The 288,358-nt window shown below is 43.2% G+C and overlaps 3 protein-coding genes and 3 long non-coding RNA genes across 14 annotated transcripts in view; 2 read left to right on the forward strand and 4 right to left on the reverse strand.

Moving 5' to 3' along the window:
* ERBB4 (erb-b2 receptor tyrosine kinase 4) overlaps positions 1–55,039 on the forward strand; it is an 832,220-nt gene extending 777,181 nt beyond the window's left edge. For 5 of the 6 annotated variants that reach the window (XM_079976052.1, XM_079976051.1, XM_079976055.1 and 2 more), the window contains 8 exons: positions 16,626–16,781; positions 18,635–18,710; positions 22,442–22,588; positions 27,714–27,811; positions 31,178–31,348; positions 48,188–48,235; positions 50,731–51,028; positions 53,993–55,039. In XM_079976052.1, coding sequence (XP_079832178.1) covers positions 16,626–16,781; positions 18,635–18,710; positions 22,442–22,588; positions 27,714–27,811; positions 31,178–31,348; positions 48,188–48,235; positions 50,731–51,028; positions 53,993–54,438 — 1,440 coding nt within the window. In that variant the 3' untranslated portion in view covers positions 54,439–55,039. The remainder of the gene's footprint in view (positions 1–16,625; positions 16,782–18,634; positions 18,711–22,441; positions 22,589–27,713; positions 27,812–31,177; positions 31,349–48,187; positions 48,236–50,730; positions 51,029–53,992) is intronic. The other variant, XM_079976053.1, reaches the window with a different exon arrangement.
* On the reverse strand, positions 54,456–75,113 carry LOC307219986 (uncharacterized protein; the record flags this gene model as incomplete). 4 transcript variants are annotated; one of them, XM_079983609.1, is made up of 4 exons in its annotated part: positions 74,894–75,113; positions 72,747–72,839; positions 72,048–72,113; positions 54,456–54,576 (listed from the first exon to the last, which is right to left on the reverse strand). In XM_079983609.1, the coding sequence occupies exons 1-4, from the start codon at positions 74,953–74,955 to the stop codon at positions 54,456–54,458; spliced, it is 342 nt and encodes a 113-aa protein (XP_079839735.1). In that variant the 5' UTR covers positions 74,956–75,113. The 4 variants fall into 4 exon arrangements, 2 of the variants coding, with proteins under 2 accessions (XP_079839735.1, XP_079839736.1); XM_079983610.1 differs by having other exon boundaries at positions 74,489–75,113; XR_013840658.1 differs by having other exon boundaries at positions 54,467–54,576; positions 72,747–72,814; positions 73,862–75,113.
* A 35,883-nt stretch (positions 75,114–110,996) lies between these two features.
* On the reverse strand, positions 110,997–112,645 carry LOC307224373. Its single transcript, XR_013842480.1, has 2 exons — positions 111,454–112,645; positions 110,997–111,379 (listed from the first exon to the last, which is right to left on the reverse strand). It is a non-coding gene; the product is annotated as an uncharacterized lncRNA (long non-coding RNA).
* Positions 112,646–121,484: 8,839 nt separating this feature from the next.
* LOC307220361 lies at positions 121,485–230,036 on the reverse strand. The gene is made up of 7 exons (XR_013840851.1): positions 229,968–230,036; positions 221,479–221,674; positions 210,146–210,207; positions 208,877–208,995; positions 190,466–190,538; positions 131,540–131,641; positions 121,485–122,987 (listed from the first exon to the last, which is right to left on the reverse strand). It is a non-coding gene; the product is annotated as an uncharacterized lncRNA (long non-coding RNA).
* Positions 167,461–168,062, reverse strand: LOC307221471. The gene is made up of 2 exons (XR_013841421.1): positions 167,763–168,062; positions 167,461–167,533 (listed from the first exon to the last, which is right to left on the reverse strand). It is a non-coding gene; the product is annotated as an uncharacterized lncRNA (long non-coding RNA).
* Positions 195,849–203,777, forward strand: LOC307224123 (uncharacterized protein; the record flags this gene model as incomplete). The annotated part of the gene is made up of 3 exons (XM_079990633.1): positions 195,849–195,860; positions 197,283–197,970; positions 202,862–203,777. The coding sequence occupies 3 exons, from the start codon at positions 195,849–195,851 to the stop codon at positions 203,434–203,436; spliced, it is 1,275 nt and encodes a 424-aa protein (XP_079846759.1). The 3' UTR covers positions 203,437–203,777.
* Positions 230,037–288,358: the final 58,322 nt, after the last annotated feature.

Below are 288,358 nucleotides of genomic sequence, written 5' to 3' on the forward strand. Positions count from 1 at the left end.
AGCAAATTATTACCTTATTTCATACCTTATTTTGTACTTTCCAAACATTATACTTCTAAATTTAAAATAATTTTTACCAATTGCTCATACCTTAAAATTAAACAAAATATTGCCTTAAATTTTGACCTTTTCTTACTTATAACTTAGTTTTCTATTTTACAAAGCCTATTCGCTGGAGCTGATATTTTCTAAATCGTGCAAATACTTAACATTCATACAACTTATAATATTCTTGTAGATAGTCCTTAAACTTCTTCCAGTCCTCTTCCATTGTTTCTTCTCCCAAGTCTCGGATTCTGCCCATCATTTCAGCCAGTTCCATATAGTCTATCAATTGTGTCTGCCACTCTTCCAGTGTGGGCAAGTCTTGTGTCTTCCAATACTTTGCAATGAGTATTCTTGCTGCTGTTGTCGCGTACATAAAAAAGCTTCTGTCCTTCTTTAACACTTTCTGGCCGACAATGCCCAAAAGGAAGGCCTCCGGTTTCTTAACAAAGGTATATTTAAATACCTTTTTTAGTTCATTATAGATCATTTCCCAGAAGGCCTTCACTTTAGGGCATGTCCACCAGAGGTGAAAGAATGTCCCCTCAGCCTCTCTACATTCCCAACATTTATTATCAGATAGGTGATATATTTTTGCAAGCTTGACTGGGGTCATGTACCACCTATATATCATTTTCATAATATTCTCCTTCAAGGCATTACATGCCGTGAATTTTATTCTGGTGGTCCATAACCTTTCCCAGTCCTCAAACATAATGTTATACCCTATATCCTGAGCCCATTTTATCATGGCTGATTTAACAGTCTCATCCTGTGTATTCCATTTAAGCAGCAAGTTATACATTCTCGACAATACCTTAGTCTTTGGTTCCAACAGTTCTGTCTCTAATTTCGACTTCTCCACCTGGAATCCTATCTTTTTGTCCAATTTAAAAACCTCTTGAATTTGGGCATAATGTAACCAATCTTGCACCTTATTCTTTAATTTCTCCAAGCTCTGCAACCTCCATTTGTCTCCAATTTTTTCTATTAATTCCCAATATTTCGGCCAGCCGGCCTCCATATTGAGTCTCTTCCGGGCCTTAGCATCCATTGGTGATAACCATCTCGGGGTCTTACTTTCTAGTAAGTCTTTATATTTTGTCCAGACAATAAATATTGCTTTTCTGACAATATGGTTTTTGAACATTTTATGAATCTTTACCTTGTCGTACCACAAGTATGCATGCCAACCAAAAGCATTGTTAAACCCTTCCAGATCTAGGACATCAGTGTTCTCAAGAAGTAGCCAATCTTTCATCCAGCAGAAAGCTGCAGCTTCATAATATAACTTTAAATCTGGCAGGGCAAACCCCCCTCTTTCTTTTGCATCAGTTAATATTTTAAATGTTATTTGGGGCTTTTTGCCCTGCCAGATAAACTTAGAGATATCTTTCTGCCATTTTCCAAAACATTCCACTCTGTCCACAATCTGTAGAGTCTGAAACAAAAACAGCATCTTTGGCAATACATTCATCTTTATAGCTGCAATTCAGCCCAGCAAGGAAAGATTCAATCTTGACCAAATTTCTAAATCCTTTTTAATTTCTGACCAACATTTTTCATAATTATCTTTAAATAAATTCAAATTTTTAGCAGTCAAGTTTACCCCTAGGTACTTCACTTTTTTAACCACATTTAACTCTGTCTCATTCTGAAACCTTTCTGCTTCCGAAGATGTCAGATTTTTTACCAAAACCTTAGTTTTTTGCTTATTCAATTTGAATCCCGCCACCCGACCAAACTCATATATCAGTTCCAAAACTCTTTTCGTACTAGATTCTGGCCCCTGTAATGTTATTACCAAGTCATCTGCAAAAGCTTTCAATTTATACTGTTTCACTCCGACCTGTATTCCTTGCACCAACCGGTCCTCCCTAATCATGTTCAAAAGCACCTCTAGGACTGAAATAAATAACAGAGGGGATAAGGGGCAACCTTGTCGTGTTCCTTTTTCAATTTTAAACTCTTCTGTCACCACATTGTTAACTATCAGTTTAGCTTTTTGCTCTGAGTAAATTGCCTCTATTCCATTTTCAAACCCCCGTCCCACTCCCATCCCTTCCAAGTTTTTCTTCATAAACCTCCAAGAGATGTTGTCAAATGCCTTCTCCGCATCAATAAAAATTAACACTGCTTTTGTGTTAATATTAGTTTGCAAAAGTTCCAAAATGTCTATAATGTTCCTGGTATTATCAAATAAATGTCTACCTGGAAGAAAGCCTGCCTGATCTTTATGAATTACTTCATTTAGCACTTTTTTAAATCTACTTGCCAAAATATCCGCAAAGATTTTATAATCCACATTTAGGAGTGAGATGGGACGGTAGTTCTTAAGTTGAGTCTTTTCAGATTCCACTTTAGGTATCAATGTGATGAAAGCTTCTTTCCACGATTCAGGTGCCTTCTTCCCCTCCATAATCTGGTTACAGACCTCCATTAGTGGTTGTGTCAAAAAATCTTTCAATGTCTTGTAATACTTGGAGGTAATACCATCAGGTCCTGGAGATTTGCCTAGTTGCATATTCTGAATGGCACCCTCAATTTCTTGTTGCTTTATTTTATCATTAAGGATTGTTCTCTTTTCCTGGGATAATTTTGGTAGTCCATAAATTTTTAGGAAGTGGTCTATCTCAGTCTCTTCCTGCGGCCCTTGCATATAAAGTTGTTTGAAGTATCTCTGGAAACACTTTCTAATTTCCTCTGGTTTCTGGATATTCCTCCCTTCAATCTCTAAATTGGTAACCGTGTTCAATTTTTGTCTCTTTTTCAACTGCCATGCCAGCAGTTTCCCACACTTATTCGCTGATTCAAATGATCTTTGTTTCATCTGTTTAATTTTCCATTCAACTTCTTGATTTATCAATTTAGCGTATTGTGCTTGATGAAATTTAATTTCTCTCAGAACCTCCTGTGATTTAGGTTTTGATCTCAATTTTTTCTCACCATCTCTTATCTTGTCTATAATCTTATTCTTTTTTTCATTCCAAAGTCTTTTCTTTATTGTGTTCTGTTGTATCAAAAACCCTCTCATAACTGCTTTACTTGCGTCCCAGATTATTCTTTTTTCCACCGCAGTATTCAGATTTATTTCAAAATAGTCTTTTAAAGTTTTTTGGGCCTTCTTAACAATCTCCTGATCTCTTAATAGGGTGTCATTCATTTTCCATCTGAAGGAACCGGTTGGAATAAGTCTCATTTCCACTTTCATAGCATTATGGTCGGAGCAGGTTTTTGGGCAGATTTCCACTTTTCTAGTCTTAGGTGCCAGTCCTCTAGTTATCCATATTTGGTCGATTCTTGTCCATGACAGGTGAGCTTCAGAAAAGAAAGTTCCTTCTCTGCCTAAGGGGTTCTTTGTCCTCCATATATCAATCAAATCCATATTGTCAGTTAGTTCAAAGAAACTTTTAGGTAGTCTGCCGTCATTTGTTAAATTTTGATTTTGTGACTTGTCCATATTTGTAGAGACCACTCCATTCATATCTCCCATCATAATGATGTTGGTATAGTCCATATAGTCCAGAATTGTCTCATGCAGTTTCCTGTAAAATTCTGATTTCCCCTCATTCGGCGCATAAATTCCTAATATCAAAAACTTTTCTCCTTGGATCTGTATTTCAATTGCCAAAATTCTTCCTTGCTCGTCTTTAAATAAGAGTTTTGGTGACAGGCTCTCCTTTGCATAGATCACCACTCCTCTTTTCTTAACTTTGTCCGATGAAGTAAATTCTTGACCTAGTCTTTTATTAATTAATACTTTTCTATGGAGCCTAGTCACATGTGTTTCCTGCAAGCAAATAATGTCCAATTGTTCTTTTTTCAATATATGAAAAATTCTTCTTCTTTTTTCTGGGGAATTTCCGCCATTTATATTCCAACTAAGAAGCTGCAGAGACATCCTGGATCAGTCTGTTAGTCCTATGGTGGCATCTCTTTCTTTTGGTCCTCTGGTCCCGAGGGTGTAGGTGCAGATGTAGGTATAGGTGGAGGTGGTGGCCAAGATCCTGTTGTTCCTTTCTGTAGGTCCTCTTCGTGGTCGTTCAAAAACTTTTGTTGATCCTCTGCTGTTTTGATTTTAACTTTCTTTCCTTTGAAGTTGAAGGATAGTCCTTGAGGGAACTCCCACCTAAAGGGAATTGAGTTGCTTCTCAGTAGTCTTGTTAATTCTATATAAGTATCTCTAAGGTCCAAAAGTTGTTTCGGGATATCTTTGTAGATTTCTGCCTTGATGCCTTGAATAACAAGTGATTTTCCAAAATGAAGGCCTAGTATTTTATCTCTCTCTTGCTTAGATCTCAAGATGATCAGACAGTCTCTGGATCTGTCCTTCCTCACCACTCTTCCCAATCTAAAAGCAGTTACAATTTTAAAGTCCTTATCTTCTTCTATACCCCAGAACTTTGTAATTTCTGATGTCAGATAGCCAATCAGGTCTTCCTGTTCAAGTTCTGGGATAGCTCTCAACCTAAGATTATTTTCCCTATTCTTCAGTTCCGTCATAGCCAGGTAGACCTGCTGTTCCTTGATCTGTTTGTGCAAGGGGTTTACCTCCACTTTTAATACATCAACTTTCTGATTGGCTGCCTCTGCTTTCTGATTGGCTTCCTCAGCCAATTTACGGTTTTCCACAGTTGCTTCCTGAATATTCCCAATTGCTTGTGTATGTTGAGCAACTTGTTCAGTCAGTTTGCTAATAGTGGCTGTTGCTTGGTCAATTTTGGACGAATGCTCATCTGCCTTTTTATTCAAAATTGCCAGTTGTTCCAAAATTTGATTTAAAACTGTCTCAGATTGTCCAGATGCCATATCCTTTGGTGCAGTTTGCGCAACTACCTCTTCTTGTACTAGAACAGCTGGGACAGAGGATCTGCGTGGCTGAGAAGTCAAAGTTGTTTGTACTAGTTGTTTAGCTTTCGTTTTAGCCGCTCTTGCTTTCCCTGTGCCACTCATTCCAATCCTGACTACGTGCCAAGGTTAAGTTATATACAGTCCCGTGGGAAAGACATTTCCAAAAAGTAAACAACAAGGCAGCAGAAAGTCAAAACAAAATACAGTTCCCAAAGAATTGTAAATCCAAAGTCCTCTAGGGGGAGTACAATTGTACTTCAGTAGAAAGAAAGAGCTATTCCGCCATTAACATCCCAGCAGTTAAAAACAGATTTAAAGAGAGCCTTCAGATTCCCTTTGAATTGCAGAGCTTCCTCAATGTTGAAACAAAGTCTTAAAAGATGTGCAAGATACAGTTTCCCAATTTGTAGCTAAACTGTAACGCTCAAATGTAGCACTTTCAGAATTCGATACGTTTTCCGCGATTTGACAGCTCTTTATTGCCCCGGCAGTCCGAGACTTTGGGCTTCTCAGTTATTTGTAAGTCCACAAAGGAAAGGAGAGGTCCAATCAAAAGCCAACAAAATTAAAGCAAGATTGTCTCTTTTCAAATTGTTATTGTTAAAGACAAAGTTCAATTGTTGCACGAAATTCCACACTTTTTACAGCCTTTTTTGAATGCTTCCAGCTTGTCAAAGTCTTTACTTTAATCCTTTAAGCACGGTAGGGAGACGGACTTCCTGGTTACGTCTCCTGCTTTTAGCCAAATTTCAATGACTTTAGTCCCAATTTTTTTAAAAAATCCCCTACTCACGGGTTTGTAGTTTAGAGTCTGATGTTCCAGGAAAAAAGGTCGGCGCTCATCGGCAGCAGCCGCGCGGCTTCACTTCCGCAGAAAGAGCGATGAACTCACAGCACCGCTCCCCCCTTCCACGCTCCGGAGCCCCTTACGGGGTTCCTTCTTCGTTTTCGGGGGGGCTTCTGGTGCCCGCCGAGTCCCACGGCCACAGGCTCACTCTGCCTGTGGTTTTTCTTGATGGGTCTCCGCTTTGCCGTAGCGGACGACCCTTTCCTGCGGAGCCCCTCTTCACAGCGCGAAGAGGACCGCCATTGCCATTTCGCGCCGCCTCCGGAAGCCCGGGAAAATATTTTTTAAATTGGGCCAGTGATAATAATTTTAAAATTTGGGGTAAGAATTTGTTGAATCTATTTGAAAGAATTGGAATACAAGAGGGGGAGGGGAGGGGAAGTCCTGGAAAGATGCCAATGAAAATAAGGTCTTAAATTTGGATGTTTTTCTTTTTCTGTTATATTTGAAAATCTTTAATAAATATTATTTTTAAAAAAAGAGAAACAATTTTGGGGGAAAATATACAATGAAATGAAAAAAATGTTCAGATATTCATTTAGAAAAACATCAGAAGGTTTTCTATTGGGAAAATAGGGTGCGGCCCTGGTGTTGCTGTAGGCCAGAAAGCGGAGCAGACGAGCTCCCTCTGCCTGCCCACGAGAAGCAGCAGCAAGCAGCGGTGGTGGTGGCAGCAGCCCCTGGGAAGGTAAGCGCAGCGGCTGGGGGTGGGGGTGGGAAGGAGGACTACTTGCCCCTCTTGCCTCTTCTTCCAGCTCCCCCCCCCCGGCAATGCCACAAGGTCTGAGGGACAGTGGACGGGCCCACAGCTTAAAAATGTTGCCGACCCCTGGTGTAGGCACACAACAAAATGGTTCACATAGACTAGTGCAGGCCCTGGAAGAGATAAATGATTCTCAAATGTTGTCTAGATTTAATGACTTGAAATTCAGATAGAGTGGTATGCATTTAAATGAATGAAATGTTGGAAGCAGGGGAAGAGTCAGTTTAGCAGACAGAGGTGTAATCAAAATGCTCATCAAATATTCTAAAAACACAGGGTCACCATTGCATAGTAGCCACCTCAAATTTCAGTGGTAGGAACAGGGAAGCTTTGAGTGGAAATGGGCCCTAGGAATGTGCCCTGAGTTAGAATCCTACAACCTGATTGCACATGCAAGCAACCACTGTTTACATACACAGCTGTGTATGCAAATATAACTCCCCCCTCAATAAAAAGCACATTGGGGAGGCAAAACCTCAAGATCTAAGTGATGCTCAAAGCTGGGAAATGTGTTACAGTACATGATGTGCCCAGTGCATTTCCCCAGAAGCAAGGCCTTTTTATTCTGTCTCCTTCAGTTACTTGTGGTTGACTTAAATAATGCTGTTTCAGAATTGGGATCATAGACTGGTCAAGTTGGAAGGGACCCTGAGGTTCACCTAGTCCAGCCCCCTGCAAGGCAGGAATAGGCAGCTGTCCTATACAGGGTTTGAACCTGCAACCTTGGTCTTATTAGCACCATGCTCTAACCAGCTGAGCTATCCATGATATGAGTTTTAATTTATGGGATTCCTGATGTCTATTCAAAGAACATAGGTGTGTGTGGGGGGGGCACTGGCCAGGTCTCTGGTGGCAAAGCGGGTGGCAGGGAGCAGGAGGTGCTGCCCCCAAGCCAGCTATGTTGGAAGTGAGTGGGAGGGCAGCAAGGGGCTTGACAGCGGGGCTGAGAGCTTGGAGGGGAGGACTGGAGGTCTTCAGATGGGCTGGGAGTGCCACAGGTGCAGGGAGGTGTTCCACTGAGGCCGTCCGGAATGCAGCAGCATCTGAACTGAGCAGCTAATAAATTGAGCTACTTTTGCATTGGAAGGAAAGGGGAGGGAGAGACGGCTTGGTTTGCCAAGCACAGTTTTAAACTCAGCCAGGAGGAAATTGCAGAAGCAGCAGTGGAGAAATTCTTACTTCACCGAAAATCCAAACCGGAGAATATCCAGTGCTGCTTTAAACAGCATCCTGCTTGTTTATTACCAACAAAGAGAGTATGAGGATAAAGGGAGCTAAAAGCAGGCCTGCACAAATGCACACCCCGCTGGCAGCAGCTCCATTGTGTGGGGAATAAGTGGCCAGAATCCCTCCCATTGTCTCAAGTGCCAGTGAGGCTTGATTGCCCTTGCTTGCTTTCTCTGCAAACCAGGGAAGGCTGCACTTGTATCTGTTAATGTGGAAGTTGCCTTATTAATGGGCTGCACACTCCATTGATTTTTAATTAATTTCTAAAGAGACACAAAGGATAACTACTGCAGCCCACAGACATCTCAACACTTAACTGCAATCCACATCTCTATTGATCTGCTGCCCGAGAAGCAGAAGTAATCCATTTTAAATACACTTCTCGGAGAAAGTGCATGCGGTACACAATGCACTCCCCCTGTTGTAATTGTATTGGCAAGAGGTCAATGGGGGAGGGGGAGGGGACAGCAGAGCAGGGCGGCTAGTATTCCGCTGGGCTAGTCAGAAGAGCCTTTGCATGTGGTTAATGTTTCAGGAAATCCACATTATCTCTCTTCTGGGTAGATCATAACTAAATCATTAGAAAGATGGTACTCGTAGCTCCCTTACAGGACAGAATTATAAGATCCTGGTGCTAGAGACATATTTTTGCTCTCCTAATAATCCATGATTATCCCTCTGGTTTTTAAGAAGAAAATATTATTATGCTATGTTACCTAGCTCACAATGCCAGAGTTACAATTTATACTGCATATATATATGTTTGCATAGTTTCATTGCATGTTTTCACTATAATTGCTGTTCTAGTATTGACGCATCCATTTCTTACACAGATGCAGTCCTTTTTGACATTTCCATAGTTTTCATGTCTGCCTCTGATTTTAAATCATAGAGTAGCCTACTTTTGGTTTTGAGATAATAAAACTATAACTAATTGTTAAAATCACGGAATTTCTAAATGCTTCTGTATCGTTTGTTGAAATAAGGCTGACAAAAAGCCCCTTCCAGAGGGGCAGCCTTGGTCTCTGCAACGTTTCCTGCCTTCCAGTTCCTCCTCTACATTCCCTGTACATTCCCATCACAGTTCATTTCCTTAAGGCCTTGGTTGTTGTTTTTTCCTGCACTGCCTCCATTTGTACAATTTACTGACAGTCACACTTCCAGAACCATGTATCATAATAGTATGGAAATCTGAAATTGTGTGGCAAATAGTCTTAAGCTGATGAACTGTGTTTCTTACTGCATGGCTGTGCAAATAGCTTCAAAGCTGCAGCAGCATAATCCTGGACATGTCACTCAGGAGTAGGTCCTCAGTAGGTCCCAGGTTAGCAGTCGTCTTCACACCAAAAACAGGCGTCCGCATCCTCCTCCAGTCGTGTGTGGTGACCACTCTGTCCCCAGGTTTTCGGCCCAGCACATGTGGCCCTGGGCAGCAAATGGCAGCCTCTGCAAAGGATGCGGTAAACCTTCATTCTCCTTTTTGGGTCATTCTAAGCCAGTATCAGAATACAGAACATTTTGTAACTTCTCCAAGTTTGCCACAACATCTCCTTTGGTAGCGTGGAATAAATTAATTGATTTCTGCACCAGAGGGAAAAAAATTATTATTTTGTTATATCTGTTATTTTCTCTGACACTGCTCTTTAAAACACCCTAGTGGTGTTCAGCTATCATTCAGTGCAGAATCTGTTCAGATATGTTTTGTAAGGGATAATAGGCACTTCAGCAGTAGATGTAGATATTAATAACCAAATACAGTGGTACCTCGGCTTACATACGCTTCAGATTACATACGCTTCAGGTTACAGACTCCACTAACCCAGAACTAGTGCTTCAGGTTAAGAACTTTGCTTCAGGTTGAGAACAGAAATCGTGCTCCGGCGGCGTGGCAGTAGCGGGAGGCCCCATTAGCTAAAGTGGTGCTTCAGGTTAAGAACAGTTTCAGGTTAAGAACGGACCTCCAGAAAGAATTAAGTTCTTAACCCGAGGTACCACTGTATATTAAGGAATAAAAGGGACCCACATTCTGACTAAAATCATGCCGATTATTTTCTATTGCCCAGTAGAATGGACTAGAGAGAGAGAGTTTTATCCCACTCTGGGACAAACTAGTTAATAATCACTGAGATAAAGGTATAGAGGAGGGATTAGTGGAGAATACCCACCTGTTCCCTTCACAGCACACTTCCACATAGACTGATGTCCTGGCCTAAAATGCCTTTCAGAAGCAGGCACTCCAGTATCATCAGGAAAGAGTGGCCTTGCATTCACTACATTTTGTCCAATCCTAGAGGCACACTCTAATATGTAATATGAATACATAGGGACAAAATTCAACACAACTGGGGTGTGTGTGTGAAATGCCCAGAATTTTTGATTTCTTATTAAATGAACTAACCTTCATCTTAAAGTATCAGCAAGCAGTGGAGATTTCAAATGGGATATTCCAGAGACAACAATATCTTTAGGGAGGTTAAAAGTGGAGGAGCGTTATTGCCATTTCTCACTACAGTGGTACCTCAGGTTAAGTACTTAATTGGTTCCGGAGGTCCGTACTTAACCTGAAACTGTTCTTAACCTAATGGGGCCTCCTGTGCCTCCGCTGCGCAATTTCTGTTCTCATTCTGTTCTCATCCTGAAGCAAAGTTCTTAACCTGAGGTAATATTTCTGGGTTAGCGGAGTCTATAACCTGAAGTGCCTGTAACCTGAGGTACCACTGTATATGTCACAGAAATCTACGGTTATTTTTTTGGCCCTGATAACATCTGCTCCTGCTATCTCGATTGACCAGGGTTAATCCCTAATATCTGGCTCATGCTCTTGATTTATTTTTATAGAATAAACACTCTCTTGTCCTCTAAGTCAGCAGAGGGCAGGCTGTGGAAACTAAACCTTGGCATGAGAATAGGGCTATTTGCAAGCATATTTCTATTTTCATCTAGCAAGTGCTATCAGGAACGTGGCGGTAACCACTTCTGTGCTTTAAAAATAATTTCAACATTTGATTCAAGATCCTTACATTTATAGTTACACGTCTAGAATGGTGATATCCCTCTTGATTGTATGCCAACAGATGGTATTTGCAAGGGAAAGCGCACAGACATGGGAAGAGCATCTGCTTCCCTCTCACACGGGCCTTTTGCTAAGCAGCATTTAAGAGATTCATGAGGCACCTCTCAGTTCTAAAGCACCTCTCATGGCACAGGGGAAGGTCTAGCCCAAGAGCCGGTTAGTGAACAAGTCCTGATGAGGATTGGATGGAAGCTGCATGACTTCAGCAACCGCACTACTGGCTGAGGAAGTCAGCGTTTGTCCGCAGACAGTTTTTCCAGGTCATGTAGCCAGCATGACTAAGGTGCTTCTGGCGAACCAGAGCACTGCACGGAAACACCGTTTACCTTCCCACCAGAGCAGTACCTATTTATCTACTTGCACTTTTGGGTTTGCTTTCGAACTGCTAGGTTGGGCTGAACAATGGGAGCTCACCCCATCGCAGGACCTCAAAATGCTGACCTTCCGATTGGCAAGCCCTAGGCTCAGTGGTTTAGACTACAGTGCCACCTGTATCCCCTATGAGGTGATAGTTGCCATATTTCAAAAAGTAAAGACCAGAACACCACCCAAAAGTTGTTGAGTTTTTGTTTGTTTGTTTTTTACAAAAATGCAATTTTTCGATTGACTTGCCTAAGATCTGGGACAAAGCGCCACCTTTCAGAAGTTCCTCCCAGATGTCAATTCCACCTTTGAAAGCCCAGTAGTGTCCAGGAAAATCCAGGTGTATGGCAACCCAATGAGGTGCCCATTGGTGGCCAGCTGGCCTGCCAGCCTGCCTTTTCCCCATCCAGTAAACATTTCTGCAACCTCCCTGGCTACCCATTCTTCCTGAAGTGAAAAGGCTCATGGGAGGAGTCACTTTCTGACGTATTCCTCTGGGCTTTCACTGAAGCAATGCCACCCAGGAAGGCTGCACAGAACAGAGAACCACTGAGATAATTTGTGGCATGAAAGAAAGGGCACTTGCAAACATCCCCTGCCACCACAAAAGTAAGGCAAGTGTGACAGAAACCTGATTCCCCCCTCTCCCACCTGTGATACTTTCCCCTCCCCTTTAATAATATTTGAATGCAATTTATTTTCCCATTATTTGATGGAGAACAGAAAAATTTTCACTGCAGCACGAATTTTTCTAATTTTAAGAGGGGAAAATTAGGAAACCATTTGTTCCTTGCCAGGTGCTAGGTGGTGTTTTAGTTCTATTTCCTGTGTAGGTGTATTGAAAGCACGAAACAATGCAAGAACACCAACTGTAAAGTGTTTCATTATGTAGATATAAAGACAGCTATTGTAATTAATTGATTACTCCTGTTCCTGCTCCTGTTCCTGCTAAGGTTCCAGGGAGACTTCCTCAATGTGCCTTTTGTTAAAACTGGTTCTAATGTCTGCTCGACTTCTTAATGTCTTTAGGCTCTGTTTCAAAGAGTGATTTGATGTTAGAGGAGTTTGGCAGTAATTGCCCTTGTAATGATATCCTCAGCAAGTAAAAGCTTGTAGTCATTGTGATAAGGGGGGTCATCAATTGTAAGGTCAGGCCGATTCCAATATGTGAGAGTGGGGAGGGGGGTAGAGGTATAGTTTTAACACTTGGGGCACTTCCTTGTTGCTCATATTGTCTCATATTAAATGGCGACTTTTCTTAGGTTGGTGCCTGTGCCCAGTGCATGCCAGCTTCTCACTGAAGGTGCACCTCATTCTTACCCTTGAGAATGCAGAGCATGTAAGAGAAGGAGGATCTTCCTCTCTGTTTCTTCTCCAAGAGTCACAGTCCTCTGCACATCACCTCTGGGAGCAGGCAGTTGTTCAACATTTCTTTCTTGTTTATTTATTTATATATTTATTAAAAAACGGTTTTATTGAGCTTCTTATGCTATGATGCAGCAATACTTTCAATTATTTTGTGCTACCTCTTTGTAATTACTGGGCTGATTGCTGTGATTACAGTGGTACCTCAAGTTACAACTGCCTCAGGTTACAAACGCTTCAGGTTACAAACCCCGCTAACCCGGAAGAGTTACCTCGAGCTGAGAACTTTGCCCAGGATGAGAATGGAAATTGTGTGCCGGCGGCGTAGTGGCAGCAAGAGGCCCCTTAGCAAAAGCACGCCTCTAGTTAAGAACAGTTTCAGGTTAAGAACAGACCTCCAGAACAAATTAAGTTCTACTGATATTGCTGGTATTTTGGTATTTTGTTCTGGTTGTGCTTTATGGTTAAGACTAGTTATTGATTATATTCTGAATATAATATTGGGAGTTGCCTATACACATTTTAAATAAATGAATTCTGCTGCATCTCTGTTTTGTGACTGGCAGTAAAGTACACAAGCACTATAGTCACCAGATGTACTATATATTTTAGATTAGTTACAAAATGTGCATGCATGTTTATATGAACTGGCTTCTAGTGGTGTTTCAAACTCGCTGTCCACTATGGTAAATTTCTTTTGCTTTGAGAATATGTCTTCTAGTTCTTAAGTATTTGTTTTCACTCTGTGAAATTCAATTTGCTTACTGTGTTTATGATCCTTATATACAGTAAAATATAAGTACATAATACCATGCCTATCAGGCTTGAAAAGGTCAAATGAAGCATCTGGGAAATATATATCTGAATTCTACATATCCAGAGAGCATCATTAGGTATCCTTCTCTAGCTTCATTTCGTTTTGCCTGATATCGTTTGAGTTTTAATACAAAAAATTATTTTCGGGTATATATTGTGTGTGCTCAGCCACTCACAAAACACCTTAATAGGATGGTGAGAGGAAAAATCAATATGTAGTTTACTGTGACTATCCTTAAGAGGATATAGTGCTAAAGTGCTTACTATCTCCCACGATCCTGCAAAACCAAAACCAAAAACCCAGGAAGCATTTGCTGTGAAGTGTCACCGTGGAACTTAGCAAAGCAAGCACAGTCTGCTGCTCACTGCAGCTGAGCCATTGGGCTTGTTGGTGTGGGTGGCTTCTCAACTCAGTCTTGGCCTTTCTGAGTGCCCTTAGGCATGCACATCTCATATCCTTGGTCGCCTTGCACATTAAGATGGTGGTCAGATTTCTTCCTGCATCACCATTTCACTTCATTTCCTCATTGTGCAATGGGAAAGAGGATCCCCTTTCTTCACACACAGCAAGGAAGGCAAGCTGAGAAAGAAGAGTCTCTCTCTCCCAGTGGTGGTGGTGGTGGGGGTTATATGTGTTCTGGCCCTGCCCTCTTTGGACCTTCACCCTGTTCACTGCCAATTTGTGGTCTCCAACTACTTTCCCCTGAGAGAATTTTACCCTAGGGAAAAACATTCCACCACCCCTCATGTAAGCCTTTGCGAAGTTAATAAGTATGACTTAAGGTTAATGAATATTGCCTTCACTGGAAAAGCACATGTATGTGGTGAGGAGTTCAATTTAATTTTGGAAATTCCAGTTCTGCATGCTTGTACATGAGTTGCTAACTACTACAGTATGTTTTTGGCTGCTTACCCAGCCCCTGTTCCTTTCCGTCTCATGGGGCTTGCTCTGGATAACGTTTGGGTGAACTGTGGCCTCATTAGGCAGATGATTCTTCACTCTTTGGGATTTCTATCATGTTAATGATAGAGGGAGAAAGGTTGTTTTCTGCTGCTCCAGAGAAGCGGACACGGAGCAATGGCTCCAAACTACAAGAAAGAAGATTCCACCTAAACATTAGGAAGAACTTCCTGACAGTAAGAGCTGTTTGACAGTGGAATTTGCTGCCAAGGAGCGTGGTGGAGTCTCCTTCTTTGGAGGTCTTTAAGCAGAGGCTTGACAACCATATGTCAGGAGTGCTCTGATGGTGTTTCCTGCTTGGCAGGGGGTTGGACTCGATGGCCCTTGTGGTCTCTTCCAACTCTATGATTCTATGATTCTAATGCCTGTGCTCGACCCAGGTGCCATCTAAAGCAATCTAGTGTTTTATAGCACTCCCCAGTATATACTGCTCATAATCATTTGACCCTCTGTGATTTATTTGCCTGCCTTTTTATTTTTATGGCTTTGGGTTTAATGTCAGAAACTGTTAATCCTTCAGTGTTCCAGAGCTCTGATGTTTCACAGCCAGCAGCATTGATTTGCAATTGGCAAGAGAGAATGTGCTTGCCTCGGCCAGTTAAAGCCTATTTGAAAACAATGCTGTGTAGTCTGTGTCCAAAGAGGTTTTTTTGTGTGTGGGTCTGCTTCCAAACCTCTTCACTGTCAGCTGCTACAAAATCTATTGTAAATAGTAAAAGCCCCAAAAGGAGCAGTTTGCACAGGACATCCTATATAAATTTCAAAAACGTTCCATTCTGACTTCACCTCCTACATTTCCTAGGTTAAAATCAAATTGTTTTATGGCCCTTGGTATTTTGAGCCATGACACAGCTAAAATTTCCCCATTCTAATGCTCATATAGGCATCTTTGTTTTTTATTAGAATCAATCTTTGGTGATTTTATTACTTTGTTACTTTTAATTTATAACAGCCTTATGAAACAGGGATAGTTTGGCTTCCATATTACAAAATAAGCATTGAGAAATGGAATAATAAAATAATATGCTCATAGCTATCTTCTCATTTAGGCCACAGCCTGAGTCAGAAAAATCTGACTGATGTCTCTCATGGTAAATACTACATTGCGCGCAGAGAGAGAGAGAGGGAGAGAGACAGAGAGAGAGAGAGAGAGAGAGAGAGAGAGAGAGAGAGAGAGAGAGAACCTTCTGAGGTCCACCATTGTGAAATAGCTACCAATTTCTAGGAGCAACTTTATTAGGAGACCAGTAAAACAGCACATTAAAATATTGTCCCTGATGGCGGTTTCACTACAGGACCAATTTGCTAATGAGCAGAAGGGACCAATTTAAATTTCTTACTGCCCATATGGTATCTGTGCACTCTGGGAAACCACCAGTACCATTCCGGATACAGCCTTGTTACTAATAGGTTTTGCTCTAAGCATAAAACAAACACCAAGTCTGGCAGCCCAAAGCCATGGCCAAACCAATCTATTTTTATTCAGCATGGTGCCATTTCCTTTCCGGTGTCACTGGAAAAATTAATGGACCTAACTTAGTCGTGGCCATTCATCCAGAAACAGAGTGCTCTCAAAATAACCATGTGAGCATGCCGTATTTTATCAGAAATAGTCAATGGAATCCTTCATACAAAACTGGAAGAAGGGAAGTTGGGGGTCCTGCATGGTGTCCTCAGAGAGATGGTTAACTTAATGCATAAGGGCTCTAGCAGCTCACCTTGATGAAAAAGTGGGGAATATGAAAAGGATGATGGCCATCTTGGCAGGACCTTTGCTTCAATGCTGACACATTTCACTGAAGGCATGCCTGTTTTCGAGATCAGCTGCCTAAGCTCGAGAGTATAGTCAAAGAACTACTGAAATAATTTAGAAACCCAATAGAAATGATGATATGGCGGAGAGAAATATAAAATATCTACAAAATCTAAGTCCTAATTGCAAAACGTAGCAGTTTGTGAAGGGAAACACAGATTACTGATGGGCAAATCCATCTATTTTTGGTCTGTGCCACTTTATCCATAATTATGTTCCCTTCTAAAAAAAATCTCAAAATAGCATTTAATGGATATTTCATGTGTATTTTGTCTCAATTTACATATTTACATGTTTGTTTGGGTATGTTTAAACTGCTGAGAACTGTGCCACAATATTCAGAGACGGGTAGAATCAGGGGAGGCAGCTACTGTAAGTTCTGGTCCACACATTAGTCCAAGAGCTGGGAATGTTTCTAAGGTGCATGTTGTGCAAATGTTTTACAAAAGCAGGACCTTAAAAACTGTTTTCAATTTAAAAAAAAAACTTTTTGCTTCTTAGGGAATGATGTACCTGGAAGAGAGGCGATTGGTTCACAGAGACTTGGCAGCCAGGAATGTCTTAGTGAAATCACCAAACCATGTGAAGATCACAGACTTTGGCTTGGCCAGGCTACTGGAAGGGGATGAGAAAGAGTACAGTGCTGATGGAGGAAAGGTGGGTGTTGGATTAAATCCAGGATTTGAAAGGGCCTTGATCCTAAGCCTGTTTCTTGATAAACCTTTGGGGAAGGTGAGTTTCATGGCCCCCATCTTGATACCAGGGCTGCCCATCCATGAGACAAGGTGAGACAACTGCCTCAGGTGGCAAGATCCACAGAGGCAGCAGATCCAGTATCTGAGCAATGCATTGCCAGCTTCCACAGTGGCAGCGACAATTGCATCGCGCTCCTTGGAGGTTGGATCTGCCCCCTCCTTGGCAGTGCCCCCCATGCCACCTGTTGGCGAATAGGTGCTACTGGTCTCCTCCCACCCCCAGGAAGGAAATGATGGGAGCTGCTCTGTGGGGTTTCCTGGGCTCTGTACCCACCTCATGTGATTCAGAGCAGGGGCCACCCCAGTGATGGGCTTTAATTCCCACATCAACCGTTGGGTAAGGTTGATTTGACTCCCCCACCTGTTTCCGATATAGATCTTCACTCACCACTTCTACACTAGTGAGGGGGTACCATTTTGTGACTTGCCTCGGGTGCTAAAATGTCTTGGTCTGGTCCTGATTGCTACCATTATAAACCTGAGGAACCACAACTGTTTCATATTATTCTGTTGCAGGGATGCCATAGTAATCCAATATTACAAAGACAGTTATCCCATACATCCCATACATTTCAATTTACTTTTCATTGGGAAAACCAATTATTGGTGGTAGGGCATGCAAATGAGGGTGACTAGACATGCAAATTCTTCTGCAAGCTGAGTTGGCTAAGAAAAGAGTGGCTAAGAAGCTACAGAAACTCTTAAACAAGCTTGTCGCTGGTTGTGGAAACACTTTGCGCAAACTGATTGGATGTTTGAGTTACTATGGAACCAGCAGTTCAGTACATATCCCATTGAAAGTATGGAATAGCTAAATGGTACCCATTTTGCAATGCTTGTTCCTGCCAATGCACATCTGATTTATGGCCATGGTTCCTGAAAGCAAAGAGTTCCTTCATGGAGGCAGGAACAGAAAGGTAGAACACTTCCTAGAAGTGAAGGGATGGGCTTTGCACAACTCCTGTTCCAGTGAATTCCCATCATCTACTGTGGGATTTAAAAATGTTTCTCCTCCATTATTAATTTTCTGGAAGAAAAATGCAGATAGTTTTAGACAGTCCACTCGGGGATTTTTATATATGTTTCCCCTACAAATCTGCACTTCAGCTCACAATAAACAGCCAAATTTCCTTATGGCAGCACTTGAGACCCAAGGCACTGTTAAAGAGAGAAAGAACATTCAGACAATGAATAGAGCTATAATTAGATTGTAACTGACAATGTAAACCATTAGCATATGTTTATTTTCTGAGCCTCACCACTGAGCATGGCCAAATGATGCTCCTGAAATCACTTGCGGCGGAGGAAGAGGAGTGTTTGGGGAGTGCACCGCCCCTGGCAGCGCGATCCCGGTGGGGTGCCATCACAGCTGCCCCCCACCCACGCGGGGTGCCACACCTCCGCAGGTGGCGCACCACACCCCCAGGACTCCCGCCCCCAGGACGTGCGCCAGCCCTGCCCCCTGGCAGAGCAGAGCAACACTGAGCGCCACCGCCAATTGCTGAGCGAGGAGGGACAAGGCAGGGGGAGGTCAGTACGGTGCAGGCACAGTAGCAGGAAAGTGCCTGGACCAGGATGAGCTCCCTCCTCTTCTCCCCTCCCTGTCTCGGTAAGCACCAGTGATGCTCAGCACTGGGAAGCCAGATGAGAACCCACCGACCACGGCTGCCTGTAATGTGAACTGAAAACCCAGGTTTGGGCCAAATGTCCTTCTCTACACTAATTGGTTTTGCTTGCTTTCTTTTGTCACCCTAGATGCCAATTAAGTGGATGGCTCTTGAGTGTATACATTACAGGAAGTTCACACATCAGACTGACGTTTGGAGCTATGGTAAAACAAAAGCCTATTTGTTTAATTCATTACTTTGTATCTATGCATGGAGCTCTTCTAACCTGTTTCTGACATTTATCTTACTTACTTTAGTAAAAAGGAGGAGGAAATTCAGTGGCTGGACTCATGAGCTCCATGTAGATGCCTCAGGGCCTGGCTACATGTTCCCTTAAGGAAGCAAGTAGCAATTAGGTTGTGGCTTTTTGAAAATTAAATACCAGGCATGAAGGGACATTGCTATCAGCACCACTTGGTAACATATCCCACCTCTACCATGCACAGCAGTGAGCTTTTTGGGGGGTGAGTATCAAATTGCCACCAATAGGAACTTTCCATGGCAAAAAGCTAATTGCCATATGGAAGGAGAAATGTTTATTTAGGCTGCAGCTGAGGAGGGAAGGCTTTAACCTCCCCTCCCCACAGGTGTGGTGCTGGTAGCAAGCTCCCTCTCTGCACACCTGGCATTAATTTTTAAAAACTTCATTAACCTAATATTCAGCTAGGGCATCCAGCAGGTGAGAATGACTTCTGTTTGAGACGCCAAAGAGCCACTGCTGCAAGTTAGGACTCTTGCTCCTACCTAGCTAGATATGCTATAAAGCGAGTCCTTGCCCTAAGCTTTGTTCCACACTTCCTCATCTGTTGGTTCTCTTCAAAAAGAAAAATCTGAATAGAGTTGTTAAGCTGTTTCTGTGAAATATTCCAGACTGTAATGCTACCTTCACTGGTGTAAGCAGCAGGTTAGTAGCAGTGTGGCGCATCATAAAAACAGTTCTTTTCTGCTTAGCTTAAGATATATAGAAAAAATGCTGGGGGCCATAGTTTTCAACACTCCTTAGAAAAGGTAAGTTGAAAAGCTGTGAATGTTTCTGGGTGTTGTTGTTTTTTTAAAAAAAAATGGCTGATGGGAATTTTTGTACCATAAAAGGAAATTTATTATAACACAGAACAAATAAAGTGAGAGGGAGGATTAAACTGATAGGTAAGCAGACTGATCATTTTGGGATCCAATTGTACTTCCCAAATAACCTTACCATTTGTAAGAAAGGTCGAGCGCATGAGGAATCTCTGAAATCCATAAACAGGGAATTAGTTTAATTTAGTTAATTGGAATATCAAGCTCAGTTCATTGGCACCTGTCTGGCTGTTTGCCTCCTGAGCTCTTCCAGCTGCTGCTGGAATGATTCCCTGCCCCTTGGATAGCGGAACCAGAGAGAATGAAGCCTGCAGGAAGCAATTAAAACAAACTTGGTCATCACTTGCTCTTGCAAAAGGTATTTGCAACAACAGTAGTACAATCACTCGTGTGGTACTAGCTGAAATATTATTAGGATGTGATAGCAAAATATAGTATTTGGCTCTTCAAACTGGCTACCTTTATTTTCTCTTAAGCTAAGAAAAAAAATGGACATTGGGATTTTATATACAAAGACATCCAATGGCCTCTTTTGTGATATATGCCTCTAGTTAGCAAAATAGCTGTGTTCTCTGGGAAGGATTAACAACACTACAGAGAAAGACCTCAGCCCTGGAACCTTTGATGTAACGCAGGAGGTCTCAGGGGGGCAGCCATACCCAATGCATCTTTACTCAGAAGTTAAGTCCCAGTAAATTCACAGAAACTTACAGCCAGCTAAATGTGCGCATGACAGCATCTGTAACCCTATGGTTTCTTATATGTGACACACTTTTTTGTTGTAATGACTTGAATGTGCTTAATAGTGTGTAATTGCTAGTTTCCTATTTCTAAATGCATTGAGTTTTAGATTTAGAGTTGTGGTGTTTTAGTAAGATTTGCATGCATGCATGTATCTTTAATTTTGATGACGATATCAGTCAGTCAAAGAACAGCAGCCCAGAGGAAGCGTGAGGCTGAACTCAGTGGTTGCCCCACTGCTGCAATGAAGCCCTGCTGCTCTTCTGCTGGCCAGCTGGGGTGGGATGTTTGTGCGTGATTTCCACTCTGCCAGCTCCATATGGAGCCCCAGAGATGCCTGGATCCGATGCTGAAATGTGTGGCTAGAGGGGGGGAAACGCCACATGTTTGTACTCTATGCGCTATCAATAGTTGCGTTACCTGCCCCTCTCCAGGCTGGAAGTAACAACCTGCAAGATACGATTACTGCACTGGAGGCATATTTTAAATGACCTTTAAAATAAAAGAATTAAAAAAGACCAAATAAGGAAGCTGCTGGGACAAGAGTAGTTTTGATATTAAACTAGGTCTTTGGGGATTAAAAAAAAAAAGTTACTTGTGGCTTTGTGTGTGTTATTTATCTTCTTTCCCAGCTGAAAGAGAATGATAATAATAATAATTTTGAAGACATTTGAAAATAGTGTCCCAGTTACAAAAACATTGCACTGCCATAAATCATAAGGCATTTCTAAATATATATGATATAGACATGCATTACACACTGTCACTGATTTTGAGTGACATGAAACATAAAAATAGTATAACTTTTTTGCTTTCGGGGTAAGTTAGAGAAAATGTGCTATTTTAGAAAATAGGTTTTTCTCTCTCTTCACAATAGAAGTTTCTTTGGTGTAGGTGGCTTTTTTTTTTTTTTTACTTTTCCACATTTTAAAATATTGACGTAATTTTTAAACTCCACCCCTGCAAATCATTCTAAATATTTTCCCCTTGCTGATATGCAGTATTCTTCCCTTAAGTCCCAGGTTCTTAAATGATGAAAGAATCAAGTAATATTCCTTTGGATCTGCTGAGGATTATAACAGCAAACTGTAGGATCTCTTCTTTGGTCTTGTTTTCCCCCTGGGGTTTCCCCCCAACTTTTATATACATTATCTTTTATGCATTCAGGGAACGTGTTTCAGGTTTGAACCAGGGCTGAGGGACCTGTGGGCTCTCCAGAAGTTGTCAGCCCAAACGCCCATCATCCCCTGCTATTGGCTGTGCTGCCTGGAGGCAGCTGATGCCTGTTGGAGTCCAACAACTTTTTGTATACCAAAGGACCATGCAGCCATTAGTAGTCCATGCAGCTCACTATTGACACACCGCCTGCAGCAGTTCTCCAGGGTGTCACACAAGGGACAATCCTAGCCCTACCTGGAGGCTCCTGGGCTTGAACCTGGGACCTTTTGAATGCAAAACATATGCTCTATCTCCATCAAGTCACGTTTCAGTCAGGGTACCACAGGTTTCCCATTTCTGCCTTAAACTGGAATAAAAACAGCTAAAAAAATACACTTTGGCCACAGTTCCCCGAGGAGCAACTCAAGATCCTAACTATTCATTCAAGGAGGCTTCGTCAAGACAACTTTCTAGCAGATTGACCCCAGCAGCAATAGGAGAACAGAGTGCTGATATTTCTTCACAAATCCTTTTTGCATCAGTGCAAACTGCTTTTCTCAGTTTGCCATATGAAATGCTGGAAGTCCACCTGATCCAGTGTGTGATTGTGGGCAGGAAGAGCACCAGTGCTCACAGAGAGCTCCATTTCCTTGCACAGGAGCATCCTCTACCATGGTGCAGGGCAGGAGGTGGCAGTGGTGCTTAAACACGTGTGGAGGGACACTGGTATTGCATTTTCTCTAACAGGCCTCATGAAGGAGCTCTGCGTTGCATGTTCCTAAAACAAGACCGCACATGAACTGGTGCAAATCCCACTATAACCTTATATTGGCTCAGATAAATGATTCCTAATGTGTGTATATTCATGTTTCAAGTATGCATTCATTAAAATGTGACCATTGCTTTTCTGTTTTAGGTGTCACCATTTGGGAGCTTATGACCTTCGGTGGAAAGCCCTATGATGGCATCCCAACAAGAGAAATCCCTGACTTGCTAGAGAAAGGGGAGCGCTTGCCACAACCTCCGATCTGCACCATTGATGTTTACATGGTGATGGTGAAATGTGAGTATTTCTCGTTTGGCTGTAGCTCTGTGCGGATGAGCTGTATTGAAGCGTTGGTCTGCCGCAGCTTGCATTCATTAATGTCGTGAGTCCTCTGTAATACTGCTTGCCGTTTTGAAGCATTATATTCAGGAGGCTACATCAATTATGTCTAAATATTGCACACAAGCCTCACACTTGTGAAGGATGTGAGTCTGATGGAATACACTAGCATTAGCTTGGATTCTTCTTGCCAGCAGATAGTATCAGACATTATTCCTGTGAAGTCAAAATTGTAGCAGACAAATTGCTGTCATTTCCATAACAATTGATTTGTTAGATGATAGCATTTCACGTAATTACGGTACCCAGGTAGTCACCTATTAAAGGTTCTAAAGGGGTGAAAGTTGACTCTAAATGACATAGTGAATAAGAAATAAAATCCAGTGTGTTTTATTAAAAAAAACTTGGATTAATATGAAAAGACTGAGCTTTTGGGAGGAAGTGTTCCAGTGTGGAGAGGCACTGATATTTTAGTTGCTAAATATGCATCTTTAAGGGCAGGGGGAGAGAAGAGTTGGGCAAGAATCCCGAGCAAATCATTATTATTTGTGCTATTTGCAACTGGATGCTCACCAACACATCTCCCCCCTCTCCCAATGTGCACGTGCTAGAAAATGTGACCCTGAAGCTCAAGCTTCTAATTTAAAAAGAATTAAGAAAGTCTCTGTGGTGTTTCTGACTTAATTTAAATGAGATTAACACACAGCCATTTCCTCCACGTGGGGTTTGGTGCTCGTGTGTACAGATGAAAACATTAAACTAAGCGTACGAAGAAGCTAATCCTGCTAACCGCTTGAGCTGACAGGCTGCTGCAGCAGCACACAAGAGCTTTGTTGGGGAAGGCCAGGAATCATACCAAGTTCAGCATCACCAAAGAATCACAGGGAGGGAACTGTGCCATTGCTGGTGGATGCTCAGTCCCCAACTTGTTGAGTCATGACTTCCTTCCTTCTGCAACGGCATGCAAGGTAACCAAAATTAGCATTCCGAGTACTTAATTGCAGAGGATGATGACCTCATAACAAGACTTTAGGACATGAGGCAAAACCATTGTTGAGGGCACGTAAACCAGAAGCCAACCTGAAGTCCTTCCTATATATGCGTAGCTACATCACAATCATGCTTAACCATCGGAAGTCTAGCTGTAGCAGTTAAGGTTGGAGAAATATTTACGCATAATCACTTACTGTGTTGTTGTTTTCTATAGAAGCCTGGTTGGTTTTAAGGACTCCAAGGTCCTCCTCACAGAATTCATGCTTGAAAAGTGCATTATCTGGTTTGGTTGGGAAGTTTTGCTCCTTTGTATTTTAATTGGCTGGTTTAGGATGTACGTATATGTGGTCCCCTGGGAAGAGATTACACATGTTCTGAATTGCATCACACTTTTGAAGTCTCAGTCACAGGTGTCAGAACGGTGGTTTCCTCCCCTTTGAGGCTTGACATACAGGCCTGGTTGTCATGGAAGCAATTAACTTTTTTTCCTCTGCGCTGCACCAGTTCAGACGGCAGGTGGAGATCCACATGCATGCTCCTCCCTGCAATATACTTCCCTTCTCATAGAATACTTTCCCTTGCTTTTCTGGTGTTCTTTGGTCAGGGAATTACCATATTTCGTATGGAGGAGCGTTCATGCAAGAGTCCTCACTTGCAATTTGAAGTGGAACAAGGCAGGCTCAAGTTAACCACCTCAGGGGGATACAGACCAGAACCTCAGACCTGTAGTTGTGCAGGCTGGTTCACATGTGTGTCTGCACATTTCCTCTATGTGTAGTGAGATGCTTGTTACATGTGGTGTATAGTTTACGATCCCAGAGCCATGTGTATATATCCTGCTCATGTGATCCACTCACCCCTCTATTGAGGGAGATGAAATGCAGGGCAGGATCAGTGCATCTACAGGCAAGCACTGCAGTTTGCCTTATGCCTTAACCAGCTCTGCAGTTTGCCTTATGCCTTAACGTGGGGGAAGGGTGCAAGCACACTAGAATCTCACACTAGAGCCATATGTGAGCCAGCTCATGATCTCTGGATGTGATTCTACACTGGAAACCATTTGGCAAGATTCTCAAAGCTAATGTGGTGTTGTACTAGTCTCATCCTGAGTTGTACGTACAACTTCATCACTAGCAGTCAGGTGTCACTCACAGGTTCTAGGTATTTAAATGGGGAAGAGTGGAGGTTTCAACAGATAAGACCCACTTTATTTAGACTTCCTGCCAAATGATGACAGATTCCTCAAAAATTGCTGATGCTATCTTGGGTGGAAAAGGGTTGCTCTGAGATAAACTAGTGGCTGTTGTGGAGCAGAATATACTTATTAGTGATACTTTGTGCCCTCGGTCATGCAGCAGAGGAGAGCCAGCTATTTCCAGACAGCCTTCCTCTGAGCCAGCAAGAAGAAAGATAAGAGGAAACGAAATGCCATACTATGAAAAATCAAACATGTCTAGGTAGCAGCAGCCATAGTAATCAAGCAGGCTTTAGATGCGCAGATGTACTTCTGCAATGTAATCAACACTAACAAATGATGCCGGGGGGGGGGGGGGGCAATAAAAAAACTTGACAGGGATATCCAAGAGCTGTCATATTTAATAGCCATCCCATTTTATGCTTCTGGAAAGCTTGGTTTCCTCTCTACTGTATTTTTTTGAGATAAAGAATTCTCCATAGCATAATGGGGATCATAATAAATGGAACATGAGATGTAGATAGGATTAGAAACAATTGGGACGAACCCAGCCATTAGCAAACCAGTGTAGCTGCAAGTGGGGTTCAGAAGCTGTGTGATGTGTTGGTTTTTCATAGTACTAGGACACCTGTAATGAGTGACAGTAGCCCCTACAGCTTACCCCACACAATCTGCATTATACTGTGCCATAAAGATGAGGCAGAGATGAATAAAATGCTGCATATAACAGAATCGCCAGATAACTCAAGCAACTGAGTGAAACCTCAGACTCCAGGGGAAGATTTGATTGTGTGTCAAGTATAGAGAAAATCAAAAATGAAAATAACAACACAAGGAAGTGTCTCAGAAAAGAAAAGGGATAGTTAAGATATGCACCATGTCATCTTGGAAGTGAGTATAATAGGACTCATTTCCTAGACTCCATTTCAAGCCTAGGTTTGGCACTGGAACTGCCTTTGTCACCCAGATCGATGGCCTTTCTCAAGAAAGAGAGAGGGAAAGTGTTAATTCCCCCTAACCTCCCAGTGACTTTTGATGCTATTGACCATGGTACCTCATAGTCTCCAACTTTTCCCAATCCAAATCCAGGACACCATGCCACCGCAACTCCACCATGTCACCTTGGCCTGCTGCTGCCACCGTCCCCCCCCCCACCTGCAAGCACACCTATGCTGCCTTGGCCTACCTGCCGCCTTACCTTCGTCAGCTCACTGCCACTTGTGATGAGGCCAAGCCCTCCTGTGCCACAAGGCCTGCTGCGGCTGCTGATATACTTCCGGAAGTTGGTGCCGCACTTTGCAGAGGCACGTCTGCAGCCATGACAGGCCTCAATGGAGGCCTTGAGGTGGCAGCAGATGGGGAGTTGGGACATTCGGGATTTAAAACGGAAGCTGAGGTGACTTCTGTTAATCTGGGGTGTCCCGCTCAAAGCAGGACAGTTGGGAGGTACAATATGTACCTTCTTCGAACACCCAGGGAGGGCGTTGAGAGTTGGAGGGCCCTGCTTTGCAATGGTTCTGCTCCTCCCTCTCAAGATGGTTTCAAAGAATGGGGATGGAAGTCTTCTACATGACCCTGCGGAGGCTGACCTGCAGAGTCCTGCAGGGTTTGATCTTGTCTTCCATGGTATTTAATATTGATATAAAGTTGGTGGTAATAGTCATCGGGGAATTTCAAGCGAGGTGTGATCATTATGCAAGTGTCAACCATTTCTCTCTCTCTGTTCCATCTGAATTATGAGAAGCAATGCAGATGCTAAACCACCATGTGGAAGTTGTAATAGACTAGAAGTGGGGCAATAATTGGAAACTGAATCCAGGCAAAGCCGTGGTGTTGTGTTTGTGGTTGGTTCTTGGGTCCAGGCTTTGGAGGGACACCCTGCTCTAATGGGGCTTTACTCCCCTTGAAGGAGCAGTTGTGTACTCTTGAATAACAGGTGAAAGTGTCTAGAAGTGCCTGTTCCAAGCTCCAACTGGCTTACCTGCTCCGGCCTTTCTTGGGCAGAGATATAACCTGGCCACAGTTATCCATGCTCTGGTAACTTCCAGACTGAACTTTGTAAGCATTCTGTGTGTGGCTACCATTGAAAACAATTGAGCGATTGCAACTGGTGCAAAATACAGTGGCCAAGATCCTTTGGGGCACTGCCACAGTCACATATAATACCTATTTCGAAAGGACTGTGCTAGTTGGCAATCACCTTCGGGATATTTATGGTGACATATAAAGCCCTAAATGACTTGAAGTCCAAATATCTGAAGGAATGTCTCCTGCCATTGCATTAAGATGTGCAGAGGAGGCCCTACTTCGTATCCTTTTGCCAAGTAATGTCTGTATTGTGTGGGTGCATGGGATGTCCTTCTCTGTTCTATCACCAAGCTTATGGAATGACACACACCCCATCCATGATGTGTGTCATACTCCAATGTTATTGACAGGTAAAGACAGATCTTTGTCCAGTGAAGCCAAGTGCATTGTGGATTGAGTGTGTGTTTTACTAAATTATTACCATGTGAATCTTATCTGTGATTAACATGTTTAGCTGGTCAATATTATTTTTCTATTTTTGAACACGGTTCATTTTTATTATTTTACTGTAAATGTAATGGGCAGGTTATAAGTACCATAAGTAAGGAGTAAATATGCTTAAGATTTCTGCTCCTAATAAGTAAGCTTAAACCATGATATGGAACAAATATTTAGGAAATGAAAATGTAAGGTGTACTGAGTACAGTAAAGAATAAAAAGCCATAATATAGCCCATAATATAGCCAACTTCAGCTGGGTGGTGCCTTGAGTTTATACCTCCTCTTAAGGACTGAACTGTTTACGAAAAGCCATACATTGCTTGTTATTAACAAGAAGCATTTTTCCTCTCATTGTATCTGGCCTTAGGTTGGATGATTGATGCTGACAGTCGGCCTAAGTTCAAGGAATTGGCTGCTGAATTTTCTAGAATGGCTCGAGATCCTCAGAGATACCTGGTCATCCAGGTGAGCAGCTCTGCAGTAGACCTTCTCTCTGAATGGGCTTTCCTAAGATCATTTTAAAGGTTACACAGGGACGAGCTATTTTTTTGCTATCAAGTAAACATTCACAAGTGTACCACTACTATTCCTGGTTTCTGACTAACATTCCTATATAATGCATGAGTTTTCCAACAGAGTTATGTCACAAATACATTTTGGAGAGTTGTGTAATTGCATAATCTTGGTATTTTAAATTTTTAAATCTGGTAAGGATGTGCAAGGTTGTCCTTAGTAATTTTGGTAGTCAAATTAGGGATGGGCGAATCAGTCTATTTCCTGCCCATGTCATTTTCTGCTACAATATGCATTAATTCATTTTTTTAAATGCACCAATATCAAATTGCATATTTTCTCATATATATATATATGTAGAGAGAGAGAGTTTTCAAAAATCAAAATGCACATTAGGTAGTATGAAAACTTGTTAGATCACTAAATCCCAATCTGATAATTAATCTGGGAGGTGAAGACTAGGTCGATTCATATCAGAATTCACAAATACTGAAGTTCTCAGAGATCCCTAAATCTAATGAAAAACTCCTGTTGAGTTTCACTGAAATTCCTCAGGCAAAATCCAGTGGGTAACCTATGGGTGTACAAAAGTAGAGATGGACAAATTGGTTTAAATTTTGCATGTGACTGATACAAAGACCATTTTGTCCTTGCATGTATGGATTCTTTTTGAATCGACACCACCATTATCTGAACCACCATTTACAACGTGGTCCAATGGATGCCTTTCAAAATATTATTTATTCTTTACAGGGTCCAGCCACTTGTGACTAGCTAACTAAAAAGCAGAGCAGCTGCTGTGCAGATTGAAATAGAACTAGAAATGGCCCTTTCTATCACCCTCACATGGTGATGGGGACATTGAGTGAGTGGGGTGGGGGCACACATGGCTGTCCCCATTGCTAGATCACACAGAGGTGCTGCATCTTCCATCTGGATTTCCATCCGAGAAGAAATCACGATAATTTCAAAGGGCAATGTTCTATGATGTCTTTCTGCAGAAGGAAGAAACTCTTCAGAGGAACAAGAAGGAAGGCAGTTTTCAGCATTGTGTCTCTCCCCTCCAGTCCCTCAGTGCCCCCCTTGCAAATCTGCTTCAGAGGGTCCCCAAGATATTTTGCCTCTAAAGAAATCCCAGAGTCCCTCTGAAATTCATTGTAAGGGAGAGTCTGAATGCAACTAGTTTCACACGCCTGCACTTAAGATACTCACTGGAGTAGTGTGTGGTCCTTTGCTTGCACATGGAGAGATCACCATAAGGCTCAACAGAGTCCTGTTTCACTGCAACAGCCCATTCCAGAGAATGACAACTCTTGTCAAGTTATGAGTTTCCTGGAGTTCAAGTAACTTGACAGACCAGTGGCAGAGGAGCAAGATGGATGTGGAAATGGCCTCCAGTGCCCTGGACTCCCATGGAATGTGACAGGGGCGGAGGAAGAAAGAGGACTCTAATTCTAGATGGACTGGGAAATCTGTGGTCTGTTTTGTCATGCATGATCTTGTTGAGATTCCTGTATTGCGGGGGGTTGGACTAGATGACCCCCAGGGTCCCTTCCAGCTCTACAATTCTCTGATTCTGTGTTGCTGGACCACAACTCCCATCATCCTTGACCATTGGCCATGTTGCCTGGGGCTGATGGGAGTTGGCGTCCAGCAACCTCTGGCCTGCCACAGGTTTTCCATTCCTGGCTTATAGGGATCTCTGCCTGTACTGGCTCTCCTCCCTTCCCCTCATTCAGCTAAAGAGCTGTATATAGTGAGAAAATATTTTCCCCATCACCATTTGTGTGATTATGTTATTACAAGGCAGAACAACAAGTATAAAATGACATTTCAGTTAAATTATTTATTTTACTTCAAACCCAAACCCTTTTTACATTTTCATTTAGCATCTGCTCTGTAAGTGATTTCTTAAAAAAAAAAAGAATATATACCAAATTCTCTTATTAAGATGAATGGAAAAAAGGAGTGCTTTTCCCCTTTCTTAAAAACTGAATGCAGCTATTTAAAAAAACCAGCACCTTAATATTCAGTTTCCATGCTCAAGAGAGCCTTTTTAAGTACTGTAGTAATTACTCAGATAGAGGTAAAATGGATTGATTCTTTTTTGCTCATTTGGGGGCTTCTTTGGCTAGTGCTTGCACAAAGTGGCTTGAACTGAGGTACTGAGAAAAAGAGTTAAAATGTGTCAAGAAATATTCCAACTTGAACAACGTCAGCTGTTGCCTCGAGTGACATTGCCTGTCGTGTTTCCCAGAGTGTCAGGCTTCTGTTCCTGCAAGGGCCAGTGTTGAGAAGGAAGTCTGGGACCTAGCTGGTGGAGCACCGCAACCAGGAACAGACGAGTGTGACAACCTCAACAGCCGCCCCCCCCCCCCCCCAGCCCCTGATCCCCTGATCCTTTCACCTGGAGATGGCAGCAATAGAGCATCAGGCCTGCTTGCAGTGAGCTATGGATTTGTGCAAGCGGCTAAGCACCGTCTGCATCTAAAGGAATACCTCTTCCCATATCAACCCTGGGTTAAGAGCCTGGGTTAAGATCTCCTTTATCAGCCAATATGTTACATAACAGCAAAGGTGAGGGCTATCCGATCATCAGCACCTCAACCCCAGGAAAAGAGGTTTCACCCAGGCATTTTAAATTCTTTTGAATTTCAGTTTTGTTTTTAAGGATTTTAGTTGTTACTAGTAGTAATATGTGTGTACACAAAACTGAAAAGGGGTGATACATAAAGGTTTTAATTAAATAAAATATAGGGATAATAATACTAACTTACCTTAGAGGGCTGTTGATGATTTTTAGTGCTAAACAAAATTGCTAAAGAAATGATGGTGATGGTGGTGATTATAACAGAATAAGGATATTATGAAAATTATTTCTGTCTATCTCTGTCTACAATCATTTTAACTTCAGTAACACAAACATTTCACAAAAATAGTCAAACTTGTCAAAAGCAGATGGCCTGGGTCATCCTTCACCCCCAAATAGCACCATTATAGGAATGTAGAAATAATAATAATGGGGCTTTTGTTTGACTGATAACAGTTATTACACTTCTGTCATCATATTCCCAAGTTTTGACCAAGAATAATTTCCTTCTTTATTTAGTTTTAAAGAGCCGTTCAGAAAATGTGTAAAGGACAATAGAATTTGATTGGAGAAAATATGAGAGCATAATGCACTTGTATAATAATGGAGGGCAACAAGAATAACTAGACAGATAAGAGTCTATAGCTATAACAGAAAGATTATTGGTAAGGCGAAATAACCAAAGGATGATTCCCCCCCCCCCTTCTCCATCAATGTACCATATCTAGGGTGACGATCGCATGAAACTCCCAAGCCCAAATGACAGCAAGTTTTTCCAGAATCTGCTGGATGAGGGAGACCTGGAAGACATGATGGATGCTGAAGAATACCTAGTTCCTCAGGCATTTAACATTCCTCCACCCATCTATACATCCAGGGCAAGAATTGACTCCAACAGGGTAAGAGCAAACAATGATGTTAAACCAGAATCAAATGCACACAAAGCCAACTGGCAAAGTCATCCGCAGACTCAGTTTAAATATCACATTCAATGAAGCCCACATTTCCCTAGGAAATCGAAGCACAAAGGGAACTCATTATTAATACTAGTATTATTTATTTGTCTTGTTAGAAGCTTACTTCAAAAAGTCTCTAAGCAACTTGTTCAGAGCAAGAAAGGCGCAACATACAAAGCAACACATTTCAATAAAGTGGTTCCAACAACCCATAATCAGCTTACTCCTGAGTAGGTGGGTGTACGGCTGCAGCCTCAGGAAGACACTTCATAGCTGTTTCACAGAAGCAGGGAGAGATGGCTGATGAACATGGCTCACATTGACACATACATTCAGCTAAGATCGACACACTGACCTTAAGACCTGGATGTGCCAGTAACATGTCATCCTGCCTGTCTGCAAGGGCACTAAATGCATTAATGAGTTCAGCTAGCTCTCTCCGTATAAGCATTTGTATATATTTTAACCAGGTGTATATTTTCCTTGATACAAAGGGTCAAATTCAACATGGCACTAAATTTTTATTATTTTTATTTATTTAAATGAAAACCAATATAAAATGAAAACAAAACCACAAAATACTGGTCTAAATACAAAGCCGTTTGACACACCTCACCCACTAAAAGAGGCCAAGGGTCTAAGTGGCTCAGCATGCCTCCCTGGGAGAGCATTCCATCAGCAGAGAGCCACCTCTGAAAAGGCCCAGCCTCCAGACCTCCCTTGGAGAGGGCAGATGATGATTACAAGGTCCAGGCTGGTTCAAATGGGGACAGGAGGTATTGAGGTCCAGAGCCACCTAGAACTTTATAGGTCAAAGCCAGCACTTCGAATTGGTCTTGGAAACTAATTGGTAGCCAGGGCACTCATGCCGGAATTGCTTTTATATATCCAGGACACTGTCTTGTATTGGTTGGGAATCTGTGCATCAAATTCTTTCCCAGCTGTAGTTAGTTTCTGAACTATATTCAAAGGCAGCCCTACGTATAACATGTTGCCTAGATGTTACCAGGGCTAGTGAACAAAATTATTTAGCTGAAAACAATCCAAAGTAGTAATTTGCACAAATGTATTGTGAGCAAACCACTGAAAGGTAAGTATGCTTTAATCATGATGGTTTAAGTGGCATTAACTTCATGTTTAACTGGGAGTACAACAGAGCAGCTTCTCCACTGATGCAAGAGGTCCCCCGGCCAGCACTTTCCCAATACACTCAAGGAAGGCAGCAGTGGTGGGCATTCTGCACTCCTTCTTAGGTGGGCTCAGAGGAGTTTATTGGGCAGTGGGTTGCAAACTGGCCTTGATATGTTCCTGGAAGCGTGTCTGTAGAGTGTGCATGGTTGCCTCATGGGGGAGGGGGGGCTCCATTGCTGGTTTCCCTAACTGAAATACAGTTGGCTGTGGATTGAGAAAGAAGCTCTTTCAGCAATGCAGTTTAGGACCATTTGGAAGATAAAGAGGAGTAAAGAGGCAGTTTTGAGCAGTTGGATGGAGGAGAGCTGAATAGGATCCTTCTATGGAGCCCTGTTTGCATGTGGGGGCTGGAAGGCAGGTGCTGTCTCCCCTGAAGCTCCTTCAAAACCAGAGGGGAGGATTAGCAGAAAGAAAAATGGGCTGGCCCTACACCCCTTGGGGTCAGACCTGGTGTACTTTTGGCTCCATGTCTCTTCACCACTAATACTATATTATTTTGTTGTTGTTTAGTCGTTTAGTCGTGTCCGACTCTTCGTGACCCCCTGGACCAGAGCACGCCAGGCACTCCTGTCTCCAACTGCCTCCCTCACTTTTGTCAGACTCATGATTGTAGCTTCGAGAACACTGTCCAACCATCTCGTCCTCTGTTGTCCCCTTCTCCTTGTACCCTCCATCTTTTCCAACATCAGGGTCTTTTCCAGGGAGTCTTCTCTTCTCATGAGGTGGCCAAAGTATTGGAGCCTCAGCTTCACGATCTGTCCTTCCAGTGAGCACTCAGGGCTGATTTCCTTAAGAATGGATAGGTTTGATCTTCTTGTAGTCCATGGGACTCTCAAGAGTCTCCTCCAGCACCATAATTCAAAAGCATCAATTCTTCGGCGATCAGCCTTCTTTATGGTCCAGCTCTCACTTCCATACATCACTACTGGGAAAACCATGGTTTTAACTATACGGACCTTTGTTGGCAAGGTGATGTCTCTGCTTTTTAAGATGCTGTCTAGGTTGCCATCGCCTTTCTCCCAAAGAGCAGTCATCTTTTAATTTTGTGACTGCTGTCACCATCTGCAGTGATCATGGAGCTCAAGAAAGTAAAATCTCTCACTGCCTCCATTTCTTCCCCTTCTATTTGCCAGGAGGTGATGGGCCCAGTGGCCATGATCTTCGTTTTTTTGATGTTGAGCTTCAGACCATATATTGTGCTCTCCTCTTTCACCCTCATTAAAAGGTTCTTTAATTCCTCCTCACTTTCTGCCATCAAGGTCGATAGTAATTATTATTATTATTATTATTATTATTTATTTATTTATTTATTTATACCCCGCCTTTTTTCCTTGATGGGACTCAAGTCAGCTTAAAGATAAAAATAAGAACTGCTAAAAGCATAGGAAAAAAAATAGCAAACAATTAAGTATTGATAGAATTAAAACTATATACATATACAAAATCTGTTTAAAACATACAAATAATTACAATAAAAACAGCACAACCTCTTCATTAAAAGCAGTCCGTTCTCAAAAGCCTGTTGAAACAAGGAAATCAGAAGGACAACAAGGAGGAGGGAGCCAGTCTAGCTTCTCTAGGGAGGGAGTGCCAAAGTTTGGGCGTAGCCACCGAGAAGGCCCTCTCCCTCCCCAACCTGTCCTGAGGTCCTCAGAAGGAAAAAGTTGTCCCCCTCTCAGCTAAGGCCCCAAGTAGCATGGCTCAGAAAGGGTCAGCCATAGAAAGCAGTAAGTACTGAGCTAGAAGGAGCCAATGGTCTGGCTTCCTGTGTTCATAGAAGTCCCTTTTAGAATAACATACACTTTCAGAATTAAATAACTGGTGGTTGTAGGACGTATACACAAAACAAGTGAAATGCATTTAAAACTCAGTCCACATGTTTGCCCTGAAATTCTGTTTCCTTTTGGTAACTTGGATATACCCTTGTTTGCTCTAATGAACATTAACATTAAATGGGCCCATTATAATTGGCGCTATTATCATGAATGGTGAATAAATTGATGCAGCTTAAGCAGTTTATGTTCATTGTTACTGGAAAATTAAATTTTATGGCAAAGTTTCTGTGCTCTTTAGTAAAGCAGGCATGGAAAGTTGACATCTAAAGAGATTAATTTTTTTATCTAAAATAGGAATAAAAATGAATGTCTCATTAAACTATCCCATTAGTTGAATGGATTTTTTAAAAAAAAGAAAGAAAAAGAAGGAATTTCTTTGCCAATGCTGGCCCCAGGATTTGGGGGGCTCTTAGGTCCCCTTATCTCCCTGAGTCCCATTGGCTTGAATGAAGGACACATAGAGCACGACCTTGTTCTGTCCTCCGTGCAAAGGCCTTTTTGGCTGCTCTCTGAGCCACAACAAATTCCTGCCCCTTCCACTCTCTGGTGCCAGCCTTCTTCCTGCTCTTTGTACATGGAACAAATCCCACTTTTTGGGTGTGAAGCAGAGAATAAAACTCTAAGTTAGAGAGAAAGTGCTATGATGAGGTATTGTGGTCGTGGTGTCTTTCCTGTTGATTGTAATTTTGATTATTGTTTTGCATGCTTTGCATGCAGAAGGTCCCAGGTTCAAATCATGGGGTTACCAGTTATAAGAATCTCAGGTAGCAGGTGATGTGGGAAGCCTTTGCCGGGGACCCTGGAGCACTGCTGCCAGTCACTCTAGGCAGTCCCGGATAGATGGACAAATAGCCTGGTTTAAGGCAGCTTCCAATCTTCCTATTTAGAGTCAGTTCTATCAGGTTGCGTCTTGATAGCTGCTTTTCAGTTTAACTAGAGTTAGCAAACTGTAAGTCTAAAATTATAATTTATTTTTTTTAATGCTCTCACTCTTGAACTGGATAGAGTTCAAGAGCCCACAAGCCCACATAATCAACAAACCAGCAACTTCAAGGACAAACCAGCACTGACAATAACAGGCTGACTAGAGCCTTTCTACCTGAAGGGCTTGGTTTTTTTACTTGCAGGGTAATTTGCTTTTTTTTTAAAAAAAAAAAGTTAAAGCCTTCAAAAATGTGATCCTCATCTTACCACCTTAGGATTCTAGCTGAAGGGCCATCGTTTAGCAGTAGAACATATGCTTTGTGTGTAAAGGATTCCACACACTGTGATGTTGTTTCTAAAGTGTAAGGCACTGTAGATATACATTGGTGCCCCGCAAGACGAATGCCTCGCAAGACGAGAAACCCGCTAGACGAAAGGGTTTTCCGTTTTGGAGGTGCTTTGCAAGACGAATTTCCCTATGGGCTTGCTTCACAAGACGAAAATGTCTTGCGAGTTTTTCCGACTTCCCCCCCCTTTCCCCCCTTTTTCTAAGCCGCTTATCCGCTAAGCTGCTAAGCCGCTAAAAGCCGCGCTAAGCCGCTAATAGCGCTAAGCCGGTAAGCCGCTAATGGGCTTGCTTCGCAAGACGAAAAAACCGCTAGACGAAGAGACTCGCGGAATGGATTCTTTTCGTCTTGCGAGGCACCACTGTACATTTAAAATCCCAAGTTCAGTCCATGGCATCTCCAGGTAGTGCGAGGAAGGATCCCTGTCTCACAGCCTGGGAGCCACAGCCAGACCGTGTGTCAACTATGCAGTGCTGAGCTAGACAGACCGATGGTCTGAGTTGTAGAAGGCAGCATCCTGGCTCCCTTCAAACTCTGACACCTACGAGGCCCAGGCAATCTGCATGAGAGCAGGAGGTTTATTACAGGCCCACTGCGATGACTACTTTGATAGCACATGCAGCGGAAATGCATGTGTGAGCAGTATATAGTACAAGCCACAAACCAGCACAATGTTGTGGGTTTCCTTCCTGAAGAGAAAAATGCCACTGTCTGAATTGGTCTGAACAATCTGGTGTGAGAAGAACTGGGGGGTGGGGGGGGGGGTGTAAGTATAATACATAATCATATATAATCTATGTAAAGGAGCCATATATATATTTACTGCAATGCTATGGAGGAAAATATATTTTTGCTAAGACCCAGGAGACTGCCTTCCTCATTATTCCCTGTTTTTCTTAAGGAATAATCAGTGATAGTATAGGAAACAAAGGCAGGGGCCCAGGGGTGAAAATAACATTTAGATTTAAAATGTTAATGATTATTTTCTCTCCAAATCTTTCTTTCATTCTTTTTTGTAAAGTAATATTACCAGTAGATTCCCCAAACTCTTCTAACATCTGAAAAATAGAAAATCTCATCATGGCAACCATTCTTTCCTTTAAGAGGCCAGGAGTGCCCATTTATGGGTTTCTTTAACCACCACCCCCAACAACTGTAATAAAATTGGGGAGATTATAATCAACTTTCTATTCACATGTCTAGGCTGGCTTCTCGCAGCCCTCCCCACCCTCTGCAGATCCATCTCTAAGAGCTCCCCTGTTCAGGCCAGTCAACATGCTGTAATGATTGCTGCGCTAAAGGCTTTGGAGAAGATGTGCTCTATTTCATTCTCAATGAGGGCTGATGGCTTTTGAGAGGCTCAGAATATCCTTTGATTACTGTGTAAAGTAGACTGGGGGAAAAACAGGGAAAGGAGGGAAGGGGCAGGTGAAATACGTTCATCAAGCCTTTTTTGTGCTTCCAACCCATCTCCTCCTTGCAGCACATCACAAACATGTTACCTTTTTGATTCCCTCTTGAGGAATTTCCCCCCACTCTAAAGTTCAGAACTCCAATCCTACTGCAGTATCACACAGAGCTTGGTTTCACTGCCAACTCCAGGGCCTAAAAATATAGGAGCCTGGCAATGTATGGCCCTTGAGACATCACAAGGCTTTTCGTTTTGTTTTAAATTTAGACAGGATGGGAGGATCAGAGAGGCAGTGTGAAGCAGTTGTTCTCAAACTTTTTTCCTCTGGGCTACACTTTCAGAATAAAAATTTACTCATGCCACATTAAAAAAATAATAATAATGCAAGGGATTTTGCAAACTGGAATAGGATGTGACGGATTGCAAAAGAGTGGGAGTGTCACTGTAGCAGAATCTCCAACCATAATATCCAATCCAATAGACTCCCAGCAGTAAAGGAATATCACTGTCAAGAGCGATCGTAGCCGCAGGCCTGCCAGTGGCATTCATGGAGACCCCAAGAGCCAAGAATATGACATCCAAGTCACATACTTCCATGCTGAGGATGTCCACACAGTAGCCAGGCCCAGAATTAATTAATTCTTCCATTTATATTCCATCTGCCCTCCAAGGACCTCAAGGCAGCAGACGCTATTCTTTGCCCTATTTGAACCTAGTTCTACCCAGTTCTCGCTTCCCTGAAACTCTTTGGTAACTCTCATTCCCACGCGTAGGAGTGGCAAATCTCCCCTGTGACATCTTTCTGCTCCCCTTGCGTGCAGGATTACAACCCTGCAGCAGCAAAGGAAACCACACACCCCTCACCAGCATGCACAGGCCCGGACAAATGGCGTCAGTCACCCTAGGACCTGAATCTTTTGGCCCCACAAACAACCTGCAGACGGCCACTCCTTTGACAGGTGCACGCACACACCAGCCATGCGCCAGAGGAAATGCCCTCCCAACTCCATGGCTTGGGAGCCCTGCTGGGAACGGGGAAGAGAAACACTAGGGCAGACATGGGGAGCCTTTGGACCTCTGTTGCTGAACTGCAGCTCCCATCTACCGCAGCAAGCACAGTCAGTGGCCAGGGATATGGGAGTCATACTTGAGGAAGGCCACCTAGAGGGCCAGGAGATCATGCTCACAGGGTGCGGTCATGGGAGTTCCCTGGTATGACAGTATCTTCAAATGCAGTTGCGCCACAGATTTGTATTGTGCTACTGGCAAAGTTATTTTCCTTTCCTTTCCCAGTGATCCCTAGAATTGAAGCTGCCCTTTTCCCAGCTGCTGCCCACTGGTTCAACATCTTCACTGAGCCATCCACAATGACCCCGAGGTCTCATTCCTGGTCATTCCCTGCCATTTCAGGCCCAGGAGCCATATATGTGAAATTAAAATTATTGCCCCAACTTGCATCATTTTACACTTGTTTTACATTGAATTGCATTTACCGTTTTGTCACCCATTCACCCAGTTTGGAGAGATCCTTTTTGAGCTCTTCATAATCACTCTTGGTTTTAACGCCCCTGAACAAGTATCTTCAGCAAACTTGGCCACCTGCCTGCTACCCAATAACTCTCAATGGTTTATGTACAAGTTATGTACAAGTTAAAAAGTGCAGGCCCCAATGCCGATTCTTGGGGACTCTGCTTTCTACATCTCTCTATTGGGAGAACTTACCATTTCTTCCATTGCTTGCTGCCACTTACCCAATTCCTGATCCAGAAGAAGACCTTTCCTCTTATCTCTGGGCTTTACCACTCCACATCTTCATTGGGTGGGCATAAACCAAGGATGGGATTGCATTTTTAATCTCATCATAGATCTGGCTACAATTTCCTTAGACTAGCTTCTGCAACTCAGCACATTCAGTAACATTGAGGAAGTGGAAGCTAATGCACTTGGCTGCATGCATGTACACCCTAATAGCGCCTCCAGTTTTACCTCGAAATCTTTGTGGCTTCAAATGCATGCTTTATTTGACTTTCTTCAGTACTGTTTTATTCTGGATTGTTTTATTTGAGGTATTAATGTGTTGTAAACGGCTTTGAGATCTTTTCTTAAAATATATAAAGCAGTATAGAAACAAAATGAATAATAATAAAAATAATAATTTAAGGAAAAAAATTAGGACAAAATAGGAACAACGATAGCTAACAGAAACAAGCACTTCTCCTTGAAAACAGAGTCAGGATGTATGAAATAGTGGAAGCATTCCCAGTGCGATTGCCACTGTGGTCAGCGTATGACAGTTTCTTTGATTGGAAATATATTTAATGTAATGCATCACCCCCTTCGCTGGCCCTCTCTGACAGCCTGCAAGAGTGGAATAAGGGAGCCAGAGGCCAATTGGGCAGCAGGTCTCTTTGAGTCTCTGTTCTTGCTCCCCTGGAGTCCTCCTCCTCAGTCCTGGCCCAGCGCCAACCAGGAGAGTAAGGCTGCTCAGGAGCTGTGAGGTGGAGAGTGGGGAGGGTCCCGCTGCTCCTGCCCCCCCCCTACTCAGATTGGCAAGAGCAGGCATGGAGCTCAGGAGCTGCATGGCTGTGGCCTGTTTCTTGCAATTAGTGCTCAGGGAATGGCGAGCCATGGACATGCTTTCCACTCCGCCCCTCCCCCTTGTTTCTCCCCCCACAGCCTGCTGTCTCAGTATCTAGCTCATTATTTCTTTCATGAAAAGAATGCAAAAACATGCAGGGAAGGTCCTTTCCCCTTTGCTTTATTCATATATTCCATTTTGCTATGCCTCTTTTTTGGGGGGTGGGGGGAAATGTCCCCGTCTCCTTTGGATGTGGATTGAAATATCCTTCTTTTAGGTACTCCTAAGCAAGGCAGCGTCTGTCTGCTTTTTGTTCCATATTCAGAAGAAAACAATGTGGCTCTTGGGAAGAGGTGTGGGTCCCCTCCAGGGAGCTTTCTCCAATTTGAATTTCAGTTCAGTTCAGATCTGCTGTAAATACCAGCCTGTTCCTTTGAAATATTTGCTCTGAGCTGATGGGACGGCTCTGCATTGTATTTTCTATCTGCTTTTCCACTTGGGTATCTGTAGGATATTACACAGATCCACTTGCATAAACCAGCTGTCCTTATTCCACACAGAGCTCTTTCTGAAATCTTTCAACTTAGTGGAGCAGCTATATCGTCTTGCCAGGGTAGGAGGACTTGGTTCATTGACTTTTCCTGAATACTGACATGCATCCTATTAATTGTTTCTGTGGATTACAGCTTAGGAGCTACGACCTAACATTTCTTAAATGGTCAAGCAGAGCATCTGAGAGCTGCTTGGGCTATGTGCCACACACTTCCCCAAAGGTTGCGGTGCTCTGGAGCAGGGCTCCACATCATGCAGAATGCTGAATCAAACAAAATCAAGCCGAGATTTACAATAATGCAAATTCTGGTGCAGAAGCCATTGATCCAAATAATTCAGGAATTTAGATTCCTCAAAATTTTCACTTTAACCCCCTCCCTGTCACTTTTGTGGAAATACTGTAGCCTTCCTCCACTTGTTTCCTTTCAGAGGTTTCCAACTATTACTTCCTTCTGCTCCAGCCAGCAAGACCAACGGTTAGGGATGATGAGAATTGTAGTGCAAGACACCCGGAGGGCACCATGCTGAGGGAACCTGAAACCCAACATTAAACCCCACAAGCAAGTGTGGGGGATTCTGGAAAACAGATACGTAGTCTAGGACAAATGCCCCCTAGGCAAGGAGCATCTCACTCTTTTGTCTTATTTCATATATAGCACATTTTAAGAGTTGATGCAGGATTATTTCCTGATGCAGAAGATAACAAATTTACATGCAAGGATCAGAAACTGTACATTTATTTATGCCATGTGAACTGGACCCCCCCCATGTCTGCTGCCCCTAATTTAGGGCAATCTGCCCCTAAATCCAGCCTTGGAATAGGTCTATGAGTGGCTGTTGGCCATGACAGCCAAATAGAACCTCCACATCCAGCACATTCTTACGTCTGCAAAAGAGTGGCTATTCAGGGTGGGGCTTATACCCCCATTTACACTTCCAACAACACCATGGGGTAGGTTAGGCTGAGAGAATGGTTGACCCAATGAGTTTCACAGTGAAGCAAAGTACAGTATAGAACCTTATGGTGTCTCCACATTACTCTGCACCTAGTGTGCTCCCACTGCTAGTTTTCAAGGCTGAATTAATATACGCCATATCAGTCCTGTCATTTCCTGACAAATACAGCTGTAAAATGTGTTTTTCTCAAACCAACTTCAGTCTGAATAGAAAACTGGATATGGAATGATCAGTGATATGAACATTTGAGGCGGTCATTGCGCATCCGCAGATGCATACATGGATGAGAGTTTCATGAATAGGAGTTCCAGGAGGGATTGCATGGGCACAGAAGGGGGGGGATGATGTTCATTGGGTGAAGCCATCCCCACCCCACCTATGATGTCAACAACACAGTGCAAAGGAGAGGGAGAGAGATGCCTCGCTGAATTTTAAGCTGCTAATCTGAATCTGAACCCTGAGATTTCACAGGGACACATCTAATTATTTCCTTGTCAATTAAAGCCTTAGGTGCCTGGTTCCATTACCTCATTTATCTTCTTCTGTATATGCAAATTTTGTATATCAGTTTTGCAAATTAGGGCAAATATACTGCTGGACAAGCAGGACTTAATTGTTCAGGGGATACTGAAGCAGGCATAGGAGGGTGAGAAATCCTGGCAGTTGGGAGCTCAGATCTTTGTCTTTGCTCGTTTCAGTAGTGCATATCTTCATACAGCTCCACTGAAATAGTCATTCTTTAATCTTTGCTGAGAAGCCCTCTCATCTAGTGTGAAATTAAAAGGTAAAGGTAAAGGTACCCCTGCCCGTACGGGCCAGTCTTGACAGACTCTGGGGTTGTGCGCCCATCTCACTTAAGAGGCCAGGGGCCAGCGCTGTCCGGAGACACTTCCGGGTCACGTGGCCAGCGTGACATCGCTGCTCTGGCCAGAGCCAGAGCCAGAGCCAGAGCCGCACACGGAAACGCCGTTTACCTTCCCGCTGGTAAGCGGTCCCTATTTATCTACTTGCACCCGGAGGTGCTTTCGAACTGCTAGGTTGGCAGGCGCTGGGACCGAGCAGCGGGAGCGCACCCCGCCGCAGGGATTCGAACCGCCGACCTTTCGATCGGCAAGCCCTAGGCGCTGAGGCTTTAACCCACAGCGCCACCTGCAATCAAATACAATCCCTAACAGAAAGTGACACCAATTATGCAGTCACTTTTCAGATGTGTCTGTATCCCCCAACAGCTTCAGAGCAGCTGAACAGCAAATGTTTGTGCAAAGTACAAAGCTAGGGAGTACACGGTTTGCAGCAGTGATGAATGAGAGCTGTGGATGCTTGTGTCCTGAAGACGCCCCCCCCCCCAATGCTACATGGTAAGCGTCAGAGGCACTGATCTCCTGTGTTTCCAGCTGCTCAAAAGCAGCAAATGCAGCTTTGAAGGAGGATCCTTTTTCCTATCGCCACAGGGAGGATGTGTAGCCATGGAGGAAGGGAAGCAGCGAGAGAATCCAACCCTGAATGATAATGGGGACAAAGCTCTGATCCAAGGCAACAGAGTATAGTGGGAGGGGCCATGCAGAAGAACGATTTGGGTGGCTGTTCCAGTGCAGACTGAAGTCCTGATGCAAATGCACGGACATGTGGTTTAGCCCCATCGTTGCACTTCTTAGGCTTCCAGCTCAGCAGCAAGTGTATTTCCTAACCAAAGTGACATTTCCCTACAAGACGTAAAACATGTGTCTGTTTCCTGGATGAACCTGGGCAAATATATCCTCCAGCACTGCTTCTCAAAAAGCTGTCCAACAGCACTTCTTGGGTGTAACTGAGATCCAAATTCTAGGATCCTAGCCATGTGCTGGGAAGGGCTGGGGCTCAATGGGAGAGCATATGCTTTGCATGAAGGGCCAACATTGACTCCCAGACATCTCCAGGTAGGAGTGGGAGAGACCCCCCCCCCCCGAGGGTTGTTCCAGTCTGTGTAGAGACAATACTGAGCCTCAACAGTTTAACTCCGTTTGAGAAGGCAGCTTCCTGAGGGGATCTTATTGACGTTTATGGACCTAACAGCAGCATGGTAAACAACCAAAGTAGCAAAGTTCCTCAGGGTAATCCCTCAAAACATATTGCAGTACCTTTAGCACATTTATTGCACCATGAGCTTTTGTGGACTAGAATCATGAATGGCGCTGATAGTGATATTTAAGGAACATATAACTTGATGATACGAGCGCAGTAGTAGGACACTATTGACCCCAGAAAAACAAAGTAGGTAAGATGCCTCTGTAATAAAACATTGCAGTGGGACATGTTTCTGTCTCGCTGCTCCATTGCATTCGCCCTCCCCCAGGTTTTCCTCCTACCCATCCAAAAGTAAGCATTCTGTGCATACTGAGCATGCTCAGTTCTTATTGGCCTGTTTTGCTCTCACCCAACCCCCCACCAATTTTGGGTGGTTTTTTTTTGGGGGGGGGGCTAATGCGAATGTGCCCAGTCCTCCACTGAGTTCTATGGGCTGCCCTTGTTTCTTCCCCTTGCTCCTCAGTGTGAACCAGGAAATAACCTGGTCCAGACCATAACATATTTCTCTCTACACACACACACCCCAGCCACTCAATTCCCACTCCCATCTTGTTTACACTCACTTCCCTTCTTGCACTGAAGTCCCCATCCCATTCAATAGAATGGAAACGTAGCCAATTATAAGTTTAAGCTTATATTAACTAAAATTTGTAGTCAGGTCGGGTAGATAATAGCCTGCCAGCAAAGGTGCTGCTTTGATTTTAAGATGGCTACATTTGCCTTTAATATTTTAGGCACTTTATAAATGATACAAGAGCTGGGAAAAGGATCAGTGAAGTTACTATGGGTGTGGGGAGAGCAAGCAAACTCTGGCTCCTGAACTGGACAGGTGGAACAGAATTGGAGGAGAACAGTTCATTTTTAGCAACGGCTTCACAGTTATTCCTTTTTCCTCCCTTAAGAAACCCGATCTCCCTTAACAACCTGCTGTCACAGTGGCCATAGCAAGATGTCTTCAGTGCCCAGCCACCATTCTCTTGTCCCACACTGCCCCAGGGAAAGCTCTCTTTTTACTAGTTAGTATCACCATCGTTTGTTGGTTTACAGTGCTAAAGGTTAATCATCCCCCCCCCTGGATTTCAGTGTCTTGATTTTCCTACATGGGAGCAGTGCCTTGACAACTGGGTTCCACTTCCTACCAGCCCTCGTGGGAGCACACATCCCAGGCAAGCAGCACCTCTGTTTCCTAGCCTGTCAAAAGCATTGCATAGTAGTAATTCAGGAATATTGGTTCAACCTGTTGCTTCACTCAACACCAACCCTTCCCCTGCCAATACATAATTTTCTAGCTGGTGAGAAATTATTCACCTTTCCCTCCAGAACCCATGTTCACAATCAAGAGAAGGCGGATAGAGTGGGGGCGGGAATCTGATCTCCTTTTTGTTTTTTTATCTTAAGTACAAACAGGTATTTTTGAGGCTTCCAAAATTATGGCATTGCATTGTAATTAGGAAGCAATTTAACGACATTTAAGAAACAATTATGTTGCATTTAATCTGTGCTTCAGCTGTTTCCTGGCATTCTTTTTTTGGAATTGTGACTATGGCACTTGTATCACTTAATGACCAAACACACACAAAAGCTGAAGCAGCTCAAACACCCTTTATCCCCCCCCCCATTGCTTAGTATTTTGTTTTTAAGAGGGGGGGGAAAGGAAACCATTTATCAAAATGGTTCCATGGTATTCCTTGTTGTAATTTTGGAGCTTGTCACTGACTAAACGTTGTGATGGTGAATCTGCCCCCTGCAGTTGTGTGAACCTTCTTTAAATAGCAAGTATGTAGTGATGTGGGGAGCATAGTCAGGATGAAGACTGGTTAACACTGCAGCCCCAATGAAGAACCTCCCTCCCCACAGCTCTTATTTGGCATGGGAACCATCACTGTATTTCCTCAACAAATCATCATGTTTTCAAAAGGTTTATGCAACTAGTAGTGGTACCTTTCTGAAAGGCGATTCAAACAGTGAAGAAGGAAGTCCACAGAGAACTTTGAGCCACCTGAGGATGCTTCTGGTGGATTAAGAGCAAATGGCAAGCTCTGCTGGACCAAAGGCCTTCTACTCTAGCATTGGTTTCCAAAATGAGCTCAGCAACTCTCTGTCACTGGAGGTAATAGAGCCATCAGAGGTAGTAGTAACCATGAAAGGCTTTGTCCTCCATGGATTTCACGAGTCCCCCTTGAAAGATATCCTAGTTGGTGTCTGGCACTACACCGTATGGTATTGAATTCCATAGTGTACGTTCTGTAGTTGTCAGAGCATGAATCTATGTGTCAAAGCCTCCTTTCATGTGGAAAGTTAGCATACCAGGGAGAAGGTTGCAAGGGTAGACTTCTCCCTTATATGTTCAAGCAGCTTTTGGCATTCTGGACTCTTATTTTCCCATGAAAACTACACCATGTTCTCTTCTTGCAAGTCTGAGTAAGTTCTCAGTTTTTGACCACACCAAATGTATTAATCTGTGCATATTTTCTTGTACTCCTGAAGGTTTCTCAATGAAGACTACTGCTTTGCTTGTACCCTATATCCCATCCCCCTTTCTTAAAAAGCAGTCACTCGAGTTTGAAAGTCAGCCTTCAATTTATTTTATGAATGGAGACTACAAATTTGAATGAAATGAATTTTGTGAAAAAAGCAATGCTATTGTTTAAAAGTTATTAAATGAGTTATTACATGGTAGTTCTGTGCACAATGAAGCCACAGAAGCAAACACCTTATAAATAATCATCCTGAAGTTTATTTGCCTACTGCTCTTCAAAATTATGCCCAAAGCAGCTCACAAGAGAACAGTAAACAAACCATCAATATATAGGTACAACAAAACCATAAGTATTCCAAGTGCATTTCACAAATGTAGTATTTCCCCCCCCCCATATGTCATTTGTTTAAATGAATAATGCAAGGAAATGTTTCCCTAGCTGGCAGGAGGGTTAAGTGTTCTCAAGGCCAAAGTAAGGTTTTGGCTTATCCAGGACCTGAAACCGATGAAAGACCCTAGGCACCATCTGCAGCCATCTTTGTAGTTGGAGTCTGTTCCAAACCAGGTAGAACTGAGCCAGGCAGAGAGCAGGGACTATGTCTGGCAAGACTCACACAGACTTTATATTATATCAAGGCTTTATACCAGGGTTAAAGAGAGGCTCCACAGGACTTTTTTTTCGGGGGGGGGGTCACGTCATTAGAATATGACACTAATTATTCTGCTACTAGCTTGCTTATGCAGCCCTATTGCCTGGGACTGTTAAGAAACAGTGGTCTGCTAGCAGGCTAATAAAATGAAATTTCCTCCTTGAGACAACTCTGCACTTCACAGATCTGTCAGGAAGCTCACTAGGTGTATAAGTATTTAGGCTTGTTGAGCAATGCATAGCAGGAGTTGCTGCTTGTCTGGAAAAGCTGCTCCCACTGCAATAATTCTGATCTTTTTCTGCCTTCTTTCTAAAATAATACCAGTAGTATTATTCATTAAAATGTGTATTGCAGCGCCTAGAATCATTTATCCTCACAGCAATGCTGTTTGTGAGGTAGGTTGGTGTTATTGCTACTCACAGTAAATCTCACTCTGAGAAACTCTTGGGGAATGTCTCCTCTCCCCAGAGAAACTGAGTGAAATGATCCTCCTCAGTTTGTTTGCCCACAAGTAGGATGGCGGATTTTGAGAGACCTTCTGCATGCACAAGTCAACTTTTGGTGTATGACCTTGGTTGAGAAGAATATTTGGGTGAGAAAATGAAGAGATAAGCCACCGGGGGCAGGGGGTTCCCCGCTTCTCATCCATGCATCATTTTTGCTTTTTAATCCAGACTCTACTACTGACCTTACCTTCTTGATTGAGGCCACCATCACACCTAGTTTGGCCCTGTAGTCTGTTTACTGTAGTACAGAACAAAGATGCAAGTAGTATCAAATCATTACAAAGGAAGAGACTATTAGAAGGATGGTGAACATCAATAAGTGATGAATGAAAACAAAGTGGGCCATTCTTTTGCATCTGAATGGATGTCGACAGAATTTCATTAATTGCCCTCTTGACCCTCGAAACATAGAATAATAGAGTTGGAAGTGACCATGAGGGTCATCTAGTCCAACCCCCTGCCATGCAGGAATCTTTTGGCCAATGTGGGACTCGAACTCACAGCCTTGAGATTAAGTGTCCCATGCTCTACCGACTTGCATTTCAACCCCAACCTGAAAAAGGGTTGAAGTAGAAGAATGGGGAGACCGCCAAGATGGACTCATGCTACATACTCCATTACATGAATCATTTTACGTTCTAAATGCTGCTTAGGAAACGTCGTCTGGTTCTGTGGTATTGTTCTCTCTGTCTCTCTGTCTCTCTGTCACACACACCTGGAAATATTTACTGAAAGAAAAATCTGAAAACGGTATCAAGCAGTCGGGTTGCATATTCCCTGGCTATTACCACATTAGGTTTTTTATGCCACTTTAAATTTTTACCATTGGAAAACCTATCTTAGGACAGTTCTGCTTGTGTGTCTGATAAATATTTGCCACATAAGGGATTCTGACAATTCGGTCCTTGCTTTCTTTTCATTCTTGGGCAACAAGCTCTTTCTTTTTAGATCAGGTGGGTCAATAGTTGGTGACGTTCCATGTGACTCTTGGTTTGAGGACAAAAGCTGCATGCCTGCTACTCTTTGTGCAACTCCTTCCCATCTTTTCAGCCTTTTCTCAACCATTTCCCAGTCAAACCCTCCAGACCTTGAGTTCACGCAAAACTGCTTTTGGATCCCTTTCCCTAGGGAGTTTTCCCTGAGCATCAAGGGCTGAATTTGACTGAGATTTGAGTAAATCTCACCAATGTGCATGTTTTTTCTTCACTGATTCATGGAGCTCATGTGACTTCTTTTCATTCATCCGACCTCTTACTATATCCATCATTCCATTTTTCTTTCCTATTAGAGTGAAATTGGACACAGCCCTCCTCCTGCCTACGCCCCTATGTCAGGAGTAAGTATTTCCCAATCAACCTTCATCAATTAGGGGTATGTCTGTCTTTTAAAAACATTTCATTCCTTCTCTTTTCTTTCTAAATTCCATCACGTGCCTCTCACCCATTTCCTCAATTCTAGTTCCAGAACTTACCATGTTCTTGAGGGACTGAGCGGTCTCTCTGATCTCAGTGGAAATTCTACTGAGAGCTTGGAACTCTACAAAATAAAACATCACCAGGGTTTAATATCTGCTTCAGAATAAGTTCCTATTTTACATTACTGTCAGGTGTTGCTAATTCATTATTCAGTTACGTTCTCAGCTTTCCTGATAACCAGAAATTCTTATGATTTAAAACAAGGGAGTACAGACGGATTAGGAAGCCACTCTCAAGCCTAAAGGCATCTTTCCGGGGGGAAGGAACCCCTGTAAGTTTGGATGTGCTACTTGCATTTCTCATTGAATTAGGGGTGTGTGCAGGAGTGGCACCGCTTGTGGCAAAATGGGAGGTGCCACCCTGCCCTGCTGCCACTTTCTGCACCACCCACCCCTGCCGGCAGAGAAGCAGTGCTGGCACTGGTGTCCATTTCAGATGAGGTCTCGCATGATCTGCAAGATTCCACATGATTTTGGCGAGATCTCACCTAAAATGGGCACCAGTGCTGGCAGCAGAAGCAGCAGGGCAGGTGGGGTGCCCACAGGGATGCTGCCTCAGGGACTAGGGCCACCTGAGATAGAGGCCTTACCCTGCCTAATGGATGTGCCAGCCCTGTGTGTGTGTGTGTGTGTGTGTCCATTCTGATCAGTTATCAGATACTGGAATGCCCCAAGGAGAGGTGCCCATGTCTTAATTTATAATTAATAGCTCTGAAGTTTGAAAAATCTTCCTTCATAAGTAAAAGAAGGTGACACATAACAGATGCCAATTGATTTTAAATTTGCTGTATTAAGATGTTTGTTTTCTGCTGGAAATGAAAGATAGGCAGTTTTCAATAGCTAGTTTAGATTATTCCCTTTTTTAGTCTTTCTCCAACACATGCAGAGGCAAGAGTCTGCGTTACTGATCCAAAAAGGTATGAATTTCAATACCAGTGCATTTTTAGTACCAAGTTCTTTATTAGGGCATTGTAGCAGTTACAGAAAAAATATATAACAAATACTGGGGGAAATGGACATATAATACTAATAAACAGTACCTCATTAAACAAAATAATGGTCAAAATAATGGACAAGCACCAATAACTCCCCTCTGCAAAAAACCCAAACATCCCTTATTTGTAACAAATATAAGCTAAAGGGGATAGCAACTCTCAGAATACCCCCACGACCTGTTAAGTAAGAAAGAACACCTCTCAAACTTACAAGAACTAAGGCCCTATATAGGTCACAGTTGTATATAAAATCACTCTCTTTATATAGACTTAAAGTATGTGTTGAAGCTACACACAAAATGACAGGAAGTACAATATAAGATCATCAGAAAATCTTATTTTATGATAATTTCTTGAGATGATGAGTTCCAAAAATAGCAGGTAATTCCTGCAAGAGTAACTGATTAATAATCTCTAGAAGTCCACAAGAAAGAAGAAGAAAGTTATCCCCTACCCTTTTATGAAAGATTTCAACCATATCCATATAAAGTTTATTTCTGAAAGAACAAAGATAATTCAACTATGCATGCTACTTTACTAGATACTGTGCTGCAGTGCTTTTTGTTGAAAAAATGAGGCTTGATACTCATAAAAGTGCTTTGGGTACCAGCACAAAATGGCTGCCATGGGCAGCAAAAATAAGAGGCGCCAGTACTCTGCAGGTTTAGTCCCGGGAACAAAAGTGTTTCCAAAGTGTTTTGCCTAAAGCAAAATTCTGTGGCAAAAGTGGAATTTCCTGCCAATATGAACTGTCTAAGCAAAATTTCTGAGTGCTGCTGATATGTACCTGTCTAAATTGTCACTGAGTTTTACCTAAAGGGAATTTTTTGGGTGATTTGGGAGGTTTCTGCTAGGGAGAAATATCTAAGGAACTGTAGGGAAAACAAAATGAATTTGGTAAAAGTGGCAGAATTTCTTGCAGTATATGCACACACTCAAAAAACCACTTCTGAAGCCAGGCACCGGTGGGAATATGATGAGGCAAACAAGGAGAGATGATACTTGAAATGGTTAAAAAAATATATTATTCAAAGGAGAGTACTGACATGTATGGATCAGAAAGTTCTAAATGATTGCATTAAAAAGGAATTTAATAGAATGTCAACCTGGAATTTTCTATTTTGCCCTCAGTTTTTGAATTTTTGGCAAAATTTTACTAGGTCTTCTGTAAGGTTTTTTCTTTTGAAGATGTGTGCTGTGATACTTGAGGTCTATTCTAATTGGAATACCAGGGAAGCATATCTGGAAAGGAAAAATCAAGTTGAACAAATAAATGAAAATAAAATGTAATATTATATGCACAAAAGCCCACAAGTACAATCGTTTATGAGTCTCTCGTGTCGTGGTCTGTGTTTCTTACAGAACCAGTTTATCTACAGAGACGGCAGCTTGGCTACCGAACAAGTAATTCCTTTGCCATACCGAGCTGCCATGCCAAGCATAGCACCAGAACTTCCCATCATGCAAAGTGCTGCAGAGATCTGCGATGATACTTGCTGCAATGGCACCTTGCGGAAGCAAGTGGCCAGCCTTTCACAGGAAGACAGCATCACTCAGAGGTACAGCGCTGACCCAACCGTTTTTATACCTGAACGGGGGCCAAGAAACGAGCTGGATGAAGATGGATACATGACTCCAATGCCAGAAAAACCCAAAACAGGTATGTAGATACATACATGTGATAGCAATCATAAGGTTTTGGGTTTGGAATAGGACCTAAGCTGCATCTGAAGGTTTTGAAGGCTAATTTCTAGTAGCAGTTTGGCTTCCAGAGGTGATTGATTATCAATGTTTAAACTCCACTCTTTCTCTAAAGAGCTCCACCTCGATATAAGTTATAGGACAAAGACAATACTAATAAAGGGATTTGTGCTGCACAAAGCGAAGGGGATATTTACCCAATAACATTGTGAGCTTAGCAAAAGATAAGGAGAGGTTAAATTTAGATAAATTTAGAGTTTGAGAAATAAAGGGAGGTTACCGTGTGCGGATTTACAAGGCTATAAAATAAAGAGAGAAAAGTGACATACTCCTGATAATTCATTGCTTTTCTCTAAAGAATAGAGTCCACTTCTGGTAAAATCACTGTGGGGCTTAACTTCAGACTTCAGTGACTTAGATCATATTTCAATGAGAAATTAGATTATCTTTATCTGAAGGATCCAGTCTCACCCACGACTGGCCCAAAATCATGCAGTGAGCTTAATGTCTATGTAGGGATTTGAATGCAAGTCTCTCTGGTCAAACCTCAATATCTGGAATTGTAAATAATCAAAACGGCAACGATTAACTTGCTTAATCCATTAAGTGTGAGCTTCACCTGTGCCTACTTGACACCTGCGATAGTCTATTTGCTCTGTCTAGAACTACTCTGCCATCATACCTCTTACACTCTGAAAACACTGAAAAAACTACTAAAGAGCAATCTTAAAGATTATTGACACATAGTCAGGGACAGATGTGAAAGAAGGGAGAAAACCTGGTGCAGAAAAGAGATTTTGTTTTTGAACATAACTGGATGAGCATGTTGAGACTTTCTCACTGCAGATGTCCTTCCTTCCTCTTGTCCTCACCCCTGTCGTTAACCTTCTAGCCATGCTACTTACAGCCCACTGAGTTTCCACAGTTCTCTTGCACTCCTCGTCACACTTTTGTTTCTGCAGACCACAGGCTTTTGGCTTATCTAAGATGTACTGTGTGAAAAAGACCTGAAGGTCAGTGTGCACGTATGTCCTGAGCCAAAATGCTACAGTAACATCTCTAACCCAGGAGAGATAGCTTGATTCAGATAGTTTTCGGTCACCTCTCTCTCTCTAAAATGAAGTATTTCATTTTAGAGTTGTGGAAGAGTTCCTCCCTCGCTAAGCATCTGCATTCCTCCTGCATTTTAATCTGGGATTTCCTTTACTGTTTAAATCAACATATTCATATTTGAGAGTGGAGTTAGCTAGGTTTGTTCCTTGAGGCTATTGTATTTTTCTATGGCCCGTGTAATATGTAACGGTGTTGTTTATTTTTTAATTGTGCTAGTGGCACTTTCATAATCTGCCAGATAGCATTATATGGCAGTGGTGGTTATTGTTTCCCTGAGGATAAGCAATGTAAACAGGAGACATTTTCAGCACTGCTGGAAAAGTTCAGATCAGCTGTGCGTACTTTGGGCTCAGCTCTGTGAGAAATGGAGGCGCCTCCTTGCAGGTTAATATCCCAGGACTGCCCACTTTACAGCTGTAGGGTTCTCTCCTTATGGAAAGGGACTGGCTGAGTGCATACAAACAGAATCATAGAATCATAGAGTTGGAAGAGACCACAAGGGCCATCGAGTCCAACCCCCTGCCAAGCAGGAAACACCATCAGAGCACTCCTGACATATGGTTGTCAAGCCTCTGCTTAAAGACCTCCAAAGAAGGAGACTCCACCACACTCCTTGGCAGCAAATTCCACTGTCAAACAGCTCTTACTGTCAGGAAGTTCTTCCTAATGTTTAGGTGGAATCTTTTTTCTTGTAGTTTGGAACCATTGCTCCGTGTCCGCTTCTCTGGAGCAGCAGAAAACAACCTTTCTCCCTCCTCTATGTGACATCCTTTTATATATTTGAACATGGCTATCATATCACCCCTTAACCTCCTCTTCTCCAGGCTAAACATGCCCAGCTCCCTTAGCCGTTCTTCATAAGGCATCGTTTCCAGGCCTTTGACCATTTTGGTTGCCCTCCTCTGGACACGTTCCAGTTTGTCAGTGTCCTTCTTGAACTGTGGTGCCCAGAACTGGACACAGTACTCCAGGTGAGGTCTGACCAGAGCAGAATACAGTGGCACTATTACTTCCCTTGATCTAGATGCAATACTCCTATGGATGCAGCCCAGAATTGCATTGGCTTTTTTAGCTGCCGCGTCACACTGTTGGCTCATGTCAAGTTTGTGGAAGCTTCTGATGTTAGAGGTAAAGGTGCATAGACTTTACTCCAAAGACATCCTCTTAGAGAATAAAGATCCGAGGATAGTGATTAAGTAAACAATAGCCTTTTCTTTCAGGTAGATAGATATCATAAAATCACAGAAAACTTTACTCCTGTCAGTTTGTTTTCACTGACCTGAAATAAGCTACAGTTTGTGTCAACCTAAGGTTATTTGAACCTAAGAGTAGTGACAGGGCAGTTTTATGTTGTATGACTAGCTGGTGTTAGATCCATACCCAAGAAGCTCTAATCCAGGAATGGGAAGTTGTAGCCCCCCCCCCGATGTTACTGGACTATCTGCCATCATCCCTGGCCTTTGAGCATCCTGGATGGGGCTGATGGGAGTGGCAGCACAACCAAGATATGGATGCCCACAGATTCCCCCACCCAGACTCAACTCTCTCTCTCTAGCTAGGAATTAGAGACATTTCCATATCAATCCATTGCTTCATGAAGTCTGTTAAAGGCCAGCCCACTAAACCACTTGGAACAACTCACCAGCACAATGCTCATCTGTTTCTTCCTAATATCAGCTGGTATTCTTTTTTTGTAATCCATCATGGTACATCTTGACAACATAGAAATATTAAAAGAAATTTGTTTCAAATTAGGTTCCATTCAGATTTGGTTTGTTTCTTTGGCTCATATGGGTTTTATAATTTCTAGATCACCTGAATCCTGTGGAGGAGAACCCATTTGTCTCTCGGCGGAAAAATGGTGATCTTCAAGCGCTGGACAACCCAGAATATCACAACGGCCAAAATGGCCCACCCAAAGCAGAGGATGAGTATGTGAACGAGCCACTGTACCTCAACACCTTCACAGGCACCTTCGAGAATGCAGAGTACCTGAAGAAAAACGGGCTTCCATTGCCAGAGAAACCCAAGAAGGCATTTGACAACCCAGGCTACTGGAATCACAGCCTGCCCCCACGGAGTACCCTACAGCACCCAGACTACCTGCAGGAATACAGCACAAAATATTTTTACAAACAAAATGGAAGGATCCGGCCCATTGTGGCAGAGAACCCCGAATACCTCTCAGAGTTCTCCCTGAAGCCTGGCACAATGCTGCCCCCTCCACCCTACAGACACCGAAACACAGTGGTGTAATCCCCAAAGCGTGGAAGTCATGGGGGACCCATATACCAGCACTCTCCTTTCTCCTCCGTCTCTGTCTCCCTTGTCTTCTGTCCCTTCTTCTTACCCTCTCTTCTCCTTTTCTTGCCAGGTCTTCCCGCAGGTGGTTGTCTGCAAATGGAAAGGCACAGTTAAGTCATTTGTTCCAGGAAGCCGGGAAGAAAGAAAAGTAAAGAGTGAATGAAGCAGCGGGGAGGGAGGGAGGGAGGGAGGGAGGGAGAAAGGCTGGCATTTCTCACTTTCTGTGCACCCGCAGGGCCAGGAGGTCAGACAAGCCAATGAATACTAGTAAAAGCCGGTGGCAGTGTTGCCTGCTGTCCAGCTAGTTCTCCACGTAGCAATTCAGCTTTGATGCTGCAGGGAAAGTCACAACAGTGCCAGCTTCTATCAGCAGGAAATGCTGAGAGCCACTGGAGCAATCCTGGAGGGGGCAGTGCGGTTTTGGGCAGGGGGAGGGAAAAGAGAGGGTAGGAAAGGACATTTTTAATATCATGAGTGATGACGTAATGAGATTGAGAATCCGACTTCTTTCTTTAACACTTTATATTCTACTACATAAACAAAATGGCTAACCCAGCTTGCCATTCCCATCTTGTTCACTGTGTCCGTCCATCCGTCCATCCATCAGAGGGATCATACTGAAGATCACAGGACTCTCCGGCCAGTCCCCCGTTCTCCACCACTTCTGCTTTCTGTTTTCTAACTGCACAGACCTAACTTCTTCATGCTTCTGTGCATGACGCTACAGGTTTTCTACGGGTCAATAGGAGAACAAATGTTTTGAAAGCAAAAATGATTTCAGGACACAAAGGCCAAAATTATAGGGAAAACAACAACATCTCATTTTTTGAGGGCAAGCCACCAACCAAGATTTATATGCACAGAGCCTCCTGTTGATGTTTTATACTTCTTGAATACAAAATGCAGCTATTTTCTCCTCAGTTTCCTCTGGTTTATCAGCTAAAGTTGGGAAGCAGTAGAGAATACTGAGGACTGGACAGAGAGAGAAAATCCATCGTTGTTAAATTCATGGTTTTGGGGTTGTTTTTGTTTTAAGGGTGACCTGCTTCTAAAGGAGGCAGGGTCAGGAGGCAGACTTCAGTTCATAAAGAAGAAAACGCACATGGCAGATCACTGGAAAATTCATTTGCACTTAAGCTATGGTTTTAATTTTTGTCCTCACCCTGAACTGTATTCTGGAATCTGAATGAAGCAATACGGAAGTGACCAGCAAAATAAAATAATTTAAAATGTAAAATGAATTATTATTATAATGATATATAAATATAGATATATATAAAAGATGACTGTGGAAAATGCCAAAACAAAGTGAAGTCTTCGGAACTCTGTTCATCAGTGCAACGACTGCTCACAGGAAAACTGTTGAAGGAGTAACTAGCCTTGGTGCTGCCTCAGAAAGGAAAGCAGATTACAGGGCAGGGGGAATTGTGGGAAGAAGACTTGGACTAGCAGACAAAGACTGTGGTGAGGCCTGCTTATTGCTTTCCTAGCACAAAGAAGAAACATGAAGCAAGGTTTTAGAAATTTGGGGTGTGCATGGCTATTACATTCTCAGTCAAAACTGTAAATAATTTCAAAGCATTCTCTCATCTACGAACCTTCATTCTCTGCTGGCTTTTACATGCTATTTTTAATTTTTTTAAAAAAGTTTTTTTTAATTTGTTCCCTTCATGTCTGGAATTTTTTTTAGCTCAAGTTTATTTATACAGCTCTGAAGACATAATATCTAGTAAGGGCAAGGGGGGGGGAATCACCCTCATTCTTACAGTGCAATCCTATCTACTCAGAAGTAAACCTCACTGATTTCAATGGCACTTAATCCCAGGAAAATGGATTGCAGGCTCACTATATGTTGAATGAAATTGCAGGAGGGGCAGTAGTATTTTGTTGTATGCACTTTAGTAATGATTAAAACCAAGCGCATCAAATAATGGCAGGGAGCTGTGTCAAAATACTTCACATATCCTGTTAGACTGAAAACAAGTCAAGGGGTGCCTTCAGCATTTTAGAGAAGCATGTTAGGGGATATTTCAAGAACTAGCTTTCAGGTTTATTCTGCTAAACGAACAAAGCTCATAGTTTCAGGTGTTGACATGATATAGGTAGCCATTTGCTAATAAAGTATGTTTCTATGATGCTCCAGCCTCTCTCTGTCACCAAGCAACAGAGTAGTACTTATTTATGGCTGGAATTTAAGGGGCAAAACACCTGTGTGGGGAAAAGGGAATGCTAAAAGTCTCAGCCTTTTAAAAATGGTTTAGCACTGCCCTACTAACCTTATATCTTAAACACCAACAGAATGACCCCAAAGGCTCTCAGTGACCAAGGCAGGACTCCTTGCATAGCAGTCACATCCAGAGTCCAGAACAGGTGATAGCTCTGCAGCTATCGGCACAAAGCCCCAGGCAAGTTGAGCAGAGAAGAGCCACGGCATGGGGAGCTCTTGCCCCACTCAATCCTCTGGCCAAGGTAGATTTTGAAAGCACATCATCCTACAAGCCATTGTAGATCCCATGGTCACCCAAGAGTGGCCTCTTGGTAAGGTCTGAGTAGCAAACTCAGATTGTGAGGTCATTTTGGGAAGCACTGGTGATCCACAAAGAAATGTTATAGACATTTGACATGTCTTGAGAAAACCCATGGAAACTTGTGCTTTTGCTTCTTGATGTTTGTTTGCTTGGGTTTATTGTGTTTTCTGGCTCCTTGGTATATGATGATAGCCAGACATGGCATGAATGTATATTTAAAGATGAGTGATAACTGCCTTCTAGCCACTGTTCCCTGTCGCTGGGATCCAGCATGTTATTCTGGTCACCCTGGAAGCAGGAGTACCAACTCATCAACTCTCATATATTCTGTCAGCAACACTGGCTCCCACTGCCCTGGGGATCCCAGTAAACATGATGGCGCTTAGCCCTCCTTCTGGTGGCTGCACCCGGTCGACTCTTTTCTGTCTGTGCACAGGAGATGCTGCTAGGCAGGAACTCGGGGATTTCTGGTTCTCAAAAGTGCATTCCATATCAGGAGGCATATATTTCTCTGTCTTTCAGACTACAGGTTCTTGAACTTCCTGAACCAGTTCAATCTCTCTCTGCCCAGAATTGAACAAATTATGTACTAAGTTACTACGTGGTGTAATATGACCTGAGCCTCATTGAGCTAATAATGCATATTTCTAGGTTTGTTTTGCCTTAAAGATGGAGCCGAGTGAGACCTGACTTCACATTGGATTGGCCTTATTTCTGCATGTAAAGTATTAGTCTGCCCAGTTATTGGAAATTACATTTTTTGTCTGTGAGAGTAGAATTTTTTCATTCCTTCCACTAAAGCAGTACAAAACTTGGGTTCTTCCAGAAAATGCTTAATTTTAAGTATCTGCATTTAATTGCCAGGTAGAAGAGTGCTTACTGCAGGCATGGAACTTATTTCCAATTACACAGTTTCTCTAAAAAATATTGTTTAGTTACTCAAAATATGTGTCAAACTGCAGTGAGAAGGAAGGAGACATTCATAATACAATGTTTAGTGTCAGAATCAATTGCACAAAAATGTGTGCAGGCCTGGTGAAGTTTATTCTCTTGATGTGCTGGCCAAATTCCCATTTGTCACAGCAGAAAAGCAGTGTGTGCAGAACGCAAAGAATTGGTGTTCAAGTGCTGGCTGCTCACTGATTTCAGAAGTTTTAGTTTACCCACTGAGGGAGGTGGTAGAGAGTGGCTTTTAAGGGGGTTCTGAAAACCACTTGTATTGCCCCAGGGGTGACTACAGGGAGAAAGTGTTATTTTCTTATCCAACTTAGAGGCTTCTACCACCATTGGAAATAAGATGGCCTACTAAGTAGGGTGGTTCCTACATTCTTAGGGAGCCTGCTAGATGAAAGCAGAACATTCTTTGACACTACGGATGCTGCAAGTATTAGGGAAACATTTTCTACCATCAGTGGAGATTTCACTGCTATAGCCATATATACCATAGGATTACTGAGGCAAAGTTATGGTGGTTTTCCTGGGTCTTCAAATATAGAAGTCTCCAGACAGATAGATGTCTGACCATTTCACAATGAAGAGCAAACAGGGGAGCTCTTCTCCTGGTAACTGCTGGTTTTGGCTCCTTTGCAAATGTTAGATCCTATGGAGAGTTGTGTGCTGTTAGTTAGCAATACTTCAGTTCCCCAGATTACCCGTTTCAAAATTGGTGGTTCAGGAATCCTCAGCAGGTTAGTGTGTTTGTTTATATTTGACAGAGCATAAGTTATTGAGAGCCTAAGGTCCAATAGGACTGAGCTGCCTCAATGAACATAAATGGAAAGCTCTCCGCAAAGTCAAGGGATAGCATGCAATCCTGCTCTCCCCACATGTAAAAAGCCTTTACAAGCCAAATGGTAATATATACAGTGGTGCCTCGCAAGACGAAATTAATTCGTTCCGCGAGTTTTTTCGTCTTGCGAAGCACGGACTTTGGAAAAGCTTCAAAAATCACCAAAGTCTTCAAAAACCTCAAAAAAAGCTACCACACCGCGTGCTATGAGTTGCTCCTCGAAGTGAATGCATGGTTTTAAGAAAAAGGAAACAAACTTGCAAGACAAAGGAAACAAACTTGCAAGTCAAAGGAAACAAACTTGCAAGACGTTTTTGTCTTGCGAAGCAAGCCCATAGGGAAATCAGTCTTGCGAAGCAACTCAAAAAACGAAAAACTCTTTCGTTTTGCGAGTTTTTCGTCTTGCGAGGTAACACTATATTTGCTTCCTATAAGAAGTAAAAGCCTGTGCAGTTGAGGACCTCCCTGTGCACTTGAACAGAATGGGGGAGGCAGGGGAGAGAAATTCATCAAAGCATTTTGGCATCCTATGGCTAACCAAAGATGGAAACCTGTTTATGTGCAGGGCTTTTGGCAATTCAAGATAAGTACTGCATAAAGAAAACAATCCCGCAGAGTAAAAGAAAATGTAAATCGTTCCTCCCCCCATAGCAGTACCTTCTCTCAAAATATGAATTGATGGAGCATATTAACTTTTAATTCTGGGAAATGCATGTATAAGGAAGTCAGTTTGATTGATTGTGTGAGATGAAATCCAGGCTGTGACCTCATTTGAATCTTCCAGTGGTGCCGGGATGCATGTCCATTTCTATCTATTTAAAGCAGAAGTGGATTTCCAGGTGTTGCTGGACTGCAACTCCCATCATCTCTGACCCCTGGCCACACAGGATGAGGCGGATGGGAGCTGAAGTCCCACAACATCTGGGTGGCTCCCCTCCTACCCCACTTTAAAGTTTTGGGAACTAGCAGGGCCTATCCAGTGGTGACATGAAAAAATGGATTGCAGTTATTCACCTAATGCTAGTTTGTTCAACAGTAAAACTCTACAGGCTTTTGGGAATGACAGAAAGGAAAACTCATTCCTCCATGCCATGTTCTCAGTCCAGACTATGAATGGAAGGATTTGTGATTTTCATATATATTTCAGGTAACCCAAATAATCTTCTCAGTTGTCCATGTTTCCAGCCTTAAATTGTTCTCCACATTTTGCAGCAGTCTGTGATTTTAAATTTTTAAAAAATCCTTATGAAGATTCATTATTATTTCAGAGCATTTCCCTTTTTTATCCATGGTTTATTGGGCTTTTCACATTATTACAATAAAATGGCCCCAGTTTTGCTCCCTCTCTTTGAGCTCATGGCCTCTTCATCTTCTTTGTGTGTCTAGGTTTCCGCACTCCGATGAATGTGTGTCAATGTTCTGCTGTAGTCCTAGATTAACATTCATTAACTTGGGGAAATTCCCATTGCTGCAGTGTGCCTCCCATTACATCTAAATGCAGATATTATTCAGCAAACAGTTCCAAAAATGTGCTCAAAATCTCTTGGAAGCTTGAACTTTGTAGAGCAGAATTTTCTCATGGAATGCTGGTTGCAGGAGGTCCTGTATCCAGGTTGCTGTGCTTGGTGTACTCCAGATAGTTCCAATATTTGTTTTGATGACAACATGGCTCAGTGGAGCCATCCTTCTTGCGCTTCTGATAATCCCCACCTGGCACGTACGCAACCAACTGCAGTGGTAGAGTTGCCTGTTAAGAGGGATTTGTACAGAACCAGATTAATTCTAGCCCTGCACTTCCTTCCAGAAAATTGGATTACTGTGCAGTTCCATAGTAGGTGAGCTATGTCTTTTATATGCAGTTTTGACTAATGTACATATTTTTGAAAGCATTTTTTTCCATAATACAATCATTTCTGCAAGTCATTTTCCCTAAATATTTTCATTTTTATTTACACCTCCCCCTAAAATATGCATTTTTGTAAACAATGGTTGGTTGGAAACTGCATCACAAAACTTGAATTTGGTGCAGTTTTGAAGGATAGCTGGGTTTGCTTTGCATATTGTTTCTAAAATACAAATTTGATCGATTCAGCTTTCAGTGCTTCCTGAATCAAGTCTTTCCCTCATCCCTAGTCCAGACTTTTCTTCTCACATGTACACCAAGGCTATATTTAAAAACTTTGAATGTATCCAATGGCTACCTGCTTATACGCCATTACCTAAGCAACCAGTCTGATTCCCCTCCCTGCAAAAGGAGAAGCAACCTTTAAACTAGCTGGAAGCATTTCTTTTTTCTGTTTTGGGTGGGGGGCATTTTTTGCTTGGTAGAGATAGCTTCCTTCCTCTAGCTTAGTAAATGCATGCTTGTCCTTACGCCATCGCCAGAGGGTCAGGCAACTTCACTTCCGCCTAGCTTGCTTCTGCCGTGTCCGGCCTTTGGCAAAGCATTCTTAGGCAGCATTCTTTGGGAAACTGCATGAAATGATGGACTCTGATCTGTTCCAGAAGACCATAATGAATTCTTAGTGCAGTTTAATCCTCATCTCACCACCTTTTTTAAAAAATTCTTCTTTAATAACCAGCATGTCTCCCTTTAAATGCAAAAAAGCCTGTGAGTAGCGTGATTTCATTGGGATCATGCTGCTAAGAAAGACAACAGGGTAAATAAAGCTTCCAGCCTCATCTTCTCAGCGGTAGCAGCTCGGCTGTGAGAACTGTATCCTCAGGCCAGACGTCCTTCTGTTTGTGTTGAAGAGCCCTGTAGTTAGCACTGCTAACTGCTTTGCATCCTGTAGATTAAAGAAAATATACCCTGCCACAGTGGAAATCACACAGGTACCGATATTGCACAATTTGTGGAAAAGTTATAGAAGTTAGGCAATACCCTGCCATAGCCTTCCTGTAGTTAATATCACTGAGGAAACTTCCAGAAGTGACAAAGGAGGGAAATAATTGACATTTGCTTCAAGCAGGGACACAGCAAACCAGCCAAAACACACAGCAGTCACGACTTGAAGATAAAGGGGCCTGAACTCTGGGTACTATGGGAAATGTTGCCTCTCTTAAAAGGCACATGTGCCAAGGGAGCGAGCTTTTTTCGCTCTGAATTATTATACATTGCCTTATATTGCCCTTTACAGAGGTGTGATGTGAATTTCTTGTCAGCTGTTATTTGGGCTCAGAGCCCAAAGGAAACACTGCGAGTTACATTTTCAAAGTCTTCACTAAAACCAGAAGCCAAAACTGAAGCTGAAAGTGCTGCATGCTTCCAGCAGCTGATTTGTTTTAAAAAATCACCTTTATTGCTCCAACATTCTCAGTTAAAAACAACAGAAGTGAGGAACATTCTGCCCAGTCAAGGAATGGGAAAAGGCAAAGTCATCTTGGCTGAACGTTTTTAGTTGTAGTTTTCCTTGTGCCTTAGCTACACAAGTATCTCTTCATTTGGTGTTGTTTAATTATATTTGCTCTGGTCCATGGGGTCATGAAGAGTCGGACACGACTAAACGACTAAACAACAACAATTATATTTACATTTAAGACTTTTCTGTAGCCCTCAGCTTTGTTGTCGTTGTTGTTTAGTCATTTAGTCTTGTCCGACTCTTTGTGACCCCATGGACCAGAGCACGCCAGGTACTCCCGCAGTTTGGTCAGACTCATGTTTGTAGCTTCGAGAACACTGTCCAACCATCTCGCCCTCTGTCGTCCCCTTCTCCTTGTGCCCTCCATCTTTCCCAACATCAGGGTCTTTTCCAGGGAGTCTTCTCTTCTCATGAGGTGGCCAAAGTATTGGAGCCTCAGCTTCACGATCTGTCCTTCCAGTGAGCACTCAGGGCTGATTTCCTTCAGAATGGATACGTTTGATCTTCTTGCAGTCCATGGGACTCTCAAGAGTCTCCTCCAGCACCATAATTCAAAAGCATCAATTCTTCGGCAATCAGCCTTCTTTATGGTCCAGCTCTTACTTCCATACATCACTACTGGGAAAACCATGGCTTTAACTATACGGACCTTTGTTGGTAAGGTGATGTCTCTGCTTTTTAAGATACTGTCTAAGTTTGCCATCGCCTTTCTCCCAAGGAGCAGGCGTCTTTTAATTTCATGACTGTTGTCACCATCTGCCTTCTGCAGCCATACCTTTAAATGTTCAGAAGACATGGAGGAGGGCAGAGAGGAAGAAATTTCTTTCTACTAGCGCTGTAGAGTTACTGTGCAAGCAGAGTAGATTTGGAAGGTAGATTTGGATTCCCAAGGTTTACCTGATGTGTGTGATGCTTTCAATCCCATCTTTATAATTTTCTCCACATTGGAATGGGAAATTTAGTTCTATGGTTTCCATGTTCCTCTTTGCTTTCAAAACAATGCCCCTTATAATTCACTCGTTTTCACTTAAACTCAGACTCCCCAGTGCTGCTAATGTTGAGTATTCAGCAAAGCAAAACTAATACATGCAAGAAATCACTGTGTTTCTATAATAGGCATTAATTTAACAAGGCATCAAAACTGAAAATGGTTGGTATCTGGCATGGATGTGTTTAGGATGTTGTAACTGTGCTGGCCCCATAGTATGTGAGGTATTTTTGATGGTATCATAGAACAGGTAAATGGGATACAGTGGTACCTCGGGTTAAGTAGTTAATTCATTCCGGAGGTCCGTTCTTAACCTGAAACTGTTCTTAACCTGAAGCACCACTTTAGCTAATGGGGCCTCCTGCTGCTGCCACGCCACCAGAGCACGATTTCTATTCTCATCCTGAAGCAAAGTTCTTAACCTGAGGTAATATTTCTGGGTTAGTGGACTTTGTAACCTGAAGCGTATGTAACCCGAGGTACCACTGTATATAATACTGCCCCAACTTTATCGGCTGTTGAACCATACAAAGTTCTCTAGTAAGCACAAGTACTCAGACCAAGAATAAAATGAACTAGATTTAGTGTTCTCATAGATCTAGGCTAAATGGCCTATATTAAAAAGTATCATTCATATATATATATATATATATATATATATATATATATATATAAAACCTGGCATGGTTTTCCCTCAGTGAATCATCCTGGGCATTACAGTTGGGTGAGAATGTTTTTAGCTGCTTCTAGGATCTTCACAGATCCTTCACGCATTGCCTAGCATTCCCAAGGAAGTCAGAGTGACCGATTGTAAGGGTGGCTGTGTTAGTTAAATTAAGTTACCATATTTTTCCGTGTATAAGACGCCCCCATGTATAAGATGCCCCCTATTTTGGGGGACTCCAAATTAAGAAAACACCCCTCAGCACTACCCATATATAAGACAAGCCCCAATTTTAAACCTATTTTTTGGTTTTTTAAAAAAACACCTAGTCTTATACACGGGAAAATACAGTAATTTGACCTTGCCTAGAGTTCAGGTTTAAGCCCTTTAGGAACATGGTTGTAGAAAAATAAAATGATGTTGGAGTAAGCATTTGGAGTTGTTTCTTTGGATGCTATTTCTTTACATGACTCAGTTTAAAGCTTTACAAGGAAAATGTTATGTCTACTGTTAAAAATTAGGGACAAATGTAAACCAAGGATGTTCCATGGCCAGAAACACCAGCACTTCAGAATGTAAAAGGCCAATTTGTATCTTTTCCTTCCTTCAGTGTTTGCACTTAAAAACAAGCAAGGGATAGATTTCAATTTTCTTGTTCCCTTGTGAAGTAATTCCCTACAGCACAAACAGTGCCATTTCACTCCCACATTCACAGAGTGATTATACGGTTAGCTGTAATTATTATTGATCTTGTTGCGGTAGCATGTTGCAACTGGGTGTGATCGTTGTAATCATTGTGTGCGCACATAGCCTACCACTTCAGAAAATGTGCTTATGCACATCTTTGACTTTAATCACCTGGGGGCTTGATGCAAACCAGCTGAAATTTAGCAGGGAACAACCAATTGAATTCGATGGTACCTGTGTTAGACACTTGTGTCAGATCAATTTACACTGAGCACAGAGGTAAGTTCTTTCCTGAACCATAGCTTCATTAAGTTGTGAGTTTCCTTAGCCTCTGAAAGCATATAGCAAGGGATGTTCATACTTTGCATCAGAGTCTCCACCAAGAAAGATGGACTTCAGCACTCAATATGTATTTAGAAGATCAATAATATTTATGCAAGTTTTCTTTTTTGCATACAAATCATCAGTTGCATGCATTATGCTGAAGCAGCTACAAAGGGTGTTCTTGTTCTTCTTGTTGTTGTTTTTGCTTTTGCACTAGTTGTGTTGGTAGAAGCTGTAGGATAGGCATTAGTAACTGAGGGTTGTTAAGGAGGTTTTTAGTAGAACATGAATAGGGACCATGAAGTGTGAACAAGTAGCCATACAGCATTCAGGACTCATGCTTACTGGAAAAAACTTCCTTGTTGTGCAGACACAACTTGCTAATTTTCAAATTAATTTCCAGCATGATAAGCAGAAGCATGCTTTGCTTTTTTAAAAAAACTGTAAGAGTTTTGCAAATCTGAGTCCTTTGTCAAACACCAGCTTTCATGGGCATGGATTTACAGCAAATGAATAACATTAGCCCTAGCAACTGACTGGAACATAAAGTCAATGAAAAGAGAGAAGGAAAATCAGGGTGATACAACAAGCTTTTTGCTAACTTACAGGGGAGGCTAACCTTACAACAAAATTTGAATAGGTACTATCCAGGGTGACAGGATGCGCTGAAAGGTGGGCAGTTGAAATGCACCTTTCAGCTACTCACAAGGAAAAAGCACCTTCATTTGGATTATTTAAATAACCATTGTTTGAAAACAATTCCTTTCCACTGGCATGAAAGTCAGCTTGCATTATTATCCATAAGCGCTCAGCGGACTAAACCATTTTGGGGGCGATAACCACAGTAACAAACTGTGAATGGTATTTTATAAGTGTAGATATGTAATCCGTTATTTTGAAGTGAGGTACTATGAAATATGTAGCATAAAACGGTACTGCTGTTAAATGGGTCGATAATTAAACTGAGCAGCTGTCCAAAGGTAAGCTAACTTTGAATGCAAGGAAACAAAATGATCCTCTGGAAGCAGGAAATGCATAATCCAGTTAAAAGAAGTGCTTGGGTGTGCACAGTTTTTATTCCAGTTGAAATCACTGGCCATTCCAGTTGAAATCACTGGCCATCACAGACAGGGTATCTGTTCTACACATGGGAAGGAACTGGTTCAATCTGTTCAAGCAGCAACAATCTACATGTTCACATGCCACATTCTGCACCCATCTGAGTGAGCCACAACTCTCAATGAGACTAAACTTGCATATACCCAAGTATATGCAATTATATACCCTAATGGAACTGTGGGTCAAGCTCAAAGTCAGTACAATGTACATTATGTCTGTTCTTTAACCTTTTCTCTGCTGAAATATTGATTTTCTGAGGGTTTTTGTTTTTTTAAAAGAAACTTTCCATAGGGTTGTGTGTTTTCCAAAATGAACCTGCAGGTTGGTTTTTTCCACGCTCTTTTCTAGTTCTGGCCACCAGATCCACACACTCGCTCAGTTGGTTAGAGCGTGGTGCTGATGACGCCAAGGTTGCAAGTTTGATCCCCATATGGGACAGTTGCTTATTCCTGCATTGCAAGGGGTTGGACTAGATGATCCTCAGGGTCCCTTCCAACTCTATGATTCTATGATTCTAAAGGAATGATTCAGTTGTTTAGCTCTATAGTGACTAAGCCATGCTACCTGGTAAACTCACCTAGTTTGCAAAGCAACTTTAAGTTCTTCATAGCAGATAAAGAGAAAGGTAAAAGCAAATGTATTGCATATAATTTTTATGCACATGCAATGCACTGTATTTTGTTAGGTTGGAACTCCCTGTTAAGATTGCAACCCATTTAAAAAAAATTCTAACATGTTTAACATGTTTTTCCCTATTAATAAAAAGCCTTTAATTTGTTATTGAATAAAACTCAATATGGAAATTGCTTTCCTTTCTAAAATAAATATGCATCGCAATCTGCTTCCTAACCCAGATCAGATTTGGGGCAATTAACGCTGCGATCCTATACGCACTTCCCTATTTGTAAACCCCACTGAACTCCGTGGGGCTTAGTTTTGCAATGATATGCATAGGATTGCCCTGGTAGTCCAACTGGTTTCAGTGGAGCTAAATTTAGTCAAATGCAAGAAACACAACATGTTTATGGTAGCATTGAAAGTTCTTTATTCCAAATATTATTTGGCCACATGGTTTTTAGGAAGCTTGAATTATGGACCAGTTTCTAACAACTGATACACTCTGACAAAGAGAAGTGGTGAGGTTGTCAACTTCCTTTAGTCCCAAATTTGCTCTGCTGTTTTTAGATGATGGACCCAGGGATGGTGTACACAAAGACAAAAATTTGAATCCTGGTCTCTTAAGAATCTCTCCCAGTGTAGCAACATTGTTCGTTGACAGAACTGTAGCCAAGCTGCATCCTAAACAAAATTATTTTGCTAGTGCAGTATGTCTTAGGATTGGGCTGTGAGAACATCCTGGGTTTAGCTATTTCACTCCATTCCTAGTACAACTGTTAAAAATGCAAAGAACAAAATACTTTCACCTTGTAAACTTCCAGGAAATCTTCCAGGAAAGTGACACAATACATCCATGTATTGTGGATTTTGCATCCTCATTTCATGTGACACAATGCATTCAGAGTTAGCTGCCTTTTTGAAACAAAAATTTAAAAACAAAACTACTGTATGTTAATTTGAAAATGTGAATAGTATTTTTATAGCTTGTTAAAGACATGGCTAGTTGCATATGTAAATAAGGATAATGTAGTTTTTATTTTCCTTTGTGGGCCTCATTCCTTGGAACATAATTGTCTTAAGGTTGATTTGTATATAAGTAATTGGCTTGTGATTCCATCCTCTCTCCTTCCCCCTCCCATTTGCCCCCTATTTGTTTCTCTCCTTGCAGGTTCGATTGGAGGTCTCATTCTGACATTCTGTGTGATTCTGTGTTAGCACTATTGTGGTGTGTTCAACCTCCTGCACCTGCTTACACAGTAGGAAATGACAAATTGTGTGTGGTGTAATGTTACTTTAACCTTTAGTTTTTTCATCTTTCGGCTATGAAGGATTATGCACTGTTAAAAATTACATAACTAACTTTTGTTAATATTTAGCTATCTATATATTTTAGTATCATTTCCCTTTCCTTTTGTTTTTGGAAGCTATGGGAGAAACCAGTGTCTCTTTTCCTTCCCTTTGTGTGATTAGGATTGTTCTTTTTCTGTATTACCTCCCAAGTTCCTTGGAAACTTTATCTGTTTGTTAGGACAAATGTAGATTGCAACCTGCTTTAGCTTCATCCCACACTGATCATCCCAGCTGAACAATTTGAAAACTGTTCTGCTTTTTTGTTACATGAATCTGTCAGAAATATATTTTTAATTTAATATAAATGAAATTCAATAAAATACAAAACAAATGGTCCTTCATGCATGTGGCCTTTTTCTTCTTCTTATTGCCTGGTTGAATTAAACATTAATTTTGAACACTGTAGCCAACTAAAAGTGCCTCTATAAAGGCAATAGCAAAAGCCTGCACATTTGAATGGGGACTGCGCCTATTATTTCCCTAGTCCTAGACTTCTTCCACTCAGCTTCCCACACCACAAGACACTCAAGTCTTCAGGTAGCACACACTCTTCTCGGCATCTCCCCTCTCCTGCAAGCTGCTAAGATGCCAGAATGTCTTCTTAGCACAAAGATGCTGTAGGTGTATGCTATAAGATACCAAATGCTTGTATCTTGGGAGGAGTGGCATTGCTGGGTGAAAGATTAAGCTATCCATATACAGTGGTACCTCGGGTTACAGACGCTTCAGGTTACAGACTCCGCTAACCCAGAAATATTACCTCGGGTTAAGAACTTTGCTTCAGGATGAGAACAGAAATTGTGCAGCGGCAGCGGGAGGCCCTATTAGCTAAAGTGCTGCTTCAGGTTAAGAACAGTTTCAGGTTAAGAACAGATCTCCAGAACAAATTAAGTTCTTAACCCGAGGTACCACTGTGATCTAAGCAGATAATTTAGCTGTAGCTTGGCCCTAGTTATGCTCTAAATTGGAGACCACGTTTTGTGTGTGTGTGTTTTTTTAAAAAAGGTAGTCTGGTCTGTTATGCACTTCCAATATGGTTGCCATATTGTGTTATCTAAATGATTTTTTTAAAAATGGTACAAAACGTATGCACCAGAAGGCATTTTCTTACTGTCAAAATGACAGAATGCACAATTTGCAAACTTTGCCCACAACAAAATACCAGTCAACAAGGAAACACACATACAATTTATGCATGTTTACTTGGAAGTAAGTCCCAGAGAGTTCAGTTTACTCCCAGCTTTGTCTACGTAAGATTTAGAGTGATCTATATCTCCTGCAATGGAGCTGGGGCATATTTCATGGACTACAAATGTTCAGCTTTCAAGAACAGGACTATATATTCATTATGGGAAGATTTCATTTATACTGTTATGGCACATTGGACAGATTAAGGAAAGCTTGTGAATTCTGCCCACGCTACATATAATCCACCAAGGAATCCAACATGCTGGTGGTGTTGAATGCAGATTCTAGCCAGTGCTCAGAATGCACCCACTCTGTCCAGCACAGTCAGCATGTGGTGGAAACGCATTCACTGCCTACATGTAAGGTTTAATCACAATACAAACACAACACGTTGGCTAATACAGAGACTATTACAAAACAGTAGTATCATTCCGGAGACACTGTCCTTTTGAGGCTTTTGAGACATCTTCCATTGAAACTTTTGAAGGACTATTGTGAGATGTCCTTAGACATCTATTTTGAACACACGGCTTGGCGGTTCTCGCTACCACTCTGTTATCATTCAAATTATAGAACTAAGCCCATCAAAGTTCATATGTACAATAGTACATATGAACTTTGATGGGCTTAGTTCTATAATTTGAATGATATCATTATTCCATTATATATTCTCTACTAACTATTAGCCTAAGTGCTGTGTTTGTATTGTTGTACATGTAAGGTTTATCACAAGTGAGGCAGCCTCCTGGAGCAGCTTCTACAGTTCTAGATGCCACCCAGGCTGGGTCCAATACATTGTGACACCTGAGGCGAAACACAAAATGCCATTGGGAACAAGGGTAGGAAGAGACTAGCAGCAGGAGGGGTGACAAATACGGTCTCCAAGGAGTTTGCTGCAGCTGTCACTGCCACTGCAGCAGCGGGAGATTCCTTGGAGGCTGGATCTGCTGCGCCTGTGGATCCTGCTGCCCAAGGCAGTTGCCACCTCATGTGCCTGAATTGGATCACAGTCAGGACACCGCAAGCCGGCATCGTAGAATGGTCTGGAGGTGGGCTGTGCTTATGCCCTACCATGTGTGCACACACATGTGTAAATACGTACACCGATCCTGTCTTGGGCCCAGTCCAATCCGGGATGACCAAGACCCATTCCAGACCCCAAACCAAACTGGAGGCATAGCACAGCTGTACATTTTACTAAGGCTTTAAACCCATGTTATGTCATTGAAATTCTAGAAGAAGAAGAGTTTGGATTTGATATCCCACTTTATCACTACCCTAAGGAGTCTCAAAGCGGCTAACATTCTCCTTTCCCTTCCTCCCCCACAACAAACTCTCTGCACGGTGAGTGGGGCTGAGAGACTTCAGAGAAGTGTGACTGGCCCAAGGTCACCCAGCAGCTGCAGGTGGAGGAGCAGAGACGCAAACCCGGTTCACCAGATTACAAGACTACTGCTCTTAACCACTACACCATACTGGCTCTCAGTATGAGAACTGAGAAATTCTACTCAGTATTGATCCAGAGTAGATTCCAATGCATAGTGAGCAGAGTAACAACTTAAACACATTGCAGGATTCCCAAAAAACAGGCCAGGGGTAATTGTATTTCATCCAGCAGAGCTTTACTGCTACTGAAGGCAAATGAACATAATGGTCACAAATCCAATACAGTGGTACCTCGGGTTAAGAACTTAATTCATTCTGGATGTCTGTTCTTAACTTGAAACTGTTCTTAACCTGAAGCACCACTTTAGCTAATGGGGCCTCCTGCTGCCACTGCGCCACTGCTGCACGATTTCTGTTCTCATCCTGAAGCAAAGTTCTTAACCCGAGGTAATATTTCTGGGTTAGCGGAGTCTGTAACCTGAAGCATATGTAACCTGAAGCGTATGTAACCTGAGGTACCACTGTACATTCAGGACTGGCACAGTCCATAAGACATCCAGTTGCAGCAGACTTAAATTTACAATAACTTATAATAAGTCTAAACCTTAACACTAAGCATACCATTCAGAACACCACACCAGAAGGAAAAGAGGTAGGAAGAGAAAGCGAAACCCAGGCTCCTTCTGGCCTTACTTTTATAGTCAGCATGGCCTTGACTGACAGAAATAAGAGAACCAGTTTAAGCCAGCTGCACTCAGTTTCTCTGAAGGAATAACCCAAACATCACGAACCTTCTGCTTGTTTCTTTCACACCAAGAAGCTTCCAGAACCCTCTTGAATCAATTAGAATAGAAAATATCTCTACACATCAGATCAATACTTTCTGGACTAAGAAATGCAAACTGAAATTAATCATGCAGTCAGCGGTGAGAAGGATGGGTGAGCATAGCTGCCTGCATCTCCTTCCCAACCTCCTCCTCCTCATCAACCAACCCTAACCACTCAACCAACTCCTCAATCTGGTCTAGAGCCCTGACACTCTAGGAAAATCCTCAATCAACCCAAATCAGCCCAAGTTTGTTTAGGATTGGTCTAAATTCTAGGATTTGTCGTGTAGATTCGAACTGTTGACCTTACAATTGGCAAGCCCAAGAGGCTCAGTGGTTCAGACCACAGCGATAATATGGGAGCTAGAGATCCCCAATGAGTATCACACCATTGACGCATCCCCAGCCCAAGCCTACATCTTTTGATTGGCCTTTGGAACTCATGAATGACGGGAAAGGGTGGGAAGCATTCATTAAACTTAGATCAAGTACAGTGCATTGTTCTGTTTTACCAACAATTGTTTTTGTTAGTTACCCTGAAGGTGTAGGACACAATGGGCTAGAAATAAAGAGAAACTGGATTACATAAAATATATGTATATAAGATTATCTGTAAAGGAACACTTTGATATGGATGAGCCTGTCTCTTCTGACTCTGAGGACTCTCATATGAAACTAAAGTCTGGAAGGCTTGCCTGGCAGGATTATCTAGACTCAAACAGTCGATTTACCTGTATCCTCTGTGGCTGGCACTGACAGAGGGCCACAGGAAGCAGCATGTAGAATGCTGAAGGTATCTGTATACAGAATTACAAGAAACAGTGTTTGTTTCATATGCAAATTAGGGAAAGAGCCAGCCTGGTTCGGTGCCAACCTATCACACCCCATGCCTACTGCATCCTCCTTCCTAATGTGCCCCACTATCTGCCCAGTTTCTTGTATTGTTGCCATCTCTACTCTCTATTCTCCATAGCACCCAAATTAACTGTGCATAAATGTCAATTGTGTGCAACGTATTTAAGGTGTATCACAGAATTAATGGTGCCACTGGCAACACAAGCACTCGGGTGAGAGGCATGGACAGATTGTGCTAGGCTCTACATCGGTCTCTGGGCAGTGCAAACATGGTTGCAGGAAATAGGCAAGGTGGTGGGGCACCTCAGTCCTAGGGAACTGAATTCAAATTCCCACCTTCTATGCAGAGTCGTAGAAAAATGATATAAAACTGGAGTGATTCATATGGATTGAACAAGCTTCAATGCATTTTATTTTATCCCAATTTGGGGCTGCACTGGACATTATCTGGCAGACCAAGGTTGGCGGCTATGAATTGCTCCTACTGTGTATTAGTTGCTTCCCAACAGATCCATAAAATGCAAACACTCCACCATCCAACGGGCAATTCATGATCGTGTCTGGGAGTTGATTACCTGTATTCCTCCTCCACAAAAGATGTTTTCCTGCATGTGCACCTTTTCTTTCCATGTTCACGTTTTATCTGAATAGTAAAAGGGATGGTGTCTCTGTAACAAGGTAGAGACACCATCCATAAAGTCTGACAGGTTCTTTGAAACACATTTTCCCCCAAAGGCTAATACTGTTCACAGCTTAGATGACTACAAAAACGGCCACCATATAGCAGTCTTCTGAGGAACATTGAGTGGAAATGACTTGTGAGAATAATCTCATTTCGTCCACTGAAATTCCTGAGGGAGTAAGCACAGAAGGAAAATATACTCCATGGCATTCTTCTTTCGAAATGGCTACAAATCAGCCTCATCTCTGTTCCCACTCTCCAAACACATCCCAGTTGCTTGCCTCTTTCTACCATTACACAATTTCGGAGACTCTGCAATTTGATTTTTTGAATGGCATGAGCACATTTTAATAAGATCCTTCCTCACTGTCCCAAATGTTTGCAGCCTGCAAACTGATTTTGAGCAATAACCTAGGGTTGCCATATTTCAGAAAGTGAAAGTCCGGACAGAAAAGTTGTTGAGCTTTTTTAGGCAAATCCCCCCCAAAAGAGGTTTTGGAGCTATTTTGCCACACTAGCTAATATATAGTGTCAATTGTTTATTAGCACCGGTGTGAAAGAGCAATTTTTGAAATGCCCCTTCCCTCAACTCTGCTTAGTTTTGCCAATTCTTCAGCACATTCACCTGGGAGAAAGTCCAACTGAATTTAGTGGGGCACACTGCTGATGAGACATACAAAGGATGACACGGTCAATCCCAGAGTTCACACACACACAACACCAATGAAAGTAATGGCATGGGACAACTTTTAAATCTTTTGGGACTGCTTTGGAATAATAGAAGCTTTGAGATTTTACAATTCATTCCTATGTAGCTCAGCAAAAAGTTGAAGAATTGAAATAACCCATTTGGAAGGGAATGGCTTTGAAATTATTATTCTGATCCAGTCCCATGCATATCCATTTTGAACCACAAGCCAAATCTGCAGAATAAAACCCAAATGCCTCAAAATATATTCAAACTTATCTGCTTGTAAACAAGTTATATGTCTTTGGCTCTCCTCTTACCACATGATCAGGCACATCCTACCCTGGAAATTCTCCTGAACAGCCAGTATCCACGTGTCTGCATTGTATTTCTAAACCCAAGGAGGATGGGAGAGGCCTTGCCAAGTTGAAATGTAGATACTCTGTTGAGGCACAGATCAGGCTTCGCATATTGATTTTCATCCCCTGAGCAAGACCATATAGTATCTGCATTTCAGTATTTATAAGCACCAAGCAGGAGCTAGGGGTGGAAGAATGTACTGATGCATCACTTAGCTCAGTTGGTGAACTGAGGATGCAGTTAGCAGCTGGTAGATCAGCAGGTTCAATTCGTGGTTTTTTTTCTCCAAAAGTCACCTCTATTTTAGAGGGCATAAATAAATTTCTATTATTGGGTCTTTGTATCTGACAGCCAAAGATTTCGTTGAGAGTGCAATATGTTCTGATCCTCTCATCTACCCCATTGTCTGCTTCTGCTCAAATTCCTCCCCTTCTGGCACTTTCCTTGGAGATGGGGTAGAGCAGAACAGAGTGGTTCCTCCAATCTGGATTTTAATCTGAGCCAGTGAAGAATCTCATAGATCATAATGCTTGCCTCAAATGGAAAACAAAACCCCAACATCACTGATAATGTTTTAAATTATTCACCTTTCATATACAGAAGAATTCCCTTGTAAGGCCATGGATATCATGGACATCAAAATAAACTTACATCTTCATGATTGTAGTGATGGCAATTCCTTTATGGTCCATTTTTTTAAAAAAATATCCCTGTATTTCTATTTGCTCAAAGTAAGAATAGTAAATGCATATCCAGAATGTAGAAACCAAATTATTGACTTCAGAGAACAATGAATCGGACTCCAATTGAATCTTCTCTTTCTTTCTTTCTTTCTTTCTTTCTTTCTTTCTCCCCCCCCCCTTCTTTTTCTCTTGCATGTGTATGTTTTCACACTTGGATTTATGTAGGACATTTCCATAAATGTTGCATCTGCTTGGGATTGGGTGTCTTTTCATTCAAACAACCAGCGCCACTTCAAGCATTCTGTTTACCTTTTCCTGCGTGCTGCTGGGCTATTTGTTCCAGATTGTTGCCTCCTTGCAAAGCATTCCATGGCTGTCCTCCAGATTATGTTGCTTCTGATACTTCATTCTGTCTGTAATTTCCAATTGCCATCTGGCTCTGCTGTACACCACAATTAACCATAGGAAATACGAGGACTGTTATAGAGAACAGGAATTTAGCAAACTTTTCTCTGAAATACCGCTTGGTGATTTTCTTTCTGTTCCTCATGTGGCTGGCCTCAGGATTCCTTTCACTTGTAAATAAATAAGTTTTGCAGAAGAAATATTTGCATAAGTACAGAATGGTAAAATTTCACTTTCAAAAATTCGGAGCACCAGCACACTTGCTAACTACTCCCAGGCATCTCTTAGGCTTTGGGGACTGATCAGAGTGCTTTGGCATGAATTAAGTATTCTTATTAAAATTACTTTGGATTAAAGGCTGACATACCCAAACCACATATCAATTAATCCAAATTTCTCAATTTTAATGTGTCTACATTTTGTCTTCTTGTTTGCAGTACCCTCCATAATGGCTCCACTGCAGTCAAACTGGCCTACCCAATAGGAAGCCTTCTCCTTGCCTTAGGGAATCCACCGTCTGCTCCTGCCAGGGCCCCAAATGCAGCTCTGCCCCTGCTACCAGCAGAATGTTTTTACTGGGAGCAGCCTCAAGCCAGGGGACTGGGATAAGAGCATGATGTTGCCCTCCAAGGAGGTGTGGAAAAGCCTCTCTTTAGCACAGGGCTAATCAGTGTGGTTTACGGGGGAGCAAGCTCCATAGTTTAACTAGGCATTCTTTCTGTTGTCTGTCCTGAGTCTTCCAACATTCAGCTGCACTGGATGCCCACGAGTTCTAGTGTTATGAGAGAGCGAGAACATTTTTCTATCCAGCTCCTTCACACCTTTTTCATGTCTCCCCATCTTCTCTTTTTCTCTAAATGAAAACATCCCCCAAGTTGTTGCTTTTTTTGAAGGTGTGCCTGCAAAATATCCCTAAATTTGTAAGTTTTTCTCACGCAGCAGTTGCTCTATCATCCCAATAATATTGGTTGCCCTTTTATGACCCTCTTCCAGCTCTACAACATCCTTTTTGAGATGAGGTGGAAACTGTACACTGTTTTTCAAGTGCAGCTGCACCACACATTTGTATAATGGCGTTGTGATATTGGCAGTTTTACTTTCAATTCTTTCCCTAGCTATTTCTAGCATAGAATTGGCCTCCCCCCCCCCAGCTGTCAAGCATTGGGGTGGGTCAACATCTTTCATACATGTGTGTGGCGATCACACACAGGGCCCCCGGACGTTACACGGTCTGTTGACCCTGTGCCACCACTGCGGTTGCTTTCTTTGCTGCCACCACCCCGCTTCTCATGGGGACACACGGAGTCCAGACAGTTGTTGACATAAACAAATAATCAAGTTTATTTTTAAGTGCAGGAATAAGCGTGTAGTTTCGGTTTATTTTTCTCTTGTCAGTTTCTTAAATCTTAGTTCCTACAACTTCAAACTGAATTATTCCCAACTATCTATCTAACTCCCTAACAATTCCTCTCACTCTCTCACAATATGACTCTACCAACCCACTGCCTATTCCACCCTCTTCCTTCTCCAACACCCAAGCCTCAATTCCCAACTGACAAACCTCAACTCCCAATTCCCAAACCTCAACCGTCAACCCCCAGACCTCAACCGTCTTTTCAAAATCTCCCACTCTATCTTTTACTCCCCCCTTGCATTCTCACTAGCCAATCACATCACACCAATTTTAACCCTGTCCTTGAGACATCCTAGGGGCAAACGCCACAATGTGTAATTCAGGTTCCACCCCCCCACCCCCCCCACCCCACCTGGATATACATCAGTTTGTACTTGTTTACATAGAACTGCATTTGCCATTTTACTGCCTATTCACTCAGCAAGGAGAGATCCTCCTCCTATTTGTTTTCAGCACCCTGAGCACTTTGGTTTCATCAGAAAGGTGGCCTCACTGCTCTTTGCTCAGAGGACCTTTCTCCCAGGGGAGAATGTACAGGATTGCCAAAGACAGAGAGAGAGACCATGAAGAAGCAGGCAGGTGACTGGGGCATCTGTATTAACTAGGCAGCCTCAAAAGGTTGAATTCTCCCAAGTGTCAAAACACTCATTACAAATGAAACAGAAACATGCACTCAAGCAGAAGCCATTTTTATGAGCCAATTCAAAATGTTGAGGATAAGGAATTGTACTATAAAAAATTATTGACATGCTAGTTTGAGGGCGGAGATGTAAAGATTGGGGGAAAGGCATACTAATGATTGGGTGCATACGATGGGCGTGTTGGCTGGCTTTGAGCAAGAAGGTTGCTTTTACTGCAATCTGTCACATACAAATGAGATTATAAGAAAGAGGATATCTGCCATTGAGGTTTTTTATTTATTCATTTGCAGTACTTCGTTTGCATGAATTTCAACTCTGTGGTTCAATTCGCTCTCTTTTATTTTTTTAATTAGTTCAGTGTTGCAGGTCAGTTCTCAACATAGCTGGATGTTCAGTTACTTTTATTCCATACAGTTAGAATTTGGAGCTTAATGTTTAACATGAATTCATCCATTCCCTGTGCCCTGTGCCAACAAAGAGCTAATCAGGTATGCTGTATGTTGTGACATGGGGTTTGTGATTTCAGCTCTCTTGACATAATATGCTGGAGACAGTTCTCTAGTAACACTTCTTTATTAAAGCAACAAGACTAAGACCTGAGGAGGGGAGAGCTACATTTATAGGGACAGGGAACTAGCTAGAAAGGATACATTTTGGAGGGAACAATATCAGGCAATCACAGTCCTGCCTTTTGGAGGAAACCAATAAGACAGAGGATCCAAATACAGCAGCTTAAATGAACCAATAGTAGCTGTACCCTCTGGAACCAAAAGGCAGTTACTTTACCCTAATGCAAATACAGACAATAATAATACAGATATAAAATCCTTTGACTCAATACACAACACCCCTCCCCCCCCCAGTGAGCACAGCAGACGTAATCTCTCAGGTACTGTGGGGTCCTACAACTTCTACTTGATCTCCTGACAACAGGTGTTGCCGGTTCTGGATTGGGTGTCACCTGTGGTAGGGGGGCTGCTATAGGGGTTTCGTCAGGAACAGATGGAGTCCCAGACATCTTAGGGTCCCCTACCTGTACCTCGTCATCCTGAGGACTAGCAGACCCTGGTTCATTTGCTGAAGCCCCTGGTGATTGCACCTCTGGGCAATTTTCACTCTAGTCTTGCAACTCTGCGTCGTTAGCCAGGGATGAATTATCAGACTCCTCCCTGCTGAGCGCCCGGCGCCTCAGCTGATCTATATGTCTCTTCCAAACTTGCCCATTTTCCAAGGTCACATAATAGGACACAGGTCCACTAGTCCGGGTGACCACACCAGCCACCCACCGTGAACCTCGTGAATAGTTTCTCACCCAGACCAGATCTTCAGGGGCGAAATACCTTGTTGTGTCAGTCTCAGCCTGGGGGTTTGCTCTTGAATTACGGTTTGGCATTTTATCCGGGTGGACATAATCCAGCACCGTTACCAATCTTCTACCCAAGAGCAGCTCAGCTGGCGACTTGCCCGTCGCAGTACACGGTGTCGCATGCTGCAAAAATAACATTCGCGCGATGCGAGCTGACCAGTTACCCTCCATTAAGCGCGCAATGGATTCTTTGGCTGTTCTTACCATGCGCTCCGCCTGCCCATTGGAAGATGGGTGAAAGGGCGCGGATGTGACCCCTCTTATGAAGTTATCAGCCAAGAATGCCCTGAATTCTTGGGATACAAAAGCTGCCCCATTATCTGATACAATGGTCTCAGGTAACCCGTGGGTTGCAAACAGCTGCCTCAACACCTTGATTACGGCAGCTGATGCCATGCTAGGGACCATCGCCACTTCTAACCATTTGGAATATGCATCAACGATAACCAAAAAGACCTTCCCCTGGAATGGCCCAGCAAAATCTACGTGCAGCCGGCTCCAGGGAGCTCTGGACTGCTCCCACCAGTGAACTGGTGCTCTGGCCACTTCTGGCCGCACCTCTTGGCATGCCTTGCATGTTCGTACCCATTGTTCTATGTTCTGGTCCATTCCAGGCCACCACACATAACATCGGGCTAGCGACATCATCCTGACCATTCCCGGGTGTCCCATGTGAAGCGTCTCAAGAACCCTGTTTCTCAGTGGTGCTGGGATGATCACCCTATCTCCCCACAGGAGACAACCCTTATGCATGGATAACTCGTGCTGCCTTGTCGCATAAGGCCTGAATTTGTCTTCATGCGGACCACCTGGCCACCCCCTCCCCACCCAAGTGAGCACACGGGAGAGAACAGCATCTTTCCTTGTTTTCTCAGCAATATCAGTAGCCGTTACAGGAGCCCCCGGAAGTGTTGCCAGCATCATTATGTGCTCCGCTGGAGCAGGATCCTCATTGCTCCCGCCAGGAAGGGGCAATCGACTCAGCGCATCAGCGTGGCACAACCGTTTCCCCAGCACATGGGTCAAGGTGTACTGGAACCTGTTCAGGAATATAGACCAACGCAACATTCTGGGGGAGAGAATTTGTGGCGTTTGTTTGTTCGGGTTGAACAACCCCAACAGTGGTTTGTGGTCCGTTTCAATGGAGAAATGACGGCCGTACACATAATCATGGAACTTTTTGATTCCTGCCACAATTGCAAGCGCCTCTTTGTCAATTTGAGCATAGTTGCGTGTCAGGGAACTGCCATCGGAGAGTCAGGGGGTGGAAGGGCTCAAGGAGGCTAGGAGACCCTCGGATGCTGAGGAAGGAACCAGCAGGGGGAGAGAGACAGTTCCCGCAGAAACTCAGTCGGAGGGATGGCTCCAAGATACTTCCAGTGAGAACAGCAGAGAGGTTTCAGGACCTCCACTGGGGACGCCTACTCCGCGCAGGAAACTGTCACGCAGAGAATCCAGAAGGAGAGTTTCCATTAAGGAACTCTTATGTTGGCGTAAATTCCGGAAGCGCCCACTGACGGATTCTGCCAGCGATTGAGGTAGCCATGCATCCATGGCTCCGTGGACTGGGAGAGTTTAGAAACTGATTGCATGAGTTGAGAACTCAACCATTTACGCACAAGCAGCCCCTTAACCCATTACAGCAATCCGTCAGTCTTCGACGCTGCGTGTGCGAAAGAGAGGCATCATGAGCAACCCAACTGGAGACGGAGCAGCGGGAGGAGCTGGAGCGGGCCCAACTCTGGAGGAGAGAAACAGAGCGTTGGAACACCAGCTGGCACTGCTAACGGCGCGTCTCGAGGAGAGGAGAGCTCAGGATGCACAGGGAAAGCCCACCCCCATCGCAAGGAAGGTTGGTGCAGAAATTTGGGGGTGACCCAAGAAGCTACCAAGCCTTTAAGACAGAAATGCAGTACGCACTGAACCTGCAGTTTGATGACTTTGCAGATGAGGAATCGAGAGTGGCTTTTGTGATTGGGCACCTCGAGGGGGGAGCTAGAGAATGGGTGAGACCCCTGATGGCATCGAATAATGATGCCCTAAAAGACTTGAGGAAATTCTTTATCGCGATGGACTTGATGTTTTCCAGCCAGATTGAACAGGGCGTGGTACGCAGACAGTTAATGGCATGCAAACAGGGGAATCAGTCCGTCCGAGAGTATTGGATACAGTTTACCATGCTCATACATAAATTGGGGTGGGACCTGTCTTCGGACCCGATTCAAATGCTGTTTGAAGAAGGGCTAGGCCCGGTGGTGAAAGATGAACTTTCCTGCGCGCCCCGTCCGGAGTCTATGGATCAGATGACCAAATCGGCTCTTGCGATTGGAGCACGCCAAGAGGCGAGGGCTCTGGAGAAGCGGGAAGGGAGAGGAGAGCGTTGGAGTGATTTCCGCATTCCTGAGATGCTGGAGCAACCTTCCCCGCCAGTGGAACCAATGGAGATTGGGACTGCGCACGCACGCGGAATTTCAAACGTCAACGAAGGGCGGAAGAAGGAGGGGAAGAGCGCAAAAAAATGCTTCCTCTGCCAACAGCCAGGACATTTTGCCAGAGTGTGCCCACAAAGGAAGGGATGGCAAGGAATGGTGGGGGCTGTTGGGAGTGAGGAGGAGGGGGTTAAGGAGCAGGTAAAAGCCAACGCCTGGCTGCCAGCGACAGGGCACAGCAGCCAGGCCAAGGATCAGTGAACGTGCCCAAGCCTGAACCCCCAAGAGCGGCTCTAGTCGTAGAGGTGCTGCTAGAGCTACCCAATGGACATCCACTCACGATAAAAGCGCTGTTAGACTCAGGCAGCTCCTGCAATTTCATGAGTAAGGAGTTTGCATCAGAGCACCAGATACAGACGCTGCCCTTAAGGAATTCCTTGCAGGTGACCACGATTGATGGGAGGGAACTTCTGGGAGGGGAAGTGAGCCAACAAACGGTCCCCATGACAATGAGGGTGGCAAGGCACACGGAAGTCATTGCATTTCACGTAGCCACCCTGGCGGGGCCGCCCATCATATTAGGAATGAGCTGGCTGGCGTTACATGACCCGCTAGTGGGATGGCACCAGCGGACAGTCTCTTTTGGGTCAGCTCATTGCCTAGAACACTGCAAGGGAAGAGAAACTCAGGGGTTGGCTAGGGCAAGTCTGGCAGGGATGGTGGTGGGAGAAAAGGGAGAAATACCACCACAATACGCAGACCTGAGTGATGTTTTCAGCGAGAAGGAAGCAGATAGACTGCCCCCGCATAGACCCTTTGACTGTCAAATTAACCTACTCCCGGGAGCCCAGCTACCAGTGGGCAAACTGTACGCTATGTCGGACAGGGAGATGCAGGAGTTAAGGGAGTTCATAGACAAGAACCTGAAACGAGGGTTCATCAGGGAGTCAAGAGCGGTGGGGGGCAGCCCAGTGTTTTTTGTGGACAAAAAGGACTCGAAAAAAACCCAGGTTGGTCGTGGACTTCCGGGCCGTCAATTCGGTGTCAGAACCAGTGGCCTTTCCCATGCCCAGGATTGACGACATTCTGACCAGGGTGAGGAAGGGAAAGATTTTTACCAAGCTGGACCTGAGGGGGGCGTATAACCTGATACGGATGAGGAAGGGGGATGAATGGAAGACCACCATGTTCACCCCCTTGGGGGCCTTTGAGTATCTCGTTATGCCCTTCGGATTACAGGCGGGCTCAGCCTGCTTCCAATCCTTCATGCATCACGTCCTGGGACCTCTGCTCTATAAGAACTGTGTGGCCTTCTTAGACGATGTGTTAGTCTACTCAGAGGACGAGGAGCAGCATGTCCGAGATGTCCGGGAGGTCCTAAGCAGGCTGCAAGCAAACCAGCTGTGGGTAAAACTGGAGAAGTGCCAGTTCCATACCAGAGAGGTGGAGTTCCTGGGGTACCGTTTGTCAGACAAGGGATTGGCCATGGATCCCAGTAAAGTCCAAGCGGTACTGGAATGGAAGACACCCAGAACCAGGAAGGACGGGCAGAGATTCCTGGGGTTTGGAAACTTCTATCGGAAGTTCATCAAAAACTTTGCCCACTTAACGGTGCCCATCACCGATTGTCTCAGTAGTAAGAAGAAATTCGCCTGGACGGAAGAGGCGCAGCGAGCGTTTGAACAGCTAAAGAAAGTGTTTGCGTCGGAGGAACAGCTCTTGCACGTAGATCTACAGAAGCCGATGAGGGTAGAGACGGACGCATCTGATCGAGCGGTAGGGGCGGTGCTTCTCCAGCCGGGAAAAGATGCGTCGGACTGGAGACCGTGTGCCTTCTTCTCGCGGAAGTTGAATAAATCCGAAAGGAACTACACAGTGTACGACCGGGAACTGCTCGCCATTCATGAAGCGTTTCGGCGGTGGTGACACCTGCTGATTGGAGCGCAGCACAAGGTCCAGGTGTGCACGGACCACAAAAATCTGGAATATTGGAGAACGGCCCGAGTACTGAACCAGAGACAAGTGAGATGGGCACAGGAGTTCTCCAAATTCCATTTTGAGATTCGCTACGTACCGGGACCAGAGAATGTCAGGGCGGACGCTCTCTCTCGAAAGCCAGAGTATATGGAGGGGGAGGGAGCACCCAAGGAAAGGCATATTATCCCAGAGGACCACTGGGTTTGTGGAGCAGCATTGGTGGGGCAAAGGGAACTGGTAGAAGGGACAGAGAACGATGAATACGCCCAAGATAAGCTCAGAGGGCTCAGGGGAGCCGGGGAGAACACAGGGGGGTTTGAAGAAAGGAACGGGGCGTTGTATTACAAAGGGGCATTGTACATACCGGAAGGGGAATTGAGGGGTAGAGTACTCAAACAACTACACGACAGCCCCACCGCAGGGCACTTTGGGCAACACAAAACCATGTGGTTAGTTACCAGGCAGTTCTGGTGGCCCAAGGTGACGGAAGAGGTACGAGAGTATGTAAGGGGGTGCGACCGCTGCCAGCAAGCAAAGGGGGAGAGGGCGGCACCGGCGGGGTTGCTGGAACCATTACCCACACCCGAACGGCCATGGGAGGCAGTTTCCATAGATTTTATGACAAATTTACCAAAATCCAAGGGGAAGACTGCGGTAATGGTAGTGGGAGACCTGTTAACCAAGATGTGCCACTTTATAGCTTGCTCACATGCGGTGACAGCGGAAGAAACCGCCAGGTTGTTTATAGAACACGTTTTTAGGTTGCATGGCGCCCCCTTGAGGGTGGTCTCAGACAGAGTGAAACAATTTACGTCCAGGTTCTGGAGGAAGCTCATGAGCTTACTGCATGTAGAGGTCAATTTCTCAACCGCCAGACACCCAGAAACAAATGGGCAGGCGGAAAGGGCAAACAGTATTCTACAACAATATCTGAGGTGTTATGTAAATGACAGAGAGAATGATTGGGTAGAGAAATTGGCCCTGGCTGAATTCGCCTACAATAACGCGGAAAATGTGTCCACGGGCATGAGTCCATTTATGGCCAATTACGGGTGTCACCCTAGGGCCTTTCCAGGGGAAGGAGGGGAAAGATGGAGCGTACCGGCAGCGGAACATTTCGTGGAGGAAATGGAAGCCATACATCAACAGCTCAAGATGAATTTGGATAGGGCCAAGGAAGAATACAAGAAGCAGGCAGATAGGAGCAGAAGGGAAGGAGAGACCATAAGGGTGGGGGACCGGGTGTGGTTTCAACACAAGGGTTGCCATTCAAGGGCGGGTGCAAGAAATTGAGGCCGAAACGACTGGGACCCTTTGAAGTTATACAACAGGTCAATCCGGTGGCCTTCAGACTCAGGTTGCCAGACAACATGAAACTGCATCCAGTATTCCATAGGTCATTACTGTCACCATACCGGGAGGGGCGGGAATTTTTGGGACGTGAAGGTGAGGTTCCCGCGGCACCGGAAGTAGAAGAGAGGGAGCGCAGCAGTCATGTAGCAGAAATACTCGACTCTCGGTGGAAGGGTAAGCAGGTGGAGTACTTAGTGGCATGGGAAGGGGAACCGGAGTCCGAAAATACCTGGGTACCGGCAGAAACGGTCAATGATGAGGTTTTAGCAGGAATGTTTCATCTCCGGTACCCAAGGAAGCCTCAGCCCTTGGCTAGGTTCTGGGAGGAACACTTCGGCACCACTGACGAAGAAGGGGAGTTCGAGGGGTTCCCAGAATCAGGACAAGAAGAGGAAGAAGAATCAGATGGGGAAGAGTATTCGGGAAGAAGGGACAGTAGTAGGTGGAGGGCGGTTTTCGAGTCATCCGAAGATGAGGAGGATTCTTTCAGGGGGTTCCCAGCCTCACCACCCAGAGAAGAGGGGGAAACGGGGGGTAAGGGGGGTCCTGGAGGGGAGGTGGATGTCAGGGAACTGCCATCGGAGAGTCAGGGGGTGGAAGGGCTCAAGGAGGCTAGGAGACCCTCGGATGCTGAGGAAGGAACCAGCAGGGGGAGAGAGAGAGTTCCCGCAGAAACTCAGTCGGAGGGATGGCTCCAAGATACTTCCAGTGAGAACAGCGGAGAGGTTTCAGGACCTCCACTGGGGACGCCTACTCCGCGCAGGAAACTGTCACGCAGAGAATCCAGAAGGAGAGTTTCCGTTAAGGAACTCTTATGTTGGCGTAAATTCCGGAAGCGCCCACTGACGGATTCTGCCAGCGATTGAGGTAGCCATGCATCCATGGCTCCGCGGACTGGGAGAGTTTAGAAACTGATTGCATGAGTTGAGAACTCAACCATTTACGCACAAGCAGCCCCTTAACCCATTACATTGCGCTCCGTGGGCGACAACGTACGGGAATAGAAAGAGATGGGCTTTTCCGACCCATCCGGTTCCCTATGACTCAGCACCGCCCCCAGGCCGTATTGAGAGGCATCACATGCCAGGACCAGCGGCTTCGATTCATCATAATGAGCAAGGACGCTCTTGCTACTCAGCATTCCTCGCAAGGAGTCAAAAGCCTTCTGCTGCTCCTGCCCCCATCGCCACACATTCTTTTTCTGCAACAGTCTATGTAATGGTTCAGCTACCGAAGCTTTCTGGGGTAAGAACGAATGATAAAAGTTAATAAGTCCCAGGAATGACTGCAACTCCGTCTTGTTCTGTGGTCGTGGTGCCTCGATGATGGCCTTAACCTTAGCATCTGTGGGGTGGATGCCTGATGCATCAATTTTAAACCCCAAGAATTCCACAGTTGGCACCCCAAAACTGCATTTTTCTTTTTTTAGTTGCAACCCCACCTCCTTGAACTTGAGCAACACGGCATGGACACGCGCAACCAGTTCCTGTGGGTCTTTTCCAGCAATCAAAACGTCATCAAAAAATGGCAAGACCCCCGGCAGTCCTCTTAACAGGCGTTCCATGAGCCCTTGAAAAATCCCTGGGGCCACACAAACTCCAAATTGTAATCTGTTAACTCTGAACGCCCCTTTATGTGTGACAATAGTCTGTGCTTCCGCTGATTGTGGGGTTACTGGCAGCTGTTGGTAAGCTTGCGCCAGGTCAATTTTGGCGAACACCTTGCCCCCAGCCAGTTTAGCCAACAGATGTGATACGACTGGAATGGGGTATGAGTTCCCCCTGAGTGCCTTATTGATAGTACATTTGTAATCAGCACAGATCCTGACTTCCCCATTTGCTTTAAGGGGCGTGACGATTGGAGTCTCCCACTTAGCGGAGTCCACGGGTGAGAGAACTCCCTGCTTGACCAATTTATCCAGCTCTGCTTCGATCTTGGGTTGCAGTGCAAATGGCACTCGCCTTGGTTTGAGTCGGATTGGGGCCACCCCAGGGTCCAATTTGAAGTCAACTGGGGGCCCTTTATAACAACCCAGTTTTCCATTAAAGAGATCAGCAAATTCTTTGCATAATGCCTCGCTCATCTCAGGGCAGGTTTGGATTGAATTAAGCCCTGATATACTCAGTCCCAGGGCGGGGAACCAGTCAGTGCCCAGGAGACTGGGGCGACTGCCCTTCGCAATCACCAGTTTGAGTACCGCCTGTTTGTCCCGGAACTGTACTCTCACGGCACACATTCCCATGACATGGATGCGGCCCGCTGAGTATGACCGCAAAGTTGCCGGGAAGGGCTCCAGAGGGGGCAACTTACCCCTGGGGAAGAATGTCCTCGCGGTCTGGTCCGACACGATAGTGAATCCAGATCCGGAGTCCACCTCCATGTCGCACAGCTGACTCTCAATCTTCACCTTGACGTGTGCCTTGCCTTGCGCTGGAAACTGCACGACCCTCCCGTTGATCTCCGTTACGTAGCGGCAGTCCTTTAGAACATGGTTTGCTGTGGGCGATCTGCCATGCTCCAGTCTAGGTGCTCCTGTCGCTCCCAACGCTGCCGATCTACAGACCCTGGCGATGTGACCGGTCTTTCCGCACGTCCGGCACATAGCATCCCGGAAACGACAACTCTTCCGCTCATGGTTTCCGCCACAACCAGGACACCTGCCTCGGTGATCTTTGTGCACTGTGCAGGCCTGACGCACTGACTCGACCCCACGGACTGGGCTCTGGCTCAGAGTAGCCTCTAGCTCGTCCATGGCATGCGCAACTTCTATCTGTGGCTTAGGGGCCCTGCGACTGGCATCAAGCTCCTCTCTTTCATAATTCTCCGTGGCGGTGGCCTCCTTCAAGGCTGAAGCAAGGGTAACCTCTTCTTTGGCCACGATGCGTCTTCTGGCTTTCTTGCTGCTCAGACCACCGATAAACCGATCCAGGAGAGTCTCTTCCAGATCTTGGAAGTCGCAGTACTGAGCGAGCTTCCGCAGTTCAGCTAGAAATGCAGATACAGACTCCCCAGCACGCTGCTGCCTCTTATGAAACTCCATCCGCAGGGCCATCTTGGTCTCAGTAGGCGCTAAATGGCTTGTTAGGCAGGCAAGAATATCTTTGAGAGATGTCTCACTTAGCTTCGCTGGGGCAAGCAATGCCTTGGCCAGCTTGAAGATCTCAGGCCCACAGTAGCTCAGGAATGTGGCCCTTCTTTTGCTGGCATCGGTGATCCCTTGAGCCACTGCGAAGAACTCGAAGCGTTCGACGTAGTCTTCCCACGTGTGGGGCTCTGATGGCTGGAAGGGCTCCAATAACCTTGGACTCTCCATTGTCCTGTGGGCAGGGTCGTCTTCTCAGCTGGCCAGTGAGTCTTGTTCTTAGCTACAATCCGGACTCTGAGGCAGGGCTGCGTTTAACCGCTCCTCAGCATTCCGGATCCCATCCTCGTCGCCAGTTGTTGTGACGTGGGGTTTGTGATTTCAGCTCTCTTGACATAATATGCTGGAGACAGTTCTCTAGTAACACTTCTTTATTAAAGCAACAAGACTAAGACCTGAGGAGGGGAGAGCTACATTTATAGGGACAGGGAACTAGCTAGAAAGGATACATTTTGGAGGGAACAATATCAGGCAATCACAGTCCTGCCTTTTGGAGGAAACCAATAAGACAGAGGATCCAAATACAGCAGCTTAAATGAACCAATAGTAGCTGTACCCTCTGGAACCAAAAGGCAGTTACTTTACCCTAATGCAAATACAGACAATAATAATACAGATATAAAATCCTTTGACTCAATACACAACACTGTAGTTATGGACTAAATACTGAATTACAAGTTTTACATTCAAAAGCTGTGGACAAATTAAACCATAATAGGTTCACATGGATCAGGTGTTCTCAAAATTTCTACCCCCAGGGACTCTTTGAGAGGGCAAAATGATACTGAGGCCCACCAGTCACAAAATGGTGTTGCAGGAGCCAAGCTAGTCACAAAATGGAGGCAAAGGGACATGGGGTTGTGGGATCATCACCTGGCAGTTACCGACATCATTTTCTACGGATATCAAATCAATCTTAGAAAATTGCTAAATCCCTTGCCATTGCATTTTCTTTATAGAAAGGAGTTCCACAGTTCAGTTTTCCTAAAGTTAAATTGCTGGCATTAACTCAGAAAGTATTTTTACTGAGCTCCCAATTTTAGGAAGAATTTTCCTATCTGGAGGCTCTAAAGTACAGAAGGCTTTTAATTTTATATTTCCCCCTCCTTGCCATGCATTTCATCTTTCATCTCCCTTTCCCCTTTCCCCTTTCATACTTAACTCATCTCTTAACCTGTCCCCAAACTGTCAACTTCTTCCATGGTTCCTTTTGCATCCATTATCTCCTGCAACAGCTTCTCTCTCCTATCCTGTTCTGCTCCCATTTTATTATTTTAGGAGCAACAACCTTTTATCTCTCTAATTTCTTTCTACAACCAAATTTTCCTAAATGAAAATCCCCTTGAGGAGCAACACCCACACCAGGCACCTGGGTCTCTGGGCATGAAAACTCTTTTTTTCCTGGCAGCAAATAACACAAAAATGAATGCCAAGCTTATGCTATATTTCCAGAAGTGGCTTTTATATGTTGTGTGAAAGCTCAAATATAATGGGAAATTAACAGTTAGGGGAATGTTGTAAAAGTGGAATAAACTGCCATGTGAATGCAACCAGTACTGAGAATTGGAAAGATTCTTGGGAAAGGGTAGGGCGCAAGCTGAATGCACACAAGGGCTTTGGGTTCAAATGTGACATAATGTTTGAATTGTAAATCATCCTGAATATATCAAGGGTAGAAATTACACCTCTCAGGCATGCTGGAGAGCTTCTGACAGTCAGTGCAGACAGTAAGGAGCTAAATGGACCAATGGATTGACTCATAATAGGGCAACTTCCTAAAAGTGGGAGGACCTAGAGACTGTATGAAGGCTACTATAATGACAGATCAAGAAAGAGTATATGCATCCAGATACACACACAGAGAGAGATATGTGTATTTATGAGATACATGCGATTCTTATGGGTCAAGGCGAGTGCTGTTGCCTCTTTCTCTGTTTTTAATAAGCACAACAACTGCAGAAATCTGTTTTAGCACACACACAGTTTTTCATCAAATCTGTTCAAACTAGTGGTGCTCTTCAATTTATACTGTTAAAATTAATTTATTTATTAACATTGTGGGTAAATCCCCACCTCTGTATGGTTGATAACAGAAGAAAATGTTGGAGAAAATATCCTGCAGTTAACCCCACTCCTAAGCTGCAAATGCCTTTATATCCTCAAGGACTCCGTGGCTATCAGAAGAGAACATTGTTAGGCCCAATCTTGGTCTGCCCCCTAAGAGAATTTACCTATTGGTTATTGGTTGTGAAGGCTGGCTCTGGCTCCAGTCTGGTGGTGGTGGAATCTTTAGTATGCCCAGATGCAAGATAAGTATTGGGATGGCTGTATATAGACTTTGCAAGGAAACTTGGAAAAAATAATTCCCCACAAACCATTCTTTGAATGATTTCAAAAGAATCTGCTCTAAATGCATTCTCAGAAGCCACTGACATTTATTATATACTTTTATTATGCTTTATGGTTGCAATGTTCTTGCAAACCTGGCCTCCAAAGTTCAGAGATTGAATTCTGATTTTAAATGCACAAATGCTAATCTAAAAACATGGCTGTTCAGATCTCTTAAAATACTAATTTCCAGCTCGAGTGGTTATGCCTGTGTCTAGGGAAACATAAATTGTTCTCTTTGTGCTAAGTAGGATACAGTAGGGCAGTTGTTCTATGCCATTCTAAATGGCACAATAAGATGATATGGGCATGTTTGGATGATATTAACATCTAAATCCCTTAATATTCTTCCAATTGTTTTCTGTACAAATACTGGGAATGTTAAAGGTTGAAGTTGAAAGGGCAAAAGAGAGTGCTTGTATATCCAGCAGTCTTCCAACAGCATTTGTTACCACTTGGTGTAATCAAATAAAGCTGTGGTCATTGAGAATTAGGGTGGCCTATTTTTACATTGCACCACCAAATAGAAGACAGCAATATGCATAAACTTTTCATACAATAATTTATATGTACAGACAGAAATTTAGAAATAATTACTATAATTTAAATAGAGATACAGTGGTACCTCGGGTTACATACGCTTCAGGTTACAGACTCCGCTAACCCAGAAATATTACCTCAGGTTAAGAACTTTGTTAATTTTCCAATTTTTTAACAAACACAACAAAAAGAACATAGAAACAAACACATAAATTCATAATTTCTTAACCTTATTTCCATAAGCCTCTTTTCTCAGACTTCCCCATACCTTCCCCTTTTTGCATCCTTTTATTTTTAACAATTATTCAACAACCCTTTTAGCCAATTAAATATAAATTCTTTCTCCCTTTCAATTTCACCCTAAATCAAACAAAATTTACCGCTGTAATTCTACGTCTTCCTCTCCCTTAGCATTTTAGCACTCCTCAATTTTATAGTAGCTCTTAAGATATATTTTAAACTTCTTCCAGTCTTCTTCCACAGTCTCTTTCTCTTGGTCGCGGATTCTGCCAGTCATTTCTGCCAGTCCCATAAAGTCGATCACTTTCGCCTGCCATTCCTCCAGCGTGGGTAGCTCTTGTGTCTTCCAATACTTTGCTAGAAGAATCCTTGCTGCCGTAGTAGCATACAAAAAGAAGTTTTTATCCTTCCTCGGCACCAGCTGGCCGACCATACCCAAGAGAAATGCCTCTGGTTTCTTATGAAACGTGCATTTAAGTACTTTCTTAATCTCATTGTAAATCATTTCCCAGAAGGCCTTAATCTTTGGGCAGGTCCACCAAAGGTGGAAGAAGGTACCTTCAGTTTCTTTACATTTCCAACATTTGTTATTGGGCAAATGATAAATCTTCGCAAGCTTGACTGGAGTCATGTACCACCTGTAAATCATTTTCATAATGTTTTCTCGTAAGGCATTACATGCCGTGAATTTAATACCTGTGGTCCATAACTGCTCCCAGTCAGCAAACATAATGTCATGACCTATGTCCTGTGCCCATCTAATCATAGCTGGCTTCACTGTCTCATCTATTGTATTCCACTTCAACAGCAAGTTATACATTCTTGATAAATTCTTAGTATTGGGTTCTAACAGTTCTGTTTCTAATTTCGATTTCTCCACCTGGAAACTGATTTTCCTGTCTTGTTTATAGGCCTCCATTATTTGAAAATAATGGAGCCAATCCCGTACCTTGGACTTTATTTTCTCAAAACTTTGTAGTTTAAATTCACCACCTTCTTGTTCTAAAATTTCAGAATATTTTGGCCAATTAGTTCTCATATTAAGTTTCTTTACCTCCTTAGCCTGGGTTAAGAACTTTGCTTCAGGATGAGAACAGAAATCGTGCTCCGGCGGCGCAGCTGAAGTGGTGCTTCAGCTTAAGAACAGTTTCAGGTTAAGAACGGACCTCTGGAACAAATTAAGTACTTAACCTGAGGTACCACTGTACAACAGATCTCATGTTTGATTCCACACGATGGGGTGAGCTCCCGTTGCTCTGTCCCAGTTCCTGCCAACCTAGCAGTTTGAAAGCATACCAGTGCAAGTAGATAAAGAGGTACCGCTGTGACGGGAAGGTAAGCACCATTTCCATGCGCTCTGTCACAGTGTCATTGCACCAGAAGCGGTTTAGTCAAGCTGGCCACATGACCCAGAAAAGCTGTCTGCGAAAAAACACCAGCTTGCTCAGCCTGAAGCGAGATGAGCGCTGCACCCCATAGTAGAATTCAACTGGACTTAACTGTCCAGGTGCTTTTTGCCTTTTACAACAGATCTCACCACAGTGTGGAAGATATCTTTCTGCTGACCAGGTGCTGCTAAGCCCCGATGGGCAACTTCCTCCTCTTCCTTTTTATGGTTCCTTATCTTCAAAACAAACTTGGACTCACAACTCTCCACTAGAAGGCACCTTCAAATAGAGGATTGTTTGGGGTCATTAAAGCAAAACAAAAAAAGGATTGTGAAGAGCTCCAAACTGAGTGAATGGGCAAAAATATACTTAATTTCACTTATATGCTTATGGGGTATGAACTGGCAGTGACTAACCAAGAGTGAGCCTTTATTTCAGTAGCTAATGTGAAAGCATGGAGCCATCAGTGCTACTTTTCCTAATATGCATCACATGAAAAACAGAAAGTTGAAGCAAAAGCAAACGCTGTTTGAGGAAGTAACTTTAGGAATTTGCACAATCAAACTGAATGACAGGCAAAGAATAATGTAGGTGTTATGTACGCAGGACTGTAGGCCGAAGCCACACTGTATGCACGCAATGCAATGCAGGAGCTTCATTTGCATAACAAAGGACAGAGGGGATTCTAAACCCCTCCAATGACATTGCTGAGATGGGGCCAGTGTTGTGATTCACTAAGTGCAGCATTCAGGCGACCTATCGCAGGCAGGGGGTGTGCTTTGCCTGGGCCTGCTGAAGGTATATATAGTGGGCCAAGTGCCCCGTTGCTCAGTCTTGTTCCTTTGACCTGAAATCTGGTCTTGGGTCATGCCTGAACCCTCCTGCACTTCAGTGGGTTACCCAACCCTTAATAAGTGTGAAGTAAAATGATGACCACTGTGTCAGGGTTGTCTCCAACTGACTTTTACTCGAGAGTAAATGGATGCCTGTGGCTAGTTTAGATTCTTTAATTTCAATTGGCCTAATATGACTAAAAGTTAACTGCATAAATCCCCATTTCTCAGGTTGAAAGAAATGCTGGTGACTAGGCCTCAGATCATTAAAGAACGTGAGAGTCAGGCTGGGCGAATGCCTGGGGCTGAATGAACGATCGCACACCTTTTAGACCAGCCCTGGCTTGGTTGTACATTGTGGGGAATGGACATCTTTTGTAGCTTCTCGGCCTCAGAATTCCAAATTTCAGAGCAACTTTCAGCATGGCAAGGTTTGCAAGCAGTCCTGCGCTTCCACATCTCCCTGACGAGGATGAAATCCTACGTGTGTGTTGATCAGAACAGAATTAGAATTTCTTGAATTCTCATCATAGGAATTATGAAGGTGAAATAATTATGAAGGGGAGGAAACGTGGGGAACATGTCTTCCTGCTGCCTGTCCCTGAAGGATCACTGCTTATTTTGTCTCCATTTCTGCCTTCTGCCTTCTGCCTTCTGCTTTTTTTAATTTATTTATTTATTTATTTATTTATTTATTTATTTATTTATTTATATATGCCACTTTTCACAGAAAAGTTCTCAAAGTGGTTTCCACAGCAAAACTTAGCAACAGTTTAAAACATATTAAAGATAGCTTACTCTCATATTTTTCTGTCCTTGAGTCTCATAGGCTTCACTGGGCAGAAGGTATTGGCTTCTGCTGGCTCTTGGAACTGTAAGGGGAGGCAGCTGTTGGAAGGATGTAAATACCCAGCTGTTTTGTGTCTGTTGTTGCCTGCACGCAAGCTAAAAAAAAAAAAAAGTGGAAATACATTGCTTTCTTGACTTGGAAGCAGGCATTTATTAACCTGAAACTTGGTGTTTTTAGCATTTCATATTTGCTATTTTTCTTAAGGATTCTCCAACTTTAGGGTGAGTTGCTAATTCTCCAGAGTTCAGCTTCCTTCTATTTCTGAAAGTCATGGGTCTGCATCTTGCATTAAGCATTGCCAAAGAAGAGGAAATGCTTCATATACACCCCCCCCCAAAAAAAAGAGAGATAAAAATTATACATATTCACACCAAAATAATAATTATACAGTGGTACCTCAGGTTAAGAATTTAATTTGTTCCGGAGGTCCGTTCTTAACCTGAAACTGTTCTTAACCTGAGGTACCACTTTAGCTAATGCAGCCTCCCACTGCTGCCACTGCACCGCCGGAGCACGAGTTCTGTTCTCATCCTGAAATAAAGTTCTTAACCTGAGGTACTATTTCTGGGTTAGCAGAGTCTGTAACCTGAAGCGTCTGTAACCCAGGGTACCACTGTAATTTAAATAGAAATACATCTCATCATAGTGGAGTTAAATAGAAATACATCTCATCATCTTTATAGTTAAACTGGGCTTGGACTGGAGAGCCTTCATATTAAGGACTCATTTGAACAGGGAGCTGTTCTTTGAGAGCCCTTCAATTGGCAGTGCCCATGCAGTGTCCAGGGAAATTAGTGTAAATTTCCTTAAAAATAACTCAAAAACTTCAATTTTTAAAAAAGATTTTGCAAAAAAAATCTCAACTTTTCTGCCCAGATTTTTACTTTTTGTAATATGGCAACCTTATAGCAATCTCCAAAACATGCACTGTTTTCAATACTGTTTTTTATATTGCTGGGTTGGTACTAAATCTAATAATAACAGCTCAAAAATAAACCCTGTTGAATTCAATGGTAAATGGAGATTTGTGAGTGATTATGTATTTTATTTGAGAGTAAGCCCTAACAAAAGCAATGGGACTTAATTTGGAGTAAATAGTCAAAACTGTGCTGCAAGGCAATATAAATTACACAGCCTGTTGTTTCACAGCTGCTAAGGTGTACAGTGGAACCTTGGTCGTTGAACATAAGCCGTTCAGGAATCATAGAATCATAGAGTTGGAAGAGACCACAAGGGCCATCGAGGAAGACTGACTTCTGAAATGTTCAACAACCGAGGCGCAATTGCCAGTCAGCAAAATCCATTGAAAAAATGGAGAAATGCCGTTCAACTTCTGAGGCGCGTTAGAAAATGGAAGCATTCATTTCTGGGTTGTCAGCATTCGGGTTCTGAATTGTTCGACAACCGAGGTTCCACTGTATTTTGAATGGTTGACAATATACTGCGGAACAATTAGTTTTTTTCTGTCACATCTTTAACCAGAAGAACTCCTCCCTTTGGTTTTTACATCAGTACAAGACAGACTACTGCAGAATAAAGGAAAGCTGCAGGCAGAGTAGAGCCTTCTCCAGCACAGTATGTCAAGGCACTGAGGCAGCAATCCTTGATATGATCAGAGGGGTGTGTTGAGGATCAGGTCCAAGTTGTTAACAATTTCCTCCGTCTAACTTTTCTAACCATTGTCTTAATAAATAAAACCAAAAAAGGCCCCTAAGAATTATGGTGTGCCCAAAACTCTTATTCCTTACCCCTACTCCAATTTAGGAATAGCTGAAAGTTCTCGGTCGCCAAGTAGGCACGGAAAAGCAAGTGTAAATGTATCCCAGACACAGAATTATAATAATCAAAACCGAAAATGGTATTTATTTAAGAAAATCAGAGCTTCAAAGTTTAAGACTGGAGGAAGCTTCCCTGAAGCTAGGCTTTTAACCCCAAATCATGACACAACAGTAATATTTAATCCAAATAAACAGGGCTACCCTGTTTCCTATTTTTTGCCCTACACTTCCTATGACTATTGAGAGATAAAGAAATAGTAAAAGTTGAAAGAGGAATGATGCAGAGTGGCAAGAGAGATGGATAAACTGAGAAATAAATATCAGTCACTTTCAAGGCCCAACCAAGATGTAATTAAAGGCATAAGTCATCTGTGTCATTGCAGAACTAATTAGTAATGATCAGTAGCCAATGAACGTTGATTCATTATGTTTAAACTATGCCACAGTAAAATGTGGCATAGTTTAAACATAATTGTTTCCTTAGCTGCCTTCAGAAATTTTAGAGGCCTCATATAACACAGTTCTGTTGGCCATCTTCACTACTGCCTGGTTTCCTCCTGCTCTGTTTGTGTTAAAGCCGAAGAAGTTTAGCAACGAATGAAATGGACATTATCACACACCCCTAGCCCCCTATGGAACACACTTGCTTCTGGCTGTCACTTCTGACTCCTGAGCCAATCAAGACAAGACTTGAACATTATGGTCACAATTGTTTGAGTTCCCGTGGTAAATGCCACCTCCTCCAGCCATTATGTTTGCAAGACACATCATCACATGGCAAAATATCAACTCCAACCCACCATCAGGGGTGCCCACCATTGGGGGAAGCTAGGCTGGGAAGCTTGCAACATGAAGACACAGTCATGTGGCAAGTACAAAATATTTTGATTGGGGGTGTGTTACCATGAGAATGATGACTTTCTAACTACCCCACTCCACCCAAATGCCTTGCCTTCCATTTAAACCCCATTTACTTGGTGAGGCAAATTTGAATTGGTTAAACGGGGAGGAAATGGCTCCTCTCCTTTTATGCAATCCAAAAATCCACTTTGAGGTCACACTGAGTAAAACAAAAAACTAATCAATCTTATGTTAGCCACATCTTATTTCACTAACCTCTAATTATTCATCAGTTGCTGTCAGAATGCTGCCACTGGGGTGGGGAAAATGCAGAAGAAGGGGTTGAGGGATCAGTGCTGGGGGACAGGCAGTTGGGTGACTGAGAATTGCCTTGGAGAATTTCCCTCTGCCTCAGATCAAAATCTCAGCCGGAGGAGAATTTGGGAGTCATACTAGTCTCATAGATGAGGCTAGTATCACGAGCTCCCTGGAGCACATGTTTTTAAGCCTGGGGGTGTGAGCTCAGCAACCTCTAATACATATGCATTGGGTTTACAGAAAAGTGTGTCATCACAGATACTTGTTGACATTTCCAGCTTCCCAAGAGGAGAACAATATGGAATTCACACCTTGGATGGCAGTTTTACAGGAGCTTAAAGCTTGAAACTAAATTTCTTTGCTTGCCCATAAGCCGGCTAGATGAAACCTTTCCTGTAGCAGTTACTGTATTATAATTATTAATACAGCTCCACTAATTGAAATACCAGGCTTTATAGGGCAGCAGACGAAAAGGCAGGTCCCTGAACCAAGGAACTGAAGAACTGAAACTCAGCATCAGGAAATGTGGGGAAGAGGAAGGAAGATGGGGCAAGATGAAGGGGAAAAGGAGAACAGCGTGTGCACTGAATCCTGTTACATCGTGAACAACGTCATGTTTTTGTGGGTGTCCCATATCTAAAAGCTCCAAACCTGCCTTTTAAACAGTACAAGCAGAATATATTAGGACTCACGAGAGCCATTTAAATTTAGTGTGAAACAGTAAAGGTCATTTCGTTCTTCAAGGCACATTTTAAAATGCTCCAATCTTTCCTGGATTGCCAGCGTTTCACAAATGACCTCAACATTTTATACTTCTGGAAAGGTCATTTCGCAGATACATACCAATTTTTCTCCCACTGTAAACGTACATGGATTTCAGTGTTTGTTTGGAATCTATTTGTTAAACTCAATATTGTGTGTCAGTTCAATGACAACAGATACCCCAGAATCCTTACAGCATAAGCGGGAATATGCCCTTTCCACTTACTCCTGTGAATGAGTTTTATCCTATTAAGGTCTTTTTATGATTTCCTAACCTCTACAGTTAATGTTTCTACATGGAACATGCTAGCTTCCAAAGGAAGTAAGTTACAAGTAGCCATATAGGTATTCCAAATAAAAAAGTTACAATATGATGTTTCTGCCAAACTTGCCATATTTTTCAGAGACCCGTGCCTCTAAGCATGAGAGGATAAAGAACAGGTGCTAGGGAAGGACAAATCTGATAAAATTCTGTCTGTTTTTCATTTTTCCAGTTCAGTTTGTGCATCAGTTTGCATTTTTTTATTTTAAAAAAAGTCCTTGTGAATCTTTGCCATCATTTCTTCTAATAATATACGTTTGTGTGTGCTATTTTGCCTGATCCAGACATTTTTGCAAGCAGATTTCCCTAATATGATGCATTTTGGTGTGTTAATTTCACTTAAGTTGTCACTATCAAAATTCGGTATCCTGATGGTCAGTTTACAGTAAGCACGCAACTTACGTTCATTTAACTTGTGCACATTCAGTTTTATGTGCTTGGCAAATAATTGAATGAATGGATGAATATGAAAAACAGGGTGGAAAGGATGCATCCAGATAAAAAGACTTTGGCAATCCCACCTGACATTGAACCCAGAGTGTTTTGACTATATGTGATATTTGCTTTAGGCACAAACCTTGGAATGTAACCCTTGCATAAGTTGAGGGCTTACTGTACAAATGAAACTGAATGTAGTGGCAAAACCTTTCATTTTCTCTCTTTCTTAAAAATCAAAAATATACCCTCCCTATGTAGAAAAAATCAAAATGTGAGAAAGAATGTGAGAAAGCACTCTAAACCAGGGGCATAGCATGCGCTGCTGGTGCCTGGGGCAGCCACACACATACCCTGGGGTGTGCGTGCCTGGGGGGGGGGGTGCATGGAGGGGGAATGGAGCCCGTGCCCAGCCCTCACCACTGACACCCCGCCCACCAGGGCCAAGCGGGGATGTGCAGCGGCGCAGGGTGGCAAGGAGCCAAATGCCCCCCCATGCACCTGGGGCCACTGTCCCCTGGCCCTCCCCATGAGACGCCAGTGTTCTAAACTGGCATACTGGTTTTCTATGTGCATGGAGGTCCATTTGGTTTTTAAGGTTAAGAAACATTCAAGACGTGTTCTTTCCTCTCCCTGCACCTAAAGTGCTACAGGCCAGAAGAGCTTTATTTGTTTTATTTATTACACTTTTATTCCACCTTTACCCTGGTGAGCTCAAAGCAGCTATAAGGCTCCAACTCTGTCCATTAGGCCAGGAGAGAGTGACTGGATCAGGATCACCCATAGACATTCTCAGCTGTCCTAGCCATTGGCTCCACCACTTCACTCAGCTGCATGTAATAATTTATATGTATTGGTACTAATTTAGGAATAGTTACTAGAAGTTAAATTTCACAGAAGGCGATCTGATTTTCCATCGGCATGGCCCCGTTAGGTGGCATAAACCCCAATGATTTCAGGAGAACCGCCAAGTGAAGATGGTTAGGATTGCCCTGTAAAGCTGTACTCATTCTCTACTCATTTATTTGGAAGCAAGCCCTATTGAACTCAATGGGACATACTATTGAGTATCAGAGGACTGCACTGTAATGTGAGAGAAACAGGGCGAGTCGATTCAGAAGAATAAAGGAACAAGAAATAATGGCAAAAGGAGAAGTGAGTTGGTAATCTCTCTGAAACACACACACACACACACACACACTTCCAATCAGGCTCCCGTAACGAAAGGAAAATTAAATGACCAAAAGCACATAATGCAGATTTTGCAGTTCTCTGACAACTACTTTGAGCCCTCACCTCCTTATCAGAATAATAAACAATAATATCCAGAGTAATATCATTTCAAGCTTTCACTTACAGAGAGACTTGCTGGCTGCTACCCCCTCAGGCTGACTGATGAAAGAGAGAAGAAAACTCGGGCTGCCCAAATGACCCCCACCTCCAGCCACAGAATAAAAATGCATATCTGACTGGCAGACACAAGTCACCTGAGTGGAGGCAGGTGGTGAGCAAGGAAGAGATGGAGGAAGGACAAAAACAGAGAGAACTCCTCCCGGACTACCTAACCCGTTCCCACCTGTGTGTGAGAGAGAGTTGAGGGAGCTGCTGCTTTATAGAAAACATCATGTAGAAGGTGCATTGGCCACCACAGAAGACAGATAGGAACAACTTTCAGGCTTCTCAGTGAGTGGAAATTTAAGGATATGGGTATTGGGGTGGGGGGTGTTGAGTGATCTTGATCATTTGGGGGACAGACACCTGGAATGGATCAGGGAAGATTGGGATTGCTGGAGCAGTGTTTCCTTTGCCTTGAGACCAGGGTGGAGTTTCAGAGTAATGCTCATATGGCCAAAAGGACAGTCCAGCTTTAAACTGCCCAATGGAAACCTTTTGCCAGTGATGGGCTTTCAAGTGAGTCCTCTTTCTCTGGAACAGAACCAGTAAATATTTCTGAGGCATTGTACCTTACAGCCATCTTTTCCTAGGGTGTAAACTGCTCCCAGTGCCATAACATTTCCAAATTTCATTTCAAATTTTCATCCCTTCTCTCTACACATCACCTGCTCAATTTCCACTAAGACTTTTATACATTTCTTAATAACCTCAAAGTAGTCTAGTATGGTAAATCTCTTGTATAACTAAAGTAATCATTTGTATAAAATTTGTATTAATTTGATCACAATTTGTTAAAAAGTATGCAAAATCAATAAAAATAATTGGAAAAAATAAAATTACATAGAAATAAAGAAAGCTTGAAGAAATATCACATAAAGTGAGGGGGGATGGAAAGCTATGAAGATTACCAGAGGTCACAAAGGAAATTTAGTTGCTATAAAAGAACTTATTTTGAACTATATGTAATTGGACAGGCTACAGGTGGGAACTGAATCCACTTAGAGAGTAGTAAGGTCAAGAAGAACACCAGAGGAGCTAGATATTTAAGAGTTAAACCATAAATTATAGACCAAACTGACTATTTTTGAATATTGCAAATAGTTTAATGAATGACTGATTTGAATGAATTATCTTTAACTGAATCACCACTGATTGATTTTACTGAAGAACAGCTGGCTGGCTTTTGTAGATTTGATTGCCTCTGAGCCATGTTCACCTGCGACACTATGACAGGTTTTCCGGCCCTGTGAGCACAAAGGGCACTTAAGCAATTGTGATGGGTTTTGAAATGAATCCTCCTTCCATGCTGCAGAAGTTGTCTCTGTTTGTGAGGCATGGTATCTTAGGGGCTCCTTTCTCTAGATCACAGGCACAGAGTTGCACCCAACATTGAGGGGGCTGACATGTGTGCAATGCATGCGCAGCAAGCAGCGCATTATGCTTCTACTTTCCCAAATAGTCGCCTTTGACTGGACTTAATCATCCAGGGGTTCTTTACCTTTCCCCCCTTTTAATCTTTATCTGACACATAAGCCAGGTGTCAAAGCAGAGGGCATGGCACGATGACCGTAGCAACCTAGCAGCTATGGGCACTGTTCCTTTTGAGTGACACTGGTCCCATCTGCACTATACCTTTAAAATAGTCTCATGCCTCTTCAAAACAGCCATGTCTTCCCCCAAAGAATCCTGGGAAGTGTAGTTTGTTAAACACTGAGGGACGCTAGGCAAATCCTATTCCCCTCACAGAGCTTCCATTTCAAAACAGTATAACAATCTATGCCTCTTCTGGGGAACTCTGGAATTTGTAACTGTGTGTGAAGAAGTACCTTCTTTTCTCGGCAGTTTAATTTTCAGTTCCTTTCCTAATGATCCCTAGCATGGATTTTCCTTTTTCATAGCTGCCGCCCACTGGTTCAACATGGTCACTGAGCTATCACCATGATCCCAAGGTCTTGTTCCTGGTCAGACCCTGCCTGTTCAGACCCCAGAAGCATATATGTAAAATTAAGTTTTTCGAGTTGACATGCATCACTTACTCTTGCTTACATTGAATTGCATTTGCCATTTTGCCACCCATTCACTTAGTTTGGAGAGGTCCTTTTAGTGAACCTCTTAGTATCGACCCCACTTACCTGTGAGTATGTCTTGCTGAAGTCTGCAATCTCATTGCATATAGGCTGCCTTTGGCAACAAACACCACTCCAGAAACAAGAAAAGCAAAGAGGTGCCTGTATACATCAATGAATATATAAATAGCACAAATTGCAAAGCAACTTGTATATCTTAACATATAATGTGTGTCTGTTTTTTTAAAGTTCATTGTTGAGAATTAAAGTGACTCGCTTCCACAGCAATAATCTGTGTTACTGCAATGGGGGTCAAATGGGCAGGTGGGAGGAAAGCCACTTGACAGTCCATTTTCAACAGATTCCTCTGACATCCCTGATCACAAGTAGCACAGGCCTGGCCTAGGCTGCACATTTTATCATAAGAAGAGGAGTTTGAAACCCTTCTGTGAAATTTGTTCACCATGCTCCCTTATTCTTCCCTTCAAATTCCTACAGATGTTGGCTCTGTACATAGCTCTTTATGTTTTCTGCAAATTTGGCTTAAATGCTTGGAGTGCTCTTATCTCATTTAAAGTTTACTCCACCTCAAGCAACTCAAAATGCTTGTCATAAGAAAAGAACCCGTTTGCCCTCTTTCTGTTTTTGCACTCCGCCATTTTGATGAGCACAAAGGTTTGTACGCTGCTGCACCAATAGAGCTTGGTCTATTGACATAGATCAACTTGCCCACTTCATGCCACTTGTAAGAGATAATGACACTCGGCAGTCGTGATAAATTGGTTGGAGACTTTCCCCTGGAATGTGTGTCGTATGGGCTGGCTTCCAAACCCATTAAAGTAAATGGAAAACTTCCCTTTGACATCACGGAGGCATAAGCCCCCATGCTAGCAAAGAGTGGCGATAAATTATGAATGGTAAGTTATTGTGCAGTTGTTCTTGTTGCTGTGTATGCTGTGACAGAGAGCAAGGCTTTAATAAGGCAGTCTGCTGGCAGATACGGCAGGGCCAAAGGCTGGAAATGGGAACAAGCTGTTCCCTATTCGTCAGGCCCAGCAGATGTGCCAGTGTGAAAAGCTGGGAAATGGTTTTTTTCTTGTCGATGCCGGCAAAGAGGCATGCAGATCCATCCATCTCATTTCCATAAAGCACCTTCTGTTTTAGCTCAGGCTTTCAACAACATCGCTGTTCTCTTGGTGCCCCTGAGGTGTACAGAATGGGGAAAGCATTCTTTTGACTTCCCAGTGGAGGTGCTGTGTGTGTGTTTCTGCCACCCTATGGGGGGAACATATGTCTTGGAGGAGAAAAGGGACTTCAGAAAGGAACATTTTTAATGCCGCACAAAAGACAAGCTGGCATTTCCCCTCTGCTGCCTTGGGTGACTCAGACCCTAGATGGGCTTTCACTGCCACTGGTGGGTTGGCACAGCACCAAACCTTTTCAGACTGGATTTGTGTTTCATTAGGCTGAACTCAAGTGAGGCAAAGGGTGCTTTTTCAGGGTAAATCAGCCAAACGGGTTTTACTTAAACCCAGATAATTCTTAACAGATCCCCACAGGTAGCAGAAACAGTGGTTCTTCCTGCTTCCACCTCTTTGCACGGAGTGGCTTGCCCCTGGGAAGCTGCTTACTCGTAATAAGAGCTGACATTTACACAGAGCTTTGCATTTTGAAAGGTCTCTACAAACATTAACTAATTAATCTCTGCCGTAGTTCAGGTAGGAGCTGTTCCGCTTGGAGGAGAGGATGGAAACCAGGCTGCCGAGCTTAAATCTCGTGCCTAAGCCCACAAAGCAAATTGGTTGTGGAGTCTGATTAAAATGCAGCCTGTGCGAAAGTCCCCAAGAGACGCATATCTGCACTGTGGGCCAACCTGTGAGTCCTGGCGTGTGTTGCACTTTTTCACAAGAGTGAGTTCTGCACAGAACCCATTAAGAGACAAAGTGTAAGAAAGGAGATGTGGGAAGAGGCAATGAGTCTGCTCCTATGAAAGCAAGTATCCTTCAAGAATATGTGGTCTTTCCCCCTTAATTCAGAATTTCATTTGGATATTGTTCAGAGTCCCTAGAAGGGGATAGGAATATGTCATGCTGCCTGCTTTGCATATATGCTAATCAGAGTATAATTATTTTTAGGAAGTTTCACTTCTACCCAGGGAACATCTGAAGCTGGGGGTGTCTTTTGGGCATGGGTGGGTTGTATGCGAATGGAAGCCAAGCAAATGTAAAAATATGATGTACCCCAACCTTGACCCACTTACACGTTCAAAGGAGGAGGCGGACAGGGAGACGGCGCCTCACAAAGAGCCATCTTCCTCCACTCCAGGGCCTTTCAGGCCTGAGGACACCAGGCAGTCACCTGCGAGCCGTAAGAGCCCATTGCACAAACTGAAGGTTCCTCTGTGAATACAGTGACTCTGTTGGATTTTGTATGGTATCACGTTAAGAAGTCACCAGATTGCTTCTTCACACTGTGCTGCTGAACTGTTTCTGGATTACTATTCCTTCTCCTCACACTATGAGAATTTCTTTCAGAAATACACAACAGTGTAAATCTTGATTGCAAGTACGCAGACCCTCTGGAGAATTAGTACTTGCACAAGGTTATTCTACCTTGAAATATCTGAGGTGGAGGGCAATCCCGAGTGGGCACACTTTTACAAAAACTCCAATACAAATCTTTTTTTGACTGTGTTTTGTCTGGTTAAAACCTGATTAGAATGGTTTTTGTCCCAAAGCAGTGTCAACATTATTAGAAAATTCAAATTTAAGGCTGAAAATAACTTTCCTTCAAAAAGTGTACATGCATATACTACATCCATTAAAGAATTTTCACATTCTGTTCCTTCTCCCCACTCCCAACCCCCAGTTCATCTTACTCTGTGTTCTACTACTCTTGAGTTCTGCTTTAACTAGAAGAGTTCCTCCAACACCATCAGGACCGCTGGTCCCCATCTTGATTCTGTGGCCCAGATGTTCAAAGTACAAGGTTGGTTACTTACACCTGTAGGAGGCCACTTGTCAAGGGAAGTGTATCTCCCCATAACACTACACTTGACTGGGGCCCCATCTGCACATAGGAAAAAAATAAAAAAATCCTGTAATTCTGGTGCTGGAGCCTGCACAGTATGCTACAGCTTTCAGTTCCTTCCTCTCCTCCAGTGTTACGGATATAAATGTGTGTGTGTGTGTGTGCGCGCGTGCGTGCGTGCGCACTGAGAATACATTACGAAGAAGCTTCCTTAATAGGATTAAGATTCATTTTGTGTGGTATTTTATTGATGAACAAATTGACTTCACACTGGTAAATAGTAATAATAATAATAATAATAATAATAATTAATAATAATAATAAATTTATTATTTATACCCCGCCCATTTGGCTGGGTTTCCCCAGCCACTCTGAGCGGCTTCCAACAAAATATTAAAATACCATAATACATCAAACATTAAAAGCTTCTCTAAACAGGGCTGCCTTCAGATGTCTTCTAAAAGTCTGGTAGTTGTTGTTCTCTTTGACATCTGGTGGGAGGGCGTTCCACAGGGCGGGTGCCACTGCCGAGAAGGCCCTCTGCCTGGTTCCCTGTAACTTGGCTTCTCGCAGTGAGGGAACCGCCAGAAGGCCCTTGGTGCTGGACCTCAGTGTCCGGGCAGAACGATGGGGGTGGAGACACTCCTTCAGATATACTGGACTGAGGCTGTTTAGGGCTTTAAAGGTCAGCACCAACACTTTGAATTGTGCTCAGAAATGTACTGGGAGCCAATATAGGTCTTTCAAGACCAGTGTTATGTGGTCTTGGCGGCCACTCCCAGTCACCAGTCTATCTGCCACATTCTGGATTAATTGCAGTTTCTGGGTCACCCTCAAATGTAGCCCCACACAGAGCGCATTGCAGTAGTCCAAGCGGGAGATAACTAGAGCATGCACCACTCTGGCAAGACAGTCCGTGGGCAGGTAGGGGACTCAGCCTGTGTACTAGGTGGATTTGACCTGCGCTTCCATGGACAGCTGTGAGTCCAGAATGACTCCCAGTCTGCGCACCTGGTCCTTCAGGGGCACAGTTACCCCATTCAGTACCAGGGAGTCCTCCACACCTGCCCGCCTCATGTCCCCCAAAAACAGTACTTCTGTCTTGTTAGGATTCAACCTCGATCTGTTAGCCGCCATCCATCCTCCAACCGCCTCCAGACACTCACACTGGATCTTCACCGCCTTCACTGGATTTGAAAGAGAGGTAGAGCTGGGTATCATCTGCATACTGATGAACATCCAACCCAAACCCCCTGATGATCTCTCCCAGCATCTGCATGTAGATGTTGAAAAGCATGGGGCAGAGGACAGAACCCTGAGGCACCCCACAAGTGAGAGCCCAGGGGTCTGAACACTCATCCCCCACCACCACTTTCTGAACACGGCCCAGGAGGAAGGAGCGGAACCACTGTATAACAGTGCCCCCAGCTCCCAGCCCCTCTAGACGGTCCAGAAGGATGTTTTGGTCGATGGTGTCAAAAGCCACTGAGAGATCCAGCAGAACTAGGAAACAGCTCTCACCTTTGTCCCTAGCTCGCCGGAGATCATCAACCAGTGCGAGCAAGGCAGCTTCAGTCCCATGATGAGGCCTGAATCCCGAACTGGAAGGGATCCAAATGGTACATAACAAAGGTACATATATTTGCATTAAGTCCGCACACCCCATGTACATTCTCATTGGTTGAAATTCTGTGTGAATCTAATATGGATGCAGTCATACACAGAATCACAGGTCTGCTTTTTTGTCATGTTTTCTCAAAGGACACGAAATGCACACCAGAAAAGGAGAGTAAAAGACCAGAAGAAAGAAAGAAAGAAAGAAAGAAAGAAAGAAAGAAAGAAAGAAAGAATTCAGTAAACGCTACATAGCCTGTATACCTTACAAAATTCAGAAATGAAAAATGGAGTAACAGAGAATTCCTTGTTCAGAACTCAAAAATCCAGAGAGAAATTAATATGAGGCAAATTTCAGAAAGATTCTCAATCCAAGTAAAGGTGGAATTTTGCATGGATCAACTTGGTTGTCTCAGAGTAGCCCCATTGAAAATAATGAATTTAAGTAATATGTATTAACTTCAGTAGATACAGTGTATGTAAACTAGTGTTTATTATTTATTCTTATTTATTAAATTTGTATACTGCCCTAAACCCTCAGGTCTCAGGGTGGTTCACAGGATAAAAACGCAATAAAAACACAAAATACATAATAAAAAAGCGCAACCCAATAACCCCTTCCCAACACATTTTAAAAGGGCATTGGATGTCAATCTGCCGAAGGCCAGATTAAAGAGGAGCATTTTTGCCTGGAGCCTAAAGGTGTATAATGAAGGTGCCAGGCAAACCTCCCTGGGGAGAGCATTCCACAGACTGGGAGTTGCAGCAAAAAAGGCTCATTTTCATGTTGCCACCCTCCAGACCTCTCAAGGAGGAGGCACACAAAGAAGGGCCTCAGGATGGTCTCATATGGAAAGAGGCAGTCCTTGGGGTATTGCAGTCCTGAGCCATTCAAGGCTTTACAGGTCAAAACCAGCACTTTGAAACCACTCATAGACTTCCTAATCAGCAATAGTTTCTCTGAAGTCCTTTTAGACTCTGTTAACATGTCCTGTTTTTATGTGCATCACTGTACAGCACTGTGCACCACATGCATTCTATGTGCATTAACAGCCACGATAGCTCATAGCAGTACGAGTGAAAAGAAGCATGTGAGCAATGCTTATTTGCAATGTTTAAAAGTGGGTGAAATTGTAATAGATTGGGGAAACAGTGGCTCTGAGCAGGTTTGGAAAAAATGTGAGGAAAACAGTTATTGTCACAAATATTTTCATACCCTTCAATATGGCAGTTTTCACATTGAAAACCAGTGGTATAGCACCATCTAAGGACATCCCTAGACTGTGTTAGGTATCTGTGAGCCTACTCATGTGAGCATAGCCCTCTGACGCTGCCAGAGGATAAGGAACTCACTTGTTGGACCAACCCAACAGGGTTATGCATGTTCAGTTGTGTGTTTGATTGTAGCCATGATGTTCTGCCTCCTTAAAAGGGTTGAAAAACACATTACCAGCAGTATTCCCCCAAAGCTGGAACTCATAATGAAATCTAAACTGTAACCTTCAGTACGTCTCTTACTATTCTGTAGGTATGCCATGTAGTATAGTGGAACAATATCTGTATTCTGATACCGTTGCCACATATAGGGTATTGGGAAGAATGTTATATTTCCATTTTACTTGTTCTGTATGTTTTATATTTAAAATAAAATTTAAAAACAAATCAATTACTTTTGTCCAATATTACCTCTGAAAACATCTTAGCTGTAAACCCATGAGATACTGAGCCATGAAGAAGCTGGCAACAACATCCTCTCCAAAATGTCAACTACTTCTTATCACTTAGGGCTGTCATACGTCTGGATTTTCCCAGACATTACCGGGATTTCAAAGGCGGAATTGATGTCCGGGTTGAATTTCCAAAAAGTGGCACCTTGTCCTGGATATTAGGCAAGTCTGTCGAGAAAGTTCAACAACTTTCGGGCTGTCCTGGTTTTTACTTTTTGAAATATGGCAACCCTATATTACTGCTCAGTGAAGAAATGGTCCATGTAGGCCAGCAGGATTGCCCTTAGGAGATGACACAGGTCTTCTTTGCTTTGGCAGCAGAAGTGAAGCTTTCTTCCAGTTACTTACATGATTGCCTCCTGCTGAGGCTCTATAAGAACCAGCACACAAGAACAACTGGTGCTTTTCTTTTGTACCAAAGCTACCAAACTTGTGAAGCTTATCAAAGATGTGCATATCAGTGTAAGTCTGTGTGGTCAGCAGGGATCCTTTATTTCTGTCATTCATGTTCATTCTATTCCCTTTCCTCATCTAGAGAGAGTCACATGCTGAAAGAACACATCTGTGTATAGAAACATGTGTAGAACTCCTGCCATTTGCTAAACACACAGAATTGTGGACAGGGCTGGCCCATGTAGTGGAAATGGCTGGTGCTAGACCACATGACCCACAGTAGCCTCCATGTGCTAAAATAAAATTCTTGCTTTTATAAAGCCCTGCTTTGTTCACTTCCTCTGCAAATCCAGCCCAAAAGCACCAGTAAATCCTAGCATCAGAGTTTGAATGTTCCATAAGAATATTTGTAACTAACAGCTGGCGATGCTTTCATGTGGCCTGGAATGGAATCAGAGCTGGGGAGGTTTTTTTAGGAGATCCTTTTCACTCCAACGGCACATTGATTTTCATGGCAACTGCTCAATACTGCACTTTGATTCCTATTTAAACAGGTTGCGCAGCATCCCTGGTAAACCAAAGTCATGTGTTTGTCAGATAATATAAAAATAGCCCAAGAAGCTGCCATAGGGAGAATCCATAATTGCATCTCCCTGCTACCTTAGGAGGACAGACTTCCCTGTCCTTTGTAAGGAGCAATTGTATCCAGGTGCTCTTCAGTGCAATCTAAAAGAAATAGGCAAATCCATAAGCATTTTTCACCGTCAGTCTTTGCCAGCTACCTGGGATGTGTTGATGGCTTCCAGCAAGTTCATAGTGATCCCCTCCATATTTATTTTCTGCTCGCCCGCAGCCAGGCTGTCACAGTCTTGCTATGTCATGTGTCAAAGCTTTACTGATGCTCAGAGTTTGAAATTCAAAATGAATGGCGTGCAGTTACTCCCAGTGAGCTTTCATGATTCACATGGATGTAGGGCTAAGATGAAGCATTGCTAACAGTCTGTAATCAGACTTAGGATAGTCACTGTCTTGAATACTTTGGAAGCATCTGCAAGAAAGGCACTGCTACACCAAAACTAATCTGTGCAATTTCCTCAGAACTGCAGAAAATGTTAACTGATTAAAGCCATTACTTCAGAAACCATAGGAAGCAACTATTTTCTTTTATAAGAATTCAGAACCACCAAGGAAATGTTCTATCATTAATGGAAGCCACTCAAGGACTCCCATTATCCATGAAAGAGAGAAATTTGGCCCATTTTCCTGCTGGGGCCAGATACCCAAAAGCATTCCAGGCCTCCCTCCCTCTTTCTTTTCTTTTAAAAAGAATCTGAAAAACTCTGAATGGAGGGAAATGGGGTATCAAAGGTAGATCAGCTCTACTTCAGGACCATTAATCTGCCAGATGAAGAATCCTTTAAACCAGGGTGGAGAACCTGTGCCCCACCAGATGTTTGTGGACTCCCAACTCCCCTATTGCAGGCTGGGTGGGATGAGAGCTGGAGTTCCACCTCTGTTTTAAATCATATGGAGAACCTGCTTCTTAATAGTTTGGGGGACTTTCCGGAGGAGAGGAATCCATTTCCTCTGAAATGAATTCCCCTAACTCCTTCACTGGTGATCTTTTTATGAAGCCTCATTTGCCTGTCTCTAATTAAGACCTATTTAAAGGTTCTAAGAAATACATCTACCCCAAAACCTCCAACTGCCCCAGCTGCTGCTTGTGTTCTGTGTCTGTGTTCTAGGCATAGTGGCCCAGAGGGTCTGTAACCTTAGAACTGGTCGGTGTCAAACTCCATTGCCTTCCATTTGCACGATAGCAAACTCTGACCATTTGAGCTGAGCAGCAGCATTGCTGTGAGGGAAACCTACCCAATGCTACGCTGAACTGTGTTTCATGTGGCTTCTGGTGCTGCCTCTATGAATTTATGTATTCCTTGCACTGGGAGAAATGAAGAACACATGCTTCAGCACATGCATTGCAGCAAAAATAGACTCATTTTTCTCTGGATGGATATAGAAGCCCATTGGGCTTGCCTTGGTTATGTCAAAACGATTGCATAAGATTTTTGTGATGTACAACAGAATCAAACAAATGAATTCTACAAAATGTGATGTTATGGCTATATAGTGAATACTGGGAATTTTCTGTTATGAGCAGTGATACTGATGTTATCAACCATCTGAGGGTCTCATTTGTTGTGAACATGCTGTGTTCCTAAGCATGCATATACCAAATTAAAACACCCTGTTTACTGCAACATCCTTTCAGATAAATATTTTAACCTTCCTGGCTGAGCCCTTCAACAAGCATATTAATGGAATCTATTTCTCTGATGCAGATAAAACTCACTGGAATCACTCCCTTGAATGTCAGTGGACTGAAAATCAGCCTGCTACAGACACAGGGAAACAAGATTGGCATCCCCTCTGCCTGTACTTGGGGTATAAATCCTCGTGTTTCCTTTTGAATCCCATGGTGTATTCTCAGTTCTTGATTAGACCTGCTCTATATTTAGCAGTTTGTTCCCTATCCCGTCTTTTACAGCATTTGAATGTGTTGTGTTTATAATGAATGGCTGTGAAGTTAAACTCCGAGTTATATAGTCTTAATTAATACTTCAGTCTGGAGAGAACTGAAGATCTGCTCTGACAGATGGGCCAGGATTGGCTTAGAAGCTGTGGACATGATTGCTGCAAGACTTTGGCAACCCATCAAAAATACATAAATTCAGGGCACCTGAAGAAAATATGTAAGAGACCAGATTATTGCTAAATGTCTTTATTTATCTTTCCCAAATGCTATGTAGCTTACAAAATGGAGATTAATCAGCCAGTATTTTACAGGAGAAAATTAAACATTCATTTGGAGACCAGGGTTGCTCATTTAGAAAGACAGCTCGATAACCACTGAAGACACGCCTGTAATCTGTCCAAGGAAGCCATGGCGTGCAAATGACAAAGTTGTTGGTGTGCCACACTCGCAGGTAAGTTGTTTTGTTTCTGCACGGCTCTGCCTGCCAAACTTGTTGCCAACAAGGTCCTGCTAGCTCTCTCCTTCATCTTATCTGCTTACACAGAGCCAACGTTCCATTCTCTCCCTCTCTCTATGTTCTGTCAGTGTTCTTGCAACTTATGACTGTACCTTACTTTAGGAAAAATGTACTTAGAATGCATGCAGCAAAGCAATGAGTACAAAAGCAGATTAAGCATGATTACTTACTCTAATCAGGACAAACGATGAATATATTTGATTCTTGCTCCATGTGCTTCTCAATCCCTTTTCCTTGCCAGGTGTATGGGGGCGGGGTCTGGAACACCTATCCAAGAGCAAAGAACCCAGCATAGATTTATGCAACAAAACTGGTGCATTGGCCAGGAAAGTCTTTCTGCCACCCTAGCGATCGTCAGACCCAGGCCCAGTGCAGTTCAGACCGACTGCTGTGATGGTGCTGTCACCACCAGGTCAGGGAGCGTGAGTCTGCCGCCCCTCTCCTCAACTGGCCTGCACCGTGCGCAGCTCCTCTGGAGCAGAAAGTGGCTGGGGCAGCTCCATGCCTGGGTCAAGCTTGACCCGGGGCAGAGACAGGTTGCAGCGCACATGGGATGAGGTGCACAAAGAGAGATGTTCACCCTTGCGGGTCCTGCTCGGCTGCTCAGTGCTTGCCTGGTGGCGGGGCGGGGGATGGGGTCCAGCACAGGGGGTGGCAGAGCCCTAATACTGAGGGGGCTGAAGCGCCCTCCGTCCCATATACTTGGTACCCCTGGGGTGAATGGATGTTATTCATGACTATCTCCAGACGTGGTTCTGGTGGGGGGGGGGGATGCAGTGGACAAAGTTTGTCTGGTTGATGTCCCCAGACTGGAATGCGGCCTTGAAGAGACAACACTGCAGTGAAACACCTCACCAGTGAAGGATGTATGAGTGCTTAAAGAGACAAAGAACTGAACTTGTAACAACACATGTCTGGAAACAAAAAATGAAAGGAAGGGCTGCACGTGCGTTACAGATTATATACATTAAGGATTAAATGGAAGTTGCTGTTTATAAGGTGATACAAAGGGCAACTGAATGAATGAACAACATAATGTAGATACATCGTGGACGTATCCTGTAACAGGGAGGAAAATATTTTCTTCTTTAGGAAGTTTTATTAAACTAAATAAACTTGGTTTAATTTGCAATAATTTGGAAAATTAATAGAAATAACCGACAAAAAAAGTAGTTTCCCCTTTAAATTTCTGAAGTCATGGCCTGGCCACAGAATGCAAGATTCCCTCAAGTGGATGGATGCCCCCCCCCAAGAGGCTCTGAGGCAGGGTTGCCATACCTTTGGTTTTCCCAGACACGTCCAGGGAAATTTACATATACAGTCCCTTGAGTGCCACGGACCTCGAAAAACGAGAATCCTCCCCTTTCAATCTATTGGACGCGCCCCCCCCTTCTTTCATGGGAGAACACGCACAACCTTTGGGATGTGTTTTTGACCACTTCTGAGAAAAGAGCAGTATGGGCCCATGCTAAGACCATAGCCTCTTATCATTTGTTGAAGGTTCATGAACTGCAGCGGGAAAAGGATGAGTCACCTAAGTTTTGGGAGAGAATCTTTACTACAATGAGACAGTTTAGTGAGCTGGACCCTGTAGCAGCAGAAACTGCTTGGGTAGTGGCAATTATAGGTAGGAGGTGCCTATCCAGACATTAAAGGTAAAGGGACCCCTGACCATTAGGTCCAGTCGTGACCGACTCTGGGGTTGCGGTGCTCATCTCACTTTATTGGCCGAGGGAGCTGGCATACAGCTTCCGGGTCATGTGGCCAGCATGACTGAGCCGCTTCTGGCAAACCAGAGCAGCGCTTCGTACTTTCAAACTGCTAGGTTGGCAGGAGCAGGGACCGAGCAACGGGCGCTCACCCCATCATGGGGATTCGAACCGCCGACCTTCTGATCGGCAAGTCCTAGGCTCTGTGGTTTAACCCACAGCACCACCCACATCCCATCCAGACATTAGGCACCAGTTAATGAACATTCGACAGCTTATTTACCTTCTTTATCACCTTCCTCATTCCTCCTAAAACATCCTGAAAATACACCTTTGCCTTTGCTTGTCCTTTCACTGTCCCCACTTCCCATCCTCGTGTTCCTGCCGGGGGACCTCAGGGTGACCTTCAGCTAGTTGGGCAACATTTGCCCCTATGGCATGAGGCTGGGGTCTTCTCAGAAGTAGTCAAAAACGCATCTAAAAAGCATATCCAAAAGGTTATGCATGTCCTCCCAAGTAGGGGGGGGGGGCATCCAATAGATCGAAATGGACTATTAATGTTTTTGGGGTCCTCTGAGAAGGATGGATTCTGGTCCTTCCAGCTATACAGGTCCGTGGCACCAAAGGGACTGTATACGTAAATTATGGCATTATTAGCACTTAGAGCCTCTTGGAGGGGCAACACCCACCCACTTGAGGAAATTTTGCATTCTGTGGACATGACTTTGGAGAGTTAAAGGGGAAAGTCCTCTTTTTTTGGCCAATTGTTTATTATTGATTTTACAAATTAAACCAAGTTAATTTAATTTTATACAATTTCTCTTTTAAAAAAAAACTGTTTTCCCTCCCCATTACAGGATATGTCCAAGATGTATCTCCATTGCTGTGGCCATTGTCACTTCATTGTCTAGATGACATCATTTCACTTGCCATTGTTGTTCATTCAGCTGCTCCTTTAATCACCTGACAAACAGCAACTTCTATTTAATCCTTAATATATATAATGTGTGACACATGTGGTGTGTTGTTACAAGTTCAGTTCTTTGTCTGTTTAAGCACTCATAAATTGGGGTTGCTGAATTAGTAGAGATTGCTACAAAGGTATGGAGACAGAGGGATGATGTGGAAGTAAAGGAAGCAGAGAAAAGGCAGACCCACTTGAGGGCGGCAGCATTTCAAGACAAAAGATGTCCAGAGGGGGGGGCTCAGCCCAAGGTTCGCAATAGGTGACCCTTTCTGTGGAAAAACCCCTAGGGCCCAAACAGTGTGCCTACAGTAAGGAGCAGGGACACTGCAAAAAGAGTTGTACTCTCAGGAAAGGAATCCAAAGGTCTTGAGAGCACTCAGGTTAGAAGAAGAGTTGGAGGAGTGATGGGGACTGGGATCTGGCACCTCCCTATGGCAAAAAGCGGCGCAGCCTTGCCAGGCCACAAAAAAGGAAAAGGACATACTGCCTCTAAGCGGGCCAGGAAGCTTGCTGAGGAGAGTCTTGTGGGAGCTGCTTTGTTCTGTCTGCTATTTTTTCCACTTCTTTCGAAGGAGACCTGAAAGGCAAGCATGGACATGACTCAGAATCAATGGGATTTCTGGTGGTTGTGGATTGTACCCACACTATTCAAACATCATTTAGATAATCACGGAGCCATTGCATGTGGCAGTTGACACAAGTGCTGAACCATTTGCAGTACCACCATCTGCCGCAATTAATGCAAAGCCTGAGCCTGCAAATACAAGGAACTGAATTGTAGCAACACACCCACCCAGAGAGAGTGCGCCTTTGGATCTTGCCACACAAGAGGTTTTCTCCTGTAATGCTGATGACCGCCAACAAATATATTTTGTTCTTGTTTAATACTATGAGAATCTCAAGGCATCAGTCAAATGAGGAGGGAGGCAATTTCCACCCATTCTCTCTCCCTGCCTCACCCACATGTCTCTTGGCGGCGGGGGGGGGGGTCTTCTCTTAGAACATGGCCTTAACTCTCCCTTCAGTTGGATAGCACTCTATATCGTTATGGGTTGCTGTTGCTGAATCCACCCACATTTTAATTTCTACAGGGGCAGAGATTCAACGGTGTATCAGTTGCATTATTAATTCACAATGAGTTTGCAGTGAGCTGTGAAATCTCTCATCTATCCTGCATATCAACAGTAAAGACCTGGTTGCTGTCTATGGGTTGGAGCCAGGCAAAGTTAGTAGAACTTAGTTTCCATTGAATCAACTGGACTGCAGCAGTTAGTACTAACTTCAACTAGCATACTCCGAATCTAACCCAATGTGGTTAACATCTCTTCAAATAAGACACAAGCAAATTGTGTCCTCAGTTTTCTCCCCTTTCTGCTTTTGTTTAAATCAAAAATTAAAATACAATTAACTTTGTTAGTATGTCCTAGCTCTGGGAGCATCGATAGGGTTTTCTTTCTTCTGGTAAGGTGTCTTCTCCTGAACCGCCCTCCCATTCAGAGCCTGGTCACATTGCTCCATCTTCCAGGAATGAGCAGGACTTGACTGCTTGATCACCTCTCATCTACTCATGTTATATTCTTCAAAACCTCAACTTCCTTCCCTCAAGCTGGGAAACATGCCTACAGAGTGAGTCCACCTGGCTCCTGGGAGAGTTGTTAACTGAGCAAGTGATCCAAGAAACAGTTGACCCTCTTGTTGTGTTATGGAGGGATAGATGTAAAATATGAGTAGGGTTCTGGGTATGGATGAGGTGAGGGTTCACTCACTCAAGTTCCTGCTCTTCCCCAAGATGTAGTATTGGAAACTCATACCACAGCCATAAGGTGCACTTTTAGAATTGTATTACCGAACATTTTTAGGAGGCAAACCAGCTATATAGTTTGATGGTGGCAGTATAGTTTGGGCTTGTGTAGTACCTTTATTTGACACCAGACAGTGGTTCTGTTTGAAAGCCACAATAAGCTATGATTTATAGTGATGGGAGTGAGCCAAATCAAGCCTTCCCATGAGCTTGAATTCTCCATCCCCCTCCTCCTCTCCTCTTGGCATGGCTGTGAAGAAGAGGTTGGAAGCTTCTTGTCAGGGAACTGCCATCGGAGCCAGAGGGAGAGGGAGGGCTCCAAAGGGATTACGGAGAGCGTCCCAGGAGGGAGAGAAGCAGCCCATCTTTTGGGGAAGGAAATCAGCGTAGCACCAGTGGAGAAGGGGGGCAGATGGGGGAATCGGCGAGAGCAACCCCTAGAACCAGTACACTGCAGTGTATTATGTTGGAGTGTTTAAATGCATGTGCAAAGTCACCCTAACATATCGTTTCTATATATTGATCTGTAAACTAAACTTCATATCCTGAGGCTATCAAGTGCTTAAGAAATGTTTATTCCTTTCTAGGCTTTGACCTGTTAGCAAGATATATCAACTCTGACAGCTGGGTTGTCCTATCGATTGCTAGATATGCCCTGTTCCCTCCAAGGAATAAGGAGAGGAGACCGAGTCTGGGAGACTGGGTGAAGAAGGGTAGCTGACCTGCTGCTGTGTACAGAGCATGAAAAGTCATCTCCCCACCCCAGCCCCCCAAGGCAGTCCAGGTGCAGTGCAAGACAAGCCAAACAACAAGCAATAAATATATAGGATAATGTTTGCACTGCATTTCTAGTATTTTATGGGGAAAGAGTAAAACCTGACTCAAGAAACAATCCCACACACACACACACACCCCACACACCCATGTGGAGAGTGGGAGAGCTGGAGAAGACATGGCTGAAGACTGTGGAGATCAGCCTTCTACTGAGTACTATGGCATGGCATTGCCACAACAAGAGGGCTCAGTGGGTGAGTTTCTACACTGCTCAGGGTCCATGATCAGGTTAAACAAGCATTTGAGTCTACATTAAGGGCAGGATCCAATTAGTGAATCCCATCACCAGAAGCCCTGTCTAAGGGCGTCCCCTACAGATCCTGTTCTTCAACTTTTCTCAGACTTTTATTAGTGGTAGAAATGGTTACTCCATTGTTGCATTTGGGGGACATCCAAGCTTTTTTTTCTATCTAGACTGGATTGTGCTGCTGCTGCTGCTTTATAAAATTAATATTATTATTTGATTTGACTAATTTTAATGTTATATTGCCAGTTCTTAAGAGTATTATTGCTTGCTTTTAAGCTTCTGAGATTGAGTGGGATGAAGAAAATCCATTCTGCACAAATTGAGATGTATCTAAACATCATAAAATCAGACTATGAGATGGTAGATTAATCACCACATCAATAGTCTATCTATTGTAGTGAGATTAATTTTATGCTAAGTGCCACCTTTGTTTCGTCAAAAAAAAATTAAGGCAAAATATTTTTCTCCCTTCCCTTTCAATGTGGTTTCTACTCTTGGTTCCTGATTCCCACTCCTGGTAGGCATCACAAGTTTGTCCTGCTACTCACTTACTCCTGAAGCTTTAGTGACAGCTCTCCATCACCTGTTAGCACTCCAGCTCATCCCCTGCTCACAAACCCCTTGCTCTTAAAAGAGGTCCTGATGAGAAAGCTGGGATGGGCCAGATTTATAACAATTCCAGGGACTTGTGCCCAGAGACACTTGACAGATTTGAACTACATCCAGGCTCAAGATTTTTTTCCCTGCACACGACTGATTCTCCAGGCAGCTTTTTGCAATGGTGCAAAGGTACCTCAAGGACTTTGTCCACAGCACTTGAATCTACCCAGTGCCCTGCTGGCATCAGCTACCTAACCTTTATAATGAGATGTGATCCTTATCTGTGTGGAATCTCCATGTGCAGGCCTGAAGCAGCAGCCTCGTGCTTTGAGGCAGCCATAATGGGCAGGGAGCCTTGCATTCAGGGTGTAATGTATTTTTAATTACATCTTTTGAATGCCCTTGATGGAGATTTTCCAGTCCATCACCTCCACCCTTTGTCAGTGTTAATGGATTGCATTGATTATGTGATTTGTAAATTTTGCTAGCGGTACACATAGCATGGTAGAATTTAATCTTCTAATTGATTTAATTGATTACATTTTGAATTTTATTAGGGTCCAGGCATTGTTCAAGATATCAAATATTCAAGGAGGGCATATTCTAGTCTTACATCAGAATTTTAAAGCAGCATGCGCTTAAGGCTCTTAAAAATACTACAGTGATTAAACCTTAGGTGCCTTTTCGAACTACAACAGCTTACTCTTACATTCATTCTAGCAGTGAAGTGCTTCGCTTCTGTACTGTTTGCTTTGCCACGCCAGTGGGAAGCAAAGGATTGTCCCTGCTCTGTCCCTAAACGGCATCAACCAGGGGAGTATAGGTTGGGTCCTTGAAAAGGACAACCAGGATAAATAGTTACACTCTGCTCCAAAAGTATTCATGCTGTGGGCAGAATTACCTGTCATGCTTGTATTTCCCTAAATGTGTGCATCAGCTGCGGCAGCAGCAGGATTTTCAAAATAGTATCAGCAAGTAGAAGGTGGATGCCTTACCTTTCCTAAGCCCCCTGGTCTCCTACTGCATATACTCCCCAGCCTCTTTTACCAACCATTGGCCTTCATCTGGTCTTGGAAAATAGCTTTGGGGAAGCAGTAAGATATCTGGCATGGGCCTGCACAGGGGAAAACTGGCGCCTGTCTTTCTCTGGAAATGTATGTTCGTTTGTTGCATTTCTATCCCACTGTTTCCTCCAAGAAGATCAAGGGGGCTAACAAGGTTCTCCCCCTCCTCTTTTAATCCCTACAACAAGCCTGTGAGGTAGGTAAGGCTGAGGAGCAGTGGCTGGCCCCCAAGCTCACCCAGTGAGCTTCATGGCTGAGTGGGGATTTGAACTCTAGAGATTTTGGGATTTGTACCCTATGCTTTATTCTCACCTCCTCCTGGGCCTTGACAGTCATTCCCATACTGCGGGCTCTACTTTTCTCCTCTCCTTTTTCTCTGGCTGAGGGACTGTTGGAAACAAAATGGTGGAGGGAGAAGGAAGCATTATTTGGTTTTGCTTCACATGAACATAAGACCCTTGTGTTCAACACCAGATTGAGGTCCCTTCAGCTGGAGGCTTTTCTTCCAATGCCAGAAAATAGGTTTCTTAAAACACCAGTGGGATACGAGGTATTTGTAGCAAATACCCAGTATTCCCATACTAACTCAGCTCAATGCACCTTCTAGACCCCTAGAGCCTTTGGGTTGAGTTGGAATGAAAGAGAAGGCAGCTGGCCAGCCTGGTTGAGCTGGGAGATCACTACAGGGAAAGGCAGGAAAGGGTGACTAGTTTAGCGCAGCAGAAGAGCCCTCGGGATCTCCTCCTGCTAATCCCCTCTTGTCCTTCCCAAATGCAGTCACACTGTGTTCAGCTAGCAAATGCTAAGCAAGCTCTTCTGCAGATTAAACAGCCTGTTGACGGCGAAAGAGGAAAATGAATTAGACATGCTACTTTCATGTGACCAGAAAGCTGCGGCCTGTTTTATTCTCATTTGGGTAAGGAGAGACAAAGAGGCAAACTGCCGAAGTTCAAAGGTGAGTCACCATTGCCTCTAAAAGCTGCCTGCAGCTGTTGTCACCAACTAGCCATGTTTGGTGAGCCAAAAGAGGCTCAATCAACTTCCTTGTTTTGCTGCCTGCTTGGGAATGAAGAGCTCCCCGTGGGCCACGAGGCAGAACCGATGGATTCCAGTCCACTTGGTGCATCCTAATTGGCACAGGCTTGCCTGAAAGGGAACCTCTGCATTTCCCAGACACACCCACTCCTCTGCAATAAATATGAAACCACCCCATGAGAGATTGTCAAGGTTTGTCCTTTTGCAGCAGGGGCACCACTGCTGATCTGGTGGCAGAGGCTCCCTCATAATTTTAAAATGATCTGAAGCGGAGGAGGGCCTTTATGCCAGGATCATCTCAGGATTTTTTTTTTAAAAAATGGATCTTGGGGAAATATACCTGGCAAGGCGTATCTGGGCCTGGGCCATACTCAGCTGCCCTCTTTAGTTTGGGTGGCCACAGCTTTCCTGAAATGCATCAGTATGCTCACCGGACTGAACAGCAATGCCTGCATTTAGTGGTGCACATCTATGGGCTGATACTAGTTCCCCAGCTTTTGCTGAGCCCAGCCGCCTCCTTGATTTCACAGCCACTGACAATGCAAGAGACTTTATCCAAATATGGAAAGTTGGGGTGGGCTGGGTTCAGTCATATTTAAGTAAATAAATGTACGAAATCTCTGGACAATCTGTGGAGATACACCTTGAGGGCTCGTAATATAGGACGGTGGAGAAGAAAACACCAGTCAAATTGGGGCTCATACTGCTGTCGGTGCTTCAGGAAGGTGTGAACACACTGAGCCTTTCTGACCATACCAAAGTAAGTCTGAATGCAGGCAGAGAACACTTTGTATTCTTTAATATAAATCAGGTGTTGGGTCAGCCAGACAGGGCAAAGGTCTGGCCTGGCTAGTCCCATTTCCGACTACAAGTGTGGGCTAACATGATGGGATGCTTGTACATAGCAAAAAACAACAACATATCTTTCTTTACAATTTGGGAACAGATCAAACAGAAGCACCCCCTAGCATGAAAGGGAAAAGGGGTCTGGCATAGCCTTCTCCCTTAGGATGACCACTCTTTATATGGTGGGATTTTATTCATTTATTTTGTATGGAGACCCAACCTACAGTCTGAGGTAGCACAGCTCAAGCTCAGAATCACCACCTCCGTTAAGCCTCCAGCAGCCTCTATGAGGCATAGAAAGGGGTTGGGGAAGAGAGCGGTTGAATGGTATTTCTCAATATGGGTTGCCCTTCATCAGCACATTTAATTGATAATCTCTGCTATTACCTCTGACCCATAACGTTCCTCGTAGTTGGCTTGATCCCAATATAAGTATCAAAATAAAAGTCTTCCTGCCATATAGCTAATTTATTTCATTTCATTTGGTCTGCAGGAGGGAATGAAACCTCTCCTTTTTTGTTAAAAAAAGTAGTCCACTTTGCTTATCCATTCCTATTTACTGGTAAGCAACGCTGATTGCTTATTAGGATCTGCAGAAAATGAGGAGCATCTTATCACACAGGTGGTACCTCTCAGCCCAGCAAAACTTGGTGACATTTACAGGAGCAAGTGATTTTCTTGCCTCCTGTGTCCTTTATGCCCCTTCCCTGTCCTCACAAGAAGAAAGAGAAAAGTTGGTAACTTTTCAACATGATTAACAGTGCAGTGTTTCAGGAAAGAAGACAGATTGGCAGGAGCCAGACAAAAGAGGCTTCAGGAAAATGAGCTTGCTTATAAGACTGTACTTGCAAAACAAGCCTCTGATATCTCCCTCTTGACATGGCCTCTGTTGTCTACCAGGGCAATCATATCCAACTGTAATTGTCTAACAATTGTTCCGCACTGAGAAAATAGTTCTGATTACAGACATTAACACGTTTAGGCATTAAGTTTCCCCGCTGTAATTACCCTTGAGCTTATTCTCACAAATGAATTAACATGCTGATCGCCTGGACTAATAGAACTAGCAAAAGAGTGATGAATTGCTTCCAAATCAGATAAAATCAAGCATGACATCATTTAATTAATTTCTTCATTGGGGGAGGAGGGGGATGGAAAGGAGATAGTTGCTTCTGTGTGTGGAATTTTCCCCGTACCCCACCCTTGATATTCAAATCTGACCAGAGAAAAAGGGGTGAAGGACTCTCTTGTAGCAGAAGATAAGTTCAGGATGTGTGTAAGTGTGCCGTGTTGAATTCATGTTGAAATCTGTATTCACAGATTTGTGGTTTTTCACAGGATGGATTTAATGACCTGCTGATTCAATTGCAATAAATGTTTCTTTCATAGGCAGCACAAAGGGCTAATGAGCAATTGTTATGTCACAAAAGGAGTGTGATTAGCATTCCTTGGTGGTTCAATCCTGCTGCTCCAGTAATACTGGAATTCAGAAAAGACATGGAAGAGGGGTGATCAAGTGGGAAGAACCATGACAATTGTAATATCCAGCCAGTGATATTGGTCTGGTTTTCCCCATGTGGTACTGTTTGCCCTGATTCTCCAACTATTATTAAAATGGTCATAGTCTGAGGACTTTGAATATCAAGCTGTGAATATTTGGATAATAGCTGAAGAGTGTGGGCCAAATTCTGCTGGAGCCTTTGAAAATTCACAGCTGACTAAAGAGGTAAATGGATCATCCCGGCTAATTTCTCAAGAGGGTCTTGCACATGTTTAGACATAGCCTATCCAGCTAACTGAGTCTCCGTCAAGTGGGCCTGATATACAGACACGCAGCCTGGACTGAGCATGGCACAATATTGAGCATGGCACAATACTGAGAAAGTCATGCTTCCATCAGAACACAATGCGGACAGAATTCTGGTTCTTCTGCAAAGGGAAGCTGTTGCACAGCCTGCTCTGCTCACAATGGTCCTCATGGACAGAAGGGTTGTGTGAATGGTGGGTTTGCTGGGGAATGGGATTGGAGCACTAATGTGAATGTAAGCTGCCCTTCTTATTAAAAGTGCATTTGGACACTCATCCAAGAGCTGTGGCCTCATTCCTCATGGATCTCAAGGTGCCCTCCACCAATGTCAAGGGTGCAGTAGGAGAGACAGCAGGTATTGGATTGGATCCAGATCCAATGAATGCCAACTGTGTTATCAGGGCTGGCCCACTCATGAGGCAAGGGGAGGCAACCACCTCAGGTGGCAGAATCCAGAGGGGCACAGTGTAGATCCCAATGTAGATCTTGATTCCATCCATGTTCCTGATGTAGATCTTCACCCCCCCCCCCTTCTCCCTGGCAGGGGAGGGATATCAGGGCCAAAAATGTCTTGGGCCAGCCCTGTACGTTGCCAATAATTGGCTGGACTTTTCCGTGGGATTCTCGGGCATCCTGCAGTGTATTGCTTGCTGACATGGTCCTCCTGAAACATAAGCTGAATTTCATGCAAGATGGTACCGTACCTGGGGATTCTGGGGGAGGTTTTCTTCTCCCATTGAGCATGTACCGTATTTCTTTATTCTTTCCTTCAGCTCTTCCTCTCTTCTCATTTCCTATAGAAAAAGAGCATCAGTTCAGAATCAGGCCAATTCAGGGAAGATAGGCCTATGAAGGTACTATTGCTAAGCCATGGTAACTGCAAATGGAACCCCCATGTTCAGAATCACAATAACTTGGGTTATTTGATGTTTCATTGTGTTTTTAATATTTTGATGGGAGTTGGGGCAACCCAGTTGGATAAATGGCATAATAATAATAATAATAATAATAATAATAATAATAATAATGGAATGAACAACAATAATAATAAATATGGCCTCAAGTGATTTCCATGGGACTGGAATCATAGAATCAATCCATCTGTCTTTTTTTTTAACTAGACATTTCAGCTTTAATAGATCACAGCTTCATAGTTATTAAAACACTGGAAATGTAAACACATGTAATTTGCATTTAATCCTAAGGCTTTAGGAAGAAAGGTCAGAAAGGGGGAAAGCCTCATTTAAGAGAATACATTCTGCCTGATTCTTTGTCTCAGAGCACAGTACACAGAAATATATTTTAGCATCATCATAACTAACTGAGTATTGCCTTAACTTATTGAGCATATACAACCCTGCCATAAATACAACCCTGCTATTTATTTGATTTGTACCAGCTGTGCTGAGCTTGCCTAATGTGAGCGGGGAGGGCAAGGTTTGGCTAGAAGGTAAGGCAACATGTTCTGAAAATCCCAAGATTTGGAGGGTGGACTTTTCAAGCAGGGCTCCGAGAAATGTATCACACTAGGCTGATAAAAAGACAACAGGGGAGCAAACTCTGTCCAAATCAAACCCCTTAGCTGTGAAGGGATAGGTTATTTTGTAATTAAGACTTGATTATATAAATATATAATAAAATAACTGCCTAAAAATAAAAATGATGTAAAACAGGATATTGTATGATTTGAGATGGGCACATAATGTTGATGTAGGAATTTGAGTTCCCTGTTATGCCCAGTGTTATGTGTGCTGGTGTGGTTGCTCAGGGCAAACAGGCAAGACCCCCACTGGTCTTTTCAAAGGCTTTATTATCGGTGCAAAAACATTCACAGTGCAGAACGTCTCAATTCCATGTCTTGCTCAGTCACTAGCAGAATCTGGGAGTGGGCGGTCCTTAAACTTTCACCAGCAGAGTAGTCTCTTGACCCTCATCCTACGCCTCCCCCCTCTGCGCGTAAACCGACTGCACAGAGGGGGACCTGCCTCCCCCCCCCCGCTTTGTTCATGCTTGGCGCTGTGTCTCTCCCTTGCATCCTCTGAGCCCTGCATCCCTTCCCCACCGGAGGCATGGCTTTCCTCCTCCGCAGAGGAAGTGCTGCTTCTCATGATCTTTGGAGGCTCCCTGTAACCCAACTGCCCTAAATGTGCTACCTGGGAAGTCTATGCAGAATTGAGCCCCTTTGAGGCTGTGTCTTGCTGTATTTTGCAACAGCCAAGCTGCTGGAAAAGGGCCATTGTCTGCTGACAGAGCATCTGCGTTGCTTGCAGGATGTCCTAGGTTCAGTTCCTGGGACCTCCAGTTAAAAGGTTCAGCTAGCAGGTGATGGGAAACATCCAGTTCTGGAAAGCTCCAGGTCTGTCTGTCTCGGTAAACAATGCGGAGCTAGAACTGACAAGGCAAAGGTGTATAAAGGCTTTAAAAACCATATTGTAAGGAAAGCATTGTATAATGTTTGGATTAGATACAAAGATTTGCTGGAAAGTAAAACCCCCAGGTGGGTGTCACCAATGGAAGCTAGGGAAGTAAAAAAGCTTAATATGGACTCTAAATGGCCAAAATATTATGAAATTCTAGAATATGATGGTGAAAGGGTTAAACTTCAGAGTTATGAGAAACTAAAGCCCAAGGTTCGAGATTGGTTGCACTATCATCAGATAAATGAGACATTCAAACAGGACAGGAAAATAGGATTCCAGAAAGAGAGGTCAAAACTAGAAACAGAATTGTTGGAACCCAATACTAAGAATTTATCAAAAATGTATAACTTGCTGTTGAAATGGAATACACAGGATGAAACGGTGAAATCAGCTATGATTAAATGGGCACAAGATATTGGTCATGATATTATGTTTGCTGACTGGGAACGGTTATGGACCACCGGTATTAAATTTACTGCATGTAATGCTTTAAAAGAAAATATTATGAAAATGATCTATCGGTGGTACATGACCCCAGTCAAGCTTGCAAAAATTTATCACCTGCCTAACAATAAGTGTTGGAAATGTAATGAGACTGAAGGCACTTTTTACCACCTTTGGTGGACCTGCCCAAAGGTTAAAGCTTTCTGGGAAATGATCTATAATGAAATTAAGAAGGTCCTTAGGTGGACTTTTCCTAAGAAACCAGAGGCTTTTCTCTTGGGTATGGTTGGCCAATTGGTGTTAAAGAAGGATAGGATTTTCTTTATGTATGCCACCACAGCAGCAAGAATTCTACTGGCAAAGTATTGGAAGATGCAAGAACTACCTACTCTGGAAGAATGGCAAACAAAGGTGATGGACTTTATGGGATTGGCTGAAATGACGGGCAGAATCCGCAACCAGGGGAAGGAGACAGTGGAAGAGGACTGGAAGAAATTTAAAATATATCTCAAAAACTATTGCAAAATTGAGGAATGTTAAGATGTCAGGGGGTAAGAGGTAAAGAACTGCAGCAGTAACTAAAAAACTAAAGGAAACTTTATGAAAGGGAATTAAGACAATTGACTTAAGGGTTGCTAAAGAATCACTAAACAAGGATGCAGGGATGGGGAGGTATGGGGAAGTCAAAAGAAAGAAGGGTATGAAATGATGACTTTGAAGTTATATTGGTTTAATTGTTTTGTGTGCTTTGATTTTCTTGTTTTTCTTCTGTTTGTCTTGTTATGTTTTTATTATGTGTTTGAAAAACGAATAAAAATTATTTAAAAAAAAAATAGAACTGACAAGTCTAAGACAGCAATGAACAGGTGTTTTCTGTCAGGTTTTATTTTTACCATTGGAGGAGAAGGGAAAGGAGTTGGCTGGAAAGTTGGCTGTGGAGTGTTGTTGTTGTTTTAAATCTACTGCTGCTATCATTCTTTTTTTTAAAAAAATAATAATCCATTATTATCTGATGCTCTGCAGGCACCTCCTGGCCAACTGTACTTTTCCTGAAATGCCTATAAAAGGATGCCATGATGCAACACCCTTCTATAGGCCTTCCTCACTATTCTGAGGTGTTCTCAAATTTATCTTTTTCTTGAATTAAATTATTGTAGTCAATCACCATCATCCTTCTGGTATAACCTGAGAGCTTTGGTGGTGCTAAGCCACTGCAATGTTAAAGATCACAGTATATTTATATAAATAAATATTTAAATATTAACATACCGCACATATGTGTGTGTGTGTGTATGTGTGCGCAGTATGTTAATATTTAAATATTTGTATGCAGTGAGCCATTGGAGCAAGCAAATGTCCTCTAACTGTAATTTTAGCCTGGTCAAGGTAATAGACCTTTCTCATTAACTGCCTCCAAATTTCCAATCTACCCATGAACGTGAAAAATCTGTGCTAATTAAGGCCTGTCATATAGGCCAATAGTGCAGAGAGAAGGTAAGAGGTTCCTGGAGAATTACTTTAAAGCCACAGAATCTACATTATGAATGCAATTTTCTGTCCTTAGTAATACTATACTGTGGTTTTTATTAATCATGCAATTGAATTACTTAAATGAATTAGGTCTTATTGTGTAATTGGAGATAGTGGTTTGTATAGACAAGTTGATTAGGTCTATGAATCTTTGTGATATGCTCCATCCCAAAGAACACATGGGGAGGGTTCAAACTGTATCGAGTCACATGCACCACCCAATCCCCAACATCCGGTGGTTGTTTGCTCTCCTATCCCAACATTTCCTCCCCTTCCAACTTTTAGTCTTGCCTAAAAAGGTACCTAGGAATAGTCTAGCAATTATTTGATAATAATGGAGCCAATCTCGCATGACTAAGCCGCTTCTGGTGAACCAGAGCAGCACACAGAAACACCGTTTACCTTCCCGCCAGAGCGGTATCTATTTATCTACTTGTGCTGGCATGCTTTTGAACTGCTAGGTTGGCTACTTAGGTGCAAAACATAAATACTATGGGGGGCACATATCTTCTATGAAAATATTTGAACTAGTTCAAGTCTCCAGGGCCAGATGAACTGCATCCAAGAGTATTAAAAGAACTGGCAGATGTGATCTCAGAACCACTGCCAGTCATCTTTGAGAATTCCTGGAGAACAGGCGAAGTCCCGGCAGACTGGAGGAGGGCAAATGTTGTCCCTATTTTCAAAAAGGGGAAAAGAGAGGACCCAAATAATTAACGCCCAATCAGTCTGACATCAATACCAGGGAAGATTCTGGAGCAGATCATTAAGCAAACAGTCTGTGAGCACCTAGAAAGGAATGCTGTGATCACCAATAGTCAGCATGGATTTCTGAAAAATAAGTCATGTCAGACTAACTTGATCTTGTTTTTTGACAGAATTACAAGCCTGGTAGATGAAGGGAACGCAGTGGATGTAGCCTACCTTGATTTCAGCAAGGCATTTGACAAGGTGCCCCATGATATTCTTGTAAAGAAGCTGGTAAAATGCGGTCTTGACTATGCTACCACTCAGTGGATTTGTAACTGGCTGACTGACCGAACCCAAAGGGTGCTCATCAATGGTTCCTCTTCATCCTGGAGAAGAGTGACTAGTGGGGTGCCACAGGGTTCTGTCTTGGGCCTGGTCTTATTCAACATCTTTATCAACGACTTGGATGATGGACTCAAGGGCATCCTGATCAAATTTGCAGATGACACCAAACTGGGAGGGGTGGCTAACACCCCAGAGGACAGGATCACACTTCAGAATGACCTTGACAGATTAGAGAACTGGTCCAAAACAAACAAGATGAATTTTAACAGGGAGAAATGTAAAGTATTGCACTTAGGCAAAAAAAAATGAGAGGCACAAATACAAGATGGGTGACACCTGGCTTGAGAGCAGTACATGTGAAAAGGATCTAGGAGTCTTGGTTGACCACAAACTTGACATGAGCCAACAGTGTGACGCGGCAGCTAAAAAAGCCAATGCAATTCTGGGCTGCATCAATAGGAGTATAGCATCTAGATCAAGGGAAGAAATAGTGCCACTGTATTCTGCTCTGGTCAGACCTCACCTGGAGTACTGTGTCCAGTTCTGGGCACCACAGTTCAAGAAGGACACTGACAAACTGGAACGTGTCCAGAGGAGGGCAACCAAAATGGTCAAAGGCCTGGAAACGATGCCTTATGAGGAACGGCTAAGGGAGCTGGGCATGTTTAGCCTGGAGAAGAGGAGGTTAAGGGGTGATATGATAGCCATGTTCAAATATATAAAAGGATGTCACATAGAGGAGGGAGAAAGGTTGTTTTCTGCTGCTCCAGAGAAGTGGACACGGAGCAATGGTTCCAAACTACAAGAAAAAAAATTCCACCTAAACATTAGGAAGAACTTCCTGACAGTAAGAGCTGTTTGACAGTGGAATTTGCTGCCAAGGAGTGTGGTGGAGTCTCCTTCTTTGGAGGTCTTTAAGCAGAGGCTTGACAAGCATATGTCAGGAGTGCTCTGATGGTGTTTCCTGCTTGGCAGGGGGTTGGACTCGATGGCCCTTGTGGTCTCTTCCAACTCTATGATTCTATGATTCTATGATTCTAGTTATGTTGTATCTTTTTTATAAAACACAGAGAGAATAATGTGCTGACCTTTTATTTTTTAAAACAAAAAATACTTGGCATTATGGAGATGTCTCCCTCAGTGTGAAGTGGAATGTAATACAGTTTATTATCACTAACAAGGGAGTGGACCATAACTCTAAAGAGACAGGACCTCAAGTGAGCTATGAAGGGCACCTCCTTGCTTCCAGAAAGGAAATGGACTGAACAATTTAGGCTTTCCGTTTTGAAAAGGAGGGAGGATAATTTCATTTTTATTTAAATAAATACTAAAAATGAAGTTTTTCAATACGGCATTGGGTTGTTGAACCCAAATGTCAAACAGAGCAATTGTGCAACAAGGAATATTTATGTATCTGTATTTTAATGTAAAGTTCTTTCCTTCCAACTATAGGAGTCACACAACTGAACTGAAAATGTGGAAATAGTCTAAATTTGTTTGCAAAAAAATAAATAAAACAAATCTATATTATTTAAATTATTTCATCATTCCTATTTATAGATGCTCTCTCCTCTAGGAATTTTAGGGAAGAAAGATGACTTGCCAAACAGACTCTTGGTAACAGCGATATACTTTCAAACAACAGGCGTGCAGACTTAAGTTGCACATATGAAAGTAAACCCCATCACACTCACTAAGATGTGCTAGTTAGCAAGTATATATTGATCTAAGAATTAGATTTTTTCTATCTTGAACTAGGAGTATCAAATTTCAAAAGCAGCATTTCAGCATTTTGAAATTAAAATTTTAATTCTGAAGTTATTGAAAATTTCTCATTCGTTCAACACGTTCAGTTATTTATTTATTTATTTATTTATTTATTTATTTATTTATTTATTTATTTCTGGATGTATACAAATAGCTTTATCCACATTCTTTCCATCTGCAGAGAAAGGGTTTCATTTTTTGCATTATTGGAAATTATGGTGCATTTGTCAGAATAAGAGCTAGAGGGAGGACTGCTGTGATGTGCCTTTAAGCGCCAAATCCGGTGCTACATTGTGCAGTCCCTGTTTCAACAATGCACAAGTTGCCTATGATATTAGTTTCAGCATATTTTAACATAGTTCTTAGCAACCCTTAGGTCCATTGTCTTAATTCCCTTTCATCAAAAATTTCTTAAGTTTTTTATTTACTATTAAATAAGGATGCAGGGTTGGGGAGGTATGGGGAAGTCAAAGAAAAAAGGGCATGAACCGATGAGCTTGAAGTTATACTGTTTTATATTGTTCTTTATTATTTGTGTGGAAAATTAATAAAAATTATTATAAAAAAAAAGCATATTTTAACATAAACTAATTTTGACCAGAGTATGATTAACAGCCTGCCAAATGCCATACAATTTTCACCTCTCCCCAGCTTCAAATGTCACTATTTTACAGATCACTAGATGCCTTTAAAGATTGCAAAATTTGATATTTAGTGATGCAAAGAAAAGGTTGGTGTTTATTAATCCCAATCCTACATTTTGATTTTTCTCTCCAAATGCACGCATGTCATGAATGCTGACTGTACTCTCCCACTCAACCAATTCAGAGTAAATAACCCTTTACCTGCCTTTATTTACTAGCTAGGAAACAAACAAGTTTTGTAACTAGCTCTCAGCACAAAACTGATGTGTTACATATATTAATTGCCCTGCCCCAAATCCTTCAGAGTAGTTGGAGCCACCTGCTCAGAACCTCGTGGCAATTTTGTCCTGGGTTTGCTGCTTCAACATGTTGCAAAAGCAGTTTGATGAGCCTTAATATAGGGCTCATTCAAAGTTCAAACTTGGCTGTAAGAAAGCAATCTTTCCCAAGGCTTTAAAGAAAGCCTTCTAGATTAGGCAATGATGCACAGTAGCTGTGCAGGTCCAGTTTCACAATATGGAAAGCACAAGAAGCCAGTGCTGAATGGTTTAGATTCTATGATTCTATGATTCTAGAAGCAGGATATGCAATTTGGGGCCTTAATATTCTTAAATGTCAAAATCAGTGAGGTCAGTTGAATGACTATTCTTTTGTAGCAACAAGTGGACGTTGTAGCTCCTGAAAGCAATGCATTTTAGTATTATAAAAACAATGGTGGCCTGTTGGGATTATCTCCTTTCTAAATTGTCTCTCTGCATTACAAGGATCAGTCTGGCATTTACAAACATTTGCAAACTGCATAATTCTTCCGCAGGAACTGATTTCCATCTTAAATGCCATGGCCTGCATCCTAGATACTGAATGTTGTATATTAGACACCGATGCTCTAACTATAGGGATGTTGGAGGATTCTGTTGAAAACAGGCTATCAAGTGGATTTCCTTCCAGCTAGCCATACACATTGTGGCAGAGACTCTTGTTTTGAAAGTTTTTTATGCTTCTTCTCCACAACCAGTTTTTTTTTTTTTAAAAAATAAAAATAAAACCAAAACTATGCACATCTTATATGTAAACAGATATAAAAATTGTTTTGCAGTTTGTTATTTACAAAGTTGTTGATGTATAATAATAAATAATTTATGGTTTGTACCCCACCCATCTAACTGGGTTGCCCCAGCCACTCTAGGCGGCTTCCAGCATATAAATATATAAACATTGTAAAACATTAAACCTTAAGAAGCTTCTCTATACAATTACTCATCTTCTTAACACCTGATGGGAGGGCAGTTCACAGGGTGGGCACCACTACCAAGGCGGCCCTCTGCCTGGTTCCCTGATTTTAAAGTGTTGCCTATTGCCAAAGGTGGTCTCTATCCACTAAGACTGCAATCCTAACCAGGTTAACTTGGAAGTAAATCCCCTGGAATTCAGTGAAACTTGCTCTCAGAGAACATACATCCTTATTGACCACACACAGATATGCTATACATACAGGAACCAACTCACCATTGTTTCCATCTCAAACAAGAGATTAGTTTTGTTTACTTCCATTTCAAATATTTCTTCCTCTGTAATAATTGGATTGTATGGTCTTTTTGGAATTTTTTACTGAAAGTAAAAAAGGAAAATGAATGTGGTTCTTGCTCCTGCTTTGCTTGAAGTGAGCCATGAAGCCGTATTGTGGCTCATGTGGAGGACTGATTCTCGTATTGGCATTAGATAGTCACCTTTCATCTGTTCTTCTCAACACTTGCAAAAAACCTTTCTGCTTAGGAAACCTACCCAGGCATGTAAAGTTGACGTACATTTTAATCTGTAATTTTTGTTTAAATGTATAATTTTACCTGTTGATTTCATTTCTATTTTAAATTAAAAACTTGTTTTTAACTTCTATTTTTATTGGCAGTTTTGCATTCATTTCATATTCTTTGTAAAGTGCTTAGCCTTTTAAATTTACAAATATGTATATTTTGTTAAATAAATATATAAAATAAATATTTGCAGAGTTCAACTGAGTTTTAGGACCTAGAAAATCTAGCTAATGAGTCAAATCCAATCAAATGGGCTCCCAGTTATATTTAAGGATCATCCTTATATTTCATGCTCTTTCGTGCACAAGCACAAGGGTGGGATGAAGGCAACATGCTCCTTTGTCTAATGAGAGGGGAGGTCATAAGTGTCCAAAACATGCTAGTTTCCCCTTCTCTTGTTGCCACATTCAGCAAATGTAACTTGTTCCCCATCTCTCCATCATTTGACACATCGCAGCTCTGCCCCCCCCGCCCCCGGCCATCATCTAATCTCTGACTCTAATATTGGAGAAGACCAAGGTGGCATCCTACAAAGCATTCACAGCAGCCCCTTTCCTTTCTTTGGCAAGTGTCAGGGAGCAGCTGGCATAGGAGTGTCAAGAAGGAGGTTTGTCCCCTTCCACTCCTCCTCCCTCGTCATTGCTCAGTTGTCCTGATTAATAGCATGCTGGGTTCCCAAGCCTGGGGACTCCCCATGTGGTAAGCAGTTCTCCTCAGGACTCCCAGGAATGATCTAGATGGGAAGAGTCTCCTTTCCTGGTTAATCATGGTTAACCCCGCATATAACGTGTTGCAGTAATCTAACCTAGAGGTACCAACAGGACAGATAACAGATCGGGTGCAACTGGGTCACTAGCCCAAGCTGATGGAAGGCACTTTGTTCCACCGAGCCCAGCTGAGCCTCAAGCAACAGCAATGGATCCAGCAGTAGTCCCAAATGGAAGAACGAGTGGGTTGCTGGAAGACCTGATGGCTGACAACTTGGAGGAAAGCGGTCAAGAGAGTCTGGGTCCTCCCCCCCCCCCTTAAAGATCTGGCCCAGTAAGCAGTAGTGAATTAATTCCCTTTCCTTATTTTTGAATTTCTACAATTTTATCTATGCAACACTTTCAGGACTTGGACTTGGACTTGAATAAATAATTTCCTCACATGGTTTTACATAGCTGTGAATATCTTGCTATGAAGTTGTAAATCTAACTTATTCTAGACACTTATTTTAGACACTTAGACAAATATCAACAATCTGAAACCGCCTACATCAGTCAGATTAATAGAGATGCATAGACAATAAAAACATCCCAAACAACAAACCACCAGCAGGTTATGCAAAAACCTCAGATTTCATCTGCAGATAAATTATTCAGTGCAACCGTGAGTCAAACATTCTATTTAGTGTATTTCTGGAGGTCAAATTAGTACCAGTAATTTTCCATTACATTATCATGTTTGCTAATATATTAGAAACCCTTCTTGCAGTAATGGCCTCTGTTAACTCATTTTGTTGTGTTAGCAAATAACACAAGCTTTGTCCTACACAATTTATAAGCTGTTATGGTGACATTTGCCAGTATGGTGAGAAAGGAGCTGATAATGGAACCAAAATGTTCAAGGAAAAGGGATTTGTGGGATTATATCCCCATGTAGCATTGCACAATGTGGTTTCCTTGTTTATTACTGTCCTCAAATGAGAAGGCTGGGGCAGTGGGAGGCTGTTCTGTGATTCTACACAAGATATTTCCTTCAAAAAGACTTTAAGAATAATGTTCCTCAAATGCTGCCAGAAGGACCATATGAGGTGGGGGTGCGAACATGCACAGATGCATTGCCACTGATTCAAACCGCTGGATGTAAGCTGGACTACAAAGGTTGCACTCTGAGGTGCTTCCACTCACACAGGGCGAAAGGTTGCTGATGGCCTTCTAGTGCCCCTGAGAACAGGCTCTAGAGGTTGGCTGTCCCTCCAGAGCAGCGTTTTCAGGGAGGATCCAGCCCTGGTTGGGAGAAATAATTGAGCTGGTGATGGTGATGGTTACATTTATTAGCTGACCTGCACCAGCAAGTCCCAGGGCTGCTTACAACAATTTAAAATTCAGAATCGAAAACACTCCAAACAGATTAAGGTGGCAGGAATAGGGTCGGCCCTGAAAGCATGCATCTCAGGCCACTGTGACCCAGTTTGCATGTAACACGAAGCCAAAACATTGGATTAGTGTGAACAAGCAAATCTGTGGCCTCCCAAAGAGAACATTATTTGCTTTTTAGATTTGTGGGGTGAGTTCAAAAATGAGCTTGGGCCAGACATAACATTAAGGGCTTGTCTCCTGCCTAGAAAACATGGATCTGAGTGGTTTTCCGCTTGAACCTTGCTTTCTAGGCATGAGCCCAAGAAGTCTTCTGTTTGTCCTGCTCCTTTCTCAGGGAAAACCAGCTCTTTAACGCTATATCGGAGCAAATGTCAACCTGGAGAAACCCCGATTGCAGTTTGCTCCCATTGGGTGCTAAAGAGAGGTTTCCCCTGGGGAAGTGTGCCCCAGCCTGAAGCGAAACCCTGGCTCAAGGGCAGCAGGAGCAGAGGAGGAGCAAAGCAACTCCTGCTCTTGGCTCCAGGAGGCCCCACGTGGCGCCTCTGTGCTGAGACACGGCTTGGCTTGGCGTTCTGGGCGCACTGGATCTGGATGGGCAGAAGGGCTCTCTACACACAGAGTGCGGTCTTTGGGGCGAAGCCAAAATGCTCACTAGAAATAAAATGCAGAGAATCCCAATGATCAGTTTTGTGCTTCTTAACATATTCATTACATTGATGGAAATTCTGAAGAAAGTACAAATGCATTCGAAATAACTAAAGCTGACTTTGGGAGAGTCGGAAACAAAATGGCAGAAGAGGCTTGAATTATTCATGAGTGTGGAATGACTTAGCCGATGGGGAGGGAAGGGATGATCCTGGCTATATTTAAAATAACCTGCTTGGTTTCTGAACTATTACTGTTTGAGAACAAAAAATATGGAAAGATGGTAACTGTAAATAGCCCCCAAACAAAGAATAACCTAAAGTTATTCAGTCCAAACAACTTACAACTTTTAATTTGGGGCAGCTTTGGGTGACTGCAGTAAAGTGAGGGAAAACAGGGAAGGTAGGATTATCGTTAGACGTGTTTCAGCTCTCTGAAATCTGATTTTATTTGGAAATTTTACATCTTTTAACCTATTGCTACCACCAGGATGGGTAATAACTTTAAATAAACGATTTGCAGAGCAGACCTGAAGTATTTGTGTGTGGAAGCTAATTGTTAAAATATACTTCTCTCCCAAGGCACACCAGACCCTGCAGTTCAGATGGCCTTACTCATTAATAATAATGATAAAATGATTTATTGCAACATGTGAATTCTCAATACATTTCAGTAATAGTGTGTCTTGGTCTATTAACGCAGTTAGTATAAGGACGTGGGTGGCGCTGTGGGTTAAACCAGAGCCTAGGGCTTGCTGATCAGAAGGTCGGCGGTTCGAATCCCCGCAACAGGATGCGCTCCCGTTGCTCGGTCCCTGCTCCTGCCAACCTAGCAGTTTGAAAGCACACAGTGCAAGTAGATAAATAGGTGCCGCTCTGGCGGGAAGGTAAACGGTGTTTCCATGCACTGCTCTGGTTTGCCAGAAGCGGCTTAGTCATGCTGGCCACATGACCCGGAAGCTGTACGCCGGCTCCCTCGGCCAATAAAGCGAGATGAGTGCATACAAACATACAAATAGGGTTTTAAAGCTACCCACCTCCACAAAACAGACCAGGTTTACTAGACATTCATTTTTTAGCAGTGTTCAAACATGATTTGAAGAAAAAGAAAAAAAGAAAGAAAGAAAGAAAGAAAGAAAGAAAGAAAGAAAGAGAATCCTTTTGTTAAGACTGCGAAAATTTTCAGTAAAATGAAAACAAATTGCTCTAAGTAAACCATTTGTCACAGTCTGATTACTTTGCTGCCACACTGGGGACGCCAATTTGTCATGCCAGATCAGGGTAGCGGCAGGCAAAATGGCAGGCTGCTTTCTGGCTCTTTGCTTTAAGCCATGAAAGAGAACCTGGGTTTCACGTCCCCTCACTCAGTCTTACCTCGTGGGCCAAGAGCACATTTTCATGTCCATTCTGAGGGGATGGCCAATGTGGCAAGTCAGGGTAAGGTGAGAGGATGGTGACTTGTTGACCATTCGTAGCTACATATCAAGAAAGAGTTCTCACTGAGCTGATAAATCTAGATTGTATCACTTTCACACTGCACACGGGAGCTTGCCTACTTGAATGCTCCTCCATACAAAAAAGAAAAAAATCTAGCTTGACCATATCCCTGGCGTGTTAGTGTTTCGTTTTCATTTAAAGTATGTTCAGGGACATTTGGAATGGAAAAGCAACTAACCAAGCTAGCCCCCGGCTACCATTTGAAAATTCAAATCATGGCTTTACTTTCTTTTGGCTCAGCCATTATTTAAAAGTTGTCCCAAACATGGTATTGCAACCGTGGCACATGTGTTGTAGATCTGAGATGCATAGATGCCATCCCTCACCCCACCCCACCCCAACACCTTCTTAATGTCAGCCCAAAGAAATCTTGGTCTTCAAATATCATATGTATAAAAAGATACACCTCTTAACAAAACATGTAGCCTTGAACCACTGGGCACAGATTGTTTCGGGTCTTCTACATCCAGTGATCCAGTGTGTCATAGTGGTACTAGTAGGACCCAGGAGACCCCCCTGCCATTAAGCTCGCTGGGTGAATTTGGACCAATCTCAGCCTAAAGACACCTCACAGGAAATGGTAGAGTGGCCAGAACAAGCTACCCCTCCAGGAACCCCCTATTCCACACAACGATTAAACCCAGTCCTCTTCTTCACCATCCCATCCTAAATTGGTGGTGATGGAGCAAGGATCTATGCCGCCTTGCTCTCCTTGGTAGAAAGGTGGGATGAAAATGTAAAAGCTGCTCCACCAGGCCTTTGGCCAAGGCACAGTCTGACCCTCACTCTACTTCTGTAATCTTCATAGAGCTCTAGCCCAATGGTTGCCATTAATTTGATTCTGAACTGATTTTAGTATGTATTTCAATTACAGTGGTACCTCGGGTTACATACGCTTCAGGTTACATACGCTTCAGGTTACAGACTCCGCTAACCCAGAAATAGTACCTCGGGTTAAGAACTTTGCTTCAGGATGAGAACAGAAATCGTGCTCCGGCAGCGGGAGGCCCCATTAGCTAAAGTGGTGCTTCAGGTTAAGAACAGTTTCAGGTTAAGTACAGACCTCCGGAACGAATTAAGTACTTAACCCAAGGTACCACTGTAATTGACTGTGATTTTATGTATATTGTGCTATTTTTACTGTTGTTAGCCACTCTGAGCCTGGCTTTGGCTGGGGAGGGCGGGATATAAATAAATTATTATTATTATTATTATTATTATTATTATTATTATTATTAAACATACTAGGCATCTGCTACCCACCCTTGGTTCTTCAAATGATAGCACAGAACAGAGTACAAGGATTATGTGCAACAGTTCAGCCCCTCAGATCTCTTAAATAGGAGAGCTAAGAAAGGACTTTCCTTGAGTGGAAAGATGGTGAAAACAAGAAGAGGGGTACTCAAATATTATGCCTTATTTTAGGCATGACCTGCTTTATATGATTCAAATACTTATTTATACTACGCAAGTTGGGTTTTCTATCTTTCTTCTTTTGCCCATTCATGGATGTAACATAATCACCACACCATTGTCCAATACCGGTGTTTGCTTTCTGATCAGGGCAGTTGAAACCACAACCCTGTCCAGAAATTTCAGAAGGGCGACTCTTTGGCCACTAGGTGGCCTAGTTGTCCCTCTGACTACACTGTGGTTCGCCACTTCCCCAGAGCTAATGGGCATTTTGCTTTGAAGCAGGGCACGCAGTTATGGTTTTAGGCATGTCCCCCATGTACTGTTTTCTGCATGGTGCTGTTTTCACATGGGCTTTCAACAATTACATTATGCCATTGCTGCCTCCACCAACCTGTCACCCTCCAGACATTTTAGAAGACAAATGTATGGAAAGTGATTTATAGGGTCATGGCTTACAGGTTCTCTTGCCCCGGGATGGGTGAGAGGCATGAAAGGTTTTTATTCCTTTATACTGATGTTCATATTTCCTCTCTACACATGACTGGAATTGTGGCAGTATTTTCAACCCCACCTGTATTCTCCCCTTTCTAATGCAGAGGAAAATAACGATTCTTGGTAGTTATCCAGGTGGAGAATTCCTACTGCTGGAGGCTGCAGTGAGGCACTTAGTTCCTCCAGGACATGCAACAGACAGCAGTCCAGGAGTAGCCCCAGTAGAGTTGGAAAGGACCATGTTGTTGTTGTTTAGTCGTTTAGTCGTGTCCAACTCTTCGTGACCCCCTGGACCAGAGCATGCCAGGCACTCCTGTCTTCCACTGCCTCCCGCACTTTGGTCAAACTCATGCTGGTAGCTTCGAGAACACTGTCCCACTATCTCGTCCTCTGTCGTCCCCTTCTCCTTGTGCCCTCAATCTTTCCCAACATCAGGGTCTTTTACAGGTGAAAGTAGGACCATAACATTAGGGTCTTTTCCAAGTGAAAAAAGAAGTCTGATCGCCGTAGAATTGATACTTTTGAATTATGGTGCTGGAGGAGACTCTTGAGGGTCCCATGGATTGCAAGAAGATCAAACCTATCCATTCTTAAGGAAATCAGCCCTGAGTGCTCACTGGAAGGACAGATCGTGAAGCTGAGGCTCCAATACTTTGGCCACCTCATGAGAAGAGAAGACTCCCTGGAAAAGACCCTGATGTTGGGAAAGATGGAAGGCACAAGGAGAAGGGGACGACAGAGGATGAGATGGTGGGACAGTGTTCTCAAAGCTACCAGCATGAGTTTGACCAAACTGCAGGAGGCACTGGAAGACAGAAGTGCCTGGCATGCTCTGGTCCATGGGGTCACGAAGACTCGGACACGACTAAACGATTAAACAACAACAACATAGTTTGCTGTGGTTGACACAGTCAAAAGCTTTTGCATAGTCAATGAAGCAGAAGTAGATGTCTTTCTGGAACTCTCTAGCTTTCTCCATAATCCAGTGCATGTTTGCAATTTGGTCTCTGGTTCCTCTGCCCCTTCGAAATCCAGCTTGCACTTCTGGGAGTTCTCAGTCCACATACTGCTTGAGCCTACCTTGTAGAATTTTAGGTATAACCTTGCTAGTGTGTGAAATGAGTGCAACTGTGCGGTAGTTGGAGCATTCTTTGGGACTGCCCTTCTTTGAGATCTTTGAGATCTTTGTAGACTGATCTTAGAGATCTTTGTAGACTGATCTTTGAGATCTTTGTAGACTGATCTTCTCCGATCCTCTGGCCACTGCTGAGTTTTCCAAACTTGCTGGCATATTGAGTGTAGCACCTTAACAGCATCGTCTTTTAAAATTGTAAATAATTCAGCTTCCACTGGCCTTGTTATTAGCAGTGCTTTCTAAGGCCCATTTGACTTCACTCTACAGGATGTCTGGCTCAAGGTCAGCAACCACACTACCTCGAGTGTACGAGACAGCCATATCTTTCTGGTATAGTTCCTCTGTGTATTCTTGCCACCTCTTCTTGATTTCATCTACTTCTGTTAGGTCCTTACCACTTTTGTCCTTTATTATGGTAATCTTTGTACGAAATGTTCCTTTCATATCTCCAATTTTCTTGAACAGATCTTTGGTTTTTCCCATTCTATTGTTTTCCTCTATTTCTTTGTGTTGCTCATTTAAGAAGGCCTTCTTGTTTCTCCTTGCTATTCCTTGGAAATCTGCATTCAATTTCCTGTATCTTTTGCTTGCCTTCTCTCCCCCGCTATTTGTAATGCCTCGTTGGACAGCCACTTTGCTTTCTTGCATTTCCTTTTCATTGGGATGGTTTTCGTTGCTGCCTCCTGTATAATGTTGCGAGCCTCCATCCATAGTTCTTCAGGCACTCTGTCCACCAAATCTAAATCTTTAAACCTGTTCCTCACTTCTACTGTGTATTCATAAGGGATTTGACTTAGATTGTATCTTACCGGCCCAGTGGTTTTTCCTACTTTCTTCAGTTTAAGCTTGAATTTTGCTATAAGAAGCTGATGATCTGAGCCACAGTCAGCTCCAGGTCTTTTTTTTTTTTTTTTTTTTTGCTGACTGTATAGAGCTTCTCCATCTTTGGCTGCAGAGAATATAATCAATCTGATTTTGATGCTGTCCATCTGGTGATGTCCATGTGTAGAGTCGTCTCTTGTGTTGTTGGAAAAGCGTGTTTGTGATGACCAGCTTGTTCTCTTGGCAGAACTCTATTAGCCTTTGCCCTGCTTCATTTTGAACTCCAAGGCCAAACTTGCCAGTTGTTCCTTTTATCTCTTGATTCCCTACTGTAGCATTCCAATCCCCTATAATGAGAAGAACATCCTTCTTTGGTGTCACTTCTATAAAGTCTTGTAAGTCTTCATAGAATTGGTCAATTTCAGTTTCTTCAGCACCAGTAGTTGATGCATAAACTTGGATTACTGTGATGTTAAAAGGTCTGTCTTGGATTCGTATCGAGATCATTCTATCATTTTTGAGATTGCATCCCAGTACTGCTTTCGCCACTCTTTTGTTGACTATGAGGGCCACTCCATTTCTTTTGCGGGTTTCTTGCCCACAGTAGTATATATGATAGTCATCCGAACTGAATTCGCCCATTCCCATCCATTTTAGTTCACTGATGCCCAGGATGTCAATATTTATTCTTGCCATCTCATTTTTGACCACATCCAACTTACCCAGGTTCATGGCTCTTACATTCCAGGTTCCTATGCAATATTTTTCTTTACAGCATTGGACTTTCCTTTCGCTTCCAGGCATATCCGCAACTGGGCGTCCTTTCGGCTTTGGCCCAGCCGCTTCATCAGCTCTGAATCTACTTGTACTTGTCCTCCGCTCTTCCTCAGTAGCATATTGGACGCCTTCTGACCTGAGGGGCTCATCTTCCAGTGTCATAACTTTTATATGCCTGTTGTCTTTGTCCATGGAGTTTTCTTGGCAGGGATACTGGAGTGGCTTGCCGGTTCTTCATCCAGGTGGATCACGTTTGGTCAAACTCTCCACTATGACCTGTCCATCTTGGGTGCCCTGCACGGCATAGCTCATAGCTTCTCTGAGTTATTCAAGCCCCTTTGCCACGGCAAGGCAGTGATCCATGAGGGCCATCTAATTCCACCCTCTGCAATGCAAGAATCTTTTGCCCAAGTGGGGCTTGAACCCATGACTGTGAGATTAAAAGTTTCCTGCTCTGCCAACTGAACTACTTTGCTGGTACAGGAAGAAAGGAGGAAAGAGCTGAGGTGGGTAGGCAATATGGCAGCAAAGATTACTTTGTTCTACTACACAAGAATGGATGGTAGAGAGTAGCCTGCCAGACGAAAGAATTATCCTACACAACAAGCCACACAGTCACAGCACAAACAGCTAGCAACACAAGCAGAAAATAAATTTGAACTACAAGGCTGATCCAGTGGTGGAGACTGAGAGTAGCTCTTTCTGCAAGCAAACACTGACAACAATACCCCACACCCCAGGGGAACACAAAAGGCAGATAGGAGCACAGACACACATACAGTTACTTGCTTCCTCCCGCCCCCCAAGTGTCCATGGGTGAAAACCTTTGGAATCAGGATGGAAGATTCTGATAAAAGTACGCCAATAAACTGAAGTGCATCAGAAACACATAAAAGCAGAGTAAGTATCTGTTTCATGCTTGCAATCAAGACAGTCTTTATTTTAACAGAACTGAGATCTTGGTTCATGAATTGTGCCCTGTAGTTTCTGGCCTATTTGAGATCATTTCATGCAAGACAGAGGGAATCTGTGCCACCCTGCCAAGGGATCCTTCTTAATTGTTTGAGGGTTGAGAACAGCAGTGCTTGTTGCATTAGACAGAGGCAAAGGTAATTATTCACCCTCCTATCTTATAACTGGATAATGGCTTATAACTTTGCAGTGGGATCAACAGCATTGGACTGTTTTACGGCCAACACACCAATAATAGGAACCTGCCAAATCGATCTAAGCTGTCCTGGGGGTTGCAAACATCAGCATTACGCTGCAGAGGGAAAGAGACAGGATGGCAATTTAAGCTTTTTACGAAAGAATGCTGCAATGGACTTGAACTGTAAATTCAACTTTTTAATAAAAAAGTACCCTTCAGTTTGTAACTTTGCAGAGACATTTACCAAATGAAAGAAATGTAGTGAAAAATGCCAGAAACCAAAGAATTCACCCACCTTCTGCCATCTTTCATTTAAAAATGCAATCTACTCCAGACCAATATCATCCATCAGGGAGAAAAAAAGGAAAACAAGAAGGAAGGAAAACAGAATGTGAAACTTCCCACTTGCGTAAGTTTAGACTGAATTATTGCCCTGGCTTTGTTTTGTTGCTAAGCCAGCAGTCTAGTAACACTGCAGAGCAAAACATTGATGGAGTGTGAACTGAACATGCGCCCTCATGTATTTTGGAGTCTTTCCATCTTTGCAACAAGAATAGTGCGGACAAGCCACCTTGCTCAGTCGTGGATTTTTAAAAGTCAACAATTAGACTTGATAGTTCTCCTAAATAAATAGCTGAATTTAATGTTGATCTTGTTCTGAGGCATTTCCAGAACACACATTCTGCTTGGTGTTAGCAGGTCCAGACAAAGGTCAAGGAAGCTGCCCAGCCAAAATACTGTTACACACTCTGCATTATCTGTTCCTACGGCCAAGGGAAGGAAACAAGCCTGCAGTCCCCAGTTAACACAAGCTGGTTTTTGCCAAGGACTAAGCAGAAGCCATCTTATTTTCTTTTGGCTCTTTTGGCAAAGAGCACCTTATGCTTTTGGTTTTCTTCTGGTGCGCCCTCAAAACTTTTGCTTGGTTTTCATCCATGACTTGGAGACATGAAGTGTGCAAAAGCCATTGAAGACTCCACGCATGAGCACGCAAGGGCATCGCTTAGGAAACGTCCAAATTCTTGGCAGGAAAGGGAAGACCATATGAAGAGCCTGCAGGATCAGGCCAAGGGCCCATCGAGTACCGTCTCCTGTTCTCTCAGCGGCCAACCAGATGGAGGCCTGTGACAAACCAGCAAGCGGCCCCTGAGCACAGGAGCCCCCTCCCCTTCTGTGGCTTCAGGGAAGCGCTCTTCAGAAGCAAGCTGCCTATGGCAGAGGCTAGCAGCCATTGAGAGCCTTTTCCTCTGTCCCTTTGTCCAGTCCAACAATCCAACTCACATTTGTCTCACTAAGCCAGGGGAAATGGCCCGATCCCTGAGGCAGATGTATGGAAGCCTGTTTCCTTGAATGGGCTGGTGTCTGGTGACTCATCGGGCTGCAAGTGTACCTAACTTTGTGCTGGACTGTTGTTTCTGTATCGTTTTAGGGCCAGTGCAAACAATACTATATCTGTGTAACTAGGCCTTCTCCTTGTTGCAGCAAGTACTGATAATCTTCTGGGTTTTCCCACAACTGTTGGAAAGTGCCCTCAAAATAGCAGCAAGTTTCTGAATAGTTATGACAAAACTATGAAAAATATATTTTAAAAGCCATGATTTAAAATAATAAATAAAAAAGCTTTTGGAGCTTTTCAGCTGATCCTCCTTTCCTGTGTTATAAAAGAGAAGCCCAGTGGGGTTTCCTCAGTTTTTTACATGAAATAGGAAATGTGTAACATTGGGAAATAAAAACATGTTTAGAAGAGTTCTTTGCATTCGTGGTGATGTCTTATGGGGGGGGGTTGTTCCCCCTGCCTGCTGTGAGGTTTAACCCCTCTCACAGGGCCACTGCCCCCTCTTTTGGTGGCCCTGTTCTCTCTCATGCCAACTGACACAGAACTGACCTTAGCCGTATCCTTGTGTGGTCATCAGACCAGCTACTCTACAAACCCAGTCAATGCAATGAAAGCTTCACTTGTGCATATCGGTGTTGATCTTGACAGAGTGAAAAGTCAGAGGTTATTTTGATCCCTGTTTCCAGTACTTTATCATCCTTAAACAAAAAAACAAAAGACCTAGCGTAGCTGGGGAGTGCGGCGGGCAGTCCGCACTGGGCGGCAGTTACCAATTCTGCTGCAATTTGCTGTCTATCTCTTAAAGAGAAAGTAACATGTAACAAGCATGCTGTGCTGTTTGAAGCAAGGAACTGATTTCAGGGGAATGTATTTGTTTTGATAGTTTGTGTCTTTATGTATTGGTGCCATCCTTGCCATCTAGTTGAGACACGAGTTCATACCTTTCCTGCTATAAACAACAGGTAATTGGCATCAGGTTACACTCTGCAAGACTTCCTTGACTTGAAATTCATTTTTCTTGGTCTACCAGGCACATCTTTGAAAAGCCTGTCCCCCTCCTGTTGTCTTAGTTTTTCTGAAAAGTTGGCTTCAAGAAGTATTTTGCATACTGAGTTAACAACAACTTTATTATTGCATTAGCCGTGTAGCCATAGCATAATATACATAGAAATAACAGCATAAAATAGGGGGGGAGGTAAAGGTAGATATCGTCCAAGGCGAATACGAGGATAACAAAAGTGACAGGGGATTTAAAACATTGAGTGACAGAGAATGCAAAAACAGGTTTGATTGTGCGGCATATCAACTACGGCTGTGGTGTTAAAGAAGGAGTTGGTGCCGCTTTCCTCTTCATCACACTAAGCAGGAAGTTAGCTGTCATCTCGGTAATCCAACAGTCAGAATCCTGCAGAAGAAGGGACACTATCCAGGGCTGGATTGGGAGATGAAGCTTGTTCACGAGAGGAATTAGAAACCGAGATCTTTCATCTGTCCAGTTGGGACAGAAGAGCATTACATGTTCCATACTCTCCAGAGCCGTGTCGTTGCAGGTGCATGTTCTATTTGCGATGGGAGCTCTGGAATAGCGACCCGACAAAACTGCTGTAGGGAAACAGTTGAGACGGGCACAGGTAAAGGCCCTTCGCTTAGCCTCCGAAGGAATTGTAAAGCAGCATACTGAGTTACACAACCACAAGGGCTTCTTCAAGAGGAAGCGGGAAAGCGATGTCATGAATTCTTCTTCTGTCCTCTACAGCAGAGCAAGCAAACTTCAGCAGAATGACGGCAGATGCTGACAGATAGCCCAGTCCCTCAATGCCTGTGGCAAGCAGCTTCCAGGCTGCTGCTGGTGCCAGCAGGACTGCATGCATCACTCTTCTTCCATCTGCACTAGCTATTTTTCACGTGACCTCTGACCGAGTTAAGATAGAGAATCTGATCCTATCTGTTCTGGATTTGCCACAGATTAGGTCTCTGCTTCCAGGGTTTATTGGGGACCATTAGTACTAGACCAACCTTCCTCTATAATAAACCTTCCTCTAAAACAACCGCTGAGCTATGTATAGCTCATTGGTAGATCAAGAGTTTGCAAGAAGGACCCAGGCATAAATCCTCACATTTTCTGGTTGATAGGTAGCTAGGCTGGGAAATAGCATTTTTAAAAACCTGTGACAGCTGCCACTAGTCAGAGTAGACATTTGAGGAGTTGATGGGCCAGTAGTCCCATTCTGTTTTTTATATATATATATAATATTTATTGGTGTTTCAAAAAGTTACAAGAATAAAAAAGAAAGAAAAAGAAAAACAGAAAATACAAAATACAGAAAAAAATATAAAAACAATTAAAAACAAATCCATCTTTCCATATCTTATCTATCATTTGCTTGTTTCCTTGACCTCCTCACACCTCCCTTTTTTGTATTCTAGTTCATTAGTTGTCTAAGCAAATCCTTTCCTTCTTTGTTTTTATCTTACTAATTTATCTTAATATATTGTAACTTTACATTCTGACCTGTTAACAATCCATTTTTACTTAATCCTTTATAACATTACTGCTAAAACCACATAGCTTCATTCCAGCATCCTTCTAACATTCCTTAATTTTACAATGTTTCTGTAGAGAGACTTTAAATTTCTTCCAGTCTTCTTCTACCAACTCTTCTCCCTGGTCTCGGATTCTGCCAGTCATTTCTGCCAGTTCCATGTAATCCATCACCTTCATCTGCCATTCTTCCCGGGTGGGTAGATCTTGTGTCTTCCAATACTTTGCAATAAGTATCCTTGCTGCTGTTGTAGCATACATAAAAAAATTTCTATCCTTCTTTGGCACCAATTGGCTGACCATGCCCAGGAGAAAGGCCTCTGGTTTCTTCAAGAAGGTATATTTAAATACCTTTTTCATTTCATTATAGATCATCTCCCAGAAAGCCTTAATCTTTGGGCACGTCCACCAAAGGTGAAAGAATGTTCCTTCAGTCTCTTTACATTTCCAACATTTATTATCAGACAAATGATATATTTTTGCAAGCTAGACTGGTTTCATGTACCACCTGTATATCATTTTCATAATATTCTCTCTTAAGGCATTACATGCCGTGAACTTCATACCTGTGGTCCATAACTGTTCCCAGTCAGCCAACATAATGTTATGTCCAATATCTTGAGCCCATTTAATCATAGCAGATTTCACCGTTTCATCTTGAGTGTTCCATTTCAACAGCAAGTTATACATTCTTGACAAAAGCTTAGTTTGGGGATCTAACAGTTCTGTTTCTAATTTTGATTTCTCCACCTGGAAGCCAATTTTCTTATCCAAATTATATGCCTCCATTATTTGATAATAATGAAGCCAATCTCACACTTTGTTTTTTAGTTTTTCAAAGCTCTGCAATTTTAATTTATCTCCCTCTTGTTCCAAAATTTCCCAATATTTCGGCCATTTGGCCTCCATATTGAACTTTTTCTGAGCCTTCGCTTCCATCGGTGACAGCCACCTTGGGGTTTTATTTTCAAGTAAGTCCTTATATCTTGTCCAAACATTAAACAATGCTTTCCTAACAATATGATTTTTAAACGCTTTATGTGCTTTGACCTTATCATACCACAAATATGCATGCCACCCAAATACATTATTGAAACCTTCTAAATCCAAGATGTCTGTGTTTTCAAGAAGCAGCCATTCTTTCAGCCAACAAAATGCAGCTGATTCATAGTAAAGTTTAAGGTCTGGCAGGGCAAATCCACCTCTTTCTTTTGCATCAGTTAGTATTTTAAATTTTATTTTGGGCTTCTTGCCCTGCCAGACAAATCTAGAAATATCTTTCTGCCACTTCTTGAAACAGTCCATTTTATCCAAAATTTGCAATGAATGAAACAAAAACAACATTCTTGGCAATACATTCATTTTTATAGCAGCGATACGGCCTAGCAAAGAAAGCTTCAAGTTTGACCATATTTCTAAATCCTTTTTCACTTCTGTCCAGTAGTCCCATTCTGGATGAGGTACCTCCATGTGTCTGTACAGACAGCCTTAGAGGCACTGCACATCATTCACAGTATGTTTCCGTGCCTCACATAAAAAGTACGCACTCCATTGTGCCACCCCTTGCCTTGTCTTATCCCAGCCTTCCCCACCCTGATGCCCTGCATGTTTTTGACTACAGCTCCCATCACCCTCTTGCTAGCTTGATCACAGGCAGACTAGCTTATCCCCTGAGATGTTTCTGGCCCTGTTTATGCCTGTCTGCAGGCCAGAGCAGCAGAAGGAGCAATAACAGCTAAGACATGCAGACACACCACTGTGACTAAGACCAGGTTGATGTCAGCACACCCAAGCACACCAAGAAACCCAAGGTTCTTACATTCTGCACCAGGCCAGCAGTTTCCACACTGAATTTGTTGGTGGGGTGGGACTTGTTTCTCCTTATAGCGCTGGGTGAGCATTTTAGGAATTTGGTATTGTACACAGTTTTAAATCTGGTTTTTAATTTAATTAATTTTATCTGATTGCATTTATCTGTTAAGTTCTCTGACACCTTTTCCTGTATGAGGTGACATAACGAGTGTAAACAGTAATAATTCATTCATGGGATGGGGACAGCAAAATGGATGAGGGATGGACTTTTGACAGAATCTCCTGTACTAAGAAGGCAGTTTTGCCCCAGTATAGAAGCCCCTACTGCTGCCAAAATTAACTAAAGCTGCCAGTTTCTCACTGCCCGTTTAGCCCTCAGAATGGTAAGTAATCTCTGACTTCCCCTCCCTATCCTCTCTGCCAATTCTGAAAGAGCAAACACTGAAGGAAATGCAATTTAAATCCCAGCAAAGCCTAGAGAGCAAATTGCACCAGTGGAGGATTGGCACACAAGAGCAGCCCTTTTCTTCAGCTGAACCCATTAGCGAGATCATGTTAGTCGCCAGGATAAGTCAACACATTCTGCTGCCTCACATTAGCAGCTAGTATAAGTCAACAATTCAGCAAAGCTCTTCTTCTTCCAGTTTAAAACGGCAGCACAGACCAGCGAGCAGAGAGTACAAAATGCAGCAGAAAAGTTCAGCCTATGCTTGTAGAGTTAACAAATAGAAGGGTTTTCCTTGCTCCTCACCCTTCCATGGGGAGTGGGAGTGGAGGAGGAGAGGGAGTCAGCAAACTGCTTACACTGAAAGCAGCATGCACCAGTTTCTTCATACTGCTGTTTTAGTACTTTAGACCCAGTGGGAAATCCCATTTCCTCAAAAAATATGTTGCCAATTAAAGACAGAGCTTGTTCTGGGAGCTAACCTGATATGGATAATTAAAACAAGTAACTAAAAGACAGGTTGCTATAGGAGCAAGTTTAAAACTCGGCTCCAGGGGCACCATCAGACGGCCCTCTGCTTGCCCTGATCTTGGGCTGCCTTTGGACGCTGCTTTGCCTGCCTGGTTGCCTGGACCTTGGGCACCTGCTGGCCCTGCTGCAACACACACCCAGCCTTGGCCGTTGCTGCAGGACTGCCATCTCTTCTGCTATCCTTGCCAAGGGGGTTCTTTCTCCCTCAAGATAACCGAGACATCTTATATGCATAGCGAAGTTGGTTCACTGAAAAGTTCCTGTATGTACCCCCAGAAGGTATACCCTCCAACCTTCCTCAGATGAAAATATGGAGGTTTCTCACTCCCCTAAATTGACTCTCCTCAACCCCTGCCCCCCCCCCGCAGAACATTTCCTATCAGAAGAAGGCTGAGTGCCGCCACCACTTCATCAATAAAGCCCTAAACAGCCTCGGTCCAGTATATCTGAAGGAGTGTCTCCAACCCCATCATTCTGTCCGGACATTGAGGTCCAGCGCCGAGGGCCTTCTGGCGGTTCCCTCACAGTGAGAAGCCAAGTTACAGGGAACCAGGCAGAGGGCCTTCTCAGTAGTGGCGCCCGCCCTGTGGAATGCCCTCCCACCAGATGTCAAAGAGAACAACAACTACCAGACTTTTAGAAAACATCTGAAGGCAGCCCTGTTTAGGGAAGCTTTTAATGTTTGATGTATTACAGTATGTTATTATTATTATTTTTTGGAAGCCACCCAGAGTGGCTGGGGAAGCCCAGCCAGATGGGCGGGGTATAAATAAGATATTATTATTATTATTATTATTATTATTATTATTATTATCATCATCATCATCATCATCATCATCATCATCATCAATAGGACACAGCAAACACACCCTCCACCGTCCTCAATCCTGATTTCATTTTAAGTGGCAGCAGCCTCTCTTCACCTGCTCTCCAGCAGCTGCTACCAGCTGCCCAAGGAAGGAGGCTGGCGGCAGCAGTAGCCCTGGGGAGGCCATGGGATGCTCCCTCTCTGCCGCCACTCAGGACAAGTGCTGGCTCACCCTCCACCCTGAGCTCAGTGGTGGCAGCACTGGCTGGGGAAATAGGGACATTCCAGGATCAAATCAGAAGCTGGGATGGCTTTTGTAATTCTGGGACTGTCCCTGGGAAATCAGGACACTTAGGGGGTTATACTATTGCAACTGTCCCAAGAGCATAAACTTTGTCAGCCTGGAAGCTCAGTTGGTCAGAGCGTGGTGCTGATAACACCAGTGTGGCAGGTTTGATCCCCATATGGGAAAGCATTGCAGGGGGTGGACCAGATGATCCTCAGGATCCCTTCCAACTTTATGAATCTAAGCTTGTGTTTTGCACAGCTGTGTACATGTACCGTCACTTATTATTTCCGTCTCAAAGGAAACAGTGGCATTTGATTTTGTTCTTGCTTACTCGTCTGGCAAGGGCTGGTTTCTCCGGTGGTGGAGGACTGGATGAAAAGGAAGAAAAGGAAAGAGCACCATTACCTGTCTGCTTCATTTTCACCTTGTCCTCTCTTGTGCTGCGTGCCACACTTGGCCCAGATTGTGTGGGAATGTGGGACACACCTGGACCGGAACAAGCCAGCATGTGGGTCTGGCTTCAGCAAATAATCAGGCCTAGCTCTTGAACTGGTTTAGCAGCAGGTGGAGGCTCCATGTCCTGAGTCTGGAAGAGCCTCCAGCCACTCATTCCAGAGATACGCTGTAGGAATATAAAAAGGCTTTCAATAAAGTCCCTGGCAAAAAGAGCAATTAAATGTTGGAACAAGCAGCAAAGAGGCAACATGAAATCACTGAAGATAATTTGCCAACTCTGAATATATTCGGAATCAGACTTGACATTGCCTAGCAGGGATGATTTAGAGCTAATTAAATTACTTCTGCCATGAGAATGGACTGTCTGAGTCAATGCAAGAACCAGCCCTCTGTCTCAAAGAAGGCTTCTCAAATTGTAATCTATGGGGAGTTCAGTGTCAGAATAGATCCTTTCCTTATTCCCACACGAAGACACCATTTGAGACTTCAGTGAAAGGAAGGGCAAGGTTCAGCAAGGACCAAGAACTAGCCTCAGTGTGGGTCAAGGTGAAATAGTGCCAGGGAGCACTTGTTTCAGTGTCTCATGCAGATTCATAAGACATGGATTGCATTCAGGCTGAACAGGGTGATTAACCTACTGTTGTGTCACAAAGTGGCATGGAGATTAGGGAAACAAGGCACCTGGAGAAGGGTGACTGGGAAGCTGCCCTGAAGCCGCAGGTTAGGCTGCAGTATTGACAAAGCAGAGTATTTATGGAGGACCTGTACAAAACAAGAGGGGTCTCCTGCTCTCCTGCCCTGTGACATAATAAGTCAAATGCCATGAGAACTATAGGAAGAGCCAGCCTTTCTTTTGAGACCAGTACCAGTTCTGCAAGAATGAGGTGAAATTTAGACCTAGGCCTGACTGAGATGGGAAATCTGTGTCTGGGCTGTAGGAGCTGTAGGAGCTCATAGCTTTGAAGGCTTATTCACAGAGAAAGTTAGCATGTCAGGGTTAAGGCTGGGTGAGAACTCTTCTGCAGTCTTAAATGGTGCAGCCCAGACATAGGTTTACCACCTCAATAAGAACTAGGCCTTACTTTGACTCTATTTAAATTTAAGTGCAGCAGACCCACAACTTATGTGTGATTTACTTAAGCAGTTGCAAGTTTCCATGGGTTGCATGAAAAGAAATAAGTACGCAGAGAATTTGGGGTGTGGGTAGCTAGAAGAGGCCATCCGAGATCTTGTGAAGGACCCATGAGATCTTGGGCAACCTTCCCAGAGGGCATACTGTAAAAAGCTCTTTCTGCTCCAGGTGCTCCTCCTGCAGAGGTTTTTTTTGAAAGCCTCCACCTTGCTCACCAAACTCTGGAAGGCTCTGTGAGGCTCCCACAAGATCTGGCCACCCACAGCTTTCCAGAGGCCTTGAGTGACCTTCCCAGTGTAGCACCCTGCTTGTGGTTAACGCTTAGCTGGAATGAAATATTCAACGCAGCAATAGATAAATTAAAATAATAATTTATTTGTCAGACAAATAAATATGAGGCACAGTGGTATATGGTTACCAAGCTCTGGCCTGGCCTCTTGCCATTCTGGCCAGCACTTATATTTCCTTAATCCAGCCCCCTTGCTCCTCCTGTGGCTGCCTCTGTCCAATCAGCCTGGTTGAAATTCCTATTGGCTGTTTGCTAGAACCAATCACAAAAGATACACCCATTTCCTCTTGCCCTTTTATGGAAATCAAAAAGCTATATATTCTTCTATCTATAAATGACAAATAAGTAGTAATATATCTTACATGTGTCTCAACAAGGAATCTTAATTACCAGCTCACCTCTTGCCCTCCTTGCCCTATTGCCTTCCAAAACAGATGGTTAATCTTGAATTTTTATCTTAAACATATATCAAGGATTTTGAGTTCACATCAACATTGAGAGATCTCCTTCATTTGAAGGTTTCTAAACAAAAGGCCTGACAACCATATATCAGGAGTGCTCGATGGCGTCTCCTGTCTGGCAGGAGGCTGGTGGCTGACTTAATTTCAGGATAGTTACAACTCTTACAACTATATGAAATAAGAATCTAGCATTTCTTAAATCCTTTGCATAATTATATTTAAGCTAATATATTTAATACATAAATAACCTTTTAAAAGGAAAAGAAATCTTAAAAGGATCTTAGTTTAAGAAAGAAACAGCTTTAGAAAAGACTTCCCAAAAATGCTCTGTTTCTGCCAGCCAGACCAGTTGCTTTTTCACTGCTCTTGACCTTTCTAACCTTAGGAAGAAGATATGGCTCATTTTACTATTTATCCACCCTTAATTTGTAGGGTCAGTGTAACCTTGGCTGTCAGCCTGTAATTCCCTTTTTACGACTTTGAGAATTGTTTTCTGCTATAAATCAGGGGGCCCCCTTGTCTAGGAGTAAAAACATTGCCAAGGTTCTTAGGCAGCTGGTCTTCTGCCTGGCATGAAACATTTGAAGATCTTTAAGCTCATTTTTAAAATACAAGCCCTGATTAAACATATAAGCTTTAATAAAAATTCAGGCTTATGATTAGATGCCTCACCAGAGCCCAGAAAGGTAGGATAATCACCGGGGGGGGGGGGGGGGTTCCAGAGGTCTTCCTCACTCTGCATGATTTTGCCTTTGCGTGCAAACCCCCCTAATGTAACCCCCACGTAAGTTGCAGGTCCACTGCATACTACATTTCTGTCACTCTCCATCCTCAGAATGTCAGACTTGTTTAGAAATATAGATCCTCTCAAAGCATAACAATAAAATTTGGAGGAAAACAGAGGAAACTGACCCCCTCCTAGCCACCTTAATGCCCCACACTCACAGACCACCTACTTGCAGCTATTCCAACCCAGGGAAGTTATCAAAATAGGAATTATACATGCCAGGTTTTGGAAGTGGCTTGGGCCTTTGGAATAGCATTCTCTGCAAAGGAAAGCAAGACACTTATGTGGCTGAGCAAATCCAGCTGGATAAAGGATGACCCACACCTCCCATTTTGTTCAATGTTCTGCTTCCAGAAAAAAAGAAAGAAAAAATAAATTAACTTTCTGGTTGAAGCAATTGAAATTCCCCTTACTGGCACACAGCTGAATACAATTAATATTAATTTGATTTTGTGAGTACTTACAAAATGGGATTTTTTCATTATGAAAGCTGAAAAAGCCTATTTAGTGCATCTTAATGAAGAGTGAAATATTTCATAAAGAGTCTCAATAGCAACCATGAAGGTTAAAAGGCAAGTTTATGCTCTAAGATTTTTAGCTAGGTAGTTGTCATAAGGTTCTTGTGTAATCCAACCACAAATTACTCAAGATCAATTCTCATGTAACTTTTTTTGTGTTTCTGACAGGAATATAAAAAGAGATATACCAAAGCATCGTATCAGAATACAAAATCTGTGTGGGTTTTGCTGGAAAGATCTATATGCAAGAAAAGGGATCAATGAAGCCTTTCCTTGGGGAAAATCTATTTTGCATTCTGACACAGAATCTTCCCCACGGGTATTCTTCTGTGGAGGAAGAAATCTACGAGGGAATTATTAGCCTGGAGAGACAGTAAGGATTGATGTCATCATTGTGGTAAGAATCCTGGCCCCATTGCCTTGTCTGACTAGAACATTGCCGCTCTTGGCTCTTTCTTATCAGCCATCATTATGGATAAGCCTAGGTGATCTTCGTGCTCCACACCAGCAGCCCCAAACCTTCGCTCTGTGAGGGTGGTGAGAGAAAGGTAGAAAGTGAGGGGATGCCTGTCCCAAAAATGGACACTCCCAAGCATGGGGTGGGGAAGGATGTGCTGGGCCATCAAAGGGCAAGATTTTTCACTTGCTGTGACTACCTCACTGGATGTATTTGGGCTTCAGCCTTTTTTAAAATGCTGAGATTTTGTAGCCTTACATTTTTGCAAGTTGCATCTTTTTACTCAAATTTTGTCTGCATCAACCCTCGTGAGACACCATGGGACCTTTTGCGGCTGAAAGGGGATGCAGAAATAAACTTTAACAACAACTATTCTCAAAACAAAATAAAAAAATTCCTTCCAGTAGCACCTTAAAGATCAACTAAGTTAGTTCTTGGTATGAGCTTTCGTGTGCATGCACACTTCTTCAGATGCACACAAAAGCTCATACCAAGAACTAACTTACTTGGTCTTTAAGGTGCTACTGGAAGGAATTTTTTTATTTTGTTTTGACCATGGCAGACCAACACGGCTACCTATCTGTAACAACAACTATTCTATACCAGTTGAGGTGTTGCCTCCCACATGACCACTCCACACACCTATATCCTTGGAGCTTGAACTTAGTCTGGGTGCTAGGGCTGCTGCCAAGGAGATCTCAACCTACACAAATGCAGAACGATAATTCCCTGGAAATAGGGATGCTGGAGAAATGGTCCAAATTAGCTTCAGCCTGAAAAGAGTGGAGGCTACTTCTCTGCCAAACCTGGTTGCCTCAGTTCACTGGGAAATAAGGAATCACTTCATCTCATCCAAGGAACTCACCCATTGAATGTGCCCTTTTCCACCCTTCTCAACAGTCCTGCACCCACGACTAATTCAGGGGTTGTGGGTTGGTCAGCGTAGGCTTGTGACCAGCAAACACACAGCTGACTGTCTGGCTCTTCCCTGCACAGAGGTGGGTGTTTATCTAGGATTACGTTTATAATCCTTTGTTATAGAACTTGCTCATTTTTTTATGAGTGCTTGTAGGAAATAATTAAAGCAACGCCTAACTGGCAAAACATTGGGAGCAGCAAGCTGGTGACAATGTGGTAAGTAAACTGTAGATTTTAGTGGAAAAGTAAATAAAACTGAGTAGCTGATTTTCATATTTAACTATTAAGCTGTAAGCACAGTGTTAAGTCCTTGAAGCGTTATTGATACATCTATTAACATCAAATTTGGAATTTCCAGTTTTACAACTCAAATTGTGAGTGTAAAATTTTCAGTATGAAATTTCACCACAAAATTAGATACTGCTGAGTTCTGTAGGCTTCTTTTGCTTTTGCAGCCATTAAATGTAAAATCTCATCTGCTTCCAAATTATTGCCCACTGTTTACTGATAATCAATATTTTTAGATAGGTATTTCCCTCCTATCAAATGCTGTCAAGTACTTGATAACATTGCATGCCAGCTGTCAGGCACTGTCAAATAAAAAATTCCACTGTCAATTAAGAATACTGTAAAAATTCAAAATATTGAAGTGAAATACCGAAGCATATAAAATATTCAGTGAATATTGAGCAAATATTTGAGCAGAGAATAGCTAGAGAATATTCACAGAGAAGCAATTTGATTATACTTTTTGGAACATTCTCATTGTTCTTGTTTGTTTTATTCTCCTTAAAGCTAATAGTATTAAAATACTAATATTAGTCTTACAGGAAAAGGAAGTACCAGGCTAAAATAGCACCTGTCCCATAAATTCTCCTTGGCCGGAGAGGAAAAGGAAGCTTTGTTCTACATCTCTACCCTCTCAGTATGAGCACAACTGCCTATTCCAGACTGCCATGCTGTATACTTTTCAGAGAAGAACTGGTTTAAGAACCAGCAACTGAAAAACATCACAGCGCACACTACCAGTGATAATTGATTTTTGTGTTTGCATTTACCTCCCCCCCCCCCCGAGTAATGACAAACTTCTGTCGTGGACAATTTTGCTGCTGTTTTGTTCTCATGCTGTAATTGCTCTTTTAGTTTCCAGTTCTCATTTGCACTAGGTCCCCCCCCCCTCCTTACCACCTGTGGGAATGGCTATCGCATGATCGCCTTCCCAGCATCAAAGGAATATGAAGAATTCTGCCTTGGGTGAGGTCTGCAATATCAACGATTAAAGTTCTGAAAGGCAGAAGTAGTTATTTGGAATGTCAGCACTATCTTCAAAGATAGCCACCTTCAAAGCTTGTCCCCCTGGGATGCCTGTTGGATTTTCCTGTGATAACGAAATCAGATTTAACTGCTGCGCACAACTGGGTTGTTTTGAATCCTACAGGGGCAGCGTTTCTTCCGTGGTATTCTCAGTACACGCCCCCTTCATGTTTCTGGGTATTGTGGATGGATGCTTTTCAAGACTCCAGGCTTCACTTGCAATGGTTCACAACCTTGCTGTTTTCTTAAGGCAGGCTGCTGAAATGTGTTCTGTTCACATGTTATTGTGCTAAAAGGAAAATCATAGAATCATAGAATCATAGAGTTGGAAGAGACCACAAGGGCCACCGAGTACAACATCCTGCCAAGCAGGAAACACCATCAGAGCACTCCTGACATATGGTTGTCAAGCCTCTGCTTAAAGACCTCCAAAGAAGGAGACTCCACCACACTCCTTGGCAGCAAATTCCACTGTCAAACAGCTCTTACTGTCAGGAAGTTCTTCCTAATGTTTAGGTGGAATCTTCTTTCTGGTAGTTTGGAACCATTGCTCCGTGTCCGCTTCTCTGGAGCAGCAGAAAACCTTTCTCCCTCCTCTATGTGACATCCTTTTATATATTTGAACATGGCTATCATATCACCCCTTAACCTCCTCTTCTCCATGCATTTTATTATTATCATCACCCCTGGCCTCTAAGGATGCTCACTAGATAATAGGTTAAAGGTGAGTTTTGAATAAGCCTGGTACTGAGGATAAATCTTTTGTACATAAGTCTCACTAGGCAGCTTGCTGGCAAGGCTTTCAATTACAGGAGATGTGCTACTACAATGATGGAGAATCTGAGCTGCTTGGGCTTCGGGTTTTTTGTTTTTATTTCAGACATCAAAACTAGAGGATAATTAGCATTGTTTGATTTTTTAATAAAACATGAAAGCTTAATGGAGATGTGTTAATGCCAGAATCAGTGTTTAAATGCATACTGACAGCAGCTTCAGTCCTCAAGGGTAAAGGCAGTGAAGAAGCAAAGAGATTGAGGGGAGAGATACACTTCTCTTTTTCACTTCTTCCCTACTATCACGGCCATGAAGCCAGTTTTTCCTAAATAATATCTCCAACTGATACTCTATAATGGATTCAATTTTTAAGTGTGAAATCCATTATCCCATCTTTAAAAGAATCACTGTGAGTATCTGAGTGAACAGGAAAGGATTGTGTATAAGTGTCTCTGCACCTTGGAATCATCCTGAGTTGTCATATTGTGCCAATATTGCCAAAGGCACCTGTAACGTGGCAACAGAAGGACAGTGATGCAAAAGGGCCATTGTGAGGTGCTGCAAGTTCTTGCAAAGTTCACATAGAAAGCAGGGAATTACCGCCCTACAAATTCTCCAAACACCCTGAGAAATCAATTAGACAGGTACAGTGTTGCCCTTTTCTAACACCCCCCCCCAAAAATCCATTTAGATACAGTGGTACCTCAGGTTACATACGCTTCAGGTTACATACGCTTCAGGTTAAAGACTCCACTAACCCAGAAATAGTGCTTCAGGTTAATAACTTTGCTTCAGGATGAGAACAGAAATCATGCAGCGGCAGCAGGAGGCCCCATTAGCTAAAGTGGTGCTTCAGGTTAAGAACAGTTTCAGGTTAAGTACGGACCTCCTGAACGGATTAAGTACTTAACCTGAGGTACCACTGTATTGCCTTGCAATGTTATATTGCAATTGAAATACAGTGGTGCCCCGCAAGACGAATGCCTCGCAAGACGAAAAACCCTCTAGACGAAAGGGTTTTCCGTTTTTCGAGGCGCTTCGCAAGACAAATTTCCCTATGGGCTTGCGAGTTTTTTCCCTCTCCCCCCCTTTTTTAGCCGCTAAGCCACTAATAGCTGCTTACCGCTAAGTCGCTAAGCCACTAATAGCCGCTAAGACACTAAGCCGCTAATAGTGCTTATCCGCTAATCCGCTAATAGGGATGCTTCGCAAGACGAAAAAACCGCTAGACGAAGAGACTCACGGAATGGATTATTTTCGTCTTTCGAGGCACCACTGTAGTAATAATGCTATAGTTGATACAATAATCTTATCAGTTGTTAAGGGATGGCTCTGATCATGTATTACAGAAACTTGTTTTTAACTCTGACTCACTGGTAAGTTGAGTGTATATTTCATTTTATGTAAACAGTTTACAATTAAGCAGAATACAAATTACATTAAATAAATAAAAATCCAATATAGGTCTAAAATTCTGGTTTGAGAAAATCTTACGGCAAAACTTAATAACTTTAAAAATGATAGTCATGTGCGCTCTTTACAAACAGTAAATTAAAAAGCAACAACCATGTTTTTAAAAATATATTACAGAGGTAAGCCATTTTGCCTGTTAACTTAATTCAGAAAGAATGAAACTAGTTTCAGATTAAGGATGCTTGAGGGATTAGTTCTTTGTGAATTATGATACAAACAGACCTGATTCTCCCTTCCGGGACCACGGGCCTCACACTTCTCAAAAGTTCCAATGGGGTTCTCAGTTAAAAAAAAATATTGAAATGTTTCGTAGTGTGTCTTCTGAGATACATTTGGAAATGCATTATTTGAGAGAAAACGTGTCTAGAAATGTTGGTGAGGTGTGTTCAGAAATACATGCAGTTTTTTTGGTTTTTTTTAATAAATGCACAGATTAATCCAGAGACAGAACAGAATGGATTTATTGGTAAAACATTAAAAGTAGCATGGACTGGAAAGACCCTGTTTTGCCCATCTCTAATTCAGACTGTGTTTACCAATATAAATAGAATATGACAGATTATAAAGGGATTCTTTTTTTTTTGAGGCTTCCTTTTGCTCCACTCTCTTCTGCTATATTCTCCAAGCATTTGAAGTGATGGCTGTTTTTGTCCGTGGAAGTTGGCAGATTTTCATTACACTTGCCTGTTGTTCCATTCCAGGTCACCTTTATGCATGGCAGAAACTCAAAATGAGTATGTTGGTGATTTTTTTCTAGATTGTTTTTAATGCCCAGCTCACATTGTATGTACCTGGCTTTTTATTAACTTTAATTTATGGATTAACCAGATGTGATAGATATCATGACTCTGAATTCTACACAGTATGACATGTTTTTAAAAGTGGCTAAATATATAGTTACCCCAACGGCTCTTTAATACAGCATGTCAGGTTTCATCACTGCTTCTTCTTTTTTCCTTCTTTTTTTTAAAGTTTAGGGAGAGTAATGCTAAGGGCAGCTTCTTCCACAGCAAAGACATTAAAAACAAGAAGAAAGTTTGACAGATGTTGGGATTAATTCCCTTACTAAGAGCTCTCTCACTCTCCTGCTCGCTCTCACTAACACAATGGCCATTAACTTGTAGTTCTCACTGGGCTCAGCCCTTTCTACAGAGCTTTCAAGACACATGTTCTTTTTCCCTTTTTCTTTTCTTTTTTATTGATACACCAAAAGACAAAAAACAAAAATACAAATGAAAATAGAGATAAACCCAATATTAATTACAAGATTATAAAGGAAAAAATGGTTTTTGGACTATAGACCCGACCTCCCATCTATTCTTATATCTATTCCTATCTATTCCTATTCCTATCATATCTATTACTATCTATTCTATAGGCATGGCCAACCTTTCTCATGTGGGTCTGTCTGCAAGTACTGTTCACCATGCAAGTACTGTTTGCCTTGCAGACCAAAGGCAAGTCCATATTCAGTTGGATGTGTTTAGAAGCTGCCATGTGATCAGGAACCCTCTGCATTCACAGAGTTCCCAATCTCAAGGTTTCAGTATTGAAAAATAACAAAGCTTGGTGTAGTAAAAGCCTTTTAAAAGGTAAAGGTAAAGGACCCCTGACAGTTAAGTCCAATCACGAATGACTCTGGGGTTGCGGCGCTCATCTCACTTTACTGGCCGAGGGAGCCGACATTTGTCCGCAGACAGTTTTTCCGGGTCATGTGGCCAACATGACTAAGCCGCTTCTGGTGAAAATAGAGCAGCGCACGGAAATGCTGTTTACCTTCCAGCTGGAGCAGTACCTATTTATCTACTTGCACTTTGACGTGCTTTCAAACTGCTAGGTTGGCAGGAGCTGGGACCGAGCAACAGGAGCTCATCCCATTGCAGGAATTCGAACCACCAACCTTCCGATTGGCAAGCCCAAGAGGCTCAGTGGTTTAGACCACAGCGCCACCTGCATCCCGAAAAAGCCTTTTTAAAAAGCTGTATTAATTTGCCTGCATTATAATTAAGTACAGTAAGCCTTTACCTTTTACCTTTTATATTTTAAGTAAATACTGATTTGCCCTGTATGATACTTGCCATGGAATAGTGGCGGGAAGGCCAAGTGATGAGTCAACCAGCCTAGAACTGATCCTTCAGGAGGGCATAATTCACTCACCCCTTTACATCTTGAGCTAATTCACATCAGCATACATGTTACAGACTTTGGGAGTTGGAAAGATGGCTTAAAGATATTTAAACTTCCATTGTGGGAAAGAAAGAGGCTGAGAAATACCCCACTCCAGGATATCAACATAAAGTTTCCTTGCACCAAATCAAACTCTCAATCCATCTTAATCACTGACTGACAGTAACTATATTTCACATCATCAGATTTTCCTCAAAAAATGTGCAAATGAAATTTTGCTCCGAGGTAACCCACATTTTAAACCATTTTCAGTGAAATCAGTAGTCATTCTGACAGTGTACAAAAATAAAATAAGAGACAATCAGAATAAGATATAGAAAGCCTAAGAGAATAATAGACATTATGGCAACGTTCTAACATACCTTTCTTCATCAGTGGGAGATCAGCATCATTCCAACAATTCCTGTGTACAAAAATACTGCAATAAACAAATATTTTGTCAGAAAGTGTAATTGTAAGAGTAAATAATTTCCTCCTTTTTTCATCCTGATGCAATCACCAAACGCTAAGAAGTGCTTCTTGCTCATCCTATCACACGTCATTCTTCCTCAGCAGCTAGCATTTGTTTGTTGAATTAATTGGCTTACACGGAATGAATCAATTTTCTCCCCAATATCCTCCCCGGTTTACACATGGAGATTCTGCTGTAACTACAATGTAAATTTGCTGAAAAGCCCAAAGATTTATTTTTTTCAGATAATGACTTGTCAGAGATTGTGTATATTTAAAAGGTCTGAAATGTTACATTTTTCAAATTGCTTTCAGCAAATTGCCAAAAAAGAGACATCTATAGGAGAGGAAAAAACAAATATTTGATGTAATTCCTTGTCTGTCTACTACACACACAACTCCTGGGGGTTATGCTTATGTGTCTTGGCTGTAATGTTAAAACCTTATGCTTGGCAACTTTTCTAACGGCACCTGGGTCACTCTCATCTTGGCATTCCAGGCAACATTGCAGCCATGTCAAAGTCAAAGTTTTCTACCACCCCACCCATGCGTCCACATCACTCTCCCACATCTTCATGAGCAAGGGGCTTTATTACATGGTTCACCAGTTAGGGCCCCTTTTGGACAGAGAAAACTCAGGTCATCTCTAGGTATTGCATTGGTGATTCCTACTCCATTGCACCTGAAGACAGCAGGTTAGCCAAGAGGTGCAGGACACATTGTGTGGTACACACAGACCTGTCCTCCAGCACCTCACCCTCGTTCTGCACCCACAGTATCCACTGCTTGAGGCAGCTGCCTCACTCTGCCCAATGGTAGGGCCAGCTCTGAACTCCTATCCAACAGCATAAATAACTGGATATTTATTTTAATATGTATACAAGCACAATAGAATCTTTAAAAATGCTGCCAAATTCAAGTAAATGTGAGTTTGGTTGAGAAAATATTAGTTTGTGCAGGGTCCAGACTACCCTATGCGTAAGCACAATGCACTTCCCACCCACAGCATCCTAAGCCTCTCAGAAGCCCCCTGCTCCCCCGGAGTGGATTTTCAGGGTAGCAAGAGGCTACATTTGGGAGGCAGAGGTTGAGAAAAAATTCCGTGGATTCAAACCAATTTTTTTTAAAGCACACACACTTTTTAGAAGTTGAAGAATCAGAAATATAATTGCTTTTAAAGGAGGACGCAACTTAATTTGCATATTGTATGTGGAATTAACTAGAATTCCATTCCGTACACTAGTCTGAAGGCCTTTGAGGAAATCAAAACAAGGGAATTTGTGTTGTGCTATAAGTAATTCATGGCATTCAAATTTGCTAGCAACTATGAAAAATATATTTAATAATCAGCATTTCTTATCTGCTAGGGTTTTTCCTTCTCTGGAGAGGGGACTTGGAGACCTTTAGAGAACTAACCATCCTCTTTTTCTTCCATATTAATTAAAACTTTTCAGAAGTTTTGACTCTAACTTGGTCTTTTTATCCCTTCGCCACTCCCCCCACCCCCAGTTGTGAGTTACTTGTGGTTGCTGGCATGAAGGTACATTTTGTTTAACAAACATCTACGAAACATTGCTAAGAGAAATGACAAACATGGAGAGAAGCAGATGAGGGAAGAGGGCAGGGAGAAGGGGTCTCGCTAGGCTAAATCTGTCTTCTCCCAGGGATATCCATGAGGTCAAATGAAGTGTGGAGCAACTTCCTGGGGGAAAACAAAAAGGCTGAACAACAGAACTGGATGTCCATAGAGGAAAGGGACCTGGTGGACTACAATTAAAAGGTAGCTAGAGGAGGGAGAGGGACATGGGTGGCGCTGTGGTCTAAACCACTGAGCCTAGGACTTGTCCATCGGAAGGTCAGCGGTTCAAATCCCCGTGACGGGGTGAGCTCCCGTTGCTCAGTCCCTGCTCCTGCCCACCTAGCAGTTTGAAAGCACGTCAAAGTGCAAGTAGATAAATAGGTACCGCTCCAGCTGGAAGGCAAACAGCATTTCCGTGCGCTGCTCTGGTTTCGCCAGAAGCAGCTTAGTCATGCTGGCCACATGATACAGAAGCTGTGCGCCGGCTCCCTTGGCCAATAAAGCGAGATAAGCACCGCAACCCCAGAGTCGTTTGCGACTGGACTTAACTGTCAGGGGTCCCTTTACCTTTACCTTTTTAGAGGAGGGAGAAAGCTGGTCTGAAGGGCATTGGTCACCTTGGATACTTGATTGTTAGCAGGCATAGAAAGACAGGTTTCTTCCTGCAAAGTTTCAGGGTTGTCACGAGGGAGTCTTGGGCCAGTCAGAGCCAACAGCCTGGTCCCGGAGGTGTTCCTTGTGGGAAGAGGTAGGAGTGCTGCCTAAAACTGCAAACTGATGCTCAGTCTAATCACCAGGGGAAGATTCTCCAGGATGGAGGTGTCGCCTGGTACTCAATATGGCAAAGCTCCTAGTGACTCATTAGGAAACCACATGCATTTCTTTACGATGCTCCTGGCTCCAGCCCATGCCTAGGGAGGTGAGCCAGCTTAAGCCACTGTTTCCATCCTTTGCTACTTTGCACCTGGGCACCATGAGAACTGTACCAAGCACAGCCAAAGCAGTCACATAGTTCCAGGGCATGCGCAGAGTTAAGCTGAAATAAGCTTCAAGGTAACAGCATGGCCACTTTCCTTCAAAATAAAAGAGACCACCTGAAGCAGAAACACGTTCAACGTAAAGTGTCCTTTGGCTCAGCTATTTAGGAGAAGAAAGGAGAGGAGTGGGGTGTTTTTTCACTCCATTCCCACGCAACCATTTCCTCTTCAGACAGTCACATTAAACATTATCCTTTTTAAAGATATCTCCACCAATATTCTGCTTGGGTTTTAACTAACTATGAATCGATTCTAAGATGCATGTACATGTGTTTGTGGGGGGTTGGTTTCTGGAGTAAAAAAGAAATTATAAAAGCAGAGATTCTGGTACACATATGTAGGAAAAAGGAGTCTCATCGGATGGGTCAGTTGATCATCATCATAACCCATGTACTGAGACTGTGTAGCTTCAATCTTGTTTTTGTATTAATGAATGAAGATACAATGCCGAGGGATGGGGAAGGCCAAGGATGAATGAGAAAAGTCTTGGAATACCAACAGTGTTATATATTTGTCAGATTCCATAATATCAAAGAGAACAGCATTCTTTTATTATAGATAAAGCAAGAAAGAGTATAAAGGGAATATTATTTCTCTTTAACATGAATAGTCTGTAGGAACAGCCATTAAGTATAAGAATGATTAGTTATATCAAGGCAGTTATCTGTTCTACATCTCAGTTTCAAATCTTTAATTCATATGTACCATATTTTTCGCCCTATAGGTCGCACTTTTTCCCCTCCAAAAATGAAGGGGAAATGCGTGTGCGTCCTATGGGGCGAATGCAGGCTTTCGCTGAAGCCTGGAGAGCGAGAGGGGTCGGTGCGCACCGACCCCTCTCGCTCTCCAGGCTTCAGGAGAGCCGCAGCGCCAGTCCCACAAGGTCGGGGGACAGCGGGGAGGCGGAACGCCGCCATCCCGCTGTCTCCCGATGTGGTTTGGAGGCTGACGGCGGGGAGACGCGTGCTTCTCCCGGCCGCCAGCCCCGCAAGCTCCGGGGACAGCTGGGAGGCGCAGCACATCCTCCCGCTGTCCCCGGACCTGATCTGCAGGCGGGCGGCGGGGAGAAGAGCGCTTCTCCCCGCTGCCTGCCCCGCAAGCTCCAGGGACAGTTGGGAGGCGCAGCGCGTCCTCCCGCTGTCCCCAGACCTGGTCTGCAGGCGGGCTGCGGGGAGAAGAGCGCTTCTCCCCGCTGCCGGCCTCACAAGCGCCTGGGGGGGAAATAATATTTTTTCTTTATTTCCCCCCCAAAAAAACTTGGTGCGTCCTATGGGCCGGTGCGTCCTATGGGGCGAAAAATATGGTATATGCTTATATATAAAGTAAGGTAAAGGTAAAGGTACCCCTGCCCGTACGGGCCAGTCTTGACAGACTCTGGGGTTGTGCGCCCATCTCACTTAAGAGGCCAGGGGCCAGCGCTGTCCGGAGACACTTCCGGGTCACGTGGCCAGCGTGACATCGCTGCTCTGGCGAGCCAGAGCCGCACACGGAAACGCCGTTTACCTTCCCGCTGGTAAGCGGTCCCTATTTATCTACTTGCACCCGGAGGTGCTTTCGAACTGCTAGGTTGGCAGGCGCTGGGACCGAGCAGCGGGAGCGCACCCCGCCGCAGGGATTCGAACCGCCGACCTTTCGATCGGCAAGCCCTAGGCGCTGAGGCTTTAACCCACAGCGCCACCTGCGTCCCATGCTTATATATAAATGGTCATGTAAAAAGAGAGGGAACATATGCTAGATCCCCCCCCCCAAAAAAAAAGTTCCTCTAATGTTCGGTGCAGAAACTTGAAAGAAATAATTGCCTTTTAAGGTAGGGAATTAATTTTCATATTGTTTGATATTAAAAAATAAGTCAACCACCAGTCATACCAAAAATTAAACAAAGTTTGCAAAAAAAAAAAATAATAATAATCATGGCACAGATCAAACATCTTTATATTTTATCACTTCAGCAACTGACAGTGTGCTCTACGATAAATGTAGTGTTTTTACAGCAGGGACTTCATTTAAATACCAGATGATGGGAGAGGAACCTCTTGAACAGTGGGCTGTATGTTGCTGTCTCAGGATTAGTTCAGTTCTCTGGATCCCTTCACAGCTGTCTATCATAGCATAGCTGGGAGCTGTTGTTGTTAAAATTTGTACACCGCCATCCAAAGATCTGAGGGTTGCTCACAGCATAAAAATACAGAATAAAACCACAAGTACATAATAAAAACATGAACAAAGCAAAATAATAGGCCCCTCCCCACAGACAAATTTAAAAAGACATAGACTGATAATTAGTCCAAGGCCAGGTTGCCGAAGAATGTTTTCACCTGGTGCCTAAAATGCATAATGAAGGTGCTAGACAAGCCTCCCTGGGGAGAGCATTCTGTAGACGGGGAGCCACTGCAGAGAAGGCCCTGCTCTCGTGTTGCCACCCTCCAAACCTCTCAAGAAGGGCCTCATGAAGAAGGGCCTCAGAAGATGATCTCAGGGTCCGGGTAGATTCATATGGAAAGAGGTGGTCCTTGAGGTACTGCGGTCCTGAGTCATTAAGTCTTGGGACTGAAAAGCTACACTTTCTTCTGCTCAGTGTTTCTTGCTTAGCAGCTTGTGGGGATCTCAGTGGGGAGGGGAAAGGCTGTATGCCTTAAGAACATAAGAAGGGCCTTCTGGAACAGGCCAGTGGCCCTTCTAGTCCAGCATCCTATTTTCTCAGTGAGCAACCAGATGCCTGTGAGAAACCCCAAAATGGGGACCTGTGCACAACTTGGGATTCCTAGCAACTGGCATTTAGCCTCATACTGCCTACAGCAGTGGAGGTTTGACCTTTCAGCCTTCATTACCATTGCAATGGAGGGAAAACCCTACCTTTCCATTAGTTTTGGAAGATGTGTACTCACAGCTCCTTTGTCTGCATGGAGATCTGCAGTAGGATGTAAGAAAAACTAACTGTGTGAAGATTGGGCATTGCAAATATGCAAAAATTCATCCATGCAGTTTGCAAATTTCATGCATGTAATGTACAGGATGCAATTGCACTTGAGCCTTTGTAGGGCAAGTTTTGTAGGTCACCTGTACAATCAGTGACATTATTTGCATTTCTCTGCTTGGGTTATTTTGGGCCCTTTAGGCTGTTGCACATTCAGGACTGAGTGTGGAGGGAAATGTATTATTATTATAAAATAATCCAGAGCAAGGCAGTAATCCATGAAGGATCACTGTCTTGCTGTGGCGAAGGGGCTTGAATAACTCAGAAAAGCTATGAACTATGCCGAGCAGGGCACCGAAGATGGACAGCTCATAGTGAAGAGTTTGACCAAACGTGATCCACCTGGAGGAGGAACCGGCAAGGCTCTCCAGTATCCCTGCCAAGAAAACTCCATGGACAAAGACAACATGCGTATAAAAGTTATGATGCTGGAAGATGAGCCCCTCAGGTTGGAAGGCATCCAACATGCTACTGAGGAAGAGCGGAGGACAAGTACAAGTAGATCCAGAGCTGATGAAGCAGCTGGGCCAAAGCCGAAAGGACGCTCAGTTGCGGATATGCATGGAAGTGAAAGGAAAGTCCAATGCTGTAAAGAAAAATATTGCACAGGAACCTGGAATGTAAGAGCCATGAACCTGGGTAAGTTGGATGTGGTCAAAAATGAGATGGCAAGAATAAATATTCACATCCTGGGCATCAGTGAACTAAAATGGACGGGAATGGGCGAATTCAGTTCGGATGACCATCGTATCTTCTACTGTGGGCAAGAATCCCGCAAAAGAAATGGAGTGGCCCTCATAGTCAACAAAAGAGTGGTGAAAGCTGTACTGGGATGCAATCTCAAAAATGATAGCATGATCTCGATACGAATCCAAGACAGACCTTTTAACATCACAGTAATCCAAGTTTATGCACCAACTACTGGTGCTGAAGAAACTGAAATTGACCAATTCTATGAAGACTTACAACACCTTATAGAAGTGACACCAAAGAAGGATGTTCTTCTCATTATAGGGGATTGGAATGCTAAAGTAGGGAATCAAGAGATAAAAGGAACAACTGGCAAGTTTGGCCTTGGAGATCAAAACGAAGCAGGGCAAAGGCTAATAGAGTTCTGCCAAGAGAACAAGCTGGTCATCACAAACACGCTTTTCCAACAACACAAGAGACGACTCTACACATGGACATCACCAGATGGGCAGCATCGAAATCAGATTGATTATATTCTCTGCAGCCAAAGATGGAGAAGCTCTATACAGTCAGCAAAAACAAGACCTGGAGCTGACTGTGGCTCAGATCATCAGCTTCTTATAGCAAAATTCAAGCTTAAACTGAAGAAAGTAGGAAAAACCACTGGGCTGGTAAGATACAATCTAAATCAAATCCCTTATGAATACACAGTGGAAGTGAGGAACAGGTTTAAGGATTTAGATTTGCTGGACAGAGTGCCTGAAGAACTATGGATGGAGGCTCGTAACATTATACAGGAGGCAGCAACTAAAACCATCCCAATGAAAAAGAAATGCAAGAAAGCAAAGTGGCTGTCCAACGAGGCATTACAAATAGCGGGGGAGAGAAGGCAAGCAAAATGTGAGAGAGATAGTGAAAGATACAGGAAATTGAATGCAGATTTCCAAAAAATAGCAAGGAGAAACAAGAAGGCCTTCGTAAATGAGCAATACAAAGAAATAGAGGGAAACAATAGAATAGGAAAAACCAAAGATCTGTTCAAGAAAATTGGAGATATGAAAGGAACATTTCATACAAAGATTACCATAATAAAGGACAAAAGTGGAAAGGACCTAACAGAAGCAGAAGACATCAAGAAGAGGTGGCAAGAATACACAGAGGAACTATACCAGAAAGATATGGCTGTCTCGTACACCCCAGGTAGTGTGGTTGCTGACCTTGAGCCAGACATCCTGTAGACTGAAGTCAAATGGGCCTGAGAAAGCACTGCAAATAACAAGGCCAGTGGAAGCTGAACTATTTACAATTTTAAAAGACGACACTGTTAAGGTGCTACACTCAATATGCCAGCAAGTTTGGAAAACTCAGCAGTGGCCAGAGGATTGGAGAAGATCAGTCTACAAAGATCTCAAAGATCAGTCTACAAAGATCTCAAAGATCAGTCTACAAAGATCTCTGGGCACTTCCGGGTTAGCGCGATCTGGTTAATGGCGGATTCCCTCCGAGCTCCGGAGGGAATCGGCTCCGCTGGAGAAGGGTTCTACCGCGACGGCGACGCGGGGACCCTCAGAAACCGCAGGCGCGGAAGCCTGCGGACTTGGTGACTCGGCGGGCACCTAAAGCGCCCCCCCGACCCATGAAGAGCCTTTTTAAAGGCTGCGGAGAGGGTACGGGGAGCGGCGTGGTGCTGTGAGTGGACCGCTACTGCAGTGGAGCGAAGCCACGAGCCATGGCCGGAGACCGCTGACTTTCTTCCCTGAAATTTGGACTTTAATTAATCCGTGAGTAGAATGGAATTTGGACTTTAAAATTTTTATCCTTGAATTCGGTACGATCGGTGGATGTGCTAAAGGGAAGTCCGCACCCCCCTGCTTACAGAAGATTTAAAGCAAGGATCGGAGAACTAAGGTGGAGAGTTTTTTCTTTTTGGTGTTTTTTAAAAGATAATATCTTCATGAATTTGACACAAGAAGATTTGTGCTGGAGAGTAAGACTGGAATTTTAGAAGTTTTTGTTTAAACCCCCCCAGACCCGGGAGTGTCCTGTATGTGAGCTGGAGAAAAAGGAACAAGGAGTTTGACAGCTGTCAAAGGAGCTGTCAAATGGGCAGTGAAAGTTAAAAATCTTATTATTTAACACCTTTCTGGACTAAATTTGTTATATTTGAATTAAAATGGTTGGGAACAAAGCAGTGAAATAACAAAATAACGGACTGTTGGGAAAAGACTATTAAGTAACCAGAATCCCCCTAGGGGAAACATTGAAACACTACAATGGCTGCAGATGGAAAATTACAGGCAGAGATAGAAAGAATGTTTTTTCTTGTGGGAAAGTTGCAGGAACAGACTACGGCTATGAGTAAACAACTTATAACCTTGAACTCTAAAATAAGTGACTCTGCTGAATGCACAATGGACTTGACCGGGAAAAAATCTGCAGCTGAATTAGAAGAGATAACTTCGGAACAGGAGGAGAGGGAACAAGGGCCAGTACAGATGGAGAGTACCAACCACAAGCCTACATTGTCAGAACACAAAGAAGAAGACCTTTGGATTACAAACCTGCGAGAGATGCGAAAGAGGAGGGAGGAAGCCCCTGGAACACTTGGAATATTTGAATTTAAAAGAAATAAGAAATATGATTGGGGCTTCCTCTTTGAGCACGGATTGGCTGACCTTTCGCAGCAGCTGGTGTCAAGTACTTTGGATGGAAGAAAATCTGATGAGACTGAGCTAGAACTCCTTCGAGACCCGAGGACCAACAAAGAGGGCTACCAACAAAATCGGCAGAGAGAGACTGACAGAGATTTAAAGGCCTCAGATGTGAGGAATCCAGGCTAAAGACTGTTTTTGTGGACATGGGGACATTGGGAAGGGACAGAAACCGGGGCGGGGGGGGGAAAGAATTTTTAAAAATATGTTTATGACCTTTGTGTTTGATTATTATGACCTATTTTTAAGATAAAAGGGAAATTCGTGGAAGGAATTCGAGTCGACCTTAGAAAAGGATTTAATGTTTATAAGGAAACTGGATAAGTAAAATTTGGCCAAGTAATAAGAATTAAGTATTTCTTTAAAAATATATATATATAATAATAATATGTAAAGGATGAGAGATATGAACTTGCTGAGCTAATTTAATTGAATTAGGATGTATGAAGGGGGGTGGGGGGAGGTCAAGAACTGGGGTTAGGAAAGTAAGGATACGAAATTTTATATGTGTTGTCTTTGTCCGTGTGTGTGTGTCTGTGTTTATAAAATGTGAAAACCCAATAAAAATTTTATATAAAAAAAGAGAAGATCAGTCTACATCCCAATCTCAAAGAAGGGCAGTCCCAAAGAATGCTCCAACTACCGCGCAATTGCACTCATTCCACACGCTAGCAAGGTTATACCTAAAATTCTACAAGGTAGGCTCAAGCAGTATGTGGACTGAGAACTCCCAGAAGTGCAAGCTGGATTTCGAAGGGGCAGAGGAAACAGAGACCAAATTGCAAACATGCGCTGGATTATGGAGAAAGCTAGAGAGTTCCAGAAAGACATCTACTTCTGCTTCATTGACTATGCAAAAGCCTTTGACTGTGTCGACCACAGCAAACTATGGCAAGTTCTTAAAGAAATGGGAGTGCCTGATCACCTCATCTGTCTCCTGAGAAATCTGTATGTGGGACAAGAAGCTACAGTTAGAACTGGATATGGAACAACTGACTGGTTCAAAATTGGGAAAGGAGTACGACAAGGCTGTATATTGTCTTCCTGCTTATTTAACTTATATGCAGAATTCATCATGCGAAAAGCTGGGCTGGATGAATCCCTAGTTAAAGCTATGGTTTTCCCAGTACTGATGTATGGAAGTGAGAGCTGAACGCCAGAGAATTGATGCTTTTGACTTTTGGTGCTGGAGGAGACTCTTGAGAGTCCCATGGACTGCAAGTAGATCAAACCTCTCCAGTCTGAAGGAAATCAGCCCTGAGTGCTCACTGGAAGGACAGATCCTGAAGCTGAGGCTCCAATACTTCGGCCACCTCATGAGAAGAGAAGACTCCCTGGAAAAGACCCTGATGTTGGGAAAGATGGAGGGCACAAGGAGAAGGGCATGACAGAGGACGAGATGGTTGGACAGTGTTCTCAAAGCTACCAGCATGAGTTTGACCAAACTGCGGGAGGCAATGGAAGACAGGAGTGCCTGGCATGCTCTGGTCCATGGGGTCATGAAGAGTCGGACACGACTAAACGACTAAACAACAACAACATGGTCCAGAGCACAGCGCAAAAGACTGAAGAGCAGTTCCTCTGCCCCAAGTTTCTGTTGGAAGTTGTAAGAACTGCCCCAGAATATGAGGAGGAGTGGACATCTGCTGCAGGGTGAATCCTACCCTGGGAAAATGAAGAGTTACCAGTAATTACATATTTAACTCTTTCCCACAGGAATTCCGCGAGAATGGGGTGTGGGAGTCTGCCCTGCCCACTACTGGAATGAAGTCCTTGTCAGTCTCCCACTGGGATCCCAAAAGGGTTCTGTTTTCTGTACTAGACCTTGGCTGATAAGCCTTGGCCCTTGTCTAATATTAAAAAGTGATAATAAGTTATCCAGGCGCAATATTAAAGTGTTTCTGTACTGCAGGAGCCTTGGACAAGGACAACTTAAGAAAGCTTAGCATATACCCCAGAAACCCAGACAATGGGATGACTTTCTTGTTTCTGGTTACTTTTCCTACCAATGTTTTTAGCCAAGGGCACTGAGCTAACACGTTGTGCTCTGGACCAGGTTTCTGCCTGCCTTGACCTCTCCTCAGTCTTTTTCATTAATGTGTGTGATCATGACACAGTTGCTTCTGTCTGGCTTGCTTCTCCCTACCAGCTAGAGGCCTCCAATAGGATCCACAGTAGGAAGCAAAGCAGTTTATATGGCAAGACCCAGGCCCTGTTCTAGAGCAGCAACGTCACAAATCAAATTTGCACTATGCTCTGATTTTGCCTCTAGTTTTGGTGGATGGGGTGGGTGTAAGCAATGGCGAGAGGCAACCCTGAAAGCGATGTAGGAGAGCCCGTAGCTGCTGCCACCATTTCAAGAGCCATGCTGCAGATTGGAAACCAGGGTCCTAAATTTTGTAAAGAGTAAAATCCTGGCAACATTTGTCTCTTGTTAACACCATTTCTGTTAACACCATTTCAAAGTAAAGGGAATAAAGGTGAAGAGAGACGAGCTTGCAAGTTCATAAGATTTATAATATTGGGAATTCCCCCCAGCAAAAAAATAAAAAAATAAAATTCCAAAGCAACCACATTGAAGCAATGTCCTGCAGGAGGCTCTTTTTTACATGGTCAGTAAAATTCTGCTCTCAGTTATGAGTCCCTCTTCATTATGCTTGTTTGCAGTTTGCCACGTCCCGTGGGGCTCATAGCCGGGAAAAGAGCCGAATGAGCATCTTAAGAATTAAGCCTGGAGATTACATAAAATGAAAACAATTAAAAAGCAGTTTGGAGGATGAAGCAGCTGTCATAAAGAGGTTAAGAACTCTCCTGTGTAAAAAAATACTATTTTTTTGAAAATATCTGGATGGCATGGACATCCACGCAAGGCATCTCTGGAGAGGGAGGAAAGCAGTCTTCCTTCCGTCGTGTGCCATGGGCTGCAGAGCAGCCCTGCATTCACTTACTATTTACCGGAGTTCGATCAACTGCAAAGTATTAATGCTGCTTTCAATGGCTTTCCCGTTGACTTGCATGTCACCACATGTAATTGCGGGTTTGTTCATTTGTTTGCTTTGGATCATGTTGATATTGTCCTGCTTATGTTGTCGCTTCAGATTTATTTTTTTAAAAAAGGTTGTCTCTCTTCGGAAGGAGGCAAGGAAGCGGCTGTTCCATTTAATAGGCAATCAACAGAAATGGGACAAGGATGTTGCATTACAGCATGCAGCAATACAAGTCTGCTTGACCTGGACATCTCTTAATGCTGGAAACAAAGCTGAAGGCGCCTGCCCTCCTGGGGAAGCCAGGATGCACGCTCTGCTAGGTGGGCCTTCACCCTCACGCAACACAGCCGCTGGTAACAGCTCCTCATTGCCTTGCCTGAAAGAGGCACACCAGCCCCCTGCTCACCCCACTTTTAAAGAGACTATGGGCAAGTCCCACCAGCTCACATGCAAAGTGCTCCTAATCATCATATCCTTTCCCATTCTATTAGCCTGGGATCTGAAAACCAAGGCCCAATGTGGATTCTGTTTTTGTTAATTAACCAGGTTGCATCCAAGGCATACACACCTATTGGGCTGCTTGTCACCTACTTCTGCTATTTTATATTAATGTGTTATACATTTGATGTTAGCTACTCTGAGCCCAGTTTCGGCCAGGGAGGGCAGAGTATAAATATAATTGTTGTTGTTGTTGTTGTTGTTGTTGTTGTTGTTGTTGTTGTTGTTGTTGTTGTTATTTATTATTCTCAGTATGTGCAGCTTCTGTCACTACCTTTGGATAGTATCCTAGGGAGATTAATTGGAACCTGAACAAAACCAAGTTATTGGATTCACAGAACCCATTTAACCACTAAAATTAGATTAATCACTTTATCAGATACAAACTTAACAATAAACAAAACGTTGCCAAGGCTTTATGTGTGGTATATTTCTACTAATGCATATTGACTGCTGCTGTGGGGAGCGAATAAGACTAATAACATTTAGAAAATGTCTGCTTTTTTATATAAAACAACAACCCAGCTCCGTTCTCCATTGCAGACAGTTTATACATTAGAGAAGGTTGTCTTCTTTATCCTCTTTTTTGGCCACAAAAATAAAAAATAACAAATAAATAAATCCAGGTTTACTGACAACATAGTAAAAAAGGTAAAGGTACCCCTGCCCGTACGGGCCAGTCTTGACAGACTCTGGGGTTGTGCGCCCATCTCACTTAAGAGGCCAGGGGCCAGCGCTGTCCGGAGACACTTCCGGGTCACGTGGCCAGCGTGACATCGCTGCTCTGGCGAGCCAGAGCCGCACACGGAAACGCCGTTTACCTTCCCGCTGGTAAGCGGTCCCTATTTATCTACTTGCACCCGGAGGTGCTTTCGAACTGCTAGGTTGGCAGGCGCTGGGACCGAGCAGCGGGAGCACACCCCGCCGCAGGGATTCGAACCGCCGACCTTTCGATCGGCAAGTCCTAGGCGCTGAGGCTTTAACCCACAGCGCCACCTGCGTCCCTACTGACAACATAGATACCATGAAATTCCCAATACATCTGCTTATTTCACACTGGCTCAAAAGCTCAAGCCATGCATAAAAGAACCAAAGAAACAGGCCACACTTCTCTAAAACAGGGCTCTGAGAGTTTCCTATATTCTGAGATGTGATATTCATGATAAAAAGGCATTTTTGTAATAAGCCTCTACTCCATGATACTTTTTGTTTTCTCTAAGTATGTGAAAGATTTTGAAAGTGAAAATATAAGCAATGCCTCATTTCTGAGAAATGACTGGACATCAGCAAATTGATATTGCCAAACTTAAACAAGACTTAGTTTGCTCATTTTCCTCAATCCATAAGTAAAGGCTGCAGAGCTTTAGACTGTAGGTGAGGACTTGGGAGGATGCTCACAAACAAACAAAAAAATTAAGGAAACATTTGTAAACCACGAGCATGAGTCAACAGTGTGATGCAGCAATAAGAAAGGCTAGTGCTATTCTTTGCCAACAAAGGTCTGTACAGTTAAAGCCATGGTTTTCCCAGTAGTGATGTATGGAAGTGAGAGCTGGACCATCAAGAAGGCTGATTGCTGAAGAATCGATGCTTTTGAATTAATGATGCTGGAGGAGATTCTTGAGAGTCCCATGGACTGCAAGAAGATCAAACCTATCCATTCTGAAGGAAATCAGCCCTGAGTGCTCACTGGAAGGACAGATCGTGAAGCTGAGGCTCCAATACTTTGGCCACCTCATGAGAAGAGAAGACTCCCTGGAAAAGACCCTGATGTTGGGAAAGATGGAGGGCACAAGGAGAAGGGGACGACAGAGGACGAGATGGTGGGACAGTGTTCCTGAAGCTACCAGCATGAGTCTGACCAAACTGCGGGAGGCAGTGGAAGACAGAAGTGCCTGGCGTGCTCTGGTCCATGGGATCACGAAGAGTCAGACACGACTAAACAACATAGTTCTTTTATCCTGCTATATTGGTTTTCCTACATGGAGGGAATATTTTACATGGAGGGGCATTTAGCCATGTGAATCTCACCTTCACCCCAAGGCCATACAGCCCAAACACAGATTTACCATCTCTGAAAATTAAGCCTAAGGTTCAAATAACACATTATAGTCATTAAAATACCAACTATTGAAGAATATCAAAAAGATATGCTATCAGCACCCCTAAATATATCAGATATTGGGAATGTAATAGAAACAATGGGAAATGGGAAATCACCTGGACCAGACGGTCTTCCTAAAGAATGGTATAAAATATTCAAAAATCTACTAATCCCCAGACTTCTAGAAGTCTATGAGGAAATAGCTCATAATGGTATATCTGCTACAACATTCAATGAAGCTTTAATAATAATTATACGAAAACCTAACAAAGACCCTACTAATATGCAAATTATAGACCAATATCATTAAAGAATGTTGATGCAAAGATTTTGAATGCAATATTGGCGGCAAAGCTACAAAAGATTATTCAAGACTTGATACCTAATAATCAAACAAGTTTTATAAAAACAAGACAAGCTACAGACAACATCAGATTAACATTAGATTTGATAAATTTAAATAAAGATGAAGAGGAGTTTATGATATTGTCATTAGATGCAGAAAAGGCTTTTGACAGAATATATAAAGAATTCATAGGGTTTGTGTTACGTAAATTTGGTTTCCCTATAGAATTCTGTAATTGGATTAAAATGATTTATAAAAACCCAACGTCCCGGATTGTTACAAACAGAAGAATTTAGAATTTGATTAGTTTAAATCAAGGAACGAGACAAGGATGTCCTCTTTTTCCGTTATTATTTAATCTGTGCCTGGAACCATTAACGAGCAATAATTCAGGATGAGCATATCAAGGGTGTAAAACACAACAAAGATAATTACAAAATTGTGTTATTTGCAGATGATATCCTTTTATTTATTACAAAACCAGAAGATACAATTCCAAAAATTATGGAGAAAATAAAAACCTTTGGCAGAATATCGGGATATTCTATAAATTGGACAAAATCCGAGATTTTACCAATTGGGCCAAGGGCTACATTGTACAGAAACCATCAATTTTGGATGTGCAAAGACTTTATTAAATACTTGGGTATAATGATTTCATCAGATATAGACCAAATTGTAAAATTAAATTTGAATCAAATTATAAATGAGATTACTTTTGATATTGAAAGGTGGGGACCTCTAAACCTTTCCCTTTGGGGAAAGGTTAATGTTCTCAAAATGAATGTTGTTCCAAAGCTTTTATACATTCTTAGAGGATTACCAATACATATTCCCAAATTTTACTTCCAAAAAAATAAATCAACTATTTAGATCGTGCCTGTGGGGTACAAAGCCACCAAAAATATCACTACATAAAATGCAACTTCCAACTAAGGAAGGTGGCTTTGGTCTCCAAAATCTGGAACTATATCACCAGGCCTGCCTGCTGAGTAAGACTAACGATTGGAGAGCTAGCAGGAATCCGAATTGGGCTACTCTCGAATATAGTTTCTTTGAACCTCTTGAAGGGTGGACTAAACTCGGCTCTAATTTTATGAAATATCCTATTATTCTGGAGACTATTAAAGCACCTATAAAAATTGGATGAATATAAATAAAAATAATAAGGATGACCCCTATCAGCTTGAGAAACTAACAATATGGGCCAACCCAAAATTAAAATTTGGAAATCAAGTAATAATTTGGCAAAATTGGATGAAAAAATGTATTTTGACATTGAATCAATTAATTGATGAAAATTACAAATTTGTGGAATGTAAGACTTTGCAAGTAAAGTATGGATTAACCAGTGAAACACAATGACAATACATCCAATTGAAACATATGTTGGAAAGGCAGTTTGGTCCTGACGCTATAGCAGCATCGGAAACACCCATGCTGCTACAAGATTTAATTTCTGCAACAAAAACAAAAAACTCTACACTTGCACTATATAAAACCCTACTCAACAGGAAGAAATATGATTTAGAATATGATAGACAAAAATGGAGTGAAGAGTTAGGGGAACATATAACAGATGATATATGGGAGTCAAGTATAAAATCAACAGAACTAGCCTCTATGGATCTAAGACTAAGACTTATTCAACAGAAAATAATATTCAGAGTCCACTGGACTCCAGCAAAACTTTACCAGAAGAAAATAACAAGTGCAGGCAACTGCTGGAGATGTGGAAGTAAAAATGTGAACTTAGTACATATGATGATTAACTGCCCAATGATAAGAACATTTTGGTGCAAGATAAATATATATATAGCAAGAGTGATAAAAAGAAATGGTTATTTAGGGGAATTGAATTTAATTCTAAATTATATACCGGAAACGTGGGAGATTACAAGGGGTCAAAAAAATTGGATGTACCGTGCCATATTAGAAGCAAAAAAACTTGTTCTGATGAATTGGAAGAGCTGCAAAAAGATTCCATTGAGCACATGGCCTGACAATATGGACAGACTAGTTACCTATGAACAAATTGCATATCGACGCAAATTAAGAATGGATAAATATGAAGAAATCTGGAAGGAATATTTAAGCGACGGTGGTGAGAAGTAGGGGGTTGAGAGGTGGGGAAATATTGTTAAAAAGGTGTAGTCATAGGTATATCAGTACTCATATCTGAAATGTTAAATTGTGTTATTAGTGTTATTGTGGTTTTTGTTGTATGTGTTTTTTGTGATTGTTGTTTGTATTGAAAAATTGATTAAATAAATTTTAAAAAACACATTACAGTCATTGTGTGAAAGCAATTTAATTGGTTGTTCTTTTAACTAGGGGGAGGACCAGGGTGTATGGAGGGTGGGGGTGTCACTCCCTGTTGTCATACCCCCCTCCCCCATCTCAATTGTCTTCACTACCTCCACCAGTAGATGGGAGCAGTCAGCTCTTTCTATGGAAATACCCAGGAAGTGAACGTCTGTTATGGATATTCCATCATTTTTAGGGAATTTTCAAAAGCATTTTACCCAGATTTGAAGCTGCTCTTAAACAAGAAAGCAGTGTTTGTACTGCCTCATAGCTAGTTCCTACATCTGATTCTAAAACAAAACAAAACAACAACAACAACGTAATTATAAATAATTTCCAGTTTTCGCATGGATTTATTTTTTTTAGGGTTTCCCCTAAAAAAATCAACAAACCAAGCTTGTTTTTGAATGCATGTGGACATGAGGCGAAAATGGGCATAAAGGCCTTTCTGCAAACTTGTGTTTCTTATTTGTTGTGCCACAATTCTCAGTCCTTGGCCTGAACTTTCCGCTGTATGAAAAAGTATTAAGATCTTCAAAGAAGAAGAATAAACACACATTTTTGATAGAATAATTATACAGCGGTGAAACGTGTAAGGGAGAGTAGAGCAGAGATGATTCCGCGGCAAGATCAGCTCATGACCCCAAGATACATAGCAGGGAGCATTAGCATTACAAGCTTGGAGGAGATACAATGGAAACTGCTAAAGCTCCAGGCTCCAGAAAGACGCATAAAGATGAGCATAACAATTACCTTATTTGCAGAGAAAGAAAGAAATGTATAATGTGGAGAAGTGCAGTTACAGGCTGTAAAAGAGAGATATAATGAAGTGTTGCAGTTATCTGGCTCTCATAGAGCTATAATGACAATCATTAGTCATCCAGCTGTAAGAAGGACATGTAATGTGTAATATTATTGCTGTTACCTGAGGAAGAGAGAGAGAGAGAGAGAGAGAGAGAGAGAGAGATGACAAAAGGTAGAAGTAACTGGTAATGTTACCCTGGGAGGCAGCAAAGATCACAAGACTTGCAGTTGACTGCAACTCAGAATGGGAGAGCCAGAAACTAACACAGGATGCTGCAATCACATGTAACTTCGAGGGTAAGGTGGCTTGCCAAGGCAGAACCAGCAAGCTTAAGCCAGTCAGCCACAAACTGACTCTGGAGAATTGAACCCAAAAATAAACAGGGTGCTACTGTGGCTGAAGAAGCCCAATCCCACTCAAAAGCCTCACAGCTACATTTTGAACTAGTTGCAGGTTTGAAATTGTCTTTGAAGAAAGCCCTGTATATAATGTAGTAAAGGTAAAGGGACCCCTGACTTTTAGGTCCAGTCGCGGACGACTATGGGGTTGCGGCGCTCATCTCACTTTATTGGCTGAGGGAGCCGGCGTACAGCTTCTGGGTCATGTGGCCAGCATGACTAAGCCGCTTCTGGCAAACCAGAGCAGCACACGGAAACGCCATTTACCTTCCCGCTGGAGCGGTACCTATTTACCTACTTGCACTTTTTAGCGTGCTTTCGAACTGCTAGGCTGGCAGGAGCAGGGACCGAGCAACAGGAGCTCACCCTGTCGCGGGGATTCGAACCGCCGACCTTCTGATTGGCAAGCCCTAGGTTCTGTGGTTTAGACCACAGCACTACCCACATCCCAGTATATAATGTATTACAGGAGTCTTATTTTATGGGGCCACCAAAAGATAGTTCGCTGATGCCAGGCTCTGTCAAGACAGAGTGACATGTGGTCCACCACCCCAATCTGATGGGAGGTGTTCTGTGCTAGGGCAGGAGCCTGCATTGCTACTGACAGAGATAGTTTAGGGGGTACAGGCGCGCCACCCCCCTTATATGCGACCAACTTACACACAACCACATATGTGTACAGCACCAGGAAATAATTAAATCCAAACCCAGAAATGGGGAGAGAGAGAGAGCTGAAGAGTCCTCGTGGCTCATGAGGAGATCATCCCCAGAGCCCAAAGAGGACTTCAGTGAGGGCAGAGGAAGCCCCAAAGAGACTGGAGGCACAGCAGGACTTTGTTTATGCTGCTTAGCCTAATGTGCTCAGCCTCCTCACCATAAGAGCCAACTCCTAAGGACCATAGGGGCTTTGGCCCCCACAATAAAATATTTGAGGAGGCTGCACCCCAGTTGGTGGGGATTGCCATTCAAATGTTGTGTGTGCACTGCATCATGCGGTCAACTATGTGAGGCAGGGCTTACCTGCCCCCCCCCATATTTTATTCAAGTTGGCACCCCTGCTCCCTGCTGCTGTGCTGGGTAGCGCAGCAGCCAGTGCCACTTCCCCATGTGTCCTCCAGCCCCCTGCCAGCCCCAGAGCTTCAAATCTAGCTGTGGATATTTTGGATATAGTATTTTTGGTATGGGTTGAAGAGAGTGGCAGAGAGGGCCTTTAAAGAGGGTTTAGAGGGTCCTCCCACTTCCAGAGGGCCTTCTCAGAAGTTGCACCCGCCCTTTGGGAAGGAAATAAGCTATCTGACTTTCAGAAGACATCTGAAGGTAGCCCTGTACAGTATAGGGAAGTTTTTAATGTTTATGTTTTACCGTGCTTAATGTATTAATTTGCTGGAAGCCACCCAGAGTGGCTGGGGCAACCCAATCAGATGGGCAGCTTATAAATAAATGGGTGTTGCTGTTAGTATTATTATTATTAACACAATTTCACTTATGCGCACACAGACCCAGATCATAACCCCAATGTAAGTGGGGAGACGCTTGTACTGCCAGAATGTGAACTTGTTTCTCTATGAGAATTGCAGCCCCATTCAGCACAGGATGAACTCCACTAACATGGAGCTCCCATGAGCCACCCACCAACAGGACCTCTGTTTTGTCTGCACTGACGTCATCCATTCCATTACTGCACACTGGCGCTAGTATAGCTCCTCATCACCTCACCGGAATTGGATGAAAAAGAAATTGAATTGCCCTGTTGAAGGCAATTTGCACCACTGGTGCATTTGACGTGATGAGAGATGGTGCTTTATGGAACTTCCTTCCAGCTGAAGTCAGACAGGCCTCTTTGAACTAATGAAGGCTTTGAATTGAATTCCAACTTTATAGTTTTAACTTACTTTTGGTTTCATTGTTTCAATTACAGATGGCAGTAATTAAGCTTCATATAAATTGTCAAAACAACCAAACGAAATAAAAATGTTAGTAAATCCGTGTGAATGTCCCGGGCTCCGCGCCCAGTGGGTTGTGCTCTGAATGTATTGCTAACTCAGTCATTAAAAAAATCAAATAATTTTCTAAATAAAACATTTGCCTCAGTTATGAATATAAAAGTGCCAAACTAAACTTCTCTCACCCTTCTGTGGAAATGGCAAAGCAAGTTTTCACAGGACTACAAGTGCCCTTGGAGATATCTGGGCTCAAAGCCAGAAACAAAAGAAAGATGTTCTTTCACTGCTTTGCCTAGGAGCTGCTCCCGGGAAAACTAGGGATTGGGGGGGGGGGGGAATCTATCCAGGGGACAGTTTGGTCTACTCTAAAGCAAGGAGGGGTCATCTTGGACAAGGGAAGAGTCTCATCAAGCCTTGGATTGCTTTGTAATATGATCTAACCTCAGAGAGCTTCTGAGTTAATCTGAGGTGAGCAGAGGAGAGCTTACTCATGCAGGACACAAAATGCCACAGAGACCAAAACAGCCATCTATTATTTCACTTCCGCCTCTCCTCTCCTTTCTTGCCTTGTCTGCTCTGCTGCAGCTTCCCTTCTTTATCCTTTCTTTTCCACTAAGTACTGTGGCTGTATTTTAAAAATCTCTTTGAGGAACTGGCATTGAACCCAAACTAACAGCTAGTTCCCACATGCATGTGCAGTCCTTGGTTTCTCATCACTTGATTGCTCAATGCAGCTGAAATGTGCAAACTGGCCAACTCCCAGGGATGTCACAACAATTCAACAGCTTTGATTCCAGTGTGGCTATTAAAGTTACGCTGGTGTGTTAAATTCTCCAAAACACATCCATTGTCTGTTTCTATCTGACTCACTTTCAGTTTGCAAAAACAAATTATTTGTAGCTGGAAGTGGAAACACTTGTACAAGGTAACTGGAGAACTGAGAAGGGAGGTGTGCATTTGAAGGTGCAAGCAAATGCAGTTCATTAAAAGGAAAGGGTGCCATGTGCTTGCAATTCTTAAAAGTATATATACACAAGAGATTCCACAGTCTGGGTGGACATCCAGGAACTATAGCAGAGAGAAGTTGATTCATGGAAATAAATGAATGGATGAGTTTTCGCATCCCTGCTGAAGTCACTGAAAACAATTGTTAGAGATGCTGTGAGACAAAAGGAAAGCTTTCAGTGATGTCTGATCAGCAATGACACATTCACACATGCAAACCTTCACTTTTGGATGAAAGAACCATGTGTGAACAGTCCCTTTGAGTAGATGCTCTTACACTGCAAAGATGCCCTGATTGTCCAGAATTTCAGAGTGGGCTACCGTACCCTCATGGTAACTTCTTGGCACCTATATTAGAATTCCATCATTAACTCTTTTTATTTATGTTACACACTGCCAGCCTGGTACAGTCTTCTATTTCAGACATTACTATTTTTTGCGAACTTAGTAGTGGCGTAGCGTGGGGGGTGCAGGGGAGGCCGGCCGCACCGGGCGCAACATCTGGGGGTTAGGGTTAGGGGGCGCAAATCCACGGGTTAGGGGGCGCAAATCCATGGGTTAGGGGGCGCAAATTACTTGCCTTGCCCCGGGTGCTGACAACCCACGCTACGCCACTGGAGCTTAGAATGGAAGATGCCTTTGATATTATAGCAATATGGGTCTGTCGTACTCACACGGCATTTGATTGGCTCATTCCAATTTCCCTGAGCCATGATCAAATCCACAAATATTTTAAGATCTAACCCTAAGCACTGGAAACATCTGATTTTCCTTAGGGCTGTTATGGAAGTGACAATATTCAGAATTAATAAATGGCTGTTGGGGTCAATTTCTTGTAGAAGAAATTGTAGAAGACTTTCTTTAAAAAAAATATGGAGTGGTACATCACCAAATATGTAGACTGTGAGCTGCTCTAGATTTTGCCCATGCATTCCTAGATTTATGCACACCTAGATTTGCTGGTCAACACAAGCTGTGAGCCTGCCATTCCAATGAAAGGCCAGCATAAAAATGTTGAGCTACAGATTTGTGTTTGATCCTCAAAGGATATGGACCATCATTAGCTCCCTTCGGTCTTGATGGACCAAAGTACTACCTGCCCAAGTACTTTTAGAAAAACTGTATCTTCAGCTGGTCTCAAATGCAGCGTTAGTATCCTTTGAAAGGCTTTACTGAGAGCAAATGTTATGACGGTTAAAGTAACACCACGTTCTATTCTCAGAGCCTCAAACAAGGAGGCTGTGCTTTCTCCCTATCTCTCTTGTGAAAAGGAAGCAGGAACAGCAGCTATTTAAGCCTTCTGGCTCACCCTCCATCTGCCTATGCTCCCCACAGTGCTTGCTGATTACCAGACTTTGAACAAAGCAGTTTCACAGGGATATGGAGAATGTTGCACAGAGACGCCTCATTTGAGAAGTAATGATGGGCACCAATTTACTTTCCTTTGTGGCATGTTTAGTTCACTTGCAAATAATGCCCTGTAATGTATAATATATCCCCAGTCCCAGCAACACTTATTTGCCCAAAAAACTGAGGAGGCTCAGTTGGCAGTGGCCACTGAAAGGAAAACATATCATTTAAACATCGCTTAAAACCTACAGCGGCTTTTAGTCAGAGCAGAGGTACCATCGGAACTGCGTTAATCATCCTCTCTGATTATTCACACAGTTGAGAAGAAAGTTGCACTTCAGTAACCTTTTACAAATATCTAAAAAATAAAACTGGCAATTTTTTTTAAAAAAATACTGCTGCAACTTTGCGATATAGATAGGGGAAATAATCTAGGGGTCAGAATGCAGACGCCAATGCCATGGGATCTAGAATGTGATTTCCAACAGGGCACCAAATCACTCTTGCAAAGCCCTGTGTGATTTGTGCAGCGTTCTCAGTAGACCACAGGCCAGCCTGATGGTATCCATGCTTGCTTAGAATGTGTTGTGTATGAGCAAAATGGCAGCCGTGTGTCCAGTTCTACTCTCCGCCCCTGTAAAGTTTAGTGGGATTTACCTGTGTCCCAATGCTACAATGCTGTGCATTTCTGAGAACTCACTTAGAGGGCAGCCTATAAAGACTGCAAGGAAATAAATGAAAATGTGCATACAATTCTAGCCTTAGAGAGCTCTTCATTTTCCCCAAAACATTTTGTTACCCATAAAGAAGGTACTGGCAAATCAAAAAAGACCCATAAAGAAAGCCTCAGGAGAAAGGCAGGAAAATAGTATTCTGAGTCCTCCAGTGTGGATTTAATTTTTAACTTGTAGCCCTACACCTGGCATTGCTTGGGAATTTCACGAAACCAAAAAATCGGCGCAGTTTTGTAATCTGAGTTATGCCCTGCAATTATTTTGCCTGTATTGCTAGGTGGTGCTGTTCTTCCACTTGACATATATCCCATAGAATCCTAGAAGTCTAGAGCTGGAAGGGATCCCAAGGGTCATCTAATCCAACCCCCTGCAAAGCATCTGTGAGAGATGGCCAGCCAGCTCTGCTTGAAACGATATTGTCTAGCCCTTTGGTGGTTTTATATTTTGATTTTATTCTGTGAACCGCCCTGAGACCTGTGGGTGGAAGGCGGTATATACATTTAATAAAGAGTAAAATGATAATAGCCCTAACATCCAAAGCAATAGCAAAAAGGAGGAGGAGGTAGAGGAGGAGATTTACTCACCTGAAGGTGCTTCGGTCATTTGTATTTGTCCACTCTGGGTGCAGGATACAGAGTATCCTGCAGTTGCGTGGCGGTATTCTCCCCAGGTCTTAATAGGATGTTCCTTGTGCAAATCTGTGGAGAGTTGTTGTTGTTGTTGTTTATACTTCATCCACTCTGGGCTGCTTATAGCATATCTAAAAACATAAGAAAAACATCAAGTGTTTAAAATAGGGTTACCAGGTGTCCCCGGTTCCCGGGGGCAGTCCCCAGACTTGCAAATCTGTCCCTGGGAAATGTGGCAGCGGCAGCCTCAGCAGCCCGGAGCCAGCCTGGTAGCACAGTTGGCTCTGGATGGCTTCAGGAGCTGCTTGCTGCCGCCGCCACTGCTGAGGGGGAAGCAGGGACATCCAGCGGTACAGATCTTCTGCCCCCTTCTCCCTTTGTTTTGACAGATCGGGAGAGGCTCAGAAGTCGCAGGCAGGTGGCTGTTGCCCAGGAGGGGCGCAAGGCACGTGGTTTTCTGCCAGGCAAGGTGCTAAGCCCTTCTTTCACACCCTGTGAAACATAAATGCTTTGCGTTTTTAAAAAAACTGGGAAACGGCCACCCGCCCACAACCCCCAAGCCTCCCTTGATCAGTCAAAACAAGGTGGGAAGGGGGCAGGAGATTGGGGGAGGCTTGGGAGTCACTGGTGGGCAGCACACCATAGCCCAGTTTTTTAAAAACTCAGGGCATTTCTGTTTCACAGGGTGCAAAAGAAGGGCTTTGCACCTTTATACAATATGCATGTGTGCTTGGGCCCAGGGTCTTTCGCCTCACCATCCCCACTACTGACTCCCTGTTGCTACTCAGCGTCAAAAAAAAAAAAAAGTGTCCCCGGATTCATTGAAAAAAATCTGGTAGCCATAGTTTAAAACCTCCCAAAACAGGGCTGCCTTCAGATGTCTTCTAAAAGTTGTGTAATTCTTTATTTCCTTGACATCTGAAGGGAGGACATTCCACAGGGCGGGCGACACTACCAAGAAGGCCCTTTGCTGGTTCCCTGTCCCTTCGCTTCAGGCAGCAGAAGGCCCTCGGAGCAATGGGGGTGGAGATGCGCCTTCAGGTCTAGTGGGCCGAGGCCATTGGGGGCTTTCAAGATAAGCACCAACACTTTGAATTGTGCTCGGAAGCACAACTGAAAGGCAGCTGTCATATTTATAACACTTGGTATAATATTTACAGTATTATGCTGTCTGCTACTGTGGTGTAATATTACTTTAAGAAACCTGTAGGCAATACTTGCTGAGCAAACGCAAAGTGTGGCCAAACAGTTCTGTAAACCGAACTGGGACCTACTATTTGTGCTTTGCCATGTCTGAATCTTATTAATAAATGTTGGTGTTTGTTATGTACTGAAGTTCTCACCCTGGGCCAGCAGGGGGATACTGTAGATAGTTCAGGTCCACATATGCAAATAAGGGATCGAAAGTGACGTTCAATGATTGGATAGTTACAGAAAGTTGTTACAGTTACGTTGTACTGGCTGAACCCTTCAGTCTAGTTCTGTTCTGACCTGTGAATAAACAAGAGCTGTTTGGAGAATCACTGTGTCGTCTGATATGTTCACCCACAACTTAACAGTGTTTATAGAAGACTTGGATATGCTGAGATCTAGCAACAATTAGCCACTTTCTCATCTGTTGAGATACCAAAATTTATTTGGTAATATGTTGCTGTTCAGAGAAATGCTATATCATGAAACTTTGAAGAAGACAGTTTCTGCTTTTATCTATAGACATTTGCTTAGTACTTTTACCCCCACCTTCAACAATAATGCAAATAATGATTTGCATAAATTAGTAAGTTTCTGTTTGGGGTTTTTGTTGCTCTTGCTCATATAGTTTATCTGATTGCAATATTATTTATCACAGAGCTTGCATGTGTGGCTCATATAAATGACTGGCAGCTGTCTAGTTAAAGCTGTGTTTGAGAGAAAGAGATGTGCTTGCCTATGTGTTCAGAGGAGGAGGAGAAACCAATGAAGAAATCTGGCTTCTGTATGACTGACAGCTGAAAATGTGCCCTCGAGGCAATGTATGAAAACAAAATCTTTCTAATCCCCAAGGAAATATCGCATGATCAGCAACACAGAAAGTACTACCCTTTTGTAGCACCAACTGTTTGAAAGTGAACTCAGATGTAAGCAGTATTGCATTGATATATCCACCAAAATTACTTATTGATTCTTGTGAATGTTATGGCTAATATCCAATTATTATCTACCAACTCTGTCAAGAAACTCAGTGTCACTGTTGATTCTAATGACCTGTAAGGAATACATTAAAGACCTACTTCTAAAGCTGTTTTTCTCCATCTCAGAGTATTACCAGCCTGAGACCTCATGCTTTTGTTGTGGCTGCAATTGATTACAGCAATTCTCTGCTGGCTGAACTCCCAGCTCATGTTCTATATCATTTTTGTCTCATATATAACACTGCTGCTGGGATTTTATTATTTATTTTTACAGGTACTAAGATATGTTGTGGTCTTCTTCTTTTTCAGCATCTTTTGCAATTTTTAAAATATGTTTCTGGTATATACCTGGTCACAATCCTTTCTCTTTGACATAGTAAGTGGATTGCTTCTGAAGTGCTGCAAATGCAGAGATGTGCCAGAACAACAATTATTTGTCATTATTAAAATTTCCTCGGACGTTTTGTTTGAGGAGGAACTTTCAAATATGTTCAGTTTTCATTTCAGGTGGCAATTTATGTTTGCACAGAAGCCTCCTGAGCAATTGTGGGGGTTTTTTTATCAAAAGTCCTTGAAAAACATCACGTGTTTGAGGCAGAACCCTCAAATTCACCTCAAATTTCTTTAAGGCAAAGCTGTGATGGCAACTTGACCCAACAGAGTTTGGTGGCCCATCTCCTCCTCCTATTCATCACTCAGGGATTCATTCTTTTCTAGGTCAGATATGTAAGCCTCTCTGGCAAATAAATACACATGGATGCTGACTTGAGCTCCTCAGAAGACAGAACAAAAGGTCAATAAGATGAATGGATTCCAGTGTCATGTGCCAAAATGAAGGGTGTCACCAGTTGAGGAAGTCTGAAAGTGAACTCAGATGTAACTCAGAGGGCTGCTTACCAGAGCTGGAAAGATCGCAGGAGGGTCCTGAGAGTTTTCCAGGGCCATACCACAACCTTGCCAGACTCCAGTATGCAAGGAGGCGCCTTCCTTCCCACCCTCTGGGACACTGGGTTTACCGGGCTTTGGGAAGGTGGTGTGGGATGCTGTCAGAGCCCTCAGTTTCCCTGCCCAGAGCCCTGTAAGCAAGGAAAACCTGCTAGGTGTGAAGGTGGAGTGAATAAATAAATGCAGAGAACTGTGAGTTTCCCCAGCTTGTCATTTACTTATTTATTTAGCCACATCCATGTAAGGTTATGGTCTCGTAAGTAAAGCGAGCGTAAACTGCGAGCTTCTTGTACCATGGATAGGACCCCAGAGCGGCAGGCTGCTGGTTGTATAAGAATGGCTGAGGTTGTAATGGAGCACACCAGCATGCCAGTGGTTAATGCGATAGAGCGAGGGGGGGGGGGCTGGGTTCTGCTTGGTGCCTGTGAAAAGCCACTCCACAACCCAGGGGAAGTGTGTGATCATGTCTTCAGGCATTTCATGCTTGAGCAAGATTCTGCAGTTATATCGACAGTTGTTTGCTTTCTGTGTGCAACATCACATACAGCAGACAGAGGCACACTGGGTTTTATTTTCTTTTGCTGTCATTGATGGGCTCCTATATATTACATGTTTTTTTAAAAAAAGAAAAAAACCCAGTGGGTTTCCCAATCATTTTATTAAATGGAAATGAAATGTTAGAAGCAGTAACTGCCTCACATTCAGAAAATGATCATTCTAGCTGCACATCTACAGTAAATGTAACAGAAAATTCAGTCGCACAATAAATTCCCCCACATTAGGCACATGGAGAGTTTCTGGTTAGCTATTATTGCACATCTTCAGGCTACTGTGAAGGTGATGTATTGTTATTTTTAAAAAGTAAACATCACTTCTCATTTACCCGTCAGAGTTTGCTGCATTGGTATAGGTCTTTAACTCTTCTCTCTCCTGCAACCCTTTTCATTATTTGAACACTTACAATCTGGGCAGATTTCATGATTTTGAAGTGGTGGTGGGGATAGGCTTAGCAACTTGCTAGACACCTGGACCCATCCAAGTACAGTCTGTCCCAGTTCTCAATGGGCTCATATTCAGAGAAGACCCAAGGAGGATTGAAATCCTGCTATTTCAGTGAGCACTTGAGATCTTCCGACCTTTCTTTGACATGACACCTTGAGGAATCCTTCTTTGCTCCCCACTCAAAGACCAATCCCACTCAATCCAAGTGCTCTAGCTTCTCCTTCTCCTATATACAATTCTGTACAAGAGCCTCTGTTTCCCTTGGCCTCCACCATGTCACACTTTAACACTGCCTAATTGCACAAAGTGCAAGTAGATAAATAGGTACCACTCCGGCAGGAAGGTAAATGGCATTTCCATGCGCTGCTCTGGTTCGCCAGAAGCGGCTTAGTCATGCTGGCCACATGACCCCGAAAAACTGTCTGCGGACAAATGTCGGCTCCCTCGGCCAGTAAAGCGAGATGAGCGCCGCAACCCCAGGGGCAGCCACGACTGAACCTAATGGTCAGGGATCCCTTCACCTTTACCTTTAACTCATAATCTTAGAAGAAGAAATTGCAGGTTTCATTGCTTCTGAATGAAAAGTGTACATTTCCCCAATACCAAATCTAGCACAGAGAACACACAAGGGCCTGTTTTTATTTCATAACAAAAATGGAAACGTTTCTGTATTTGTAACAAAATGGACTGTCCAACTCAATTTGTAAAGGATGCATTTGAAAATCAAATGCCCATGACGATCACTGCACAAGTGTTGTGTCGCTTTCAAGACATCAGTTTTCATCATAACACTTTTCACATGTACCCTGCTATCATGTTGGAACTAAACCACTCTGACATCTCAGCAGTGTTGATATCATTTAGCTAGCAGGAAGTTATAAAGCTGTGAATTGAGATGAATGGATTTCTAAACTGTCATCTTGTATTTCATTTTGCATAATGTACTAAGGTATCCAATTGCATTTGAAAAATATATAAAATGCTAAAGGACTGATGAGACTAGATCACTTGAATCATCTATGTTGAAATTGGAGGCAGTGAATGCTTATTAGCACCATGCTCCAGGATACAGTCTAAATTTTTAATAGCTGTTAGACATTTTGAGTACCCAACTTTGGCTGATATTTAAAAAGAGTTCTGTTTTAAATGAAAACTGAGTCTTTGAAATCAAGACTTCCTAGCATTCAGGGTGTTAAACATTTAAAAATGTATTTTCCAGCTTGATTCATAACACAACTAAGACTAGGTACGGTAACTGGACTGAAATTAGTTTTCACCTTGATTCAACCACTTTCAGCCCCAGAAGGTGAAAAATTAAGATCAGTCACAGATCTGCTTCCATCATCTGAAGAACTGCACCATAGAAATTGCTAAAATCACACGTTAAGGTAACAAAGTAATTCTACTTACTACAAGCTGCAGGTCCTCCACCTCGATCCCGATTTTCCTCAGTTGATTTGGGATGTCCCTCCCCATTTCTTGACTCCAAAAGATCAAGACTATGTATCAAACTCCATTGCTCTGCTCTTGTCTCAGAGAAATCCACCAGGATCCCTCAACATTCTAGTCTATTCTGGAGAAAATACTCCTGTCGTCTGCGGCCAGTTTTTAAGATAGGCTGCAACTGGGGTTCCAATTGTGGCACAAGCATGCAAAAGGTCAAAAACACCAGAGGCAGATGACATGGTCTAAGACAGGTTGAGGGTCAGGTTCCACATCAAGTATGCTGACCTGGAGCTAGAGGAGTTGGGAGTAAGTCATGGCTGTATAAGAGCTGGTGTATGGTATCAACCGATAGTATTCAGGTTGTGGGGTTAGCTGACATATTTAGACTAGAATGGCTGTGAAATTCCAAGATTTAAAAAGAAGCACAAGAGTTTTGTGTCTTTTTTTTAATGCCTATCTTGATTTTTTCCACTGAAACAGATGAGCACCACCTGGACAACATGACCAAATATGCACCACATTGCCAATTCACATGTGTCAGGCTTTGCATACATGAGCAGTTACAGCAATTGCCAAGAAAAGTCTTCAAAGCTTCCTTGCATTTAATGACAGGTGTGATGTCCCCATTTATGGGGTCCCATTTATTCCAAGGCTGGGTAATAGAGGAAATATAGCAGAGGGAACTTTTTCAAAATCAATGTGCTCAGAAGCATTTTGGGGGTTTTTTAAAAAATGTTTTTTTCAAGTGCACCCTCACGCCTCTAAGAGTCCTGTAAAATTGCTGTAATTGGTGAGAGCAAATTTAAGCTGCAGGGCTGTGAGTTGGGAGACCCATTTGCTTCCCTTCTGAAGGATCCCGTTTCCAATGAACAACTGCACTGCCCACTCTGGCAGTCTCTCGGTTGGATTACTGCAATGCTATATGCATGGGGCTGCCTTTGAAGACAGATCAGAAACAGCAGGCGGTGCAGAATTCAGTGGTCAGGTTGCTAACTGGGGCACGGCAGTCCAAACATGCAACCCCAATTCTAGCAGGACTGCAGTGGTCTTTGGTGTGTTTTATTTGTGCATTTTTTATAATGAAAAGGCGGGGGGGGGGAATGCTTACACTTGACATCAGTACTGGACTCAGCTGGCTGCAGGGGCTGGTGGGATTGCTCACCAATCATTTTAAATTTTACGTGGGCTGCTCAGAGCCCAGAAGAATGGGGACCTGGCTGGGCTAGTCTTTGGTCTGGTCCACCCGCAGGGCATAAAAGCTGGCTGGCTGTGCTGCTATCTGGTCGCCGTATTTGGGATAGGCCTGCAAATAGCTATAACTTTAAAGGGAAGGGAGAAGGAGTCCTGGAGAAGCCCTGGATCCTGGATTCAAATTACTGATGTAAGCAAAATAGCTGGAGTTGAACTTTTGTGTAGCCCTATTTAATATGATTTATGCTTTTAATTTCCTTAACATCTCTAAATTGTAAATTAATGGGTTGTGGGTGCCTTTTAGTATTACAGAACCTGAAAATAAGCTTGGGTGATTCAACTGAGTGCTTTTACTTTGTAGAGGGAAAAATGGTTCTTTTTTATCTCTGAGAGCAATCCACATGTTGGGTAAACTGATCAATTGCTGACTAGCTCCATTCAGGCGGGCTCATTTTGTCTTCTCCCAAGATTTAATCCATCACACTGTTTTTTTCTTGTCAACACAACCAATGAACATCCACTTGATAATGAAGAGCCACAAATGCTTGGAAACAAATGTAGTTCATTAGGCAGAAAGATAGCCTGGCTGTTTAGGTAGCAGTGGTGGTGCAGAGATATCTAAGAGCAGGGAAAGAGCATTTCTGGGATTATACACTAAAGAAAAATTGCCAAATGGCTATATGCATCCCTGGCATGAGTGTCAATGCAGTGGTTATAATCAGTCATGTTTTGTGTGATGATACTCTCTGGTACAAAGAACTGCCCGTGGTAGCCATTTTGTGCAGGCACTTTTTTCATTTTTTACCATTTTTGATGATGTGTTAGGCCTCAAACCTGTATGGAACGCACATCATGTGATCTGAACAGGGCCGGCTCACCTACGAGGCAAGGTGAGGCAACCACCTCGGGCGGCAGGATCCACAGAGGCAGCAGCTCCCAATGTAGATCTTTATTCCCTCCTTGTTCCTGATGTAGATTCTTCCCTAGCAGGGTGGGAGATGCCATTTTGTGCTTTGTCTCAGGTGCCAAAATGTCTTGGACCAGCCCTGGATCTGAAAGCCCTAGCCAGAATTCCAGATGTCTGGGAGCTGCCTCTGTTGACTCAGGGGTGATTAACATAGCTGTCAACTTACAGATTTGAAAATAAGGGACCAGCAGCCTTGAAAATAAGGGACCAGCAGCCAAAATAAGGGACCTGCAGCCTCACCTGTTCCAGGCACTCCAGTCTTCCTGTCCTCCTGCAAACTCATTCTGGTAGCTTCGAGAACACTGTCCAACCAACTTTGTAACCAGAGGTTCAACTGAATAGAATCTGAATCACATGCACCACAAGGCCTATGCAGCCACAACTTAAGATGCCTCCCCGGCCTGGCTTTGCAACTCAAAGTTTGCAGCAGCACGTGCAACAAAATGGCGCCCAGCATTCAAAAAACCCCTCAGCTTGCATTAACTAGCCACACACAAGGCATGCAAGCTCCACCCCCCAGTCTTTCTTAGACTTCTTATTGGGTGAGCAACACAGCCAAGCAACACAGTTGGAGCCTCCCTCCTCCCTGGCCGGGAGGGAGGGAGGGAGAGGAGCTGCTTCCTTTGAAATTTAAGGGACATCATTTAAGGGACATCCATCAATAAGGGACAGCAGCGGGACATGGCGCTGGAATAAGGGTCTGTCCCTTCAAATAAGGGACACTTGACAGCTATGGTGATTAAAAGGAACTCTGTGCAAGCTCGGAGATGCTCTCCAGCATTGCATGTTCTAGAGGCCTTGTATTAAACATAGCTTTTGGAGCATAGCCCTCTTGAGGGTGGGTGTAAAAAAATAAGCTCTGTTTGCAAGACCATCACTTAGTGAGACATACCATCTCTGGGCCTGGTGTGGCTGTGACATGCTGCCCATTTTGCTGAGGAGAGGGGAGATACAAAGCTAACCAGATACTTAGGGGCGCAGATGCTCCCCACCAAACCCAATGTACTTCAGATGTTTGTGCTGGGCTCTGCAGGTGTCATTCTTGGCCACAATTAGTGACCAGAAAGAACCGCAACAGGCAGCATCAATCGTAACCAAGGACACCTTCAGCAGAAGGAAGGAGGAGGGTGATATCTTTCTTTTCTAATTGAACAGGACAGTTAATTGATCATGGAGGTTTTGTTAGAGATTCCATTACCATGAAAATGTGCATCTGTGTCACCCAGGAATACTTGCTTGCTGCTTAATAGAGCTACTTAAAGGGGCAGTCCATTAATACTGCAATGTGATTTCCCTGACATCACCATTACCAATCAGAGCTTCCTTGGATGTCAAAATATGCTATTCCAGTGGAATAAGAACAAAACCCAGCAATTTTAGCTACCTACTACCATCACCTGGTGCTGGCTCGCCAGAGCAGCTTTGTCACGCTGGCCACGTGACCCGGAAGTGTCTCCGGACAGCGCTGGCGCCCGGCCTCTTAAATGAGATGGACGCACAACCCTAGAGTCGGACACGACTGGCCTGTACCTTTACCTTTACCATCACCTTCTATTCTAGGCTCTTTAGAAGGTTGCAAGTCTCAAGCAAAGCACAAGATGGATGGTTGACCTGGCGCTCTCTGGATGAAGGAGTCGGACGCAGATCACACTGTGTGCCAAAAATCAGTACAGTACACAAGCAAGGCAAGGGCTGGAGGCACAGCAGGTGCAAGGCAGAGCTACATAAGCTATGTTGTTGACCCAACAAGTGACAAGCTCCCTTGGTGACAGCGCCAGCTCAGATCCAGCCGGAGTATCTGATGGCTCCTGAATGGGCAGAGGATCTGACCAGTAGGAGTGACGTAGGAGGCTTATCCTCCTCCCTGAGCTCGGTGGCACTGGAGGAGAAAATAGGGACATTTCAGGATCAAATCAGAAGCTGGGATGGATTTTGTAATTCCGGGACTATCCCTGAAAAATAGGGACACTGGGGGGGGGGGGGGGGTTATGTATTTAATCATCCAAAACTTCCACCTGAAACTATAAAGCTTGAACCAGACCCTCTACAATTAATTACAGCAGTGCCTGGGGAATGGTGGAGGGGACAAGTCTCTGTGCCTTTCTGCCCTAGCAACTGTACACAAATAACCCAAACATAATTTCTGCTCCAGAGGATTTTTGCACATCAGATGCAGCACTAGAACAGCGGTGTGATAAAATAAACAGATGGAAGGGGAGCATAAGGTAACCAGGAGGCAATTATGATTCACATTGTAAGCAGTCGCAAGACAACAGATGCTGAGACATCGCTCTTACAGATGAAACCGGCGCAGGAATGGTGCAAGGACAGCCCATACTGTCATTCCTCTCCCACAAACCTTTATTCACATTGCTGATATACTGAATACATAATCCTACAAGGTATTGTGAATGTTCTTTTGCTGGTCCTCCTGAAATGATGCATGCCTAAAGAAAGCAGGGGCATCTCAGGTTCCCTACCGATCGAAGTGGGACACACAGAGGTGGCCCTTCCAGCTGGGCCTTTATCAGCCAACCCTGAGCTCCCAGCTGTAGTTCTCTTACATGTTTTTTTTATAACCCACATCCTTCATGCATACCCCTTCGGGGCCTGCACTCTTGAAAACAGGGCTCAGTTCAAACTCCTCAGTGTTTTTGTGCCCCCTTCTTTGGGCAATTACATTCTTAACAACAATTCCACATGGTTAACAATCCCATCCAACCATTTTGGGTTGCCAACAGGATTTACTGGCTCCAGTTATCTGCTCCCCACCCACATGCAGCAATCTATTGACCATAACTGGTGCTTATCTCTCTATATAATAAAAATATAATAATGTCATCACACGGTCCCCATTGGACGATTTGTAGTGCCCCATCACAAGCCTGGATTCACATAAAGTAGGGGCCGGATAGAGAAATAAAAGTGAAGGCAGGTTGTACAACAGCAGTGGCCAAGGCATGGGAGCAAGAAGGGAGGAGCACAGAGGGGGAAAGTGATGGTTTAAAACAATGGCAGAGGTTTGAGCGAAGTACTGGGAAATATCTGCAGGATCCACATCCTTTATGTTGCTCACGTGAAGTAGCTGAGGAATGGAAGAGGAGGAAGAATAAGGGGGTGTAGTGAAGGGGGAGGATCAATGAAAGGAAAGAAGTGGCTTTTTAAAACAATGGCAGAAGTTTGAGCAAAATGGGTGTGTCAGTAAAGCGTGTTCTCCTTCATGGAGAGCACGTGTTGCGGTGGGGGCCGCCAGGACACTCCAAAGTTGGGGGCGGGCTAATTGATCGTTGGCCACTGATGCGATTGGGGCTTCCCTTGTTGTTGGGAAGAAGTTAATGTTGCCATTTATTGATTGACAGCCAGAAATAGTAAAGCTCCTTGCACGAGCCTAGGGCTTTCTCTTTTTGCCAGTGCATTGGATTGATCACAGTGAAGGGAGACGGTTGTATTTTTCTACTAATTACCCATTATTATTGTGTCTTTGGCCTGCTTTAATTGCATTAGCTCTATTTAAATTTTATTTTGTCCTTTGATTAGGTTTCCTCTCTGTGTAAAAATTATTAATTTTATTTTAATTTTCCCTCTCTCCTAAAATTTTTACCCTTCATTCCTACCCCCCCTAGTCTTTTAATTTTCCCCTATCCCCCCTCGCCCCCACTGTAGCTTGCCTTAGCCTTCGGAGGCACTAGGTCTCTGCGAAGTGCGCCTGGTGCCGCGCCAAAGCACTGCTGGGCCTTTCTTGGGCTTTCCCGAGTCCCCCCGGCCCCCCCCCCCCGCCGGATTCGGCCTTCTTTTGTCCTCGGTGGCCCTCCCTGCTAAGTGGGGAGGCCTGGTGTTTGGCGGGGCTGCAGGGAGGCGGCCTGGGTGCAGGCCCCTTGTGCTCAGCCTCCTTTCCCTGCTCCATTTTGGCGGAACGCCATTTTGCAGGCTTCAGTTGCTCACGCAGGCCATCTAGTGGCCTTTCTGAGCCACTGCAGCCGGTTTTATTATTGCTTTATTTAGGCTCATAATTGGTTGGTGGTATAGTGGTGAGCATGGGACGCAGGTGGCGCTGTGGGTTAAAGCCTCAGCGCCTAGGACTTGCCGATCGAAAGGTCGGTGGTTCGAATCCCTGCGGCGGGGTGCGCTCCCGCTGCTCGGTCCCAGCGCCTGCCAACCTAGCAGTTCGAAAGCACCTCCGGGTGCAAGTAGATAAATAGGGACTGCTTACCGGCGGGAAGGTAAACGGTGTTTCCGTGTGCGGCTCTGGCTCGCCAGAGCAGCGATGTCACGCTAGCCACGTGACCCGGAAGTGTCTCCGGACAGCGCTGGCCCCTGGCCTCTTAAGTGAGATGGGCGCACAACCCCAGAGTCTGTCAAGACTGGCCCGTACGGGCAGGGGTACCTTTACCTTTACCTTTATAGTGGTGAGCATAGCTGCCTTCCAAGCAGTTGACCTGGGTTCGTTTCCCGGCCAACGCATTGCTGCCAGCTAGTGGCCAATAAAGGAAAAGGCACCTTCTGGTTAATTGGATGCTCCTTAATTAAGTAGCTTACTGTTTTATTTTGGTTCATTTTGTGATCGCCAGGTATCTGGGGTGCATTAACTTCTTTTCTCGTGTTGATATTTCTCTTTCTTGGTAGCCATCATATCTCCGAAGAGTCCCAGCGCAGCCTGCCTTGACCGTTCCGCCAAAAAGGACCATTCGGGGACCTTCTCAGTCACTTCGATCCCCCTCGACTGGACAAGCCTCAGGGCGGCTGCAATCTTTGGTTTCGAGCCTGGTGGGTGATCCAGCTGCTTTGGCTCGCTTTGCTTCTGAAGTAGATGGCCTGATCCAACGCTGTAGTGCCGGGCCTAGCCAGCAACCAGCGGTGACCACTGCAGCTGCAGTTTCTTCACCTTCTGATTCCGCATCTAGCGATGAAAATGATCTGCCCATGTCTGGTGTTTTGTTTTCCGATTCTCAGTTTTCTCGGAATGCGGGCTCAGCCCCTGCATCTAGTCACACGCGGGAGGGCAGAACCCCTTCGCGGCGCACAACCGGGAGGGGGCAACGGGGAAAGGCCCCTTCTAGGCATGGGGGGTCTTCTAGGCCAGGGTCAGCTTTGCAACCCTTACCTAGTACCTCCATGGGTTCTGATCAGTCACCTGCCACCTCTTCTCAGTCTGTCCCAGGTGCTGCATTTCAGGGTCCAGCATCAGAGTCTTCTGAGGAGGACAGCCTACCTGTGCCAGCCAAGTCCTCTTCGGGCGGCACATGCCGCCGCAAGAAGTCTTCCGGAAAGCGTGCGAAGAGAAGGCGGAGGGACACCTCCTCTTCGTCGACAGGTATATCTTCGCAGAGTTCAGAGTGAGTCAGAGGCCTCCTCAGAATTTTATTGGGGTCTGGGGGAAGCGGCCTCTGGTTTCCCCAAATGGATTTGGCAGCGTAGGGCCAACTCCCATCGAGCAAAATATGGGGCCACTCAGGAATACTTAAATGGGGTATTGTTACCTGATATTAAGAAGTCAACTAACTCAGCTAGGGATGTGATCCCAGGGTGTCACCTTTCAAAGAAGTTGAGAACTAGGATATTGAATGGTTGCTATGTCGACATGTTCAAGCTGAGCCCTCCAGTGGACAGTTCGCAGGCCCAAGAGAAGTCAGTTCTATCCTCTAAGAAACAGGCTGCTGATTCTAAAGTGGATAGAACCTTCGAGCGCTGGTTGGATTGTTTCCAGGTTTTTGCCCGGATCGTTTCAGCATGTTATCCCAAGAGAGCGGTTCATTTATTTGTCTACCAGTCTATCGTACATAAGGCGTTCGAAATGGCTGGTCATAATGCTGCCTTTGATTATAATGAGAATTTCAGAAGAAGGGCAGCAAAAATTCCCACGGCCCGATGGGATCGGAGGGATTTGGATGTATGGACCACTTATGTGGCCCCTCAGTTTGAAAAGAAGACCCCTGAACCTCAAAAGCCAAAAACAGGAGGTTTTAAAAAGCGCTTGTATTGCTGGGATTACAGTAAAGGCTCTTGCCAGCGACAACCATGTAGGTTTCCTCATGTCTGTGAAAAATGTGGTGGCAACCACCCGGGCTCCACTTGCTTTGGCGGCCGCCGGCCCTTTCGTGGGGGAAAGGGGGGGTCACAAGCTGCAAAAGCGGCCCCCCCTCAAGCAGCAGTTGGCGCTTCTAAGTGAGGCGGATATGGTTTTAGCTTATACGCCGGTACGGCTTCCAGAATTGGTTAATTGGTTGCAGTTTTACCCTAACCGTGAGGCAGCTGCTTATTTACAGGAGGGTTTTTCTTCTGGTTTTAGGATTCCGGTAGCTACGGTCCCCGTAGCACGGAATCTGGTTAATCAGCAGTCAGTTAGGGAAAGGCATGAAGTGGCACGTAGAAAGATTGAGAAAGAAATTGCCTTACGTCGTATGGCAGGCCCCTTCCTGGCTCTTCCTTTCGCTAATCTGCATCTCTCCCCCTTGGGAATTGTTCCGAAGAAAGCCCCCGGAGAGTTTCGCCTTATTCATAACTTATCACACCCCAGGTGTTCGTCAGTAAATGACGCTATCCCCCCGGAGCTTTGGTCGGTAAAATACGCTACTCTTGATCATGCGATCAAGATGATCAGAAAATTTGGGACAGGTGCCCTGCTGGCGAAATGCAACATTGAGTGTGCTTTTCGTTTGTTGCCAATTAATCCTCAGGATTTCTGGCTTTTAGGGTTCCAGTTTGAAGGGGCATTTTATTTTGACAAAGCCATGCCCATGGGCTGCTCAATTTCATGCGCAGCTTTCGAGTGCTTTAGTACTTTTCTCGACTGGGCCTTGCGTTTTAAAACCGGCCTGGATGGGGTGACCCATTTTTTGGATGACTTTTTACTGGCCTCGGCGAGGGACACGGGTGACTGCCTGGCCCTGCTTCAGGCTTTCGCATCTCTTACGGAAGAGTTGGGTGTACCATTGGCATCGGATAAAACCGAGGGACCTTCCACTCAATTGACTTATTTAGGTATCCAGTTGGATATAGTTGCATCTACATCTCGCTTAGGTAAAGGTAAAGGTACCCCTGCCCGTACGGGCCAGTCTTGACAGACTCTGGGGTTGTGCGCCCATCTCACTTAAGAGGCCAGGGGCCAGCGCTGTCCGGAGACACTTCCGGGTCACGTGGCTAGCGTGACATCGCTGCTCTGGCCAGAGCCAGAGCCGCACACAGAAACGCCGTTTACCTTCCCGCTGGTAAGCGGTCCCTATTTATCTACTTGCACCCGGAGGTGCTTTCGAACTGCTAGGTTGGCAGGCGCTGGGACCGAGCAGCGGGAGCGCACCCCACAGCAGGGATTCGAACCGCCGACCTTTCGATCGGCAAGCCCTAGACGCTGAGGCTTTAACCCACAGCGCCACCTGCATCCCACATCTCGCTTACCTGAGGACAAATTGGTTAATTTGCAAAGGATAATAGAGGAGTTGCTTCCTTTACGTAAGGTGACATTGCGTCAGTTGCAGTCCTTATTAGGCCACCTTAATTTTGCATGCAGGGTGGTGGCTCCCGGTCGCCCATTCTGTGCGCGCCTGGCCAGGCTTACGGCCGGCTTGCGTGCCCCTCATCATCGGGTGCAGCTGTCACCTGGTGTAAAGGCGGATTTGCAGTTATGGCTTGAATTCTTGAATGATTTCAATGGGGTGTCATTATGGCAGGACACTTTGAACCTCCATAATGACTTCCAAGTGCATTCTGATGCAGCAGGCTCTCTGGGTTTTGGGCTATACTGGAAAGGTCATTGGTGCGCATTGCCCTGGCCGCCATCGTGGCAAGGGGAGCCTATTACGTGGGACTTAACTTTTCTTGAGTTCTTTCCCATTGCAGTGGCAGTGCACCTATGGGTCAAGGAATTCAAGGACCATCGAGTCTGTTTCTGGTCCGATAACCAGGCCGTTGTGAACGTGTTGGCAAAACAGTCGTCCCGTTCAGCCAGGGTATCGGCCCTTCTCAGGGCTTTTGTTTTGCATTGCCTGCACTTTAACATTGTGTTTTCAGCTCGATTCATCCCTGGCGTTTCTAATGAAATCGCTGATGCTCTGTCCCGTTTTCAGATGGAGCGGTTCAGGTCCCTTGCTCCAGAGGCGAATCTGCTGCCAGAAAATTTCCCGGATCATCTCTGGAACCTTGGCAGCAATTAGTCTTACAGGGAGTAGCCGCGTCCATTTCACCTTCCACTCTGCGCTCATATAATCGAGCTTGGACTGACTTTTTAAAATTTTGTCGTCAGTCTTTGTCTATGGAGATTGAGTCATCTCCTTCTACTTCACAGGTGCTGCAGTATTTGGCGCACCTTTTCCAATTGGGTCGAGCGGCCAGGACACTCAGGATCCAAGCAGCGGCCATCTCCTTCTTCTGTAAAGCCTTCTTTAATAAGGATCCTTGCGCCAAATTTGTTGTGAGCAGGGCTCTGGAAGGTTGGGGGAGGCTTGGAACTCGACCCCCTTTGGTAAGAAAGCCTATAACTTTTTTTTTTTTAAAAAAAATGATATTTATTAAAGTTTCCAAATTAAGACATATAAACACAAACAACAATAAAAACATACACAGACACAATACTAGAAACATGTATAATTTCAAATCTTATTTCTTAAACCTAATTTCCTCGACCTCCTCACACCTCCCCCTTCTGTATTCTAATTCCATTTATCTCATCAGCAAATCCATTCCCTTATTTCCCATTATTTTTAATGATTCTGTTCTTTTTCCTTAATCAACGCCCCTGAAAAACCACAAAATTTTAAAACTCATGTCGATTCTAGCCTTCATTAATATTATAATGTTTGCTTAAATAGTCTTTAAATTTCTTCCAATCTTCTTCCACTGTCTCTTTCTCCTGGTTTCGGATTCTGCCAGTCATCTCCGCCAGTCCCATGTAGTCAGTCATCTTCATCTGCCATTCTTCCAGAGTGGGTAGATCTGGTGTCTTCCAATACTTTGCGATAAGAATCCTTGCTGCTGTTGTGGCGTACATAAAAAAAGTTCTGTCCTTCTTTAACACCACATGGCTAACCATACCCAGGATGAAGGCCTCTGGTTTCTTCAAGAAGGTATATTTAAATACCTTTTTCATTTCATTATATATCATTTCCCAGAAAGCCTTGATCCTTGGGCATGTCCACCAGAGGTGAAAGAATGTACCTTCATTTTCTTTACATTTCCAACATTTATTATCTGATAAGTGGTAAATTTTTGCAAGCTTGACTGGGGTCATGTACCACCTATAAATCATTTTCATAATATTCTCTCTCAAGGCATTACATGCCGTGAATTTCATACCGGTGGTCCACAACCTTTCCCAGTCAGCAAACATAATGTTATGACCAATATCTTGTGCCCACTTAATCATAGCTGATTTAACTATTTCATCCTGCGTATTCCATTTCAACAGCAAGTTATACATTTTTGACAAATTCTTAGTTTTGGATTCTAACAACTCTGTTTCCAATTTTGATTTTTCCACCTGGAAGCCAATTTTCCTATCCAACTTATAAACCTCCAATATTTGATAATAATGAAGCCAGTCTCGCACTTTATCTTTTAGATTCTCAAAACTCTGCAATTTCCACTTGTTTCCCTCCTGAAAGCCTATAACTTTTGATTTGCTTACCAGAATGCGATCAAAGTTGAGGAGCGTCTGCTGGTCCAGATATGAAGCGCGGCTTTTTTCAGCTGCCTTTTCTTTGGCCTTTTTTGGTGCCCTGAGGGTAGGTGAGGTGGTGTTGGAGGTCATCCGGGGCAGGGAGTCTAGGGGTTTGCTTTTGCAGGACGTAACTCTATTCCCTTCTGAGGTGGTCCTATCTATCCGGAATTCAAAGACAGACCAGTTAGGCAGGGGTGCTACTCTTAGGCTCCCCGCCACTGTGGGCAAAGGTCCTTGCCCGGTTAAGGATACCTCCAAATATTTGAACCTTCGGCCTCAGGGGGAGGGTCCCTTCTTTATTCACGAGAATGGTGCCCCATTGGCCAGGCATCAATTTGCTAAGGTGATGCGCAAAGTGATTGCAGCTTGCGGTTTGATGGCAGCAGATTACGCCCCTCATTCTTTCCGCATTGGTGCTGCCACTTTGGCAGCTCATTGGGGGTTGTCTGTAGAAAGAATTAAGAACATGGGTTGTTGGAAGTCTAATGCGTTTTGCGGCTATGTGCATAGCCGTCGTTGATTGCTTGTACTGACATTTGCTTGTCTTTCTTAGGTGTGGCGGCTGTTCGCATTTGGATGGCGGGCCACAGCATTGTCCACTGGGCCAGCATCAGAGCGAGGGAGTCTGGACTTGGACCCAGTCTTGGCCTGCCTCATCACGTGCAGGTGTCCTGGCTGACCAGACGTGGAATGCTGTGGGCCGAATTGCTTCCCCTTGTTCGGAAGCACGTGAGGTTGGAAGGGCCCCCTTCAGCTATCGTGCTCCAGTTGGGGGAAAATGATCTGCCCGCCACAGACTGTTGTTCTTTACGCTTTACAATTCAAAGGGACTTAGTTGAATTGGCAGAGTTTTTGCCGAGTGTGAAAGTTTTTTGGTCCCAGTTGCTGCTGAGGCGCACCTGGCGTGGCAGTCGCTGTCCAGCTGCCACTGAAGGAGCCAGAAAGTGCGTTAATAAGGTGGCAATGAAAACAGTCATTGCTCATGGTGGTTCCGTGATTGCGCACCCCAATATCACCTTCAAAGAGGCCGTCCTTTTCAGGGACGATGGTGTGCATCTTTCCCCGTTGGGAAATGACACATGGTTAAATTCTGTTGTGTTGGGTTTGAAGGTGGAGTTGCAGCTGTGAGTGGTTGGCGGCGAGCTTGAGTGCTCGGTGGCGGTTAGACATTGGTTTATGGTTTGGTTGGTTGAGGGGCATGGATTGGCTGTGCCTGCCCCTCTAATGCTGCTGCTGCAAGGGATTCCGTTAAAGGAATTGGGAGCTAACTATTGCTTGTCCACTCTGACAAGGGGGCTCGGGCCATAGCAATGAGCTCCTGGTTGCATTTGGGGTGAGGGCAGGTTCCCTGCTCCGCGTAACCCCCAAGTGTATTCCCCCATTCTGACTTTCGCATCGTGCGGAATGTCAGTCTGTCCCCCATGGTGGTGGCAGATAGTCGCAACCAATGCCTACGCAACCACTCACAAATTTGTATTTTAATAAAGTTGTGGCCAAAATTATGCCAAAAATCTTAAACAAAATTTTCTGTGTGATGTGTGAGTTATTGGGGTGGACCTGGGGACCTCGACACGCAAGCCTGGGTGGCACAGGTTGATGCACAGGAAACTTCATTAAGTAAATATATCCTAGTCATAGTTTCTAGTTTCTTGCTTAATTTTCCACCTTTATTCTCAGCACAACATTTTTAATCAGTATCTTACACATATCTCTATTTGCCAGTGAATTAGAAAGAGCTAACAAAGTGCTAATTTTTTTTTGGGGGGGGGGTGTTCTGCAGTTCTGCTGACTAAGGATGTTGGGATGATGATATTAACAATCATGTCTTGAGTCCTGCAGTACTAACAGATGCATGAAGGTCCCAATGGCTTGGAAAACAGCAACATATGTTGCAGTCATTAATGGCTTTTTTGCCTGGGTTTAGCAGCAAGGGCGGCTGACACAACCGATTTGCTTTACCCTCAACAGGAGAGAGAGTAATTATGGAAGAGTATTGTATTTAGAAGCCTGTATTAGAAGGAACTAAAAATGAGTTCATCTCCAACCACATAACACGTTCCCTATAATTCAGTGCACATTCTTTTTCAGCACAAAACATGCTTTGCTAATTATTGCTAGTTGTGTCCCACCTCCGGTGGCGATTTAATGAACAAATTCAGCAAATGTGAGATAATATGAGTCCTCTGTTCCTACCTGCCCACACCCAACACTAATACAACAAATCAAAATATGCAAAGTAGAGACAAAATAGGATTATTTCACAGACATAAAACTTATAAGTTACATGAACTTGAAATCTGTATCTCACAATTTAATTTAAAAAAATTATGAACTTTAAAGGCCATTTTAGTTATTTTAAACACTAATATGCCAGTTTTCCAGCATGTCTACAAGATGGCTTCTAAAAAGGCCCCCAAAAGATAGAAGGACAGACAGTATTTAAGAAACATGAATCTCAGTCCTTGTGGATCTTTATAGGACAAAACCACCTCCTTTCAATGGCCCTGGAAGAACACCAGCAGACACTGCTATCAATGAATCAAATGGCTGTACATGCTGCCATCTGTTGACATTGAATAGGAGACCACCACCGGCATTGCCCACCAACTAAAGCTTCTATCTTCAAATAGGAGCACTTTGATTGACAGAGAATCTAGCAAAACCATCACAGTGAGTGACAGATTGTCCACATCTGGGAGGTTGGAGCCTGAAACATAACAGGTTTCAAACCACCTGGGAAAAACTCCACTGACAAAATGACAGTCAGAGGGAGAGATCTCTTCTCCTCATGATCACCAACTCATGGACCAATCTTGAGCCTGGCACAATGTGATTCCATTCCAAAGGGATTTGTTTGCAAGATTAACGTTTGCCTAGCAGAAGAGTATTTCACCCATAGAATAAAAATTTATCAGTGCTCAGCAGAGGATAATTTGGCTTGGAATCCTTTTCCCAAATAATTAACACCTGCCCTTTGGTTGTGGACAAAAGGATTTTGTATTCATTTTGTTGACAGACCGATTTGAGAGCACCGAGGCAATGCTGTTTGACAATTGCTGCACATACTTCATTCTGTGGAGGAAATGCATTCTGCTATCTGTCCAATCAATTATGCAGACAAAATGAATTTCATCATAATTCTGTCAACAAAATGCTAACTTGCTTTAAATTATTCGTTTGGCAAAATAAATTAACTTAAAATCCCTTTGTCCACAAAATAGATTTAAGCATTTAGGGAAGTCTTGTAAATAGTCTCTTCTGTTAGTTTAGTGTGTGTAATGCAAATCTATGGCTTAACTGATCCACCCTCTTGCCGAAGGGAATGGCTGCCTCTGGCTGCTCCAGCCTCGCTCTGCACTCTAAGGTCAGGCTAACATCCAGGAAGTTTATCCAGAAAGGGGGGGGGGCAGATAACAATAACATGGAGTGGCTGGGCCATGCAATGGGATCCGTTTCCCCCCTGACCCTCCCCCTCCCTCCCCATTCTTATTTAATCCCAAGCAATTGGCAAGCAGAGCTTGACACGAGGTATAATGGTAGCGTTCCCTGGCCAATCACCCTGCCAGTCATTCAAACAGGAGTGCTGGATCCTTGGAGTACGAGTCTGACAAGGAGTTTCTTGGACAAAGCTGAGCATGAAAGAGCAGCTTAATAAAAGACTGCTGTGCGAATGTCCTTGCGAGCTTTATGTTAATGTGAAAGAGAGCCTCACTTCTGTCCTTTTAAATCTATTTTGTTCAAAAGCAGGGCTTATCCAGGCGATTTTTGGAAATTCAAACATTACCCATAGAGTTATGTCTATAGAGAGTGGGCATGGGCAAAGCCAAGGGGGGCAGTTACCCCCCTTAGATCAAATAAAATAATAGAAATACTTAACTAATGAACCAATCACATTGGTTCTGCCCCCAAAAAAGTCCCCCAAAATGCAAACGGGGACACAGAAAGGGCTGAACTCCTCAATGCCTTCTTTGCCTCAGTCTTCTCCGATAAAGAAAACAATGCCCGACCTGAAGAATTTGGAGCAAATGATTCAGCAGAGGAAACACAGCCCAGAATAACTAAGGAGATAGTACAAGAATACTTGGCTAGTTTAGATGTATTCAAGTCTCCAGGGCCAGATGAACTGCATCCAAGAGTATTAAAAGAACTGGCAGATGTGATCTCAGAACCACTGGCAGTCATCTTTGAGAATTCCTGGAGAACAGGCGAAGTCCCGGCAGACTGGAGGAGGGCAAATGTTGTCCCTATTTTCAAAAAGGGGGAAAGAGAGGACCCAAATAATTACCGCCCAGTCAGTCTGACATCAATACCAGGGAAGATTCTGGAGCAGATCATTAAGCAAACAGTCTGTGAGCACCTAGAAAGGAATACTGTGATCACCAATAGTCAGCATGGATTTCTGAAAAATAAGTCATGTCAGACTAACCTGATCTCATTTTTTGACAGAATTACAAGCCTGGTAGATGAAGGGAACGCAGTGGATGTAGCCTACCTTGATTTCAGCACGGCATTTGACAAGGTGCCCCATGATATTCTTGTAAAGAAGCTGGTAAAATGCGGTCTTGACTATGCTACCACTCAGTGGATTTGTAACTGGCTGTCTGACCGAACCCAAAGGGTGCTCATCAATGGTTCCTCTTCATCCTGGAGAAGAGTGACTAGTGGGGTGCCACAGGGTTCTGTCTTGGGCCCGGTCTTATTCAACATCTTTATCAACGACTTGGATGATGGACTCAAGGGCATCCTGATCAAATCTGCAGATGACACCAAACTGGGAGGGGTGGCTAACACCCCAGAGGACAGGATCACTCTTCAAAACGACCTTGACAGATTAGAGAACTGGTCCAAAACAAACAAGATGAATTTTAACAGGGAGAAATGTAAAGTATTGCACTTAGGCAAAAAAAAATGAGAGGCACAAATACAAGATGGGTGACATCTGGCTTGAGAGCAGTACATGTGAAAAGGATCTAGGAGTCTTGGTTGACCACAAACTTGACATGAGCCAACAGTGTGACGCGGCAGCTAAAAAAGCCAATGCAATTCTGGGCTGCATCAATAGGAGTATAGCATCTAGATCAAGGGAAGAAATAGTGCCACTGTATTCTGCTCTGGTCAGACCTCACCTGGAGTACTGTGTCCAGTTCTGGGCACCACAGTTCAAGAAGGACACTGACAAACTGGAACGTGTCCAGAGGAGGGCAACCAAATGGTCAAAGGCCTGGAAACGATGCCTTATGAGGAACGGCTAAGGGAGCTGGGCAAGTTTAGCCTGGAGAAGAGGAGGTTAAGGGGTGATATGATAGCCATGTTCAAATATATAAAAGGATGTCACATAGAGGAGGGAGAAAGGTTGTTTTCTGCTGCTCCAGAGAAGCGGACACGGAGCAATGGATCCAAACTACAAGAAAGAAGATTCCACCTAAATATTAGGAAGAACTTCCTGACAGTAAGAGCTGTTTGACAGTGGAATTTGCTGCCAAGGAGTGTGGTGGAGTCTCCTTCTTTGGAGGTCTTTAAGCAGAGGCTTGACAACCATATGTCAGGAGTGCTCTGATGATGTTTCCTGCTTGGCAGGGGTTTGGACTCGATGGCCCTTGTGGTCTCTTCCAACTCTATGATTCCTACCCCCCCCACCAGGTCCTGCTTCCCCTAACTAAAATCCTGGCTGTGCCCATGGTAGTGGGGTAACCTTGCACATTTATTTTTCTTTTTGGTTAGCAATGGGTGGCGGTGGGATAGATTTGGCACAGACACTCCAGTTGCTGACCCCTCCGACTCTGTACTTGTTCTCTGCTGTTCCATTTTAAAGAATTAGAGGAGTGCTACTCTACTTGATTAGTATGGTAGGGACTGCTGAACCACGAAGGAAGAAACAGTAGGCCACAAAATGGCCTGGGAATGACCAAAAGGATACCATGCTGCTCATCATCAGTGATGCCACGGTCACTAGCCAATAGGGGCCATGAAACTAGCATAACTGCATTGACCTAGAAGGGAAGGGAAATCTTATTTTCAAAGCAGTCTAAAGCCAGAATAAACATTGCTGTCTGTGAATGGCACTGTTGTGTGTGTTTTGCTTTTGTTTCTTAAGGGCCCTCCTGCCCCCTGCTTTATTATACATTGTCAACACAGCCTGAAACTGTGTCATGCAGGGGGGAGTATAAAGGATTACTTGGCCCTTGCTGTCGCTGAGGGAGTAAAGCCAGGTTTGGATTGTACTATTTCAAATTGCTGATAGAGAACCATAGACTGAATGCTCCTCCGCATGAGGACTGGGGAGACGGCATCCTAAACCCAAAAGCCTAGTCAGCAGGGAGAAGGCTAAGCTAGAACCCCCCCCCCCCCCCAGCCAGCGTCAAATTTGCCAGGCACAGTGCTGATGTGCACAAGAGATATTTAAATAATCTGCACCTCAACTTGTAATCCGGCAAGGTAAAGCTCATACCCACATTTACCACCTCAGTGGAAACTAGGCACCTCTCTCTCGATTGTCTGCATGTAATGGAACAAGAATATCTTGTCTCTAGCGGTCCTCAAAGGCCTGCCTCTTTGGCCATTTTCTCACCTTGCTCCTGATCCCTGCCACTTCGTCTAGTTGTCATTGTGCCCCATACTGACCACTGTTTTGCTGCTGTGGTGAAGTATAAGATGAAGCTATGAGGAGTGTCTTCTTTTAGGATTCACCTGCCAGGCAATATGAGTTTCTTAACAGTGCTTCTACAAAACATATTTATTGGTATTTCACAAACAACCCACGGACAATTTTAGGCCAACCAACTAGCAAGGTTTGCTGGACATATAAACCTAATATAGATTGGTTATTTTTAAACTATGATGTGTTATACGTGGTTTGTTTGTTTGTTTGTTTGTTTGTTTAATTATTATTTGATTCTTATACCTGTGGTTAAACAGGAACTGTAATTGTGTGTTGTGCTTAAATGATGTTGGTGTGCAGTAAGTACTAGACTAGAAGGTATATATGCATTTATTTCAGTATTTTATGCAAATTTTCATGTGTGGCCTGAATGGAAGCATAATACTGTACTTGTCCAGAAAAGGAAAGTTAACATGTACTATGAAAATAGACTGAAATTTTGGGAGTAGGGCTTTTGATTCAGAGACATTCTGGATTATTGTTTTTTTAAGGAGTTGCACAAAGGGAGAATGCAAGGGGACATAAATAAGAGAAAATGTATATGGAACTGAACATCACAATGCTCACAAGAAAGGAGCAGGCTGGTAAATGGTGATCCATTATTATGCCTGAAACAGAATTACATATTCATGAATTCCAAGGTAATGTATTATATTTCTCTCTTGCTTAGTTAATAAATCACTACTCGATTACAAAGGATCTAGATAGAAGAGGAGCCTTTCTGGAAAGCTGCTTTGGCAGATGAGCAACAGATTTGTGAAGAATTCTATTCTCTGACCATGTTTGGTTGTGAAAAAATGAAAGGGGGAAGAGTAATGTGGTACTGGCTGATTTTAGCTAAGCCTTGCAGACAATTCTAGCAGCAGATAACTATCCCCGATGGAGTGAGGTTGTAGGTCTTTGCTTGGCTTGATTTTCATTATCCCTCCCTGACAGCCAGCAGAATGTCTATTACCAAGTGCAAAGAAGGTTATGAAAGAGCCATGCAAACCACACTGAGCTAGTAGGTCTGTCTGTTTGATCTATGAAAAATGTGCACTTGCACAATACATTTAGAGTTGTCCAATCCATCAGATAGATCCTTCAAGGGTCATCGCTCTCAAAAGAACGTAATGGATTCAGGAACAGGAAGAAGGAAATAAAGGTTCATTCTAAAGCTGAATAAGTAATTCTACTTACTTTGGCTACAGAATCGTACTTCCTCCTTCCTTCCATTTCTCTGAAGATATAGATACAGATATCTACAGATATAGAAAAAACGCTATGAAAATGCTATTAAAAACATTATAAAAATATAGATGCAATTTGCCATTGAGCTCTACAGCGCCATCTGGTGCCACATTTTTATAACACACTTACAACGTTATAATAGCAACTGTGTAGTTGAATCCTGAGATGTTTTTTCCTGATTCAAAGCTACAAAAGATAAAGACTCTGATGCAGATTTATTTTTCAAAGAACCCTAGTTAAGTCCCTAAAATAAATTCAACAGTGTGCTTATAACAAGCACAGATGTTGGTCCTATAAAGGTCCCAAGAAATTAGACCAAAAGCTCATCATTAGTCATGCTTATTAATATCTGTAGGCTTACTCTGAGTACAAATAGCATTGACTACGACCCTATATATTTTAAAAAGTTCTTTTTCAAATCTGTTCAAATGTGCTTTGTGGAAGCAATTGTATCCTCTTAAGATGAATAACTAACAAATAGGCCATCTTAAGCAGAGCACCTTCTAGTGACCAAACAAGAGAATGAAATTCCATTCTTGCTAGATCTAATTAAATATTGCATTGTGGTATTTAAATCTACATTAAAGCCATTAATATAACTGAAATTCATCCATTGAGTTATAACTCTTCAGAGATACACCACTGTCCAGTTTTTACAGTGGTGCATTCCCTATGTTTAACTACATAAAATTAGTCTTTAATAAAGCAGCCCCTTAGTCAACCATAACAACCTTATCTTTCATATACAGCAAAACACACTGGAAAACAAATGGTGATTCATTGTTTTTCTGTCTGAAAACTCTAATAACACTCTAGTGAATTCAGCTAGAACTTTGCCTAACAATTAGATCTATGACAGTTCCATTTATCTACTATTTCAGCAGCTTTAATTTGCACCACTGCATACTGCCTAATGGTTCTGCAGTTTTTGGTAAGGGCAGGATACGTGTGTGTGTTTGTGGGTTATACTGAATAATCTGGAAGTTACATTTTAATAAATTGCTTTATAATTAATTACACTAATTAAATGGCTACTGGCAGGTATTAGTAATGGGACACCATTTCAATCTTTGTGCAGGGAAATTAAACCATAGAGGAACAAGTGAATGAGAAGTGTATTACAGGTTCAAGAGTGACAAATGGTTACTCAATCTAAAAAGCAGTTAAGTAAAAGTACTTGGATGGCTGGTCATTTAATGCCATTGACTTTGTTGGTACAAAAGGTACAAAAGAATCATATGGCCGCTTTTCAACATACGTTCACATTTTTGCCAACGGACAACAGGCTTTTTCAGTCAAGACTTTTCCTGCTCGTGCACGGTGCTTTTCTGTCTACGCACCACCATCATTGTTACGATTAGTACAGCCATTCCTTTTACTACTTTTGCAATAGCAGAATGTCTATACTAAAAAAGCAAAATGTTTGTTGCACCCCAATGAAATATATACCAATGGCAAATAATACAGTAGTAGCAGTGGCAGCACTGGCATGGCTGCAACTCACCAGATGCACTGAGTCGCACCCAACAGGGGGCGGGCATCACGTAAGCATGGTGTCAAACTCGGTCTGCCACCCCCCTCCAATGGGGGGCAAAGCATCCTTGGGACAGAGTACCAGAGAACTATCCAAGAAGGAACTCTGGCAATTCTCAAATGGACACAAGGACACTTTGACATGTTCCCTTCTTTGTAAATGAATACAGAATCATTTCAGAAAAGAAGGAAATGATTGCTGCCTAGGGTTGTAGTTACAACTCTTACAACTCACCCCTGTGTTAAAATAGGTGCACTGATTGCCATTGCTAATTTGTTTCTGGGTCGAATTCAAGGTGCTCACACTTGTGTTCAAAGTCTTAAATGACTCAGGTCCCAAATATTTGTCCGACCGCCTGCGACACTCTCAGGTGTTGAGATCAGTAGAGGGAGCCCTCTTGGCAGTTCCACTGTCCTCAGAGGTTTGGCAGGGTGGCCCAGCAGAGGGCAGTCCCTAGGTTGTGGCAGCCCCTCCCCACAGAGGCAGCTCTGCCCCCTGCTTGATACCCTTTCCATCCCAAGCTCAGTACCCTGACCTATTTCTTGTAGAACTCTGACTCACTACAGTTAAAGAAAAAGATCCACCCTTCTTTCTAAACTGATGTCTTCTGATGTCATCGCATTCCACAGGTGTCCAGTGTTCCTTGTGTTCTAGAGGCAGTTATTGAGCTCTGCAATTTGATCTCACAAGGACAGGGCTTAGGTGCTCATTCAGGTCAAAACATGAATGCACCACAATTCCTGTTCAGCAAAGCACCTACCCTCAACCTTTTGGAGCTGGGCAGTGGTCTTCTCCTGTGCTGATGGGGACTTGAGTTCAGTCCAGGCCAGACCTGTTTTCCTTCCTATATATTTTGGGACAAACTAAGCCAGCCTTCCCCAACTTGGTGCCCTCCAGATGTTGGGGAGCACAACTCCCATAAACCCCAGACACTTTTAATATCCAGTTTATTTTTATATATATATATATATATTTATTAAGATTTTTAAATACAAATACAGAAATAATAAACAATATAGCATATATCATAACATAGTTTCATAACTTCTTTGGACTCCCTCGCGTCTCCCGCTCCCACTTACATCATTGTAAATTTTGCCAGCAATTTATCATCTTGTTTAGATTCTTGTATCCCATTCATTTGAATATAATCTAATAATTCTCCAAAAGGTTTATATTTTCCTCAATCTCACTTATCGTCCTAATTCCGCCTAATTTGGTGGTGCTCAATTATTTATGATCTAGCATCCTCCTTAACATTCAACCAAATTACAGTATTTTTGTAAATAAATCTTAAATTTCTTCCAATCTTCTTCAGCTCTCTCCTCTCCCAGGTCTCGGATTCTGCCGGTCATCTCAGCCAATTCCATATAGTCTATCAGTTGCATCTGCCATTCTTCCAGTGTGGGTAGATCTTGGGTTTTCCAATGCTTAGCGATGAGTATCCTTGCTGCCGTTGTTGCATACAGGAAAAAAGTTCTGTCCTTCTTTATCACCCTCTGGCCGACAATACCCAGGAGGAAGGCCTCTGGTTTCTTGGGGAAAGTATACTTAAATACCTTTTTCAACTCATTATATATCATTTCCCAGAAGGCCTTCACTCTAGGGCACGTCCACCAGAGGTGAAAGAATGTTCCTTCATTTCCTTTACATTTCCAGCATTTGTTATCAGACAAATGGTATATTTTGGCAAGTTTAACTGGGGTCATGTACCATCTATATATCATTTTCATTACATTTTCCTTCAAAGCATTACATGCAGTGAAGTTCAACCCAGTGGTCCACAACCTTTCCCAGTCCTCAAACATAATGTTATACCCAATATCCTGTGCCCACTTTATCATAGCCGATTTAACCATTTCATCTTGTGTGTTCCATTTTAACAGCAAGTTATACATTCTTGAAAGTACCTTGGTCTTAGGTTCTAACAGTTCTGTTTCCAATTTCGATTTCTCCACCTGGAACCCCAACTTTTTGTCATTTTTAAAGACTTCTTTAATCTGAGCGTAGTGTAACCAGTCTCGCACTTTATCCTTCATTTTCTCCAAACTCTGCAATTTCCAATTGTCTCCATCTTTTTCTAGTATTTCCCCATATTTTGGCCATTTGGCCTCCATATTGAGTCTTTTTCGGGCCTTAGCTTCCAGAGGTGATAGCCACCTTGGAGTTTTATTTTCCAATAAGTCTTTATATTTTGTCCAGACATTAAACACTGCTTTTCTGACAATATGGTTCTTAAAGGCCTTATTGATCTTAACCTTGTCATACCATAAGTATGCATGCCAACCAAAAGCATTGTTGAAACCTTCCAGATCCAGTATGTCAGTGTCTTCGAGAAGTAGCCAGTCTTTTAGCCAGCAGAAAGCTGCGGCCTTAATATCCAGTTTAAGGCTCTTGCACTGGAAACAAGATCAAATTTCCATGTATGCCTCCTGGCCAACCAGAGCTGTTTTAAGTTACGAATGACACAAGGCCTTTGAACAATAAGCCACACCTTATTGAAAGACATATAAAACCTGGGTTGGAACTTCAGATTCTATCATGATAGAACTGCTAAGAAAATACAGAATGGATTTGTGAGCATTGCAAACCCCACAAGCAAAGAAGCTCGTATGAGCATCTAAATTCAAAATCCAGGCAAACAGAATATGTTGAGTGTTGATCTAAGCACATCCCTTTGCTATGTACTCATACCATATATTATTTATTTGAGGAGTTTATATACCACCTATCAGGGCAAAGCCCTTCCAGAGAAGCTTGCAAAAACTGGTAAACAACAATTTTAAAATAGGGAATACACAAAAACAGCCTAATTCCAATCTAAAAACAGTAACAGTATAAACATGCAGCACACAATACCTCAATCCAGCACATACTGAAACAAACGTTAAGATCTGTTTTAAAAAGACCTATACGAGGTCATTCATAACTCTTTGGGGAGTTGCAGAAATGTTGGGCCACCACTGAAAACGCCCAGTCTCAAGCACCCACCAGCCAAGCATGCAATTCCTACAGGAAAAAGCAGGTCTCTCCATAGTTTTCAATACTGGATCTCAAAGCAGCTGTCTTATTACAAAAGAATTTCAGAAACGGACTTGAAAGAGAAGTTGCTGAATTACAACTTATTACTAAATCGAAAACTATGGAGAGACCTGGTCTGAATAGAGATATTGGATTCTTGTCTCATTACACATGCTAAAACTATTTTTTGTTATCTGCATACTATCCCTTGCTTTTTCCTGTAGGACTAATTGCAGTCGTTAACAGTCATCAACAGGTTTACCATACCCGCTGAGTCAATCACCCATCTCCTACTACCCTTCAGAGTAATACCCCTCCCCACCCTCCCACTATATATAAGGGTCTGGTGACTTCTGTTTTAGTGTATCTGAAGAAGTGTGCATGCACACGAAAGCTCATACCAAGAACAAATTTAGTTGGTCTCTAAGGTGCTACTGGACCAAATTTTATTTTTATTTCTAGAAAGAGAGAGAAGGAGGGAGAGGAAGATGATGGACAGGAAACACTTAAGAGACATAAGGAGCCCCTTTTGGGGGCCCTGGTGCTGCTGGGTTAACAGCCCCCCCCCCCGAATCTGGAATGCGCAGCGGCTCTTCTTCTCTCCTTCTGTTGCAGCTCAGCAGCGGAGCATCCGCTTTGCATGCAAAAGGTTTCAACCCCAGTGGCACCTCCAGGTGGGGCTGGGAAGGTCCCCTTCCTGAAACCCTGGAGAGCTGCTGCCAGCCTGTGTAGTCAATATTGAGATCAATCCATCAGTGGTCTGAGCTTTGGGCAGCTTCCCATGTTCCCTTTACATTGCTTAGGTTTTTTTTTATTGAAAGAGCCAGCAAAAAGGCAAGAAAATCCCAGCTGGACCTCGCCAAAGGCCATCTAACATTTATGCAGGAATTAAAGGGTTTGGGGGCAAATGAGCTGAACTCTTGTTTAGGGGTCCCTCTAACCTGACATCTGAGCTGTGGGGAGGCTACAGAGCAACATGGGGGGGGCAAAATTAAGGGTGTTGCTCTGGCTCACTGTCTGTTGTGAGCTTTCTTGCTTGAGAGCTGCCTTTCCCTTGGAGGATGTCTGCCCCCTGCCCAAGCCCTGTTAGCCTTGTGTTGCCCTGTGGCATGGAGTTCCAGAGATGAACTCTGTGCTGACAACTCCCCTGCTGCAGCTCTTTCATTGCAGGGATCTTGTGCTGCCGTGCTGCCCATGTTTTTACTTTTTGCTGTTTTTTCTGCTGCTTTCCATTGTTTTATTGCATTTTAAATTGTTTTTGTTATAATGCTTATTTTAAACTGTTATAAACCATCTTGCACTGGCCTCTGCTTAGGAAGTCTAGATATACATGTTAGCATTAGGTATTACACAAACATACAAAATGGAGCAAATCATAATTGATTCTGAACTCCCATTTCAGGTAGTGTAAGCTCTGCAAGGAGAAACCTGATGACAACAACAGCAGAAGATGTTGCCCCCAAATTAAACTACGTCCCCCAGCTTAGATGTATTTGTATGCCATCAACAAACTGAATTTGAAGGGCAAAGTTTAATTTTTTCCAAAGCACCCAACAGGACATTGGTTTCACCCACTAGTCAGATGGTTCCCATATAGCCTGCAATTGTCAAAGGGATATGCAGTTCTGTATTTCTTCCTGTACAAATGTGATAGCTACAAATGAGAAGAAAAATGTCGCTCTTGATCTAAACCAAGACCGTTGCTGATTTCCATTCTTAGTGAATCAATACTAATCAAGCATAATTATCAACTCAGAACAGCTGCAAGCCATCAGGCGGGGCTTGATTCAATTGCACTTTCGTGATGACACTGTAAGTCAATACATTCTGCAGACATTCTTTATTAAAGAAAGAAAAATCTAAGTTTGGGACAGGAATGTCATAGGGAATACATTTACAAGACAGGGCTTTCCATATACACAACGGCACAGTATGGGACTAGTTAACCAATATAGGATATTTATCACTGTCAATTTCCGTTCAGCTACCATAAGTCTTTTCAAATGTGTTGCAGACAGAACAGGTTGTATTTCTTACGTTACTGTTCTCTGTTCTCTGTCTGAGACAGAGAGATAAATGTTGAACAGACATGAATGGAAACAGAGATTGGGGCACCTAAAACGTGCAGCAGGATTGCCATTTCCACCAGTTCCTCATCAATCAGCTGAATGCCACAGTAGTCCAGCAGACCAAGGGCCAAAGTAGATGTTACACTAAAGTGTCAAGAGAAACCATGTCAGGCTTTCTTTAAAACAGTATCATCATACTGGGGGGTTGTCAGTGGGCAGGGGTGCTGACTTGGGCCCCACACTGTGGGTACCCAGCACCCCACAGTCCTTCTGTGGACTGACAGATTTTCACTTAAATTAAAATATGCAGAAGATAGCTACATATATGTCCTGTGTAACATCTAGTTTGACCTGTGTTCCCAAAAGCGATTTACATCACTGCTAATGTATCTCACACACTGCAATTCTATATGTCTACCCAGAAGTAAGTACCATAAAATTCAATGAGGCTTACTCACAGGAAACTGGGTATAAAATTCCAGTTTCAATGTGTCAGGGAACTGCAACCCAGTTCTGGAGGATTGATTTCTGGAGCATCAGCATATGAACTGCACATAGTACCAATGTGCATAAAATATCATTATCTGTTTGCAGGTACAGGATTGAAGGAAAACACAAAACACAACATGGACAAAGTATAGACTGCAGTGTACCTGGGGCAGGAAACAGAAAATAAAGATTGCCCCGGGGGGGGCGGGGGGGGGGGAGAAAAGAATACATTTGGAGAATATGGTTGAAGTGATAAGGAACTCTCACTGGTGATATTGCTCACAATGCCTGTCTGCACAAACTCTAAATTTTATATTATATTAGAGAAATATAGGTAGAGAACAGCTTCCCACCTTGCTAACAAAAGGAATCACATATGAGCCATGAAATATCTTCACCTTGGAGCATCATAGCCAAGGACTTCTGTACAATGAACAATCAATATCACCTTGTGCTTCTTGGATTCTATTCTTATTCTGAGGGTGAGCAGATGATCTTTAGCATGCAGTAATGGGAGCTGGGTGATGTTATTTCAACATTTACCAATCACAGAATTCCAGGGAGAATAATTATATGAAATAGACCTTAGTTTGCCCATCAGTAATTTGCTGAGTTTGCCATCTCAGCAATATTTGAATATGTCACATTCCTTTTGTATTGCAGTCAACCTGACAACCATGTGGAAGCAAATGTCAGAAACTCCAAGAAAATGAAGGCATTCATTGGCCTCATTAGCTGCAGAAATATAATGAAATAAGCCCTACATAAAAGCAAACAAATAGGAACAAAATGAATAGTGACATCGACAAGCAAAGTCAGAGTATGAAAGAAGACCAAGCCTGAAATGCCAATTAGAATACAATTACCGTAACACCTAATGTCAAGACACAGAAGCCATATTTATACAACACGGGTCTTGTGTTCAAATGTTCATAGGAGCAGGATTACACCCACTGCTCCCTTTTCCACATGTTCATTGTAATCCATAGCCTATCAGAATTTATGATGGATGCATGGAGGTTAGTCTGGGCCAATGGGCACAATCCCAATTCCTTCATGTGTCTTCATACAGCATGCATATGATGCCCAAACAGGTCATGGGTAAATCCAGTAAGTGACACTTCCCCACAGTGTGTATATAATCACTTTGTAGGTAATGAGGATTGCCCTTCCCAGTTGGTAGGACTATACATACAACCAGTTTACCAATTGGTGACAAGCGAACTATGGCAAAATGGATCAGAGCAGTACCACATCCTTTGTGCTGCAAAATATTATTGCCCCTCTTCCATCAGCTGAGCTGCTGAGATGTGCAGAAAGGCATATCCCACTGACTGTAGTGACTAGGCAAATTATATTTGTTGTTGTTTAGTCATGTCCGACTCTTCGTGACCCCATGGACCAGAGCATGCCAGGCAGTCCTGTCTTCCACTGCCTCCTGCAGTTTGGTCAAACTCATGCTGGTAGCTTCGAGAACACTGTCCATCCATCTCGTCCTCTGTCATCCCCTTCTCCTTGTGCCCTCCATCTTTCCCAACATCAGGGTCTTTTCCAGGGAGTCTTCTCTTCTCATGAGGTGGCCAAAGTATTGGAGCCTCAGCTTCAGGATCTGTCCTTCCAGTGAGCAGTCAGGGCTGATTTCCTTCAGAATGGAGAGGTCTGGTCTAAAAATAGCCCAGAAATGGCTTTTGGGGGACGATTTTGGGAAAATTAAAAAAACCAACTCAACTTTTTTTCACTGTTTGAAATATGGTACCCCCTAACAAACTGTTGAAATTCTGGCTTCTGCACTGAAGAATTAGAAAAATCCTTACAGACTTATTTGATTGTGATGAGTCCGTATCTGGACCACACCTTTTTTGCTCGTACCAAATACTTCCAGCCACATATATTTGTTGGCATCTCCATTACGACCAAGCTTCTTCAGGGTTAGCATCCATCAGGTTCAGTTTGGTTAACACATCAGCAATTTTTTGTGACTGGTGTACTAAAATATTACCATCTTGGTCTCTCTCTATTTCCAGATATAGGTAGTTGGTTACCTCACCAAGAACCTTCATGTCAAAGTGCTCTTTCAGTAGAGCTAGGGCGCTATTGTACATCTTGACATCCTTCCAAAAGAAAAGAATATCATCAACATAAAATAAGCAATACAGCTTCTTTTGCCCTTCCTCTTTGACAAATACACATGGATCAGTTTTACCTTGCTGAAAACCTAGAGAAAACAACACTTCAGTGAGTTTAGACTGCCAGCATCGTGCACTTTGTTTGAGACTGTATAGGACTTCTTCAGAGAACAAACAAATCCTGTTTTACCTGTACGCCATCAGGTGGAAGCATATAAAGTGATTCACCTAAGGTTCCGTACAAAAATGCTGTATTCACATCGTGATGAGAAACGTGTAGATTCTCTTCTGCAGCAAGTTTGAGCATAAGCCTAATGCTCTCATATCTCATGGTGGGTGAGTAGGTCTCATGATAGTCTTCTCTTGGTATCTGTGAGAAACCTCTGGCTACCAATCTGGCTTTGTGTCTGACTATCTTGCCATTTTGGTCTGTCTTTGCTTTGACGACCCATTTGCTGTCAAGCAGTTTCATCCCTGGAACTGTTCGAACTAACTCCCATGTTTTGTTCCTCTCTAAGGTATCAAGCTCAGCCTTCATGGCAGTTAACCATGGCACAGCATCCTTCGAATCCAAAGCCTGGATCTCTTGGAAGCTTGAAGGTTCAAATACCTTCTTGGAGGTTTAACAACAGTTACAGCTTTTGCTGCTTTAGCAAATTCATCAGCAAATCTCTTTGGAGGTCTATCTTTTGTGGCTCTTTCAGACCTGAGAATTAGACGTAAGTCTTCAACGCTCTCCTCTTCTTTCTTAGGAGAAAAGTGGCCTATGGTGAACAGTGGTTCCTCCAATTCTCGATCAGAGCCTTCAGAGGGTCGCAAAGAGGCCTTAGCACTCTTGAAATCCTCTGAACCATCCGAGTCAGTTTCAGAATCAGAACCTTCATCAGTGGGTGTGGGGTTTTGCTGTTGTTTATCCTCAGTCTCTTCACTGTCATGAGGATAACATTGGAAAATTCCCACATTCTCCCCCCATTTGGCATTGTACTCAACTTCTAGTGAGCCTATCTGGGTTAGAGTCAGTCATCATTACTCTGTAAGAACCTTTCTGATATCCTAGAAAGATAGCATGCAAACCACGTTTGCCTAACTTGGAGATTTGTGGTGTGTAAACCCACATGTCAGAACCAAAAATTATCAAGTGCTTGATGTATGGTTTCTTGCTAAACATCTTTTCATAGGGGGTACAACCAATCGGTGATGATAATCTGTGATTATAAGTATAAACAAAACAGCCAAGCGCTTCTGCCCAATAACTCTCTGGAAGATTGGCATCATGCAGCAAGGTTTTCAAGCCTTGAAGCTAAGTTTGGTTTGCCCTTTCACAAAGTCCATTCATCCAAGGAGACCGTGGACTTGAAAGGTGTTGCAAGTAAGGTCTCTGGTATTAGTTGTCTAATATTTATAATGTCCCTCTCATTGTTGTTGTTGTTGTTGTTTAGTCATTTAGTCGTGTCCGACTCTTCGTGACCCCATGGACCAGAGCACGCCAGACACTCCTGTCTTCCAATGCCTCCCGCAGTTTGGTCAAACTCATGCTGGTAGCTCTGAGAACACTATCCAACCATCTCATCCTGTCATCCCCTTCTCCTTGTGCTCCTTGTGATCTTTCCCAACATCAGGGTCTTTTCCAGGGAGTCTTCTCTTCTCATGAGGTGGCCAAAGTATTGGAGCCTCAGCTTCAGGATCTGTCCTTCCAGTGAGCACTCAGGGCTGATTTCCTTAAGAATGGATACGTTTGATCTTCTTGCAGTCCATGGGACTCTCAAGAGTCTCCTCCAGCACCATAGTTCAAAAGCATCAATTCTTCAGCGATCAGCCTTCTTTATGGTCCAGCTCTCACTTCCATACTCAGCAGATATTTCCCATGAATACTTCAGTTTAAAAGTATATCCATATTACTTGGCAACATACATGTTTCTATCAAATTTGAAACATTTCTGTCGCCGCCAACAAAAAAGGAAGCAATCTCTTGTTTTTATGAAATATTTAATGTACAGTTTAGCTCCCTGTTAACTTTTCTCTATTTATTAGTTTCTGTCTTACTGGCCCTTAGTCCCTGGGTCAGTTGTCTCTGCTGCATGGCCTTCCCTTTCCTTGTAGCAGTGGGTGGCACTGCTTTGCAGTGGTCTCTGGGTGGCCATCTCCGTAGAGCAGTGCTTGAAGGATCCAGCTTGGTTCTGTTAAGCCTTCAATGTGAGGTTCCACAGAGGTCAATCTTATCCCCCATGCTGCTAGACATCTGAAATATGAAAGGGCTGAGTTAGGGTGTGTTCCATCATCAAGCTGGTGACACACAGCTATCTTCCTCCTCTACATCTGCATTTGTGGCAGTGGATGGTCTGGATTGTGTCTGGCTGTGGTAATGGACTGGATGAGAGCCAACAAACTGAAGCTCAATCCAGATAAGACTGAGGTAGTGCTATGGGGCAATGCTAGATGGATGGGACTCAACATGTTCTGGACGGGCTTGCATTGCCCTCAAAGGAGCTGCCATGCAGCTTGGAGGTACTTCTGTATTCTTTACTGTCACTGTAGGTACAAGTAGGTTCACTGGCAGTTTCAACTGGTGCCTCAACTGCTACCCTATATAGACAGCTTGAGTTGCCGAACCTGTGGTAACCTCTAGGCTAGATTACTGCAATATGCTGTACATGGGGCTGCCTTTGAAGACAGGTCATACATTTAGTGCAGTGTAGACTGTGCAGAATTCAGAGGCCATATTATTGTCTAGGACCAGGAGGTCAGGTGATATTGCACTGTTTCTGACCTGACTGCACTGGCTACTAATTAATCTCTGGGCTCAATCCAGAGTACTGGCTTTGAACTTTAAAGCCTTTTATGGCTCAGGAGCATGAGATCTCAAGGACCACCTCTCTTTGAAAGCCCCCTTGCTGCTTTTGGAACTTCCAGTTTGGGGCACTTTAAAGAGCAGGACTGGGCTCTTTGCAAAAAGCTTTCAGACAGCTCCGTGCTGTGATTTGAAGTCCCAAGAATCGGGGCTTCAAAGCACAGCACATCTTACTAATGTCAGATGATTGACAGGTGGGCTACCCCACCCAACTGTCAAATTTGTCGCAACAGGAGGGGGAAGGAGATAATGATCGATCCCAACCTTCAGAAAAGCTTCCCTACCCTTGCCTTAGTGTTATGAAGCACAGCTGTTATCTTGCAAACCACACTGCCGGTGATGGAGTTGTTTTTCTTGCCATCTCTTTCACTATTTTATTACCTTTATGGATTTCAATGAATACCATTTATTCTTTTTGACAATTTCCATCCATGAACCGCTAAACTAAACAGCTGTTTGAATACACTCCACATATATCATTTAAGAAATGTCACAACAGTACTCAAGAATTTGAAATGCCTTGTTGTCATCTATTCTGCCTCACTGACAGGCAGAAGCCAAAATTCAATCAGAATGCTGTTGTTTTCACAAGATATAAATGTTAAAGTCACTTTGATGTTCTTGATACCAGCATTTGTTTAAAAAATGGTGATCTAGTGCCTATTCTGCAACCCACCATAAAATCCATGAATTCACTTACAACTCATGCACTGAGCAGTGTGGGCTGTCAGGCCTGGAGTCCAATGCAGAGTCAGTTGGCAGTGAAGTTAACTCTTTCTTCAAGGATGCAACATACAACTCAGCAACAATTCCCAGCAGGTCTTGCCCCTATAGAGCGGTTGCCTGGATTGAAGGTCCTTGCCTTCCACCCATCCTAAGGCTCCCTCTCCCGGATGTTTCCCAAGCAGTCTCAAACTGTGTCTGCCCACCTCTGACCTCTGTTCTGCCCTTCTCATTCTCCTGCACATTCTTGGAGACCAGGGGGAGGGGAGCTTGTCACAGGAGGAGATGGAGAGTCCCGGGATTCTTTAGCAGCCCCTTGACCCCACTCCTTTGCTTCAGCTTCAGAGTCTGAACTGTTCCCTTTCACAGGTTCCTCTGGCTCACAAAACTCTGTCGCCCCTTCAGTTTCCAGCCCCTCCTCCCCCTCTAACCTCTTCAGTGTCCCACCACCAATCCCTGCCTTCTGATCCTTCCTCCTCTGGGATTTCCCTTGGGGGTTCCCCGGCTGACACCTTTCACTACTCCTCACCATCTAGCCAGTCCCTAACATGGGCTCACAAAGTGGGTTGCTAGTGTCCGTTGCCGAGTATTTATGTGCAGAGCAAGGAGGATCTGGTATTTTCTGCATGGTGCAAAAGTGCACATGCTGTATGGGTTGCAGACATCAAGGTGGTATCATCATGAGATTGCAAGTGATTTTGAACAAAATATTAGGGAGGGGGTGGAAATGGGAGAACGATGGCATTATGAGAATGCACAAGGTGAGTTCCCATGGTGATTCACTGGAGGCCACCAATGGTTCCTTGTAAGTGCTGCTGGATGGGCAAGAAACACAGCAAAGTGTCAGAGGTACAAAGACTGTTAGCTCAGCATTGTGGTCTTGCAGTGGCTGGTGGCACCCAGATGTGGGCCATGATGTAGCTTAAATGGAGCGGAGTTAGAGGCTGGGGTTTCCTTAGGAACCCCCTAACCATCATAATTCAAGCACTTTTAAACCCCTTGATGGATATTATTTTTTCCAGAAATAGGGAGGGTTAAAAAGAAAAAGAAATAAATTGGGAGGGAGTTAACACTCTTGTTCCCTGAGCTCTGATAGAATTGCTGATCCACAATAGAGGAATGATCACCTCTGTAATAAAAGTATTTAGATTCAGAAGATTGCCCAAGGTTGGGGAATACCTGAAAACCCCAAAGTTTCCTAGTGAGCGGGCTGAAACAGCACATCCCAGTGTGCTATTTTTGTGAAAAATGTCACTCTCCTCCCTATAACCTTGACTGAAGCTTAAAATGAGTTGCAGCTTAATGGTGGAAGAGAAAGTATGGCTATAGAAAAGGAATCATGCTATATGAGTAAGAAAAAGAAACTAGACTCAGGGCAGCTTTGGTTTCCACTAGCCCTTGACATCATATTTTACAATGACTACAGGAGCTATAAAGATTTCCAGGAAGGCCTCCCATCAATAGTCATCCTACTATTCACTGTGATTATCCAGCTGTAAAAATCACATCACCAGCAGATATTGTACCTAAGTCCAGGGAATACAATATAACACCTCAAGTTTCCAGAATCCCATAAATCTTGGTGGCCTCCACTGGCTGCAAGTGCAATGATGGTGAAAGATCATTCCTTTGCACCACTGTGTCCCCAACCATTACCAGTAACACAATAGAGCACATTTGCCACTCAAGATATCTGCCAAAATGCAGATCCAAAGAGAGAGAATTTTGAAGCTATGAAATAAGCAAAACATAGCTTTGGGGGGGGGCAGGGAAACAACTTATAAACTTATAATAATGGGAATGATAAATGTGATTGATCTTTCAGAAATAGCCATTTGTCTGGTGGGCAGGAATTGAAAGAGCAACCTCTGGGGAACTGGTGGGACGCAGAATGAAAATGTGCAATCAGTTTACAATGCTGTGCCCACAGCTGATGCCATAGAAAGGCCTGTGTGGATCTGGCCTTTTCGGGGATTTCCAGACCCCACCTTGAATTTGTAGCTTTCATTTAAAGAAAATGACATCTCTAGCCCTTTAATTTTTGAGAAATCTGAAAGCCATTATGGCTGTCTACTCTATCCAATTAGTTGGTAAGAATAAATTGGGTCCTCCTGGTTTCCTAAGTTGCAACCAGTGAGTACAAAAGGCATTGGAATGACTGATATGCGGTGCCACGGTTTCACAGGGACAGGAGCCATTTCCAGAGAAGGGCATAGCTGCCAGTTGTGTCAGGAAATGCACAAAACAATCTCTCCATTTCTCTTGGCGAGCCCTTTGTCCAGAGAGAGAGAGACTGGCCTGTGAGCCTCTCCTTCACAATGGCAACCATCATCTTTAAGGAGGGCAATCTAGAACACAGTCAGCATCCTTTCCTGTCAAGGCTGAGCTAGAGCAGTTGAGCCAGAGACACAAGAGACGAAGACCAGGAAGTCAGGGTTAAGGAAACAAGCCAGAAGGAGGCAGGGCAAGAAACTCAAAGAGCTGTCAAGACTGTTGGTTCTCAGGGCATCTCAGACCAAGTGGGAAGTCCTCTTCTTGCCTTGTCTTGGTGAGTGGAGCAATTTCACAGCTGATGTTCCAAGCTGCAGACATGAGCCAGCAGCCCATAGACATGCTGTTCTAGACACTTCTCCTCTTTTAGAAAGTGCTTGCTTCCTTTCCACTAAATGGCAACCCCACCTGAAACCGCTGCAGCTGAGGGCCTGTATTTGCATTCTCCCCTCATTGCACCAGGGATGCAGTCCTTGGTGCAGCCTTTGGTTGTTCATAGCTTTGGGATAAGCCACACATCTGCAGCAATGTCTTCCTCTCCTAGGCCTGTTTCAGTACCTAGCATATCCACCCATGGGGCACCCTGGTTAGCAGTTTTAGACTAGGAAGCGATAGAACTTTCAGAGTCTCAGTTGCTCTAGAATAATGGACCACTATGCTGCTTTGGGGGTTAGTGTGAAATGCCAGCTTACACCATCTAAGAAGCTAGCCCAATATCTGAAAGGAGAAGAAAATGATACTTTGCATTCCTCCACAGAAAATTAAGGATCACTTTCAAAAAGTAATAAATGTGAAATTCAATTTCCAGAACTTAATCCCATCAGAGATTTTCATAACACTATCTTTAGCAACCAAGGCAGCACATAGGGAAAACTGTATTGTAAAACTTTGCTGAAATGAGTGAGGACAAAGTTTTGGGAACAAATATTTTCCAGCAAAATCTGGTCATTATCATAGCTTTAATTTCAGAAACGTAATTTTGATTTTCAAATGATCATATGCATTCCAGAGATCTATTCTAATTTTGCAGCCTAGTAGGAAAAAGAGACCATTATCTTGATCCCAGGAGTTTGCTGATACAAGTAGACATTTGCTATGGCGATTGTAAAGAATCACACATCAATCATATATACCAACCCTCTTTTCACTGCCACACCAATTACTTATTTGTAAAAGTGATCCTGCAAAGTGATCTTAGGATGAGTCAAGATGACAAAAATACACAATAAGATACACCTTAAGGTAACGTTACCAGATTCCCCCCCCCCCCCAATGAATCCGGGGACACTTTTCAACTTCAATGGATTTTGTCAGAAGACTGATTTGTAAATCTGGGGACTGTCCCCAGCAAGACAATATATGATTCACTCCAAATATTCCTTTCTAAGACAAACTAGAAGGCTACAGATGGAAGAAGAGGAAGTTTTCAGCAGGCCCTGGAAACTAATTAATGTCAGCTCTAGCCATACCTCGCGGCGGAGGAGATATTCCAGAACTACCACTGAAAAGGCCCTATCCAAACCCCAGCTCCACACAATTAACTTGGCAATGGGATTACAACAAGGTCCACCCAGGCTGATCTTGAATAACAGGCAGGACAATACAAAAGGAGGTGTTTCTTCAGATAACTGGGTCCGAAGTCATTTAGGGCTTTTCACGCAAACACTAAAACAGAGAACTGGAATCTACACCGCCATGCAAACAGACCGTTTTCTATTAAACCTTCCAAAATATTGTAAAATTATCCATCAGTCAGCAGACAGTGTCTTCCTATTTCTTCATGTTACCAGCACAAATTTTCCTGCATAGAAGGCCATTTTTCTTTGGAGTTTAAATTGTCGCAAACTATTAAAAAAAAAAACCCTGAACAGTGAAAGCCTCTATTAAAGTATTAAATATAATAGCGATTGGAATTAAACACTCTTCTCATGAAAGCTTTAGAATTTTTATGACAGCCCATAAGCAATATCCAAGCTATTATGGAGTTGGAGGTATTCCTATTAGAATTATGATGCTGCAGAATTTACAGTCCTGCATTTTAAAGGTCAGGGAGCCTCAGTTGGTTTAAAATTCACATGACATTTTGATTTGAATGAAACCATGGACCCAGCATCTAAGAACCCTTCTCTAAGTCAGAGTTAGGCAACTTATTTTATTTTCAAGTGCTTATTTTTGGCTGCATGCCAAGAAGAGGTAGATAATCTAAAATTATATAACCATATTGCCTGCTTCTTGGGAGAAAAGTGATGACAAACCTAGATAGCATCTTAAAAAGTAGAGACATCACCTTGCCAACCATATAGTTAAAGCTATGGTGTTCCCAGTAGTGATGTATGGAAGTGAAAGCTGGACCATAAAGAAGGCTGATCGTCGAAGAATTGATGCTTTTGAATTCTGGTGCTGGAGGAGACTCTTGAGAGTCCCATGGACTTCAAGAAGATCAAACCGATCCATTCTGAGGGAAATCAGCCCTGAGTGCTCACTGGAAGGACAGATCCTGAAGCTGAGGCCACCTCATAAGAAGAGAAGATGGTTGGACAGTGTTCTCGAAGCTACCAGCATGAGTTTGACCAAACTGCAGGAGGCAGTGGAAGACAGGAGTGCCTGGCGTGCTCTGGTCCAGCGGGTCACGAAGAGGCGGACACGACTAAATGACTAAACAACAACAATTGTATAACCATCTAAAATTATTTTCATTTGTTCAACGCCTTATACTAGGGTCGCTAGCAGTGCACTTGAGCACACATCTACCCACACAAACTTTCCCTGATGCCCAAGGGTCACCTCTCCCTCCCCCTGGTGAAATTAGACTTGAAAGAAGCATTCTGTTGTCAGCAATAGTATAAGCTGTAGTCTGTGCTCGAGTGTGATTTCTGTGTGGTGCCCATAACAGCTTCTCTGATTTGCAAATGTGCCTTATGCACACACAAAAATAGTGGTGTTGGAGGATGAGTGTTGAGACCCCTGGGCTCTCACTTGTGGGGTGCCTCAGGGTTCTGTCCTCTCCCCCATGCTTTTCAACATTTACATGCAGCCACTGGGAGAGATCATCAGGAGGTTTGGGCTGGGTGTTCATCAGTATGCGGATGATACCCAGCTCTACCCCTCTTTCAAATCAGAACCAGTGAAGGCGGTGAAGGTCCTGTGTGAGTGTCTGGAGGTGGTTGGAGTATGGATGACGGCTAACAGATTGAGATTGAATCCTGACAAGACAGAAGTACTGTTTTTGGCGGACAGGAGGCGGGCAGGTGTGGAGGATTCCCTGGTCCTGAATGGGGTAACTGTGCCCCTGAAGGACCAGGTGCGTTGCCTGGGAGTCATTTTGGACTCACAGCTGTCCATGGAGGCACAGGTCAAATCCGTGTCCAGGGCAGCTGTTTACCAGCTCCATCTGGTACGTAGGCTGAGACCCTACCTGCCTGCGGACTGCCTCGCCAGAGTGGTGCATGTTCTGGTTATCTCCCGCTTGGACTACTGCAATGCGCTCTATGTGGGGCTACCTTTGAAGGTGACCCGGAAACTACAACTAATCCAGAACACGGCAGCTAGATTGGTGACTGGGGGCGGCCGCCGAGACCATATAACACCGGTCTTGAAAGACCTACATTGGCTCCAAGTACGTTTCCAAGCACAATTCAAAGTGTTGGTGCTGATCTTTAAAGCCCTAAATGGCCTCAAAGGCCCAGTATATCTGAAGGAGCGTCTCCACCCCCATCGTTCTGTCCGGACACTAAGGTCCAGCGCCGAGGGCCTTCTGGCGGTTCCCTCCCTGCGAGAAGCCAAGTTACAGGGAACCAGGCAGAGGGCCTTCTCGGTAGTGGCGCCCTCCCTGTGGAACGCCCTCCCACCAGATGTCAAAGAGAACAACAGCTACCAGACTTTTAGAAGACATCTGAAGGCAGCCCTGTTCAGGGAAGCTTTTAATGTTTGGTGTATTACAGTATTTTAATATTTTTTTGGAAGCCGCCCAGAGTGGCTGGGGAAGCCCAGCCAGATGGGCGGGGTATAAATAATAAATGATGATGATGATGATGATGATGATGATGATGATGTCTCGACACAGCTTACAGTTGAGAATACAGTGCAGGAACAACATAAAAAAGTAAAACTAAAAATAATAATTTAATGCTCATCACCAAAAATCAAAACAAATCCCTATCCTAAAGGAATCCCGATAATCGGAGGCACTGTTCCTCTAAATACCAAGTGACAAAAAGAAGGAGATGCAATCTCCTTGAATTTTGGTTGTGACTTCAAGGACACAGCCTCTTTTTCAGGGGTAACATTTCTGTCCAGGTGGATTTTTTATATTTGTCAAAATGTCTCTGGCTCTACTTTCTGGATGAGACCTAGACATAACTGGTGGCTGAAGACTTGCTTTCCTCTTCTCCTGCCCCCCTCAGCAATATATCACAGCTTCTATGGCCTACATATAGTAGGGGTATTTCAAATGAGAGTCGTCATAGCATCCTATTTTATGCTCTTCACAATATGGCAAGCCTATGTGACATTTCAATGGTATGCATTTGGCCACTGTGTGAAATAGAAGGGGCCTTTGGTCTGATCCAGGAGGCCTCTTCCAGTGTTTTGCATTAGCATTTAAGTTGCATCTTCCAAATATGTTCATAGTTTCCTTAGTATACAGTGGTACCTTAGTTCATGGACAACTTACAACCCGAACGTCGCAAACCTGGAAGTGAACGTTCTGGTTTTCGAATTTTTTCTGGAGGTCAAACATGACTTGAGCTTCTGTTTTTAGTGTTGTGCTTCTGTTTTTAGAAAGATCGCGCTGATTGGGGCAGTGGGGAGAAGCGTCCCGGCAGCACTCTGAAGCCCAGCTGCTTTGACTTGAGAGAGAGAGAGAAAGATTGAAAGATCGCACTGACTGGGGTGGTGGGGAGAAGTGTTTTAGGGGTAGTTTTTCAACAGCCTGCACCAGATTAATCCATTTTGCATTACTTTCTATGGGAAAGTGCACCTTGGTTTTGGAATGTTTTGGTTTTGGAACGGACTTCCGGAACAGATTAAGTTTGAGAACCAAGGTACCACTGTATATGTAAAAAAAAATAAGTGTCAGTAACTATACCCAGATTTGTATACAGTGGTACCTCGGGTTACAGACGCTTCAGGTTACAGACTCTGCTAATGCAGAAATAGTACCTTGGGTTAAGAACTTTGCTTCAGGATGAGAACAGAAATCATGCGGCAGCGGCGCAACAGCAGCGGGAGGTCCCATTAGCTTCAGGTTAAGAACAGTTTCAGGTTAAAAACGGACATCCAGAATGAATTAAGTTCTTAACCTGAGGTACCACTGTACTCAGTTTTATCCATTTGCCTAAGGCATGATCAAATGCTTTTCTTGTGGGAGTTTTTACTAATATTTCATTGTGAGAAGACAGTTGGGCATTTTCCCTAAACCATTCCATTTCCTCAGATATTATGTATTGGTAGCAAGGGATGAGAAAAGAGTATGGGAATGTTAAGTAATTAACATTTGTTAATCTTAACACTTATGCCATTATTGGACTTCTGGGATGCTATCTGCCAAATGTCTTTATAAACCTGCTAAACAGGACAAATTTACTCTTTCGTAGCAATACAATTCTTAGTTTAACCTGGCACTGAAATACTGTTTTGCTTAGATCCTAAGATAAGTTAGCAGAAGTCCATAGGAGGAACATTTCCTGTTCCTCCTCCACAGTACGGCCGCTTGCACCTCACAAAAAGCCTCTTCATGAATGCAGGATGGGGTAGCCTTATAGACTTTCTTAAACAGGGGCTTGTGTGAGTATTGGAACAAAAGCTAGACACACAGAGAGATGAGGGTAGATGTTTTGATTGATCTTGTGGCCCTAAAATGCTGATTCTCCATTATTCACTGCAAAATCTGTCAGTGATTAAATATATTAGAGATTGGCATACTATGAATAATACCAGATTAGCCTTCGATCAAAAATGTCAGAGTAAACATCCCTGGGCCACCAAAATATTATCCATCACTTTCAAAAAGAGTAGACTTCAAATCTTCTCATTTTTAACATTACTCACCCTAACATGCTGTCTATCACACCTTTTTCAGACTTCTTTGGACACCACTAGCGGTTGGCAGGCAGGTGTTTTGGGCCTGATAGTTTTTAATCTCCCTTTGTTATTTGGGATGTTCTGGCTCAAAGGTGCAGCTAGGTATGGGTCTTGGGGCCAAACTCCAGAGCCCCACAGCCGACGGGCCCCTAAAATGACTACCTAGAGAGGGCAGATTACCAGTGCAGTCCCAAAAACAGGCCCAGAGATAGCATCCTTCTTTCCTTTCTTTTAAATATAATCAGGAGACAAATGGCTGTCTGTATACATAGTTACAGGTGCTTTTTAAATCAGGGTGGCAAACTTTCTTTGGGGTTTTTTCTGCTCTAGACCCAATGTTAGTCCCTGGTTTATAAGGTTAGGAATAGAATGGAATTTAATTTAAAAAAAAAAAAAATCCAAAAAGATTCACCTGATATGTTCATATTCTGTATTTTTCCCCTAGTCTAATATTACGATTCTTATGCAGGCTCAGTGATGAATTTGAACAGGGGTGCAGCTAGATACTCAACTCAGGGCCAGCCCACCGATGAGGTAGAATCTCAAGGGGTGGCACCCGCCTACCCCACCACCACTGCAGAAGTAAAGAGAAGCAACTCTGGCTTCCAGGTTCCTGCAAGATCTTGCAGACTTCTCATGAGATCTCACCAGAACCCAGAAAGCGCAGTCACATGAGCCCAGTAAGGGAGGCACCTTCCCATTTCACCTCAGGCAGAGAAATGGGATGAGTTACCCCTGCCTCAGTTAATGGTCTTATAGTGCCCCCTTCTCCCTCTCTGTGCTACCATTCCAAGTTTTACCATTGCTACTGAATCCCAGATGAAGTGCACATATATCTTTATTTCCATGTGCTGCATACATACATACATACATACATACATACAGGCACCTTGATTTGCTATGCTTATGCTTTGGTTCTATTTGTTTGTTGGGATCTGATGGTTCATGAGCACAAAAGGAAGTGCTTACACTAAGGTTACAAGATTTTTTTCAATGAATCCGGGGACACTTCAGCTTCAGTAGGAATGATTGGATTTTGTCAGGGGACTGATTTGTAAATCCACGGACTGTCCCCGGGAAACAGGGACGTCTTGTAACCTTGGCTTACACCTCTCAATGCTTCTATGTAGTTAAAAACCAAAGTCGCACATTTAAGCTACTAACAATAATAAGCTACTACAGATTATTTATTTTTATCAACACATTAAGTATAACAAGTTGGACTGTACCACTGCAAAATGTAGGTGGAGAATAACATATTTGAATGTTTTCCCATGTGAAACTCTGAGCAATCATAAACTTAAAATAGGATCCTAGGTGAGTCCTGTCTGCTGCGCTAGTCTACTTACACTTTTTTAATTTGCTTTTTTAAAAAAAATATTTAATCATTTTTTTGATACAGACATCAACCACAAAAGACACATACAACAAAAACCATAATAACAATAACGCAATTTGACAATTCAGATTTGAATACACTGATATACCTATGACTACACCTTTTTTAACAATATTTTCCCACCTCTTTATCCTCCCCCTACTTCCCACCACTATCCGCTTTATCGCTTAAATATTTGTTCCAGATTTCTTCATATTTATCCATTCTTATTTTCCGTCGAGATGCAATTCGTTCGTATGTAGCTAATCTGTCCATATTATCAATCCATCTTTTTTAATTTGTGGGAAATCATCAAGAAAGCGATTGCCCCACTGTAGCTGGAATGGTACACTCCATTCTATCACCAACATGAGAAAGATCAAACCAACACTCCCCATTTGGTTATGAAGGGGAATGGCATCTTCAGACGATGAGAATGGCTGGCTGTTACCATGGTCAAGTGTCCCTTGCTCAAGGGTCCCCAGATGTGAGTGGAAGGAAAATGATGACATCCACACCTTTCGAATGGAAGCAAGATAGTGTAGCTGCTGCTCTTTTGAGGATGTTTGGAGCCACCTTCAGTCAAAGAGTGTTTCAGTGCAACGGCTATTTTTTTCTGCTGCTGCAAATGGGGGTGTGCATCTGCCACAAGTTTAAGTGGCAGTCAGTAATTCACACCACAAAAGCGGCAGAAAGAGTGTGAGATAGAGTCTTTTTATGTGAGTGCAATTTTCCTGTTTATCATTTTTCAAGATGAGAAATAGGCATCTATTTGGCATGATTCCAGAGCAATGGTCTTTAAATCATAATTACCCCCAAATTTTATAGAAAACATTATTGCTATTTTGTTCAGCAAAGCTGCACATCACTAAGTAATTGGCAACAGATGTGGTCGGGTTATTTTCTTTCAAATCTGGTAAAAGATACTTTTTTAAAAAAGGAATTAATCCACTTCTAAAAGAAGCCTCCTTATCCACAATACTTAACAAAGCTACAGCTTTTCTCCTTAAACTTGTACATGGAGGATATATTTTCCTTTTGTGGCACTAATTGTCAATCAGTGTGGTGCAGCTCCGCCTCTTCCAACTGGCATTCATTCTCTCTTAGACATAATGGATGATCTGCCTGGGGGCCAGAGCTGAAATGCAAACACCTGCATTCTGATTCAGTGGATATATATTTAGGGATACATTTGCCATTCTATCCAGTTGCTGGTGGGAAAGGAGAAGCTGTAGAAAGGGTAGTATAATGCAATAGCAGACACTAATTAATTTATCCCCTAAAGAGGGCCGCATTTGGGGTGAATTTTTTAGAGGAGCACTCAAAGCCATAAAAATGTCCATGGCAAATTTCTCTCCATATATCAGTACACTGAAGCAAAGCTATGTGGGCTTCCCAGAAGCATCTGCTTGGCCACAGTGAGTAAGTGGATGCTGGACTAGATGCTGATCCGTCACGGGTCTTCTTAGGCCTGCAACCTAAGAAGTAGGCTTCAAAGTAAGGTATGTCCCATTGGATAGAGCCAGTCTGCTCACGTAGCAGATTTTGATCCATCGGACAGTGTTGGTACAACACACACACACACACACACACACACACACACACACACACACTAATTCCTGGATGCCAAGATCCAATTTGGGGGCAAGTGCTCTTTAGTGAGAGAACTCCAGCTGAGATTTAAAGTCACAAAATATGTTGCAAAGTAAAGCGTGGAAATATAGACCTTTACAATATGCCCTTCCAAGGAAGTTCCAAAATTTCCCTCCTCCCCCAGCATAGGAAAAGACTACACATTTGGTAAATTAAAAATTGGTTTACTTACAAACTATTCAAAGGTCCAGTTCATATGCTTTTCCACACATCAGTCAGAAAAGTTGCACAGGCAGTAAAACATAGCTTAATTACAAAGTGATAACAGAGTATTGGTATAGGAACTCAAGAGTGGCTGGTGAGAGCCTCAAACTTTTTCACATGCTGAGCTTCTCAGGTAGGATAGTGAGGTTTGATTACCTATTTCTTCCCAAGGTAAGGAGAAGTGACATAGCTAAGCCTAGTAGCACAGCTTATTACCCCTTCATGCATTAATTAGAATGTTGGTTATATGAGGCTGGTTATCCCATGGACAGCTCCTTTAACCTAAGAGTGCGGAGATCGCTTCCTTTTCCACTGCAGCCCCCTAAATTCTTGCCTCCAATCTGTTCCAGAGGTTCAAATGTACCTCAGGAAGCTGTAGAGCATATCAGAGGAAATCCCCTCCCTTCCTATCAGAGGCATCTGCTGGAAATATGGCAGCGGTACTGCATCTCTCCTACCCACTGTGTTCAGGGGGGCTTAATCCTAGATAAGAATGCATAGAACAGCAACGCCAAAGTCTACTACAGCACAATTGTATGCATGCATACTCAGAGGAAAGTCTCTTTGTGTTCAGTGTGATTACCTCCCATTTAAGTATGCATATGATTGGAACCTTAATGTGCATTTGTGCATAGTGTTCGGACTTTTTTTTAAGAGAGCCTTATGAGATCAATGAGTTTTTAATCAAACTGAAGGTGCATCTATCTCCTCAAGGGAGGTGCAGCTTTAAGTCTAACAATTTACCCATTTCCCCTTACAAAGACATTTGAGGTGCATTGGGATTTGTTTATTAAATTAAAATTGGACCACATTGTCTTGGCCGGCTGCATTTCTCATTTAAAAATATAATAGGCCAGGTTCTAAGTTGCCGACAGAAACCGGAGTTGTTGTGTATTCTGCCTGTTCTTGAAAGAGAAAAGGGGGGAGGGGCACTTGGATCCATTGTTCATAGTGGTGTGTTGCCCCAGGAGCTGCATTAATTCTTGTGTCAGGTGACTCACAAGTTTAGGCCTAAGGAATTTGTAGGCTAGTCAGAAGATGGAGTGGTAACCAATGACTTCAAGGTTATGAATGCAACACACTTCCCCAACCCCCCAAGACACAAATAGGTTCTACTAAAATTATCTAATTAAAACAAACTCTCAGTCTTTCAAAGCCCATAATTTAACATTCTAAGCTACCTACATTTTGCTTTTCCCTGAAACCTGCAATACAAAGGGAAGGTGGGAGAATCCTGCAGAGGCAAGTTCATTTTCCCCCCAGGCAGGACTCTCCTAAGCCTCCACTAGCTATATTGCAAAGCTCGGTCAGCAATCCCAGACTTCTGGGAGGCTTCAGAGAGAAAGCGATCAACGTGAAGGAATTACTTCCTTCATTTCTACCAGCCTGCTGAAGTATTGAAGAGTCTTACCTGAATCCCAGCCAGATGGAGAATCTATCACACTCCACGCACCATGTAACATTTGAATGCTCATTTGAGATAATTCTGTTAACTCATGAAAATGCATGCAGTTGCCTACTGGAAAATGGGCAAAAGGAGGAAGAGGGAAAGCAAGAGCTCCCTCAAACTGAAAGGCGCTCAGCCACAATTTCTGCCAGAACTTGCTGGTTAGTGGCCAGGTGTCAAATGATCTATCATAGATACCACAGGGGTCATCCTTCCAGGTGTAGGTGCTGAGTTACCCAAAGAGGTGTATTTCTAAAGCCCCATGTTTATCCTGTTGACTACAGCCATAAAACAAAGGCTGTTTATTTATATTAATACTTGTGTTAGATGATGAAAAGTTGCAACAAAAAACTATGGAGGGGAAAATAAAGGGAAAGGGAAAGGGACCCCTGACCATTAGGTCCAGTCGTGGCCGACTCTGGGGTTGCGGCGCTCATCTCGCTATACTGGCCGAGGGAGCCGGCGTACAGCTTCCAGGTCATGTGCCCAGCATGACTAAGCCGCTTCTGGCGAACCAGAGCAGTGCACGGAAACACCATTTACCTTCCTGCCAGAGCGGTTCCTATTAATCTACTTGCACTTTGACGTGCTTTCAAACTGCTAGGTTGGCAGGAGCAGGGACTGAGCAACGGGAGCTGTGCTTATTCAAGGCTGCTAACTTTGCACCCCCAACTTGTGCTCTTTCACCTCAGCTCAATCTGCTGACAATTGCAGGTGATAATTCTACAAAACAAGCTGCTATTAAGGGCATGAGAGCAGGCCTGGATAGTTAGTTGGCAGTCTGATCTGTGTCCCAAACTGCATACCAGGAAAACTCCAAGATGGCCAGCATGTTTACATTCTGTTCTCTGCAACTAGGAAAAAAGGAAGAGCCGTGGTGATGAAAATTAGTAGAGGTGACCATCCTACTAACTGCATTTTGAACAGCTTCTTCATTATTTGCTGCTGACCCATCTCAGCATTTTCCTCGCAGTCACATAGGCTAGAAGGGCTTTTGAAATATGTTTTGAACTCCTTTATGATGCTTTGCTCTAATGACCAGGATGACATGGACCTCGAGTAAATTGTTTCTGGCACAATCAATACAATGGTCTCTTTGTCCTGCAGCATATTTACAAGTATGCTGTCTCAGCGTAGCTTTTTTTTTTTTTAAGTTATTCATTTATTCCCTTTGCTGACTTTGGGCGTATAATAAAACACTTCAGTAATCATCCTTTACTGAGCTTCCTTTCTTGGAGACCTACCAAACTGATTTTGCAAAATAACTAAATCATCCTCTATTTCATATTAACAAAATGTCCATCATTATGACAGGCCTGTATGTATGTGTGTGAGTGTGTGTGGGGGGGGTGTTCAATGCACCTCTGTGCGCTTTGCACAGAGAGAGGCAATTTACATGCCTATGAGACTGCCATCTTGCTAAAGCTAAGCAGGTCTGGGTGGTCTGATCAGTGCCTGGATAGGTGACCACTATATGGTTTTAGTTCCATGATTAAATAAAGGTGAGATATAAGTGTAAGATAATAAATAAAACATATACACGTACAGGACTGGATCCAGAGGGCAGCAAGTGTGGAGATCAAAATATGCTCAAGAGTAGCAAAACCCCACTACTCCAGCAGTAATGCAGCCAAGGAGCTCAGAGGCACCATGGGAGATTTTTGGCCCGTCTTCCAGGCTAAGGGGGCTCATGGGGGACACATTCCCAAAGGACTACCCAAAACCTGAAACCACAGGACTTCCCTCTGTTGGGTTAATGTCACTGGAGAGGACAAGCCACTCTCTCTGTGTGTGTGCAGTGGGTGGGTTTTGCTTCCACTGTGATGGTCTCCCAAAGCAGAGGTGCATCAAGGTCCCCTGTCTCCAGCATCATAGAGCTGCCCAATCAGCATGAAAACTGCACTTTTTAGCCTCTGAGAAGTTGCCTTCTCACAATTTGTACTGATTAGAGCCAATGAGAGTGAAAGGAGGTGAGTCAGCCGCTTCGGTTTGGCTCTAGGGTAATCCTGGAGAAGGCAGAGGGGGAGAAGCAGGGAGGAAGAGTTGTTTTGTATGTGCCAAAGCTAAGCATTTAGGAACGGTGAAAACACAGGTTGCTTCTGCTTTAAGAGAACATTCTGTTACGTATAATAGAGCTTTAAGGAAAATACAATGTAAGTGACCGCAAAAGATATTGAAGCACCAGCAATCATTTGCCCATGTATGTGCACAGACAATAGATCTAACTGAAAGACAATGCATTGAGTTCTGCATTGATCATTGCAATGCAATGCATCTATTGTTATCATCATCATCATCATCATCATCATCATCATCTTATGATATTGTATAATGTATAATCTTAGGTTGTACCAATCAGGGGAAGCAGTACACAAAGCTCTTGGCTACTACCTATGTGCCCCTTGAATGGCAACATCATGCTGTTAAACACCTGACTTTGTTTTTAGCATCAATGTAAATATGGGGTGCAGAGGTTAAGACACTCCATTTTCATGTCAAAATGAAACATTTCTTCCTTAGACTAATTAAGGGTTCCCACCAAGTGATAGTAACACACTTATCTGTATTTACAAAAACATGGCATTTTAAAGGCAATTGCACTGAATAGCTAAAAGTATAATAAATCTTCCTTTGCTCAGGTATTCTCCACATGCACAAATTACACATTTTATCAGTATCTGCCAACATATAACTGCGGTCAGTTACACACACCCACACACACACCCACACACACACCCATATAAATGCCAAGTAAAACACTGACTTGAATTTAAGGGCATGATTGCTCACTTTGAGGGCATGATTGCTCACTCACTGATTTTAGTCACTGTTTATTTTGTTATCTGGTTATTCATTTTGCCATGCGTATGCCATCCCATAAGATAAACTTCACTGGAGAACATACAATAAATAATTTTTAAAATGCAAATTCAAAAACTACTGTATGGAATATTGTTGGTTCACTATGCATTTAGACACCCAATGTGATTACCACATTTTTCTAATGGTTCTTGAGATCAAGAGAAAAAAATTTCATCTGTGTTTGAATACAGCTCGATGTCATTTTGAATAAAGGTGATGGATTGAAGCTTTCAAAACTCCACTGATTTTAACCACTTATTTCAAAATTTCACTGTTTTTTCTGGTTTGGGGAATTTTTGAGCAATGCTGGGAATGAGCAACACTGCTCCTAAAACATAAAACTACATCATCAAAAAGTACCGGTACACAGATATAAGAAAACAAAACTTACCACACTCTAGCCATGATGTAGTCTAACAACTTTATATTCATAGTGATTATATTATTCAACTACAGTGGTACCTCTGGTTGCGAATGGGATCCATTCTGGAGGCCCATTCGCAACATGAAAAGAGTGCAACCCACAGCGGCGTGTCTGCGCACATGCGGGTTGCGATTTGCCGCTTCTGCGCATGACATCATTTTGCACATCTGCGCATGCGTGAGCGGTGAAACCTGGAAGTAACCCTTTCCGGTACTTCCGGGTCACCATGGGACATAACCTGAAAGAATGTAATGTGAAGCGGATGTAACATGAGGTATGACTGTACCTAATATGGAAGATTGCAATCCAAAAGAAGAATGGCTCATCAGGTGTTCTGAGGCTGAGATTTAACTGATTGAGATGATGGGGTTTTGAGATTAAAGCAGAGTTAAAGCTGTCAAAGACAGTAAGTTTTGTCATTAGCTGTCAAAATATTCTTACAATAATTTTACAAGTTTTTCTGTGTAGTAGAGAATCCCTTATGGATGTAAATTAAGATACCCTCTGTTCTCGAGCAGAAATATCCAAGACTATTTTTGTTGCTCTAAAATTTGCTTTATTTACGGATTCTCAAGCAAAGCACAGAGCCGGGCATCGTCCCTAACTGTTCGCCATGTTGGCTGAGACAAATGAGAGCTGGAATCCAGTAGCATCTGGAAGCCTACAGGTTCCTCACCCTGCAATTGTGAAAGCAGTTGGGCATTCACACTAGTTTCCCATAAATTCCTCAAGATTGCATACGCAGTTTCAGCTAATGCTTCCTCTGCCTCTATTCAAACTGTAAACTGTTTTCTTCCCATTTTTCTGTCCTCTCTCCTCTGTTGAAATGGTTTCACTTGTGTCATGTTAGCAGAATTTATGGAATGGTTAGGGGGGTGCCCCTCCAGCGGACATCACTCTCCCCCAGACTACCAAAATCAACACAATCACTCCTGCAGATATCCCCACAAAACACTTCATCACACAGTTTTTTCCTATCTCTATTCAAAAGGACCTCTGCTGCACATTACCAAATGTAACAATTCATTGATAAATGTATCTATGTACTGGCTCAACAGGAAAATGTTAGAAAGTCATATAAAATCGCTCCAGTGTCCGATTTGCACCCTCCAACTTTGTTCTGTTCAGGAAGGAAATGGCTACAAAGGGGGGAGCCTGGGACATGAGCAGGGGCAGCCACAATCCCAGAAGCCTGAGACCAGTAATCAGCAGCTTCCTTGCCTGGGTGATAATCTCTGGCATTCTGGCCCCTGAGTGCCAGACAGGTAGCCATTCCAGAAACAATAGTAAACCTAACCTCAGTTTATTAGTTACAGATAGGTAGCCGTGTTGGTCTGCCATAGTCAAAACAAAAAAAAAAAAAATTCCTTCCAGTAGCACCTTAAAGACCAACTAAGTTAGTTCTTGGTATGAGCTTTCGTGTGCATGCACACTTCTTCAGATACCCACATCTGAAGAAGTGTGCATGCACACGAAGAAGTGTATCTGAAGAAGTGTGCATGTGTATCTGAAGAAGTGTGCATGCACACGAAAGCTCATACCAAGAACTAACTTAGTTGGTCTTTAAGGTGCTACTGGAAGGAATTTTTTTTTTTTTTGTTTTGACTCAGTTTATTAGGATCTTGGTCGAGACAAAGGAGTGTGATTAACTTGACCAGAGAACAGGGACATGTACATACTGTGGTACCTCTGGATATGAATGGGATCCGTTCCGGAGCCCCATCTGCATCCTGAGTAGAACGTAACACGCGACTACACGAGTGTGCATGCATGGGTTGCGTTTTGCCACTGCCGTGCATGCACGTGACGTCATTTTGAGTGCATGTGCAAGCGGCGAAACCCAGAAGTAACACGTTCCGTTACTTCCAGGTCGCCGTGGAGCGTAACCTGAAAACGCTCAACCTGAAGCATATTCAACCCAAGGTATGACTGTACTACTCACCTCTTACTTAATGGGTGCGAAGTGGAGCTCAAGGGAAGGATGAAGGCAAACCTGATGTTCAGGTTTTTGCCAGAAAACCCTTTCCAGATTATGACATAGCTGTGATGTACTTACGATGTATGTATGATGCTTCACTAAGGGTGTTGTGGGTAAAAGGGGAAACTTGTGAAAAAGGGAGCCATCCTTTGTTCTGGGCTTCTTCCTGCTTCTTCCTTGTGGTAGTTTGAAACCTACAGCCTGCTGTTTTGCTCCTATATTCTTGGCTGGTATCTTTGTTTGGCAATCCAGGTGAGCCTGGAAGATTTTCCTATAACAGTCATGTACTCTGAAAACACTGAAGAGAAATCCTCAGCTATCAGGAGAACATTTCCCAATATTTTGTGTGGAAGAACATTCTATCACTTGAGCCTCCACTAGAATTTGAAGTACTAAAACCCAGATATGGATTTATCATCTCAGTGAGAATTAGGCCAGAGAGATGGGTGAGAAAGTGTCAGTCAAGAGAAAGAGATGTCAATCTCTTGCAGCAAAACCAGCAAAACTTATGCAGCAACCTAGAGTTGCCAAGGGATTTCTCTTCTAGTAGCATGTACTTGAATGAAGCTCAATTATGAACTGAACCAAGCTATACCCTTTGAATAAAGTCCCACCATGATAAGCCAAAACACTATGTAGCATCCACTCTCCCAAAAGTAATTCAGACAAGGAACACAACATCAATTTCTGTAAATGGTAGGTACTTTTGATATGGCTTGTCATGTACAGCTTGTCATGGTACCATCGCTATAAAACCATTCCTATAAAAACCTTGTCAAATGCAATAAATCATCAGGCCTTCTGCTTCCCAAACATCTTTTAATCTCATAAACTTGGAGCTCTTCTATGGAGTGCCTGGGTTATAAATGCATTTAAAGATAATAGGCAGCTTGTTGCATGCTCTGAGTTCCAAAAGAGAACAGATTTTAATGGGGCAAGGAAGAAAAACAAAGTTTTCTAATACCACCCATCCATCAAAACCTCCTCGCTGCTTAAGGGAAGCCATCAGGGCATGTGTGAAAAGCAGTTTATGGCTTGAAGGAAGTTCTGGTGGCATTCCCCCCCCCCCTCCGTATAATCAGATTTTTCATCCCACTATGCAACATGCAGCAATTTTACTGTTCATCATCCATAGATCAGAATCGTCTTCGTATCAAAAGATAACTTCAAAATAGTCCCAAGGCACAAGAAAACAGGGATACAACCCAAGAATACAAAATGCAATCTATTTCATTTCATTGAGTATTAAGAGAACTCTTAGCTTTCCCCAGCTTACATACCTAACATTACATTTTAAAAGCCTACATTCAGAGAAAATATGAAAGTGAGTGGGGGTTTTTTATCAATTAAAAAACAAAGTAGGAGATCATTGATGTCAAAGGCTGTGAGATAAGACAGTACAGTACACTTCGTCCTCTGAACAATATGAGGCAGTTGTTATATCTAGAGAGAAAGAGAGCCTATCAAGAGACATTTTCAGAAGCTGCCTCTGTGATGTCATAGTTGTGTTTGATCAGCCAAAGCTCTCTGTAGCATCTAATCTACCAAAAGAGAATTCAGACAAGAAACACAGCCTCCGTTTTCTAAATAAATGGCAGCTATTTTTGATAAAACTACTCAGGTATATTTTATTCATGCTAGATTAGTATTCTTAATGTTATTTTAGGCTTCTGTTCCTTAAACATGAGGAGGAAGTGTGCACAATCTAAACAGAAGGTAAGCCCAGGGCATAAACTTCAGGCATATGAGGAAAGCTAAAGCCACAAAAATCTTCAGTGAAGGGAAGTTAGGTTGAGACACAGAGACTGGCCCAAGGCTACCTGGTGAGTTTCATGGCGGAGAGGGGATTTAAAGCTAAGTGTCCCTGCTTTTAGCTCAGCACTCTAACCACTACACCACACTGAAAATGAAGCATTTCAAAGTCCCACTGAGTTCACTGGGAGAGCTGAGCACATGGTTCACTCCCAAATACATTTGACTTACAAGTGCCTGACTCTGGCTGGATTGTTATCAGGGAGCCATAAGGATAAGCCATGAAACACAGGAACTCTAGATTTATCTAGGGAAAACCCAGCATTTTTCTTCCATGCAGATATTACATTGCAAAGCTATTATGCATTTGAGGGCGAGTAGCTTTATAGTAACTTTTTAAAAAAGAGAGAGATAGCTTTATTATTATCTTCAGGAAACGTTCTGTGGCCTCTGCACAATGCCATGCATGCCCACATGTGCCAACTGTTACTTGGCCAGCCTTTACAGAGTGAAGGGCAATGTGCCAGTCATACAATTAACTTTCTACTCGCTAGTCCCAGAGCTCATAAACACCTTAGGCCTGCAGGCTCACATTGACTGTCAACACCACATAATTGTAAGCCAGCTTTATTAAGGGGCCAGAAAGAACTGAAAAGTATGTACTGCATTTAGTACTTTTCAGGGCTTCAGTCTTAATTAAAACCAAGTTTCTGCTGGCATGAACTCAGTGCTTTTTTTCTTTAAAAAATGTTTAGGGGTACTCTCATTTTCCTACTCATTGAAATACTGCCCCTCAATGGGACCAAGCTTAGATTCACAAAATGTTTAGGGGTATGTGTACCCCTGCACCCCCCAGAAAAAAAGCACTGCATGCACTTACTTAAAAGACTGTCAAGCATTACCCATATAAGCAAAAGGTAAACAATCGATATTGACCCATCCCATTGTGTGTAGGGACGCGGGTGGCGCTGTGGGTTAAACCACAGAGCCTAGGACCTGCCGATCGAAAGGTCATAGAATCCTAGAGTTGGAAGAGACCACAAGGGCCATTGAGTCCAACCCCCTGCCAAGCAGGAAACACCATCAGAGCACTCCTCACATATGGTTGTCAAGCCTCTGCTTAAAGACCTCCAAAGAAGGAGACTCCACCACACTCCTTGGCAGCAAATTCCACTGTCTTGGGTCAGAATTACACGTGGCACTGTTTCACTTCAGGCTGCTCCATAAATTATAATTTCCCATGAAAATATGTTCTCTGGGAAAACTGTAGTGCGGACCATTTCACTTAAAAAAGTGCAGCATGCTGCGCCCCCAAACCTGTCCTCCAAATTTCTTGAAAGTTTTCTTTCCCCGCAAAAGCAGCTTCTGTTTCTCTGCTCCATTCACAGGGAGCCTTCGTTTTTGAGATTTCCATGAGTGTTGAGTTTTGAGCTTACCTTACAGTGCAAGGTGGGTCATGCCATTAAACCGTTCTCCGTTCTCTGCAGGCAGCAAGCCTATCCCACGTTCCCCGATCTGAGAAAGCCCCACGGGGAGAGCTCCCTCGTGACATCTTCTGTGGGGCTTTAATTAAAGGGCAGGAAGATGGGGAGGCTTGCTACCAAGTGCCTGAGATTGGTGTGCTCACTGATTGACTTTACTCCTAAAATAAGTTGACTTAAGGACATTTAATTATTTTTATCTTTAGAGAAGGCGCGGGAAGATACGTATATCTTTTTTAGAAAAGGAAGGACTTCAATTAAAAACAATGTCATATATGAATATCGTGTGGCCCTTATAAAGGTACAAGCTGTGTGTGGAAGAAGAATGGGGGGAGAAATTAAAGGAGATGGGTAGAAATACTTTGAGAGGCATTTGGGTAGGGAAAGGGAAAAATATGAAAGAAAAAGGCTTTTCTATTTAGAGCTTCTGGGAAGCAACTCCTGCCTCAAATGGGAAATTTTTCCCAATACCTTCAGAACAAATGTATGTACTTAAGCTTGAGGTAAGCTCAGCTAATTAACTCATTGCCACAGGAAAATGCTGCGATAAAGAATTTAGCGCTTTCCTAGAATGCACTAAATATCAGTAGAAAATGATGTCTGTAACTGACAGCTGATTATGCCAAACTCTGCTTTCACCTGCTGCCATTTTGTGCTTGGGTCTGCCCCTGCACCAGCACTCTGTGACAGGCGGGCCTCAATAATTTCCGGGCATCTCAGTGGAACAGAAAGTTTGAGAACAACTCCTCTACCACCCAGTAATATGATCTCTCCCCAACTAGAATAATCTCTTGAGAGATTACACTGAGGAAAAGATCATAGAATCATAGAATCATAGAATTGGAAGAGACCACAAGGGCCATCGAGTCCAACCCCCTGCCAAGCAGGAAACACCATCAGAGCACTCCTGACATATGGTTGTCAAGCCTCTGCTTAAAGACCTCCAAAGAAGGAGACTCCACCACACTCCTTGGCAGCAAATTCCACTGTTGAACAGCTCTTACTGTCAGGAAGTTCTTCCTAATGTTTAGGTGGAATCTTCTTTCTTGTAGTTTGGAACCATTGCTCCGTGTCCGCTTCTCTGGAGCAGCAGAAAACAACCATTCTCCCTCCTCTATGTGACATCCTTTTAAATATTTGAACATGGCTATCATATCACCCCTTAACCTCCTCTTCTCCAGGCTAAACATGCCCAGCTCCCTTAGCCCTTCCTCATAAGGCATCGTTTCCAGGCCTTTTTGGTTGCCCTCCTCTGGACGCGTTCCAGTTTGTCAGTGTCCTTCTTGAACTGTGGTGCCCAGAACTGGACACAGTACTCCAGGTGAGGTCTGACCAGAGCAGAATACAGTGGCACTATTACTTCCCTTGATCTAGATGTTATACTCCTATTGATACAGCCCAGAATTGCATTGGCTTTTTAAGCTGCCGCGTCACACTGTTGGCTCATGTCAAGTTTGTGGTCAACCAAGACTCCTAGATCCTTTTCACATGTACTGCTTTCAAGCCAGGTGTCACCCATCTTGTATTTGTGCCTCTCATTTTTTTTGCCCAAGTGCAATACTTTACATTTCTCCCTGTTAAAATTCATCTTGTTTGTTTTGGCCCAGTTCTCTAATCTGTCAAGGTCATTTTGAAGTGTGATCCTGTCCTCTGGGGTGTTAGCCACCCCTCCCAGTTTGGTGTCATCTGCAAATTTGATCAGGATGCCCTTGAGTCCATCATCCAAGTCATTGATAAAGATGTTGAATAAGACCGGGCCCAAAACAGAACCCTGTGGCACCCCACTAGTCACTCTTCTCCAGGATGAAGAGGAACCATTGATGAGCACCCTTTGGGTTCGGTCAGTGAGCCAGTTACAAATCCACTGAGTGGTAGCATAGTCAAGTCCGCATTTTACCAGCTTCTTTACATGGGGCACCTTGTCAAATGCCTTGCTGAAATCAAGGTAGGCTACATCCACTGTGTTCCCTTCATCTACCAGGCTTGTAATTCTGTCAAAAAACGAGATCAGGTTAGTCTGACATGACTTATTTTTCAGAAATCCATGCTGACTATTGGTGATCACAGCATTCCTTTCTAGGTGCTCACAGACTGTTTGCTTAATGATCTGCTCCAGAATCTTCCCTGGTATTGATGTCAGACTGACTGGGCGGTAATTATTTGGGTCCTCTCTTTCCCCCTTTTTGAAAATAGGGGCAACATTTGCCCTCCTCCAGTCTGCCGGGACTTCGCCTGTTCTCCAGGAATTCTCAAAGATGACTGCCAGTGGCTCTGAGATCACATCTGCCAGTTCTTTTAATACTCTTGGATGCAGTTCATCTGGCCCTGGAGACTTGAATACATCTAAACTAGGCAAGTATTTGGCAGGTCAGTGGTTCGAATCCCCGCGGTGGGGTGAGCTCCTGTCATTCAGTCCCAGCTCCTGCCTACCTAGCAGTTCAAAAGCACCCCTAAGTGCAAGTAGATAAATAGGGACCGTGTGTGGCGCTGGTGCTGGCTCGCCAGATGCAGCTTAGTCACGCTGGCCATGTGACCCGGATGTGTCTTCGGACAACACCGGCTCCCGGCCTCTGGAGCGAGATGAGCGCACAACCCTAGAGTCACGACTGGCCCTGATGGGCAGGGGTACCTTTACCTATTGTGTGTCAGAGGGAGAACCCACACATATCCATTAAGTGTTGTTGTTTTTTTAAGTTAAAATATTCTAAGTTTTTGCTGGCATGGCCAGGGGCAGTTGAATCTGCTCCTTATAAAATATCATGTTAGGGAAAATATGTGGTGATGAAACATCATGGTATGTTTTCCATGTCTCCTGCTTACCCCAGAGTTTAAGCACAGCTTAGATGGTTTTCTCTCTCCACTACTTAGTGGAGAGACAAAACAATTAGTGCCAGTTTCTCTGTTATTCTCAAGAACCAAGCCTAAGGCTTGTTCTCGGGTTGCCATATGTCCCCTTTTTCCAGGACACATCCTCTTTTTCCATGGGTAGTTATCTATAGTTAAAAGTAGAAGCCAGCAAATGTGTCCTCTTTTTTACTCTCCAAAACATGGCAACTTTTTCGCTCTACAAAACATGCCTACTTATTTTGCAAATGAAATAGGGAAGTCTGCAGCTTGGCCACGAGCCTAGTCAGCAATCCAGCAGCCGGTTGGTGGGAACTGTTGGTGGGACTGCCTGCAGATTGGCCTTTGGAGGCAGGCCTGGCTCTGGGGATTGCCCAGGGGGCAGGCCCCACCAGCCAATGGGCCTTGCATGGGTCCACTCCCTGGGGAATAAATTGAGATGAACCCAGCAATCCTCTTCAGTTTTCTGAAGTTTTTCTCCCACCCTCCCTCCTCTTTTCCACATGCTTTTCTTTCAGGCTAAGACCCTGCTATGGACGTTGTTATCTACTATATTTGGTGCTGGGCAGGAATTTTTCCACTTGGCAAATTGGCACTGGTCATTTGGTTTTTGCCTACCTCACGGCAATCATTGTGAGGTTAGGCATTGGGTAACCCTTGTTTGGGACACGGATCAGGGCTTGCCGATCAGAAGGTCAGCAGTTTGAATCCCCGTGACGGGGTGAGCTCCCGTTGCTCGGTCCCTGCTCCTGCCAACCTAGCAGTTCGAAAGCACATCAAAGTGCAAGTAGATAAATAGGTACCGCTCCGGCGGGAAGGTAAATGGCATTTCCGTGTGTTGCTCTGGTTCGCCAGAAGTGGCTTAGTCATGCTGGCCACATGACCTGGAAGCTGTACGCCGGCTCCCTCGGCCAATAAAGCGAGATGAGTGCCACAACCCCAGAGTCTGTCACAACTGGACCTAATGGTCAGGGGTCCATTTACCTTTAAGCCTAGTTTGGCTGGAGGGGAGGTTGGAGCCTCCGTCTGTCCCTCCTTGGTTAAGGGTATCCCATCAAAGGGATCTGTGAGGAGTTGCTTCTGTCTGAAATCCAGACGGGGGCTAGGGCCATAGAACTCCAGCAGGAACCCCTTGGGGGTAACCCCTATTTGATGTAAGAGGTGGGCAGGCAGGAGGAAGGTGACAGTAATATGGACCTAGATTCATGGTGGTGGCGAACAGGACACACCCCAGAAGAAGAAGCAAAGAAATAATGGGAAATAATGGCAGATGGGGAACCGGAGCAAGCTAGCAGATGCTCTATTCCTGAACAGAGGCAGGACTCAGAAATTGGAGAAACAGTATAGCATACAGTGAACGTTAAGTCACTAGAAAGCCTGGTAGAACCTTCTCCTTCTCCAAGGACAGGTGATCCCTTCCTCCCTTAGAGCAGAAGGCAAAACAGAGACAGAAATATTCTGTTGCCGGCCACCATAGCCAGTAAGACAGCATTTGGAAGCTGGGAAGTATGCAAGGGGTGTGGAGTGGGCACTCTGAGCAACGTCTCGAGACTGAGGGGAGCACTAGCCTGTGAGTCATGACAGTGTCCAATAAAGCTGTGGCCTATTTGAACCCAAAACGTATATTCTGTTGTTGTGTATGGTTATTTCGTCATATAGGGGTCACTGGGTCACAGGGCCTTGGCACACAAGGGGAGAAGTATGCATGCCAACTTTAAGGTCCTTGGAGGAAAGGTGAAATATAGCTGTAAGAATGGGTTCAGAAGGGGAGCAACTATGAAAGCAATGACTGCGGATGGGGGGGGGGGTACATGTAAGGTATGCATGTTAATTATGAGAATGACTTAATTAACAAGATCTCTTTCTAAGGTCTAAATCCTTTTCCATGATTGCATGTGAGCACCACATAATGCAATTAAGAGCTACAGAGCACAAGTTTTCTCCCATCGAACAAATTAAGCTAATCCCTGATAGGACTTTTATCTTCTGTGACCAAGGCACAAATGTGGCAGGGGTCCCACACATTCAAAGAATGCACCTAGGGCGTGGTCGCAGGCTCCACCCCAAACGTATTCTGACACCTGCGAGCACGCAAGGGGATGCACAGTGCAGACATGCATCAGATTGTATTTATTTATATTTAGAAAAGCATTTCTCTATCGCCAAATCATAAACTATCAGGGCAGTGTATAAAATGCCACTATGAACGTACACAATACAAATACTCAGTAAAGTGACTGGCTAATCAATTTAAACAGCTTCAAAGGCCTGTCAGCATGCAAAACTAAATGCCGGACTTCTAGTGCTAGATGTCACAGTCCCCCACTCCACCCCTCTAAGTGCATTCGTGGAATGTCTGGAAACCCAGCTCTGCTTTGGGAAAGGGCTTTTGTCAGCAAAGAATCACAGTGATTCCAAAGCTTTGGAGGCAGACAAAATGAGCATGTAAACTCGGCTCACCTTTACCTTTCTCCGCAGCAATTCAAAGAGGCACCAGCTTTGATTTACCGGTACTTTCAGTGAAACTGGCTCTCAAAGTGTGTGCTGCTTTGAGGACGAGGATTGAATAAACCAAGGGAACTCCACTGAGGCTGATTTCATTCCTCCTCTGGGTCCTGCTACCAATTACGTTTCTCGTAAGATCTAGTCCTAACAATTTTTCTAAGCAAGCGAGTAATTTCACTTGCAGGAATATTGCCACTACATGAGCCATAGAGAAAGGAGCCAAGAGGGATAGAAGGAGGGATGTTTCATGGAAGAGAAAATCAGCCACACTCCTTTTTCCCAAGACTCCTCACTCCCCCTTACCACTTGAATGCTTTTTTCCTGTCTGGAGTGTGTCCCTCAACTCTGATAATGTCTCTTGCCTACCTGGATGGAGGAAAATGAGGGTGGGTGTGTATAAATACCCAGGGACTTGCATGCCTGGAATGCGGGTAATGCAGTGATTAGGGGATATTTTATAAAACAAGGTATAAGAATAAAAAGGGGAAAGTGAAAAGGAAAAAATAAAACTAATGGAAGAAATAAGGGAAAAAGAACAAATTAAACAATCAAATAATGAAACAATTAAAAAAGAAATTAGGTTATTACAGACAGAATACATGTCCAAAATAGAACAGGAAGTAGAGTGGAATGTGAAAATGTGGAAGCAAAATAATTTTGAATTTGCAAACCCAAAAAATATTTGGCGTGGCAATTGAGAAAGAGGCAAAATCAAAGACAAATAAATAGAATAAAAATAGGAGAGAAAATCATAGATGATCCAAAAGTAATAATGCAAAAATTCAAGAAATATTATAAAGACCTATATAAGAAAGATATACATGCAGAAATAGAAGTGGATAACTTCCTACATCAACAAAGAATCCCAGAAATAAGCAAAGAAAAATTACAAATCCTAGACTCTTCAATAACAACATCAGAAATAAAAAATGCAATTAAAAAACTAAAATCAGGGAAAACACCCGGTCTTGATGGACTCCCAGCAGAATTCTATTTTTTTAAAAAATGGAGGAAATTCTAATAGCTCCACTGGCTGAAATAAGGAATAATATTCTAAATAAAGGAAAAATCCCAGATACATGGAAAGAAGCATACGTAACTTTAATACCAAAACCAGGAGGAAATCTGGAGCTACTATCCAATTACAGGCCAATATCGTTGTTAAACTGTGATTACAAACTTTTTGCCAATATATATATAGGCAATATATATATATTGCCAATATATATATATATAGGCCATTAAGGAAATAATACACCCAAATCAGTCAGGATTTGTCCCTGGAAGACAAATCTCGGCTAACACTAGAAATATTGTAGATATTATTGAATACTTAGAAGTTAAAAATGACAAAAAAGCTGCTCTCTTATTACTTGATGCAGAAAAAGCATTCGATAATCATAGAATCATAGAATCATAGCGTTGGAAGAGACCACAAGGGCCATCGAGTCCAACCCCCTGCCAAGCAGGAAACACCATCAGAGCACGCCTGACATATGGTTGTCAAGCCTCTGCTTAAAGACCTCCAAAGAAGGAGACTCCACCACACACCTTGGCAGCAAATTCCACTGTCGAACAGCTCTTACTGTCAGGAAGTTCTTCCTAATGTTTCGTGGTATTATATGACTAAACAACTCAAGGTTATGGGTCTAGGAACAAAATTTAGAAACGGAATAGAATCAATATACAAATATCAAAAGGCAAGGTTGATAATAAATGGAAATTTAACGGATAATATCACTAGAAATAAAGGAACTAGACAGGAGTGCCCTCTGTCACCCCTGCTATTCATACTAGCTTTGGAACCGCTGCTGCATAATATTAGGAAAGAAAAGGGTATAAAAGGAATTACAATTGGAGAGAAATCATATAAAATTAGAGCATTTGCCAAAGAAATGCCAATCCTAAAAAAATATGAGGATATTAAATACCATCTGTCAGGTTGGCTACAGTATTTCCATCTAAACCAAAAATTGAGCACAGATAAAAGAAAAGGTCTTGCCAAGGAAACTTCCGCCTTTGAAAAAGAGTTAATATATAATAAAGGAATATATATATCAAAAATGTACGAACAACTTATGGAGTGAGAAGTGAAAGAGGAGCAGGTTAAAACATCTATGATAATTGGACAAGAAAATTGGATTCCAGGTGGAAAAATCAAAATTAGAAATAGAATTGTTAGAACCCAAAACTAAGATTTTGTCAAAGATGTATAACTTGCTGCTGAAATGGAACACTCAGGATGAAACGGTGAAGTCTGCTATGATTAAATGGGCACAAGATGTTGGACATAACATTATGATGGCTGACTGGGAACAGTTATGGACCACAGGTATGAAATTTACGGCATGTAATGCCTTAAGAGAGAATATTATGAAAATGATATACAGGTGGTACATGACCCCAGTCAAGCTTTCTAAAATTTATCATTTGCCCGATAATAAATGTTGGAAATGTAAAGAAACTGAAGGTACATTCTTTCATCTTTGGTGGACGTGCCCAAGGATTAAGGCTTTCTGGGAAATGATTTATAATGAAATGAAAAAGGTATTTAAATATACCTTCTTGAAGAAACCAGAGGCCTTTCTCCTGGGCATGGTTGGCCAATTGGTGCCAAAGAAGGACAGAACTTTCTTTATGTATGCGACAACAGCAGCAAGAATACTTATCGCAAAATATTGGAAGACAGAAGATCTACCCACCCTGGAAGAATGGCAGATGAAGATGATGGACTATATGGGACTGGCAGAAATGACCGGCAGAATCCGAGACCAGGGAAAAGAGTCGGCGGAAGAAGACTGGAAGAAGTTTAAAGACTATTTGCAGAAATATTGTAAAATTGTAAAATTAATGAATGTTAGAATGATGTTGGACAGAAATTAAGTGGTTCCCAGCTGTAATGCTTAAGAGACATGAAAAATAAGGCTTAGAAATAAGTAAAAACTAACGGTGAGGATTTGTTGAACTAACAATTTGAATTGGAATACAAGAAAGGGAGGTATGAGGAGGTCTGGAAAATAAGTTAAAAGAAAATAAGTAATGGAAATTTTATGTGTTTTTAATTACTTTTGTATCTTTGTATCTTTGTATTTTTGTCATTTTTCTTTCTTTTTTCTTTTTTCTTCTTATTTTACATTGTATTATTTCTTGAAAACCTTAATAAATATTCTATAAAAAAATAAATAAAACATCTATGATAAAATGGGCGCAGGACTTTGGATACAATATTAATATGGAACAGTGGGAAATGCTGTAATTTATAATCATGTTATAATTTGAGGGAAAATACCAAGAAGATGCTTTATCGATGGCATCACACCTCGGCAAAACTCGCCAAAATGTACAAGGGAAGTTCACCAATAGGCTGGCGTTGTAAAAAGGAAATAGGATCTTACTGCCATATGTGGTGGACTTGCATGGTTATAAGCGAGTTTTGGAATAAAATATATTATGAATTTAAGAAATTATAAATAAAAATATTTATTATTATAAATATAATAATAAAATATATGATGAATTTAAGAAATTATGTAAACTTACTTTTAAAAAAATGTTGTGGTTCTGGACTGTCAGGAGTTAACACTCCAGAAGCGTTCTTATCACCTGGGTGCACTGCCCACATGATCCGTGCTTTTTTCCTTTGATCTGTACTCCGGAGGCTTCGGGTTGCCTTCTGCAGAAGCCTGGAGAGCGAGAGGGGTCGGTGCGCACCCACCCCTCTTGCTCTTCAGGTTTCAAAGAGAGCCGCCTGAAGCCTCCGGAGCGCAGCGGGAGCTAAGCTCCATTTCTACTGCCGCTTCGCTGAAGTGGCGCTGCGCAGAGAGGGGGAGATATTTTTTTCTTGTTCTCCCCCTCTAAAACAAGGTGCGATCTATGGTCAGGTGCGTCCTATATAGCAAAAAATAAGGTATTTCAAAAGCTGGTGTTGTTTTTATGCCCTGTTTGAAAGCTGATATTGATGTGTATGTACTTGATGGTATGAAATGTGGGTTACTTTCTGTTTATGCTCTTGACAATGCTGGTTTCCAGGTGCAGTTTCGGAACCAGGTATGCACCATTTCCAAAGTTGGGGAGCAGTTAGTACAGGTACGAGGCCATGATGGGCTGTACATACTAGAAACAGGTGATGACGCTTCTGAGGAAGCACAGGAAAAGTGTGCCAACGTCCCCACTTATGACCAGTGTATGCACTTATGGCATGGAAGATTTTCACACGCGAACTGGAGATACGTGTGTAAACAGGTAGAGTGCGCTGAGGGCTGTAAAATGAAGGAGTGCCCTAAGTTTCTCGACTGTAGAGCTTGTAAAAAATCCAAAGTGTAGACCACCAATTACCCGAGGTCTCAAAGAGTGACCAAGAAAGCCTTTGAGCTTGTGCATGCAGATCTTTGTGGTCCGATGCCAGTGGCTAGCTTGGGTAATTCCAGATACATTCTGTGTCTCACGGATGATTTCTCGAGGGTGGGATGGATTATCACGCTCTGAGATAAAGGGCAAGCAGCCAAGGAGATCAAAGAGTGGGTAGTGGCAGTAGAACTGGAGTTTGACACCCGCGTCAAAGCGTTTCAGACAGACAGAGGGTCGGAGTTTATGGCCTCTAGTCTGCAAAACTTCTTCCGTGCGAAGGGTATTAAGCACAGGAAGACAGTGCCTTATTCCCCGCAACAAAATGGAGTTGCGGAGCGCAGGAATCAAACCCTGCAAGAGGCCATGGAGGCTCTTCTGTTCGATTCAGGGCTGCCCAAATGCTATTGGGCCGAGGCTGTGAAGGCAGCATCGTTCACGCTGAACAGCACATATACCATATTTTTTGCACCATAACACTCACTTTTCTCCTCCTAGAAAGTAAGGGGAAATGTCTGTGCGTGTTATGGAGGGAATGCCTACGGGTGGCATGCCTACGGATTTTCCTCCTCTAAAAACTACGTGCGTGTTATGGCCGGGTGTGTGTTATAGAGCGAAAAATACGGTAATTCTGTGGTTGGGAACACACCCTATTTCATGCTCCATGGAAGGAAACCCAAGGTGCACTACTTTCGTACCTTTGGAGCGGAGGCTTGGGTATTGATTCCCAAACAACAGCACATGAAAGTTGGCCCTAGATCATGCAAAATGATTTTCTGTGGATATGAACCAGGAGGTTCAAAAGCCTGGAGGTTTACGTATCCAAGTGGAGATCGCTTACATGTGGTAATCAGCAGGAACGCTTAATTTTGTAAGCAGGCTGGTTGGGACAGGATTCACGGAAACCCCGAAGTGCTCACAGTTTTGTTTAGAGGTCTTGGTTCAGAGGATCAACCAATTGCACCTTCTGGTGGAGCTGATGGCGATGCACCTGCTGGTGGTCCGGGCCGAGCTGCCGACCACCACCAGGGTGCAGTGCCGGAGGGGGCAATTCCAAAGAGAGAGGTGAAGTCAGAACCCAGGAGTGTACCCTCATCTCCGCAGGTTTGCCCTGGCTGGCGCAGGTGTAGAAGGTCTCCCTTGTGTCCTACAGACAAGCAAAGTCCAGGAGAGCAACGCAGGCGCAGCAAGTTGCTTGGTGGTTCACCAGACGCCAGGGACTCACAGGCAGAGTCCAGCATGTATGGGTCAGAGGGGGAGTCCGGCATGGGGCCAAGACGGTCTAAGAGGACCACGAAGGGTAAACCACCTGACCGTTTCACAGTCACGAATGTGTGGGCTGGTTTTGCTCAGTGTGAACCAGAAAGCTTTGTTGAGGTTCAGAAGTTACCTCAGGCAGAATCCAGCAAGTGGCAGAAAGCCATGGAAAAGGAGCTTAGTGCCATGAATTCTCTAGGAGTCTTCACGCTCACAACTCTGCCAGCCGACCAGCTGGCAGTGAGTTGTCGCTGGGTCTACAGGTTGAAACCCACTGCAGGTGGAGAGCCACAATATAAAGCTAGATTGGTGGCAAGAGGTTTCAGCCAGCAACCGGGGTTACACCATTCCCAGGTGTACACGCCCACAGCCAGAAATGAGACTATGCAATTGCTTTTGGCAATAGCAGCGCAAAGAGGTTCTGAGGTCGCTCATTTTGACATCAATGTTGCCTATTTAAACTTGCCACTGCAGGAGAAGATATACATGTTACCTCCACCAGGGTTTGAAGGCAACAAACCAGGTCTGGTATGGAGACTGCACCGTTCGATTTATGGCTTGAGACAGTCAGCCAGAAATTGGAATTTATGTCTCAACGAAGCTCTGGGGAAGCTAGGGTTCCAGAAGAGTCTGACAGACAGCTGCCTGTACCTGAAGGGGACAGGCCAGCAGCAGGACCTGGCTCTTATCTTTGTTGACGACATTGTATTTGTTGCCAGTACAGGTAAACAGGTGCAGGAGTTTGCAAGGAGGCTGAAGCAGCACTTCAAACTCAAGGAGTTGGGTTCTGTGAGCTTATATCTTGGGGTGCAGATTCACAGAGACCAAGATGGCAGTTTTTTGCTAAATCAGAGAGCAAAGATAGAGCAATTACTGCAAAAGTTCAAGATGGCAGACTGCAAAGGTATCAGAACACCAATGGAAACATGTTTTCTGAAAGACGGCCAGTCTGAGGTAAAGCCAGAGTTCAAAAACCGGGAGGTGTTTCAATCTGCTCTGGGGAGTCTGCTATATCTATCACAATGAAGCAGACCCGATATAGCCTTTGCTGTTAATCTCCTGAGCAGAGAGGCTGCAAAACCCAGTGTGGTGGCCTGGAATGGTGTAAAAAGGATCCTTAGGTATCTGCAAGAGACCAAGGAGTATAGCCTCACACTGTCAGCTCAGGGAGATGCACAGCTTCAGTGCTGGGCTGACACAGATTGGGCCAACAACTCAGACAGGAAGTCTATCTCCGGAATGGTTGTAATGTACGGAGATTCTGTAATTGGTTGGAGGTCCAAGAAACAAAGACTCATTGCTCTGTCATCGACTGAGGCAGAATTCAGCGCTCTTTCAGGAGTGTGTAGAGAGCTGGAATTCTACACATGTCTGGTCCAGGAGATATGTGGAGATTGTTGCCTACCTATAACAGTGTGGGAGGACAATCAAGCTTGCCTGAAATTGGCAGAATCAGGCCAATTTAACGCCTGGACCAAGCATTTGGACATATGGTTCAAAAACGTGTGAGAGAGCGTTAGGACAAACGTGATCAAACTGAGGTATTGTCCTAGTGAAGAAAACCTTGCTGATGGTTTTACCAAGCCCTTAGATTTCCAGAAGCACGGAGAGTTCTGTGAGGGGCTAAACATGGGTTGAACTGTTTGCATATTTGCACCCAGGTCATTGCGAACGAGACGGGGTGTGGTTCTAGACTGCCAAAAGTTAACACTCCAGGAGCGTTCTTATCAGCTGGGTGCACTGCCCACATGATCCGTGCTTTTTTCCTTTGATCGGTGCTATGTGGGGGTTGAGCTGTCTCTGGGAACACTAGCAAGGTCGTTTCGGTTTTTGTTAACGAGGCAGAAAGCTGCGAACTTGCAGCTAGATTCTGTAGGTTTTCTTTTCTGTTTTGAATGCTACTAAATAAAGAGTTTTATATTAGAAGCGCTGGTGTTGAGCTGAGTTATTCAAGACACCACGTCGACACAGACAAGCCATTTTATGCTGCGTGTGAACTCTGCTATTATCCGGCCACTGAAGAGAGTGGCAGCGCGCAGAGAGTGGCAGCAGACTCAGTGGGTCAGAAGATATACGACCCAACAAACTTTAACAAAAAAAGCCAGAGATTTTCCTTCTAGGAACACTGCCAATAGAAATAAAGCAAAATACAAGACCACTGCTTATGTACTCAATTACGGCTGCAAGAATACTGATAGCCAGAAGTTGAAAATGTGAAACAACACCTACAGTAATAGATTGGCAATCAGTCATGCTTGAGTACTTTCAATTAGCAAAGCTGACCGGAAAAGTCAGAGGAGCCCCAAATCAAAAAATATTCAGAGAATGGAGACTATTCAAAGAATATATAAGTTTATACTGTAAAAATGACATTATCCTAGCAGAACTGAATGATACTTGTATAAAATAAACAAATGGAGTAAATATACTAGGAAAATAGACAGGAAATGTTATAAAACAAACTGTGCAATAAAATTAAGACAATAGGAAAAGTACAACGAGAATTATTAGAAGTTTCTTCCAGAAGACTTTATTAGAAAAGACAGGATGTTATAGTCAATGTTCATCTCTTATTGTTAACTCTTCTTTGCTTTTTATCCTCATTTACTATATTTCTTTCCTTTATATTTTTGTGTTTAATTTTTCTGTAATTATTTGTAATGTACATGTAAGATGATATTTTAAATCAATAAAGATGAATTATTAAAAAAAAAAAAGAGGAATGCATCCATCGCTCTGCCTACCACTGCAACTGGCACCATTTCCCACTGCCATACAGGTCCCAGGAAGGGAGGGATACAAAAATGGGAAAGGCTGAATCCCACATACCTGGTGCTCAGAGTAAGACCCAGTGAATTAAATAGGAGTTACTTCTGAACAGATACAGTTGTCATCATGTAGTGATCATTGTGGCCAAATCGTAGAAAATGCTGAGCTAGTAGTTCACAGGAGCCGATAAATGGTGCTGGGGGACTGGAGAGGGAGGATTGTCGCTTCCCTGAAAGACATTCAATGTAGAATCATAGAATTGTAGAGTTGGAAGGGTCTCAAAGGATCAGCTAGCCCACCTCTCTGTGCAATGCACACAGTCCCCCATCCAATGTGAAACTGTACCAGACCCTGATTAGCTTTGCAAGCGTGCTAGAAGTTTTTTTATTGCTGCACCTCTAGGAGTAAATCCAGACCATTCCGGGTATTTCCTGTACCCCACTGCAATTTAGGTCAAACTCTGACAGATTCCGTATTTTGACTCTAACTAAGGATCTAAATAATAAATACTTCCTGTCTGTTTGGTCCTCCTACCCGCAAAAGTACTTTAGAAATGGCAAAGACTGCTGTAAAGCGGTGAGAGCAGGAGAGCATCAGTTTCTTTTTAAAAATGTAAGAAAAGTCCATTTATTCAGCCCCCTCAGTATACAGAAGCACTCCAGTCTCTTGCTAGATTATCATCACAACTTCATCCCCATAGATAATGCACTGTGTTCTGATTATAATCATTCCCTCCCACCCCAAGGCTGAGGATACAGGTGCATTCAGACCATCTGAATGACTTCTTTCGCCTTGGTAACTGCAGTATCCTCCTGTGAACACCTGAAAGCTTCAGTCTGAGCTGCAATGGCACTCCAATAAGATGCCAGCACCTTCTCCAGCCTCCCTAATGGATTTCTAAGTGATGTATTATCACTGAACTGCTCCTTTTCTTGCCCACCCCTCCTTTAACGGCCATTTCCCATCGCACATCGTGATTTATAGTGTGGAGGTGGAGGGTGAGCACAGCGTTGTCTATGACACCCATTGTGCACATCCCTGCTGGCTTCTGCCAAAGCCTGATTTCAATGTAGATACCAAACTTTTCTTTTAAAGAAGGGGAGGGGCACACAATCTAATGGAGGATTCCTCCCCACCCGCCCCTCGCATGCCTCTGATTCATGCTTGACACTGAGCTTATATCTCCCGCCGACTGGCATTAGCAGACATCAGTGTGTCTGGAGGAAATAATTTTAGATCTTATCGAGGAATTTTGCTGAGCCACTTTTGGCTCATTCGACACCCATAAACCTGTCACTCCTTCCCAGTGTAACTTACTCTCTCTTCCCTATTCCTTCCTTCGATCTTTTGCTTTCAGAGCACTATTTCCCCATCATTTATCCATCCTTACTTCATTGCTTCTGGAAAATAGTGTGTGTTTGTGTGTGCATGTGTAAGACTCCTTATTAAAAACACACACTTTCTGTTACTTACACACAATGTCAGAGGAGCACAACTTTCTTCCTTTTTCCTCCCTCCCTTCTTCCCTCCCTCGCTTTCTCTCTGCCCACCTTCCCAGCTCACAGGCTTTTCTCTGTCAGGGTTGTTGGCCTGTGACTGACAAGCAATTACAATAAGTAATTTCATTTCTGTGGAAGATAATAAAACGTGATACCATAACTACCCACAGAGCCTCAAACGTATTTATGTTCAGTCTAATAACCTGGTGTGATGCTGTTAATCTTAACAAAGGGTGCCTGGCAGGTGCCGCCGAAAGCTGGATCTTCATGTTCGTTCACTGTTTGCCGAGCTTTCCACAGGGAGAGCTCCAAGCTGTTTAAAACGGGGCTCCGGTCTAGTTTTTAATTACATTTAGTTTATTGGAGGCAGAGCCAGATGCATAAGTAATCCGGGAACCTGCCACTCCTTATGAAAATTAAGTGGGGGGAAGGGGAGAGAAAAAGATTTAGCGAGATAATTTCTGCCTTTTACCTGCAGTGGAGGTTGCAGGGTGCTGCCAGGGACCACAGGGAGATTTGGGAATTGTTCATTGCACCGGGCCAGTGAGCGGGACGAGATTGTCATCAGATTTGTTTAAAATGCTGCGGGTGAGTCTCAATATGCAGCATGTGGTATTGGCTGTGAAATTACCATGTCAAATTGTGTTTTATTTTTAACAACCAAAAATCCTGCCCACATGGTTGTAAAGTAATGTTGTGGAATGGGCAGAAAATTGTTTTTTTTAGAAACACTGGTACCTTGCATGCCTCTTTTTGGCTACATTTAGACAGCACTTATTCCTTTTCCCCCAACATTTCCTTACGTGTTAATTCCCAAATTTTTTTATATCTATTCCACACAATGTCAAAGCCACTTTCTGAAATGTAGCAGAATGGAATGGAAGTTCAGAGCTCATTTCTGCGTTTAATTGCTTATGGTGTGTGTATGGGGGGGGGACTATTTGCAGCCCCATTAACCCAGAAGATCACAGGAGTTTTACGCTGTAAATTTTCTGCTGCAAATCACACCATGTGATGAAATCTGGGGTGCTGTTCCAGCCTAGAGGTCTTTCCTGCCGTTCTTGTGGGTGAATCACGAGGAAGCAGAAGCAAACGCGCGCACAAAGCGTGGCCACATGCCGTTGTGTCATACCCACTGGTGTAAATGAAATTGAGGGCGACCTGGTGGTATATCCATTTCCAAAACATAAGCGTGAGAAATTGGGACAGAAGCAGTAGCCTGGTTACAAGGAAAGATAAAACAATAATCCCTGTGTCTGAATACATCAAAATGTAAACATTTGTGGATTCCAAACCTTTCAAGCTCTCACCTGGCTTTCTTTTCTCTCACAACATGTTCCAGGTTCAAATTAATTAAAAATGGTGGTGGTGGGGAGGGGAATAGCAGGCTCAAAAGGGGAAAGGAAGAGAGTTGCCACCTGTCCTTTAAAATACAGATTTGTTCCGTTTTAGGGGTGGATAGTCCCCTGTTGCATTTGGGATGCCTTTTGTCACAGTTTGGAAGTCATAATAAAATTTGAAAGTTTTGCACTCACCCTAACTTGCTTGTCTCGCACAGTCTTCCTGTTAGGCCTCAGCTTTTGTAGCTGGAGTCAGTCAGTGTCCCAAAATGCTTTGTTATGAAGAATAGTCCTGGTAGCCAAATCTAGAACAAAACCTTTAAGCAACTGCAGAACCTTCACCAATGGTGGTCTGTAGCTTTAACATACCTAAAGCTGAATTATACAGCAGCCCAACACGAAAAAGGAAATGAAGGCAGGGAACATGATATGCCATATGGCAGATTTCTGATACATTTAACAATTAGAGTTTAATAAACGAGTAGTTTGGTTATTAAAAATGGAAAGTAGCCACAGAGAAATGCCCCAGTTAGCTTCTCAAATGGTAAAATGAGATGCTAAGTTGTGAAAGGCTCTTTTTAATGAGGTACAGATGAAGCAGATAAATCAAATTTCGGGCAGCTAATGCAGCTTGTCAGACTGCCAGCTTAAACTGATCATTTAAGTGATGTCCTACCCATGTCATTTCCAGCACATAACTGCCCGCCATGTGTCCACATGCAAGTGCTTTCCTGTTCCGTGCTGCTTGTCTCCGTGTCTGCCTGCATTTATTCTGCCTTTCCACTGCCTGGCACTTTTCACATATGTCCGCACAGCATGACAGACAGAATAGTAGGCCCTGATAGATGGGTTATCCAAATGGCCAAGAGGTAAATTGGAATAATGCAGAGATCTGAACTCATTTCTAAGGTAAACATGAGAACATTTGCTGTGTGAAGGAGTCTGGGAGGTGTCAGCTTGGGGCTGGATGGAGCAGCGTTTTAGTTGCTTGCTGTTTACAGATATTTTCTGAGACTTTTGAATTTAAAGGTCACTTATTATTATCATTCAGCTGTTCACCTCACCAGGGAATCACTCCTTTTTGGAGGGCTCTGAATGGAGCATTCAGGAAGGCGCTTTGAAAATACGGGAGTAGTCCTCTGAGAGAAGAATTGTGTATGTTACCTCTTCCGAGAGCCAAACTAGACACAGCACAGGAGATGTGTGTAACAGCCTTCCAACGTTCGTCTGTTTTTGTTAAAAGAAGCTATGGTGAATGGGAGAGTAGCAATGAAGGTGTCGTCATATCGACTCACCCCTCATGTAGCTGGGAAAGCAGTTGGGAAGGCAGTCTTGAGCAGAAAAGCAGCCAGAGAGGAATTTCAGTAGCACACAATTTCTTCCCCATTGTGCGGACCAGCTGCTTCTTAATTAACCGAAATATTGCACACATCTCCTGTAGTTTAGCCAGCATCTCCCAAAGTGATTTCTAGAAGTGCAGTATGTGGAAGCATGTCATGGAGCTGCAACCAGATTCTGGACCAATACTGCGTTCTGGAGCATCTGCAAGAGAACAGCACATTTCACCAATTCACGTGAGATGTCATCATCTGTTTGTAGGGCCAGGAATCATAAATGGAAGCAACTCAATCTCAAAAAAAATTGGCAAAATATGAATCAAATTGTTACCTCCACGCATAGGGCTTTCATCAGATCTATAAACAGCCAATTTGGGGGAAGTATACTCTCCAACATTTTGCAGATGAAAGCAGGGGTGGGATAGCTACCACCCATTCTGATGGCTATTAGTGAAAGTTCGAATTGGGAGTCCCATTTATTTTTATTTTTTTCTAAATATTTTTATTGAATTTTAGATTGTGTAGGAATGCAGGAAAAAAGAAACAAGGTAGATACAACAAATATTGAAGTTAAAAATTGTCATAGCCTGGAAAGAAAAATTATAGCAAACTTCCACCCACTACAGAGACTTTCATCAAAAGCCTATAAAAATAAATATGATAAAGAGAATAAATGCCAACATTTACATGCCAGTCCGCTATTATCCATGTATAGACATTTGTGACTTAGTGCATATATTTTAGAATAAATTAAAATGGAACTGAATGAACCCTACTTGGTTCAGTTTTTATTATTATTATTATTCATTCGGGTGGGATGTATCCTTAGTTTCAGTACAATTAGCAGAATTTCTCAAGGGACAATTGTCGCTTGGCGTCAACAAAAGCAAAATTTAAAATTGATTTGAAGATTTCTCCAACAAAAGATTTTTTTTCCTGATTGGCAGAAGTGGTTGGCCAAAAGAGTTTTGATAGACTAGCAAAGTGTCTCAAGAGAGTTCTGTATATGCTTTAAGGATGCTTGAGGAATTCAGCCTTTGTGAACACCAGTTCAAACTGGCCAGATTCACACCTCTCACGCCATTCACTGGCTTTCACATATTCCAATCTATTTATTCGTTTAATTTACAAATCCATATTTAAATAGGGGTGTGGGCAGTTAGGGGAGGGGTAGGAACATGTTATGCTTCTTCTGGGGCAGTTTGCCCCCCCCTTTGGGCCCCACCCTGCACTCAGCTCTCACCTGTGACTCCTAGAAGATGTCAGCAGGTGACATCATCCACAATCCCGGGAACAGCTTCGACTGGCTGGCTAAACCAGGTGAGGGCAGCCAATGGGTCTGAAACCCCTGCAGGTGAAGACAGGCTCTGGTGAATTGAGCGGATGAGACCCCATCAGTGAGGCTGAGAGTGGGGTCTTGTCATCTGGGCAGCAGTTTATTTCAGAAGGATGGACTTAGAGGTGAACGTCCCTTAATATCCTCACCAAGAAGAGCAAAGTGTGGAGAGGTCCAGTCAGAGTTTGTGCATGCCCCCATATCTGATAAATCCTGCAATCTTTATAGCATTTCTATTACCCAAAAAATAAAGACAGAAGAATTTGTAGGGGCGGGGGGAGGAATATGTCAAGGTAATAAAGATATGAGCAATATCAACACGGCAAAAAGATCTAAGGAAATGATTAGTTATTTAAAGAGCTGATTAAACAAAATATAATTAGGGCTACCCTGGCCCTTTTCCCAGAGTTCATAATCCTATAAAAGGAACTCTTTGGGGGACTATACAGCTCAAAGTATGTCTTATATAATCAGGCCATTTATGTAGATAACCTTTTCCTCCCTCCTTCGGTTTGTGTGTATTCTGTCTTCCTTTTATACAGCTAAGCTCTTTTCTTATTACTTGTGACTTATTACATGACTTACATGCCTCCTTTTCACTCCAAGCAAGGATCACAAGTTGGAAAGTGAATCACAGTCTGCAGCTGACATGGAGGACCTAGCTGAAAGACGGCCATTATTTACACAAGGTATCTGGTCATCCCAGAAGGAAATGTTACTCAGAATTTGGGACTTGCAGCTACAAGGTCAAGTGTGGAATTACCTGGAAGCATGAGATGACACTGTACTTCTCATAAAGACCTAAGAGTGCGCTGAAACTCTAATCTGTCTTGATTTCTGTTAATATCATCTACAAATGACGGTGCCAGCCTATGGTAAGAGTTTTCACAAACCAGAATCTGAGCTCTCCCAGTTATTGGGTGACCAAAAATAAGCAACACAGGGTTGTATCCAAATGGCATACAGGCAGCCCCCCCCCCCCCCAGCCAGAGCTCAGTTCTGGCCCCTCTCAGGTGGGCGCCATTGCCATTATAAGAGAACAAGGGAGGTGTTCATGGTGAGTTCTGGCACCTCTTTTTCTAGAAAAATAGCACTATATACAGAACACATACAAACGGTCTGCCAACAGCTTTTGATGTTTCAGTATTACTGAAAATCAGAATCAGAGACTTTAATTAGGATTGGGATAGAGGGTTGCTAAACCATTTCCTTCTGACTCTCTTCTCACACAAAAAAATGGCAACCCCACCCCCTGTTACTTTCCCACCTGCAAGAAAAATATATATGGAATTCTTTCTTTTTTGTGGCAAAATTCATGCCCATTGCAGATTAGCATAAAGGTTTTGAGGGCTCAGTGTTCAGATTTTTAAACACTGAATGCTAGACCTATTAATTATCAGCTGACTGGGCTTTCAAGAGACCGCTTCCCACTTAATCCTTTGTCTTTATATTGTCCTTGATACACTGCTGTCATCCTGGTGATGCCGACATATAGGATTATGATACGCCACATTGCCAATCAAAAAATAACCAATGTATGTATAAATTGGAGTGTTTGCTTTATTATGTGTTTGCAGAAAACCCATGTATACAACCAGACTGCAAGATGGGAACTAGGCAATCGGGACAGAATGTATGTAGGGAGATCAAGAGTTACTGCTTCCAGTAGCGTCTGACACTTATTTACAAAGCTGATAATGAAGCATAAAGAGATATGTATTGACTTAGTTTGGGGGAAAATGAAGTCCCTTACGTACACTGTATATGATCTGGGTGTTTTGCACAGGCATTCTTTTATCCTCCTCCAAGGAATGAAAGTTGCTGACAGCTGCAGAGAAGAAAATAGGACACAGCTCTAAACAAACAGACCAATTAATATAAAAAATTGAAATAAGTTTCATTAGAAGTGCAGAGGGCCATTTTCCATGTTAACAGCATCAGGATGTTCCTACATATCACTCCTTTGTCTGAGGACTAGAAACACCTGTTGCAGCTGTAGTAGTAGTAGCAGTAGTAGTGTTTCTTTCTTTCTTTGTTGTATATACTGCTTACAAGACATAATGGATTATAAGCAGTTTACAAGCATAAAACCAATTATAAAATCCATGCATAATTTAAATTCTAAAATCCATACATAATTAAGAAATTCATACATAACTAAAATTCCAGGGCTCCTTCCTGCACCACCCAAGCAGCAAGGATATGCCTTGAAAGCACAAGAGGCCACCACTTTGCAAAAGGAAAGCCCACCTGGTCACTGTCCGGATGAGAAACTGCCTCAGAAGTGCCTGTTAGGCAATCTTGCATTCCGGCATGGGGGAAATTGGCAGTATTCCCTTCCTGGAAACTGCAGCAAGACTGGTGTGAGGCACAGCGGCAGCCCACCTTCCTTCCACCTAGATGGCATACTGTCCAAGCGTCTCTATTTTCCAGGGATAGTTCCAGAATTACGAAAGGCATCCTGGCTTCCGATTTGATCCCGGAATGTCCCTCTTTCCCCTGCCAGTGCTGCCGCTGCTGCTGAGCTTGTCCTGAGTGGCGGCAGCAGTGGTGGCTGCTAGGGAGGCTGCTCCTGGCCTCTTCCCTTGGGCAGCTCATAGCAGCTGCTGGAGAACGGGAGAGGAGGAGGAGGAGAAGGAGGAGGAGGATGGGCTGCGGCTGCACAGGCTTTGAGGGGAGGGCTGCCCCAGGCAGGAAGAAAAGGGGCAAAGTGCAAAAAAGATGATCAGAGTGCAAGCAGTTTTGATTTTAAAAAGAAAGAAAAAACACTTTGTACATCTGCGTCTAATCTTGTCCCTTTCTAAAATTTATTTACTGGTGGGTGTGGGTGTGTGGGTGTTTGTAAATCTACCAAAGCATAAAATAAAACAAAATCAGGATTAAGGGTTTTCTCAGGGCAGTGGAGGGCGTGTGTGCTGTGTCCAATTGGTGAAGTGGTGGCGGCACCCACCCTTCTTCTGATAGGAAATGCTCTGTGGGTAGAAGGGGGAGAGAGAAAAAAAGGAGGTTGAGGAGGGTCATTTTTTTTGGGGGGGTGATAAATGGCCCCTATCCCACAAGTCCCCTGAAAGGAACTAAAGGCAGCTTACAGATAAAATAAGAACAGCTAAAAACATGGGGGCATAGCAGGAACAATCATTAAAAAACAATTAAACATTAATCAAATTCAAACTATATATATAGGAGGCTTCAGCTACCCCGATATCTCTTGGAACTCAAATTCTGCTAAGAATATAATGTCCAACAAATTCCTCCATTGCCTCCCTGACAATTTTATTTCCCAGAAAGTGGAAGAAGCAACAAGAGGATCATCTATCTGGACCAACAGTGAGGAACTGATCAACAAAGTGGAAGTACTCAGAAACTTGGGAGGAAGTGAGCATGTCCTCTTGGGTTTCATTACACCGAGGCAAAAGAAAGCCGAGTATAGGTGGACATGCACTCTGGACATTAAGCAGGCCAATTTCAAAAAGCTTAAGGAGCTTCTGAGTGAGAACCCATGGTCAGAATTACTCAAAGAGAGAAGAGTCCAAGATGGATGGGAGTTTCTAAAAGGAGAAATATTGAAGGCCCAAATGCAGACAATTCCAAAAAGAAAGAAAACTGGGAGGTGTCTAAAGAAACCAGTTCAGGAGAAGTCCCTAACTCACCAAGGGTTTGAGACCATTGGCTCCCCTCACCTGGTTTAGCTGGTCAGTGGAAGCCGTTCCCAGGGTGTGGCCACTGTCACCTGCTGACAGCTTCTAGGAGCCACAAGTGCAGGGTGGGGACCAAAGGGGGGCAAACTAACCCAGAAGGAGCACAATGTGTACCCCACCAGAGGAACCTCCCCTCCCCAAACGCCCCATCTATATATGCATTAATTGACAGGCCCAATTTTCACAATGGGTCTGGTACCCTCCTGTCTACTTCCACTGTAACTTCACAGAACATTGCTGTTTTCTCCAAGGCAGGCTAAGGCAGGTGAGAGGAAATGAAAATGCCCACGGGGGGAAAGAGCTGAAAGAGGAATGAAAAAGAAATAGTCATCATAAAAATCAAAATGCTCCACAATTGTTGTAGCCACCAGCTGCATAATATGGCAGTGTGCACAGGCACCTGACAACAGGAATGAGAGCATCCAGAGAGGTAAAGGATGCCTGTCGCAAGCAATGGTGGGAAAAGCAGCAACAGGTATGAAAGCAATAAACTCAAGTACTCTCTCCTGCTTTGCCATCATAATTGTCTCCAGGAGGGTTACGATTTTTCTAGTTCTTAAGCCAGGCAAAGAGATCCAGTCTTGACCCTAATTATGCTGATCAGCAAGTATGTTCAAGCAATTCCTCTCACTGGCAAACAGCTTTCTCCTTTCTGAGTTAACCATTAAAAAACCCTGGACCTGGAATCATAAAGCAAGCACATGTTCGCCAACACACAGTTGCACATTGTGAATAAAATTCATCCAAGTAGGTTTCCCCCCCCCCTGTTACATGGTGTCCTGAGATAACTTGCATTGGTTTCCTTAGGAAGGAGCTATTATCAACCAATCAGACTCTGTGACTGACACCAGCTAAAGAGCTTTGCTCAACTTATCTGCAGATTGTCAAAAGGCCTCAGCTTAACTTAGACCTTCTGGCTGGTTTGGCAGGTGGGTTGGTCAAGGCATATATTTGGCAAATTATGTTGAGCAGCACAGCATAGGTCAAAATTAATTAATTCTGCATAGGTCAAAATTAATTAAATAACTTTTGTTATGCTAGTGGGTCATTGCAATCGTACAATTTTTATTTCATTCATTCTAAAAGAATTATAAACTACAAAATCTATAGACCACAAAAGCACAAAACTCTCAAAGCAATGTACATAATAAGATTATCAATAAAAAGCAGCCAGTGTGGTGTAGTGGTTAAGAGCGGTAGTCACGTAATCTGGGGAACCGGGTTCGCGTCTCCGCTCCTCCACATGCAGCTGCTGGGTGACCTTGGGCCAGTCATACTTCTTTGAAGTCTCTCAGCCCCACTCACCTCACAGAGTGTTTGTTGTGGGGGAGGAAGGGAAAGGAGAATGTTAGCCGCTTTGAGACTCCTTAAAGGGAGTGAAAGGCGGGATATCAAATCCAAACTCTTCTTCTTCTTCTTCTTCTTCTAAAGTTCACAAAACAGTTTTAAAACAAATAATACATAAGACAATTATCAATAAATCAGTAAAACCTTTAAAACAAACATACCCAGCTAAATTATATTTCTGGGTAGGCTTGCTGAAATATAAATGTTCAACAGCTGTCTGAAACAAGACGGTGAGGGTGCCTGTCTGATGTTAAAAATCCTAATAGGCAGGTGCTGCTGTGCTAAGAGATTGACTCATCACCAATGTGGAACAAGCATCACTGGGCATTTGTAAAAGGGCAAATTCTGCACAACCAAAGGAGTTAAATAGGCACATATGGGGAGAGGTGAGCCCTCAAGTAAACCAGTCCCACGGTTTTCCACCACCACCACCACCCCTCTCTCTCCACTTAAATAAAAGCCATACAAGATTGTGGCGGTGACACGGTTTCCAATTCTTTCCTTTCCCACAAGATACAGATAAGCCACATCAGGACTCCATCAGCAGGAAAAGGAAGGGTCCAAACCAGTTGCGAGCCCCAAACAACCAATGGATGGATAGACTCCATCCATCCAACAGACACTGGCGGAGGAAGAGGAGTGTTTGGGGAGCGCACCACCCCCAGCAGCGCCATCCCTGTAGGGTGCCATCGTGGCTGCCCCCCACCCACCCACGCTAGGCGCCACGCCCCTGCAGGCAGTGTACCCCACCCCTGCAAGTGGCGCACCAGCCCTGCCCCTGCCTGCTCTCCACTGCCACCACTGCCAACAGATAAAGTGTTGTTCTGGGGCACTTCAAAGATTATGATGCGTTCATTCTTTCCCTTTTGATTATATTATCTGAGAAATAACCAGTCAAAAAGGTAATTAGGAAACACAAGCAAACACTAGTAAACCAACATTATTAATGAAAAGAAAAATACCAAGCAAACATTATGAAAGAGTAATCAAAACAAGGAATCACAAACATAAATAAGTTATCATTTCAAAGTACCGGTAATTTAACTGCTTGGTCCAAGGGTTTAATATTTTGAGATTTGCTATTAACCCTCTCTCAATTTGATTGCCTGGGTTAATTTCACTGTGCTTGTAATTTCCAGGATCTTAATTAGTTCTTGAGAGAATGGGGTGCATCTATTTGTTTTCGGAACGTGAATTAGGTTTAGCTCAAAGATGAGGAATCTGTGGACCTCCAGAATGTTGCTTGGCTGCTGCTTCCATCCTCCCCAGTCAATGGAGCCTGTGGTCACAGATGATGAGAGATGTGGTCCAGAGACATTGAGACAGCTGCAGATTCCCAATCCCTGGGTTACCTTCTAAGAACATGCAAAACCAGCTCCTGTTTCTTCCTTTTTTACAACTTTCAAATAAGTTACAGCAGTATATGGGTTAGCAGGAGAAGAGATGCACAAAACCGTATTTCTCCATTATAAGATTCTGGTTTAGGAATCATAGAATCATAGAATCATAGAATCATAGAGTTGGAAGAGACCACAAGGGCCATCGAGTCCAACCCCCTGCCAAGCAGGAAACACCATCAGAGCACTCCTGACATATGGTTGTCAAGCCTCTGCTTAAAGACCTCCAAAGGAGACTCCACCACACACCTTGGCAGCAAATTCCACTGTCGAACAGCTCTTACTGTCAGGAAGTTCTTTCTAATGTTTAGGTGGAATCTTCTTTCTTGTAGTTTGGAACCATTGCTCCGTGTCCGCTTCTCTGGAGCAGCAGAAAACAACCTTTCTCCCTCCTCTATGTGACATCCTTTTATATATTTGAACATGGCTATCATATCACCCCTTAACCTCCTCTTCTCCAGGCTTAATCATGCCGAGCTCCCTTAGCCGTTCTTCATAAGGCATCGTTTCCAGGCCTTTGACCATTTTGGTTGCCCTCCTCTGGACACGTTCCAGTTTGTCAGTGTCCTTCTTGAACTGTGGTGCCCAGAACTGGACACAGTACTCCAGGTGAGGTCTGACCAGAGCAGAATACAGTGGCACTATTACTTCCCTTGATCTAGATGCTATACTCCTATTGATGCAGCCCAGAATTGCATTGGCTTTTTTAGCTGCCGCGTCACACTGTTGGCTCAATTGGAAATTGCTGAATGTGTATAAAGGCTGCCTTGCTGGAATCACACTGCCACAATGGCACATTTTTACACTTTCTGAGGGTATAGAATACATTGCAATTCCAAAGGGTATCCCTGTTTTGAGCTCAAACATGTTTGGGATCTGTCTGCTAGAACCTGTACTAAGGCCATGTTTACATACCCGTCAACCGTCCCATTTTAAGTGGGACATCCAAGAATCACAGAAGCCAATCCTGGATCACAGAAGATTGGATCCTGGAATGTCCCATTTTTGGTCCAGTATTTTTGTTGTTGTTGTTGTTGTTGTTGTTGTTGTTGTTGTTGTTGTTGTTACAGCATGGTTCTGATAATGCCAAGGTTGCAGGTTTGATCCCCATATGAGACAGCTGCATATTCCTCCATTGCAAAGGGCTGGAGCAGATGATCCTTGGGTAATTTTATTTTAGGAAATAAAAATGTGTGAAAGATCAGGTTCATGGAAAGTGACCTAGGCACTCGGCAGAAAGGCCTTGGTTTTTCACTTGAAGCCCAAAATCCAGCAAGCGGAGTCAGGTGCAAAAGTCATATGGGGTAGAGCAGTGGAGACGGGGAATTAGATGCAAAATGAATAGAACTGTAGAGTTGGGAGGGGCCCTGAAGGAGTTGGACTAGATGACCCTTGGGGTTCCTTCCAATTCTAGAATTCTGTGATTCTATGAAGCCTCAAAGGATGAAGCCAATAGCAAGACTTGTACACACAATGCAAGTGTACATACTACAGTCCAGAGTTCTAGCAGGCTAATTTGCCAAAGGGGTGGGAGGCAGAAAGGCTTTTGTTGTTGGTGCTGCTGTTAACTGAGAGCTAGAAATCCATGCCGATCTACTGCAGATCATCCAGCAGTCTACAGGCAGATCGAGATCCTTACGTTCCAGCACCAAAGAAGAAATGCATTACCATATTTTTCTGTCTATAAGATGCCCCCATGTATAAGACGCCCCCTATTTTGGGGGGCTCAGATTTAAGAAAAATGGGGTGGAGCTGTATCCATGTATAAGACCCCCCTAATTTTTGAAATTATTTTTTAGGGGGAAAACCTAGTCTTATACGCGGAAAAATAAGGTATATCTGCTATATAATCTAGTCATCCTGTGTCAATGCCCATATACCCTTTCTTGTGCATCACAAATATGCTTTGCTGTGTGCCAATAAATAACTAAAAGTTAAAGCTTGAATATGCAGATTATGCAAATTTTCTTTTAAAATGTAATTTTAAAAATACATACGTTCAAACTGTGTGTTCAGCACAATGGCGTTCCTCTTCAGAATGTACTGTCTGATGGCTAAAATCAATCTGTTGGAAAGGTAATGAGAATTTCCTCTTTAGCCTTTTAATTAAGTTATTTTGATCATTAGGAAGTTGTATAGTGCAGAGGAATTCTTCCATCTGCCTAATGAACACATGTGGATGGGATCAAGTTGCATAAGGCCCTGTGAGTGGCACCTCCATTTGCTTTGGGTGTGTAAAAATTTTGAATTTTGAAGGGACAGTGAAATACATTAACTGTGGTTTAAGCCCTACGGACTATGCCTCCAGATTATTTGCTGATTTACCAAACAACACACTTAGTCCTAGGTAAGTGTGCGTTAAGACTGCAGTCCTATGTGCACTTAATTCTGTCTCCTATATCAAGAAGGCCAAGATGGTAACCCAACTAGTTTTATTTGGCTTCTCAAAGCCCTGTCAAGTCTGCTTCACCTGTAAAAGAAATGAAAAATGATTCCAAGTTGTAAAAAATAGAATAATAATAATAATAATAATAATAATAATAATAATAATAATAATTTTTACTTATACCCCACCCTCCCCAGCCAAGGCTCTTCTGTATGTTCTACTGTATCACTGTCTCTTGAGGCCGTAGGGCAGAATATAATCAAATATCTAAAATAATAAATACACCTGGAGTTGGGTGTAGGTTCTCCTGAACTGGGAAGTTCTTCTAGTGAGTTTGCTCGTGAGAAAGGCAAGTTGCGCAGCAAAATACACTTCTGGTCATCAAGACTGCTTTTCGGAGACCAGAAGGGCTTCAAGAAGGTGGGCATTTGTGCCCTATATAAACCTTCCCTTGTGAGGAACATCATCTCCTAGCATTATGGTTACACTTACATAACACTTATTTAACCCAGCCATGTGCATCAATTTGCGTGTATGTATTTATCACAAAGAGTGTTTAGATCAGGCTTGCCAATGTGTTTACTTTGAAGGTTTTGGTGCCGCCCCCGCCCCCCACCAGGAAGACATATCGATCTAGAGATGCTGGTCTCAGAAGAGCAGCAGCTCTTACAATATTTATTGCATTTGAAGTCTCTGCTCTTGATCTTTTGAAAACTGATCTCAGAGGAGGGTGACGAGCAGGCGTGGGGGGGCAGGGAGGGGAGCATGTGGAAAGAGGAAGGACGCAGAGTCCCTTTGCTCTGAGAGCGTTGATGAAATGTAAGCAGGGAGGTGATCAAGGACATTAGCAGTTTCCAAATTAAGCCTTTAAAATGCATATTAATGAAGGGGGAGAGATGAAAAGGCTTCACAAAGAAGGCCAGGGGTGGGGAGTAAACAACACTGGCTTTGCAACAGGGATTTCTTCATTTAGAAGTTTTGCCCTGGGGCTCAAGAGCAAGCAGTGGAACACAAAAGCCCATCAGACATAAGAGACTATAGCTGTGTACACACACTCCCAATTACTCTGCCCCCAAAGCTTTTTGGGGAAGCAGTGGACACAGGATGTTAGCGGCAATCCATGTCTAGCCTGTCATTTCTTGTGAAATACTGGGTTTGGATGCAAATTCTCCCCCAACCAGCTTCGAACTGAATTGAGAAAAAGAACACAAAACTACCTTGCTGTGTTTTAAGGAAGTAGTGTGCACACCTATGTCCTTCATGGACTCTGTAGCCAAGAAGACATTGAGGAGGGAACTACCCCATGTCCCCCTGTAGCAAATTGTGGGGACCAATGGGGAAACTCTGCAGTAGAACATTTTTTTAAAAGTCTCTTATTTCCTTGAGGCACCTTCTACACTCGTAGTGGAATGGATGTGAGTTGGTCCACTGTACTGCTGTTCACCACCCTCATCTCCAAGCGGTGGGAGACCCCAGGAGTTCCAGGCGCTTACCCAGGGTTCGTGTTTCTTTTGGGAATGAGGCATAGCAGAGACTGTGGCGACTTTATGGTCTATGGTTTATTTATCATAGAATCATAGAATCATAGAATCATAGAGTTGGAAGAGACCACAAGGGCCATCGAGTCCAACCCCCTGCCAAGCAGGAAACACCATCAGAACACTCCTGACATATGGTTGTCAAGCCTCTGCTTAAAGACCTCCAAAGAAGGAGACTCCACCACACTCCTTGGCAGCAAATTCCACTGTCAAACAGCTCTTACTGTCAGGAAGTTCTTTCTAATGTTTAGGTGGAATCCTTTTTCTTGTAGTTTGGAACCATTGCTCCGTGTCCACTTCTCTGGAGCAGCAGAAAACAACCTTTCTCCCTCCTCTATGTGACATCCTTTTATATATTTGAACATGGCTATCATATCACCCCTTAACCTCCTCTTCTCCAGGCTAAACATGCCCAGCTCCCTTAGCCCTTCCTCATAAGGCATCGTTTCCAGGCCTTTGACCATTTTGGTTGCCCTCCTCTGGACACGTTCTAGTTTGTCAATGTCCTTCTTGAACTGTGGTGCCCAGAACTGGACACAGTACTCCAGGTGAGGTCTGACCAGAGCAGAATACAGTGGCACTATTACTTCCCTTGATCTAGATGCTATACTCCTATTGATGCAGCCCAGAATTGCATTGGCTTTTTTAGCTGCCGTGTCACACTGTTGGCTCATGTCAAGTTTGTGGTCAACCAAGACTCCTAGATCCTTTTCACATGTACTGCTCTCAAGCCAGGTGTCACCCATCTTGTATTTGTGCCTCTCATTTTTTTTGCCCAAGTGCAATACTTTACATTTCTCCCTGTTAAAATTCATCTTGTTTGTTTTGGCCCAGTTCTCTAATCTGTCAAGGTCATTTTGAAGTGTGATCCTGTCCTCTGGGGTGTTAGCCACCCCTACCAGTTTGGTGTCATCTGCAAATTTGATCAGGATGCCCTTGAGTCCATCATCCAAGTTGTTCATAAAGATGTTGAATAAGACCGGGCCCAAGACAGAACCCTGTGGCACCCCACTAGTCACTCTTCTCCAGGATGAAGAGGAACCATTGATGAGCACCCTTTGGGTTCAGTCAGTGAGCCAGTTACAAATCCACTGAGTGGTAGCATAGTCAAGTCCACATTTTACCAGCTTCTTTACAAGAATATCATGGGGCACCTTGTCAAATGCCTTGCTGAAATCAAGGTAGGCTACATCCACTGCGTTCCCTTCATCTACCAGGCTTGTAATTCTGTCAAAAAACGAGATCAGGTTAGTCTGACATGACTTATTTTTCAGAAATCCATGCTGACTATTGGTGATCACAGTATTCCTTTCTAGGTGCTCACAGACTGTTTGCTTAATGATCTGCTCCAGAATCTTCCCTGGTATTGATGTCAGACTGACTGGGCGGTAATTATTTGGGTCCTCTCTTTTCCCCTTTTTGAAAATAGGGACAACATCTGCCCTCCTCCAGTCTGCCGGGACTTCGCCTGTTCTCCAGAAATTCTCAAAGATGACTGCCAGTGGTTCTGAGATCACATCTGCCAGTTCTTTTAATACTCTTGGATGCAGTTCATCTGGCCCTGGAGACTTGAATACATCTAAACTAGCCAAGTATTCTTGTACTATCTCCTTAGTTATTCTGGGCTGTGTTTCCTCTGCTGAATCATTTGTTCCAAATTCTTCAGGTCGGGCATTGTTTTCTTTATCGGAGAAGACTGAGGCAAAGAAGGCATTGAGGAGTTCAGCCCTTTCTGTGTCCCCTGTTTGCATTTCACCATCTTCTCCTCTGAGTGACCCCACTGTTTCCTTTTTTGTTGCTTTTAACCTCTCTAGCAAGCCTGAGTTCATTCTGTGCTTTAGCTTTTCTGACTTTGTGTCTACACGTGCTGGCTATTTGTTTGAATTCCTCTTTGGTGGTTTCCCCCCTTTTCCATTTTTTGTACACATCCTTTTTTAATCTTAACTCAGTTAAAAGTTCTTTAGATAGCCACCCTGGCTTCTTTAGGCACCTTCCATGTTTCCGTCTCATTGGTATTGCCTGAAGTTGTGCTTTTACTATCTCCCTCTTAACAAACTCCCAGCCATCATGAACTCCCTTTCCCTTTAGTATTACTGTCCATGGGATCTCACCCAGCACTTCCCTAAGTTTTATGAAGTCGGCTTTCTTAAAGTCAAGAAATTGAGTCCTAGTATGCTTGGCTGCTCCTTTCTGCTGTATAGTAAACTTCAGAAGAGCATGATCACTCGCGCCTAATGATCCTTCCACTTCTACCCCACTAACCAGTTCATCAACATTGGTTAGGACCAGATCTAAAATGGCTGTTCCTCTTGTTGCTTCTCCCACTTTCTGGACAACAAAGTTGTCTGCAAGGCCAGTGAGGAATCTGTTTGACCTTATGCTCTTGGCTGAGTTTGACATCCAGCAAATATCCGGGTAATTGAAGTCCCCCATTACTACTATCTCCCTTCCTTTTAAATGCTTGGCCATCTGTTCCAGGAAGGCATCATCTATGTCCTCCGTTTGGCTTGGGGATCTATAGTAAACTCCCACAATGAGGTCCCTGTTATTCATCTCTCCCTTAATTTTGACCCAAATGCTCTCACTTTGGCTTTGAGGTTCTAAATCTTGGATCTCTTCACAGGTATACACATCCCTGACATATAACGCCACTCCTCCTCCTTTCTTGTCCGGTCTGTTTCTCTGAAATAGATTGTAACCCTCCATTTTTACATTCCAGTCGTGGGACCTATCCCACCAGGTTTCAGTGATGCCTATTATGTCATATTTAGTTTGCTGTACCAAGAGCTCAAGCTCATCTTGTTTATTACCCATGCTTTGTGCATTAGTGTACAGACATTGAAGTCCATTAATCATTCCCCCGTGTCTCTTATTTAAGGATTTTTTCCTCCCACCACTAGGTCTGCGTGCTGTTTGCTCCATTTGGTCTATGACATTTGGATGATCATCTTCATCAATTGATAGACTCCTACCTTCAGGAGCACTGTCTTCCTCCCCCACATTAGTCAGTTTAAAGCCCTCCTGATGAGGTTTCTGAGATTTTTGGCAAAAACATTCCTCCCAACCGTTGTGAGGTGCAGCCCATCGCTTGCCAGAAGTCCATCTTCAAGAAACTGCAGTCCGTGATCTAAGAATCCAAACCGTTCCTGTTTACACCATTTGTGAAGCCAGCTGTTCACTTCCACTATTTTTCTCTCTCCCTGGGCCACGTCGTTCAACTGGGAGGACAGATGAGATGACAATTTGTGCATTTAATTGCTTCAATTTCCTGCCCAGAGCCTCATAGTCTCTTTTGATCTTTTGGAGGCTATTGCTTGCAGTGTCATTGGTTCCCACATGAACCAAGAGGAAGGGGTATTTGTCAGTGGGTTTTATGATTCCTTGTAGTCGTTCAGTTACATCTTGAATCTTAGCCCCGGGGAGACAGCACACTTCCCGAGACATCTTGTCAGGCCCACAGATCACTGCTTCTGTTCCCCTCAGTAGGGAATCCCCTATCACCACTACACGCCTCCTCTTAGGTTTGGTCGGGGTTCTTCCGTGATCTGTCCGTTCCAAGGTCGCCTGCACATTCCCTGAGGACTGACTTTGCTGCTCGTCTTCATATACCTGATCGACTGTAACGAGGGAGAGATCCTCAAATGGAGTCTGCTCTTCGTCTTCCATTCTAGGGGAGAGGACCTCAAAGCAATTGTGTATTTCTAAACAATCAGAGCGAACCCTGGGCCTCCTACTTCTTTGAGTCACGTTTCTCCATATATCTGGCTCCTGTGTTGGTGAACTAGCCTCCTTCTCAGGGGAGTCCCCTGTCTCCTCCTTGGTGGAGACGGTGTGCTCTGTTGCTTCCAAGAAGAGCTCCAGCTCTCTAATTCTTTGGAGCGTAGCCACACGTTCCTCCAGTTGCTGGACTTTGTCTTTTAAGAGGGCAATCAACATGCAATTGCTGCAGGTAAAGCTGCCTGCAACCTTTGGCAAGATGGCAAACATTGCGCAGGAACCGCAGGCGACTGCAGCTGTTCCCTCACTCTCCATCTTGAGAACGTGTCGTTGGGGCTGGCTACAGTGGTCCTCCATCATAAGAAGCGTGCAGACAGGACAAGTAACTCCCCCCCAACAAACGTTTGAGACTAGCTCTCCTAAATCTAAAGATAGATCAAATTGCACGTGCCGCCAGGCGTGCGCCGCTGCCCTACAAGCTCTGATAAGCTCCTCCCACAGCTAATCACCTACCTCAACAGAAACCCTGCGCCTCTGACCTTTGCACAGGGAGAACAGCTAATCAGCCACAAGAAACACACACAGGAGAAAACCGTTTTTGCTCCTTCTTCAGCCGCTGCCCTACAAGCTCTGATAAGCTCCTCCCACAGCTAATCACCTACCTCAACAGAAACCATGCCCCCTCTGACCTTTGCACAGGGAGAACAGCTAATCAGCCACAAGAAACACACACAGGAGAAAACCCTTTTTGCTCCTTCTTCAGCCGCTGCCCTACAAGCTCAATAGATCCATATTCCTTTGCGGCCCATCCTCCAGGCATCGCCTCAACACAGGAAGCTAGACTGGCTTATATTTAACACTTGCTGGATCCAAGAGTTAGCAAGGTCTCTGCATGCAGCCTACTTCCCTCCACCCCAAATTCATAACAGTATGTTAAGAGCATAAGGATACATTTTCCTCCACTGTCTAAGTCAGAAAGAAACATGACACTAGCATGGAGGAATCCAAAAACAGAAACAATTTCTACCTTCCCAAACAGAAATGAGTCCTACAGATGTGATAAACACGCCTGAGCTGCTGAGCGCATTAAAAGAGCTTTAAGAAATTAGTGTGGCTGCTGGATCAAAAGAGTACAGTCATACCTTGGATCCCGAATGCCACAAACCCAGAAATGATCGTTCCGGTTTGCGAACGTTATTTTGGAACCCGAACATCCAACGGGGCTTCTGTGGCTTCTTATCTCAGAACCCACAGGAGACAGAAGAGGGAGAAAGAGCCACATTAGTTGCTGGGCCTGTCTCTTATTTGTGGCAGCAGCTGACTGCTCCATTTGTGGTGGCCACCTAGCTCTCTGCCTCCAGCCTTGCCTGGTCTCTGAGAAGCGGCTTGGGCCTCATTCTTCTCAAGCTTTTGGGTGAGGTGGTCTGGAAAATGCCTGTGCCGTGGTCTCCATGTGGCAGCTTAATTTTTTTTTTTAATAAAAATTCTAACCACTGCAGCAACCCACAGCAAAGGCCTTCTCCTGAACAAGAAAGCCTGCAGAGGGGGCATAGAAGGGATCTGAGAGCCTCGGACATTAGAACACCAGATTGATGGACAGGATATAATGGCGAGAAAGGACTGACACAACCCGTAACCAGGAAGAAAGGACGTTGGATAAAACTAGAATGAGAATTTCTTTTTATATATCTTTTTATTTTTGGAATTAGTGTAATACTAATGAAATATAAGAATGTGCTGGAAAGGAACTAATTGGCTTTAGCAGAAATGTTTGGTAAAATAAGAATAAGTAAGAAAGGATTGATAATAGATGAAAATTTAAAAAATATAATATGTGACTATAAACAATTAACAATTAAGGGCCACCTCATGAGAAGAGAAGACTTCCTGGAGAAGACCCTGATTTTGGGAAAGATGGAGGGCACAAGGAGAAGGGGGCGACAGAGGACGAGATGGTTGGATAGTGTTTTCGAGGTTACCAGCATGAGTCTGACCAAGCTGCGGGAGGCAGTGGAGGACAGGAGTGCCTGGCGTTCCCATGGGGTCACGAAGAGTCGGACACAACTAAACGACTAAACAACAACAACAACAAGAGAGTATGAATTTGCTGAACAAATTTTCAAATTTTTCAAATTTCAAATGAAATACAGAAACGGAAGGTGTGAGGAAGTCATGAAAATAAGTTAATGAGAGTTAAGACATCAGAAGGAGGGATTTTTGTTTTCTTTTTTTCTTTTTTCTTCTTTTTATGTCAAATTTTGGTTTTTGTATTTTGTTTTGTTTTTTGTGTTTTTATTGTGTATTGTTTTGTAATTCTCTTTTCTGCTAAAAATCAATAAATATCATTTAAAAACAAAAACAAAAAAAAGGCCTTCTCCTGGTCACTTTGTCCAGAATGCCTGCTCTGTTCCACCCTTCTCCTGGCCAGCTAGCACTGGGGTTGGCCTGCCTTCTCCTTCCTCCCTTGCTCTCTGAGCATAGCCCCAATCTGGCTTTTGCACAAATGAGGTTTCTGACCCAGTTTCCAGAGGTTAGGTTTTATAACTTTTTTAAAAAAATGAGTGATTATTTTAAATCCCTATTTTGAAATACTATTTGTTATAGGAACACCATTGTATTAAAGCTGAAGACTGAATGTCCCAGCAGGTCCTCTTAGCCATCAACAGCCGTGACTTCTGATTTAAAGCTCCGCTTTTAAGCAGAGTAACCTTGGCCCTTTTGTCTCCTCGTTTCCTCAGCAGCAACTCAGCCTTGGGCATGGAAAGTTGCCCTCCACCGTTCCTGACTTTTCAGCAAGATAAATCTTGTAAACAAATGCCACTCTCATGGTCTTTAGGCCATCCAATGGAGCAGTTACACCGACTCTGATTTTATTACCTGCTGACTGGATGGATTTCTAGAAGTTCCAGTGGAGTATAGTTTATTCCGCTGCAAACAGGATAAACTGATAATGATCCCCTGGTTTTTATTTAAACACACACTGGGATTCATCAGCTGGGATTCTTAGATGGAAAGAGAAGTAGATGACTAACTGTCAACATGGCACCATAAAGCCATTACAAACAACAGCATGATACAGGTGTGGAACAGCTATTAAAAAAGAAACAGCTCTCAAATATTGACTGACTAGTGAGAATGTTTGGTACTCTGTTCAAGTTTCAAATACAATTCTTACAGCAGTTTTCTCACAAACTTTCAATAGGTGGGGATACACTTGACTGTTCTTATGAAATAAATTTGGAGGACCATTCCACTCTTGCCTTTTGATTGACACATGCCCACCTTCAGACAAGTTTGCCTCCCTGCCTTGTGTTTCTAAATGACCTGGGTGTGCTTCCTCTGAAGGAAGATAATTCTGCTGCATTTCTCTGTACAGCAGAGACTAAATGATCCAAACACTCCTGATATCGATATGCAGCAGAATCCCAGTGGGAGCGGCTGGAAGGAGAAAAAGCCAGAGCGGTTAATCGGGCAGAGAGGCAACGGGCAGCAGCGTCTTCTGGGGTTTGCGTTTTGGACAACTCACAGGCTACTTTAACTTCACAATTTATTGTGGCACATTCCCAGCCGGTCTCTCATCATGGCCCACAGAAACCACTGTAGAAATAACTTTTTTATCTCGTTTATGCAGGTCCCCTAAGGTAGGATACCTTATTGTTAAAATCCTTGGCAAATATGATGCAGCTCATATCTGGCTGCTAATTCCTAATGCTGATGCTATTCTGAATCAGTAATGGATTGGATGAGGGTTGATGAACTGCAGCTCAGACCAGAGCTTCTGTGGTAGGGAGGTGGCCCCGTATCTATCTAAGGAAGTGGGGTGCAAGCTGTTCTGAATGTGACCACACTGCCCAAAGCACCAGGTTCATGGCCTGGGAGTTCTGCTGGATCATATCATTGTCCAAGGTGTTCTATCAACTTCACCAGCTACAAACTCTACTGGGCAGAGGTCATCTGGGCCATTTTATCCATGACTTGGTAAACTCTATGTTAGGCTAGCACAATGGTTATGTTACTGCAATGAGGTGAATAAACTGCTGCAGGACACAACTGTACAGTGCATGATTTTGCATGGTGTGTAGAGAAAGTGTGTTTTCCTTCCTTGCTCACAATACTCAAACACAGAGCCATTCAAAAAAGTTGTCAGTTCAGGACAGAGCAATGAAACTGGCCACCAAAAGATGTTGCCACCAACTTGTATGGCTTTAAAATGGAGTAGACTCTGAGATTTTTGCTTAGCAAATATGCTTCAAAATTCACTTTTGGCAAAATTCAGTGGCAACTCTGGAGGTCAGATTTGCCCGCCACATTGGTTCTCTTAGTTAAATGAAAGTGTTGCTTTAAGGGCTGACCTGTCACTCACTGCAGGTCATTAATACACTGGTGGTTGCCTCCATAGGTTTTTCCATGAAAACTCACTGGGTGACAAGATAAAACTAACTTTTTAAAGCAAGCGTATTTGTAGAACCAACAGGCTATAGAAGAGGTGAGGAAAACAATGGAGTAGGAGAGTGTTTATCAAATAGTTTCCTGCGAGACTAATAAAGAGTCAGTTTACCACATAATGTTATTAGTCATATGAAATTAGACTGTCAAGTACAGCTTTATAAGCGACACAGAGAAACAGAGAAGGGCACGTGAGGGAGTGAGAACACCAGGGGCAAATCACTGTCATACATAAAAGAATGCCTGGCAGACAAAGAATTAAGTTCACTCTTCAGGCCAAGCTACCTCTGGCTGTTATAAATACATTTTAATGCCTCTGTCAGCATGGTGAATGCAAGAGGCAGCCTTTTCAAATAGTGTGTGTGTAAAATGGTCCCATTCATAGGAATTGTTTAAAAGAGACATTATTTAGTTTATTTGGTGCTGCAATGAAATTTCAATATAAGTTAGGAAGGGATGGGGGCTCGATGATTCATTGCCCGCTCCAGGACCTAACTGGGAGCAAGGCTGAGGGCAGGGGGAGGCGTCCCACACAGAAAGGGGGCTTGGAAAGAGCATGCCAGGTCCATCCTTAATAAAAAAAGACTTCCCTGCTTCCTCCTCAGGGAGAGAGGGAAGGAGAGCAGAGTGCAGCAGATAGTGCCAGGTGGGAGAAGCCTACTAAGAAATCCCCAGGGGGAAATCTCTCCCTCCAGCGGCAGAAGGAACAGCAGTATAACTCTTCCACTAAGTCATATCATTTCTTTTCCCCTGCCCCAGTGAAGTAACTGACACAGGTTTATTTACTTCACTACTGATATCACTTACTTCTATTTCCGTTTCTGTCTCTGGGTGCTGTACAAAATACAGGTGTGGGATAGCCAGCCTCTTAAAACCAGCATGCTTAAGTCTAATTAATACATGAATGGATTAATACCATAAACTGTTCTTCCAGGCTCAACTATGTCTACTTACCCTCAGCAAGCCTATTGTCCCACCCACTGCAATCTACATGTGGACTTTGTTGTGTGAGGAACTCTGAGCTGCTCCTTCCAGCCACATGGCTTTAGCAAGACTCTCTTGAGTTCCTATACCAATAAACTAGGAACTTTTAACACTTTGTAAGTAAGCTTTGGAGCCTGGGCACACATGGAGAGCTAACACTGATGAGAATCATCAAGCCGCCAAAGTGGTTTCACAATTACCGGTATTTCCTCTCCATAGGACCTATTATTTTTATAATTATTTCCTCTCCCAGGACCTATAGTTTGCCGAAACTGGTTCTGCTATAACAACCATGATTTACTGGCCAAAGAATGAGCCTTGCACATTCACTCCTTGTCTCCCCTCTCCTCCCATTAAGCCACAATGTTCTCGTTTAAAACTGGGAAACTGTGTTTTAATCTCAGTTTACTGATCTGACCCTGTTTAGAAAGGAAGGATTAAGCCACGCGACAAATGTTAAAAGACATTTGAAGAGATGTGATATATCTTTGGTGCTAAGCTGAAGTCTCAGTTCATAGGGGGTAATAGTGAAGCTCAATGGGCTCATTAAAAAAAAAACCAATGACCTGAGTGTGATGTCCCTACATGACCCAGACAAAGGATTCAATTTGCAAAGTGCCATTGAAAGTAGAAAGTTTGAAAAATGCTTTCCCAGACAAGTCTCTTCCTCAGCTCCACACTTGTAAAATAGAAATAGCTCACAGATTTGTTTGTGAAGGAGGAGGAAGCAATTTATAAAATAGCCTGCACATTGCAAATAGCTATATGAAGTATGAATTATGTCTCATCACAAGAGCCTAAGTATTTCTTCCTCAATCCAACCAATTTCCATCTAGTCTATTATTCTGTAGCTAGCAGTGAGCAGCCAGATGCATTCGGAAGTTCACAAAGAGGCCATGAAGGCAGCAGCACCCCTTGGCTCTTCGTCCCCAGGATCTGGTGATCAGAGGTGCAAGTGGTACCTGAAGCTCGGGATGGGGGAAGATCTCTAGTCGGGTATCTCTTAAGTTCAGTTTTCCACATCAGTTTTGCCAAATATATTAAAGATCCTCATGAAAGCTCAGCATCATTTTAGTGCAAATTTCTCCTGACACATGTATTTTCATATGTGATTTTGCAAATCAGTTTCCCGTACAGTCATACCTCTGGTTGCAAACATGATCCATGCGGGAGGCACATTCGCAACCCGCAGCGTTCGCAGCCTGAAGCGCTGCATCTGCATCTGCACACGCACATGATGTGATTCGGCGCTTCTGCGCATGTGTGTGATGTCATTATGCGCTTCTGCACATGCGCCAAAACCCGGAAGAAACCTGTTCTGGGTTCGGCACAGTCTGCAACCTGAAAACACGCAACCCGCAGCATTCGTAACCCGAGGTATGACTGTAATAGAATGTATTTTCGTATAATATTTTCACTACTGTATGCATTTATATGCAGTTTACCTGACCATAGCATCATTCATGTATTACTTGCCTGGAAAACTGCATTGCAGAATTTCAAAGGAAGGGTGGGTGTTTTGGTTTGTGAATTGTTTCAGAAAGTGTGGGTTACATACATTTACTTCTAAATGTGAATTGAGTCCATTTTCTCCCCCAATTCTATCTGCTACAAAACATTTTCACACACCATCACTCTCTAACAGAATGTTCCTATTGAGGGGTTTCAGCCAGCCATGTCCTGTTGAAATAAGTTGAAAAGTTTTGGTCTGAATTTTACTGTTTTTACTTTTAATGTTAAATTACAAACATCTAAAAATAATTAAATGAACTGTTTCAATTGTTTTTTATTGGTAATTTTCATTCTTCTTGTAAACCGCTTAGAGGTTTTAATGTAATCAAGTGGCATATATGAGGACCCATATACAGTATTTCCCTGTGTGGAGGTGAAAAACCAGCCAGAGATGTTGATTCTGTGTTGTTGAAATGACAGAATTAAGTGTGGCCACTCTGCACACCCACTACAATACAGCTTTACTTGCAGCTGCTTTCAGTTTTAAAAACTGCACAGGAAAATATCCTAATATTCCACATAATTTATTCTATGTACCATCAAACAGATGTTAAAGACACAGTTCAGGGACCAATACAAACCCTGGTACTCAAGCATAAACTCAGAGGTGCCTTTACGTTTATTATTACTTCGCCTGTTCCAGCATGAATATGTTGGAGCTTAGCATTCAAAAGAAGTGGTGGAGCAAGGTTGTGGTCAACTTTGGCTCAAATTAATCCCTCTTGGCGATTCTGTGCTTTTAAAAGCATGCCTTCTAACAGGGAAGGGTGTGGACAGGTATGCAGTTTTGTCATGTTGGTTTCATTTTGCTTTTAACTTGTCATTGATAGCTGCCTAGAGCTTTTTTAATAAAAGCAGTATATAATTTTTTAGATTATATAAGCAATAAATGTGTGCATATCTATTTTTGTGGATTAATAGAATAATGCTTAGAATTCATATACGCTGCTTAGATTGTTCTTATCTCCTTACAGCAACTTTGTAATGTAGCACCCTGCTTGTGGTTAACGCTTAGCTGGAATGAAATATTCAACGCAGCAATAGAGAAATTAAAATAATAATTTATTTGTCAGACAAATAAATATGAGGCACAGTGGTATATGGTTACCAAGCTCTGGCCTGGCCTCCTGCCATTCTGGCCAGCACTTATATTTCCTTAATCCAGCCCCCTTGCTCCTCCTGTGGCTGCCTCTGTCCAATCAGCCTGGTTGAAATTCCTATTGGCTGTTTGCTAGAACCAATCACAAAAGATACACCCATTTCCTTCTATCCTTCTATGGGAAACAAAAGGCTATATATTCTTCTATCTATAAATGACAAATAAGTAGTAATATAGCTTACATGTGTCTCAACAAGGAACCTTAATTACCAGCTCACCTCGCCCTATTGCCCTCCAAAACAAATGGTTTAATCTCAAATTTTTATCTTAAACAGATGTCAAGGATCATCATTGAAAGATCTCCTTCCTTTGGAGGTCTCTAAACAAAAGCTTGACAAATGCTCTAATGATGTTTCCTGCTTGGCAGGGGGGGCTGGGCTGGTGGCTGATGGCCCCTGTGATCTCTTCCAACTATATGAAATAAGAATCTAGCATAAGGATTTAACATTTCTTAGCTTCTAATTCCTTTGCATAATTACATTTAAGCCAATATATTTAATACATAACATAAATAACCTTTTAAAAGGAAAAGAAATCTTAAAAGGATCTCAGTTTAAGAAAGAAACAACTTTAGAAAAAGACTTCCCAAAATACTCTCTTCCTTTCTGCCAGCTAGATGCTTTTCCATTGCTCTTGACCTTTGAACCTTAGGAAAATATGGCTCAAGTTTAATGGGAGGCACATGGTTTTATTTTACTATTTACCCACTCTTAATTATGTTTATCTCTGCTTTTTTATCTTCTGTAATATGTAGGGTCAGTGTAACCTTGGCTGTCAGCCTGTAATTCCCTTTTTACGACTTTGAGAATTGTTTTCTGCTATAAATCAGGGGGCCCCCTTGTCTAGGAGGAAAAACATTTTGCCAAGGTTCTTAGGCAGCTGCTCTTCTGCCTGGCATGAACATTTGAAGATCTTTAAGCTCATTTTAAAATACAGGCCCTGATCAAAATATAAGCTTGATAAAAATGCAGGCTTATGATTAGATGCCTCAGTAAAGCACATATATTATATTATTCCCCTATTATAGGGGCAGGAAGGCTGATCCCACATGAGAGCCAGTGTGGTGTAGCAGTTAGTGATGGACTGCAACCTGGGAGTCCACAGTTCGAATCCCCACTTGGCCATGAAGCTTGCTGGGTTGTTGTGGGGATTAAATGAGATTGGGGGGGGGGGCAGAATCATGGAAGCCACTTTGTGGTCCACTGAGAAAAAGGTGGGATATTAATGCAATGAAATTAATAAAGACTTGTATCAGCCCAACTAAAGGCGCTTTCAGCAACCTGCCCAATATGTTTGGAAGAGAGCAGGTGGATAATGGCTGACCTAGAAAGTTCCTAGCAAAGGTGGGTTGCCAACCAAACTCGGTCCCTTAATGAGTATGATACACCAGAGTCTGCCAGGAAACCGTCTTCTGTCTCAGAGCAAAAGACTGTATTCCAATTAGTGCCACAGAAATTTTTCCATCAGCAGAAGCATTTCTACTCGCCTGACGGAGCAACATTTCCTTTTTCCCCATGTACCGTTCTGGGGTTTTCCCCAGGCCTCCAGAGCAGATATGGGGAGATGGAGCAGGGAGGAAGCCCCGTTGCACTAGTGGGAATCACTGAACTGGCTTCCACTAGCACAACTATTTCATTGAATACGGCCCACAAGCTTTACTTATCCATACCATTTGTTTAGCTTGCCTCAGACGTTTTCCGCAAGTGTAAAGGTAAAGGGACCCCTGACCATTAGGTCCAGTCGTGGCCGACTCTGGGGTTGCGGCGCTCATCTCACTTTACTGGCCGAGGGAGCCGGCGTACAGCTTCCGGATCATGTGGCCAGCATGACTAAGCCGCTTCTGGCGAACCAGAGCAGCGCACAGAAACGCCGTTTACCTTCCTGCCGGAGTGGTACCTATTTATCTACTTGCACTTGACGTGCTTTCGAACTGCTAGGTTGGCAGGAGCTGGGACCGAGCAACGGGAGCTCACCTCGTTGCAGGGATTCGAACCACCAACCTTCTGATCAGCAAGTCCTAGGCTCTGTGGTTTAACCCACACCGCCACCCACATCCCTTCAGCAAGTGTAGTGCAGAATAAAAAGATGGGGTATTTTCCTCAGCTAAAGGCTAGTTACACTGAAATCTTTTCCCAAAATAAAAGGCAAATAAGAACTTCATCCACACACACACACACACCAGCAAAAAACCAAGGACATTTTAGGTAATATAGCTGAAGTATGACTGATGGTAAAATATTCAAATGTTGTAAAGTGAAATAAAATAAATTAAATGGCAACTGCATTATAAAACAAATGGTGGAAGGCATTTTATTTTTTATTTTTACTACTACAACAAAAATCCATATTTCTCTGAATGGCAAAAGTCAGGTGGGCTTTTACTTAGTCTTTTTCCAATGGCAAATA

Source organism: Podarcis cretensis (assembly GCF_951804945.1).
Source record: "Podarcis cretensis genome assembly, chromosome: 1".
NCBI lineage: Eukaryota > Metazoa > Chordata > Lepidosauria > Squamata > Lacertidae > Podarcis > Podarcis cretensis.